The sequence below is a fragment of the Manihot esculenta genome, chromosome 1 (assembly GCF_001659605.2).
Source record: "Manihot esculenta cultivar AM560-2 chromosome 1, M.esculenta_v8, whole genome shotgun sequence".
NCBI lineage: Eukaryota > Viridiplantae > Streptophyta > Magnoliopsida > Malpighiales > Euphorbiaceae > Manihot > Manihot esculenta.
This window is the reverse complement of record NC_035161.2, coordinates 31,909,363-32,189,296: the sequence shown is the minus strand read 5'-3', so window position 1 is coordinate 32,189,296 and position 279,934 is coordinate 31,909,363. Positions and strand designations below refer to the sequence as shown.

General features: G+C 34.0%; 34 protein-coding genes across 65 annotated transcripts; 18 read left to right on the top strand and 16 right to left on the bottom strand.

Moving 5' to 3' along the window:
- The first annotated feature begins 4,298 nt into the window (after window positions 1-4,298).
- LOC110600400 (mitogen-activated protein kinase 20) lies at window positions 4,299-12,645 on the top strand. The gene is made up of 10 exons (XM_021737248.2): window positions 4,299-4,877; window positions 6,610-7,018; window positions 7,418-7,545; window positions 7,675-7,734; window positions 8,995-9,144; window positions 9,464-9,619; window positions 9,744-9,955; window positions 10,112-10,210; window positions 11,673-11,836; window positions 11,922-12,645. The coding sequence occupies exons 1-10, from the start codon at window positions 4,854-4,856 to the stop codon at window positions 12,380-12,382; spliced, it is 1,863 nt and encodes a 620-aa protein (XP_021592940.1). The 5' UTR covers window positions 4,299-4,853; the 3' UTR covers window positions 12,383-12,645.
- Window positions 12,646-15,246: 2,601 nt separating this feature from the next.
- LOC110600433 (peroxisomal and mitochondrial division factor 2) lies at window positions 15,247-16,814 on the top strand. The gene is made up of 2 exons (XM_021737297.2): window positions 15,247-15,464; window positions 15,610-16,814. Exon 2 carries the CDS (start codon window positions 15,626-15,628, stop codon window positions 16,550-16,552), a length of 927 nt encoding a protein of 308 aa, XP_021592989.1. The 5' UTR covers window positions 15,247-15,464; window positions 15,610-15,625; the 3' UTR covers window positions 16,553-16,814.
- A 2,657-nt stretch (window positions 16,815-19,471) lies between these two features.
- Window positions 19,472-22,734, top strand: LOC110600411 (F-box/kelch-repeat protein At3g06240). 2 transcript variants are annotated; one of them, XM_021737263.2, is made up of 2 exons: window positions 19,472-20,373; window positions 22,114-22,734. In XM_021737263.2, the coding sequence occupies exons 1-2, from the start codon at window positions 19,884-19,886 to the stop codon at window positions 22,728-22,730; spliced, it is 1,107 nt and encodes a 368-aa protein (XP_021592955.1). In that variant the 5' UTR covers window positions 19,472-19,883; the 3' UTR covers window positions 22,731-22,734. The 2 variants fall into 2 exon arrangements, with proteins under 2 accessions (XP_021592955.1, XP_021592965.1); XM_021737273.2 differs by having other exon boundaries at window positions 19,474-22,253.
- Window positions 22,735-22,826: 92 nt separating this feature from the next.
- LOC110600422 (eukaryotic translation initiation factor 4 gamma) lies at window positions 22,827-24,598 on the bottom strand. The gene is made up of 3 exons (XM_021737285.2): window positions 23,385-24,598; window positions 23,180-23,278; window positions 22,827-23,045 (listed from the first exon to the last, which is right to left on the bottom strand). The coding sequence occupies exons 1-3, from the start codon at window positions 24,249-24,251 to the stop codon at window positions 23,040-23,042; spliced, it is 972 nt and encodes a 323-aa protein (XP_021592977.1). The 5' UTR covers window positions 24,252-24,598; the 3' UTR covers window positions 22,827-23,039.
- A 1,360-nt stretch (window positions 24,599-25,958) lies between these two features.
- LOC110620671 (CST complex subunit TEN1) lies at window positions 25,959-28,487 on the bottom strand. Of its 2 annotated transcripts, none has more exons than XM_043957864.1 (4): window positions 28,328-28,487; window positions 27,981-28,126; window positions 26,327-26,492; window positions 25,959-26,228 (listed from the first exon to the last, which is right to left on the bottom strand). In XM_043957864.1, exons 2-4 carry the CDS (start codon window positions 28,082-28,084, stop codon window positions 26,109-26,111), a joined length of 390 nt encoding a protein of 129 aa, XP_043813799.1. In that variant the 5' UTR covers window positions 28,085-28,126; window positions 28,328-28,487; the 3' UTR covers window positions 25,959-26,108. The 2 variants fall into 2 exon arrangements, with proteins under 2 accessions (XP_043813799.1, XP_021620180.1); XM_021764488.2 differs by having other exon boundaries at window positions 26,327-26,480.
- Window positions 28,488-28,927: 440 nt separating this feature from the next.
- LOC110600388 (U4/U6.U5 tri-snRNP-associated protein 2) lies at window positions 28,928-38,424 on the bottom strand. The gene is made up of 10 exons (XM_021737238.2): window positions 38,209-38,424; window positions 36,656-37,023; window positions 35,887-36,131; window positions 34,660-34,744; window positions 34,328-34,513; window positions 34,089-34,256; window positions 33,750-33,968; window positions 29,690-29,861; window positions 29,408-29,579; window positions 28,928-29,326 (listed from the first exon to the last, which is right to left on the bottom strand). The coding sequence occupies exons 2-10, from the start codon at window positions 36,998-37,000 to the stop codon at window positions 29,233-29,235; spliced, it is 1,686 nt and encodes a 561-aa protein (XP_021592930.1). The 5' UTR covers window positions 37,001-37,023; window positions 38,209-38,424; the 3' UTR covers window positions 28,928-29,232.
- A 1,997-nt stretch (window positions 38,425-40,421) lies between these two features.
- On the top strand, window positions 40,422-51,313 carry LOC110600371 (cleavage and polyadenylation specificity factor subunit 2). Of its 2 annotated transcripts, none has more exons than XM_021737228.2 (18): window positions 40,422-40,665; window positions 40,751-40,919; window positions 41,013-41,109; window positions 41,192-41,318; window positions 41,429-41,544; window positions 41,683-41,780; window positions 41,849-42,000; window positions 42,168-42,225; window positions 42,313-42,420; window positions 42,898-43,150; window positions 43,286-43,467; window positions 44,574-44,666; window positions 47,791-47,889; window positions 49,984-50,115; window positions 50,204-50,248; window positions 50,338-50,505; window positions 50,681-50,755; window positions 50,956-51,313. In XM_021737228.2, the coding sequence occupies exons 1-18, from the start codon at window positions 40,517-40,519 to the stop codon at window positions 51,055-51,057; spliced, it is 2,223 nt and encodes a 740-aa protein (XP_021592920.1). In that variant the 5' UTR covers window positions 40,422-40,516; the 3' UTR covers window positions 51,058-51,313. The 2 variants fall into 2 exon arrangements, with proteins under 2 accessions (XP_021592920.1, XP_021592912.1); XM_021737220.2 differs by having other exon boundaries at window positions 43,283-43,467.
- Window positions 51,314-53,003: 1,690 nt separating this feature from the next.
- LOC110600336 (cell division control protein 2 homolog) lies at window positions 53,004-60,744 on the top strand. 5 transcript variants are annotated; one of them, XM_021737207.2, is made up of 11 exons: window positions 53,004-53,326; window positions 55,320-55,386; window positions 55,710-55,738; window positions 55,858-56,042; window positions 56,446-56,807; window positions 57,293-57,413; window positions 58,644-58,817; window positions 59,336-59,499; window positions 59,691-59,778; window positions 59,874-59,927; window positions 60,391-60,744. In XM_021737207.2, exons 5-11 carry the CDS (start codon window positions 56,719-56,721, stop codon window positions 60,478-60,480), a joined length of 780 nt encoding a protein of 259 aa, XP_021592899.1. In that variant the 5' UTR covers window positions 53,004-53,326; window positions 55,320-55,386; window positions 55,710-55,738; window positions 55,858-56,042; window positions 56,446-56,718; the 3' UTR covers window positions 60,481-60,744. The 5 variants fall into 5 exon arrangements, with proteins under 5 accessions (XP_021592899.1, XP_043813786.1, XP_021592884.1 ...); XM_043957851.1 differs by lacking the exon at window positions 56,446-56,807 and adding an exon at window positions 55,474-55,574; XM_021737192.2 differs by lacking the exon at window positions 56,446-56,807 and adding an exon at window positions 53,828-54,394.
- A 3,050-nt stretch (window positions 60,745-63,794) lies between these two features.
- Window positions 63,795-76,744, top strand: LOC110600308 (nijmegen breakage syndrome 1 protein). 4 transcript variants are annotated; one of them, XM_021737130.2, is made up of 13 exons: window positions 63,796-64,079; window positions 64,433-64,486; window positions 65,227-65,488; window positions 65,694-65,782; window positions 66,967-67,097; window positions 67,671-67,717; window positions 67,836-67,944; window positions 69,940-70,026; window positions 72,388-72,559; window positions 73,088-73,455; window positions 75,571-75,674; window positions 75,757-75,859; window positions 76,209-76,744. In XM_021737130.2, exons 1-13 carry the CDS (start codon window positions 64,043-64,045, stop codon window positions 76,260-76,262), a joined length of 1,617 nt encoding a protein of 538 aa, XP_021592822.1. In that variant the 5' UTR covers window positions 63,796-64,042; the 3' UTR covers window positions 76,263-76,744. The 4 variants fall into 4 exon arrangements, with proteins under 4 accessions (XP_021592857.1, XP_021592822.1, XP_021592849.1 ...); XM_021737139.2 differs by having other exon boundaries at window positions 63,797-64,079; window positions 75,613-75,674; XM_021737165.2 differs by lacking the exon at window positions 69,940-70,026 and having other exon boundaries at window positions 63,795-64,079.
- A 153-nt stretch (window positions 76,745-76,897) lies between these two features.
- On the top strand, window positions 76,898-78,213 carry LOC110602043 (kunitz type trypsin inhibitor 104). The gene has a single exon (XM_021739471.2). It carries the CDS (start codon window positions 77,394-77,396, stop codon window positions 78,000-78,002), a length of 609 nt encoding a protein of 202 aa, XP_021595163.1. The 5' UTR covers window positions 76,898-77,393; the 3' UTR covers window positions 78,003-78,213.
- Window positions 78,214-78,945: 732 nt separating this feature from the next.
- LOC110627289 (kunitz type trypsin inhibitor 104) lies at window positions 78,946-79,845 on the top strand. Its single transcript, XM_021773551.2, has one exon. It carries the CDS (start codon window positions 79,117-79,119, stop codon window positions 79,708-79,710), a length of 594 nt encoding a protein of 197 aa, XP_021629243.1. The 5' UTR covers window positions 78,946-79,116; the 3' UTR covers window positions 79,711-79,845.
- A 2,481-nt stretch (window positions 79,846-82,326) lies between these two features.
- Window positions 82,327-83,077, bottom strand: LOC110627025 (kunitz type trypsin inhibitor 111). Its single transcript, XM_021773247.2, has one exon. It carries the CDS (start codon window positions 83,034-83,036, stop codon window positions 82,416-82,418), a length of 621 nt encoding a protein of 206 aa, XP_021628939.1. The 5' UTR covers window positions 83,037-83,077; the 3' UTR covers window positions 82,327-82,415.
- A 4,658-nt stretch (window positions 83,078-87,735) lies between these two features.
- Window positions 87,736-89,085, bottom strand: LOC110626731 (kunitz type trypsin inhibitor 104). The gene has a single exon (XM_021772792.2). It carries the CDS (start codon window positions 88,441-88,443, stop codon window positions 87,862-87,864), a length of 582 nt encoding a protein of 193 aa, XP_021628484.1. The 5' UTR covers window positions 88,444-89,085; the 3' UTR covers window positions 87,736-87,861.
- A 727-nt stretch (window positions 89,086-89,812) lies between these two features.
- Window positions 89,813-90,828, bottom strand: LOC110626629 (NDR1/HIN1-like protein 6). The gene has a single exon (XM_021772660.2). The coding sequence runs from the start codon at window positions 90,660-90,662 to the stop codon at window positions 89,904-89,906; it is 759 nt and encodes a 252-aa protein (XP_021628352.1). The 5' UTR covers window positions 90,663-90,828; the 3' UTR covers window positions 89,813-89,903.
- Window positions 90,829-93,400: 2,572 nt separating this feature from the next.
- Window positions 93,401-98,156, top strand: LOC110600299 (WAT1-related protein At3g02690, chloroplastic). The gene is made up of 7 exons (XM_021737118.2): window positions 93,401-94,160; window positions 94,606-94,653; window positions 95,035-95,157; window positions 95,891-96,040; window positions 96,212-96,383; window positions 96,639-96,699; window positions 97,457-98,156. Exons 1-7 carry the CDS (start codon window positions 93,510-93,512, stop codon window positions 97,557-97,559), a joined length of 1,308 nt encoding a protein of 435 aa, XP_021592810.1. The 5' UTR covers window positions 93,401-93,509; the 3' UTR covers window positions 97,560-98,156.
- Window positions 98,157-98,407: 251 nt separating this feature from the next.
- On the bottom strand, window positions 98,408-101,086 carry LOC110600290 (uncharacterized protein At1g65710). The gene is made up of 2 exons (XM_021737109.2): window positions 99,613-101,086; window positions 98,408-99,488 (listed from the first exon to the last, which is right to left on the bottom strand). Exons 1-2 carry the CDS (start codon window positions 100,846-100,848, stop codon window positions 98,580-98,582), a joined length of 2,145 nt encoding a protein of 714 aa, XP_021592801.1. The 5' UTR covers window positions 100,849-101,086; the 3' UTR covers window positions 98,408-98,579.
- Window positions 101,087-102,362: 1,276 nt separating this feature from the next.
- Window positions 102,363-108,445, bottom strand: LOC110609908. Its single transcript, XM_043957826.1, has 6 exons — window positions 108,161-108,445; window positions 107,378-107,965; window positions 105,431-106,669; window positions 105,279-105,349; window positions 102,739-103,083; window positions 102,363-102,642 (listed from the first exon to the last, which is right to left on the bottom strand). The coding sequence occupies exons 1-5, from the start codon at window positions 108,257-108,259 to the stop codon at window positions 102,765-102,767; spliced, it is 2,316 nt and encodes a 771-aa protein (XP_043813761.1). The 5' UTR covers window positions 108,260-108,445; the 3' UTR covers window positions 102,363-102,642; window positions 102,739-102,764.
- A 1,856-nt stretch (window positions 108,446-110,301) lies between these two features.
- Window positions 110,302-116,426, top strand: LOC110600276 (serine/threonine-protein kinase STY13). Its single transcript, XM_021737091.2, has 3 exons — window positions 110,302-110,736; window positions 111,897-112,882; window positions 115,721-116,426. Exons 2-3 carry the CDS (start codon window positions 111,981-111,983, stop codon window positions 116,058-116,060), a joined length of 1,242 nt encoding a protein of 413 aa, XP_021592783.1. The 5' UTR covers window positions 110,302-110,736; window positions 111,897-111,980; the 3' UTR covers window positions 116,061-116,426.
- Window positions 116,427-122,047: 5,621 nt separating this feature from the next.
- Window positions 122,048-132,633, top strand: LOC110600207 (probable LRR receptor-like serine/threonine-protein kinase At1g07650). Of its 3 annotated transcripts, none has more exons than XM_021737010.2 (24): window positions 122,048-122,377; window positions 122,501-122,675; window positions 123,912-123,983; window positions 124,081-124,149; window positions 124,231-124,302; window positions 124,674-124,745; window positions 124,845-124,916; window positions 125,153-125,224; window positions 125,311-125,382; window positions 125,475-125,546; window positions 125,653-125,724; window positions 126,526-126,597; window positions 126,683-126,748; window positions 127,031-127,096; window positions 127,195-127,233; window positions 127,397-127,449; window positions 128,605-128,990; window positions 129,077-129,272; window positions 129,940-130,083; window positions 130,723-130,841; window positions 131,044-131,254; window positions 131,354-131,594; window positions 131,860-132,010; window positions 132,124-132,633. In XM_021737010.2, the coding sequence occupies exons 1-24, from the start codon at window positions 122,260-122,262 to the stop codon at window positions 132,565-132,567; spliced, it is 3,126 nt and encodes a 1,041-aa protein (XP_021592702.1). In that variant the 5' UTR covers window positions 122,048-122,259; the 3' UTR covers window positions 132,568-132,633. The 3 variants fall into 3 exon arrangements, with proteins under 3 accessions (XP_021592702.1, XP_021592721.1, XP_043813747.1); XM_021737029.2 differs by having other exon boundaries at window positions 122,049-122,377; window positions 122,501-122,667; XM_043957812.1 differs by having other exon boundaries at window positions 122,049-122,377; window positions 122,474-122,667.
- A 531-nt stretch (window positions 132,634-133,164) lies between these two features.
- Window positions 133,165-134,086, top strand: LOC110600260. Its single transcript, XM_021737072.2, has one exon. It carries the CDS (start codon window positions 133,272-133,274, stop codon window positions 133,863-133,865), a length of 594 nt encoding a protein of 197 aa, XP_021592764.1. The 5' UTR covers window positions 133,165-133,271; the 3' UTR covers window positions 133,866-134,086.
- Window positions 134,087-137,201: 3,115 nt separating this feature from the next.
- On the bottom strand, window positions 137,202-147,437 carry LOC110600236 (auxin response factor 8). 2 transcript variants are annotated; one of them, XM_021737046.2, is made up of 15 exons: window positions 146,724-147,437; window positions 146,366-146,478; window positions 146,148-146,246; window positions 145,946-146,002; window positions 145,655-145,810; window positions 145,482-145,566; window positions 142,582-142,672; window positions 142,339-142,503; window positions 142,144-142,266; window positions 141,457-141,532; window positions 140,660-140,807; window positions 138,660-139,127; window positions 138,115-138,575; window positions 137,842-138,032; window positions 137,202-137,737 (listed from the first exon to the last, which is right to left on the bottom strand). In XM_021737046.2, the coding sequence occupies exons 1-15, from the start codon at window positions 146,764-146,766 to the stop codon at window positions 137,623-137,625; spliced, it is 2,391 nt and encodes a 796-aa protein (XP_021592738.1). In that variant the 5' UTR covers window positions 146,767-147,437; the 3' UTR covers window positions 137,202-137,622. The 2 variants fall into 2 exon arrangements, with proteins under 2 accessions (XP_021592738.1, XP_021592730.1); XM_021737038.2 differs by having other exon boundaries at window positions 138,115-139,127; window positions 146,724-147,435.
- An 8,798-nt stretch (window positions 147,438-156,235) lies between these two features.
- On the top strand, window positions 156,236-163,743 carry LOC122721212 (helicase sen1-like). 4 transcript variants are annotated; one of them, XM_043957799.1, is made up of 11 exons: window positions 156,236-156,368; window positions 157,583-157,726; window positions 158,053-158,607; window positions 158,964-160,343; window positions 160,438-160,762; window positions 160,851-161,109; window positions 161,208-161,424; window positions 161,719-162,083; window positions 162,220-162,363; window positions 162,510-162,568; window positions 163,500-163,743. In XM_043957799.1, the coding sequence occupies exons 2-10, from the start codon at window positions 157,604-157,606 to the stop codon at window positions 162,565-162,567; spliced, it is 3,426 nt and encodes a 1,141-aa protein (XP_043813734.1). In that variant the 5' UTR covers window positions 156,236-156,368; window positions 157,583-157,603; the 3' UTR covers window position 162,568; window positions 163,500-163,743. The 4 variants fall into 4 exon arrangements, with proteins under 4 accessions (XP_043813734.1, XP_043813738.1, XP_043813740.1 ...); XM_043957803.1 differs by having other exon boundaries at window positions 156,282-156,368; window positions 157,614-157,726; XM_043957805.1 differs by lacking the exon at window positions 156,236-156,368 and adding an exon at window positions 157,115-157,451 and having other exon boundaries at window positions 157,614-157,726.
- Window positions 163,744-169,687: 5,944 nt separating this feature from the next.
- LOC110600175 (probable helicase senataxin) lies at window positions 169,688-177,250 on the top strand. Of its 5 annotated transcripts, XM_043957789.1 has the most exons (12): window positions 169,778-169,820; window positions 170,816-170,891; window positions 171,023-171,166; window positions 171,496-172,050; window positions 172,407-173,798; window positions 173,893-174,217; window positions 174,306-174,564; window positions 174,663-174,879; window positions 175,174-175,535; window positions 175,672-175,815; window positions 175,957-176,016; window positions 176,964-177,250. In XM_043957789.1, the coding sequence occupies exons 3-11, from the start codon at window positions 171,044-171,046 to the stop codon at window positions 175,997-175,999; spliced, it is 3,420 nt and encodes a 1,139-aa protein (XP_043813724.1). In that variant the 5' UTR covers window positions 169,778-169,820; window positions 170,816-170,891; window positions 171,023-171,043; the 3' UTR covers window positions 176,000-176,016; window positions 176,964-177,250. The 5 variants fall into 5 exon arrangements, with proteins under 5 accessions (XP_043813726.1, XP_043813729.1, XP_043813724.1 ...); XM_043957791.1 differs by lacking the exon at window positions 170,816-170,891 and having other exon boundaries at window positions 169,688-169,820; XM_043957794.1 differs by lacking the exon at window positions 170,816-170,891 and having other exon boundaries at window positions 169,738-169,820; window positions 171,054-171,166.
- A 1,941-nt stretch (window positions 177,251-179,191) lies between these two features.
- On the bottom strand, window positions 179,192-182,251 carry LOC110600197 (pentatricopeptide repeat-containing protein At4g02750). Its single transcript, XM_021736995.2, has one exon. The coding sequence runs from the start codon at window positions 181,817-181,819 to the stop codon at window positions 179,735-179,737; it is 2,085 nt and encodes a 694-aa protein (XP_021592687.1). The 5' UTR covers window positions 181,820-182,251; the 3' UTR covers window positions 179,192-179,734.
- Window positions 182,252-183,637: 1,386 nt separating this feature from the next.
- LOC110600167 (protein DJ-1 homolog D) lies at window positions 183,638-188,230 on the top strand. Its single transcript, XM_021736936.2, has 5 exons — window positions 183,638-183,904; window positions 183,980-184,096; window positions 185,514-185,954; window positions 187,168-187,530; window positions 187,728-188,230. The coding sequence occupies exons 1-5, from the start codon at window positions 183,839-183,841 to the stop codon at window positions 187,914-187,916; spliced, it is 1,176 nt and encodes a 391-aa protein (XP_021592628.1). The 5' UTR covers window positions 183,638-183,838; the 3' UTR covers window positions 187,917-188,230.
- Window positions 188,231-190,968: 2,738 nt separating this feature from the next.
- On the top strand, window positions 190,969-199,468 carry LOC110600153 (probable polyamine oxidase 4). Of its 3 annotated transcripts, XM_021736918.2 has the most exons (10): window positions 190,969-191,461; window positions 193,129-193,244; window positions 193,381-193,469; window positions 195,403-195,516; window positions 195,912-195,999; window positions 196,089-196,174; window positions 196,272-196,374; window positions 197,281-197,378; window positions 198,058-198,487; window positions 198,804-199,468. In XM_021736918.2, exons 1-10 carry the CDS (start codon window positions 191,419-191,421, stop codon window positions 199,116-199,118), a joined length of 1,482 nt encoding a protein of 493 aa, XP_021592610.1. In that variant the 5' UTR covers window positions 190,969-191,418; the 3' UTR covers window positions 199,119-199,468. The 3 variants fall into 3 exon arrangements, with proteins under 3 accessions (XP_021592610.1, XP_043813709.1, XP_021592616.1); XM_021736924.2 differs by lacking the exon at window positions 193,381-193,469 and having other exon boundaries at window positions 190,970-191,461; XM_043957774.1 differs by lacking the exons at window positions 196,089-196,174; window positions 196,272-196,374.
- A 3,919-nt stretch (window positions 199,469-203,387) lies between these two features.
- LOC110622903 (trans-cinnamate:CoA ligase, peroxisomal) lies at window positions 203,388-205,480 on the bottom strand. The gene is made up of 2 exons (XM_021767626.2): window positions 205,229-205,480; window positions 203,388-205,130 (listed from the first exon to the last, which is right to left on the bottom strand). Exons 1-2 carry the CDS (start codon window positions 205,424-205,426, stop codon window positions 203,535-203,537), a joined length of 1,794 nt encoding a protein of 597 aa, XP_021623318.1. The 5' UTR covers window positions 205,427-205,480; the 3' UTR covers window positions 203,388-203,534.
- An 18,673-nt stretch (window positions 205,481-224,153) lies between these two features.
- Window positions 224,154-225,977, bottom strand: LOC110619783 (7-deoxyloganetin glucosyltransferase). Its single transcript, XM_021763342.2, has 2 exons — window positions 225,335-225,977; window positions 224,154-225,229 (listed from the first exon to the last, which is right to left on the bottom strand). Exons 1-2 carry the CDS (start codon window positions 225,960-225,962, stop codon window positions 224,292-224,294), a joined length of 1,566 nt encoding a protein of 521 aa, XP_021619034.1. The 5' UTR covers window positions 225,963-225,977; the 3' UTR covers window positions 224,154-224,291.
- A 1,956-nt stretch (window positions 225,978-227,933) lies between these two features.
- On the bottom strand, window positions 227,934-231,206 carry LOC110600132 (phytoene synthase 2, chloroplastic). Its single transcript, XM_021736895.2, has 7 exons — window positions 230,884-231,206; window positions 230,075-230,757; window positions 229,900-229,950; window positions 228,936-229,108; window positions 228,575-228,810; window positions 228,267-228,459; window positions 227,934-228,179 (listed from the first exon to the last, which is right to left on the bottom strand). The coding sequence occupies exons 2-7, from the start codon at window positions 230,529-230,531 to the stop codon at window positions 228,000-228,002; spliced, it is 1,290 nt and encodes a 429-aa protein (XP_021592587.1). The 5' UTR covers window positions 230,532-230,757; window positions 230,884-231,206; the 3' UTR covers window positions 227,934-227,999.
- A 2,948-nt stretch (window positions 231,207-234,154) lies between these two features.
- LOC110611298 (protein SET DOMAIN GROUP 40) lies at window positions 234,155-239,057 on the top strand. 5 transcript variants are annotated; one of them, XM_021751561.2, is made up of 8 exons: window positions 234,155-234,440; window positions 234,557-234,704; window positions 234,789-234,920; window positions 235,046-235,186; window positions 235,608-235,901; window positions 236,473-236,722; window positions 236,813-237,032; window positions 238,558-239,057. In XM_021751561.2, the coding sequence occupies exons 1-8, from the start codon at window positions 234,190-234,192 to the stop codon at window positions 238,568-238,570; spliced, it is 1,449 nt and encodes a 482-aa protein (XP_021607253.2). In that variant the 5' UTR covers window positions 234,155-234,189; the 3' UTR covers window positions 238,571-239,057. The 5 variants fall into 5 exon arrangements, with proteins under 5 accessions (XP_021607253.2, XP_021607236.2, XP_021607227.2 ...); XM_021751544.2 differs by having other exon boundaries at window positions 236,473-237,032; XM_021751535.2 differs by having other exon boundaries at window positions 236,473-237,032; window positions 238,555-239,057.
- A 643-nt stretch (window positions 239,058-239,700) lies between these two features.
- On the top strand, window positions 239,701-244,544 carry LOC110617712 (sucrose synthase 5). The gene is made up of 15 exons (XM_021760681.2): window positions 239,701-240,360; window positions 240,600-240,754; window positions 240,854-241,046; window positions 241,139-241,257; window positions 241,351-241,567; window positions 241,669-241,764; window positions 241,838-242,011; window positions 242,126-242,242; window positions 242,329-242,495; window positions 242,670-242,894; window positions 242,984-243,550; window positions 243,639-243,777; window positions 243,891-243,967; window positions 244,129-244,158; window positions 244,244-244,544. Exons 1-15 carry the CDS (start codon window positions 240,127-240,129, stop codon window positions 244,257-244,259), a joined length of 2,526 nt encoding a protein of 841 aa, XP_021616373.1. The 5' UTR covers window positions 239,701-240,126; the 3' UTR covers window positions 244,260-244,544.
- Window positions 244,545-245,099: 555 nt separating this feature from the next.
- Window positions 245,100-262,250, bottom strand: LOC110600106 (anaphase-promoting complex subunit 5). Of its 2 annotated transcripts, XM_021736842.2 has the most exons (20): window positions 262,002-262,250; window positions 261,743-261,902; window positions 261,547-261,668; window positions 260,358-260,607; window positions 259,349-259,526; window positions 259,191-259,269; window positions 259,015-259,100; window positions 258,323-258,449; window positions 257,586-257,618; window positions 256,401-256,649; window positions 255,299-255,376; window positions 254,933-255,195; window positions 254,068-254,127; window positions 253,885-253,952; window positions 253,200-253,305; window positions 252,958-253,099; window positions 252,242-252,340; window positions 251,464-251,728; window positions 246,378-246,445; window positions 245,100-245,450 (listed from the first exon to the last, which is right to left on the bottom strand). In XM_021736842.2, the coding sequence occupies exons 1-20, from the start codon at window positions 262,152-262,154 to the stop codon at window positions 245,292-245,294; spliced, it is 2,745 nt and encodes a 914-aa protein (XP_021592534.1). In that variant the 5' UTR covers window positions 262,155-262,250; the 3' UTR covers window positions 245,100-245,291. The 2 variants fall into 2 exon arrangements, with proteins under 2 accessions (XP_021592534.1, XP_021592542.1); XM_021736850.2 differs by lacking the exons at window positions 261,743-261,902; window positions 262,002-262,250 and having other exon boundaries at window positions 260,358-260,579.
- A 423-nt stretch (window positions 262,251-262,673) lies between these two features.
- LOC110600117 (NAC domain-containing protein 86) lies at window positions 262,674-266,952 on the bottom strand. Its single transcript, XM_021736863.2, has 6 exons — window positions 266,496-266,952; window positions 265,033-265,310; window positions 264,614-264,940; window positions 263,727-264,146; window positions 263,564-263,642; window positions 262,674-263,483 (listed from the first exon to the last, which is right to left on the bottom strand). Exons 1-6 carry the CDS (start codon window positions 266,650-266,652, stop codon window positions 262,828-262,830), a joined length of 1,917 nt encoding a protein of 638 aa, XP_021592555.1. The 5' UTR covers window positions 266,653-266,952; the 3' UTR covers window positions 262,674-262,827.
- Window positions 266,953-273,334: 6,382 nt separating this feature from the next.
- On the bottom strand, window positions 273,335-279,511 carry LOC110622092 (PH, RCC1 and FYVE domains-containing protein 1). 5 transcript variants are annotated; one of them, XM_043957726.1, is made up of 9 exons: window positions 278,988-279,511; window positions 278,315-278,401; window positions 277,848-277,904; window positions 277,661-277,747; window positions 277,359-277,553; window positions 274,822-276,864; window positions 274,430-274,576; window positions 273,755-274,170; window positions 273,335-273,660 (listed from the first exon to the last, which is right to left on the bottom strand). In XM_043957726.1, exons 1-9 carry the CDS (start codon window positions 279,036-279,038, stop codon window positions 273,534-273,536), a joined length of 3,210 nt encoding a protein of 1,069 aa, XP_043813661.1. In that variant the 5' UTR covers window positions 279,039-279,511; the 3' UTR covers window positions 273,335-273,533. The 5 variants fall into 5 exon arrangements, with proteins under 5 accessions (XP_043813661.1, XP_021622169.1, XP_043813665.1 ...); XM_021766477.2 differs by having other exon boundaries at window positions 273,337-273,660; window positions 277,848-277,937; XM_043957730.1 differs by lacking the exons at window positions 277,848-277,904; window positions 278,315-278,401; window positions 278,988-279,511 and having other exon boundaries at window positions 273,340-273,660; window positions 277,359-277,491; window positions 277,661-277,698.
- Window positions 279,512-279,934: the final 423 nt, after the last annotated feature.

The following is a 279,934-nucleotide window of genomic DNA, read 5'->3' as shown; positions in this document are numbered from 1 at the left end:
TGAAATTGTGTTGCGAATGGTCAATTTGAAAAAAAAAAACGAAGCGATTAGCACTTATGGCAGTCACTTCGACACTTAAGTCAGTAAAGTAAAGAAAAGAGCAAGTGTAAATAAATATTTTGAATTCAATAGTAGTTGTATAAAAATGCATATTTTAATCTCTATATTCATATATTTTTATTGTAAATAGTTGGAGTTGGTTATCACATTTTTTGAAAATTCGACTAGTACCGGCTAGTGGATATAGAATCTCATAATTATAGGTATAATATAGATCTACTAGATTGCATTATCTAACGGTAACTTTTAATGGAGTCTCACGCTATAGGTAAGTCTTGATGAAGAGCTGAAACCTACGATATCCAGGTCTTCTTTTCCACCAATGGAGCCGAGTATAATCTGAAAAGACCCTTACCACATGCTTCTATTTTTGAGTGCCAGCTTATGGTCTATTTTAGACGATTATTGTGCTATATCAAAAGTTCTTCCGCTGGTTTTCTATTCTTTATATTCGAAAGTGACAGTTGTTTTCACGATTTGGAGCATATAACTTGTTTGGATTGTCTTTCCACACTTGCATCGCTTTGCCTGTCCCTATCCATAAATGACGATTGCCTTGTTTTTCAAACTGCATTCAGAATATGCCAACAAAGCCATCATATAAAAATCTTTCATCTCCTTCAAATACCACTTTTGCTCACAATTGATATTTGCACTTTAGAAAAGACTCGATCACTCTTCTTTTCTATTCATACTTTACTGCCTCAAGGTAATTCCTATTTGCTTGGACATCCAATCAAGCACCTAGCAGCCTCCACTTTTTGTCATGAAATAACTTAAACTTTTTAACGGGACTTACTCCCGTCTTGTGATTATCCTAGCGGATACCCACCTCGTGGCTGTGGAATAAATAATTTGAAAAAATAATAAACCAAACTTAACACCCGATTACGATAATGACTTAAGCATTTTATTAATCAAGGCTGACACCCAGGTCGTGTGCCTGACGGATCCCCCGCCTTGTAGCTTTAGGCATAAAATATCTTTGCAATTTTTATTAATTGAGACTGATACATGTGTTTGGCGAATACCCGTCTTGTGACTTTAGACATAAAAATGCCTTTGTAATATTTATTAATCAGGACTGACACCCAGTCGTGTACCTAGTGGATACCCGCCTATTGATTTTGGTATAAAATGCCTTATTTAAAGGGACTAGTACCCGATTATTGAGTCTGGCGATACCCACTTTATAATATTGACATAAAATGGCTTAGTTAAGAGGACTAACACCCGGTTATGAATCTGGCGGATACTCGCATTATAATTTTCGTATAAAATGTTTTAGTTAGCGGAACTAATACTCAATTATGAGTATGGTAGATACCTGCTACCCTTGTTATGTGACCTTATATTAGAATGCGAGTTTATGATCTATTTTGGCAATTAGACAATTATTATGTTATAATAATAATAATAATAATAATAATAATAATAATAATAATAATAATATTATTATTATTATTATTATTATTGAAAAATAACTATTAAATTTACATCACCGCTAATTAAAAAAGTAAATTTTATTAATTTTTTTATTAATATGCTGTGATATTATTGGGTTGGTGTATCACATCATCAATGGTATTATAGACGTATCTAATTATTTGTCCAGAGATCGGGTCCCTCTATCATTGCCATGCGCTGTAGATACATATTTATCTAAATACAATTCTAGAGGTGATGAGAATCGATACTCGAAATATTAATAGAAGACATACATATTTCTTGTTTCTTGTAGAATTATTAATTATAATATTACTAAGATTTGGGATCCCCAACAACACAAATAAATAAATTTTTCTATACTAGTAGTGAATCATATGGTTCTCATTCCATACTTTCAATTCTCTCCCCATAAATTATAAAAATTATTTAATATTTGCATCTTTCACCTACCAAACTAGCAGTTTGTTTGAGAATCGTTGCATTGGGAAGGTAGATATTAATCCTGGCCGTTTGTTTGGGAAGGTTGGATGTACAGGGACTATTCAACGATATTAATTATTTTAATAATATTTTAGTCTGATACTAATAATTTTTTCATAATATACATTTCAATCTTTAAAAATTTATATTTGAATAAATTAAAATATTAAACCCTAATTTAAAAATCACCAATAAGATCTATAAATGGAAAGAAAATTGATCCGTTAGGCAATGATTGGTTGATGACATTGTCGCTCATTATGCTATAAAAGGCATTCCTTAATTGTGTGTGAAGTTGCCAATAACTATTTATATTAAAGCACTTCTCATACACAATATTTGAGGTATTATATCATCGGTGAAGTTAATTATAGGTAAGACATATGAATTAAATTAAAAAAATAATGATATGATATTTTTTAAAACATAGAGTTATGCAAGGTCACATACTGTTATTTAAATTTAATCCACGTGTTTGAATTGGGAAATTTTAGTTAATGTTACTGAAATTTTAGTTATCTATTTGAATTTCTCCATGTAAATAATAATAGTGACTTCAAATGCGGTGAAATAAAGATAAGAGAACACATTGATTAGGGGTTGAAATTCATAAAAAATTAAAAAATTTGAAGTGGATGGTTGAGAGTTAATAGTGCTGAATTTTTGATATAAAGATTGAAGAGAAATCTGTATGTTTAATAAATTGGTGAAGTTGAAAAATATGCTTTTTTAATGTGATTGGTCTAAAAATATTTATATTTTAATATTATTGTAAACATTTTGATTGGAGTTTTATCGGATTGATGATAAATGAGTTAAATAACTCGTTAGTGTGCAATCTGTTAATAAATATTTAACCGTGTGTTATGTTTGTTAATTCTATTGTATGTGCAATCATAATTCTGAAGAGATTTTATATATTTTGAAAAAATTTATTCATTGATTTTAATTTTAGAAAAGATCGATCGGCTTATTTCAAATATTGGTAAGGTTAGCGGTATCAAAAGTCTGATTTTTATATTTTACAAATTGAGTTTTTATTGTCGAATTAAATGGATAATATGGTGTAAGTTCTGACCTTAACGGAATTCATTATTATTATTATTATTATTATTATTATTATTATTATTAATGTTTATTAAATATTTCAAATGCATTTATTTATACTTAAAAATATAATTATTTTTTTTTCTATTTTTTATGATATATATATATTAGTGCAAAATGTTGAAGGCTTGAAAGTCAATTATAGTTAGATAAGACGTCCGAACTGGAGGAAGTGTTTGGTGGGAAGCTGGCTTTCGTGCACCCACTCTCTTTAATCTATCATATACCACCATCACTATGACTATAATTTTGTATTGTATTCCTTAATTGATTCTGTTTTACTACACTAATTTATTTTTCTTAATAATAATAATAATCAATCCTTTTCATCATTCTCATTTTGGCATATTAATTTAATTTAAATTAAAACCATTATTATTATAATTAGATTTCACTAATGCACGCATTTTTATATTCTTTATTTTTTCATCATTATATATTTGTTTAATCTGTAAATTAATGTATTATATCGTTGCTAAATAATTTTTAAATAAAATTAATTATCATGTCAGTAATTTTATTATTCTATTAATAAACTAATTTAATCTACATTTATAAAATTAATAAATTATTATGAGTTTTTAATTAAAACTAATAAGGAAGTGTCCAATACCAGGAGTTACAATTACATCATTCCGTTATTTGGTTTATCAATTATCATTTGAATTTTATTTTATTTTTCATTATAATTATAGTAGTTTCACTTTTAAAATTCAAAAATAAATATTTCTTTCTTATAAATAAAGCAACAAATTTATTTAGTAACTTGAAATTTCTACCTTTTTTTGAAAAAGAAGATATCCGAGTAGATAGTATAACATAAAAATAGGGAAAATTCCCTAAAATTAGGGAGAAACCATGCAGAAATCTAGCGTCAGCAGCACCAGAAGCCAGGATCACCGATCAATCAAACGTGCCGTTCCTGTATCAAACACGCGGGCCCACACTTCCCTACTCTAACCTCCAGTTCCTTGCCACGTGTTAACACGCGTTAGCAAATGGGAGAAATACCTTTACGGCTGTATATATTCTTTAACTCCTACTTTCTCTATTGATGAAATTCCCGCGATAAACGCCCCTGGTATTTCATAATAATTACAAAATACAGCCACTTCCGTATTGAAATACGCCTTATCCGTATATTTCTACGGCACCTAAATACCCCTTGTTTTTTTAACTTCTATATATCGCTCTAGATTCACGCCATACGCTTCTCTGGCTCTCTCTCGCTCTCTCTCTTGTCGGTGTTGAGATCTTGCAGCTTCTGCACTCTAAGCCATACACTACAGCTTCCTTGAAGGTTAAAAATAATATAAAAGAAAAAGAGATATGACAACTCTGGTCTAGGGTTTCTTAATTTATTTGGATCTGTACGCTAAGGCAGGCCGAAAGGTCGAGGAAATGCTAGAGTTATTGTTCTTGTTACTGGATTCTCGAGAGGCGCTCGCTGATTTATGCTAACTTTTGTGGCGGGATTGTGGAACAAGGCGGAGGAGGTGGAGGTGCGTATGAGGGAATTGGTTGTGGTGTGGATTTTTTGTGCGGTGGTGAAGGATTCGTGCAAGAGAATAGGGTTGAATTATGGGCTGTTCATAAGGAGCAGGGGTAGGTGGGGCAAATGTGGTTGATTCTTTTTTCTTATTGTTGAGGTTTATTTTTCTTTCTTGTTTTGTTTTTATCTCAACTGGCCGGAATAGATTGTCGATTGGACAAACGGTTTTAAGTTTGGCGATTTTGAAAGGGAGAAAGAAAACAAAATGCAGCAAGATCATTGGAAGAAGGTAATGGATTATTCTCGTGTTAACTTCATTCCTAAGCCTTTTCATACCTTAGAAAGTATCGCGTGTTTTTCTTCTTTCTTTCTTTACTTCTATTTCATTTTCCTGTTCAATGAGAGAAAAATCTGAGAAATTTTATGTATCTGATTGGGAATTGGTCGCTTTTTGATAAATTGGGGAATAAGGAGATCACTATTCTTGAATGTTAATTAGCTAACCCTTTCAATGTCTCAACAAAAATCATTTGCAAGTTTCATGTCATGTAAAAAGGGAAACTCAACTACTTAATCCTAATGCCGGCGAAAAAAAAAAAATCTGTTTGGTAGGTAGGTGAGATTTTTCTGGTATGTTTTGTTATGAAATTGTGCTAACAGCATATATATATATATATATATATATATATATATATATATATATATATATATACATGTATAGTGCTTTTAATTTATTTTCTTTTTCCTTTTTTTTTTCTTTTGCATTGCCAATACGGATAATGGCATCATCGAATCTGAAATTTATTTTTCAGTGGGTTTCATTTTATTTCTGGAATGCAATCCATTGGCATAAACGCAAATCCTTTTCTATGATTTCATTAGATGCGTTTTTCCTTTTTATTCTCCTCCTTTATATATACAGGTGGATCAGGTACTGCCTAATGAGGGGATTTCCTTACCAGTTATCAAAATTTTGTTTCCTATTAAATTTTAAGTTCCTGCATCAAATCATCTTCATTCTTTTTTTTTTTTTTTAAAAAAAATTTAGTGTTATATTCGTCACTTTTGGTTTTCTACAACAAGGGTCAAGGATTAAATGAATTTGAAAATTTTCTAGTTTCTCAATATTTGTTAATTGCCTACATTTTGAAGGTTGAGGTTTAGTTGGATTGTGGTTTGAGGTGGCTACTGGTGCTTTTGCATTGTAGCTTTTGTTTTCTTTCTGATCCAGAGCAGGAATTAGAAACCTTATTATTCTCCATATTTGATCTGTAAAAAATGAGATTTGATAGGTCTTGGTTCAGGATACATAAGCTCATAGTAATTTTGTATTTCTAGTTCAAAATTTTTTTCTTAGTTTCTGATTTTTTTGCACAAGCTTGTGTTCAGCCCTTCCCATATCTTAATGGTGTCATTTACTTGATGTGCAATTGATGAATTCCCATTGTTATTTCCTGCTATTACAATTGTCTAGAAGGGAAAAGTATGATGACTTCTAGATAGTGTGGAATGGAGCTATTGGGAAGATGTATTTAAATTTTTTGTAGTAAAGAAAACTTCCAATCTTGTTATTGCTGCGATTTGGCAACATTAAAAGAAATTTTCATTTTGATTGTTCTTATTAGGATTCCCCTTGTTCTTCTTTTGGCACATATCTGTACCTGGCCATTATAAATTAAAATTTCGGAAGCTTTATTTATGACAGTAGGGCTTTTGATGAGGATAGCATGTTCTGTTTTTCTCAAGTGCAGAAATAAACCACTAAAAAGTTATCCATGGCTTTGTTAGATGGACATACTTCAAGTCCTTTACCTGCTAAATAACACTGGGCACTTTTTGAATCTAATAAATCTTGATTGACATACAACTTTCAGTTGGATATGATAACAGAATGTACATAGTTGGATTTTGGACATAAAATGCATGCATATTTGAATATGTAAGGTTTGAAATGAGCTCTGCACTGTATTTACCATGTTATTTGTTTGTACTGTGAACTGACTTGGAATTCTATGCTTCAGAATTCTGTTGAGATGGACTTCTTCTCTGAATATGGTGATGCCAATAGGTATAAAATTCAGGAAGTTATTGGCAAAGGCAGTTATGGCGTCGTTTGCTCAGCAATTGACACTTACACTGGTGAAAAAGTGGCGATAAAAAAAATACATGATATCTTTGAACACATTTCAGATGCGGCTCGCATCCTTCGTGAAATAAAGCTGCTTAGACTCCTAAGACACCCTGATATTGTTGAAATTAAACACATTATGCTTCCGCCTTCAAGAAGGGATTTTAAAGATATTTATGTTGTTTTTGAACTAATGGAGTCAGATCTACATCAAGTCATTAAAGCCAATGATGACTTGACGCGAGAGCACTATCAGTTTTTTCTTTACCAGCTCCTTCGTGCATTAAAGTATATCCACACAGGTTCATAGCGCTCTCATTGCTCTATTACTTTAGTACTTCATTACACATTTTGACTTAATATTTGCCAAAGTTAAAATGGGGGACTGATTTCCATTTGGCCATTGTCATGGATGACATATGTGGATCGAAGAAGTCAAAATGATGCCTTGTTTTGATCTGACCATCTTTAAATCAGCCACAAACTCACTACCTTCATAAGTCAACCCTTTTATTACTGTTGTATTGTTTGGAACTTCTCTCTCGGTCTCACTGTGATTTTTCCTGGAATTTAAGATTCTGTTTGTTATTATCTTCCTTTGTCTTTTTTCACTCCTTCCCTCTCTTAGTTCCTTTTTCATTGAGCTGTCAGAATGTCTTGCCAATATGGTACAAATCTGATCCTTATGTTATTGCATGCAGCAAATGTCTATCATCGAGATCTAAAACCAAAGAATATATTAGCAAATGCAAACTGTAAACTTAAAATTTGTGACTTTGGGCTAGCACGAGTTGCTTTCAGTGATACCCCTACAACAGTATTTTGGACGGTATGCCATTTATCTTAGTAGAGCTATTGTAATCACTACACTTGGGCATAGAACCAAATTGTGCATATTTATCTTTATATATCTAGGAATTGAGTAGCTGATTGTTTCAAATTGCATGGTTTATTATAGGATTATGTTGCAACACGATGGTATAGAGCTCCTGAACTCTGTGGCTCATTTTTTTCCAAGGTTTGTTCTTGACTATATGTTTTGACAAATTTAAAGTTGATTTAGTATCAAAGTCTATGACTTCCAAGCTCATTTGTTTGTATAGTAATAAAATATGTTATTCCACATGCATATTGTGTTTGTATAGGAGTGGGGTCCCAGATATGAAGTTTAAAATGGCGATTTTATAGGTTGGTTCTAATTATTTTACTTCCTCTTCTATTGAATGATACTTTGGGTGAAGAAAGAAGCAAGTATTAGCATATTTAATGGATATATAATTTGTAATTGTGCAATGGTTAATCCCCTACTTGATGATTTTAATTTCTACGATTTGAAGACAATAAAATATTGGTTTGACAGTTAAGGTTGCTGAGTACTTAAGTTATAAATTTGTTTGTGAGCTAACATTATTTTTTGTATGGACATAGGTAAGCAATTCATTCAGTAATTTTTTTTTCCTGCTTGGTGATAACAAGTTTTTCAAATGCCATGTTTTGCATGTTTGATTCTCTAACATGTGAGAATGGAAGTTGATTTTTCCCCCTCCTTTTGTAGAGGAAAATCATTATCGTTTTTTATTCAAGCCATATCCAATGTTGCCCTTGTTCTAAAGTTGGATCCTTGCAAGACAGCACTAAAGTTTCATTTTATGGCCTTGATTATCACATATCGTGGGCCAATAACTAGGAGATGAGATTGAAGTCTCGTATTACTCTTCTTTAATCCAGATAATTGTCCATGTTGCAACTTTCAATGTTGCAATCAAATAGTATAATTTTTTTTTTTTTATTTCTATGTTATTCTTTTCCATCCATCTTCTTTGGTTTCCTCTTCACCATTATGGAGATATCCAATTTTCACTATAGTCCTGCATGATAGATGGGAAGGTGTTCACCATGTGACCCCTTGCCTTATCCTATCTTATATGGCAGTTCATACACCGCATGCTCCTGCACATGCAAGACACCTTATATGGAAAAGCATAAATAGAAATATATTTCTTCTATATGTTAGTGTATACAGTGTGCTGATCCTGAGGCAGTGAGTATACACTAAATGTGATAAATAATTAGCATGGCAAGCTAGGAAAAGAATTGTGTAGGTTTTTCTGCAGCAGTTTTTGGTTTTATCATATATATGAGGAGTGTGGAAATGTGTTCTTTTTTTTTTTACCCCAATATAGTTGTAAAGGATGATTTTGGTTCTCTTGCAATTTTTTCTTTCCAGCATTGCTTTCATTTTGCTTTTCCTTAATTAACCTGATGCATCTGGATACAGTACACACCTGCAATTGATATATGGAGTATAGGTTGCATCTTTGCTGAAGTACTAACTGGGAAACCACTCTTTCCTGGCAAAAATGTTGTTCATCAACTGGATTTGATGACAGATCTGCTTGGTACCCCATCATTAGATACAATATCACGGGTAAGTCAAATATTTTTTTCAGTAGTATAAGTATTTGGTCATGTTGTTCAACTTTGACTTTCATACTCAGGTTTCATTTGTTTTATAGAAATTATGTTCTCAGAAAATAGTTTCTGCATTCCTTTGGTCTATAAGGAACTTAAGAATATTGTTCAACGGGAAATATGTTCCTAGTAAAGGAGAAATTAGACAATTTCTAAGGGAAGAAACGTCCTCTTTTAGAAAAAGGAATATGGACTTGACTAAATGATTGAAAGAGAAGAAACTTAAAACCTTTAACAATAAGTCCTGCATGACAATATCAACTTCATTTTTCTAGGTTCGAAATGACAAAGCAAGGAAATATTTAACTACCATGAGGAAAAAGCAGCTTGTGCCATTTGCTCAGAAATTTCCAAATGGTGATCCATTGGCGCTGCGTCTGTTGGAAAGGCTACTTGCTTTTGATCCAAAAGACAGGCCAACTGCTAAAGAGGTTTGCTTCTTCACTCTTTTTTTCCTCAAAACAAATCTGATGGAAAATGTGGCCAGTTTATGGTGGGGCATCGGAATATTTTGCTTTATAATGGTTAACAGATCAAATTTCTGCCTTACATCAGGCATTAGCAGATCCTTACTTCAAGGGACTGGCAAAAGTTGAGAGGGAGCCATCCTGTCAACCAATAACAAAGATGGAGTTTGAGTTTGAGAGGCGAAGAGTTACAAAGGAGGACTTAAGAGAGCTAATTTTTCGAGAGATACTGGAATACCATCCTCAATTGCTCAAGGACTACATAAATGGAACTGAGAGGACTAACTTTCTTTATCCAAGGTTCCATATCACTCTCTATCTACACCTCTGGTGATAAGCACACCAAGGTTCTACATTTCTTGGTTTTCTCAAATATTTTTCATCTTATAGGTGTAGTCAATATAATCATCTCTTTTTTTTCCACTCTGCTCTAATTTTATGTGTTATGCACCACAGTGCCGTTGATCAATTTAGAAGACAGTTTGCACATCTTGAAGAAAATGGTGGTAGTGGGCCAGTAATTCCGCTTGAAAGAAAGCATGCATCTCTTCCTAGGTAAATATATATGGATTTTCTTCTGCAGCTATGTTATTTGTTTATTTGCATTTATTCTTCTTGTTGCTCTTATATTTTTTAGGTATTAGCTTTTTGTGCAAGTTATGTTTACTGACTAATTTCTTGCTGTTTTCTGATATATGATTAGTGAAATTAGACAGTGATGGTGATAATGTTAACAGCTAGTGTTAGCAGTCGTTACAATCAGATGTTGCGTACTGTTGGTTTCATTTAAACTTCAAAAATTTCTTAAAGTTGTTGAGAGCCAAGGATGAAACAAGGTTTTACAATTTTTCCATAAACTTGTGGCCGCATAACAGCATGGGCCATAAAACAATGCTGTTCTTATTAGTTTTAAGTTGTCTGTTGCATCTTGTGTGGCCCATGAATACGATGCAGCACGAAACGGGCTTTCTGATGTGGGATTGGATTTGGATTCACAGAATCACGTGTCATATACCCTATATTGATACAATACTGGTGTCATTTATTTTGATCTAAGCGGAACTTGATGGAAGTTATGTGCGGCTGTTACTTTATTTTGCCTAAAGTAATATACATGGGTGAATAGTGTTATTTAAGCCCCAATTGAGTTGGATGAATTGGACAATGGTGAGAATGCAAGAACAAACACATGTTGGATGAATTACAATGAACTAAAGAAGATCATATTGAACATGTGTGCATTAGCATGACATGTAGTTACTAGTAAAGCAAATGCCTTTAATGGCAAAAGTTGCAGTAATTACTGAAATTTTAGCAAAAGCCTTACATAAATAATGAGCGAGTAATTCAAAGGAGAGGGTGAATTATGGATCAAGGGTGTTCATCCACATGTAATCGTTAAATCAAACTGAACCAATATGAATTAGAAGTTTGGTTTAGGATTTGGGAGAGGTTAGTTCTTCTTGAATGAATTAAATGCTGGTCGGAACATAGGAGTAACATGATCTTTTGTTGGATGAATTAGACAATGATGTAAAAAGTTAGAGTGTGGATGTTTTTAGTTTGGTTTGTGCAATTCATGTACTGTAATTTATAGTTTTGAGTTGAGATTTTCTTTAAATTGTTTCTAATTGGACTGCGCACAACCAAGGATGGTTGAATGAAGGGATTGGCGCTCAAGCTGGGCACTTGCTCTGTGATTGTAACTATTAACTATTTAAGCATTATAGTTGTAAAAGGAATGAGAAAGAGAAAAAAAAAAAGAACAAAGAAAAAAAGAGGAGAAGATAGAGGGATAAATCCTGACCTTTCTTGCATTTTATTTATCCCTCTCTTGTTCTTTCCTTCCTCCTTGACAGAAATATAAACTGGTACATTTTCTTGCCTCCGTTGGAGGTTTTCTAATTGGTGTTTATAAATAATCCTTGACCACTTTGCTAGCTTGTGCATTGTGTTTGGCTTGTGTTTCTTTTGCATTGCTTAATGATCACAATAAATTTCCCTCTGTAATTTGAAGGTCCACAGTTATACATGCGAACACGATTCCTCCCAGAGAGCAGAATATCCCTTCATCCAGGGACCGACAGACGACGGAGGAAACATACAGCAAAAATTACCGAGATTCGGAGGGAACTCGTATAAATATATCAACCCTGCAGGCTCCGCAAAGGATTCCTCTGGGTAATTTGGGTCTTTGTTTCCAAGTTATTATGGGTTTAAATATAATTTAATATGTAAATATTGATTTTATAATGTACTGGAACAGCCAAACCAGGAAGAGTCGTGGGGCCAGTTGTTCCATACGACAATGGAAGTATGATGAAAGATCCCTATGACCCAAGAACGTTTGTGAGAGGTTCGTTCCTTCCTTCTCAGGCGATTCCAGGTGCATATGGCTACTGCAAATCTAGCACAGGGAAGCAAGATAGGTCTGCCTCAGAAACCCAGAGGGAATTGTGTTCACAAAAGCAAGTCCAGCAATGCGGCATAGCTACTAAATATGCACCAGATATAGCTATCAACATCGACTCCAACCCATTTTTTCTGACCCGGGCTGGAATAAATAAGGTGGAACAAGTTGATGACCGAATTTCAATCAATACAAATTTGCTGCACGTCAAGGCTCAGGCTCACGCTCAGCACGCTGGGATCAGCACTCCTGCGACTGTCGCAGCTTCTCACAGAAAAGTTGGTACGGTTCAATACGGTATGACAAAAATGTACTAAAGCAGTGGAAGGATCATTGCAGGGCTGGTGCTAAAACGGAGAGAATTCCATGTACAGGAAAATTGAAAACTAGTTTTTGTCATGAGAAACTGTATACCGAAGGTAATAAAGGTGCATATGTATTCTACACAAGAACTCCCATTTTTATAACTTTCTTTTTTTTTTAAAAAAAGGAAAAAAAGAAAAAGAAAACCATGTAAAGCAAGCCTTAATTTGTCTTCCCCTGTATTTTACACTAGAGGTAAAGTAAGAGGTTTCTGAAAGTTACCTTCATGTTTGGGAGGATGAAGATTTTCTAAGAAAGGTAAAGCAAGAGGTTTTTGAAAGTTACCTTCATGTTTGGGAGGATGAAGATTTTCTAAGAAAGGTAAAGTTTTTAAAGGTTTAGATTTATTATTATTATTATTGCGGCGTTGTCGCATTCGGTTGTTTATCATCCAGCTCAAATGTGGACGAGTGGTGGTTTCTGTCTGTTATAGTAACGCTGAAACGTTCAAGTTTGGTAAAAAGTTGACCTTCTCAACAAGCACTGCATACAGTAACAAGGCTTTTATTTCTTTGTTATATTATTTCTTAGAACAGATGTAATAATAGTTTAATTTTCTATTTACCTTACAAAGCAAAAGAAAAAAAATGTTTATAAAGAATGGTAGTATGAGGCTTATTAAACATAAATATCTAAAAATCACAAAATTAATACAGATTAGTCATGTAGTATCTAAAACAAAATTACAAAATAATCTCAATCTTTTTTATTATACTTAAATTTTTGTTAATGATATTTTAAATTTTTTATAAATGACAAAGTTAGAGTAATTTTGTCATGCATATGATTAAGTAGTGATTTTTATCTAAATCATATTTAATTATTATAATTTAGGAGTTATAGTATTCAATAAATTTTCATTTCACACATTTAACTAATTTTAAATATTTATTTGGTTGAGAGATTGATAGGTTTTAATGCAATAATGAACTGATCGCATGTGATAAAAATTTAATAAATTGATAAGTTTAATAAATTGATATATAGTTTTACCCACGAGAAGATTCGGACTGTAATATTTTATTTTTTATTAAAATTTATTTTTTTTAAATAAGATGAAATTTTATGAAAAATTATAAATATAATTTAGTAGATTTTTATTATATTTATAATTATAGAATCCATTAATTAGTATCAATTAAATTTTTAAAAAATTTAATAATCAACTCAATATAAAAATTAATAAATATAAAAATTAAAATACATATTTTTATATAATTATTTTTAAATTTTAAATAATTTATTACATTCGTTCATTTATTAATTTATTAATTTAAGTATCAAATAGAGTATTATAAACATCACACTCACTTCACACTTTTTCCTTGATATAAATTGACCAATTGAGATTTAATAAAATTTATTAAAAAAATATGTTTATTTCCACAATAATTATGAAAAAATAATGAAAAGATGAAAAATGATTTTTTTATTATTTTGATTTTCTAATAGCTATAACTTCGATCCACATGCTCCAAATTCTTAATAGTGTATGAGTACGAGAAATTATACGGTACATAATGATTTTTGTATAAAATGGGATATATGAAATGCAATCTAATTGAAGAAAGATATATAAATATTAATTCAATAAAATAAAAATAACTAATAGTGGGTCTCATAAAATATGATTAATTATGGTTATTTTAATAAAATACTATTTATGAGTTTAATAATCGGTTTCATTTGTTTTGAAGGAAACGGTTGAAAAAGGGCAATGAATGTCATTTTTTTCAGAATTTTATTTAAATAATGATAGATATAGTAAATGGATACATAACAAGATTATAATAATAAAAATAGAAATTATAAATTTACCTATTTTCTTGCATAAGTTAAATAAATAATATTTATTTCATTTTATAATTTTTTTAATCATTCTAAAATTATTGATGATTTTTTATTTTAATTATAATAATATATAAATTGATTATTACAACTCTATTTAATTTAATTTTATTTTTAAAATTATTTTTTAATTTTTAATAAAATTAATATATTTAAAATAAATATAATTAGAAAATTAATAAAAAATATATTTTTAATATATGTAAAAATTAAAATAAATAAAAATTATAAGAAAAATCAAAGATAATGTAAGGAAGGAGAAATAAAATTTTCCTTATTTGTTGAGCGGGACTTGCTCTTCTGGGTTGCTAATTTATTTCCTGTTAGGGTTGTACTAATGTTTATTGTGCTTTTAATAAAATTTCTGGTAAAAAGGGTAAAGATATAAAATTTCCCCTTTTCATTTTGTACTTAATTCCTCGTTATGTTTATATTACAAAGTGAAAAAAACAATGGCTTATAAAAAATTCAAAAAAAAAAAAGTATAAGGCCTAAAATATTAAAAAATTTATTAATTAATTTTTTACTATTTAATTTTATAAAATAAAAAACTTATTAATTAATTTTTAAATTTTAAAAAATTCATTGAAAAGGTTTTTAAAATTATATTAAATAATTTTTTACTATTTAATTTTATAAAATAAATAACTCATTAATTATTCATTCATTTTTATAAATATGTCCATTAAATAATCTCACTCTTATATGACACTTATCATTAAAATTTAATAAAAAAAATTAATTAATAAAATTTTCAAAATTTTTGGTACATATTAATATTTTTTTTAAAATTGATAAATTAATTAATAATTTTTTCTCTAATTAAAATCCAGGGGCTTAATAAATAAAAAGCTACAAATGAAGGGACCTCCAGATAGTTTTAGCCTAAATTCGTCGCAGGAAAGTTTCCAAACATGGCTCAAAAGGAAGGTGGATGTTCCGCATTCTATTGAATCCTACACCTTTAAACACGTGCTCCTCACAAACATCAACTTGCCTCTTCTTCTGCTGAACCCCTCTCAGCCGTCCGTTCCACTCAAGAGAACAAACCCTATACTATATCGAATCAAATTCCACATTTCCACTTCAAAAGGAACGGCGGAGGCTTTTTTGTCCTTTTCCCATTCTCGCTTTCTCTGAAAATCTCCTCCAATTTTCTGTCTCCGAATTTAACAAAGGTCCTTTAAGGTTTGTTTGGTTTCCCGGAAAACTCACCACTATGAATTTTATAGTTTGCTTATGAACCTTTGGATTTCTTGTTGTCTGATTTATTATTTAATGCCTTGTTTTTTTTTCTCTTTCTTTTTCTTCCCTTTTGATTTCGACTGTGTAGTCTTAGGGCTTAGCAAATGGCGGATGAGAAGACGATCATAAACGGTGTTGCTTCAGAGACTGATGATCGGGCTGCGGAGAGCTTCAACGATGTCGATCAGCGGGTGAACGAAGCCAAGCTGACGCAAAAAATCGAAGCCTTAGAGAAGGAGAAGTTATCCCTGTCCAATGAAAACGAAGAAATCAAAGATCAGATGCTGCAATTGAGGGCGGATATCGAATTATTGAGATCTGCAGAGTCGGAGTTGAAACTCAGGCTGCAAGCAATGGGGAAAGAGATGGAGGTGTCGGAGGAGAGGAAGAGAGCGTTGGAATTCATTTCTAAGAGAGCTGTGCAGCTCGAGACTGAGGTCTCCAGGCTCCAACATGATCTGATTACATCGATGAGCGAAGGTGAGGAGGCGAATACAGAAATTTCGAAGCTGAAGAGGGTGCTGGGAGAAAAGGAAGTGAAGCTTGAGGAGTTGAAGAAAGAGAAAATGGATTCAGAAAAGAAGGTTAAGGAACTGGAAAAAAAGATTGGGGTTTTGGAAGTGAAAGAAATCGAGGAAAGGAATAAGAGAGTGAGGATTGAGGAGGAAATGAGAGACAAATTAAGTGACAAAGAGAAAGAGATGTTTTATTATAAGAATAGATTCATGGTGCTGGAGGAGGAGGTGGCAAGGAAGGAGGAATTGGAGGAGAAATTGAAAGCCTCGGAGGAGAAGGTGAGGGAAATAGAAGAGAAGATGGTAGAGCTACAGAAGAAGGTGGAGGAAGCAGAAAAGGTGAATGGTAGAGTGAAGGAGAGGACTGTAAGGGCTATTAATGGCATTCAAATCGAGGGCATGGATAAGGAGTCTAAGGGGTTGAAGGTGCAATGGCCGGTGCTTGCTGTGGGTTCGACCGGTGCCATCGCTGCCGCAGCTGCTGTGGTTTATATTTGCTATGCTAGGCGGACGTAATTCAGAGGTTAGGATTTGTTCAACACCCAAATAAAAAGGAAAAAAAAAAAAAGGAAAAAGAGAAGGAAAAGTTTTTTTTTTTTTTTTTATATTTTATATGTGGGTTGTCATTTTGCCTGGCTTGTTTTCGAGCTTACTAAGGTTAGTGCCGTAGTGGTTACACTAATTTCTGGCGTGTTTTTGAAGTTTAAAGGTGCAGTTGTTTGTTTTTGTTTTTGGGAATACTAAATTATTCAATATACTTGGAGAGTTAGAGGAGTTACTTGTATCGGTTTAGATGCAGCTATCAGGCACTATACTTACCTGCCTAAATATGTGCGAGTTCTTTTAGTTAAGATATGCTGCATACAGAACTTTTCCCGAGTTCTTCAATACGTCTTTGCATCATTGAGTAATCCAGAAGATATAAAAACATGTGTTAGGGAATGTTTCTTCAGCGTTGTTGAATGTTATGTTTGTGTAATAAGCATCACATCACATACCTTTTTTCTTCTTTTCGTTTTTTTGGTGTGTGGGTGTATTGTGTGTTCATTTGTGCTTCTTATATCACTATGCCATTAAAAGCAGTGACTTAACTGTTTTACCATGTCACTCCATTATTTTCCTGTTGCTTGGTTGATCTGTTGGGAATTCTTATTAAATGCCTTTGTGCATGACATTATTATATCTATGTAATATATTAGGTGATTGGTTTTTAAAATCTCCAAGGGAAGACTTTCTTTGGCATTGCTTATTTTCGTGGCTAGATGCTTGAAACTGATAGCATACAAGGAATAATAGAATTCTGTTCCCAGATGATTGGTTTTATATGGTGATATGGTGATTCTTGATTGCTTGTTGAACAGGAACCTTGTCAATCGCATAGGAAACCATTTGATATCATCAAAGTCTAGATTATTTCAGTTCTATACACGTCTTTCTGCTTCCTAGTTGTACTGTCACATTAACGTCAAATTTGCTGTCTAGTTGTGCGTTGATTTGTAGTTTTTGCTCGATTAGACTTGTGGGGATTAATAAGCGATAACCTTTGGAAAAAGTTAGGCAGTAGCCTAAATAATAAGTTTCTTTTCTCTCTAGTTTTTGAGAGAACATTTTCTCTCGAATCTCGTTGTCTCCTCCCCTCTCAACCCAACTGAGCTGACGTTTTCCCATTCGGCTTCCCCTTCCTTTTGGGCAGAAGAGGTGTGTTTTGGTGTAGATAGTGGTGTTGGATCACCGAAGTTGGTGCCCTCTTCTTGTTCTGGTGGTGTTTTCTATTTTCTTTTTTGTCAGTTGGTGTCTTCAGTCTTGCAGATCTGGGATTTTACCTGTTAGACGGCTTTCTAGAGATGATTTGGGGCCGAGGTTCGTGATGGTTTGTGTTCAGCTTTTTTGCTCGGTTGGGGCTCCTTGCGTGTGTGATGGTAGTCACTCCCAGAGAAAACGGCCAAGCCGTCTGATATTTTGTTTCCCTCAGGCTAAGAGTGATGCCAGAGTTGGTTTACAATTAAAGCGTAGTTGGATCTCTTGGGATCCTAGTAAAGCTGCAAGCCTCTTCTGTTTTGCCGCTGATGGAGTATCCAGGTGGTTAGCCATTCTCAAAGTTGCTGTGTAGATGGAAATTTAGTTGGGCTAGTTTGGGTGATGTTGCATTCGTGGCGTCGCACAGGTTAGGGATCAAACGAAGGGTTTCCCTGTGGCTGTTGGTTCCATTACGGGTAGGGCTGGATTGTTGGTTAGGCTGCACTAGGTTGGATAGGGCGTTTGGATGAAAGACTTTGGTTATGTGTGGGACCATTCCTATCCTATGTAATCCTTGCCCTATTATAGGCTTAGCAATGCATTTAATTTGCTGATTAAAAAAAAGGGATTTATTTTGCTTATAAAATGTGTTTATAAATATTATTAACAATTGGCCTATTTATTCAAAAAAATTCAAATTGTATGAGTTTTCACTAGTTTAAATTTTTAATTTTAAAATATAGTTTAAATTTTGAATTTTGAAATAGGGTTTTCATATTTATAGTTTAAATTTTTAATTTTAAATAAAAAAGTTTTAATTTTTAAATTTATTGTAATTGTAGTAATTTTTTAAATTAATTTTAATTAAATTTAAATTATATATTATTATTTTTATTAAAAAATAATTTGATTAATTGAAATTAAATTTTAATTAAAATATTAAATTTTTAATTACATGAAAATTTTAAATTATGTAATTAAAATATTTAATTATTTCATATTTAAATAAGAGTTTTAATGGAAGATTTTAGGTAATAAGAAATTTAAAATTTTAATTAAAGTTTAATTTAAATTAATCAAATTATTTATATGATAAAAATAATAATATATGGTTAATTTAAATATAATTAAAATTAATTTAAAAAGTTGCTACAATTATAATGAATTTAAAAATTGAAAATTTTTATTTAAAATTAAAAGGTTAGATTATAGATATTTATAGACTTATAAAGTTTGAATATTTTTAAGTCAATAGACTTTAAGACATTATTTTTTGACGAAGTGAAAACTAAATTATCTTAATAGTATTTTTTTTTAAAGAAAAGGACAATATTAATTCCGTTTTACTAAACTTTTTCAACATTTAAATATATAGTATGTTCTATTTTATCATTTGGACAGATTTAGGAAATGTTAGTTAAACATATCAATTGCTTGAATTAATTTTTCAAGTGATTTTATTAAACATTTTTTTTCTATATGTATATTTTACGCATAAATTAAACGCTCTCTAAGGTTTGATTGTTGTTAATCTATAATTACCTTTATGATGAGCAAGGAGAAATATATTTTCTGCTATAAAATTTGGCAATTATTATTACAATTAACCTTTATTTGAATGTTATAATCTTATTTAATTTAATTTAATTTTTAATGCAATCTCTTATTAATTGTTTATTTATTTTTTCAATTAAAAATTTAAATCATCTCTTAATATTTAATTCAAATTATATGTTATTAATATGGTTGTATTGTTTTTATAAATTTTAATGTATTCATTTTATAATAAAAATGGGTAAATTTGTTTTGTTACATTTCTCATGGATAACTTCAGATTTCCCTGCAAACACATACCTTAACGTAGTTGGAAAAAGTCAAATCTATTCCAACTTGTTTTATTTAATTCCAATGTTGGAATGACTATTGGGGCCATTGACAAGTCCACTCTTTCTAGAAAGGGTTGGGGTCCCATCTCCCAAATTCACTCTGGCTTACAGAGGAAGTTCCACGGCGAAGACCTCTTATATGTGTAATATGTCTGCATAAAACCTCAGACAACACATCCAACAACCAAGAATCAACCCAAACCAAAGTGAAGATTGAAGAAGCCATGTCCAGACTTCCCCCTCAACTCCCCCTTGAAATCTTCATCGACATCCTTTCGAGGCTCCCTGTTAAACCTCTGCTACGTTTCAAGTCTGTATGCAAGTCTTGGCGTTCTTTGATCTCCAATAATCCTGAATTCGCCAAGTTTCACCTTGAACGTGCTAAGCAAGACACCAGTGATAGCTGCCACAGGCTCTTTCTGGCGACTTTTCCGTTACAGTCCATAGATCTCCAAGCTTACTGTGATGGCGATGACAGTACAGCAACTAGAGAGCTCAGTTATCCATTGAGGAGTGAAAGTGAACTCAGTTTCGTGGGATCTTGCAATGGCCTGATTGCTGCAGTTCTTGACTCTAACCCACAAATCATTGTGTGGAATCCTTCTACTGGACAATCCAGGGAATTATCAATGCCCAGTTGCTGTTTTCCAGATGATAAGCTCTTTTCGGGATTTGGATATGAATCTCACCTTGATGATTACAAAGTAGTAAGAGGTTCCATCTCTGCTTCGAGTTCTGAAGTTGAAATGGAGGTCTTTAACTTGAAAGGTAATGAGTGGAGAAGAAAAACAAATCTCCATTGTAGTGCTGCTTTCACGGGATCAGCTACTTATCTAAATGGGGTTCTGCATTGGCTGGTTGAGGAAAAGTATCCAAACAGAAGATATCTGATCGTTTCGTTTGATTTGGCAGAGGAGAAATTCCTAGAAATGGTAACAGTGCCAGATCATATTTCTCAAAACTCTCACTTGGATTTAAAAGTTCTAAGGGGATTCCTTTGCGCCTGTAATGGGACTTACGATCCATATTACGAGGCTTGGATAATGAAGGGATATGGCCCTGAAGCTTCTTGGACTAGATTGTTTAGTTTCTGCAGTGACCCATTACCAGGATGTAAATATTGGCTTCAGGTGTTATGGGCTGCAAAGAATGGTAATATTGTGCTTGATTATGAAGGATGGGAATTAGTTGTTTTTAATCCTGAAGAAAAGACTGTAAAACAATTTACAGTACCCAATGAATGGGATTGCTTTGAAGCAACTACATACATAGAAAGCCTTGTCTCCCCAAATGCTGCAGTGGAGGCCGGTAATTAAAATGGAGAGAACAAGCAACAGAATGAAGCAATCGACACAGATTATATTAGTATTAGTAACCTTCCTGTCTTTGGGATCCTTAATGATTCCATTACAAGTAAACTAATTTCATTGTTTTCTTTAAAAAAAATTTCTATAGTAAATGCAATACTGAAGAACTTATCTCCATCAACATTTCATTCAATGGAAATCCAACTGAATAAATATTATGCTTTGAGGAGTCTCCAAACTACACATTTTAAGTCAAAACACAGATAACAATAAAGAAACAGCCGGAGACCCAAGGATCTTCAGGCTTTAGACTATAAAGCGCTGTAATGAAGCAAAACTCATGGCATCTCAATCTCTTTTAACTTTCAGGTGGACGGATCAACGACATAGTGGCAAACCTTGGGTTGCCACAACAACAAAATTAGACTTTAACATCATTTGCACATAAGGTTAATACAATAGATGACATCAAGTTAAATTAGATATCAATTCTCTCGCCATCTCAAGTGTAGATTTCAGAAAAACATAATTTAAAGATACAATTAATAATCAGAATTTTTATGTTTGGTGGAGAGAGTAAATCCAAAATAAACAACTCAAGTGGGGCAGGAGAGCACGCTCAAAACAACATAAGCAAAGGTGAGAGCTATATTTTGCTAATATACTTTATTAATTATTACTATTTGATTTATTCGCCCTTTACTGAATAAAAAAAAATCAAATTAAAAAAAATAAAGATATGTTCTATTCCTTTTTTTTTTTTTTTTGTAAAAATAAGAAAATTCATTAAAGTCATTAACTTGGCAAGAATGAGAATACAAAATTCATCTGGAGAAAAGAATTGCAAGACACCAGCGACAGCCGCCACAGGCTCTTTCTCGCGACTTTTCCCTTACAGTCCATAGATCTCCAAGCTTACTGTGATGGCGATGACAGTACAGCAACTAGAGAGCTCGGTTATCCTGTGAGGAGCGGAAGTGAACTCCGTTTCGTGGGATCTTGCAACGGCCTGATTGCTGCAGTTTTGGACTCTAACCCACAAATCATTATGTGGAATCCGTCTACCTGGGAATCCGGGGAATTGGCAATGCCCAGTTGCTGTTTTCCAGACGATAAGTTCACCTTGATGATTACAAAATAGTACGAGGTTCCATCTCTGCTTCGAGTTCTGAAGTTGAAATGGAGGTCTTTAACTTGAAAGGTAATGAGTGGAGAAGAATACCAAATCTCCATTGTAGTGCTGCTTTCATGGGCCCAGCTACTCATCTAAATGGAATTCTGCATTGGCTGGTTGAGGAGAGTTATCCGGACAGAAGGTTTGTGATCGTTTCATTTGATTTGGCAGAGGAGAAATTCCTAGAAATGGTAACAGTGCCATATCATATTTCTCAAAACTGGCAATTGAATTTAAATGTTCTAAAGGGATTCCTTTGTGTCTGTAATGGGACTTATGATCCATATTACGAGGCTTGGATAATGAAGGGATATGGCCCTGAGGCTTCCTGGACTAGATTGTTCAGTTTCTGCAGCGACCCATTACCAGGATGTAAATATTGTCTTCAGGTGCTATGGTTTGCAAAGAATGGTAATTTTCTGCTGGCTTTTGATGGATGGGAATTAGTTCTGTTCAATCCTGAAGAAGAGATTGTAAAAGAATTTACAGTACCCAATGGGTGGGATTACTATGAAGCAACTGCATACATAGAAAGCCTTGTTTCCCCAAATGCTGGAGTTGAGGCCCAGAGTGGCAGGGTTACAGTGTAAGTAAAATGGAGTCTGATTCCTTGCAAGTAAATGAACTTCATTTGTTTCCTTTTTATTCTACAGCATATGCAAAACTGGATAACTTGAATTCAGAAATTTAATAAAAAAGAACATGTGATACTATAATCTCTATCAAAACAATAGAAATCCAATATCCCAAATTAGATTACAAAGAGATCATACTTGAACTGTTTAACCACACAAACACACCAAACAAAGGACAAACACAAGGTATGGAAAATTTTAGAAACCAAACAATCCATTATGCTTTGTGAGCTTCATAGCTTAGTAGCAGTCTGAAGCTATGCCTCATATCTGCATTACACAAAGGGAAAAGAAAATAAATATTGGGCATTTTATGTTTGGAAAAATTAAAAATGAAAAGAGAGAATTGAATTCCGTAACCAGAAAGAAATGGAATGAATTTATTCTTAATGGAGTTTGCTTACCTTGAGTCGCCTATTTGAGCGCCAGAGAGTATCAAACCAGCCAAAGCAATTTCTCCAAGATGCAGCTTGCAGGCTGCGCTGGTTCTGAGGTGTAACAGACTGCAATGGAATTCAAACTCATCAGACGAAAATCTAAGGCTAAAATTAAGGTGTAAAAAAAGGGTAAATGAATCTCAATCGTTGGATCGCGGAGAATGATACTGACAGGATTTTCTGTGGTCTCAGGGACACCATCATTGCTTCCAATCTCAGTGGCATTCACTGATGGAATCAATGAATCGTTAACGAATTCTCTATCAACAACTCCAGAGGAGTCCCCTGTGCTATCATCCAAAGGTACAATCTTTGCTTCCTCAACTCCTTTTGGCTCCACCTCTGTTACTGGAGGAACCCCACCATTTTCATCCACAGATGGCAACACTCTCTCCTTGACTTCTTGAACTTCCGATACCACGTTTCTTGCAATTGCAGAAAAAGTATCAAAAGATGGCAGCTTTATTTTATCTTCAGATGATCCTCCATTAATCTCATCCTGAGTTGTTGATGGTGACATTATTTTGTCTGTTTCATTCAACACCTCATCTGCCGCTATTGGGGCCACCTCATCAGTCTCATTTGAAGATGGGATGATTTTCTCTTCAATTTCTTCTTGTTCCAATGCAGTGACGTCAGAATCGTTTGATTTCTCAACTGATGCTTCTACAGTAGAAGACAGTTCTTCAGGCGCAGGTTCAATAGGCTCAGCTGATTCAGCTACGACGTCACTCGTGTCTTTAGATTCTGCCTCTTCCTCAGCTTTAGATTCTGCCTCTTCCTCAGCTTTAGATTCTGCCTCTTCCTCAGCTTTAGACTCTGCCTCTTCCTCAGCTTTAGGCTCTGCCTCTTCCTCAGCTTTAGATTCCGCCTCTTCCTCTGGAGTGTTACCGCTTTCAGAATTCAGCACATCATTATTTTCTCTCTCAGACTTGGACTTGTCACCTGTAACAAAGTCTTTCACAGATTCAGCTTCATGTTTGATATCATCAAAAGCATTGGTGACTTTCTTGGTCACATCAAATGGAAACCCCTCCATCGATTATGATAAGCAGGAAACGGTGACTTCTCCTCTCAGGGAGTTTCTTTCAAGTTTCACCACTAAAAATCTCGTCAACAGGGAGTAAATAAAAGATTGGAAACAAGCGAGGAGAAGAAAAATCAGTCAGAGAAAACAAGAAAGAAAAATAGAAGAAGAAAAGAAAAATGAAGTTGAAAGGTCGGTGGAGAAGGAGGAGAATGGGAGATGGTTGTTTATGGCACTTAAAACGTTTAAAGGGAGATGATTATTTATGGTCACTGAAACGTTTTACAGTTATGAGTTACTTGTGGTGGAAGGAGGAAGCTTTGAGAGAGAGAGAGACACTGTAGAATGTTGGTTGTCTTGTCTGTGAATTGGAGCACTCACAAGACACCAGAGAAGCTCGGAAGGGTAACTCCATTACAAAACGGCTAATTACGTGAGGCGCGTTTCAAGAATTTTTTTTTTTTTTTTTTCAAAAAAAATTTATTAGTGGTAAATGATATTAAGATATATAATTAAAAATAAATAAAAAATTACTTAATTTTTTACAAAATAATTGTTCTTTTATCTAGATAACTATTAATCTTGTCGGTGTGCAAATTCATTATAAATTAATAAAATGATAGAAATATTTTTCATATGAAGTAACAGAATTTTATTACCAAAACTAATTGGTATTACTTTGTTTGAGGAATTTTGATGTAATTATTAAACTAAATTTTTTATTTTTATGTTTTAATATTATCGTTTTAATTTACAATTTATTTAAAAAGTTAATTATTAGTATTATTAAATTATTTTTTTAATTTTTCAATTAAATTAATTTAAATAAAATTTCTCCTATTTCAATATTTTTTAATTACTGTGGTATAATTAATTAAAAATACTTTATTCGATAACTTAACTAGATTTTTAATATATGTTTTTTTAAAATATAGTAAAGTAGTTTATTTATTAAAATAAATTGTTTTCAGATTTAATTCATTAGTTCAATAAATTATTATTTATTTAATTAACAGTTATTTTTATAATTATTATTTAAATACTTTTCTCATTTAAAAAATCTGCTTCCATTTTTTTAAAATTATTGATTATTCTCTAATATATTTTTTGAAAATCATTTTTCATATTCTCATGAAATTATTATCATTTTGCTATACAAACTTTAAAACTTCTAATTCAATATATTGTAGTTATTTTAAAATGTCAATAGAGTCAACTTTATATTAAAAAAAAATAGACATAAAGAATAATAGAGAGCAATCAATTCTTAAAAGAAATAGCAAGTCATAGTTTTCTTAATTACAACTCCTTAAGAAAACTTTTTTTTTTTGGAAAGAAATTCATAAGAAAACTTAGCTTACCACATGTATAGAGATAGATTAAGTTGAACTTGGCAAAAATGCATTCAACGTTTAGAAGAATGAAATTGTTTTTCTTTTTCTAACTTAACTCATATATTATTTTACACCATAATTAATTAATTTAATTGATAAACTCAAGATTTTTTTCATTAAATTTATTAATTTTATAAAATATAAAAATAATAATTTTTTTTTTTTTATTTCTTCTTTCTTTATATTCTATTTGCTAACCAACTATCAAAAGAGTAGTCCATCTATATAGGCGACTATTTTGAGAAGAGTGGATGGGAGTTTCATTATGGGTTTAAGAGGTTTCTTTGAGGTGGCTCATGAATCTGAGCTCGACTGGCTTAAGTGCTTGCTTTACGTGAGTCTCTTTATTGAGTAATGTTACATATTGAAATTGATTGCAAAGGGATCAGAATTTGAACAAATTGGTCGTCTTGAGAATAAGTTGGTTAGACTAGATCTAAAGACAAACTAGTGGATATATAAACTTCAATGTGCATCATATTGTGGAATTCTTTAGGTGGTCGGCTTGAAACTGTCTTAATACTTGTAGAGACTGATGATAAAGGTTGAGGTCAATGCCATCCACATTCCTACCCACTCGTGCCTGCAAGATTGCCTAAAACAAAATGCCGCCAGTTTAGACTAACAACACATTGAAACTAGAGAGATACACAAGTGCAGCAACACTTCAATTCAACTGCTCCAGTGTCTTACCTCATTATCAGGTTGGACAACAAGTTCACCAATGAACTGGTAAACAGAACCGATTCGAAAGCTAAGGTCTCTTAAGTGCTGAGTGTCGATCTTCAGGATTTTGTTTCCGTCGGCAATTATAGCAATGGCTGTTTCCACAGTATATTCTTGTAGCCTACAAAGGGATCTACAGATTTAAGTTTTCCAATATGTTGCAACAAAAAATATAATCAGCTAATTATGTAAAAGCATTTGCAGAACCATTCAGAATCTCCTACCAGAACATACAACACATGGTGTAATCATAAGCTCATCCACATCCAAACGATGAAGCAAAATAAGTTCATTATATTTCACATCATTGCTTTATAACCTGGCCTATAAGAAAAATTAAAAAATTTTCCAAAAAAAATCTGTAAATGAAATATGCAGAGACTTGAGAGATGATATCATGTATGACACCAAATATCAAAATATCCAGGGCTGTATGTTATGATCCATAATATAGTAATTGTTTTTGTATTGATTCTAGAGTATTCATAAACCCATGATTCCAGGACCAGTCAACATGCTTCAATCCCTCATTAAAACAATCACATAGTGAACTCTACTCAATGTCTTGGACCCTCTAGTTTTTGAGAGTGTGTAACTAAGGACACCTCAGACAGGCACAAATTTGTTTCTTCACAAATAAACCTAAAGACATTTAAATAGGGATGATTCTTGAAAAAGAAAATTACAAGTCTCACAATCCATACGTGAGATGCAATGAGCTACTGTTGTGAAGCAACGATCCCTCACGTGCCCACTGGGGCGCTGCTTACATTATCAATTGCTTAATGGCTACGACTATGATACTATAATTCATCTGATATGTGATATTTCTAGGACAAACTCTTCATAACCTCAAGATATGTATAATTTTCAGGCCATTACTGCAAGTCAGGAGCTGCTATTCCAATATTTGTGCATCAGGCACTCCCATTGAATCAACTCATTCCAACAGAGTCTAATACCAAGGGCTTCCTTGCTGTGACATTTAGCTTCTCAGAGAAAAATGCTGCCACCTATGACATGCCACAAACACCACATCACTTCCATTGCCCCTTTGCCTCAACCATCACCGCTCCATAGCCCTTTTGCCTCAACCATCACTGCCTCCATTGCTACCCATTTACCACCTTATCTTTACGATTAAATCCTCTACCTCCTCTTACATCCTGACATTACCACCATCATATCCACCTAGTTATCAGTGCCAGGTACAACTGTTAGCTACTGCAACCCTCCCAACACAAATGAAACACCATTTCATCATCATTAAAAAGCAACATAGAACCTATCATCATTGCCACCAACCTCCAGTTTCCTCACTGGACAACATTATCAACTCCTACCTCAAATAAATTCTGCTTTTGACCAACAATGGGTACTAAACGAGTTCATAGCAACTACTGCGCACACGACTCGTGTGAATTGTGATCTTCGACAAGCATAATTCAAAATCCAACAAGAGTATAAGAAAACACAAAATGGATAAACTTTTGAAGTCGAAAAGGAAATAAAGACCTAAAGAGCGATATAGTACTATGAAATCGGAAAACGAACATAGTAGGCAGAAACACTAAAATTACAAATAAATACAAAGAAACGGGCAAAAAATAAAAAAGCTTACTTTCCGGTGACTCTAAGTGAAGCTCCATTCTTAAAAAGAGGAGATGATGGGTGCAAATCATTCAAAGTCACCAATTCCCCAGATTTAATTGCAGAGAATGCCATTAAACGACCACAAACACGCTCTCAAAGACACCCAAATCCTTCCTGCGAATTAAGAACCACAAATGAAGAAATAAATGTAAATACTAACAATCGATATATCTCAATTACCAAGATCGTACTTACTTTTAGAACACCACATTATTAAAGCAAAATAAAGCCAGTAAGAAAATCTACCCGCAAACCATATTAGCATAAATCGCAAGAAACAGCAAGTAGATTTAAAGACAAATTTTACGGATGTACCTTTCACATGGGACACCTTGTATTCGTCTGCGGTGCGGAACTGAAAGCTGATAGCTTAGAAGAGGAAACGAGCACTACTGCCAGAGGACGATGGCGGTCCTTTTCCCCCCTGAAAATTTTTGCTTGGAACTTGGAGTGGGGATTTTTTTCACAAAAATTAATAAAATAAGAAGGTAAATGGAATATTTTTGACAAAAATATCAAAAATATATATATATTTTAATTTTTAGAGATTTTTATTTTTTTTATTTTGAAAAAATAGTAAAAAATTCATTTAGATAAGATAAAAATTTTAAAATCATGAAGAAATTATTGTAATTAAGAAAAACAGAAAAATGAAAAATAAATGTTGAGAATAGTAGTTTTTCCAAAAAGATTATGATCAAAGATATTCTTAGATCAATTTTTCACGCTGAAACTATGTTCTAATCTTATTAACATTGTCCCTATATTTGCCCATTCAAGAAACATAATATGGAAATGCTTTTTAGTAAAATCATAGCTGATTGGTAAAATAATATATCTGACTTTCATTTCTTATTAAATGGATAATTTTATTTTTAAATTTTGAAACTAGAAATTTACCATACTAACAGCAACTCCCAAAACCAGTTATTTGAATTCCTTTGAAAACATAATAGCCGCAACATTTGTAATGCTGTACATCTCATGTCAGGATCCTACAATTTCAACACCAATTACATGCTCCAAAACATGGATTGTTTTCCATGTCAAAAAATACTTCCACTAAACAGAAAACTCTTAACCTACTTTGCACGATCAAAATTCAATACATTCTTCCAGTATTCTCGTTCTAATCTCCTAGCAACCCATATGGAGAGGTTAATAACTCTTGCAACTATAATGAACTACAGACAACAATCAGATGTTCTCTACATGCTATACTACTGCTGCTGTTCATATATCTGCACATACGCCTCAGAAAGCGCAACCATTTGAGGAAGAGTTTCAGAAACATGCAAATCCTGCATCTCATACCTGAAAGCATAGAATATGAAAATGTTAATAGTTACTAATTCACATTCAAATCCCTATATAATGAGTTAGGAATGGGATTACCATAGCTCCTCTGATTTCCGCTGCACGAAAACTCTGTAGAATCCCTCCTTGGGTTTTCCATCATGAACAATATTCGCAATTAAATCATACTTTGAGCGCAATCTCTCATTCTCTTCAGGCATCGGCAAAGGTATGTAATCCTTCAGTTCCAAGTTCTTCACAGGAAAGTTGACTGCAATATTAACATCAATCAGCTGGTCAATATGCCACCAACACAAGTTGATTTTTTTTTCTTTTCGCTCAATTGTTAGATCCACTATACAAATGCCAAATAAAGCTCACCTAAGGTTGGATTTTTCTCAATAAAGAAGTTGTTCTTTTTAAACCGCTGCATGTGAAGTATTAGATACTGTGGCAATCTAGTGACTCGGTATTTCATCCGGGCTACATGAGGGCGGACAACTTCAGTCACCATCTCACCATCAAATTTCTTCAGTATATTGAACAGGGGAACCTCAAATAAGAGCACAAACAAAATCAGTTCCCAAGGGTTGGGGGAAAGTAAAAATAAAGGCACCAGCAGATCAAGTAATAGGTTGGAAACATAGTACTCAGAAACAAATAAAAAAATTTAACAACAATCAACTTGCAACAACTTCCCTACATTGAATTTCTTCTCAAAATCCTACAGGCTACAGACAGACTACCAAGCCAAATGCTGCTAATAAGTCAAATGCTGTTGCCATTAAAATGTAGATACACTGAGATCCGCCAGTGTCAGTTGGGTAATGATTTGACAACATTTTCCTGTGCTAAATGGTGATTTATGTAAATCTGACAACATTTTACTGTTCTAAATTGTGATTGATATAAAGTTATAACAAACGCCAAACCCAACATTTTGTCCTTGAACTTTCAAAAGGCATTTGCTCCATTAGAAACAATTGATATTATGGAATTGGTCTTTCTCAAAAGAAAGGTGTACAGCATACCTAGTGATATGCCATAAGGTTGTTGGCTTCTTAAAGTTCTTTGTGAGACTATTTTGACATGGATATTGTAAGTAACGAGTATAAAAAGCAAGTAAAGTATTGGAATAGAAGTCTCTTCATGGAGGAATAGTGATGATTTGGGTTTAAAATTAATCATTTCTAAGATGAAAGGAGCAGTACGAGGTATTGGCCAAAACAATAGCAACATCATGCTGCTTTATAAAATTAATGTAGCTCTTAATCCTCTATGTAAATTAGAATATGTCAATTGGACCAGTAATGTATCATATGCTGGTGATAATGCTCAAATTCTTTACCTTACAGAAAAATGTAAATTACAACTTTGGTTCTACGATTAAACCTTATGGTTCATCCTCATACCTAATGTGCAATCTCAAAAGTTGTGTAAGATGGAGGTCGGAAGAGTGAATGATGCAAGAGCTTTATAAAGTTCTTTATACAAGAAGCAATAGGCGGAGAGTTGATAAATGAATTTGAGAAATACCAGGGGTGGCAATGTTGGGAATAGTGATTGTTAGAATTGATCAACAGTTATGAGAAGCATTTGCATCAGGTTATTAGCAATCAGGAGCAATGGAAACAGAAATACGAAAGGGGAACTGTAGCTTGTCAATGGTATGATTTCTCAACTCTCTCTCTCTCTTCGGATTTCTCTCTCAACTGCTCTTTTATTTTCTCTTTCTTGTATTTTCTCTCTCTCTTGCATTTTCTCATCACTTTTCTCAGCAGACAAATACACTCCATTTCACTTCTACTATAATACCCGGCTAAACCCCGGCATCGGAATTCCTATTTTTCCGATGGAATCTCGGATGTCGGAAACCTCTAGAAGGGTAAAGTGTGTTTTTCTAAAATGTTTTCAGGTGTTTTAAGGTTTTAAGTAAGAAAGAAATTGAGTTTTTGAAAGAAAAGCACCAAGGAAGGAAATCCAGGTTCGGCCGCCGAACATGAACATGGTGCAGTTCAAGGAGCACCTTTGGCCCCCGAAGGTGGTCTGGCCAGCCACCTATAAAAGGCCCCATGTCCGAAAATGGGCGAGTTTTCTTCCCCATTTTCGGGCAAAGGTGAGTTCATGCCCTTCCATGGTTAGTTTTGATGTTTTCCTTCAAATCGTTCATGTTTTTGATGAGTTTTAACTTGGTTTTGAAGATTTTTGAGCAAAGAACAAAGTTTTGAAGCTTGGAGACCCCGGAGCTCGATTTCTCCCATCTCCGAGTTTGGATCGTCTCTCCTCTCGATTTTCAAGAGATAAGTGGAGATCCTACCTTTCTTTTATGTTTTTAGTTAGTTTTGTGGGGTTTGAAGGGTGTTGGATGCATGATTAGCTTAGTTATAAAAGGTTAGGGTTTATGTGAGTTTAAGGATGAAAGGCATGATTATTGTGTTGCAATGTGATGTTTGTTGGGGTATAGGATAGTTTGAGACCCCTATATGCTTGTGTACATGTTTGTGCATGTTTGGGAGTGTTGTGCTTGAGTTTGGAGGGTTTGGGAGGCAAATCGTGCATGAGAGGCTGAGTTCTGCCATTCTGGAGCCGAAGCCATGTTCGGCCGCCGAACCTGCCTGTGGTGGCATGTTTTGGCCGCCTAAACTCGCCCCCGAAAGTTGGACTTTCGGCTCTGGAGGGGAGTTTCGGCCGCCGAAGGTACCGCCGAAGGTGCATGAGTTTCTGATCTGGAAGGGACTTTCTGCCGCCGAAGGTGCATGGCTTTCGGATCTGAAAGGGAGTTCGGCCGCCGAAGGTGCCGCCGAAAGTGCCCTGTTCAGCCTTCCTTTGCATGTTTTCTATGATTGTTTTATGGTGTTTTAGGGGGGGTTTTGGGGAGATGTTTAGAGTCATGTTAGTATATGTTTGGTCCCTCATTTGAGTCCACCTGTGTAGGTTCGGACCCGAGGAACCGAGGACCCCAGCAGTGAGATAGCTGCTTCAGAGTCTTCTCAGAATCAGCCTGAGGTGAGTAGAATGGATCTTTATGTTTCAAAGTAAATAAATTTTGAGCATGTTCATGCATCACGAATGCCATGTTATATACTAGGTTGTTTGCATTAGAATTCACGAATATGATGCATTGCATTAATTATTGTTGATGTGGATGGATGTTGGATGATCCATTAGTCCTCGATGTGATATGATATGATATGGTATGGTATAGAAGTCCAGGTCGAAGCCCATTCTACGCCCCTGTCACATTGGAATGTTATGTTATGTTAAGAGAAAGTCCAGATCGAGGCCCATTCTACGCCCCTGACACTATTGGATATGTAGAGGACTATTGGTAACAAGTCCATCCTTGATGTGAATTGTTTGTAATGTGATACATTTCATAAGAGCATATGTTTTACTATATTGTTTTATTATTCTGCTCACTGGGTTCTAATAGCTCACCCCTTTCCCTTAACCCCCAGGTTTGCAGGTTCGGGATAGACCAGAAAGTCGGCAAGAGTAAAAAGTCTAAAGTATGTAATAGTTAGTTGTGGACATGAAAGATGATGTAATATAATGTATTGTAAGATATTGTATAAATTTGTATTGAGGATTAGTATTGTGCTTGACCCTAGAGTTTATGGTTAATCCCTTTTGATACATGATCTAGATGTAATGTTTTATTAATGTGATGTAAACCAAGCTTGATGTAAACCAAGCTTGATGTATGTAATGATGTCCCACTAGAGCATTTGATGAGGGCTCTTGTATGGGGTTTATGTTATGGTTATGATGCATGCTCAGGTCAAGCTTGGTGAATGAAAAAGTTTAAAATTTTTATGTAAATGTATGATCATGTATGGGATTATCAGGTATGTCAGGTTGTATGTTAGGCTTGCTACGGGTCCCGGCGACCTTAAGTCGATCTGGATCCTAGCGCCGGTAGCGGTCCGATTTCGGGTCATTACATCTACAGTGTTCCTAAGCACATATGAGTGAGGGACATAACAATCATGAGGATTTTAAAGACAATCCTAGAAAAGGTTCTATTGGCAGTACTTTCACTGACAAGTTGAAAGAACTTGAAATGGATGAATTGGGGAAGCTGATTCCTTTCTCATTTTGGGTTTTCTTTATTACGTACACATTACATAAATTTGACTTGTTTTCCCCCTTATTGTTTATTTCTCAGAGAATAATCTTGCTTGATTGTGATATTCTCTTGGATAAACCAGCTAGCTAATAGAGACAGGTCCTCTTTCGGAAATTATTCACACCAAACTGACTGAATTCATTCGTAAAAATAGCCTGCAAATCAGTTAGCCATACTGTAAACACCCCCTACTTGCAAAATCATGGCAGAATCCACATAGCGACTAAGATGAGGGAAATCATGGATGGACCCAAAATATAATTCTAATAAGACTTCCACATCATACTAAGAAAGATGATGGACAACAAGTACCTGGGGTATTATATTTTTTTCCATCACATCTTTAAATAGAGGCGGTGGTGGCAAATCTAGTCCAAGCATCAAAAATGACATTCTAGAAGTTTCTGTAACAACACCATCACGTTCATTCCCACCATCAGCACTTTGCTGAATGCCATTCTGGTCATCATTATTTTCCTTCTTATCAGCAATAGCTTTGCTAGGGATCTCTTTTACAACTTCCAGTTCCCCCTGTCATGTGTCAGATAATCACAACTGAGATAAATGATTAACTCAAGAAATAATGTAATGAACTAATTTTATTTTATACGACAAGAAATTCTTAAAGATAGAAAGAAAGAAGACGACAACCTGAAAGCACTCATAAATGATGCTGTTATTTTTCTTTGAAGTTCTAAGATCTGCATGTAGAGTATTAAGAAGCCATGCCATGAACTCCACAGGATCAGACTGCTGCCCTATGCGAAACCGTTTTTTACTGGCTTTCATAACTGCTTGGAGAAATTCATGTGGGCTCACCTGTAAATACAAAAAATCTACATGTATTCAAGAATAACAACTTCAATCACAATATCTCAAAAATATCAAACCTGTCCTTTAAAGTTCCTAGCATGCCAGATCTTCCGCGTGAGCTCTCCAAAGCGATGAACAAGAGGAGATCTGCAATGCTGATAGTTTTCGGGGATAAGGAAGAAATTTCTCAAGGGTGTAACTCTCATTAGAGACTGAATAGTGACATTGACAAAATCAGTCTCTTTAATGTTATTCAAGCCCACCTGTAGAATTCCAAAATCAAGGAACAAAGTTAGCACTGTTCAACTGCCAAAAATAGCACCTTACTACATATCCAAATTTGAACTTTGAATAGGCAAATAACTCGGGAATTATCATAAAGTGCAAATGTGTCAAAACCGGTATATACCATTCCAGGAAGGTAATCAGACCCATCAAGTGCCCTGGACCATTGTCTGTTTTTGTCAAGTTGTTCAACCTGATCCCTAGTAAACCTGCATGGAGAAAAAGCCCAAAATTTGCAACATAGTGCTAAAGAATTCTTCAGACTAGCCAGTAATATTAAATGAAAAATTGAATGTGTAAATGTCAGATATGAAACCTATTACCTACAACTATTTAACTAGTTATCAGGAGGTCAAAAAGAGAGTGGCTAAATAACATTGTGCCACCAGACAATGATAGAGCTAGACAATACTTTTTCACCCCCTGTTGGCTGTGTTGGTACAATAAAAGTACAGTGATTAAACATTTTCTTATATAGACAGATCCTATTAAAATAAACGTTGATTAAGCAATAGAAGGAAAAAAAAAACTATTAATCAGTATTCAAATAGCTAAAAAAATGAAAAAGCATATGGAAATATTCATTATTGTCGTCTGAGATTGATATACAAGTGGTAAATGCATTTATGCAAAAACCCATGAATTCCTTGCAGACGTTCTTTCATAAGTAACTGATAGTATGCAGGGGGTTTTGAGGAGTTTGTTCCCTTCTTTGGAACATCCATTACTGGTACACCAAAACCAATTATTTTTTGACTTTAAGAGTAAATCAAACTGAGAAAAAAAATTCCCTTGTAGCATCTCTCGCCACGTGATTATGAAGGTTTGATACTATCAAATATCTATGATCAATCTCCAATATCAATGCTAACAAATAGACCTAAATCCACCTCTTCATTTAAGCAAGCAAGCAGAAAATCTCAAGCAAAACAAGCAAAAAAACCATGTCCCATATGTAGTTGGCCACCCAACATCCAATAGATTCCCAATATCAAAACAACAACAGACTGAAAATGAGCACGAGTAATTGATAGAATGGAATTGGAGAGCTTTTGAAGGGGCCAACACAGAGTATAGTAAAATCAAGTAGGATCAACATTTTAAACGTGCCATAAGCCTAGAAAGCACTACTCCCTTTTTATTTTTTTGAGGGGATGAGGGGAGAAGAAATGGCCAGGTCAGCCACACAAGTGCCAGAAAAAAAATTCCATGACTAGCCATATTGCAGTATCTTAGAATTCAAATGAAAGAAGTGATTAAGATGATTTCTGTATGAAAAAATTATATAATCCACCACACACACACACACACACACAAAAAGAGAGAGAGAGAGAGAGAAAGGGGGACCGACCTTGGGTTCAAAACATGCCGTATGTCATCAAGAGATGGGTCAATAATTTCATATCCATCAGGAAGGCAGTAAACTTTCTCAGTCTGAAGATTAATGTAGACATGGTGACCTGCTTCAAGGCTATGTGTGTATGCATGAGATTTCTTCCCTCTCCCTTGGAAATATTTCCCACAAACCAAACATGCATATACATTCAGGTTTGACAAAGAGACGGAGCAAAATTTCTCGAAATCAAAATCCAACACCTGAAAACAGGAGGCATTAAAGAAGCCCAAAAAGAAAACATGTAAATAGATAAACAGTATAATCGTGTAAAGAACAACTCATATATTATAAAAAAGAAAAAATTACTATTTAGTCCCTGTGGTATAACAAAACTCATTAGTTAGTCTCTCAGTTTTAAAAAATACATTAAACATGCCTGAGATTTTAAAAAGTCAATTAATTAGTCATTTTGTTAATTTTAACAGTTAAATGTTGCATAAAAATTTTAAAAATGCCTTCAATGGGAGGAACTAATTAATAGACATTTTTACAGAACAAAGGAATCAACTAATGAGCTTTTCATCCACAGAGACTAAATAGTAAAACACTTAACAGCTAAAACTAATAAAAAAACTAATTATTATAATTTTTAAATTCTCAAGATGTTTAATGTATTTTTTAAAACCAAAAGACCATCTAATAAGTTTTCCTATACCGCTAGAACTATTTCCCTGTACCACTGGAACTAAATAGTAAAATTTCCTATAAAAAATAAATAGTTTACCTGACGATTCACTGTATCAAGATAAGGGCAGTCTTCACGAGGCTCAATTTGGCTCCTCCTGTTCTCTTGATTGGACCCTTGTCCATCACCATTGTCATCATCATCGTCATCATCTTCCTCCCCTGGATCTTGAAAGACATTCCCTACTATACCTTGTCCGTGTTTCCCAGCTCCACTGAGGTTACTATATTCTCTTCTTTCATCGTCATCTTCATCATCAACATCATTGTAGGGTACAAGTGGGTTATCCATCACCAGTGAAGGAGAATTGTGTTCAACCATTCTTTGCCTCTTTGTGGCACCTTTACCGCTCTCCATATTATTATCTTCTCTTGTTGTTTTCATTTTCTTACTCTATTCAGATGTCACTGCTCACACAAAATATGCCAGAAACTTGCTAATTAGGGGAACTCAAACTATTGAAAACTACAGCTCACAAATAAAATTATGATAATGTTACCAGGCATACAAAGCTAAGTGCCCCACTTAAGAGAAAAAAAAAAGGTACTTCAAATGAAACCATGCAGTGAATGCGAGAGTGAGAGAGGGTGCTAATTAAGGAAGTAAAATGAAAATAATTTTGTTGCTCTTCTTGATTTTGAATTGAGAAATGGGGGGGTGGGGGGAAGTGACTTCTCATTTCCTGCAATTTCTCAAGCAGCCAACAGAAGCAGACATTTCATTTGCTATTGCTATTGCTTATGAAAGAGAGAGAGAGAGAGAGAGAGAGAGAGAGAATAATTAGTATTAAACAGAAAAACAAAGTTTAAAAAATAAATCATGTTTGAAAAAAAAACAAATAAACGCAAAGACTGAAATAAATCTGAGGACCAAAGGGAAAAGCCCATGAAATTTTGCAATTTATATTTGATGAACCGTAGGAATGGCAACAGAGGGGTGACCATAAAAAAAATATCGCCAATCTGTTTACCCTTCCAAGTCCCAAACCTGATTAAAATTAATCCTTTGCTACTAGGGGGATTGGAGTGGTTAGGATACCACAAAAATTACACTCTTCCAACTGCGTACACATCCCAAACCTGCTCGAAATTAATTCTTTCAACCTATGCATTGACGCACATTGTGTACCACAAAATTTACACTGCCCATGACAAATCCTGCTTAACATTCCTACATTCCGATTACCTGTAAATGTCCCAAACCCAGATAATCACCCCACCAAAAATCTCTTTTTTTTTTCAAGCATAAATTTAATAAAGATAGTACAACAGAACCTGGAACAACCCCTCACCAAAAAATTCAATGCTGCATGAAATAAATAAATACACACACACACACAATAACATCATTCCATTTCTAAATTATAGTTGTAACAGACTGTAGCATATTCTAGCTCATCAAACAAAGCATAAAAGAAATTCATAGAAATCCTATCCTTTCCAAACATAGTTACACCGTAAACAGTTATAGCAGTAAGTGCTACGGCCTCTGGCAACCTCAAGATCACGCCCATAGGTTCCATCAGACGCCTCACATCACATCCACAAGTTTCAAACAGGAATATAATTCGGAAAGAGAGATAGGAGAGGAACCTAGGAAAAGCACCATCGTCGTGGAGAACAACCGTCTATGGAGTACCCAGGACAGAGAGTGACAATAACCGCAGTGCAGTAGTGACGGGTAGACGAAAGAGCTGAAAGAAGGAGAGAATAGCCCTAAGATCAAAACGACTTAGTTTTGGGTATCTTATTCCCTACCTTCAGGTCGAGACACTTCGGTTTTTGGCGAGATACTTCGGGGTAGGCCTTAGGCGAGAGGCGGCTCTCCAATTCCTCTATTTTAATTTAATTTTGACTTAATTGTTATTAGATTAATAATCAATATTTTTATTTTAATAATAATAATAATTGAAGGGACATCTTTTTTTTTTTTAAATAAAGGGCCATTTTAAATTTGGTCGGAATCAAATTGAAATAGACTACTCAATCCAATTAGTCTAAGTCTACATTTTATTTATATATATATATATATATTAAAAAATATAATTTATTTATTAATTTATTAATTATATTTATTTTAAATATATTAAATTTTATAAAATATTAAAAAAAATTTTACTTCCAAAAAAAAATTAAAATTAAAATAAAATTATAATAATCAGTTATAATAATTTAAAAAAATAATAATAATAAATTTAAAAAAATATATATGAACACGAAAAGAGTAATTTTTACTCTCATTGTTATTTATTAGACTTTAATGATAATTGACTGTTGCCATAGTTAATCTTTAAACTTAAATCCATTTAAATTCAATCAATTTTAATATTGGAATTACTTATATTCATTTGTAGATAGGTATGTAAAAGGAAGTTTAGAAATAAAACAAACTGAAATCTTACAAAAATTATTTTATATATCTATTTTTTTTATCACGTTCGCTTTATTCTAAATTTTAAAAAACTTTTAAAGAAATGAATAATTATTTTTAAATTTTTATGTTTGACAAAATTAATAATATAAAAATTAATTTCTCTTAAAAATTAAATTTGAATTAAAAGTAAATTTTGTTAAAATTGTTAAAATTTACTTAAAGTTATTTACATCAAAATTACTTAATTAATCTTTAAAATTTTTTTCCTATCCTTGATTTTTTTAAAATTTTAAATTTATTTCTTATTTTTAACTAATAATTGTCTATATAAGAATTATTTTAATTTTATAGTGACTATTAATATTTATACATTTATATTTTTATTTAAAATTTCTTATCTTATTTTTTTAATTTAAAAAAAAATATATTTTTAATGGTAAAACATTATGTAAATTTTAGATTTTAAATATTACAAAAATATTAATAATGTTTTTTCAAGTGATAAAAACTATTGTTATTTATAAGAATAATAAGCATGATGAATAAATTAAATCAATTTAAATTTTATTATTAATTTGTCTAATATAAAATATTTTAATTGAATTCTATTCTATTTAAATTAATTTCAAACAAATAATTTTTTTCATTAATAAAAATAAATTAAATTTTATTAATATAATTTTATTCTTTTCTTAAAAAATTACATACCAAACAATGACTTTACATTTTAAATTTGGGAGAGTCATCACATTTTCTTTACATGTTTTTTCATCACATTCTTCACATAGTACATAACCCACTCTACAGTATTGATTAAAATAGTTTCAACATGTCTAATATATAAATCTAAACATTTTTGTACAAAAACATAACACTGATGGTAGGATGAGTGATGAAAATACATGCAAAAAATAAATTCATATTTTTAAATATCAATACATAACAAATTAAGTTTAAAAATAATTCCATATAAATAAATTGAAATTAAAATATGTATTTCATTTTTCTGAAAAATAATTTATACGAAATTTAAAAAAATCATCATCCTTATTTAGTCACAATGTTAAAAAGCATGACAATATTAAAAACACATGTTAATTAAAATTTAACATATCAAAAGAGAAATTTGTTTTATTTAAGACTTATTTATTTTAAAAAATAACTTATACTTATAAAATATTTGTTTAAATGTTTTATATAAAAAGTATTTTTTAATAATGACTTATTTTATTTTTTAATTGTAATACTATAAATAAGATATATTAATAAATTCACGAATAATAATAGTGTTAATAATAGCACTGTCATTGCATTATAAGGCAGTTAAAAAAATGCCATCTTAAGCGCTGTGGACAAAGTCGTCATTTTGTTAATGACCCTTCCCAAATCGGCCATTTTCATTATTGTTGTTTACACGACGTCGTTATATCTCTCTCTCCTTCCCAGCAACAGGTCTAACCAAAGCCTCAACCAGGCTCGGTAGACAGCAGTTTTTTCAGAGGAGAAACACTAGCAGGGAAGAGGAGGATGGGAACATCGGTGCAGGTAACGCCACTATGCGGAGTATACAACGAGAATCCACTATCCTACTTGGTCTCAATTGATGGCTTCAATTTCCTAATCGATTGCGGCTGGAACGACCACTTCGACCCATCTCTTCTTCAACCTCTATCTAGGTCCCTTCCTCTCTTGCTCCTTTCTTTCCATTTCATTTCAGTTTCCTTTTCAATCTTTAAAAACCCTAACACTCTATTATTTCAGGGTAGCTTCGACGATAGATGCAGTATTGTTGTCGCATTCCGATACGCTTCACCTAGGCGCATTACCCTATGCCATGAAACAGCTCGGCCTCTCGGCTCCAGTGTATTCTACTGAGCCAGTCTACCGATTAGGTCTTCTAACTATGTATGATCAGTATCTCTCTCGAAAGGTAAATATATTTTTTTTCTTTCAAAAGAGTTTCTATTCAGATTGATACTCATTTTGTTTCCCATTTTGACGTGTTTCGTCACTGCTTTGGCAGGCTGTTTCGGAGTTCGATTTGTTTACTTTGGATGATATTGACTCTGCTTTTCAGAATTTTACCAGGCTAACTTACTCTCAGAATCATCATCTTTCGGGTTTGTATATCAGTTAGCTTTTAGAGTAATCAAAATCCTTCCGAAAAAAAAAAAAAACTTATGAGTCTGCTTTAAGTAACAGGAAAAGGAGAGGGGATTGTGATTGCTCCTCATGTGGCCGGACATCTCTTAGGAGGTACTGTTTGGAAGATAACCAAGGATGGTGAGGATGTAGTATATGCTGTTGACTTCAATCACCGTAAAGAAAGGTAAATGAGGTTGTGAGCAAATTATGGAAGTGCTCCTATTTCTGCTTTAGTTAACCTTTATCTGAGAAACAAGAGTTTGTCAACTGTTTTTTTATTAATGTTTTTATTAGGCATTTGAATGGAACTGTTCTGGAATCATTTGTCCGACCTGCTGTTCTCATAACTGATGCCTATAATGCTTTGAGTAATCAGCCTCCTAGACAGCAAAGAGACAAAGAATTTCTAGGTATTTGTGGTTTACATGATTACCATCTCTCACCATCAACAACTTTTTTATGTAGCTTCCGAGACATGGTTAGTTGGTTACACTCACGACTAATGAGGATTGTAAATACCTAATGTTATTTTACTGTAATTGATGTAGAGAAGACTATTTTAAAGACTCTTGAAGCGGGTGGAAATGTATTACTTCCAGTTGATAGTGCTGGGCGAGTGTTGGAGCTTATCTTAATATTGGAACAGGTTGCATCTTCCTAGTTTTCGATAGCCATATTTCATTGTACTGGTCTAATTTTTATGCAAAATTGCAGTTTTGGGCACAAAGTCTATTGAACTATCCCATATTCTTTCTCACATATGTGTCATCAAGTACCATTGACTATGTCAAAAGTTTCTTAGAGTGGATGAGTGATTCAATAGCAAAGTCTTTTGAAACTTCTCGTGACAATGCTTTCCTTCTAAAGTAAGTGCTTTTTAAATATATTTTTTTATGTTATCTTTGTGCTCCATAAATCAAGTTGTAAATATTGCCATGCTGCCTTGGATTTTTATCACTATAATGTAGATACACTGATACACATGATTTATATGATATGTGCTTACTAATTATTTTTTTTCCAAAACTTGCAGGCATGTGACACTTCTAATCAACAAGAGTGAACTTGACAATGCTCCAAATGGTCCAAAGGTGATTTCCTGCTATGCTCAAGATTAAATTATCTTTCTATGTTTAAGGCATTAGCATTGGCAAGTTGACTTTACATGTCTGCTTTAGGTTGTTCTAGCATCCATGGCCAGTTTGGAAGCAGGTTTTTCCCATGACATATTTGTTGAATGGGCAGCAGATGCTAAGAACCAAGTGCTTTTCACAGAAAGAGGCCAAGTATGTTTCTCTTGTCCTACATAGTGTGTGCATTAAGCATTTTATTTTTTCAGTTAATTCCTTGTTTGGATTCATGTGCAAAACTGATAAATCAGTTTCGTAATGACTGTTGTGAACCTAAAGTTGATTGACTTTATAGGATTCTGCGTATTATGCTTAAAGCCGAAAGTTTATGCTTTCACTATCATTATCAAATGTAGTTTTCAAACTAGTAGTACTGCTAAAGCTAGAAATATGATTGTTTGATTTGAATGATTTATACTTTATTGAATGGGAGTCTTCATCATATTTGTTGGGGTCAAGGAAGAAAGAAAGATGAAGAAAATGGATGCACGGTTTTCTCGTTTAGATTTCATCCCATTTTGGTTTGCATGCTAGGCCACCGTCACTACTGCTTCTAAGGCTCAAGCATGAAGATGTATTTTCTGTTTTTGATGTACCACGTGTATGTGCTTACAGTTTGTCCTGTTAACACAGTTCGGCTCCTTAGCTCGTATGCTTCAGGCTGATCCACCTCCAAAGGCTGTTAAAGTTACCATGTCAAGGAGGGTTCCTTTGGTTGGGGATGAGCTAATTGCTTATGAAGAAGAGCAAAAGCGATTGAAAAAGGAGGAGGAACTGAAAGCTAGCATGATCAAAGAGGAAGAATTAAAGGCATCTCTTGGACCCGATAGCAATACAAGTGATCCAATGGTCATTGATGCTAGCAATAACCGTGCTTCCCTAGAAGGTATTCCTCTAATTTTCTTCTAGTTTCTGATAAACCATCATTACTGTCGGTTATCATGCGAAACAATAATATTTAGTTTCTGTGCATTGTATCATTCCTCTAGTTCACCACTGAGTGATTATAACCCTGCAGCAGTTGGTTCACATGGGACTGGATACCGGGACATATTCATTGATGGATTTGTTCCTCCATCCACTAGCGTTGCACCAATGTTCCCATTTTATGAAAATACAACCGAGTGGGACGATTTTGGTGAAGTCATAAATCCCGATGACTATGTAACTAAGGATGATGACATGGACCAGGCAGCTATGCATGTAAGTGTTGGATGCAAAACATTAGCTTCCTTGATTGTTATATTTGTGCTATATGTCAGCAATTTTCTTCATTATTTATTTCATTTTTTGCATATCATAAGGTATGTTTTCTGGTTTAGATTTAAAAAGAAAAAAAACCTGCCTTATATGAATTATTGAAATGGAATGTGAGGTCATGCAGTGTTGATTGTTAAAAATAATAATTGTAAACAATTTAATGTTTAATTATATCATGTCAACATCTATTTGCCATATGGCGAAAAAAAAAAAAAAGGCCAAATGCATAATTTGCCCCCTAATCTTTTCATGAGAAGTCATTTTACTCCCCAAAACTTTATTTTTATCCTATTTACTCCTTTAACTTTTAAATTTTGAATAATTTAATATCTATAAAATGAGAGAATATACATATCACCCCTTCAACTTTTAATTATTAAATAACTTAATCCCTATGATATAGTAGTGTGTGAATTAATCCCTATGATATAGTAGTGTGTGAATATCACGTACCAAAGATTAAATTATTTCACCATTTGAAAGCTGCACGAGTAAATGGGACAGTTAAAGTTGAGGCGGTAAAATGAGAGGGTAAATTATGCATTTTGCCAAAAAAAAAAAAAACTATTTTGTTAGTTGTCAAAATCATAAACATGACATTTATATATATAGCAGAATATTGATTAAGGGAGCTAACAGTAAGAGTCTGAACTGGACAAGTCCTCAAATTACTAGGTATCTCCTGTTTGAGTGCTAGATTGCTTGTGAAAAAGCAAGAACAGACAATTGTGAGTTTGCTTGGTAGTGTAGAGGTCCTAATATGTGAAGATGACTAACACAGAGACATAGTTCCCCAGTTTAACCATTAAATAACGTACTAAAGTTCTGCTTCTGATGTTTATTCTTATGTATTCTCTCAAGTTACCTACTGGATCTCTATTTGAACATGTGAACTCTCTTTTGCTTTCCTATTTTTGCTATATGTTTTGCATATGTAATCTCTATAATGGATTGTACTCGAGTTGTTCCCAAGTTGAGTTCTGTCTACTTACCTTTTTTGATCATATGAATGGTTATTATGTTAGATAATAGTCTGTCTTTCATGTCAGGTTGGAGGAGATATTGATGGAAAACTTGATGAAGGATCTGCTAGTTTGATACTTGACACAAAGCCTTCAAAAGTAGTGTCCAATGAATTGACTGTAAGTTTGACTTCAGTCTATTTGTTAGTTCTCTTTGACTGGATGCAAGAAGTACTGTACTATTGCTTCTTTATCTTTTTCTTCTTTTTTTAAGCAACTTTTGATCAGTTGACCACGCTCCTTTGGTTCTACCACCTGCAGCTTTGGATAGTTTGAGATTTCGTATACCCTTGTTATAGATATATATGTTAAACACTGAAATGAACCTGGATTCCTGAGTATTATACTCCCAATGAGATAAAATAATGATGGGAAAGTTGGACGTAATCTTCCTTGTTCAAGGCTCATGTCCTCGATGTAACGACCCGGAAATCGAACCGCTACCGGCGCTAGGATTCAGACCGACTTAAGGTCGCCGGAACCCGTAGCAAGCCTACTATGCGTCCTGCGTACCTGATAAAATCCCATACATGTTCATACATTTTCATAAAAATTTAAACTTTTCGTATACCAAGCTCAACCTGTGCATGCACAATAAAATGTATACATAAAACCCACACTAAAGCCCTCATCAAATGCTCTAGTATGGTAAACATCACATGCCTCAAGCTTGGTTCAACATAACTTAACATTAAAACTTTTACATAAAGATCATGACAAACAGGGATATACAAAACATAAACTAGGGCAAAGTACAAATCTAATCCATTACATAGTACATGTCCACCACTATTCTATTGCATAAACTTATACCAGCCTCTAGCCGACTTCCCGAGCTATTCTTAACCCTGCAAACCTGGGGTTAGGGGAAAGGGATAAGCTACTAGAGCCTAGTGAGCAGAATATAAAAACAGTTTAATAAATATATGCTCTCATGAAATGCATCACAACACAAACAATACACATCAAGGATGGACTTGTCACCAGTAACCCCTTACATATTCCAAATAAATGCCCAGCCCTCGATGGAGCTCTTCAGAACTTCCTCTTAAACATAACATAACATATCCATAAATGCCAGGGGCGTAGAATGGGTAGCCTTGGTCTTTCTCTTATATAGTGCCAGGGCGCGTAGAATGGGCAGCCCTGGTCTTCCGTATCCGTCATAACATAACCTGCTCGAGGGCTAGTGAGTTATCCAATATCCATCCACAACAACAGCAAGTATGCAATGCATTATATTCGTGAATTCTAATGCAAGCAACCTATTACATAACATGGCATTCGTGATGCATGAACATGCTTAAAAAGTTTGATTACTTTAAAACAATAGATTAGTTTAATTCTACTCACCTCTGGCTGACGCTTGACTAAAACTGTAGCAGCTGGCTCACTGCTGGCCTCTACAGTCTCCCAGGTCCGATTCTACACATATGGACTCCCATGAGGGACCAAACATAGCTAAAACTTGACTCCATACAACTCCCCTAAAACATCACAAAACATGCATGTAAAACAAACAAAGGAAGGCTGGGCAGAGGACTTTCGGCGGCACCTTCGGCGGCCGAAGGTCCTCTACAGATCTGAAAGTCGGTGTCCTTTGGGGGCAGGTTCGGCGGCCAAAGGTCCTCCACAGATCTGAAAGTCAGGGACTTTCGGGGGCGGGTTCGGCGGCTGAAACTCCCTTACATATCCGAAAGTGCATGCTTTCGGGGGCAGGTTAGGCGGCCAAAAGGCTGCCTCCCATGTAGGTTCGGCGACCGAACCCTGCTTCGGCGGCCAAACCTGGGTTCTCCAGAATGGCAGAACCCGATTCTGCCTTATGCATTTTAGTCCCAAAACTCTCAAATCCTCACACCCTACTTCCCGCAATATGCATACTCATTCCAACATGCATAAGGGGTATAAACACTAGTCTAAACCCTATTAAACAACAACAAAACACAAGAGAGAGCATACATTCATCAAAACCCAACTCAAAGCCTATAACCTTGGATCTAGCCATAACATGCATTTTTAACCCTTAACCCTTTTTAAAACTTACTTAAAACATATAAAAAGACAAGGATTTACACTTACCTCTTGAAGATCTAAGGTAGATGCGACTCAAGCTTGGAGTTGAGGAGAAACGGTCTCCCAAACTTTAAAGTCTTTGATCCAAGCTCAAAACTTAAAAAACAAGCGAAAACTCATGAAAATTTGAAGGAAAAACATAAAATCATTAAAGGAAGGGCAAGAACTCACCTTTGCCCGAAAATGGAGAGAGAAACTCTCCCATTTTCGGACTGGAGGCCTCTTATAGGTGGTTGGCCAGACTACCTTCGGGGGCCGAAAGGAGAGCTCCCGCGGCCGAAAGGAGAGTTCCCGCGGCAGCACCATGTTCGGCGGCCGAACTCGGGCTTGTCCCTCAAAAACATTTTTCTTTCATTTTAAACCTTTAACTCAAACCCAAACAATAAAATCATGAAAAACATTTTGTAAAAACATATTTTACCCTTCTAAGAGGTTTCGGTATCTGAGATTCCGGATTCCAACGGAGATTCTGTCGGAAGGTTGAAATTCCGATGCCGGAGTCTAGCCGGGTATTACACTCGAGTCCAGTCAACACAGCCTATGCTAAGAAGTTTCTCTTCTAGTAGTTACAAAAAATGTTGGCTACAGTGATACCTTACTTATATTATTAGCTGCTGCAGTGGTTTTGTTGTGGATCTCGCAAATCATGTAACTGCAATTATAGATGTCCCAATATAACAGGTGAATTGTAGGGCTTTCTTTTCTGACTCCTTCAGTCACTTGTTTTGTGGGACTTTTTCCTTAAAGGAAGACAGAAAAGGAGCATTCTCTTTGCGACCCTCACATGCAATAACAGCCCCATATTATCCTTATTAGTCATAACAAATGATTGCATATAATTTCATATGGCCAAGACAGTCCTATGAATGCCAGATAATATGGGAGCATTTTGTAGATTCACACCTTCTTACCAACATTTTGGCTATTTTTGTATAACATGTTGATATATCTGGAGATTTAGATTGTCTGATATTTTAGGATTGTTCTTTTATTGATTCTGCTTGGATTTTGCCTCTGTTTCTTTGTTGTTCCACCACGAAACATGAAGTGGCTTGGCAGATTGAATTCTGGATTTAGAACTTGTATTCTTGACAAATCATTCCTAGTTTGGATTAGTCATATCTTTTATCCATTTTGCAGTTGACTGAATGTGTTCTTCAATGGTGATCAGGTTCAAGTGAAGTGTTCATTGGTTTATATAGACTATGAAGGTCGTTCTGATGGACGGTCAATTAAATCAATTCTCGCCCATGTGGCTCCTCTGAAGCTTGTAAGAAGCTTTTTATGATTATGAATGCATTGGATAGTGTTCTTCATCTAATTACTGACTTTGGATAATGTTGTTCCTTGGAGATAATATTTTGTTACTTAGCATGTTTTTCATGATGTTCAGGCTTTTGCTTGTGCTATCATGAACATGATAATTACTTCCTCATAGATGGTACAATATCCAGTGGCCATGTGTTTGTAGCCTTGAGAAATGTCTCAATGGTTTTGTGGAGAATTCTTTTTCTTACTTGTCCTTTTTGGGGAGTTTCAATTATCTTTGAAATGTCCTTAGAGGGTTTTGGGGTTTTTTGCCAAATAAGGGTAAAAAAAATTCTTAAACTTTAGTTTAGAAAAAATTATTTCCTAGGTCAGGGCGAATTTGAAATTTACTGTACTTTAAAAGTGTAGCAAAGCTTACCGCACTTGAAACTTACTGCACTTTTAAAGTGCGGTAGAGTTTTTTTTTTTTTTTTTTAAGTCAACTGCCACACTTTATAAGTATAGTAGTTTGATAAACAAAAAAAAATATAATGTGCGGTAAAGTATATTATATATATATATATATATATGAAAAATTGATTTACACTTTGACCCTTGAAAGTTTAATAAAATTTACAACTTAATCTATATTTTTTAAATAATAAATAATTAAATTTTTAAAATTTTATTTTATTAATAAAATATACATTCTCTAAAATTTACTATTAATCATAAAAAGGTAAGTAAATTCTAAACTCATAACCTTAATTTTCTTAATTTTTAATATATATTAATATATTTTATTTCAGTCTTATATTAAATGTTTTTTCACTATATAAGCCCCACATTTTTAACATTTAAATTTTATAATCTCTGATTTATTTCAAGATATTTTATTATAGTATTGTATTAAATATTGTTTTTAGCTCTATTAAGGTAAGTAAATTTGATACAACTCAAGGAATTATTTTTTATAAAATTTATATAATTTTTTAAAATATATTGCAATAAACATATGTATAAAATAAAAATAAAAATAAAATACAGACACTTAAATTAAATTATTTATATTTATATAATAAAAAAATATTTAATACAAATACTTAAATTAAATTGTTTATATTAACATGATAAAAAATATTTAATGGAATATTGTTATAATATGTGAAAGAATTTTATTTTGTTAATAGAACAGTTATTTCATTAAAATTTATTGATAGATTATAATAATTTAGTCATTTGAATTTTATTTTTTATAACAGTTTAGCTCTTATATTTAAAAAAATTATATAAATTTTATAAAAGCAATTGTTACCTTAATAGTGTTGGAAAAATTATTAATATAAGCCTACAATAAAATATCTTTGCATAAATTAAATATTAATAAATTAGATGTTAAGAGTTTAGGTTTATTTAGTGAAAAAAATATTTAATATAAAACTGCTATAAATATCTTAATATAAGTTATAAATTAGAAAATTTATGGTTTAAAGGTTTTGGGGTTTATTTAGCAGAGAAAATATTTAAGATAAGATTACCATAAAATATTTTGATATGTATTGAAAATTGAGAAAATTAGAGTTTGTCGGATGACTAATAGTAAATTTTAGAAAATGCGTATTTATTAATAAAATAAAATTTTAAGAATTTAATTATTTATTATTTAAAAAGTATAAATTAAATTGTTAATTTTATTAAATTTTTAAAGATCATAGTGTAAATTAAATTTTTATATATATATAAAATACCTTATCGCACATTATATATATTTTTTTGTTTTTAATTTTTTTTATTAACTACTGCACTTTATACATGTGGTAGTTGACTTTTTTTTTAAAAAAAAAGGGTGAAGTAAGCTTTAGTGCGGTAAACCTCAAATTTGCTTTGGTCTGGGAAATAATTTTTTCCAGACCAGGATTTAAGAATTTTTTTTTTTTAAATTTTTTTTACCCTTGTTGGGCAAAAAGCCCAGGGTTTTGCATCCACCTAGTCCTCATTTAGTAGATCTCTGATGATCCAGTTCTTACTAGCTTAGTTTTCCCTCTCCAGTACTTTACTGTGATAAGATGCTTTTCTCAAACAAAATTAACCACGTTGTGTATTTTCTTTCTCACAGGTTTTGGTGCATGGATCAGCCGAGTCCACAGAACATCTGAAGCAGCACTGCTTAAAACACGTCTGTCCTCAAGTTTTTGCTCCTCAAATTGAGGAGACCATTGATGTTACCTCTGATTTGTGTGCTTACAAGGTACACTGCCAGAAAACATTGATTTCAGTCTTATCCATAATTTTCAGATAGATGAGGACTAACTTTCTTCCCGTTTTATTGGATGAAGGTACAACTGTCTGAGAAGCTGATGAGTAATGTGCTATTTAAAAAGGTATCTTCTCAGTTGCATGAACAGTACACTACTGATATTCTAACATGCCTATTATCTCTGAACCATTGTTTCTTACTTTGCAATTTCAGTTGGGAGATTATGAAATTGCTTGGGTGGATGCTGAGGTGGGGAGAACAGAAAGTGGCACGTTGTCATTATTGCCCATCACAACTGCAGCCCCCCCACATAAATCTGTCCTTGTTGGTGATCTAAAAATGGCGGATTTCAAACAGTTCCTGGCTAGCAAGGGTGTCCAGGTACTTCTTTATTTCCCTCTTCCTTTTCACCACAAAGTAGTCTAGAGGATTTAGTTTGTATTTTTGTTCCCAAAATGATCTACATGCTATGATCTAGAGTCCTGACTGTAGGAAACTTATATTGGCAAAGATCAATGAGCTTATAAAAAAAGATGTTGCAACTTGTTCTATTCAGGTTGAATTTGCTGGTGGAGCATTACGATGTGGAGAGTATGTCACTCTTCGCAAAGTTGGGAATGTAAGCCAGAAGGTGAGCTTATTTCACTCCAATGATTTCTGTCGCCGCCACCTTTTGAAGATGGCAAATGAGCCATTGTGTGATTTATTATTCTTCTGAACGTATAATTGGGGATTTGCCTTTTTACATGGGGTTTGGACACCTCTCTTTGCATCTCTTCTAATTTTCATGGGATTTGCTTCTTATTTTGCTTGCATCTTTCTTCTTCTTAGGGTGGTGGTTCTGGCACTCAGCAAATTGTTATTGAAGGACCATTATGCGAAGACTACTATAAGATTCGGGAGTATCTCTATTCACAATTTTATTTGCTCTAATTGAGATTATATTATTGCATGGATGGATTTCGTTTGTTGTATAATTTTTATCCCCATTATGGTGTAAGTTGTACCTTTAATGTATTAACACTAGTTAATTCAGGTGTAGGATAGAATATGAAATTTTTATGTTTCTTGAAATCAATTCGAAATGAATCACTTTCTAGCAAAGTGATATGGGATGAACATGCTAAATTCAAGCAATCCTGTACAACCTTGTTTCTTGATTTATTCCCCTAAATTGTTTTCTTGATTATCAAATGTATTATATAAAATAATAAAAAAAATTCCCTCCCATAATCGATTGTGCCTAGGTTGAACTTGATTTTTTTTTTTTTCCCTTTCTTTTTCAAAATAATAAGAACACAATATACATCAAGTGAAGATATTTTTTTTCAAAGAAAAATGTTTTTCTATATATGTAGTAGACTTGACATTGCTTTTAAGACTTTCTTTTTTAAATAAATAAATTAATATTTAAAGATCATCTAGAATTAAATAAATAATATTATTTATACTTGCATGGAACTGCGGTTTATAGATTAAAAAGCGAACTTTTAGAAAGTATTGTTTTAAATATAAATTTTTATATTTCAATTTTAAATATTAATTATTATTTTTATATTTCAATTTAAAATATATAAAATTTCATTTCACGATTAATGTTTATTATATTCTAATGATTCATTAATAATAGAAGTTTTATATAGTTAATTTAATTTAATATTTTAATCTTTTTTTTTAATTTTCATCTATTGTTTGCCTGTATATCCGTATTTTAAAATGATTATTTATAAGTTATTATGTAATATACTATATATTAAAAAAATTATATATTTTAAACTTCTATTGACACATAAAATAATAAAAAAAACACAAATTGAAATTGAAAGTACATTATATATTTAGCTAATTTAAGCCTTTCAAATTTTATTATATTAAGACTGTTTCACGTAAAAAAAATTTTTTTTTTATATTTTTTTATATTTGAAATGTATGGAAAATTAGTAATTAAAAATATTTTTTTATCAAAAGAAAAAATTAAGTTATTTTACTTTTTTATATATTTTTTAATATTTGAAACGTTTAGAAATATTAGTAATTAAAAATATTTTTTATCAAAAAAAAAATTAAGTTATTTTACAAAATGACTCTTTTATTGAAAAGAGAAAGACAATTCACTGTAATTTGAGAATTTTATTGACACACACACACACACACACACATATATATATATATATATATATATTTATTTATTTATTTATCGCTATTTTTAAAATTTAATTAAAAATAAAAAATTATTTTTTAAAAAAATATTTTTATAGAAATATTTTCACATTTTTTAAAGAAAATATTTTTTAAATATAAATTATTTTTTAAAAATAAATAGAGTGTAAAATAAATTTAAAAATAAAATTATTCTCAATAAAAAATATATGCGAAAAATTAATTATAAGATTTAAATTATAAATAATTAAAAATATTTATTAATAAAAACCAATAATTTAAAGGAAAGGAAAATATAAAATTATTAATTTTAAAACTTTTACCGTATTAGGATAAACTTAAGTATAAATAATTTTTTTAATTTAATATATATTATATAGTTAGACTATAATGATTTTTAAAAAAATATATATTGATAATAATTTTATTAAATAGTAAATATTAATGAATAGAATAAAAATTTATTTGTTAATATCATATTTATAATATTTTGTTCATAATGATAAATTAATATATAATTTTTTAATTTTCATCTTATAATGTTTTTTTAAGAAAATTTAATGAGATATAAGTAACGTTCTAACAATTAGGCATTTTTATAATAGAACATCAAATTTAATTGGTTATGAAATATAAATATAAATAAATATATATTAATTAATATTAACGTGCCGCCATGTCATAGAAAACTAGCTTATAAAAAGCGACGGCACTCCACTGGAGTAAAACTGTGGAGCGAGTCGTTTTTAGGTAATGCCCTATCTTTATATGCCTTCTGATTCTCTGGTCCCTTCTGCACAACCCCGTTCTCCCTCTCTCTATCTCCCTGCATAACGCACAGACCTTCAAATCCCTAGCTCTACTGCAGCAGCACTCCTTCCCCTTGCCCTTGTGATTCTCTTTTTTTTTTTTTTTTTTTTTTTTTCCAAGAAAAGAAAACCGTTTAGCTTTCTTGCTTCCTACATTTCTTGACTGTCCCGGGGTTGAATGCAAGCTGGGTTTGATCGAAGATCTCCGTTTGATTACTGCTGGATCACTGAAGGTACTCTATTACTGATTTTTTTTAGTGTTGCATTTCATGCATTCGTTGATTTCTAGTTTGTATTAAATTTCTTAGTGATACTTGTCGTCCTGAGTAAGATTTGCTAATGTGTAATTCTTGTGTAGAAGGGAAGTTTCTCTGTAAGTTGGATATGAATGAAATTGCAAGATTCTTGATTCCTCTTTCTTCTATCTCTTTTTTCTTTATGGATCTTCCTTTCTTGTTGTTTCTTCTATTACTCAATTTACGTCCACACCGATGGCATCAGAGCTGATGATTCTTGGCCATCGGTTCTGCTGCAAATTCTTCTCGTCTTCCTCATTCTTGCATATAGGGTTCCTCTCTCTTTCTTTCTCTTTCTTGTTTTATTTCTTCTGTTGTCATTTTCTTTCACATTCTTGGTTGTATCAAGATTCATCTTCTTTTCCTCTCATCGTATCCCTAAGCACTTACCCATCTGATTGCACAAAATTTCTACCGTGGGTTATGTTCATCTCGCAGTCAACGAGAAATTGTCAGAATTAAATGGAAGAAGGGAAATGAGTCTTCGTCTCTGGTGTGAAGATATGTATACATTGGATCAATGTGGGTTACCATCATAAGTGGTGTTAAGATGAGGAGCTCATTGATGCTGTTGAATTCAGCAATGAAGATGAAAAGAAGATGATGTTAAAGACTTCTCCTGGTCCTGCCAGCTAAATAAAAAATTCAAGGAAGTTCTGATGAAATAAAAGAAAGCAATGAGGAAGAAATTGGGAAAAAGCATCAGATTTGGATGAAATTGTTGTTGAAGAACCTGCATTAGTTGAATTGAACTTCAGCAATTTTGATGAGTTGATGGTTAAAAGTAAGGAACTTTGGATTGTAGAGTTCTTTGCACCTTGATGTGGATTTTATAAAAAATTAGCTCTTAAGTGGCAGAAAGCTGCAAATAATTTGAGGTGAAGGTGAAGTTAAGCCACGTTGACTATGATGCTGACAAGTCTCTAATGAGCAGGCTGAATGTGCAAGAATTTCCCATAATCTTGGTGTGTGGTGTTGATAAAAACAATCCAATACCTTATGAAGGTACCAAAACTACCTCATAAATTGCATCATTTTCTGTACAGCATTTGAAATGTGTAAAAGAATCTGGTTGAAGTCAAAGGGCTTTGGTATTGAACTTATTCTTGAACAGAATCAAGTGCAAGATGAAACAGATGTTCGGTGGAAAGTCAATTTGTATTTGACTAGGCTAAATGCAAGAGAAGTGAAATTGTGCCTGCATGAATTTAGTTCAATTAGCAGAAGTTCCTTGGAGAGTTTCTTTAGGTCATCTTCCTCAAGGGCAAGAAATCTTGAGCGGGTGGTATTGTTATGTGTGGTTTTGAGCTAGAAAGCTTGATTCATCTCTCTTCTAGCTCTTTCTATCTCTGTTTTCTTTCTGGATTTTCCTGTCTTATTGTTTCTTCAATTATTAAATTTAGGTTCAAATCACGTAGTTTTATGGATTTGAATTTTGCAGTAACAGACCATTGTCTTTTCTCCTTTCTGCCTTTTTTTTCTTGATCACTTTATTGTATTAAGCATGAAGTGTGTTAGTCTATTTGTGTGCTCAAAACAAATATCAAGGTTCTGTTCATTTTCTATGATCTGTCAATTAGCTTATTATTGTTGGGTTCTTGATTTGTTAGAAGGAATAAAAAGGATGTCCTGATTCTTTCACTTTTGCCCTTTCTTCACTTAATATGCTGATATAGTATGTACTGGAGCATATTTATCAATCTTCATCAAAAAATAAATTAAGCTGGAAATCTAAATCATCTATACAAATACCATGATTCAAATTACAAATAATAATCGAAGAGAGCCTATTTGCTTGAGAATTAAGTTTATTTATTCTCACATTGCTTTGAACTCTTTTTTTCTTGCTGTTATTTACGTACTCAAGCACATTATGCATGTTTAGAATCATCCATACTATTGTACTGAAAGTTAATGATCGATGTTGCAGATGTCAATCCTGCACAGCAAGAAGCAACGTTACAACTGCCTTGACTTGGAGACAAGAATTTACAGCTGTATGCTCATCTGAATTCCCATCTTGCCCTTAACATTTAGCATATCCTCATCATTTGTCAGACAAATACTATTCAATTCTTTCACAGTTCAAAACTTACCTGTATGGATGCATGTAGATATTCCATCAGATCTAATGAATAACTTCTGACTTACCATGGTGAAAAGTCATCTAGTTATAGGTTTTAAGGTGGATACTCAGCACTCCGGACATTAATTTGTAAAATTAACTTGTTTGCTTTGATTTGCATCGTGAATGTCATTTCCTAAAAAATTTGCTAATTTTCCTGAGATTTGTTGCTATTTGTTGTGGGCTTCTTTCCAGAGGCATTTGACCCAGATTGGATGGACCAGGTTAGTAAAAGATTTGCATTTATGTTTATATAACAAGTTGGTTTATTGTGATTTTGTGCTGGACCCATGTTAATTGTTCTTGTAGTGGTCATGCTGATTTTAGTGTTCAAATATAACAGTATGAGAAAGTTGAAAAGATTGGTGAAGGAACATATGGAGTAGTATACAAGGCTCGCAATCGTGTAACCAATGAGACTATAGCTCTGAAGAAAATACGCTTGGAGCAGGAAGATGAAGGTGTTCCAAGCACCGCGATTAGAGAAATTTCTCTCTTGAAAGAGATGCAGCATGGGAACATTGTGAGGTATTTTGTACATATTGTTGGTCACATTAAGCTTTGGAGCATATTACTTATTTAACTTTTCTCTAAAGTACCTGTATTGGATAAGGTTACATGGACATAGGTATGACACTTTGACACTTCCATTTAGTGGGAAAATATATAAAACTTTGAAAAATAGGCAGCCAAACACCTGCCCTCATTCTTATATTGGTTATTTGGGTCATACCTTGCATCTCGGAAATTGCATGCATAGAGATTTTTGGGTGGTCGTCTCCCGGTTCATCTGGTGACTCTGATTCCTCCATTTCTAGCCAAAATAGTTTCTTGCATTGATGGTTAAAGGAATACGGCTCATCACACCTGTAGCATGATCCTTTAGCGCGTTGCTATGCCATTTCTGGTCTACTAAATTTTTTAATGAAAGGTGTAGAGACACTTCCTATGCTGGAGGTTGTTACTCTCAACCTCGAATTGCTGATGCCCTCAAAGCCATATTTGTCCCTTCCACCCCCATGGATGGTTTCTGGATTGCCTTCGTTTTTCAAGACCGACCAGCTCTGCTGTTTCCTCTCAAAAGTGCGAGCCAAGTTTATTGCGGCAGCTAAATTTTGTGGATTCTGCAATTCCACATCCAAGCGCACGGATTCAACCAACCCAGCATTGAAGAAATCTACTTGCTGGTTAACCCATACTGTCAATGCCCTTGCACGCAAAGGGTATTCAGGTACAAAGCACGCAAAGGGTTAAGGGTATCAGTGGCAAATGGAGAGAGAGTCTCCAGTTTGGGTATGTGTAGGTAGACCAAGAACTATTTGTTTCAGTTTTTATGTTATTCTCTTGAGCGGTAACCCTTTGCGTTCATTTGTTGGTAAGACAATTTTGCTCCCTGACATACTCCAGTGAGTGAGATAAAATTACATTTGGGGTTTAGTGGAATTTCTAATATGAAAGTCAATTATAAGTTTGTGTTCCTGGAAGTTTATAATGTAAGCAGATGATATTTCCATGAATCGAAATGATTAAGAAAATTATTTTCGCGACTGCTGTGTTTTTTTATTGTTTAATACCTAGTTTTTTCTGGCCTTTTTCCTTTGTGAATTATCAACATCATCAGATAATGGATTTTATATGCACTTGTTTTTTGTTCAACTTCCCAGATGCCCAATGCTCATCACTACAGCCATGAAATTTGATGCTGCTGACCAATATCTTCCCCCGCAGCCTCCGTGTTCATAATTTAACAAGTTATTTCATTCATGTTATGGTGGCAGGTTGCAGGATGTTGTGCACTGTGAGAAGCGACTATATTTGGTTTTTGAGTATCTGGACTTGGATTTGAAGAAGCACATGGATTCTTGTCCTGAATTTGCTAAGAATCCTCATCTGATAAAAGTAACTGAGAATTCATTATTTATTGACTTATTTATTTATTTTTCCTTGGACGTTCACACCCTCTTCCGTCTATAGCACTTCTTCCATATCTGGAAGAGCATGGGCAGTTTTTGGGTTTGATAATCCTTGAAAGTTATAATTGAGTTACCATCAAGTTTATGATGGGCCTAATATTAGAAAAAGAAAAGAAAATCTAAGCCTTCATATGCGTTTGCGATTTTGTCCTGTACTTTTAATTTTTAGCAAATTTTCTGATTTTTATTGCAATTTTGTCCATGGTCAAAATTAAAATAAAAATTAGTATTTTGATCCTTAAATTAAATAAGTATTATTTTTAATATTTCATTTTTCCCTCACCACCCTTGGATCCCCTTGCCTTTCCTAAGTGGTGCTCACATTGTCAACGTTAGGATCACTCAGGGCATAAATAAAGCTGGTTATAGAGGCAACTACGGGTAACCAGAGGAGTTGTGCATTTTCAAGCATACAAAGGATGATAATGTGTGTAGTTTCAAGCTAATTCACATGATGTGACTGAATATGCTGTTTGCATGTCCGCTTTTGAAGGGGGTGGAGATCAGCTAATTCACATGATGTGAGCACTCCTTCTGTGCTCTTTGCTGAGAGGTGATGGAAACTTTTGAAGTCCCTCGTTTTACTAACCTTTTGGGTTCTTGTCCTTTAAGTTTTATTTTTTTTATTAGGAAGGAAATTTGGATGGTTTGCATGTGATTGTTTGAATTTCAAGGCTCAAGTATGATGGTGATAAATGGCGGTGATGGAGAGGGATGAGTGAGAGGAAAGTGGATGGGGGAGGGGCACTAGTGGATAGAGGGAGAGAGCATGGTGAGAGAGAAGGAAAGATTAAGAATATTTAAAATAACATTTTTATTCAAAATTGACCAGGGGAAATTGCAAGTAAAGGTTAAACTTGGTAAAAACTTACTATAATTAAAGGGAATGGAGAAGATGAAAAAATACATGAAGATTTGGATATAATATATACATATATCATAAGCATAAATGAATTTGTAAACTATTTTTTCTAAAGCCTGATAGAAACCAAGATTTGTCACCTGTGCATGCAGCAGTTCTTGTGCATCTTTTGTATTTATATCTAATGGTTGTATTATGTGTTTGTGTTCCTTCTTTGTGGGTTTCTATTACCGTTAACCATTATTGCCTTTTAGGTTAGCTTGCCTTAGCATTTTTCTCTATCTCTTTATGCAGCAATTCCTTTATCAAATTCTTCGTGGCATTGCCTACTGCCATTCTCATAGAGTTCTTCATCGAGATTTGAAACCCCAAAATCTGCTTATAGACCGCCGGACCAATGTGCTAAAGCTTGCAGATTTTGGATTGGCCAGAGCATTTGGTATTCCTGTTAGGACATTTACACATGAGGTATCAATCACACCAGTGTTATTATGTTGTTTTAAAACTGAGAATCAAGATCTCTAAACATTGTAAAAAGATGCAAAGCACCAAATATTGTGAAAAAAGATCTGTATAAAACACACACTGTACTTTGACTAGTCTAAGGTTCTCTCTCTTCTCATAGTATTGGAGAACTTCAATGAGCATGGAATTTTAGCTGGATCCATTGAAAGAAGAGAAAAGGGTAAAACAAAATAGAGACTCTTACAGTCTTCACTGTCTATTTGCTTGAATGTGGCTTCCCCATCATAGGAGTGCTTTGGGCCTACACTTTGACTTGTCAAATTGATAACCCTTTCATAATCCAGATAATCAGATACTAAAATATGGCCGTTCCAAGGTATTTTGTTGTTTTCACTGAAATTTATAGAACAAATTCTTGAGAGCTGGACAACAGAAATTAGCAAAGAGCACTGTCAGTGACTAACATTTACAAATCTTTGGTAATTCCTGATTCTGGATTTTTCGCTGAATCAACTCTCTAGGTGGTAACTCTGTGGTATAGAGCACCAGAAATTCTGCTTGGAGCTCGACATTACTCAACCCCTGTTGATGTGTGGTCGGTTGGATGTATATTTTCTGAGATGGTTAACCGGCAGCCATTATTCCCTGGGGACTCTGAGATTGATGAACTATTCAAGATTTTCAGGTGCTATATCTTCTCAACAACTCTCTGGTTTCCTTGATATATATGATTATATTGTGCATTTATTGTTTGGCTACCCATGATTAATCTATTTTCTGTGTTTGTCTGGTCGGTTACTCTTGGTTTCCTTTACAAAATGTTACCAAACGTGTTTAACTGAACATTCTACCGTTTAATATTGATTTCACATGCAGAGTCTTGGGAACTCCAAATGAGGACACATGGCCTGGGGTGACTTCTTTGCCTGACTTCAAGTCTGCCTTCCCCAAGTGGCCGTCTAAGGTCTTATTCTTTGCTTATGATGTTGTGCTATTTTAAGGTTTTTCTCTTTTCATAGGTTATTTTCTTGACAACTCTTAAGCACGTTTACATTGCAGGACTTGGCAACTATAGTTCCGACTCTTGAACCAGCTGGGGTTGACCTTCTTAGTGTACGTTTAAATTTTATTGTTGTGCATCATAATGAAAATCTCTCTCTCAAAACTAGAATCGGATTTCAATGTGCTACATGCTTCAACAAACAGTTCTATAGAGGGAAGGTTGAGGGTATTTTTAGTGCTGGGGAAGGTTGAGGGTATTTCTAGGGCTGGGGTTTGACTAATGCTAAGGTTTTATTATGTTAACAAAATAGTCATTTTATTAAAATTTACTATTATACATTCAATTTAGTCAATCGAATTTTACTTTTTTTATGACAAGACAAACAGTAAATTTAGTAGAATCATTAGTTTGTATTATTAAAAGAAGTAGTGATTAAGTTGTAAGTTTTGCTGAATCAAACACAATTGCCCATTGTGGTGAATCACTGAGGGACTAATTCTACGAAACTTTTAAATCTATATTGCAATTTGTGTCCTCGCAATTGCTTAATATATGTGCTGTTTAACATGACAGAAAATGCTCTGCTTGGATCCCAGCAAAAGGATTACAGCCCGAAGTGCTCTTGAGCATGAATACTTCAAGGACATTGATTTCCTTCCCTAGTACCCTTTTCTCATTAGTAATTACACAATATATACATATGTCGTTGTATAGCGCTTGATGGATTTTGATTGTTTTGCTCTTTCAATTTTCTTGGCTTTGAACTGATTAATTTTCTTGGGATCTTCTAGAATCTGTCGTCTCTTGAGCTCTTTATTATAAACGATAAAGACAGGGTTGGGATTTTCGTACTTTTTCCGGTTTGCTTGTAGTGAACCTTGCCATTTGCTTTATTAAAAATATTTTCCGTCCTCTTTTTTTTTCTCATTAATTTTTTTTTCTGTGCTGGTTCACTTTGGTAAATGGAAGTCGATAATGGTTACCCCTTGGGACTTCTATTCATCTGACGCGAGGCCAGGTAAATAAAAATGTATGTTTTCCGTAACATGTTAAGGCATAAAAATATATCTATTTTTCATGACAATTTTATTTTATTTTTCAAATAATTGTCCACGTTAAAGCAGCTAGCTAATGCAGGTTCAGCAGCCAGCATGATGCACATAGCATCCACAGCGTCTGACCTTACGCGGAGAGTTTCAAGACAATTTACATGACATTAGTTCACCAGGTCAATGTTTGTGAGCCAAGTTCTTGGAACTGCTTTGCATTGTGTTATTTCTCTCAGCGTTTCCTGCTTTTCTGCAAGCCTTTCCATGACCTTGGCCTTCCTAACTCTGAATATCTAGCCCCATTTGCCCTCGCTTATCGAAATATGTCAATTCTAGGGATCGGGGGTTCTCAGCCTCGGGCGTGAAGAAGGTCCTAATTCCAGCTCGCCCACTTCTTAACTGTTAATACCCAGAAAATTTTCAGAATTAATATCAAATCAGTTTCAATTTTGTCAAGTCCTTCAACTCTGATCAACTTGAAGCCACAAACACTTTGAACCCAGCATCCCATTACTTGTATGGTCAAGAATATAACCATATATAAGCATTTAATTCTTCATTCACAATGCGAAAGATGTTTCTGGGCTGTACAAAATGACAAAAGGCCTCCAAGGACAAGGTAAAGATCCCATTGGCAAGTCATCTGTAAGGAAGACAAAATCGATGTTCTCATAATATACTACTATGAGAACATCCACAACAGCTACTCATCCAGGAGCAGCTTCAATTCCTCTGAAGCTACGCTTAATGCGTAAAGGGCAATCTTTTGAACATGTTCCATGAAGCTAAATGTCAGACAACTTTCATCAATCAAGGGAGAAAACTTGAACGAAATCATCATCGTGATCAACTGAATTTCCATAATAGTGATAGAGGACATGCATTGAACTCTTCTATTTTACTTGAGAAACTTCTATGTTGGCTGCCTAAATTTAACCAAGTATTTGTTCAATTTTTGTTCTCTTATTCCCTTGAAACTTTATTGTGATTGAACAATAAAAAGAAATTATCCTTCACTAGAAATATATGCATGCTTGCTTGATTTCTTCTATAAATATGTCTAATTCATGTTTCTTTGTTCATGACTCTACTTCATTATCAAGCAATACAACGTCCTTAGAAGCCAAAATACACGATCAACATCATACAAACTGATCACAATATGGTTTAATAATTGTCCCATCGCCAGAAACCATGATCGTCGATTACTCAAATAAGTTAGATAACATGAAAATTATAATATTATATATATATCTCATGACCTATTGCAACTTTGGAAAAAACAGATGTAAATTATTCCCATGGTTTCATCGAGTTTCTTATGGAGTGCATGACAATTAATTTGGAAAAAACAAAATCTCAATAGCAGAAAAATGTGCTACTTTCCATATCATATAAAAGTACATGTAAATTACCATCTTTATGAGCTAATTGTCCCACACTTGGTTTAGTCTGTTTATTCTCTTGAGTACAATTATTTGAAACCCTTTCATACTAGAGGCCCCAAACGAATTACACTATATTAGGAAAAACTGCAAGATAGACAACTAGAAAATGAATGACCTTCAACTTCAGAAAAAAAAAACCACAAACATAATAAAACCATGGTACTCGCAAAGACCCTCCAGAGCAAGAATTAGCAATCAACATACCTCAAGTTTGTCTTCTTTAGCCTTGTGGTTATGAGGAAGAGTGCGAAATTCGTCCGTCAAAAGGACACACTCAGGGATGTTTTCAGGAGAAACAAAGTCAAGTGCAACCTTTATGCATGACTGCAAGTGATAATAAAAGATGCAATAATATCAAGACATCAGTATTAAATCAGATTTGGAACGCAAAGGAAAATGGTGACATCCCGTGTGCACCAAAAACCTTGGTGACAGTAAATCGGTTAATAAGAATTTGCGGAATGCTGCATCACGAGAAGATTCTAGCAACTACCTGTACTGCCCCTCAGCTATTGATATCCAACAGGGGGATCTGGACCATTTCCAGGCACATTGGATTAGGGGAGAGCCAGTGATTGTCAGAGATGTTCTCAAATTAACTAACCTCTGGCTTGAGCTGGGAACCAATGGTTATGTGGTGCGCATTTCGTGAGATAACATATAAGGATTCTTCAGATTTGGTGGTGAAAGCAATTGATTGTCTTGACTGGTGTGAGGTAAAGTTTTATTTACCTTTGCAATTGTAAAGTTGTCACCTTTTGTTGTAAAGATGGAAAATAAGTAGGAAGGTCTGGAAAAGAATAAAGAGGTAATGTTTAATCATTTGTTCATTTAGCAATTACCAAAAAATAGAAGGGAAGTATCCAGATTTCCTATTGTTTGGTTGTGTCTTGCGGGTGGAGAAAAGAAACACTATGTACCTCTTTAAATTTGCCATTATGCTCAATCAATGAGATACTGAAATGAATTCATCTTGGCAATATTGAAACATATGCAGGCTCCTATCCAACCCAAATAATCAAATTGAAAAAATTAAAAATTAAATTTTATTTAAATTAAAAATTAAAATAAAAACTTATCATTTTTTAAATTTATCACTAATAAAATAAAATAAATTTATTAAATTTTATCATCTGTCTGGACTTTTAATTGCATAAGGAATCTAAGACAAGTCAAGGAGTAATGAAAATAAAAGATAAGTATTTATCATCTAAATTTGTTTATATTATTTGACAATATATTTAGAAGAGAAGATAAATATATATTTTTTAAAAAAAAATGAAAAATAGTTATTATATCTTTACAATTCAAAAAGAAGAGCCTTTAATGTCGAGGGTATTAAAAAATTTCAAATGGATAATCTTAACTTTTTTTTTTTTCATTTGTTTCCATTTTCCTACCAAAGAAATATTTTAGGTCCTATTTAAATGATTAAAAAATATAATTTATTTTCTTTCTAAATAAGATAATTTGAAAAAACTAAATCTATTTTTCTTTTATCTTCCCCCAATTCCATCGATCCAAACAAAGCATTAGAAATTTTCAGCTCAACATCAGTTGTACCTAAATTTTACTTGCCTAAATAAACCCTTAAACCCTAACCTCAGCCAGAGTAGTGGCAATAGCAGTAAACCCTCGTAGATTTTCAGCATTGAAGCTCAAAATTCGCAGGCGGAACGCTGTACCGGATTATTTATACTACACTCGATTGCTTGTATGGTATAGACAATGGTTTGGGGTCTGTTTCCTGCCGATCCTCTCTCAGGTCACATGCGCTTTCCAATTCCTACTCCTCTTCAATTTCTATTATGATCAGAAATTTCTATTTGATTGTGAATTTAAAGTCGTAGGTCTGAAGGAGTTTTCATCTAGAAAGCAACTTCATGGAATTGGTTAAATGGCATCTGAAATGGAGTTCTTTTTTATTATTGTTATTTTTAATCTTGGGTTCATATAAAGATGATAATTTTCCCAGCCCTACAAAATCATCAGAAGTAGTTAAAACAACAAATTGGATACGTTGGAATGGATTGATTAGGTTTTCTCTCAGTAGAAAATAATATGCTGTTGTTTTTGGTAATGAGTTTGTTGGTGATTATATCGTGATTGTTGTGACAGGGGAAGATAAATACTATATTTTTACTAAGGGAACATACAAAGTTGGTCGGAAAGGTACTAGTCCACAGTGGTGTGTTACTTTGGTTACATCAAATTGTTGTTGTTGTTGGTGGTGTATTGTTTCCTTATAAAATGTGGGAGCCCATGCTTGACTACTTAATTTCGCTACTCCCTCCGTTCCATAAAAATAGCCCTGATCTACTTTTTTTATACGTCCTAAATTATGGGCCACTTTAGTTTTAAGATGCTAATACATATTGGCTTCATAATATAACCTACTCAATACCCATTAAAAAAGTAGAAATTTATTAGTTCCAAGAATAATCAGTATCAAAGCGATACGAGTATGGCGAATATAAGCAAAGATAATGTAAAATTTATTGTTCAACTGTATTAACTATATTTTCTTTTATCAATTTGAAAAACCAAGTAGGTCCACCTATCTTTGTGGGATGGAGGGAGTAAGTTTTATATCAACAAGAAGTGTTCACTTTTCTGCCGGTGCTTGCCTAGGTTTCCACTAGTGATAATCTTACTGCATTCAAGGCTTCCTTGACCTTTGAGTATTTCTATGAGACTGATCAACAGTTATTTTCTGTAATTCTTTGATGATTAATAATGTCTAAAGTTAACAATGATATGTTTTAAGATGCAAGGCAAACTACCAAGAGTAGTTATTTTCAAAAGTTCTACTTTTCTGTTGGCTCTTCCAGCCAAGGAAAGTATCTTTGAAAACTTTATATGTTGCTGCAGTTGTTTGTGTCATGGTGAACTGACTATTTCTTTCTCTTCAGGTTGCGATGTAATTATTAACAAAGACAAAGGAGTTTCCCGAATCCATGCGGAGATAGTTGTTGATGAAATGACTTCGTCTAACCCCATGGAAAGCAAGCATAGGTGGTCCTCAAGGATTCGAGTTAGAGACTTTTCTAAGTATGGCACATTCATTAACAAGAATCTTGGGTCAATGGAAAAGGTTCATGAGTTCCCAAATAAGGAAACTACTTTGAAAGATGGGGACCTGGTTTCTTTTGGGACTGGTAATGCAACATTAAGGTGAGTTAAGTCTTCTTCTATGTTTAGCCTTTAGTGTTCTGTAGGTTTTCATTTTATTTTGGTTCTCAATAGGTTTATTCTTACTGTAACAGTACGTGGACTGAAATGAGAAGTTGATGTATGCTTTGGATTAAGATGATTAAACAATTTCAAATCCAATTTTTGTTCAAATGTAATTGTGTTTCTTTTGGGACAAAATCTGCAGGTTTACTTTTGTTCCACTCATTTTCTTTGTCTGCTGCTCTGAGTCGTTTCAAGTCAATCAAACCCTTGAAGACAAAGTTTCAGCAATTGGTTAGTTTGGAAGACATTATGTAGCTGAAATACTTCAGATACTTATGTGCTGCGATTTTGTAAATACTGTTTAGTTTCACATCATTGGATCTCACTTATCTTAAAATTTTTCCTTTTAGTTTATCAAATGTTCTCTATGTTTTTTTACGTGTAGGCCTTGGGATAAAATCTATTCGATTTTTGGTGTCATGAAAAAAAGAATCAAAGTTGGCCGTGAAGTCATACTTTCCACAATTTATGATTAGCATTTAAGTACAGTTTATAGCATAGGGTGAATAGTTGTAGTTACTAAACCTAGCAAAAAAGGGATATTATTTGAGATGATAGCAATGACCTGCTGCTAATGTCTAAGGTTTTGATGTCCAATAAAGGTTTTCCAGATTTTGAGCATTGATTCTGATCCATACCACAGTGCTTTGTAATGCCAAAATTCTGAGTTATGATTTCTCTCTTTTCTCCCCACCTGATGGGTGAGACTTCTTGTTGTTGTCTTTTCATTTATACACAGACACATGCACACACATACGCATGCACATTTGACCTCCCTTGTGCAGACTAAGGGAGATGGTAGATTCAAGGGATTTTATTGTCAGTTGTCTTGGATGGGTCAGTAGTTTTGTCAGTTGTCATGGATGGGTCAGCAGTAGGCATGATTTTGTTTGATTATGAAGCTGTATTCCTTTGCTTCTTGTTCTAGGATGTGGTTGCCTTTTGAATGAAGATTTTAGAAACAGCAAGTTTACGACTTCGGGAAGAAGGGAAAAAAAAAGCAATGGTTAATGGTAGCTATGTGTCATGCTGCTTCATAAACTTATCATTTGGATTCCTATGCAAATAAACTCTTAAGCTGGTTATAGATGTTGTGCGTGTAATATGGTTAATAATTCCTTCAGAAGTGTTTGATGTGTGATTACATGATTCTCTTCTTATATTCTGAAAACTTTTGTTTTGACCTGAGGCATTCTTGTTACTTCTTAAAGAAAAAATCTGATGGCCCTTGACAGTGGTTGTTTAGGAATGAAATGCTCCTTTCACATAAAATTTTTTATCAAAATTGATATGTGCTCTTTTTATTTTTTTTTATTATGTGGCAAAGCTTAATTTTGCCAAGAACTCTTAATTCTGCTCAGTATGTAACATTTCCTCATGAAATTTTTGGTGTTTTTTTTTTATTGTTATCACAGGCGCTCATATTACTTTTCAGTTGAGTGAAAAGTGCACACATATACTTATTGATGACCGAATGCCAGTAAATGAGGATGTTGTTGATGCTATTGTAGCTAAGAAACCCATTGTTCTCCAGAGATGGGTCGAGGTATGCTTATATTTTAAATTTATTTTTCTAGCTGTAAGCTTGGACCTGTGAGTACTGATTTCTGGATGTCATCTATCAAATGGCTGACTAGCCAAAATGATGAAACCTTTGTGTGCATTATTGAATTTAGCCATTTGTTTTGATTTTATCAATCTGTACCTCAACCCTCATGTTAGTTACAATTTTAGAAAATAGGCATAAATTGACGAAAGAAAAAAATAATAAAATAATATATTTTTTCATATTGTTTGGATTATCTCTGTGATTTTGTATGCCTCAATTCATATGGTAATTAAATAAGGAAAGATGAGAAATTAAGGTGAAATTATGGGGTTTTATTCCTAGTGAAGCTCATAGCTATAAGTGACCAACTTATTTGATAAAGAAGTAAAATTATTATTTTATATGTTTCTTTTTCCTCAATATTTATTTGTTTGTGTTGAAAAGAATGATAATTTCTTGTTATAGTTCTGCGCATAAATGATTGTTACTATGCAAATTTGTCTAAATGTTAACCTAAAATTTACATTTATCTATTCTCTGAATTATTATTGATTGCTGCATTCTGTTTAGTTGATTGCTGAAAAAAGCATTGGAACGGAGATTCCTAGCTGGAATTCGTAAGTGTCATCAACACTTTGTTATGGATTTTAGTCAATGATTATGCGTATTTTAAAAAAAAAAAAGAAATTCAAGAAATCGGATAAACTATGTTTTATTTCTACATGTCCCTCTCAGCTATATTCCGACATTAACAGTGGAAGGAGTACCAACCAAAGTTGTGGATTCAGTAACTCGTGCAAAATGTTTGGATGGATACACATGTCTTCTAGAATCAACAAACATGGTGATGTATAGACTCCAAGTCACTTTGAATTATTTTCCTGCAGTTTTAGGAATAACTTCTATTGTTGCTAGTGACTCTACCAGCTAAGGAAGTGTTGTAATGAATATAGGCATCCAAATGTGCCATAAACAGACAATAAACACACAAAGTCCATCTGTGTTTTATTGCCGATTTTATTGTAGGTTGAATGCCTAAAAAGCTGCTGTTATACGTGGGCTTTAAAACTTTCAGTAGGCCCTTCTATTAACTTCAACATGGCCATGATAGAGTTAGGAACACTGATGGATTATAGAAGCAGAAGAACTAGAATTGGTAATAATGGGATTCAAAGAAACACAGTTCCAGTCTCATAGATAAGTAACAAAAAGGAAACAACCAACAATCCACGAGATGACTACTTGGTCAGGTATAAGCCAAATACATAATTTCTCTCACCATGCCCTCCTATTTATAAATTCCAAGCACATGCACCACAGGTTGTTCTAGCCTCCAGCTCCAGCTATTCCGTAGCCAACTCCAGCTGAGTCAATCTTTTAGAATTGTTGCTTTCCCATCCCCGTTTCTTCCACATTCTTCTGTCTGTAGATGTCAACATTTCTCATCTGCGGCCTCCTTGTATAAACTTTCAAGCTCCCAGGCCTCCTGTTAGTCCAGCTCTTGTTCCCCACTTGTTCCCTAGCAGGCCATTATGCCTTTGAATGGACACTGGAGTATTGGAATGCATGTGGCACGTTTTCATGCTTAACAAGCAGCTATCCATACCATTGTTAGCTCTCCTTTCTAGTGACAGAAAATTGTAAGCAATTTTTTCTCTCTAACCCAAATTCTTCATCACCTTAAATTCCAATACACCTGCCAGAGCCCCCTTCTCAACATGCTGCTATCTCCTTTGCAGAACACATTTTCCCCTTATTTTCTCTTTTCCTAGTGCTATAAGAACACACACGCGCGCATGCACGCACACACATGTGGATTCTAGAAATGATAATTCTTTGAGTTTTCCTGCTCTATTATGATTTAATGCGAAAGAATGTGATGAGGTTCCAGCCTGATTTGTGATTAGATCAATTATTGCCTTGTTGATTTGGCATGGGGTTTATTATTGGTTTATTGTTTGGCTATGAGTTTTGAGGTAGAGAAACCTGTTGCTGAGATATTAATTGAATTGGGTGCTTCTGAATGTCAATGGAAAATACTTTAGAGTTTTAGAGTTTCTGGTTGAAATTAGTTGTGGGATGGAGGTGTTTTGGAACATCTCATAGTATTTCAGATTTTTATTTGTTTCAATTGGTGTAGTTTAGGTTCTATGGGTTTAGGTGAGGTGTTTCAAGTGGTGAAATGAATTTCTGGTGTATGGTAGATGTATGTGAAGTGGCAATCAGGTCACCCAGTGGGTTTGGGTTGGATGTTTTGGGCATCCAACTTTTCTACAAGGCACACTTCGGTGGCTTGGTGTAGATTTTAGAATGGTCCGAGTTACTCATGTGGTCCAGTTTTAGGAATTCACATTTGGTCATTTGGGTGCTGGGTTCGTTTTGATATGTATTTTCTATATTTGCTTTTTTTTTTCCCCTCTGTTTTTTTATTTCAAATTATTTATTTTGGTTTATTTGGAATGAAGTGAGTTTGACATCCATTTTCATGGGTCCCTCAAAGTCTCTAAATGTGAGAGATACAAGCCACAAGGCTGTGCTTGTATCTATAAGGCATGGTGGTTATGTGGCTGATGGGCATGGTGGAATAAAGATCAGGCAGAGAGAGTTATGCATGCATGCTGGTGAATACATTGTGTATGTCAGTTACTTTAATAAAGGCAAACAAACACAGCTCTAGCATAATATAATAAAACTGTCTCATAACTATATAAAATATAATGGTTTCTCCTTTTGGGGAGCTTAGTTGATTTCTGCAGATTTTAGGCATGACTTTCATGAATCTACACCGTTATCTGTTTATCTGGGTGGTTGTTTATTCTAAATTTTTTTGCTCATACAGTATAAGTTCGGGGACAGGTTGCAGTCTTTGCTGGAAGTAAGCGGTGCAAACGTTATTTTTATTGAGGAATTTTGTTCAAATAGCCAAGTATGCTCATGCTCTTCTCTACATATTTATCTATAGATTTTTTCCCCACAAGTTGGGAAAGTTTTATAGTTATGCTTTTGTTTCAGCAGAACAACAAGGTGCTACTGCTGCAATAATAAACCAGGCAGTGAAACTTATTTTTATTGGGCACAACAATTGATTGTATCATTAAGAATCCATTCTAGAGCTGGTTCCTATAGTTATTGAAATTGAAGGAGTGGATTTTGGAATTTAATGATACGCCATACTTTTTCGCTTATCTACCCCTATTATAATTATAAAGACTATCATCATAATATAGATTGAATATTTGTTGGTATTTGATTAATGTGAAATTTTGCGATCTATGTGCATTATTGACATGAATAATATATAAATCCAAAGGGTTGATTTAGTCATACCTATTTATACATGGCTGAATATATACTTATATAGTTATATCCCTGTACTATTTAGGATTAATCTATTTAACACTTGAACTAAAATCATATAAAGTGATAATGTTAGACGAGAGTAATTTTATCATTGTATGACAATTTGGAGTGCAATAAGAAAAATTTAGAATGTAGTTAGTAATAAGTGGAGCTATTTCTATTTTTTTTGACAAGTCATCAATGAGATGGTCAATTTGTGTTTAATTGTTAGTTTAGGTGTTTATGGGCTAATCTCAAATAATATAGGGGTATAAATTTGTATTTGGCTATTTATACATAGTTGTAATACTTCATCTAATAATTGTGAAAGCTCCATTTATAATGGATACTTTTCTTATTAATTATTATTATGATGATGATATTATATAATTGCTCTCCTCAGTTCATTGATCTACGCACAAATACACGCTTATATATTTATATTGTTATACTAGTTTATTTATATATTTACATAAAAGCGGCTTATGGTATTAAACATTTTGGGACAACTGTCCTCGATCTTTTACTGAAGCTCCCCTGGTAGCTTAAGAATTATATTAAATCTGTCAGTTTAATATGTTTGTGTTCCATGTCAAATCTTGATTGTGTAAGATATGCTTAATAAGTTGTTTGCATATCTCTCCTACTGTAACTTGTTAAGTATGTCCTGTAGGTTTGCCCCAAAATCCTTCACTATGATGAGTTCTGGTAGAAAATCCAGTTTGGATATTTTTATTTATGGCAAAATCTTTTGAAGATGAAGCGTCCCTTTGGATCTTGTTTGTTTGTAGCTACTAGCTGGGGTGGGAGGGAAGGGCAGAGACACATAGTAGGAGAGAGGTAGACTTAAGTAACAACTAGCTTGAGCCTTGTGCCTTTAACTTGCCTAAGACTTTTCTAGTGTTGGATTGGACAATAATTGACTTCAACCGTTTTCTGTTGTTTGGGTTGCTTAGCTTATTTTTGGCTCAATAATTTTATGACCTTTTCCCTTATTGAAATCTAAAGCACAGGTGGAAAGTTCAACCTTGTTTACGATTCTCAATTCAATTCAACTCCCCATCCTACCGATTTGAATGCATGGATTGTCTATACTGCAGTTAAAATCTAATGAATTTTCAGTTTGGTTTGATTTTCCATCCCAGCGATTCAAATCTATGAGGTGAATTGCAAATTTACCTAAATCATGATCGAATTGGAAGAATTAATATGAATCAACCTATTCGGTCAATTTGTTTTCTAGAGGGTTGTTAGACCCTGTAGCTTCAAAATTTAAGGTTTCACTTCATTTTTATTATGAAAAGTGCACATAAAATCTCCTTAGCTATGTTTCTTCCATCAGACATTTTTTCCCTTTCCTGGTGCTTTTTTTTCTTTTTCAATTTACTTTTCTAATTTTAGTTATCAAATTATGGCATTTTTATATTAATATATTCTAGCCTTTTAGTTTAACCACTATCTTTTTGTACTATTTAATTGTTTGATCAAATTTAAATGGAGCTTCAACACATTCACAATGATAATCCTTTTCTACAATTTAAAAGTTTATAATTTGTAACATAGTACTATATTACATAATAAGAATAAGAAGTAATCCTATATTTGTCAAAATACCTTATTATGATTTTCTTTCACTTATGCTTCGAGTAATCGAGTTGTTTCTCAATCTTGATTTAGGAAATTAAGATTTTGATTCTCGATCCGAATCACTATTTGACAACTTTGTGCACATCCAGTTCCTGCTTTTCCAAAATATGTACTTGATGCAAATTTTTTTATAGCCCAGAAAAATTAATGTATCTGGAATCAGGATAGTTGACTATTCATTGATCTAACCCAAAATATTTTTTAATGTGTCAAAATTAATGCATATTATGATGTCATTGAGCTGTTGATAGAATTGGTTGCCTTTTGTTCTAACTTTTATTGAATGAATAATTTGTTGTAGGGCTTGGGTTGTGGAGAAAATGTCCAAATGGTGTGTGTTATCCCTCAAGGGTCAAATGACAAGTCTGGTCGTTATAGCAAACTGATTTCATTATCTAGAGTGAACGAAGTGGATCTGTTATGTGCTGTTATATCTGGACATTTAGATTCATCTATATTGATATCACCAGCTGGTCAGTATTTTCCAAACAATTGTTGTGTACTGTTTCGCTTCCTGTAATAGGCAGACCTCTTGTAACAGCATTTGACTTGCAAGCCCCCACCTCGCACTGGAAGCACATTGCTGCAACTATTCTTTGGGGAAATTGTGGTTCACTTTTTAGTTAATTGCTAAAATTTATTTCTTTATTAATCGCATTTTGCAAAGTTCTTAGTTCAACAAAAATCTCTTAAATTATTGCATTAGAAGCTCTGTAATATCTGATTTTGCAGAACATGATGTTAAGAGTCACTTTGTGCTAAAAGGAAAAGAGCAAAGGACATTTTGCCCTCATCAGACATCTAGTTTATCCTCTTAAAATTAAGAACCCATTTCAGATTGCAGTTTCTTAGAGTGATTTAACCTTCTTACTATGCATTACTGTTATTATTCTCTGGTTAGCTTGCATTGAAAGCATACACTCTCTATGAAAGTTATGATCATACTTTGTATTTCTTGGTTATAATAAAGTAATATAATTTGATTTTATATCCTCATGTAGTGCTTGTTTCATCGTCATGCTCCACGGATGAGACAGTAGTAGCTGATTCTGATGAGGAAGTGGGAGTGTCATCAATTCATTCCATTCATTTCATTGCTAATATCAGTAGTGAAGAAGCCCCTAAAGGTTTGAACACGGTAGAAATATCCACTGTTCATCACCCTCCTAAATCAGAGGATAATCATGTCATGAGCTCTATGGACAATTATTGTGGAATGACAACAAAGAAGGAGAAGGTGGAAGACCCTGAAAGTGCAAATTCTGGTATCATTTATAGCCAAGGACTAATTGTTAGGGATTGGCATTTGCCTGTGACAACCAGTTCTACTATAAACGATAAAATTTTAAACTTCAAGCGCTTCAAAAAGGTAAATTCATTTTTTTCATCTCAACCTTCTGCATTTATTTATTTATTTCACGTTTTTAATGACTTTTTTGAATCCATATCTATGCATGGGGAGAACTACTTGATGCAGTGGTTAAAGTTCTTGGCTTGCAAGAACAAGTTTGTGGGTTCAATGTATGGACTGTTTAATGAAAATGCAGAAATATGGAAGGGTAGGACTTATCTAGAATTTCATGTTCTCCTGATATTAGAGCTATATATTCTCCCTGCTTGTAGTAGAGCTATAACTGTGGCATGGCTTATTTATTAGTTGTGTCGGAGACTCAGAGGTCTACAATTTGCCAAAGGAAAAATTCTGAGGGTTAAAATAAAAAGAAGATGAGTAGAATACCTTTTTTTTTTTCAAAAGAAATATTATAGAAATGTCCAGAGTCCAAATTTTCCTAGGGATGTTAATTTATAAGGAAAGGTCAGTTTTCTTCCTACCATTAGGCCTTTGGGAAACATGAAATCTTATAAAACAGAATGTAAGAAGTTGGAGAACATGAAATTTGTAAAATCACTGCTTCTAGATAGTAGACATTCTATAGTTATAAAGATTAACATTGGGATAGGAAGTATCTCCTTGTTAGATGTATCTCCACAAATGAATATAATAATCATTTTTAGCTTTAAAATTTAAGAAAAGCACAGGAAAAAAAAAGAATAAGATTAGAAATGAACTTCCAAAGGCCTGTGACTGAAATTAGCTCCCCCTGTGGCATTCTGTCCATTTTCTCATATGAGCAACAACGGTTACTTGCTCTAATTTGGCAAGTTAGCGCATGATGACCAACTTGCAACCAGATCGCTAGAAACCAATCCCTTTTGAGTTTTAGCTTTGGCACCTTTTTTGGAGAACCAAATATGTGGGTGGAACTTGAACCTTTTGATTTCACAATCTTGTTCTTCTATTCAAAATTGAAGCCCTCAAAACAAAATAGTAAGATTCCATTAATAATTTGACATTCTAGAATTAGAGCATGGGGAGCCCACCCTTAGAGCAGCAGGAAATAAACATTGTAGGACTGATTCCATCTGTACCTAAATTAGCTTTGGTCCTGTGAGTCCATCAGTCAAGTCAGAAATCTTAGTTCAGGAAAAGCTAAATCTAGGGGGAACAAAAATTACTTCTCATGGCTCCATTATGTTACCAAGTCACTTGGGAAGGGGTTAAATGAAATGAAAGATAAAACCATTAAAGAAACTAAATTTTAAATAAAATGGAAATGTGATATTAGAATAGCGTAGAATGGAATGGAATTGAATTTTGGATTTCATCTGCCCATATAGGGATCCTATACGTTTACCAATGTGCAGGCTGCCAGCTTGAGCTGAATTAGCTGCTGAGCTATATAGCTAGCAACTATCTTCCCCAACTCAACTAAAAAAAAGTGCATCTACTATAATCTTAACTGTCTTTATACTTACGCAATGCTCTTTGAAATCAATGTTTTGAGAACCAATTGAAATCCCCTGGTAGGTTTCAACACTATTTTGTAGGATCAAGTGTACATTTCTAAGTTGAAACTTTCCATTTTCACAGTGATGCCATTAAACATCTGAAGAATTTTGGAGAATTTTAGAGTATTCTTGTATTTCACTCTTGATCTTTACAAGTGATTTATTTGGCTATTTATATACAAAGAATTACAAGTAAACAGAAAGTAAATAATCAAAAAATAATTATAGAGATAATTAAGGATCCTAATTTATACTTAGAATCTGTAATCAAATCAACTTATATCACTGTAATCAGCAAATAAGTCAATATCTTCAGTTTTTGTTATCAAGCTACAAACTTCAAAAACCAGTTTTGTCTTTATATTTTTGTTAGGGTTGCATTAAATTTGTATAGGTAGATAATGGAATCTTATGCGAATTGAATGGAATCAATGAAAAGGCACAAGAAGATATATCTTTTTTCAGTTTTTAGGGATTGATTCTGAGAACTTTATATTTAGGCTGTAAATTTATCCGTAAATTTATACTAATTCCCCGTTTCCTGGCTAACAAAACACAGCTCAAAGAGTATCAGCGTGAAATTAAGAATGTTGTATTTGTTCATGATTTATGTTCTAACGACTTCCTCTTGCAGTTGTTGTGCCAAGTTCATGTCCTACCTTTTTTCCTTTTACAGAAAAACACTCAATCAGGGAATAGTTTCAATAACCTGATTCCGTTCTCAAAATACCCATACAAGTGAGATCCCTCTTCCTCAGACAAATGATATTGTCTTATAATCTGTGGAACATCATGTTTATGATTTTGTGGTTCTCCATAGAGATTCTGACTACGGGAATCAAGAGATGATCGACTCTATGAAAGAAGAAAAAAAGCGGAAGCAAATGGAAGCTATTGCAGAGGATTTATTCAACAATGAAAAGGTGATTAACTTTGAATTGTTTATTTTACTGCAATGAGACAAAAGTTTAAGGGATTATAACAAAGTCCAGTGGATGGCTTTATGTAACGGTAAAATTACTCGAGTTATGACCTGAAGTCACAGGTTCAAACCACGAAACAATCTCTCTGCTAAGTAGGGGTAAGGCTGCTACATCAACCTTCTCGAGAGCACACGAGTGTGGAACTGGGTTACTTTTTTATAAGAGCAAATGAGTGTCCAAAAAGGACTTCTTTTTACAATTAATTCTTTTCTTTTTTCTCAATCAAATCCTAGTATTTTAACTCAAACCAAGATAGCAAATGAGAACAACTTGCTATATAAAATTGCAGGGAAGACGGAGGGGGGCAGCTGGTTCTCTTCATTCCCTTCTTTCTCATGGTTAAAAAAATTAAAACAATGGCGACAGGGATATTGTTGATCATCTGGGAATTACGGTCTGTGTTTTGCCTCTCCATTTGTTGATTCAGCTGGCATTGGAAGTGAGGTTTAACTGTTGTGAGTTCCTGGTGGGGAGTGAAGGGGTATCTTTAATTGCATGGAAGGTGGCTCCTCAGATGTACATATGGCTCAATAGGATTAGTGTGCAGAATGTTGAAAGATTTTAGTGGGGTATGATCGGTATGATCAGTTAATGTATTTTGAGACGTTTGTATGGTCAAGCATGGCTTCACTCATTTTTCTTCCCCCCCCCCCCCCGCCCCGTATGGACAACAGCCATGTCTTACTATTTTGGAAGTAGGGTAGGTTCATTTTTTGAATTGATACCGATTGTGCTATTTCCAAAAACTAACTCAACGCCAACTATTTTCGCAATTTGGAACAAGGTAATTCTAAATGGAAGTTGCAAATTATATTTTGTGCTTTATTTATGTAGATATTTGCTAGCTTTTGAAAGCAGGGATTTTTGTTGTGAATTTATTTGGTGCCAGTGTTAAACCTGTTGCTGATCATCTAATCTATTGAAAGACCTATATTATTGCATAACGTACAATATTTACCGTAAAGGTTTTATTTTATTTTATTTTTCCTTTAGTACCCAATTTATTATGCCAAAACACAAGATATATATGGAATTTACTTGCAGAAGTTTGATATATGTGGGTTTAGGCGAGTGTTGTACGAGAACTCTACGAGTTGCTTCATGATTTTTGAATTTGGCAACTGGCAGTATAATTATTACAGCAATAATCAAAAGTATCCTTATATGCATCACTAACTTACCGTGAAGCCATTGCACTTGGAACATGTATAATTTTGCTTAGAGAGCTTAGTCTTGTCCAAAGCTTCAATAATCAACCAGACATACGTGCGGTATTGTGCCTTCTGAAAATCTTCACCTTCCTCATTTTATGAATCCCTGCAAGCTGAAATTGTTGGAAGTCATCTACCTATTGTGCAAGCAACAACCGATGGATAAAGAGAAAAATTTTCAAGGAAATATCTACGTGCCTTGCCCCCAGAAAATGTATATATAAGTTCTTAGAGATTCCAATTGCTCTGAAACTTGCAGCGTCATGATATCCACAATAGCTTCTGTGAGCTTCTCTTTATGGCTAATTTCCATGGCCATAGGCGCTGTGGCTCAGCCTCCAGTGCTGGACACAAACGGAGAGCAGCTCGAAAGCGGCAGAGAATACTACATACTGGGCAGAGCAACTCATGTCACCGGAGGTTTAACCATGATCAATCCCAACAATACCTGCCCATTTTACGTGGGTCAGCTAGCCATCGCACCAATTGCACCAGAGAGCGTTCCTACCATCATGTTTCAGCCATATGCTTTTGGAGAGACAATCATCAGGGAGTCTAGGGACTTGAGTGTTAAATTTCAAACAATTAGATCTCAAGCAGTTATCCGGTGTACACAGTCCCCTGCTTGGAGAGTTGGCAAAGATGACCCAGTGACAAGAAGGAGATTCATTATGACTGGAAACGAGTCAGAGGCAGATTTCTTTGCCATTGAAAGAAGCAGAGATGGGTACAATTTATTATGGTGCCCAACTGAATCCTGCAGGGCTTGTGGTAGGCCAAAGTGTGGGTATGCTGGAATTTTAACAAAGGATGAAACGAGGTTCTTGGTGTTGGATGGTCCTGCTCTTTCCTTCCGATTTCTTAAGGTTTAATTTATATTCTCGTGGTTTGCTATGGTAAATAAAATCCACTACATACATCCTTATATATAAATATATATGCATTCTCACTACAATAAAAACAGTACAAATTTTTTCTGCTTATTCTATGCTGTAATAACATTGTTATGTAATCACTATGTTTGTTTATTGCCATGTAATCAGCTTTTACGTATGTATTTATCATTTCTTGTGTTATTATTACGTAAATATTTCTTATTTTTACCAATCTCTATCGGTTATGGGTGGTGATTGATAATTTTCAAATTTTCAAATTTTAAAAATAATTATAAATATTTTTAAAATAGTCATACAAGGAAGGAATTATTCAATACTCCTGAAATACCACGTGGTATGAATAGTATATATGATATTTTTAATAAATAAAATTAAAATATTTTTTATTTTATTATCAAAACATGTTGAATGAGTCAGTTAATTACCAAAAGCATTAAAATATTACTTTAATATACATCATTACAAATTTACTGGTTTCTCTCTATTGTAAGAATTTTTTTTTTTTTAAATGGAGTAAGAACTAAAAAATAAGTTCAATAATTAATGTATAAATTTTTTATTTAACTTTAAATCCAAAAAAAATGCATGCTCGATAATTTTTTTATTATATTTTTATTGTTTAAAATTAAATTTATATTTTAATGGAATTATAATTTATATTTTATTAATTATATAATAATTAAAGCAAACAAAAGTCATTAGTAAACGCTAAAATATTTTCATTGTCAAAAAAAAATTTATTTTAAGAAATTTCTCCCAAATGTGAATATATATAAAAAAAACTCTCGATATAACTTGTTGAGATGGAGAGCTTGTCTTTGAAAATCTTCCCTTGGTGTATCCACGCCTCCACCTGTGCTATTGTCAAATTGATACTGCTCTTCATTCATGGCCTTCAAGCTTCTAGAGCTACAAAATTCACAGACTATCAATTACTTACGGTACAAGCAATAATCAACTAGATAAAGACGATTTGAAAATGTTCCCTATCACATCCATGCATGTTCTATAAATATCAAGCAGATCACCAATCGTATATTGCAATCCCAAGTTCCTACTTAATTAAATACTTTAAACTTATATACCCACCATGAGATCAGTTGCAGCAGCTGTGAGTTTCTTCACTCTCTGGCTAATTTCCACGGCCGTATGCACTGTGGCTCAGCCAGCAGTGCTAGATACCGATGGACAGTCTCTGGAAAGTGGAGTAGAATACTACATACTGCCGGCAATAACTGATGTAGCCGGAGGGCTAACCCTGATCAACCGCAACAACTCCTGCCCATTGTACGTTGGCCAGGAACCCATCACAAGACCAGTTGTGTCACCGGGCCTTCCAGTCATCTTCAAGCCATACGCTAATGGAGAGACAATCATCAGGGAGTCCAGGGACTTGACTGTTACGTTTCAAGCAATCACAACGTGTATACAATCAAATGCTTGGAGGGTAGGGGAAGATGACCCTGCAGGGACTGGAAGGCGATTCATAGTGACTGGAGGAGAAGCAGATTACTTTGCTATTCAAAATAATGGAGGTGATTACAATTTCGTGTGGTGCCCTACTGAGTCCTGCCCAAATTGTGATAGACCCAGGTGTGGGTCTGCTGGAATTTTGTTTCAGAATGATCAAGCGTTCTTGGTCTTGGATGGTCCTGCATTTCCCTTCCAATTCACTAGGGTTTAAGTGATTCTCTTCTGTATGGTTCCCAAAAAAATAGGTCATTTTGGCATTCATTCATATTGTAATGATGAATAGATGGCATGGAGATGCATATTCCATGGTTATATATATGTAGAATAAAATATGATAGGAAAATAATAAAGATGATTGTATTTTAATTTTATTTATATTATATTATAGATATTTAGTTATGATTTTAATAAGGAAAAGAATGTTTATAGTTATGATTTTAATTAAAATAAAAAATAATATTTTTCTCCTTGCAATATTTTAAGGGTTTTTTTTTTTTGAAACAATTGGAATAATTAATAGAAATTTATGATTAAATAAATACTGCAAATTCCATGTTTTTTGAACTTAGAATGTATTTCTACTTTTGAATTAAAAATGTCTGTGCAATAAAGAGATAAATAGGGTAGAGGCAGAGAAAGCACATTTATTTCAATTTAAAATTAGTTTCTTATTTTTATATTTCACTAAATGCAAAATCGACAAAATAAATGGGGGATGCTTAAACATTGAAATTAATATTAAAATAAAAAATAATCAGTAAAATTGGTGATATTGAATAAAAATTTTATTAAAATTAATAGATTTAACTATTTTAATATATTTAAAGTTGTTAAAATTACTGGTAATGATGTTAAGATTAACATTGTGGAGGAAGGAGTATTTTTAGATTTTTTATTATTTTATTGTTTGTCTGATAAATTATAACATTTAATTTAAAATAATTAGATTAAAAAGAATTTTAAAAAATTCTATTAAAAAAAGGATGAATCATGAATTGGATACAGATTTCTCCCCATTTATTCTTATTTCACATTTCATGCATGAAATATTTAAAACATTTCATGCATGAAACATTTTAAAAAATTTTGATCAGAGCACTTTACTTTTTTAATAAATTTATTTGATGTAAATTTAAATTAATTGAATTAATATATTTCAGACATCGAATAGAATGGTTTGTAAAAAAAAATTAAAAGATATAATATTCTTTTTATTTGTTTGGGTTTAGCCTCCATTTTTAATTGTTTTAATTGAAAATTTGAATAAAAGGACTTATATTCGATTAAGAGTGCATGCAAATGGCTTCAATCTCACGGCTCTCCTATGCCTTCAATTTATGGGTGTGGTCTAAGTTTTGACAGTCATGTTCCTTCTAAGATTCTAAATTTTGTTTGGCGTGGTCTTTCTAATGTGTTTTCTTGTGTTTTTGTTTTGCAATGTCATCAAGTGCAGGTATCTTCTCTTTGTCCTGTGTGTAATCAAAGGACTGAAACAATTATGTATGTTTTAATTCAATATTCTTTTTCTAGGAATATTTGAATGTTAACTTATTTAGGTTGGCAATTTCCTAGTTTGCCTAGTTTGATGAATTGGTTTTGTGAGATTTTTATTCAAACTTCACCTTTTACCTCAAGCAATATGTGGAGTAACTCCCGATATAGCAGTAAAAATAAAACGTGTAGGCAGATCGACTCATCAAGTTCCCATTGAAATAGGATCCACACAAGGAAAAGCACTCGCCATTCGTTGGTTATTAAGGACATCCGGATCAAAATATGGCTTTTAAATTTTCGAATTAATGGACTGATGTGAGCACATTAATTTTTATGATTTATTGGGCTCTTTAGATAAACCTCAATTCTATTGTCTAGAATCACATTGGTAAATCTTTAGATCAAGTGTTTCATACGACTATTCATTTTCTTTAAAACTCATCTGTAATTTCTTTTCTGATTTTATATTTTGTTTCTATAGATTCTTGTTGTCCTTGGCAACGACCACTTGAAAATTGGATGAAGGTTAATGCTGATATCTCTATAAGTGCTAGTCTAGATTTTATAGTTCGAGACGTTGTTAGTCATTTTATTGCAGCACGAGCTTAACATAGAAGGAGCTCTTTTTACTATAAAATTTGCTTAAATTATTGACATTTGTAAAGTCTTAAATTGGATCAAAGATGAAAGATGGTAACATATTTTGATCTCTCCGTTATTCAAGCTATTAATTCTTTTAATTTCATAAATTTTCATTTAAATTTATTGTTTTTCATTGTAAATCTTTTTTTATAAGATTGTTGAAACTAAATATTGTTTTAGTTATAGGTATGCGAATACAGTTACTCACTTATTACAACGGGTGCATTTCGAGTTTGGAAATTTGATTTGATTTCCCTATCTTTTCGATTGTTTTTACGTTAATAGTATAAATTTTTTTTATATATTTTTTGTTAAAAAAAAAATATTTTCAGCCTTCAAATTTAAATATTTATTTTCAGGTCTGTTATGGTTTATATTAATCGTCTCTGTTGTGGTTCATATCAATTGTCTAAAGGTTTTATCATTTGTTTCAAACGGTTAATATTCAGAGTAAATCGTATAATGTTGATTGAATACATGCACCAAGCTGTCAAGAACTAAAAAGTTTGAATTTTTGTTTTCGACTATTATGGCGGTTCCCTTTAATATTATTTCTTTTTCTTGAATATCATGCGTAACAAATAAAGAATAATACTGAAATTATAGCACCTAATTCATGTATATATTTTTCTTTGAATCGATTTTCTGTATTATAAATGTCCATGCAAATTTATTTTAAAAATGTAATCTATGAGATAATTAAAAAGGTCTTTAGATTAGGATGGATACGTTTTATTTTTGAGATTTTTGGCGTTTATTTACTAACACAATGCCAAGAATTTAAGAAAACAAGGACAATAAACTAAGTCGGTGCCGCCGATAAGCCCTCCTAAATCGGAAGGGAAAAGCACGGCCATCCAACGCCAAAAATCTCTTGCCATTCTCAATCAAAATACCAGCAGAACCACATCTTGGCCTTCCACAATCCGGACAGGACTCACCGGGACACCACACCAACTCATAAAGACCTCTATTGTTGTCAATCCTGAAGTAACTCTGCTCTCCTCCTGTCACTATAAATCTCCTCGACGTCTTTGCGTCCTCCTCACCTACCCTCCATGCTGTGGATTGAGCACAAATGGAGACAGCTGAAAATTCAATCCTCAAGTCCCTTCCCTCCCTGATGATACCGTCTCCGGCAGAAAATGGTGTGAAGATGACCGGAAGACCTGGTGATACAACGGTCGAAAGAGGTTCCTGACCAACGTATAATGGACAAGAGTCGGTGCGATTTATCAGCGTTAAACCACCAGCGATATCAGTTGCTGCTGGAAGCACATAGTACCTTACGCCGCTTCTAAGAGGCCGGCCGGTGGTGTCTAGCACTGCTGGGGTTTGAGCTGCAGTGGATATGGCCATGAGAAGCCATAGGAAGCTCAAGCTTCCAATCAATCTCAACATGGTCGCTAAAGAAAAGTTTAAGGTGTTGGGAATTGAGTTCATTAACGGGTAAGGAATTTATAGGGTGCGGACATTAGTGAAAAGGGTTTAATTTTTAATATTTTGTAGTCATTAATTAAATCTTTACCACAAAAATTAACAACTACAAAATTTAACCCTTTTCATGAATATTTTAAATAAAAATATACTTTCTTCAAATTAAATGTTGTATAAACTGTTTTAATTTTAGTTTTATATTAAACTATATTCATATTCATTTTGATAATTTAGATGTTTGTAAAATTAAAATTTTATTCTGACAAGAAATTTTATAAATTAATTAGAGTTTTTTTGAACGAAAAATTTTTTACTTTTAAAATAAGATTTTTAAAAAAATTTACTCCAATATACTTACAATCTGGTTAATTATGTGGGTACTAAATTAATAGATTTAAAAGGTTTTAAAATTACAACTTTTTAAAGGTTTATTGATTTAACGCCAGTTTTTATATTTATAGTTTAAATTTTTAATTTTAAATTAAAAAAATTTAATTTTTAAATTTATTATAATTATAGTAATTTTTTAAATTAATTTTAATTAAATGTAAATTGAATATATTATTATTTTTATTATATAAACAATTTATTGGAATTAAATTTTAATTAAAATTCTAAATTCTTAATTTCATGAAAATTTTAAATTATATAATTAAAATATTTAATTCTTTTATAATTAAATAAAAATTTTAATTGAAGATTTTAAATAATTAGGAGTTTAAAATCTTAATCAAAATTTAATTTAAGTTAATTAAGTTACTTATATGATAAAATTAATGAAACATAGTGAGCTAATTTAAATATAATTAAAATTAATTTAAAAAGTTATTATAATTATAATAAATTTAAAAATTAAAATATTTTTATTTAAAATTAAAAATTTAAACTATAAATATGAAAATTCATACAATTAAAGTCTTAAATATTTTTTAAATTAATAAAAGAATTAAACTTAAATTATAATATGATTAACATAATTTGTAAATAATAAAAATAAGTTTACATATTTATTTGTAATACTTTTACTTGTAGATTAAGAAAAAAAATCCTCGTTTCATTTTTAAAACATGTTTTTAGGTATTTTAATAACAATTGCATTTAAAGTTACTTTTTTATGCTGTTTAAAAAAAAAAGTTACTTTTTATGCGACACGTTGAATTTTAATTAAATATATAATTATTTAAAATTTAATTGTTTATAAAATTAAAATAATTAATTTTCATAATTTAAATACTTTTTTCAAAAAAATTATAATAAAATTCTATCAAACAAAAAGGATATTATCCAAACTAGAGAGACGATTATATATAATAAATTTTTTATATGAACAGTTAGAGTAGTATTACGGCGAACTCATCTAATAGAAATATCAGTTTTAGAGTCTAACAAAGATTTACCATCATTCTAAACCAAACCCCTATATAAAATAATTTGACAAAAATGCTCCTCAAGTGTCTGTCTAAATCCCTGTATAAGATAATTTGACAAAAATACTCCTCCTTCTTTCTCATCTCTCGAGTATAAATCATTAAAGTCTTCCGAACAAAACCACGGAAGAGAGCTTGTACAAGATAAAACTAGAATAAGGTTCCAAGGCTAACGTTGTCGTTGCTATTCCGAAAACTCATAATAACTAGTAAACCTCCATTGAACATTACCTTCCGAAACAACCGAATCAATAAAATTTGAAGAAAAATCAACCACAGAAACACACATGACTCTTCCACATTAACGAAAGATCTCCTCCCAATCTTTATCTATTGACTAAGAAACAACCACCAAAATGTAAAAAATTACAAAAAAAAATTCATACGAGAACTAAGAGTTTTTGTTTTCATCAAAAATAAAATGTCCGGCTTGTAACTAGTAACCAAATCCTTCAATGCATTAATTGTCTGAGGATTTTCAAGTCATCGGCATTTCTAACACAGGAATACCATTGCTTTCGGCTATCCCGACCTTTGACAGGATGAGTCGCTTCACTGTTGCTTGTGAAATTAACATTTGCAGGGGTGTTGTTAGAGGCATCCTGTTGAGAGGAAGAAAAACATGTAACAACGTTATGTTTAGTGTTTTTTAGCCTTTTTTTAGCATCATCATTTATTCAGGCTGCAATCTCCTCATCAAACTTATTAGAACTGTTTTGACCCACAGAATTCTTGTCCATGGCCATAATATGGTCATCGATCTCCTTATTTACAATGGGTTGACTTTTGCCAAATAAGCAGAATTGCCTATTATGTGCTGCCAAATTAGTGTTTTCAAAATTGCTAGTTGATGTCAATCCTGCCACAAATCCCGACGAAGCAGAATTGCCGAAATCACGTAGTTATAGGCTTGTTAGTCTCTGGTTCCGACGAACAGGTGCTCTAAGGAAATCACCCCAACCAAACTTGATATCTTCTTTCTTCAACCTCAGCCGCAAGTCACAGAAAGTCTCCACATGACCCAGTTTTCCACATAGATAGCAAAAAATAGTCAGTTTTTCATATTGAAACTTCACAGTAAACACAGTATCATCATCTCCAACAAACTTCTTCCACCATTTCAACGGTTGCCAAATGTCCAACCAAACTTTAACTCTCATAGGGCCCGGCGACATAACTGAAGCATTTTTCATATCATACTCTTTATAGTGGCCAACAAAATCTCCGAACAATTTAGCCAACGTCTCGTTATAATAACCAGAATGGAGGTTTTTAATCAGAACCCAAAAATCAGAATGAGTTAGAGAGATATGGAGAGGATTTTCATTATCTTGTATCTCCTTCCAAGCAAGCAGGAATCGATTGTACAATCAAAAGCTCCCATTCTCTATATTTTCAAAATCAACATTATTAAAAAACCGAAACAGATATCTTTTTGCCTCTAATTCCATAATAGATACCCCCTCTAAAGGATGTCATAAATCTGCAAATGAGATCTGCATATTCTGAAAATTTATTGAATTGTATGTGAGAAATACCCCCACCATATAGAAATCATAAGTGACGATCAAAATATCTCTGAAACTCTTAATAGGGACAACAACATCTTCTTCTTCGTCGATAGTCAATTGATGCAGATGTCTTTCATGGGGAAGGGGAAAAAAGAAGTTAGGTTTAAAGAAGAGAAAAAGGCGAGAGCATCGAGGTACAAAGGGATCACAAAGGGAAAATTGCATCGAAGCTTTAATTTTATATCTTTAAAAAGTATATTCAAATATTTCATTATATCCCTTTACAAAACGAGTTTTAAGAGTATTCCTTACATGACTTGGTTGCTAAGTTTCCCTCTGTGTTCCCTCTGTGACTCGATACTCTCGCATTTTCCTCTTCCTTAAACCTAACTTCTTCTTTTCCCTTCTCCATGGAAGACGATCTACATCAATTGACTATCGAAGCGGCTCATCCCGTCAAAGGTCAGGATAGCCGAAAGCAATGATCGTCCTGTGTTGGAATTGCCGAGGACTCGGCAATCTTCGGACAGTTAATCCATTGAAGGATTTGGTTACTAGTTACAAGCCGGACATTTTATTTTTTATGGAAACAAAAGCTCTTAGTTCTTGTATGAAATTTTTTCTTAATTTTTTATATTTTGATGATTGTTTCTCAGTCAATAGACAAGGATTGGAAGGAGGCATTCTATTAATGTGAAAGAGTCATGTATCTGTTTGGTTGGTTTTTCTTCAAATTTTATTGATTCGGTTGTTTCGGAAAGTCATGTTCAATGGAGGTTTACTAGTTATTATAGGTTTCCAAAATCGCAATGACGACGTCAGTCTTGAAATCTTATTCGAGGTTTATCTCGTAAAAACTCTTTTCCGTGACTTTGTTCGGGAGACTTTAATGATTTATACTCGAGAGATGAGAAAGAAAGAAGAGTATATTTACCAAATTATCTTATGCAGGGGTTTCGACATGCACTTGAGTAGCATCTTTGCCAAATTATCTTATGCAGGGGTTTGATTTTGAATGATTGTAAATATTTATTAGACTCTAGAACTGATATTTTTGTTAGATGAGTTTATCGTGATACTATTCTAACTGCTCATACTTTGACTAGAGAATCTATTAGGTATAATCGTCTCTCTGTTTGGAATAATATCTCTCTTTATTTGATAAAATTTTATTAATACAATCAATAATTTTGCAGCTAAAAAAAAAAAAAAGAGTATTCCTTACATTTTTTGTTTTAGTTTGTCAAAATTTGAAGGGATGAATCTTAATTAATAATTAACATCATTATTCTATCTATCAATCGGGTCAACTATATAAAAATTACTATTTAAAACTTTTATTATTTTTATTCTTTAAATTTTAATGATTTGAAATTATAAAATTAATTTGATTGTTGTATATTAAATAGAATTTGGTAAATTAATTATGACTACTAAAAGAATTGATCTTAATATTTTTAATAGGAGCCTATCTTTTATAATTTAAAAATGTTAAATATATAATTTAGCCAGTAAAATTAACATTTGCAACGTGTTATAATTTTTTTTTTTTAAATGAAAATTAGAAAAGTAAAATTTGAGTAAAATTTGAAATTTTTTAAATTTATTGAGATTTAATTACTATCAGACTAAATCTGTAAGTGTAATGATATAAATTACTTTTATTTATTTTTAAATTTTTAATTATTAATATTTTTTTTATTTTTTGAAATTAGTTACTGGAAAGTTCACTTGGTCAGAAAATAATCTTCTCATGCCAAACTACACTTTAGATTAAGAGGGATATGAGACTTCAGCATTTATTTACTAATTAATACAATGCAAAGAAGTTATGAATACGAGGAGAATAAACTAAGCTCTCCTAAATCGGAAGGGAAAAGCAGGGCCATCCAAGGCCAACAATCTCTTCCCATTTTCAATCAAAATACCAGCAGAACTACATCTTGGCCTTCCACAATCTGGACAGGACTCACCGGGACACCACACCAACTCATAAAGACCTCCATTCTTGTCAATCCTCAAGTAACTCTGCTCTCCTCCTGTCACTATAAATCTCCTTGACGTCTCCGCATCCTCCTCGCCCACCCTCCATGATGTTGATTGAGCACAAATGGAGACAGCTGAAAATGCAATCCTCAAGTCTCTGCTCTCCCTGATGATACCGTCTCCAGCAGAAAATGGTGTGAAGATGACGGGAAGACCTGGTGATACAACGGTTGAAAGAGGTTCCTGACCAACGTATAATGGGCAGGAGTCAGTGCGATTCATCAGAGTTAAACCACCAGCAGTGTCAGTTGCAGCTGGAAGCACATAGTACTCTACGCCGCTCCTAAGAGGCTGACCGGTGGTGTCTAGCACTGCGGGGGTTTGAGCTGCAGTGGATATGGTCATGAGAAGCCATACGAAGCTGAAGCTTCCAATCATTCTAAACATGGTCGCTAAAGAAGGTTAAAAGTGGTTGGGAATTGAATTGGTGATTAATGGTTTATGGGATTCTGAAGCAAAGGGTAGGTGAGGTGAAGATATTTATAGGTGATGGAACGGACATGGGATCGACTTCCTGCGAGATGGGTGGAGGAGGCACGGCATGCAAAAGTCAAATTGCCCAACTGTGATGAAGTCTCCGAGTTTATAACTCGCAATTTGGAATGATGGATAAGTTCAAATAAGACTTGCAGTTTCAATCCCCACGCAGCTATAGCTGACCCTGACCACACCCGTAATTGTTTTTTATTATTATGGGATTTTAAATTGGTAAAATTAGTTTTCCATTTTCATCCTACGAACAATTAATGGTGGATAGATTTGGTAACTAGCGTTTCTTTTTACAAATAATTATGATAAATAAAAAATATTATAATTATAGTTTTTAGATATAGTAATTATAATAAAATTATACATATATATATTTAAATAAGAAAACACGAGAGCCCAAATTCAAGTTCCACACCCAAGAATTGGTTTCTCGTTCCTCTTCCTTAATTCATTTTACATATTCAATCTACTTCATTATTTTTTGCATTTCTCACATCAAATAAATAAATTTAGGATAATTTACAATATTATTTTAAAATTAAAATTTATTCTCTTTTTCTATTAATAATAATTTAAATTTCTATAAAAAAAATAATTTATATTTAAAAAATATTAATAATAAACCTCTCGATGATTTGGCAGCTGTGGTGACTAGGTGACTAATCATCGAGTGGCAGAGGGCTTAATGGAATCAACGGTTGATGCATGTAGAGGATTCTTTGATCTCAATGAAGAGGAGAAGCAGGAGCTTAGAGGAAAGAATGCGTCGGACCCAAATACTTGTGGCACCATCTGCCATGCCTCAAAAGAAAATGTTTTCTTCTGGAAGGATTTTCATTTTCTCAATTTTTGCTCATCCTGAGCTTCACTTACCCAGCAAGCCTGTTGGCCTGAGTAATTTTGTAAATTTAAAATTTAAAATTAAATAAAAAAAATTAACTGTTGAGTTTTGGTACGGCAATAAAACAAGCTCCATGGCAAATCAAGCTTGGATTATATATGTTTGAATTTTACCACTACAATCTACTCTACTACTATGCTCATAATCCTTGTTTTAAATGCTAACATATTTGAATGCTTCTATCTATTATAATTTTTATTTTTTGTGCTCAATTGGTTAATAAATACATGAAATATAATTTTCTAAACAAAACGTATGACTGAATTAATAAATACCAAGTACAAGCATATATATGTAAATAATATGGAGGAAAAAATGACAAATATAATAAATAAATAAATAATCCTCCACTTTTAGCTATGGCAGTAAAAGGGTTTAAAAAATTTTAAAAAAAAAAAATATCTGCCCAAATGGGCATGTACAGATATAATAGATAATAATAATAATAATAACTTAATTATAGCCTGAGCCTAAACTTACAACTACTATTTCTAATTCTAATGGCGTTATTGGCAGATAAGCTATCCACATCTAGCCTGCACTTGACCAAAAAACTCACCTTCATCAGCTTCAACTTGCCCAGCTTTATTCTCACAGGTTGCTTGACCCTAAGGTTCAAAGGAACGATTCCAGTCTCCTGCTGCTGCTGTTGCAGAGAAGTTAACAACCCATTGGCGTCCTGTGTTTGCCCTGTCAATGGCACGATGAGCACTGTTGTGTTCCGGTGTCCCTGGTAGAATTTCGGCAGTGACCCTTCGCATAGTTTCGTCCCTGTATACCAGACGCTTATATGGCTCCCTCCTTCGTAGTAGATACCGATTTTCTTGTTTGGATTTTTCGCAGTAATTGTCACATCAAACGCAGCAGATAAGCTTGAATCGCTACTGAGATTGAACTGGGTTATTTGCAGTTTATCCACCGAATAATCTGGCAGTTTTGGACGGAAAACAAGGTAGAGGATTCCGGCAACTATTCCAATAATGACTATAAGGAGCAAAATGAGACTGAGAGTCCAACACAAGCACCTGCAGCAACAACTTCTTCTCTTGGGCGGTTTAGAGTGCATCACTGGAATAGTACGCTTCAATGGAGGAAAATGCTCGACAGGGTCACCTTTATCGGACTTGGAAGAGTTCCTAGGCATTAATGGAACAGTGGGTGGCTGTGCTGCCTCCACATCTTGGGTGACTGGATGGATTTTTTGCTGATCTGCCATTGATAATTTCTTGTTCTTGTTTTTTTTCTGATCTGGGTGGGTGGAGAAATGGAAATGGGTTCTCTTGTGATGAAATTGAATGCAGGTTTTATAAGGAAAGGTTGGTTAAAAATGAAGATTTATTAGGTCACAAAGTGCAGAGTTTTGAAGCTTCCTTTCTTTGACTATTATGGAGAAGAAAGTTTATGTTATATATATATGAATATGAAATGCGAGTTTTCTTCTCAATGCCTTCCTTTTCAACCACGCGTTTGTCTTCTCTAATTAAAATTGCGCAGGAAATTTCTTGCTCCTCGTCAGGCTTAGTCATATTTCACACATGTTACGATAATCCTCTATATATATATATATAAATTGGGTGGCGTATCTAGGAAGAACAATGGAGATTAATTGACTTGCAATTATTAAAAATATATCCTCAATTAAATAAAGTTTAACACAAACGCTGCTGCTACAACCAAAGCAGTCGCAACTGTCCAGATAAGAGTGGCTCAGAAAAATTCTTGCTTGATGATAGGGTAAACAATAAAAATATATTTATCAAACTTACTTTTGTCATTTTGTTATGAGAATGTAACATAGTTTATATAAAACATATGGTTTAGAAAAAAGGAAATTAAAGCTAAAGAAGAAACTAATTAGTAAGAAAATTGTTGGGGTCAATGCTCTAATAAAGCTTAGAAGCTTCCATTCCATGGGTGAGGAATGGAAGCTTGAAATAGTCCTGCCTTTCTAGGCTGCTTCAATTAAATAATTAATGTCTATTTCCACTTGTTAATTTGGCAAAAAGAGACCCATCAGCCACATGGGCGTGTCCTTCACCTAACCCTTCTTGACTTTAATATTTGCCAAAAAATATTCTGACATACCTTTACTTATACCTTTATAAGTAATACAATATTATTTTAATAAAAAAATATATGCATAAATTTTTTTTTTTTTTAACATCGGGACTGCATTTAAAGCACAATCAAATGGAAATCCTCAAGATTTATATATATATATTTGCAATAGGGGCCAAAGCGAATAGTATATAGAATTGAAATTTGCCTTCTGAAAATGTCATATATGACTTGCAATGTAGTGGGGCTAATTATCTAAGCAAGGGTGTGGAAGAAGTAAGAGTATAGGTTAACTAATTTTCAAATAAATTTATAAATAAATGAATTTTAGGAAGCAGCATGATGTCGTGGCTTTATTTATCTTAATAATATTTATCTCTATTATTATTATAGTGCTAGAATATAAGGTTAGCTAATTTTCAATATATATATATATAAAAGGTTAGTTAAATTTAGGTGGACTACACGCGTGAATTACCTCCAATTTTGACTCATAAAATTTTCCATTTTAATAATCCTTCTAATTATAATTTTATATAGGGGTGGGTAATATTTCATTCAAACTAAAAAAATTTATCAAATTGAATTAATTTAAAATTTTAATTCAATTTTTTATTCATTTTATTTTAGTTCGATTTTTAATTTTAAAAATTCAATATTATTTCAGTTTGGTTCGATACGATTTTGATTAGAAAAAAATTAAAAAATCAAATCGAATCGATTAGTGATAATAATATATTATTTTTAATCACATAAAGAGATTAAATTATATTAAAATTAAAATATTTTAATTAAATTTTAAATATTAAAAATAAAATATATAAAATAAAAAAATTATTAAAAATTTAAATCGATCAAACTGAATCAAATCGAATCGAATCAGATTGATTCAGTTCAATTTGATTTTTAACTAAAATCAATTTGATTAAGTTTACATAAATATTAAAATTTTAATTTTTAATTTATTCAATTTAATTTAATTTTAAACCGAATTAATTAAATATTCACCTGTAAAATTATTTTATGTCAAAATGATCATTAGATTTATAAAGTTCTTGTTTTCCACATAATGCTTCTATTAAAAAATTGTTCGTTTTGAATTTTTGGAGAATTACGTATTTTTAATTTTCTTCTTTTCATAATTTTTATTAACTTTTTATTATTTTAAAATTGTTATTTATTTTTTTATATTATAGAAATATATAAATAGTTTTATTTTATTTTAAAAAAATTTTCTTAAAATATCTTTTAATATTTAATAAAATTTAATATATTTAATATAAATATAATTAAAAATTAATAAATAAAATTATATTTTTTAATATGTATTAAAAAATAAAATAAATAAAAATTATAAAATGAATGGAAGTAGTATTATAAATTTTATTTTTAAAATATTAAAATTTTATTTAATATTATAAATCTTTTATTTTTTATTTTATAATATTTTTATTTTGATAAATAAAAATACGACCAACCCAACTGTGAAAAAGTGTTAACTCCAACTTATAAGCCCAAACCAACAACCAATATAAAGCACAGAAAATAGTAGGCCCGTGAGATATGTGAACCCAAAACAAATCCAACATGTTTTTATTCAAATTACAATTAAGTTTATATCTTTTATAAAATTTATTATTTAATTTAAAATTATTCAATTTAAATATATTTAATTATATATTCTTTCGTTCTATAAATTTTATCCATAAAAAAATTTAATATATTTAAATTAATGAACTGATTTTATTTAAATATTATAAAATTGATTTTTGATAATTGAATTATTTATATTATATTCATATTTTTGAAAGTTTTTCGCAATTATTTATAGTTTAATGTATTAGATATTTTAGATGTTCTCAGCAGAGGCTTACGTGTACTTGTTGTATGCCACTCGTTACCGGCATTCTTATGGCTGATACAGCACGTCGCGGCTTCACCCTGCTCCCTGCACTCTACTGCGCTGAGCCAACATAGCAGAAAGGGCAGAAGAAGAGAGGTGGCCATGAAGCTACTCTCTCCTTCAAGGTTCTGCAATTCCTTTCCTTCTCCACTACCTCATAATCTTTCCGTCAAATTCAGCTCCATCTCTTTCTCCTCATTTCAATTCTCTCCTCCGCCATGTATTTCTCATTCCATATCTTCTCATACTCGTAATCATAGTTATAATGCAAGAATCAGAAGAAGAAGAAACATTTTCATTGGAAGCTGCACCACTAGTAGTAAAAACGTGGAATTGGAATCAAAATCATCCGATTCTAACGGTGATTCCTCGTCAACGCCGGATTTTGATTGCGTGGGGACAGGCCTAGATGTGGAGTGCCTTGTCTCTTCTTCTCCCTCCTCCGAAACCAATGGGACAATGTTCGTGGTGGAAGGAGGAGGAGGAGGAGACGAATCGAAAAGTGATTTATTGGAAATGATGGTGGAGACGGGAGTTTTGGTGTCGCCGTTCTTCTTTTGGGGCACGGCTATGGTGGCTATGAAGGAGGTATTGCCTTTGGTTGGTCCCTTCTTTGTGGCTGCTTTTCGGCTTATTCCTGCTGGCTTACTTTTGGTTGCATTTGCTGCGTCCAAAGGTAGGCCTCTGCCTTCTGGATTCACTGCTTGGCTCTCCATCGCTCTCTTCGGCCTTGTTGATGCCGCTTGTTTCCAGGTTCTCTAATTGGTCAATTACCTTTTAGAAAATAAAAATGTTCTCCCTCTCTCTCTACTCGGTCTTAGAAAGTTTATGTGGTATTACAAAGTAAATTTAGTATTATCAATAACTTCCGTTAAATGAATTAATTAAAATTTAATCTGACCGTAAAGTGTAAACGAAGTGAGTTTATTTTATCTAATCAACTGAAAGATTAATTCATGACATTATGCAATTATTCATGCAACCATGCTTGAAAATGTTACATATGATGTAATTTAGTTCATTTTGGTGTGGACAATCTTCTAAACTGGTGGAAGGATTGATAAACATAAAGAGTATGGGAAGTGTAAGAATTGCTGTGTTCCGATTGTAATGCCGGAACAGGGATTCCTTGGGTCTGAATCTGATACTGCATTTTAGTTTTTTTCTTGGGTCTGATATCAATCGTATGATGAAACAGGGATTTCTTGCTGAGGGATTGCAGAGGACATCTGCGGGTCTAGGCAGTGTAGGTTTCCTTTGTCCAACAATTTTACTCCTTGTCTCATTTCAACTTAGATTCCTTCTACATTCTGGTGAATCTTGCATTTTGCCTTCTTGATACTTGTAATTCAAAATTAAGAATTAAGTTCTAGTATCTTTTGGCCAGTGAGAGTAATTGACTTGAAAAATTAAAGAGGATCGTTTAGCAGATTTTTTTCATTTTGTGAGAAATATTTTTACCGTGAACTAAATTAAAATTCACAAATATGGAACAGTTTTTTGCAGTGGGAAACTAAGTGATGGGAACAGGAATCTAGATTGCTACACATTCTATAGCCTCTCATCTATAGTATTCGCTTATAGGAGAACAAATGATGACATAATTCATGCCTTCTTCTTACTACAGGTTATAATTGACTCACAACCTCTGACAGTGGCTGTACTTGCAGCCTTGTTATTTGGTGAATCCATTGGGTTGGTTGGAGTGGCAGGCCTTGTACTTGGTGTAATAGGACTTATACTTCTTGAGGTGATCTTCTGATTTTTTATTATTCTACATATAAAAGTCAGGTTTGATGGGATTAACATTGGATAACTGTTTAATCCATCATTGAACTTTCTCATTCCTTTATGGTGTAATTTTACATGATCTGTCAAAACGGTTACATGGACATAACCCTTTTTTTTTGACAATTTAATTCATACATGAACTTTATGATTCAACCTTAACTTCAACTCTGCACTAGGATGTAATCCATGTTACGGGAGAGTATAAATTGTCTCACACTTTATTCTTCAAGGGCTTCATTAGATCAAATTATTGTTTAGAGGTTACATTTCAGGAGTGCGAATGGTTCAGGGTAAAACTTTGAATTTATGATGTATTCTTTTCTTCCCCCCCCCCCCCCCCCCCTATTTAGTTTCTTTTTGTTGGAAAGCATCCACAACTGAGGAAGATGAAAAGGGTTACACAGCAGCATGCTTCTCTATGTTCTGTTGCCCTACAGTTTTGGTTTAGTAATTTTAGTGTTATTCATCATATTCCTTTCTTTCTCAAACATTTGCAGAAAATGCTTTATTTTTCCCAAAAATTGCCAGTCTCTTTCCCCCCTCGTTGTGTAGCTATGTTATAGAGCATGTGATGCATTACAATAATTTTGCTTTTTTACTTCCTGTTTTTGGAATGGTACAAAATCACAACTTGATAGGATTTCCTCATTTGCCATTATTTTTATTGAATGATGATGTGTTTTATTCTGCAGTTACCTGCTCTTGCTATTGATGAGAGTAATTTTTCTTTGTGGGGAAGTGGAGAATGGTGGATGCTTCTTGCAGCTCAAAGCATGGCAGTAGGCACAGTCATGGTCCGCTGGGTTACTAAGTACTCTGATCCTGTTATGGCAACTGGATGGGTAGGTTATCCTGAATTGCTCAGGAATTATCTTTATTGTTTTTCTAATCATGTGCTTGATAATTATTCAAGAGTGCTGTGAGTTTCCGTTAGAATGTTGCATGATGTCCAGCCCTTTTATTGTTTCAATAATGACAACAAGCAATAGAATTCACATGGACCTTAATTCCAGCATATGGTTATTGGTGGTATCCCTCTTGTGGTGATCTCAATTCTCAATCATGATCCTGCCTTCAGTGGGAGCCTTAAGGAACTGACAGGAAGTGATATATTGGCACTTCTTTATACCTCTATTTTTGGAAGTGCTATTAGTTATGGGGTATACTTCTACAGTGCAACAAAAGGTTACGTTCTATACTACATTCTATTTACTTCTTTCCTTTTTTTTATTTGATTTTCTATTTTAATTTATTATGGTTCATTTCATTGATTAAACTTTAGGTTGGCCATATGTTACATGGTTGAAATGATGTTTTGCCTTTTTTGTGTTGATAGTTGCATAATTGATGCATATATAAACTGCACCAAAATATATGGACCATAATTTTAGTTGTTAGCTTTTGTTTTGAAGCTGATTTTCGTTGCTGACAAATTTTCAGGTAGCCTAACAAAGCTCAGTTCTCTCACTTTTTTAACCCCGATGTTTGCTTCAATTTTTGGGTAAGATTCTTTGATCAAAAGATGTTAAAGACCTGACTCAATTAAATTGTTTGTATTAATTTTCTCACACCAAATTTTAGACTGAAGATGAATTGAGCTGCGGCTAAGTCTATTATATTAACAATGCATTTGGCTTTATCTGTTTCTCCGAAAATAACTTTTCTTCAGAAATTTAGAATATTTTATGAGAAAAACATCTTCCAAGAAAATAATGCTTGTTGTATATCATTTGGTTGCAAGATAATAAACCATTAGTTAGTAGTTTTATGTTGTTTGGAGTATATTGAAAATTATTAATTTTCTTTCAAAACATATGTATTAACCTACATGAACTTATTTTTCTATTCATCAGTGACTAAGAAAATTTTTTCTGAAAATGTTACATTGTGGTTTTCACTGACAGTTGCAGTTGATAGTCGGGGAAGGTGAAGGATTATTAATGATGATCAATAGACTGATAGATATATGTTTCTATGATTTCCTTATAGGATATTCCTTTTTAATTAATTTGTCAAATCCTAGAGAATGATTTCCTTTTTTGATAAAAGAAAGCATTTTCCTTGCCCTTTGATGAAGAAACTTTTTGTTTGATCAAATTTTCTTGAAAGCCCTACATGAGTTAATGTAAAAAGTAAAAAATGAAGGAAAATATTTTTTAGGACTTTATTTATGTGGAATAGTGAAGCCTAAATCTTCAATATAACATTCAATCCCTTTTGTTTTGTTTGTTCGCTGGTGTTTGGGCTTCTGACTACAGGTTTCTATATCTTGGTGAGACCTTCTCACCTTCGCAACTGGTTGGCGCTATTGTTACTTTGATTGCAATCTACATGGTCAATTATCGTGACAGTACTGAATGAAATATTTTGCCAATGTATAACATGAAAGGGTAGAAAGTACTGATAGTCAGGCTTGCCTCATGATTCTCAAGACACAGACATGTTTGTAGCATGTATTTACAATCAAGGTGATTACAAGAGATCGAAGTATGTGTCCTATTGGCTTCCTAGAAATGCCATGAATAGGAGTTGATTCTAAGTGACAGCTATTATGTCAAGTGTCAACTGGGCTGCTCCTTGATTGCATGAAACTTTCTCAGTTCGAGACCGGCTCGCGACATCGCTTGTTCTCAGGTTGAATTCAGTTTTTTCTAGTCCACCTCTAAGCAGAGAAGCACATAGAATTAATCTTATTTCTATGTCACATGTATATAGGTGAATTCTAATATAACATAGTTTTGTCAAAGTAAACTATACTGATTAAATAGCCCCCCTGGATGATTAAAGATGAGCCCACTGTGGTGGAGAAAGCATAGTAACGAACTCAGGTCACCCATGCACTTGCACTAGGCCTTATCTGTATAGTTTAATATTTCTTCTTTTGTCAGAAATTTGTAATATAGCAAAATCTTTGGAATACCATTTGTTTCAAGTAATGGGATCAAAATTTCTGGTTGATGACCTCTTGCTACTTAGAGGAGGCGAATGCAGATTTTGCCATACACTTGCGAAGTCAATTGTCTTGTAGCATGTGACTTGGTTTTTCACACACACAAAAAAGAGAGAAGATTGTAACTTTTCATTACTCCACAGGTGATTTTTCTGGCATATTAGTTTTCACTTCATAAAATTAAAATTGGTAGGCTTTGATGGAAAATCTCCATATTTCAGCATTCCTCGTGTCATAGTGGCCACCAAAATAAACAAAATTTGTGGAAAGAAAAAGACAATCTCCTTTGAATAGATGAGGATGGCTTCAAAATAAACATGAGAAGAATGGGTGCAAGCTTTCAACCGCCAAACAAATAACTAACTGTGTACAACTTGGAAACCACAGATTCAGTGGTTAAAACCCCAACTAGATGAGTGATTCATTTAACCTTATGTTGAAGCAGTGGCTGCAACAATCAAATTTGAGTGAAGAATTTTACCGGAAGCGGCAGCTCTCCCACGCCCGATTCCCGTCATCTGCCCACTGAATCCCCTCATAGCCTCTTCCATATTACGGCCTGATTCCAATACTGCATGCTTTTGAAATCCTGACGGGTTCTTTTCGTCCTCCTCTCTGGTGTTAGATCTTGAAGTCCAGCGATCGGTTGAATCTGCTGAATCGGGTTCCCATGAAGAGGTAGAATATCCCCAGTATTGTTGGCTACCACCAACAAAGCTGTTGCTGCCGGATGATTCTTGCTCATCCATATCTTCTCCACACGATGTGACCCCCCTCCTCATTGTCACATACTTGTGAAAGCTTGGCTCCATTAGATCGTCACTCGCTAAGATCTCTGATTCTACAAAAGGGTCTTTGGCCTCTGTTAATTTCTTCCCAACAATATTAGCACCCATGGTGGTAGGACTTCTTCTATCCTCAACAAATGCACATGAAAGGTTGGAGCTTGTAGTGGAGTTGAGATCAGCAACTGCTTCAACAATGGAGCGGGCCTTGACGACACATGGTGGGACTGAGAATGAAGGGGCGGTGGTGGTGGCGTTCTTTTGGTGAAAATTCTGTATGTCTTCAAGCAATAGCGCAGTATATGATGGGTTGGGATTCAACAAAGTTTCAGGATTGAAGTCTAGGTCTCGAGATCTCCTGGCTGACCTGGTTCTTGTTAGTGTTTGAGGCTTCAAGTCAGCTCCTGAAGCTGCCAGCGTGCTATTCGGTAGCTGTACTTCAGCCTCTTCCATAATTACTGGTGCTTCTTTCACAATGTTGCTGTTTCCTCTACAATTAGTCCCTTGAGCAACTGGTCTGTTGTTGGTCTCAGCATTTGGCTTCTGCATTTGGGCCTGGCAAAACAGAAATATGGTTCTGGAATCAAACTTCAACTATGTTTTTTCCAGCAAATCCAGAAAGAAGATGACAAAATATGCATGGAGAAGGCGACAAATAAAAGCAGCAAGATCGTTATACCTGATTTAGGACACTGATAGATTCCTTAGACACTGCTTGTCCTTCAATTTCTTTGTTTCTGATTTGTACTCTGCTGCTGCTATTGTTGTTGTTGATACAGGCAGTTTTGTTGTTTCCAGTTGCTTGCGCATATACGAGGGAATTGGGATCTATTTCACTCAATGGGTTTCTTCTATAAGGCGATTGTTCTGCTTTCCTCGAAGAGCTGCGACTAAGTGATGGCTGCTGGTGATTATTTTCATTAGAACCTTTAGCGCTTGTTCTCGCCGGCGACTGAGAACGGGGAGATGCAGCACCTCTTGAACTTGGCATAGCTGCGTCTCCAACATTTCTCTTCACAGAGATCCGTTTAAAGGCAGTTTCTGTCTGAGATTCAACGCCATTGGTTCCTTTATCCATTGTCAAGGAAGAAACAGTAGCAGGAACCGAGACCATCTTTCCAGGCCTACTAGTAGTATTATTAACATTGCTAGCACAATTAGAATGCGCAGTTGGGGTAGTTTCTGATCTTCTACCCGGTGATCGACTCACTCTTCTTCCACTACTACTGCTGCCATTGTCTCTCTCTCTGCTGCCAGAACGCTGCTCTCTTTCCCTGCTGGGTGTCCTCCTCCTTCCTTGTGAAGAAGGAGAAGGCCTGCGTTGGCGTTGGCGATGCTGCCTTCTCTCTGCAGCCAATTCATCATCTTCATCATCATTGATCTTTCTGGCATCATAAGTAGCAGCAGTAGCAATCTCAACATCTTGGTCCAGGTCATTGTGATCCAAGTCATAACTCCTCTTGTGCCCGGAGTACTTCCTGCCGGAAGAAGCAGTCTTTCCTGCTCCAAATGAATTGCTCCGGCTAAGTCTTCCACATTGTATGAGAATAGCATCCACCTCCTCTTTTGCGCAGCTTGATGTCCTCACCACCATATGACTAACATCATTGCCCATTTCAAGAACACCTGAGCTTGGATTAATGTGAGTAACATTGGGAAGAGCAGAAACAACCCTGTTTTCTCGAGTAGAGGGTTTCTCTCTATCGTGGCTCTTCCTGTGTTTTATCACAAAAATCTCCTTCTTCGTCAAACCTTCTTCTAGTTGTTTCATCACCTTCCCTTCCCCGCTTAGCTTCTCCTTGATATTCACGTCAGGTTCCTCTTTGAGAGAGAACGATTTGTCTGGAACTACTGCGTCCGTAGATGAAGCATTCAAAGAAGAAGGCTCCCTTTTCCTGCTTAAACAGCCACCCATGATTGGTGACCCAATACAACAGAGAAAGAGAAGTTGCAGAATTGGAGAAAACAAGAGGAGAAGCAAGAAATTTGAATTGTAGGGACGGAATTACTACTCCTCTGCTCTAGTAGTAGATAAGACAGAAAGAGAGGTACGTTCTCCAAGAAGACATTTTCAAAAGATAAATCTTTGGTTATTAATAGAGAGAGAGAGAGAGAGAGAGAGAGAGAGAGATGGGAAGATTTGAAATGAGAGAGAGAGAGGATCTTAGAATTGAGAACTACAAAAAAATAAAAAAGATAAAGAACCGTTACGTAATTCCACCCCAAAAAAAAAAAAGGTTAGAGAAAAGGGGAGCCGTTGGATGAGTTCAGTGTCCCCACCAAACTACAAATAGTTACCGATTACTTGGAAAAATAAGTCTTCAATCATATTATTGAAGATCAGGTTTATAATAATCACATTATTGTGGAATCTGGATTCAATTCAAATTTCGCTAACGGCTATATCACTCGATAACATCACATAATCTAGGAAAAAACACGTTGGTGGATCAATTAAAATAAAATATAGCATATTAATAGAAAGTAAATGAGTTTATTAATATCTAATTATTTTTCAATAGGTTAAGGAGTCTTAATTATTTTTTTTTAATATTACTTTATCTCTACTGGATATTATGACTATTTTTATATATTTTTTTTTAAATGTAGCTTATGTTTTTATCTTAGTTATCCTATATTTTAAATAATAAATTGATAATGAGAATTATTAAAATTAAAATAATTAGGTGAAATAAAAGATAATTCAGTAAAAAGTAATGTGTATTTTACTATAATTTAAATTATTTGATTAACCCTTTAATCATTATATAAAAACCCTAAATTTACATCTATAAATTTATAGATAAAAGTTTTTGTTTATTGACTCAAATTCTATTTAAAAGAAAACGACAATAACAATGTCGTAATGTTGTACAATTTTCTTGGTTAAAAGTAATACATAATTTATCTTGATTAGTGTTGATATGCATTAATTGCCGACATTAATTAATAATTCTCTAAATTTAACTGTCATCTCAAGCCTCAAACTAAATTCTAACGATTGATTAATTTCAATCAAGGCTACCCTTTTCCATTTAAGGAATTGTCCAAGATTTAAATGAAAAAAAAAAAAAAAAAACAAAAACAAAAACATTTGATAACCATTTGGCATTTATAAAATTGTTTTAAGGCTTTGGAAAGTTTGAATTGCAAAAACCTTAAGAATCTTTTATGAAGGAGATGAATTGTTATAACGGTAATAACTACAAAATGAAAATAGACATACGATACCTAGAAGGGAAATTCATTTTTACCTCCAAAAAATATTTTTCAAGTAATATGCCCCATGCTCAAGCTCCATGGGTTGACGATTTTAACTCGCTCGATAGAAACGTTCTATGGGTCTCAAGAGTCAAGATTCAGACTACTTGCTAGTGATTCTAATCACTTTGTTTTTTATTATAAAGATAATAAATCCCAAAAAAAATAGATAAATAGACTCGATTTATAAATTCTTATTTATTGTATGCTTAAGTAATGAAGATAAATTAAAATATCATTAGAATAATACATTAACATCAGCCTAAAATATCAAAAATAAAAGGTCACATACTTTATACACTTCCATTGCCCCGTTGCCATCCTCATCAATGGACACTTTTGAACCTTCAAGCAACCGTTCATCAAACCAGTTGCAGACTGATTAGTACTGTTGAGGTCTTCTCTATCCAACTTCTCATGCGACCCAACAGTTGTAGAAGAACAATTTCTAAATACCATAGACATTCACAAGATATCAAAACAAAAAGAAACCATAGAAAAAGTTAAGGAACTCATACAGGAACCAGAGCTACGGCACCTTTACCTTTCATCTCTAGATATCATCTATGGTCATCTCACTTTCATAGAATTCCATGCCATCTTCTTTTTCTTCAATCTTAAACTTACCATTTTCTTATATTTCCATTGTCTATATCTCTGTCGATCCCTTAACCAGCTAGAGTAATCCTTTTCCGGCTTGCACTCAATGAAGTCGGCTAAATCATCAAAATCAGATACGCGGGAGTTTTGTCCGATTACACATTTCAGGAAAATCTCACCGGTAGTCGTTTCCTTTGAATTGTCTGCTACAGCAGAATCCAGGTCATTCAGAGCTGAGGTTGCTTGCTCGCCTTGTTTTCTTTTGTCAGAACATAGGAACGAACCTGTCCTGAAAATATAGCAGAAAAACAGGAAAACAGGTTATCATATTAAGAAAAAGTAAAAATATGAAACAGACGAAACAGAGCATGCACCAGGAGTTATATATGCAACAGATGAAAAACACCACCTAGAAAGCAAGTATCATTAAAATCAGGAAAGGATCCAACATCAGTTCAATGTTCCCCAAGAATGCTTCCAATAAAAAAGCATCCACCAGAGCAGCTACACAACTGCTTTTAGCTTAGAACCAAACAAGCCCTACATCCAGCAAATGACCTCCACAACATTTTAAGTGTTGTCGATTTGTTTATGAACCACATAATACATTTGTAAGCTAAAAAAGGTTTCTCTAATTTCAAAAATAGAAAAATCATGGCTTAAAATCTCTACGTGAAGCATGATATATCCGAGTCGAAGGCTAGCAAGAGTTATATAACAACGACAATAACCAACCCTTGATCCCAAACTAATTAAGGTCGGCTATATGAATCATTTTTTGCCATTTGCCATTGTTGAACACCAAAACCCACATCAACATCCAACACTTATAAATCCTTATCACTTCCCTCTATGTCATCTTAGATCTTCCCCTTCCCTTTTTACTTGTTTCTTCACTAACTTATTACACTTCCATAAACAAGAATAATATGTGAATAATGAAGTTACTTGGAACACCATGGTTGTTGCCTTTGACCTTTTTCTTTTTTCGTTTGTCAAAGCAGCATTTTTCACAGTACTCCCAAATCTCACATATATTGCTGTTCACACAATATGGGAAGTTATGATATCCCATAGAATACATCAATGAGAAAATGTCAAAAAGGAAAAGGGGGAAATATTCTAATACTTCTGATGTTCTTTAACTGTAAGATGATTTCAATGCCTTAGCACATTTGAATACCCATTAAAGGCTATGCACGATATGCTCATTGAATCTCCATTCTCACTAGGCCTGTGCAATCGGTCGGTTCGGTTCCGAACCGAACCGAACCGAAAAAACCGAAAACCGAAATGTTAAAATTTTAAAAACCGAAAAAACCGATTATGATGATATAACCGAACCGAACCGAACCGATAAAAATCGGTTCGGTTCGGTTCGGTTCGATTCAAACCGAAATCTACGATTAAGTTTTATTCCATATATATATATATGTATTTTTCTTTTAAGGCAGAACTCTCTCTCTCTCTTTTTCTTTTAAGGCAGAACTCTCTCTCTCTCTCTCTCTCTCTCTCTCTCTCTCTCTCTCGCTCGAGCGCTCGCGCTCGCTCTCTCGCTCTCTCTCTCTCTCTCTCTTATACTTTTACTTTTTTCTTTTCGAGGATAGAGAGGTTGAAAGAGAAGGTGGAGGAGTTCTTTGGCTGTGAATATGAGCTATTCGTGGAATTCACTGGTTTGATTAGGTGGGTTTTGTGTTTCTTTTTCTCTTTAGTCTAATGCTATTGATCCTGATACCCACCGAAATTTGTTGGGTATCAGAGGGGGAGGGGGAGGCAGAGGGGGAACGGGAGGGGGAGGGGGAGGGGGAGGGGGAGGGCTTGGGCTTGGGATTAGAACCGAAATCGGTTATTCGGTTTGATCGGTTATTTAACACGTTTAAACCGAACCGAACCGAAAACCGAATAATTTCAAATATACTAACCGAACCAAACCGATCATTCCGATTAACCGAACCGAAAAACCGAAATTAATCGGTTCGGTTCGGTTTTTCGGTTTAAACCGAAATCTGCACAGGCCTAATTCTCACCATGTTTTAACAATCTTTATGAAGTAGAAAGGAACAAAGAAAAATTCTTGAAAACATAGAATCCTGGAGAGCGGGGTGGGGAACTTTACAGGCAAGTACAAACCCATACTGCATATCTCCTTCTCAATAAAATAATTAGAAATGATATTTACAAACATAATTAAAAAAATGCAGAACTTGAAAAGAATAAAGGCAAGCCAATGTATTTTTCTCAGATTGCAATCTATTCACTGTCAGACTAAATCCACATCACTTAAAATAAAGCCCTCAAAAATATAGCTTGAGGTATGAAATTAACTAGAACAACATTCCAATGATAGAAAAGCAACACAACATAATTCTACAGAAACTGCCATAGACTGTTGCTCAGAAAAGGTAATTCAGTTTCATAATCCTTTTCCCATGCTTACAGAAACAGTATTTAGTGGTTTGGGGGTGGGGGTGGGAGAAGATTTACCTCAAGTACATATCATGAATCTTCTGAAATTTTGATGAGATTATTCGGCTAGTTTTTCTAATCATCATGACCTACAACATTACTCAAAAAATTTAATACACTGGAAGCACAAAAACAAATTTGAGAAAGCCAGAGGCAAGAAAAAAGATTACCCCTTCCACATTGTCAGGTGATTTCGATGAACAGGAATTTGATCCACGATCAAATAATGCACTGAGATCACACTCTTCAACAAGAAACCAATTCAAAAGTGTCATCATTGTAAATAAACAACCCTTCACTAAGAAATCAATCCCACTAACATAAGTTAATGAAAGCAAGCCTGAAAGATGCAAAAGCATCCACTTGGACTCCTTATGCCGCACAGGGTGAGACTGCATGGATTCATATAAGAAGTTCTGAATTGGTAGATGAATACTGAAGTGTTGAAAACAGCCAAGCACACCTACGATATACTCATATTCCTTGCATGAAGAAACATCCCCGTGGGATTTCAGACTTCCTGAAAACTTAGCACGCTTCAGATACCATATTGCTTGTAACATTGAACTACTCATTAACTTCAGTATAGAAGCAAGAAGAAATAGATCTTGGGGGCTTGCTTCCCCTAATTTCTGAAATAAAGGGCCATTTATATCATCTGATGAACATCCCAGTATTATGGAATTTAAAACTGATAAAATCTCATCTTTATAAGATTCATCAGAAATGCACAGATTCTCCTTCACATATGCAATAGAGACAGCCACCAGGTCAGAATCTGTTCCACAGGACATATCACTTAAATATGAAGCCCACAAATTTTTTGATTTGGCAATTAGATGATATATCTTGTCAACTGTGGTTCGCAGAAGAAAGGATTCAAAAGTTGGCTGACTACTACCAAACAAACATGATTTCTCAAAGGACCCATTAGCATCCAAATTGTTGCTATCAACGTGCAAAGTAGACATAAGTCTAGTGTACAATACAACAGATCTTTCTAATGCTGTTAAGTACCAATCCATCAATCGAACATTCAGCGTAACATCCTCAGAAGCTGCACAAATACCTATGACTTCAGAAACCAATAAAATCAAATGTGCCTGAAACATTTTTGGAGCTGAAAGCATAACAGGGTTGAGAAGCAAAGACAAGGCTGCTGGCAAGCTTATTTCAGGAACTCTGAAGTAATCCTTATGGCACCAAAATAATCTGTTGATGAAATTTACAAATGCTGGCTCATCAGAAACTGATAGGATAAAATGAGCACAGACCACCTCCAGCACACATCCAAGATTACCATGGCCAAAGTGGAAATTGAATAGCATTTCGTTTCTGGATGATGCAAAATCAATCAACATGAAGTACTCTCTCAAAGATTTATGCACCAAAAGCTCATCTGTGAACACCTAGAGATAATAATTCAACAACAAAGTTGGGTTTGCTTCAAGTTAACTCCCATAAAATTGCACCTCTCTAGCAAAAAGGCATGGAAAGGGGCATATGATTAGGATGACAACAAAAGCCATTCACAGAAATAATGCAACCTCTTAAACCTAACAAGAATGTGCCATTAGAACAAGCCTAATATTAAGAGAAACTATGATTCCCAGTTCAGCACAATATAAAGACAAGCACCATACTAACTGATAACATTTAAAAAAGAAAAAAGGAACACTAAAGGAGGAGGATAATGCCACAACTCAAAGCATGTTCAGTGTAATGAAATAACCCAACAATTATTAATACACAAGATCGTTTCATTTAAGTTAAAACATTAAAAACAAACAAATTCATTGTCCAGAAAAAAAAAAAAAAACTTATGCATATTGTTTAAACAATTAAAGAATATATTGCAGACTGACACTTGATTTCACCTTATAAAGCTGCGAGTAAATAAACTCAAAATCAGAAAAGGGAATTGCTATATTCTGGGATGGGAGAAAAGATGTTTCACTTGAAGGACAAATTAAAATATACATTTTTAAGCACAGCCCTACAACCAATAAGGGAAAAAAATCTTTTTTATTTTCACAAGATTGATTAAAAAAGATTAGAAGAGGTCATAGCTAACAATAAAGGTGGGGGAAAACAAATTTGGAACAGTTAAGCATTACCTCAAGCACGCCACATAGAAGTGTATAGCACGAATCAGAAGGTTCCAACGAAGATATTGAAGCAAAGAACTCCTCAGTAACATTGGCAGTACAATCAACATTAAGATAAGCACATTCAAGAGAAATCGACCTCTTAAAAGTTATGGAACTTTTCTCATTTTCACCACCAGTTAACTCAATAGAAATCAATCTGCTAAGAACTGAAAGAATAAGTCTGCCCTTTTCTATGAGAAGACTTTGGTTGAATGCCATCAAAATTAATAGTACCATACAACATCTCAGCAGCAGCATTAGTTCTTCCCTCTTTGCCCAAATATCTGCAAGCAAGACATGCCGACCACTACCCCCAGCACCAGAAACACCACGTAAAGCAGAGAAAAACTCCTCAAATCTCCGGTCGAGTTCTTTAAACAAAATATCAGAGAGATCATGAAAGGCTTTAAAATTCAATTTGCTAACGCAGTTATCCAAGTTCTCATCTGTGTGAATCGCAGCAAATTCAGAATTGGACCAACCCAAGTCAGGTTTGGTCAGAGACAAATGGACTAGCATGGCATACAATTTTTTCATGTTTGCTGGTATTGGACCCTGAAATTTAGGGGAAAACATAAGAACAAGATCTAGCGAACCGAAGCCCAAGAATCGAAATAAGAGGTAAAATCCATTGGAAAAAAAAAAGAGTAAAGACTTTATCAGAAACCCATTTATCTCGACAACTTCCACTATAAAACCCATAAATATTTCACAAAATCCAATAAGTCTGCGGGATATTCAGGGAAATACCTCTGGAGATTCAATTGCGGAGACCATGGAGTGGAGAGTAAGAGAAGCGGTCTCTTTGGTGCGGCACTGGCCTTTCTTCCTTAACTTTCTGGCACCCATTTTTTAGATTTCTGCAACTAACAAACATTGACAAAAGAACGATCTTGAAAAGATTTGGAACAAGATCTTCAAACTACAAGAAAGAAAACCGAGGGAAGATTTCTGGGTTTCACTTTTTGGCGGGATGATATGAGACTGGGCTACTGTATGGCCTTGCCTTTAGCCCGTTAAACACCGCCTTTGATCTTTTTTGTTTTCTAATTGAGAATTATTTTGTTGATTAATTCATAATGCATAGCGGTTTATTTTTTTTCATCCGTTTAATAATAACAATATTCACTTTGCATTGCACTTTTATTAAATATCAGTGTAAATAGTTTAAGTTTAATTTATTAATTTTTTTTAATTTAAGTATAATTTTAATTTGACTCATATTTCATTTTAATTTAAAATCAATAAGTTTAAATTTAATTTATTTAAAAAAAACTTTTTATAAAATAAATAATTTAAATCATTTACGATTTAAAAGAAATTAAAAATAAATAATTTTAGCTAAATAAATATATTCAAAAACTAATTTTAAAGAATTGACTATTTATTTATAATATATATAAATGTGTGAAAAGAAAGAAAAATACTTTAAACATATATGTTTGTAGTTTTCTTGATGAAATTGTTTTAATTCTATTGATAAAATTAAAATAATGTCAAAAAAATATTTTAATTTTAAAGATTATTTTGATTTTAATATTATCTAAGTACTTACAAAATTAAATAAAATATTTATATCGTGTTACTTAAATATTATTGTGGTTTTATTGACGAAATTATTTAATAGATAATTTTAGTTAAAATTTTGTGTGGATTAAAATTAAAACAAAATAATAATTTTATTAGATATATAATTTAATTTTTTTCAAAAATTTAAACTAATTTAATTATATATTTTTTATTTTTTTAAATTTACATATAATTTATATTTATTTATTAGTTTACATATACATTAGATATTGATTGTGTTCATTATATATTTAAATTTTTTATATATAATATTATGATTTTAATATTTAATTATAAAATTAAATTATAATATATATATTATTATATTTATAATTGATATTCGAAAATTTAGAGAATAGAGTTTTCAATGTATGTATAAACTTGGTTGGAGTTGAAGACCCCTCTTTTCTTTGACTTTTTGTGACATTTAATATTTATTATCCAGATCAATATGTACGGCGCATCTAAGTCCCCTCCATATCATATAGCCATTTAATTATTTTTGATATATATGTTTATAAGGCTGTGAGGTGACTGAATCTGATTTTTTATCTCTTGTTATGTCACTAGACTAGACTTTCTTTGGATGGATTTATGCATGTGATCAATCCGATCTGTTTCATGTTACTGGATGGATTGGGACGCACGATGCAGAATTAGTCTGCTTGAGAGAGGTCTGATAGACTTTGAGCCTACCTCTTTTTTTGAGGTCTAGTTTCTCTTACATGTAAAAAGTCCGATGGTCATAATAATAAAATATTTATATTAAATTATTTTTTATGGTAAATTCTAAAGAATGATGAGTTAAAATGGAAACTTTGGATAAGTTCTAAAGAATTTATTTCACGCCCCAGTAAATTATCTAAAATATAACAGATTTATTTCGATCATTTAAGCTGTTATTAATGAAATATTATTTTTAAATATTTCGATCATTTGTGTAGGACCTTTTGCAAGCTGAATTTGTTTAGGTCTTAGGTTGTTATGGGCTTCTTGCTTCTTATATATATTTGGGCTTTAGACCATTTTCTAAACTAGTCTTATATTTGGAAAAGAATATTTGTAATATAATAAAGTAAAAAAAATTGAAATATTAAATTAATTTATTTATTTAAATTAAAAAATTATTTTAATGTATATAAATAAAAAATGAATATATAGTTAAGATTATTAATGGGCACATGTGTCATGCAATGCACTAGTAAAAGCAATAAGATGCAACCACCGTTATATTTTATTTATAAAATAATAAAAGCAATAAATCGTTATATGGTATTACTTGATTTATTTATAAAACACTTTTTTTTTTTTTTTGGGTCGGGTGTTCTTTAGTTGGTTTTTGGTCTACACAGTCGATTTTGCTATTCGAAGACTCGATCTTTGTCTTCACTCTCTCCGTCAACCTCTCTTTTTGAGCACTTTACTTCTCCGACTTGGGGGTTCTCTCTCATCTTCTCCTCCATCTCTGTCTCTAACTCATGGGATCTCTGTATCTTTCTCACCGATAGACGATTGGATAGCGAGAAAAAGGAGAAAACACGGAAACAAGAGAAAAGGATCGAGGGTTTTTGTGGGAATTATTCTTCTGATTTGGCTCTTACCTCGTTTTGGGAAAAGAGTACAGACCCATCTGTTTCCTCTCAGTCGGGAACTTGCTGAGAAGCTTTCGATCTCCCACGCTATCCCTTTCTTTTTTAAAATTTGTTTATCGGTACCGCATACCCACAGCAATAGAAAGTCAATCTCCAGATTATAAGGTAAACCCCTTATTGTTTCCTTTTATTCTGTTTAGCATAAATTATTTCATCCATGAAATTGTGGGTTGAATGGCTTTGAGTTGATTGTGGGGCATTCATTTCATATATATGAGAAATTTTAGATGTGCAAGGGGTTACAAGCTTACATGGTTAGGTAGAGACTGCTGTGTAAAATGCCGGAGTTTTTTCTGCTGTTGCGTTTGGGATATGTGGTTTTGGTCTATATGGAGTGATCTGTGATGATTTGACTTCTGATAAATGAATTTTGGGGTTGATATTTAATGATTTGATCCTTAATATATTGGTTCCTGTCTGGCAGTAGTATTATGCATATTGAAAACTTGTTTGAATCTGCGTTCGAAATGTAGTTTTTGAAGGGATTTCTTGTCTTTGTTGGATAGAAGTCAAATATGACATTTAGTATGAATTCTGAAAGATTTTACTTAATTTTACATAGTATATTGGTGTAGTGAGCGTTTGACTCTGTTGTTTTTCTTCTTATTAATCCATTTGTTACTATCATTGATTGTTCTAATTGTTTTCTTTAAAGAATGATATCTTTAAAGAATGAGATTTAAAAGGTGTGCACAGGCTATCTCTTTGGTCGAGTTTCTCTTTTTGATTTCTTTTAATATATCAAATAATACATTTGAGTGATGCTTGCACCTTTTTCTCTATTCCAAAAGTTTGTGTTACTTCCTGTTACACATGAAGTTGGCTTTGTTTTGCTCCATCTAGCTCCAGTATTATGTTTCTGGTTCTTGATACTGAGTATTGGCTGCTTCTTAAAGAACTTCCTTTTGGGAGGGTGGGTCTGTTATATGTCTGTATGATCGAATTTCATACTCATTTCCATTGTTTTTATGAAGATTATGTTGTCATCTTCTCTTTGCCTTTTCCTTCATTTAGGGTCTTTACCTGTGAATTTATACGTTTGAGGTCATGCCGCAGCCAATTTCTAAAAATTTGTGGCTAATTAAGTTTTCTTTTTATGTTTCTCATATAAGGCTTATGCTAGGAAGAAACACCATATAGTTAGGCATTCAGATTTTCTGTCTTTTCTTATCTGTGTATGTTTATTTGGAAAGTTAGATGGCAATTGTGTATAATGCTTCTTGAGAGCGATATGCTGAAAGAACTTTGATTGGTTTTGGTTTCAGTTTTTCTGAAGAGAACAATTTGGTATTATGTTCTGATGCCAAAGAAATAAGTGGACTCGGACAGTTTGCTTCTCAAAGAGGAACATGTTGGAGGGAGGTCCAAAATTTACTGGAATTATTGGCCTAAACAATCATGATAACAATTATGATCTATCACAAGGATTCTATCATAAACTTGGTGAGCATTCCAATATGTCAATTGACAGTTATGATAGCTTGCAAACAAGCAATGGTGGAGGGTCTGTGGCAATGTCCATAGAAAGTATTGGGTCAAATGATTCCCACACTCGCATTTTGAATCACCAAGGACTGCGGCGGCGTGCTAATGATAACTACTCTGTTCAACAAAGCGTTAACAGGAGAGGAAGAGTCACACATGCATTGAATGATGATGCATTGGCCCATGCACTAATGGATAACACTTCCCCAACAGAGGGCCTTGAGAATTTTGATGAGTGGACCATTGATTTGAGGAAGCTTAATATGGGTGCAGCTTTTGCACAAGGGGCTTTTGGGAAACTTTATAGAGGAACTTACAATGGTGAGGATGTTGCCATCAAAATTTTGGAGAGGCCAGGAAATGACCCAGAAAGGGCGAAGTTTATGGAGCAACAATTTCAGCAGGAAGTTATGATGCTGGCCACATTAAAGCATCCAAACATTGTCCGTTTTATTGGTGCTTGTAGGAAACCAATGGTGTGGTGCATAGTTACAGAATATGCAAAAGGAGGTTCAGTGCGTCAGTTTTTAATGAGACGTCAGAACAGGGCTGTGCCACTGAAATTGGCAGTCAAGCAGGCCTTGGATGTTGCAAGAGGAATGGCATATGTTCATGGGCTTGGTTTGATTCACAGGGATTTAAAATCTGATAATCTTTTGATTTTTGGTGATAAATCCATAAAGATTGCGGATTTTGGGGTTGCTCGCATTGAGGTGCAGACTGAAGGAATGACACCAGAGACAGGGACATATCGCTGGATGGCACCGTAAGATTTGTTTTTAACCCCCTTTCATGTATTTAGAATTTTCTCCATTATTTGTTTTGTTTTATGCGTGCACATTTTCTCTCTTACACTAGGCATACTTTTTGAGTGAAAATTTGTCAACCATATGTAAAGAGGAATATACAAACATCTTAAAATGATGTGCTATTGTCGTACAGAAGATCACTTTATTTTTCTCAGTGCTTCTGGTTTACTTTGTAGAACTGTCTACCTAAATCTCTTTTTATTTGAGTTAAGGTTGCAGAAATATATAGCATCAATGACCTCTAATTTTATAGTCTAGATCTGCTGATGCTCATGCATGTATTAGACTTGCACTAACTCTATGTTGGCATAGTTTATAAAGATAATCCAACAAAACTTTAGAAGAAATCAAATTTTCTATTTGCTGCTATTGCTAGCATGATAACCATTGGTTTTTCGCCAATGAACTTTTATCTCCTGCATTTTGTCTAAGATTTACTTGCTTCCTTGGTATTCTTCAATTGATTAGCTTTAGTGTATGTTTAATATTCCCATCTCTGTGTTGACTATTTTGATTTATTCTTTTTTTCAAAAGGTTCTATGGTTTTGGCATTTGCAATGATTTCCTTCAATATCCTATTAAAATTGTTATAAAAGCCTATTGAAATTCTTTTATCAGGCTTCTACTATTTCATTTCTCTGAGGTCCCTGTTATGCAGCAGAAATCTCTTTTTTCCTGTTAGAAATTTTCTTCCGTGACTTCTCAAGTGCATGATCTTATTTCTCAATTCCTTGCTATAAGCAAAATTTTACTCGAGTATGTCCAGTTTCTTATATGGCATGTGTTATAGCCAAAATTTTGCTAGGAAAAAAAATCAAAATTTTCTTTTTTTAAATGCATCATTTAGGGCCTATTTGTCATCATTTCATGCTTCATTTTCTTTTGGTTTGGAAAAACTGCTTATAGTTTTTTTTCCCCCTAAAAACTGTTTTCCCTAAAATATCTTTTAATTATGAAAATTACAACTTTATACCATGTGTTTATGTGCTTCTGTTTTTTCTTTTTCCGTGACAAAGAGGTACCCTGTACTTGATGTTCATATTAAAAGTAGGACTTTTGGGCTGACACCATTAAACTTATGCTGAAATGGAATTTTTTTAATATTAAAAAGTATACTGTGGGGGTGGGGCCCACTGAAAAACTGAGGAAGAAAAGCAATATATTAAAAATATTGTCAAAATAAAAAGGCAGTGTGTCTGTAATTTTTATCAAAATAGAGGGCAGCAAGCCTTGGTCTCCTTCCTCTTGGACTGATTTCGTAGAAATACAGTACCTTGAAGTCCATACTCTTCACTTTTTGATGGTAGAAACTATAAGTCAAGTTGCAATTGCAAGAGTAAAAAACAGAAGCCCATTATTAACAGGAAATTCTGTTAGACTAACGCTAATCAGAGATGCACATTTATACTCAGGATTTAGAGCTTTAATTTTCCATTTGTGAGGACAAAGAGCTGTTTGATTCATATCCAATGGCAATTTGTACAATTGCAATTGAAAAGCTGATTTTGATTGGCTTGGATCCATGATTCTTGTAAAACCATTCTTGCAGCAGTATGATAACTTTCCAATCTACATATCTTTTGCTTTCTCTCTCTCTTGGCAAGTCACTGATGATTGGCTGCTTCTGATAATTCATGGCTTCAGAGAAACCCAATTGCTCAGTAGGGTTGTCCTGTTGCTTATAAATGCAATCCAATAGTCTACTAGATGGCTATAACCTCCTTTCATTGAGTATACAAATTCCCCTCTCATCTTCTCCCATGTCAAGTTCCTGGGATCAAGACATCCGATGAAGATTTCAGCTTCAAAGTCAATGACAGGATGGTGGAGTTCGATGATACGCCCAATGGGTCTGAAACTTAGGGAGCCGATTTTGGAAAGAGGGTTCAGAAAGAAACTTTCAGGAGCTGGAGAAAGATGGCTTCTAATAAATATTAATTAATCATTTTTTTTCTTAAATAATTCTTTAAAAAAAACTTTTGGTGGGGGCCACTAGTACAACTAAATCTTTTTTATTAAATTATTGTTACTTTTTTTTTCTTTAAATGGATCCCTCTGATAATGTTTTTTAAAAACTTCATGCCATTGACATGTCGGCATAAGTTGTCCATCTTAAGATCTGACTTTAGCTAGCCGAGTTAAGCACAATATCTCTGTCACTTAAAAAATGTGAGCCCAAGCTGAAAATGCATGTAACCACATGTTTATATTGTTAAAGGCTTAAAGCATTTATCTATCTGTATAATTTTCTTGAAACATTTTTTAGATCGCATTATGTGTATGGATAATGTGCGTACATCAACATGTGTATAGTTTTCTTGAAATAATCTTTAGTTTGCATCATGTGTATGTATAATTTGTGTGTGTATAGCGCCCTTTTTCCTTACTATTTCACTGTAATATGAATCTTTAGTTTCTCTTATTGATTATGATTGTGTTCCTTTCCAGTTTAAGTTGTTGTGCTGGAATATAATAGCTAAATGCAATAAACATCTCGAGGGTTTGTGACTTGATGATTGATTATGATCGTGTTCCTTTCCAGTTTAAGTTGGTGTGCTGGCATATAATAGCTAAATGCAATAAACATCTCGAGGGTTTGTGACTTGATGAAATACCATATGGGTTAAATGGCCACTGATGGTGATGTGGAAGTTGGCCCATAAGTGTTAATGAAATTATCTTACCTCCCAAATGAAGTTTCTTGGAGGGGTTAATTGCTCAATAATTGGATTATTTTATATCTGCAATCTAATACTTCTGTGACTTGTTGCCTTCTTTCTTTTCTGGCTTTGCAGGGAGATGATCCAGCACAGGCCCTACACGCAAAAGGTGGATGTTTATAGCTTTGGGATTGTTTTGTGGGAACTGATCACAGGGATGCTTCCTTTCCAGAATATGACAGCAGTGCAGGCGGCGTTTGCAGTTGTGAACAAGGGTGTCCGTCCAGTCATTCCCAATGATTGCTTACCTGCTCTTGGTGAGATTATGACCCGTTGCTGGGACGCCAACCCTGACGTTAGACCACTCTTCATTGAAGTTGTGAAAATGCTTGAGAATGCAGAGACAGAGATCATGACTAGTGTCCGGAAGGCTCGTTTCAGATGTTGCATGACCTTGCCAATGACATTGGACTGATTTCCTGAAGGTGAAAGAATATAACAATAAAAAAAAATAATAGGACATAGTATAGAGAGAGAAAATGGAAAAGGAAAAAGAGGCTGGAGGAGGTGATGTCTTTTAGCATAAGAAGAAGAAGAAGCAGCAGCGACAAGATTCATGGTTTAGTTGCTTCTGGGATTCCGTAGGTCTTCTTAATGTGTCTCCTAATATCACTGATAGGTTGTGTTAATTTCCTGGTATGTATGATAGTTAATGCACGTGATTGATTCTTGGTTACTTGTTCGTTCCACTTCCTTGTGATCACTGTTGATTGAATACTGAATTACTATATAACTTGCTTGAGGTTTAGCCAAATAATGTATATATGTTTGCCTTTGCTTCTGTTGTGGTTTTAAAAATAGTGGCTTTTTGGATACCAACACTAATCAACAGCGTTGTTTTGTATTCCCTTGGCTGTCAACAAACATTTCTGAATGTTTTTTTTTTTTTTTAAAAACTCTATGAATATAGATATATATATTGAGAATTGTGGGAGGATATTAAGTTAAATTTTTCCTTCATTTTCGTATTTTAATATATTTTTATTTATTAAAAATTTTAATTTTAATCGTCATTTAATAAATATTTAAACTTTAAAATTTTAAAATTGTATATAAATTTTAAACAATAATTTTTTTTTATAAATTTAAGTGTTTAAAAATAATATTAAGATATTTAAAAATAATATTTTTTAATTTAAAATTTTATTGAATTGCGAATAAAATTAAAATTTTAATAAATAAAAATATAAATGTGAAAATATACCTTTTATTTGAGGATATTTCATTGGGTAAATTGGCACATTTTCTACCTCTAGGTTATTACTGCATGTATTCTTTAATTTCGAATCTTTGAAAGGAGAAACAATTATCAAAGGTTAATCTAAAATGAAGTAAAATTATTTTATTAGGAAAATAAAATAAAATTTTTATATTTCATATTTTGTAAAGTTATATTTATTTTGATAAAATAATTAATTTACCAAAGGTATGTTAAATTAATAAAAATTGATTGTTAAATATATAAATATCTATTTTCACAAAAGTAATATAAAAATACTTTATTAATTTGTTAATATTATTATCATATAAAAATGTTATTATGAATGTAAAGTATTAATTTTTTTATATTTCTGAAAATGTCACTATATTTTATTCATTCAATAATCCTCATCAAATAATTACTTTATAAAATTGTATATCATTATTTATTATTAAATTATTTCTTAAATTAATAATTTTATTTGTAATACATATTAAATAATAGATAATAACTAAATTAGTATATTTAAAACTTGTAATTAAAATGGATAAAAAGAGAAAAAAAAATTCAATAAACTTTAATTGTAAATGTATATTTTATTAGAAAAATGAAAACATATCTTAGATAAATAATTAAAATAATAAACGAATTTGGACATTGGGAGTTTGGTCCTGAATTTTCCGAATTAATCTTGCTAGTTGAGTGCGCCGATTATATTGCTTTTTGCCCTTTTTCCTTTCCCACGTGCACATACTCTTGCTATCTCCTAACGGAAAGTAATTTTCTCGCGTGTTCACATTCGCACGTGCGGATAATAGACATTTATCGAGTTTAATTAAAAAATAAATTTATATTTAATTTGCTCATAAAATTCAAAATAAGCCTAATTTGATATATAGAATATTAAAATTATTTTAAAAGTTTTACTGAGTAGATGAATAATAAATGAAATAGGAGCTTAATTATTGAGAATAAAGTCAAAATAGAAAATCTTATAGTAATATGATAGGATGACTTGGTGGGAAGTGGGATTAAAAGAGAGTCAAAGTCAATGGGCATCTCATAAATGGGACAACAACTGCCAGCTAGCAATCACACTCCACTCCTTACTAGCGTTCGTCCACGTCAAAATCAAAGACACATACCTTTTCCTCTTCGGAACGTGTGACCCCACACGCTCACCTCTGCTTTTTTTCTTTGTCTTCTTTAATTTCCCCTTATACTACTGTTTATTATCATGATATTTATTCAAATTTAATTGATAATTACTCTTAATATAATATAAATAATTAACTTTAAGAACTCAAAAGAAATATAAGCATGACAAAAAATTAAAGGTGGCGGCTTCCATTTTTATATATATTGATTAATAAAAATTATCTAGAAGATGAAGAAAAAAAAAAGAGATAGAGACAAGTGTTTTTGGGTATGGTATGATATGACGGCGTCTGCATGCATGTAGATTTATGCATAGCGCTTGAAAACGCGTGAACACTGAATAGAGACAGTGAGAATACTTTATTACTTTTAACTTATTAGAGAATTACTATTTAATCCTCAAATTATTATAAAATTTATTATAATTTTTAAAATATCCTCTATTAGATCATTTTTATATAATATAATATTCTTTCCATAAAAGGTTAATTTTTTAAATAGTGATATAAATTTTAACATAATTCAATTTTATTATGTAATAAAAATTTATTTATTTAATAATGTTTTTAATTTATATAAAAATAAAAATAAAAATGTTTTTTTGTGAGACGATATATATTAATTGTATAATGTACAAAATATCAAAGAAAAAATAATTTATTAAAAAATAATTTATTTTTAATATTTAAATTATAAATAATTTAAATAAAAGAATAATATAATAACATGTTTTAATATATTAAAATAAGTATAATTCTACATACGTCACTAGCATGAGGCAACGAATGTGGAAAAACACTGATCGGAAAAAGGCTGAGGCTGTTGCTGCTTTCACTGTCAATTAGCATGCTAAAATAATATTAATGTAGTTTTATTCAAAGTTCATCTATGAATTTTTTTAATTATTTCAAATTTTAAATTTCAATTTTAATACTTTTATTTTTTTTTCAAAGAAAGACGAATTTTATGTAAAAAAAAGAGAAATGTTTTTTCAAATTAACAATTTTATACTTGAATAATTTAGGTTATCTTATTTTAAGGTTTAATTACAAAAAGCCCTATTTTTTGTAAATTAATTATTGTAATTTTAAAAATTTATTAAAATGTCACCAAATTTTAATAACAGTTATTACGTAACTATTTAATTGGGAGTATTCATTTTTCGGTATAAAAAAATTGATTAGTTATTTTAATAAACTTATATTTGGTTATGTCAGTTTTTGGTTAATAACTATATAAATTCTTAATATTCAATTATGGACTTGGTTATCTAAAATTAGATAATTGAATTAATTGACTATTATTAATTAGATAATTGTAATTTTGTTAATAAATATTTTAATCTTTTATTCATAGTATTTAATTTCTAATTATTCAATATTAATAAAAGACCATTCGTTTATTTTTATAATTAAAAATATATCATTTATTATTTATATATAATATTATGAGATTCATACAGAATAAGATTTACAAAAGTATAAACTTAGTCTGAGGGATTCTGTTCTTTTTTTTTATTATTTTTTTTTTATTTTTTATTTTTTAGTGATGTATAATCGCCACTTAATATCGTCTGTTCTTATTATGCAGACTCGTATGTATGGAGGTGTTAATGTATTTATTTTTGTTAGGCGGCTATTTAATTCTCTTTTAATGCGCATACTGATTGGGTCGTGAGACAGTCGGGCCTGCTCTTCTTTCTCCTATCATGTCGCTAGACTACACTCTCCTCTGATAAATCCAAGTCTAAAATCAGTTCGGTTTACTTTAATCACGAACTGGACGGTATAATATTTAAATCGATAAGTTCAGTAGAATTTATTGTAATCTGAACCTGTTTTCTTCTCAAAATTTCGTTTCAGTCTGAATGTCAAAAATTCGTCAATCATCAAAATACATATATATTGATTTCGACTCGGTCTTAATTTGATTAATATTTTTAAAATTATTAAGATTCAGATAATTTAGAGTTCAATTCAATTAATTAATTGAATTTTATCTTTTACATTTAACTGTTGGTATTTATGTGAAAAAACAAAATACCTTTGTAGGGGGCTAGAGGCCACCAATTGCATGATGTTTTAATATATTTATTTAAAATAAATTGATAATAATTAAATGCAAAGATTAATATCCATTTATTTAAAATCTAATCGAGGAAAATAATAATAATATACCTAAAAATGGATTGGAAAATTAAAATTTACGATAATATATTTTAAAACCTCTTAAGTTCTAATATTACTTAAAATTTGCCATTGCAGTTGGTGAGTAATTAACTACTGGCGATTTTTTTTTTCATACTTGAAATAAAACAATCGAAATTCTCTATATATACATTTTTTAAAATAATTTATGAAAACAAAATATAAAAATTAGACTGTGAAAATTAAAAAATAAAAAAAAAACATAAATTAAATTTAATATATTTCATAAAATAATTTATGCCGTAATCATTGAACTTCAACGATGATTTTAATAAAGAATCAGGACTACTCATGGGGATAGAGTTGAACATCTTCCAACCCCCAACTGCGCAGTCAGCCTTCTACTTTAGCATTTAATAATAATAATAATAATAATAATAATAATAATAATAATAATAATAAAGTTTTAAAATCACATATATCTTAACAAACAAAATATCTAATGTATAAAATTGGAAATTGCTCAGAAGAAGTTTTGCAAAAATTCTCAAATTCCCATTTGCTAATTTTTTGGTATATATACATATGTTTTTTAAATGGTAATACTATAGGTTTGAGATTCAGCGCAGGGAGCATTTGAGAATTGACCACATCTTTTTTTAATGGAATGAAATACTGGATCAGATGGGGCCACGTCTTGATTTTATTTTCTTAAATTTAATATGAAACCAACGATTTTATTATGAGAAATTGTCTTATCTCATAATAAAACACATCAATTATTCTAAAATTAAAATATTAGAGAAAGTATAATACCGTAATTTTATTATTTTTATTTTAAAATATATAATTCAATTTATATTAAAATAATATTTTATAATATTAAACTGTTAGTTTTACTTATTTATTTATTTATTATTATTATTAATTTTTTATACTTGGGGACAAGGAACCGTGATGAGCATGCCTCCCCATACGGATTGTATTAAAATAAATGGATTATGAAAAGACCTCTCAAATTGAAAATAGGACTTAATGTGTTTATATTTTTCAGTTTTCAGCAGAAACTTATGTTTAAATGAGTTCGTCTACTTGCAAAAAAATAACATGAAAAAAATATTTTTATTATAATTTTCTTGTAAAAAATAATTTTTTAAATTAACTTATTTACTATTGTAAATTTTAAAAAATAAAAAAATATCAATAAATTAATATATAATATTATCAATAAAATTTTAAAATTTTTTTTTCATAGAAATTAATAGTTTGTTTGGATAGAGGGAAAGTAGAAAGGAAAGAAAATAAAAGAGGTAAACAATTTTGATGTGATATATATTTTTTGTTTAAATAGAGAAGGAGAGAAAAATAAATTTTATTTTTCCTTAATTATTTTCTCTCCATTTTGGAGAGAAAATTAAAAATCATGTATTTTTTTTTATATTCTTTTACTTAACAATAGCAAAAAATTCAAGTTGATAAGCGAAGGATTTGAGCGTTTTTATTTAAAAATAGCAAATATTATTGATTGTCAATGTATTTTTCTTTGAATAACCTTACACATTGAAGTAAGATAATTTATTAGAATATTATATTTAAAATTATTGTCGAATGTAATATGAGAAAGATTAAAATTTAGAAAATCAATTAAATACAAACTTTGTAGAGAGCTCAATAATAAATAAATTATAATTTAGAGGCTTAAAAACATTATCTCATTAATTTTTATGTAACATAGTTAAAAAATTTAAATAAATAATTTTACTAAAATTTAATATTTTTTTTATTTTATCTATGAAAAAGACTAATGTGGGTAGAATTAAACACTGGTCTTCTATATATAAAAAAAAGAAACTGGCCTTCGCTAAGGATTAAAATGAAAAAGAAGAGAACTCAAAAAAATAGATTGTTACTTGAAAATACAGACAAGTATCGTAATATAGTAATCATTGATACAGTGTCACAGTTGGTCCATTGCACCTTTTTCTATAATAAATCTGCTCTCTCTCTCTCTTCAGCTGAAACCAATAAACTCCTTTACAGCCCAAAGTAAGAGGGTTAAGAGGAAGAAGAAGAAGAAGAAGAAAAGATAAAGCAAAGCAAAAATAAGGATGAAAATGGGAGCTCATTTTCCAACTCTAAAGCTACAGCTTCTACTTCCCATCTTCACCTTCTTTTCTTTCGCTGTCTTTGCAGCCGCCGCCGCCGCTAAGCTTCACCCAGTTGAAGGTAGCTGCCAGATAAACAATACATTTTTTTTTTCTACTTTCTTTCACTTCCAAAATTTAATGGGATTCCAATTTGAAATTTGATGTTTTGAGATAGGATTGAAGGATTGTTTGTTTTGCGCAGTGAAGGCATTGAAGGATATAGGGAAGAGGCTGGGGAAGAAGGATTGGGATTTTGGAGTGGATCCGTGCAGTGGAAAAGGGAATTGGAGAGTTTTGGATGAGAGGAAAGGGTTTGAAAGCAGTGTCACTTGTAATTGCAGCTTCAATCACAATTCCACTTGCCATGTAGTAAGCATGTATTCTTCTCTCTCTCTATCTCTCTCTCTGCTTTTTCCAATTCTTCTGTTAATTTTTCTACTTTCTTCATTAATAATTAATTAAGCTCTGATTGTGATTTAAACTCTTAATTTGGAGAGATTATAGGCCAGAAGATATTATGCTAGGAGAGAAAGTTTGGCTTGGATTGGAATGATTAGGAAGTTGCCTGAGTTGAGTGGACCCATTGAGTGGATTAATTTTACATCACTCATTCTTTTAGTATATAAAAATTAATAAATTATTTCCTTGTATCATTATTGGTGGAAAATCTAAATCTTATAATTAAAGTATGCATTTCATTTTTATATTTAAGCAAAATTAATGCATGAATAAATTTACCATATTATTAGAAAAATACGTCATTTTTAAAGTACAGACTAAACGTTTTAGGCTTTCCTGCAAAATAATTTTTTAATGAAAGTTTTGTTTTTGGGTATGGAGAAGAACTATGAGGCTTGACGAATAGTAAAATGAGTTGAAAACTATTTTCTGTAGTTTATATATATATATATATATATATATATATATATATATATTTATATTTCTTTTAATATATTATTGTCTATGGTAAATTTTTATCTCATACTGTGGTTGCAAAAAATAAAAGGAACATATCCCTTTCTAGATTTTTTTTAATTAATTTTTTTAGAGCACCCAAATCGGGCATGTTGAAGTCAACATAGACAGACGATGACTTCACACCATAGTTAATCTCTGGTGCGTCGGTGCCGATGTGTATATAATATATAGAGAGAATATTTAATTAAATATCAAATTCGAAATATTTTTCTTTTTTATTTCAATTAAACCATAATTATTCTCGCAATCTTGAAATGATCCTTTCCCATTTATTATTATTATTTTTGCAAAATTTCCATTTATTAGTTTATTTTGGAATAAAATGATATTATTGAGTTTTTGCATAATTCATCAATGTCACAATAATCCCCAGATTACTGTAGCTGGTATAAATTTAATTGGTTTACAGATAAATAATGCAGTGCATAAAAATTAAATCTTGATTCCATCCCACTCAAATGAAAATCAGTCAGAACTAGAACTTCTCTTGGTGGATTCTGTACAATTTGATGAAAATTAAAGTAAGAAATAAACGAGTAAGATGATGAATTCAATTTCAAATATTATTCTGCTTTTTTAAGTTAAAGAAGAACTCATGGTTACTTGTTTCTAATTTGCTGTATAAATATATGCAGTGCCTTAAAGGCTCAGAATCTATCTGGAATTGTTCCACCAGAATTTTCCAAGTTTCGTTACCTTGAACTACTGTGAGCAAATCAGAAATTTCTCTTATATATATACATATATGTAAAGTTTGAATTTTATTCCAGAATGGTTAAAAGTCTTCACTCAATTGTCAAGCAGGGACCTCAGTCGCAACTGCCTCACTGGTTCCATACCTTCCCAATGGGCTACTATGCGCTTAGTCGATCTGTAAGAATACTCACAATTCTCTTTGTTTGAAAATGCTTTAAACCAATCTGAAAGTGTAATCTTTTGTTAATAATCTTGCAGCTCTTTTATGGGGAATCGACTGTCTGGTCCATTTCCAAAAGTTCTCGCCAATATCACCACCCTCAAGAACCTGTATGTTGAATTTTATTCCTATTGATAATTTAAAATTTTCTGGGTTACTCTATTAATTCGTCGATTTTAAAGCAACGTAGACTGGCACTGGTTCAGCTTGGATTCAATTTACCCATATTACAATTTGAAATGTAGCTAAATGTTAAACGTTCAAAGGTGAAACCGTGAAAGTAAAACAAACCAAACAAATGAGAAATATTTCAGAAGGAAGCATATTTTGTCCCTTTCATAGTTTTAGCTAAAAGCAATAGATTTTTATTTTTAGCTAAAAGCAACTGATACCAGGCTGAACTTTGCCTGCCTGGAATTTGATTTCAGAACCATTTTAGATTGGTTTTGCACGGTGGGATATTAACACATTTGAGTTGCAGGAGCATTGAGGGAAATAAATTGTCAGGACCCATTCCACCAGAGATTGGAAAATTGGTCAAGTTACAGAAAATGTAATGCCATGTATTCTTCATGCTCATTGATTCTTTAATCTTTCTAACAGACTTCCTTTTGCTGTTGTTATAACGTTGTGCTTATTATTCTCCCTTCAGTATCATTTCATCAAATGCATTCACAGGAAAAATACCCACAGAGCTTTCCAAGTTGGCACACTTGACTGATTTGTAAGTAGACAGCTTCTCTTTCTTGGATCCTTTCAGTTGTAGTTGAATGTCAGAAAGCCCAAACAAATAAACATAATGTGGCTTATTGTGGCAGTTAAGCAAGATAGATTAAGCCGAGGAATCTAACATTAAACGTGCTACAATTGTTTAGATCTTTCAATCTCTTCTTTCTATGCTTTAAATAATAGTACTTTGTGGAAAACCTTCTGAGTTTTTATTTCTTGACACCCTTTTAGGAGAATAAGTGATAATAATTTCTCAGGAAAGATACCAGGTTTCATCAGCAAATTGACACAAATTCAGAAACTGTAAGTTTTCTAACGGAATTTTTTTAATCTGCTCCATTTTTTAGATAATTTATTAGTCTTTTTCTAATTGTTCTATTTTCTTACAGGCACATACAGGGTTGCTCACTCGAGGGACCTATACCTACCAGCATTTCTTCATTGACCAGCTTAGCTGATCTGTATGCTACCTTAAAACCCTAGCTTTGTTTATTTTGTAGAAAAGGAGGCCTTTTTGCTAAGAAGTTTGCTTTTGCTATTTTACGACTTTCAGGCGGATTAGTGATCTGATAGGAAAAGGTTCAACTTTCCCACCTCTGAGTGATATGGAATCCATGAAGACATTGTGAGTTCAAGTTTTGATGATCATATGCTATTGTTGCTTATACTTTTATCCTTTAGTGTGAATTTGACATGGATAATAAAAGATTTAACTCAGTTGTTAAATGCAGGATATTAAGGAATTGCATGCTATCAGGAGAGATCCCAGAATATATTGGGAACATGAAAAAACTGAAAAATCTGTGAGTAGATTCACCTAAAGGCTCTAGTGAGTTCCTAAGAATGAAAGATTTCTCATTCAAAGGATGGTACTCATGAATCTCCAAAACAGTTGTGCATTCTGCTAAAAATTTACTATCAAAATTGAAGCCTTTTCATATATCATTTTGAAGAAATCCCAGAATTAATGAGGAAAAAAGGATTGGAAAAATTACTACATAGTCCCTAGGGTATGGAAAACTCACTAGTAGGTCCCTCAGTTTTGAAAAATACATTAAAATACCCCTAACATTTTAAAAGTCTACTAATTAGTCTTTCCGTTAATTTTAATCATAAGTATTTTACTATTTAGTCCCTATAGTTTTAAAAAATTCATTAGTTGGTCCCTTAAGTTTTTAAAAAGTCTACTAATTAGTCTCTCCATATTAGGGACATTTTAGGTTTTTTTGCAATACTTAACAGCTAAAATTAACGGAAATACCGGCTAATAGACTTTTTAAAACGTCAAAAATGTTTTAATGCATTTTTCAAAACTGAAGAATCTACTAGTAAATTTCCCTATACCATAGGGCTTAAATAGTAATTTTTTCAAAAGATTTAAGCTTGGGATACCACTTTTATTTATGTGATTTGATATGCCACACTCACATTTTATGTTATGTGGGATTTCTCTAGTGGATTTTACTCAGCAGTTAAAAACCAAAATGCTCTCCATGTGGAGGGGATCTAAATCCATACACATGGACAGACAATTGCTTTTAAAACTTTTCTCTTTTCTCCCTTCCTGTTTTATTCTCATAATTTGCTTTTCCTTGTCAACGTAGAGATCTCAGCTTCAATAACCTGGCTGGAGGAATTCCCACGACATTTTCCCAATTGGAAAAAGTAGACTTTGTGTAAGTGGATGTCCCAAGTTAATATCATGAGTCTGTTGGCTGTAACGTGAGTTAGCATAATATTGGCAATTCATTGTTTTATTAGGTACTTGACTGGAAACAAGCTCACTGGATCAGTACCTCAATGGATCCTTGAAAGGAACAAGAATGTGTATGTTTATTTCCTTCATTCCGAAGCTTGAAGTTCCACGTCTTCCCAAATGTTGTTATGGTCAACAGCTTTTATGGAATGCTTATTTTGAACCATTTTCTTCTGGAGCACATTAAATATACAAGTGCAAGGATGTGCAAATGGTGTCACATAATCCAATACAACTCAACATCTTCGTTTTTGAAGTCAAATTAAGCTCACAAGGAAAAAAAATCATATGAGGATAGTGTATTACTATTGCCCATGTAGATGGTAATTGTTTTTCCTGGGTTTTGTCTGTAGGGATGTTTCTGATAACAACTTCACATGGGGAAGCTCAGGTCCAATTGAATGTCCTCAAGGGAGTGTGTTAGTATAATAAAATGTTTCTCTTCTTCTTCTTCTTTATAATAACTATGTTTCTTATTCGTGCAAATTATATTGAACCATGTCAATTGATTTTCTAGGAACTTAGTGGAGAGTTACTCTTCATCAGCAAACAAATTGTAAGAATTTTACATGATTGTTATCAAATATTTGTACTTAAAATGTTAAAGGATATTGTTATTGCTCCTTTTCATATACTTGTCCCTTTGAATTAGATTTTGATGTCTTTTGTGGTCTATTGCTAACTGATAGTACTTGATGTTTCTTTTTCTTATGTCACAGAAGTAAAGTCCACCCATGCCTGAAACAGGACTTCCCTTGTTCTTCAAGTAAACGTGAGTAAATCGTTTGAGGTTAAAGTTCCTGAAATGCTTGCACCCTGTTTTACAATTGAGATAGTCAGTTTGTTTGACTTGGCTATTTCTTAACATTTCACAAATTTCTTTGTAATTTAAAGCTTTATTCATGTCTAATCATCTCTATTCAACATGGTGCTATTGTTGGACTTGTTGAAGCATAAAAAACTTCAATTGGGAAAAAGTCAAACACATTGATATAAGATTTTATGGTTTAATTAACTTTTTTCAGGGTCTCATCCACGGAGTCAAAATAATAAGCTTCACCCCAATTTTGGAAATAACATGTACTTATATTTTCCTTGAAACCAATAGAGTAAATAAACGCCTTAATTGGATATATCCTGAAATATCATTAACGCACGAGTTATATGCCACAGATGGCTTACAAGATATCATGATGATTCTTGTTCTCTCTTGCAACTTCCTGCTTCTTATAAACTTTAGAAGTAATTGTTCTCTCATGGAACTTCCTACCTGTTACTTCACTCTCTTATCAATACAAATACTTGCTTTTTGCAAAAACCTTGAAGACTCCTAATTACACTCTTATTAAAAGAGTTCCCAGATCTAGTCCCTATGAATAAGAAACCATTCACATTGTTGTTACATAAAACTATTAATAGCAAATCCACATAAAATGAGACATCCCAGTAGTTGGTGCAACTCCACGAGGTTGGAGAGAAGGAGATGGTTTGTTTGCCCAAAACCAAAGACATTAAGTAATGTGCAAACATTCCAACATCATTTGGTGTGGTTAGTAATTCAGGAATAGTTTTTGAAATGTAGTCGATTATGCATAATGTAGTTTCTTGTCATTGATGAAAATATGGTACACTTTCTGAAGTTCAGGATAATTTAGGATTTCTTTTATTTAATAAAACGGTTTTGCCAATTTCAGAGTGTCTTATCAAATAAAAATTAGTAAGAGTTGCATGATGTTTATTGAAGTTAAGAAACGAGATCTATCAGGAAGAGAGGAAAACTGAGAGACATGCCAGTTGGTCAGCAGTGAAAATGGATAAATGCTACTTGTCAGTTGATTGAACTAGATTTCCATATTTCACTTCCATTTTAGCCTTTCCTGGAAGTTAGTTATCTAAATCATTCTTTGCGTTGTGATTGTCTTATCAGATCATTACTCCTTGCATATTAACTGTGGTGGTAAAGAGATAGTTGCCAGTGGTAACACCACATTCCAAGCTGATTTAGAACCAAGAGGTGCTTCTATGTTTCACTCAAGTCAGTCTTGGGCCTTCAGCAGCACTGGGAGCTTCATGGATAATGACAAAGATGCTGATTCCTATATTCAGACCAATACTTCTGCTATATTTAATGTTTCTGCGCTTGATGCACAACTCTACACCAAAGCCCGTGTTTCTCCTCTCTCGCTCACTTACTATGGACTTTGCCTTCTCAATGGAAATTATACTGTAAAGCTTCACTTTGCAGAGATTGTTTTCACAAATGACACTTCATTTAATAGCCTTGGGAAGCGTTTATTTGATGTTTATATCCAGGTAACTAAATTTTCCTGGTATAAAGAAAAACCTAATTGAATTTTATGTCCATAGATGTTTATTATTTATGGATTGTGTTTATACAGGGAAAGTTGGTGCTGAAAGATTTAAACATTGCAGAAGAGGCTGGTGGCGTTGGTAGGCCAATTGTAAAGAAATTTACTGTGGCTGTAACAAGCCACACGCTAAAGATTCACTTTTATTGGGCTGGAAGAGGGACAACAGGCATACCAGTTAGAGGAATTTATGGCCCTCTTGTATCAGCTATATCAGTTGATCCAAGTAAGAAAATTTCTCAAAAAACCAAGAAAAGTTCCCTCTTAACTAACCTGAACCTGAAAAAAAAATTATAAAGCTATAGCATAAGTTTATCTCGACCAGTATTGTCACACCCTATATCTTATGCTAGTGGTACTAGCCAACAGGGAGATCCTTGGTACTTTTGTACTTGTTAGGTCCAGTGGTCCATAAAGATATTAAACCTAGCACTTTTGGGAAGGCGTACAAATATATTTTTTTCCTAATGAAAAATGTCATACTCTGATCTTTTTAATCTTATGCCTTCTTCTAATGAGGTATATTATCTTCACACACTATATATTTGATATTTATCTATCTCCATCACATATTATTCCCAAAGCATTGTAACTGAACCCCCATCCAGTAACATTGCCAATCAATATTAGCATAGTTGGGTATCTAAGCACCCGCAATATTGGCAACTGCCTGATGGCAAGGCATGTTGCATAAGTTGACTGGAACGGAGACTGCTTTTAGGAGGGTCACCACTGGCAATTCTCATGAGACATAAATTTTGCAAAGATTCCTATATTGCAATTTGTATATATAGCTAATGTACAATCTACATAGTACCTGAGAAGTTAAAATTCAGTGGTTACCTTGAAATCTATTGATGTGACTTATTCCCATAGTTCCTCTTATTGCACAGACTTCAAACCACCTTCAGATAATGACAGGCAAAAAGTCATGATAGTGGCTGGCACTGTGGCTGCTACCTTATTTCTTGTTCTTCTGTTCCTGTGTATCATGTGGAGGAAAGGCTGTCTAGGAGCGAAAGTCTCTGAAGATAAAGGTATTATGCGTCCCACCAGTAATATTCATTATAACCTTATAGAGGGAAAGAAAGCGAGTTAATTGAAATCTTCCACTCATATTTGTACTCATAAAGTGTTTAAAACTTCCTACACACCACATTGTACATTCAATATATTGTCCACATGGATCTCTTTTCTTAACTGTTGTTTCACCTTTCTCAATTATGGCTAAATTTGTAAGCCTCTGCACTAAATCCAAAAACAGAAACACGGCCACTTGCTAGCCTACTCCAGAAGAGTAAGCATAAAGCTTGAATTTCCTATCATATCTTTTCTTATTACTAAACAGAACTTATTTTCCACTTGGAACTCAGAGAAAAATTATTGTACCATAGGATTTACTTCTGCATCTGGTTAAGTTTCCATACTGCATATAAGCTGTTAAGTTTTAAGTTCACATTTACTGTAATAACTTTCAGAAGATCTTATTTCATCATTGTTTTACTTTTAAATTGATAATAGTATTGTGATGCTATTCTCACAAATCATGAAATTTATTCCTTTACTCCTGCAAGCTCAAAGATTGGGTTTTGGTCATTCACCTTCCATGTTTGCAAAAGAACCAAGGGTGAGGTGATTTAGAATTATCTATTGACATATAAAACTATATTTTGCAGAGCTGAGAGGTCTAGATCTGCAGACAGGAATATTCACTCTAAAACAAATAAAAGCTGCCACTAAGAACTTTGATGCAGAAAATAAAGTTGGAGAGGGTGGTTTTGGCTCAGTTTACAAGGTAATTGCCTGTTTCATCAGTTTTATAATTTTCACCATCCATCTTAAACAATCGGTTGTATGCATATATCTAAAATGAGGTCAGAAGTGAACCAAAGAGAAGCAGGAACATCGTTCTCAATTGTCACAATGCAGTCCACATTTAAGCAAATGCAGGGTCTTATAGGAAGTTTAATGTTGGAACTTATAACTACTAAATGCAGGGTCTACTAGCAGATGGAACTATAATTGCAGTAAAGCAGCTCTCCTCAAAGTCTAAGCAAGGTAACCGTGAGTTTGTGAATGAAATAGGCATGATATCTGCTCTGCAACATCCTAATCTTGTAAAGCTATATGGATGCTGCGTTGAGGGAAACCAGTTGATGCTCATATATGAGTACATGGAAAATAACTGCCTATCCCGTGCTCTTTTTGGTGAGTTTATATTCATATCCACCAAAACCATGCAAACACCTTAAACAAAATTTTCTAAAATGGCAAGGGAGAATTGATTGGCTTTTAAATTATTCACAGGGAAGAATTCGACAAGCAGGCTAAAACTGGACTGGCCTACCAGGAAAAAAATTTGTCTCGGTGTAGCTAGGGGTTTGGCATACCTTCATGAAGAGTCGAGAATAAAAATTGTGCACAGGGATATCAAGACAAGCAATGTGTTGCTTGATAAGGATCTGAATGCAAAAATTTCAGATTTTGGTTTGGCTAAGCTAAATGAAGATGAGAATACCCACATTAGCACCCGGATTGCTGGAACTATGTGAGTTCTTTTCTAAGAACATTATGTACATCCTATCTTTCTGCCAGTTTTAACTAGGATAGTAAAATGCTTATATTTCATAAAATCTATACCATTGCACTAGACAATTGGCCTTGTTTATACAATATTAAATGTTCCTTTTTCCTTTTTAGGTTCTTAATTTCATTGAGACTATTCATCACATTTATTTTCATACTTGGTTAAATCCACATAAATGGAGCCTATGCAGCATATGCCGAGTTCATTGTAACTTTTGATTTTGCAGTGGCTATATGGCTCCTGAGTATGCAATGCGTGGCTACTTAACTAACAAAGCAGACGTTTACAGCTTTGGAGTTGTTGCGTTGGAAATCGTCAGCGGCAAGAGCAACACAAATTACAGGCCAAAGGAGGAATTCGTTTACCTTCTTGATTGGGTAATTGGATTGCTTCAGACTTTCCTCCCTTTGCTGCATTATGAGAATTAATTCCTCTCCTAGGTTGTTCCTTACTAACAACGTAAAACCTTAATTGTGTGAACTTGTAATAGGCTTATGTTTTGCAAGAGAGAGGAAGTCTGCTGGAGCTGGTTGATCCAGAGTTGGGATCAGCCTATTCATCAGAGGAAGCAATGGTGATGCTAAATGTAGCACTCTTGTGTACCAATGCATCTCCAACACTGAGGCCTACAATGTCTCAAGTTGTGAGCATGCTTGAAGGTCGAACCGCGGTTCAGGATCTTCTTTCTGATCCTGGGTTTTCAGCCATCAACTCAAAATACAAGGCCATCAGAAACCACTTCTGGCAGAACCCAAGCAACAACCATAGCCTCTCTTCAAATGGTCCTTGTACGGATTCCTCAAGTTCATATATAGACATTGAAGAGGCTGATCGTATTCTAAGAGTTAGTTTAGCAGAATCCTATTTAAATTCCCACGTAGAAACAGATGAGACTACCAATCTTTTAAAGGTTCATTCTGTAAACTCCAATTAGTTGTTAATCTTGTATAACTTTATAATTGTATAGTGGCAATGGAAAAAGTTCCACTGTTATATGGTCTATTTCATTTTATTTATTTGTTTTGAAATAAATAGGAGTAGTAAATATATTATCATTGATATTTTTTGTCATTAACCCAAAAATTATAGTGATTTTGTAAATCCAACGGCCGAGATCAATTTTGATATTAAACAATTTCAGTCAGATAATAGTTACGATTTGAAAATAATTATAGTCCAAAGTGATTTTAGTTTGATTCCGATTATGATTCGACACCGATTTAATTTTTTTCATAATAATATTAATTTCGTATACATTAGCATACCTAAAATTCAATTATTTGTGTATAAGGAAAATTAAGGAAAACCAAATGAACTAAAAACAAAAGAAAAAAAAATCTTAAATCAGACTGATTTTGGTCTTGGTTTAAGGAGGGACCGCAACAGGACATGCGGTTTTAGTCCGGTTTAAAGACCTAAACTGATTGACCGGTGTGATTTCGGATTTAATCAGACTAATTGCGATCTGATTCACAGTCCAAACCGAGCTGCGGCCAGGAAGGTTCATATAAATTCGGTCCGGTTAAGTTTTCCGCATAATAATTATATTCTCTTGACGGAAGGAGTCGTTCGCGGTGTCGCCATTTGATAATCTGGTTTCCAAATTCTAGCCATCGTCTTGGTTTTTTCTCCATTCCAATGGCTTCACCAAATCCAAAGCTTTTTCTTCTCTTCTCAATTATTGTTGCTTTTCTCTCCTTCTCTGCCTCTGCTAGACCCTGCAAAACCCTCTTCATCTCCTCCTACTCCTTCTCCATCAAGCCCCTCTACCCTAACCCTAACTCTCATCACCCTTCCTCCTCCGGATTCGTCACCATCGTCACCGAAATTACTCAACAACGCTCCCCTTCTGAGACCCTCCTTCATCGCCGGGTTTTTCCCGCCGTTCTTGTTGATGATGAAGATTCTCAGCACAGAGCTATCCAACGGCGCCAGGAAGCTCCTGTCTTGCCTTTTGGGCTTTCTTCCTATGACATGAGTTCTCTCCGTGATCGCACCAAGGACATTCTGAGTGTCGTCGTCGCCTTGCTTTTTGGGGTTGGTTGTGGCGCTCTCACCGCCGCTACCATGTACTTGGTCTGGTCCCTTTTCTCTACCCGCTACGATTACCGCTATGAGGAATTTGATAGCGAGGATGGAGATGAAGATGATGATATTAGCCCTAAGAAGGTGGGTTATTGTAAGATCCCTGAGGCTGGTTGCATGCAGAAGCCGGTTAAAGAGGCGGTATGAGAAGGCCTTCCCTTTTATAACGAAGAAATTTCATTTACCGTTTAGGGTTTTATTCAACTGTTTCCTCTTGCTGTTTAGTTCCGTTGGATTATCATTCAACGGTTAATGTTGCTTTCTGGTGTGTTACTGTCAAGAAAGCTTATGGTTGCTTCTGTTGCAATATTTTAATGTCTTCCAAGTCTAATAGATCAATTTCCTGTGTTTTTATTGTTTTGCACTCATTTCTTGTGCGTTGCTTTGATCATTTACCCTGATTATTCTGTTCATTTAAATTATACGTGGGCGGTTTGTGTTTGCTCAGTATGCTTATATGCTGCTTTTTTAGATGCTTGTGGAACCCTAGTGATTGCTATTTACTCCTGAAGTGATTCGCTCATTTGTGTGGAACTAACCAATGGGTAGAGCAAGGAAATACAGGCATTGATATTGTTAAATATATTAACTGAACCAATATCTTCTAATGTAAGGAAATATAAGGTAGCTTTAGCCATTTGTTGAGTGAGATATGTTCTGAATTTAAGGAAAATTTCTAGCATTCCAGAACAGCTACAACGCACATATCAAACGCCTAGGAAGCATGTAAAGACATTCGGGAGAAACTAACATTGTTATTGGTGTGCATATACTGAAGCTGTAGAACACAAATATTTTAATTCCATGATCTATCAGTTCTATCTTGTTCAAGCTCTCAAATATCAAGTGCATTTTATTGGGAAGTAACTGATGTCAAAACTATAAAGTTCAAGTTCTCTGGTAGTTGCAATTGCGTAGTAGGTTATGTAGCTTCTATCATGGCCATGCTCAGACATGACACTTGTACAACTATTCTGACTGAACCTTTACACGAGTAACAGAGCATTTAGGTTGTGATGTTTAGGGGACAATCAATTACGGATGCTATGACTTTTTTTTTTGTCTATTTTCTTAGCTGATTCCTATTAGATCGGACTACTGAATTTCCATGCTCAATGTCATTGGATAATTTTGTATGCTTTCCTAGTTCTTTTTTTTTTGGTACTTGTTATCTCTTGTCAGTCTTATTTTTGTGATATTGGTGCATGTTACTGGTTTATGAATTTTCATTTCCAGTTTGTTGTTGTTGGGTAATATCAGATCAATTTCAGAGGAAATTGGGTAATCAACTATGGTGACGCCCACTTTTTGGAGATAAATTGATGACTGTCCCCTGACATTTTCTACATACATAGATTGTAGTTAGTAAGCCAATTACATATTTAGGCTCGAGAAAATAACTTATAGGTGGAAATTTTTTTTTTTTTTTAAAATATTTTTTATGGAAAATATTTTATAAGAAAATAATTTATTATCATTATTTGGTTGTAATTTTTAAAAATAAAAATTATTCATAAATTTATATGCAGTAATGTCTAGATTTTCAAAGTTTAGAAAATGATTTTAAAGTAATTTTCCTTAAAAATAATTTGATTTTCTATTTGACTAGAAAAATACTTTTCAATTGTCCATTTATGTCATAAAATGTGGAAATTCTCCAAGAAAATATTTTACTGGAACCTTAAATCACTTAACAAATCCTGGGTCAAAATTATAATCAAAATTTTGAAATCTTTTAATCTATACTATTAAGGTTGAATTGTGAATATGCATATATTTTCCCTATTTGGATGTGCTCACCTCGAGTTTTTAAGTGATTGGATTAATAAAATCTATATGTTCTTGAATATCATCCATATTGTAGAGGAAAAGCACCACCGTGATCTTTGTGTTTTGAGGAAGGATCCAAGTGTTGTGGAAGTGTATGCCTAAAATAATGCTTCTGAATTTTCTTAAGTAACACACATCAATGTAGTAGCATTCTCGTTCTTGACATGCGATGGAGACGTGATCATCATGATCAGTAAACTAGATTGTCAAGCCTTTACTGAACCACTAATTATATGATCCAGAATGATTAATGTGGCTTGGCTGCATGCTTTTTTTAGAATCTATCCCCACTGAGAGAAGTCCATTTGCTAAGTGTATCCCTTACATGATTTTTTGTGGCTTGCCCGAAGCACTGATTAATTGACACATATTGAATTCTTGCGTAAGGGTTAAGTTCACAGGAACCTGATTTTCTCCCCCAAGTTTTGCTAATAATTCTTGTGAAATTCTTAGTTGAGTAGATACTGCCTACAACTGATTACTATTATGAGATGGTGTGATTATTTCTTTTTTTGTGTGTGGCATATGAAGTTGTTATTTTAGGAATGCGTCCAGTGAAGACTTATTATTTCTAGTTTAGTGGCAAAATCCGATATTGTTTCCATGTGCAAATTGATAGGGCATGTGGAATCAACTAAGTGCACATTTTTATGTTGGGGCTTTTAAGAAATAGGTGGCATATGCGTCATACTTTTGCGGGATCTGGAATTCTGATGTGGAGAATGATAGAATTGGTGCAGAGTCAATGAGCACTAACATTTGGGTGACTGACTAGTGGTGCTCCGCAGCTTGCCTTTCTTTTACAAAAAGGGGGATTGGATGCAGTCTTCCGCTAGTGGATTCTTCCTCGGGTATAGTTGAGAGAGAATTCTATTTTCATTGAAGAAAAGTTGAAACGTGGGATGACACTGATGTTGGCGATATGTTGGGTGCAGGGTCCATGGTTTATCCCATGCTTTAAAAGCTGCGGTGTGCCATTATTCACTTGTTAAACTTATATTTCAAAATTTGAAAAATATTATTTAATTTTCGCGTCAAACAATAACAGGCCAAATCATTTAGACTGGCCTTTAAAACTTTTAGCTATTTGTTTAAAGCAAGCATTCAAATAATTTATATCGTCTAGAATATCAAGTACATAATAATACATATATATTTTATATTTGTTTTGTTTTTCTTCTTTGTCAAGCAATATGGAAAACAAGCTAGCTTACGCTTAAGAGGAGTGCTTGAAAAAGATTTTAGAAAAATTTTATATTAAGACCATAAAAATCATACCAGATCCTTATACAAATGGCAAAGGATAAGAATACATTTGCTTTGATAATGAGATTACAAACAAGTAAATATATTACAATTTATAATATAAAACGAACTTGCCTAATAAGAATATAAAAGAACAATATAAATCAAAATTCAATTATAAATTTTCATAATAAATATCAGCCTTCATATTTATTCATAAATTTGCAATTTCTATTTAATTAACATATTATTCTCACATGTAGAATCTTATGTTGAACTGTCTAAATTTCCCTTTCCCAGAGAGGAAAAAAGGGGCTTCAAAAGGGTGAGGTATGCATTTAATATTTTAAACCTCATCCACTCCTAATTTGGCATAAATCACATCAGCATATGCATACGAAACCCATATTAAAGGCAGCAAAAGAAATTTATGTTTTCATAACAGAAAAGATACTGACTGCTCACACAAATTGAGATGTGCTAGAACCTTCTGACATCCTAAACTCTTTTTAAGTAGCCCTGGTGAACTTGCATGTAGTATTTTATCCACCACCCAAGTCAAATTCATCAGAACTAGTTACTTGTCTAGGCAAAACAGGTGGGTATATAATAAAATTTTCAAGAGAATTCATAGCAGCAGGAATGTAGTGCACACACTAGAGCGGAAAACCTAGTAAAATTTATCTGACCCTACAGAGCCAGCGTGGAAGGAGTGGAAACCTGGTAAATTTTATCCCTGACCCTAGAGAGCAAGCGTGGAAGGATGTCATACAGCTCTCAACCGCGCAGTATCAACTCCAAGCTAGAGGCAAAGTCTCCAGCCCCATCATTACTCAATCCTTTGACCTACATTTGGGCCGAGGGATTCCAACCCCTGCTCCCCCATCTTTTGTACATCTTCTGGAGAAAGTATCTTGATATACCAAACGTTGTTGACGAATGCCCTGCAGACCAACAATTCCCAAATAAGGCTACAACAAAATAAGTGGATAGACTCTAAATAGAAAATAAAAGCAATTAATTTTTACTGATTATTATGTGTACTCACTCCCATGGGTCATCTCCAAGGAGAAGCACATCATTCTCCCTGTCGACAAATACAAGCTGCCAGCCTGATCTATGAGGGTTTTCTAACTTCCCCTCAATGCCGAACATCTGAGCCAGTTCCTCTCGCAACTGATGGTAGCTGCTGAACCGGGAAATGTCCAGTGATCGCCCGACCGACCCTGACTTATACACCTGCAAAACACGTAGGCATGACATCAGTTATCTATAGCTGTTTAACAAAGGCAGAATCCAATTGGTTGCAGTTGGGCTGTACCTTGACAAATGTTCGACTTGGGGTTGGTGGGTCAACTTGCCCTGTACTAGGCAATATTTCAGAAGAGTCTTGCATGCCACCATATATGGAATTCTGAAACCCAGAATCCCCCAGTGGCATTGAGGACACATCCGCATCCACTGTAGAAGAGGTATATCTTGGCAGTGTTGTAGGTAGTAAGAGTCCAGAAGAATCAATATTCATACCAAAATTGGTAGCATTCTGAGCATCCAGGTTGCAATTTTCTGGCTCCATAGCAGGAACTTTCTCAGGATATGGTCGAGGAAGTGACAGAGAATTGGTAAAAGCATTGACCTGCAGATGTGCATATTTTTGGACCCAAGACTGTTGGGGCAACTGCTCAGACAGTGTAGATTGACCATTTCTGGTGAAGTCCAAAAGATTACCACTCCCTTCCGCACACAGAGAACCAAGCATGTTCTGAATAGGGGTAGTAGACGCTGTATATTTGGTGTTTGAGTTCATGAAATCTGTCTTTGAAAATGAAGGAGAAGGTACATTTGACTGCTGTCTCTGGAGCTCACCTTGAATCTGAAGAGCATCATGGTAATTATGATGCTGTTGTTGTTGCTGCGCATGATCATCCGGTTGATTGTTGTGTTGTTGCTGCAACAAATGCTGGGGCAAGCTTTCAGTTGAAATCTGATTTTGTGCCTGCAGTACATTATGTGAGGTCGATTGTTGAATAGCTTGATGTTGCTGCTGTAGCTGCAGTAGTGGACAATGGCTGCTTGACTGTTGAAGATATTGAAAAGGCTGCTGAAACTGCATAAATTGCTGTCTCAAGGGATCTCCACTTCCCACATTCTGCAAACCAGTTGCCAACATTGCCTGGTACCACTGGCTCTGATCATTCCCTAGCAATGCTGGATCAAGTCTCTGCTGTGCCCAGGGAAACATATTGACAGCTTGAAAATTTAGGGAGTGAAGACCTTGCTCACCAGTTCCACCCCTTAGCCACATTAAGCCATTACCAGCTTCATCTCTGTTATCTGTACAAAGAAGAGTTTAGAAACAAAGGAACATTGAAAAATTAACGAGGAGAGGCAGTTTAGGAACAGAGATTCTAGGCAGGTAAAATTAATAAACTTACTAGAGAACCAAAAAGAAGCTTGGACTAGGTATAGAGTGAAAACATTACACTGCAGAAGCTCAGTAGAAAAGAAGTGCCTTACAGGTTGCTTTTTCCTTTTACTAAAAAACATATCCATTTGTTCTTCAATTCTTAAAGAGAGTTTACAATTGAATAATGAGAGGTATTCAACAAAATTTTGTCTATATAAAAATCTCTACAGTAACGATACAGTACTCATTGTACCACAAGCTCAGTTTTCAATGTCCTTATTTATAGTCAGTCTCAATTCTTTCTCTGACTGGAACAATCACTCCTACCTAGGGAAAATCTAAAGGACATGCGACAGGCAAAAGAACAAAAAAGTGAACTCTACCCAACTCAATATTTGACCCAAATTATTAAAAAATAAAAAAATAAAAGAATTAATCCAACCATAAAGAACTAAACTTTATAACAATACCATCACAGTACTTCACTCAATCAAACCGTTGAAAAAATCCTCAAATCTTAAACTGGAAAATAAAATTGATGAGAACATATAAATGATCCCGAGCTGCAAAATTCTTCTCTGGTTGGAGATTATTCAATATTCACTTCAATATAGAAGTATCAGACGTGAGTGACTATGAAGACCTAGAAACTCACTGGAGTTCTTAAGAGAATATGGAAGGATGATCAGTAATGCCAAAATAATTCCTTTCCATTATACGTTGATAGCTGTGTAAGTTACACACCCTCGTTAATTGACTTATTTATGATGTACTATACTCATCTTCATTATTTGCGATCTGTGACATTCAATGCTTTGGTTCTTTTTGACTGTTTGGTTGCCAAACTTTCCCCTGTTTGGTTTGCATGGTAATTCTATATTCCAGGAAAAGCAACATACTGAAACTAGTGGGTTCAACTTCCAAATTCTCATGCACGTGGAGATGTGTTTCTTCTTCAGAAGGACAAGAAGATTGGAAAGGAGAAAATTGTGTAGACCTGATTGCCCTAGATTATGATTTTATTTGGATCATAATAAATTCATAAAGAATACATGCAATCATGCATAGTTACATACACGCATACACATATATATACATAAACGACATTTTAATTCTTTTTTTCTTTGAAAAAAAGTGATTCCATTGAGAAAAAAAGAGTCATTCCAAGTTTTACTAATACTCTCAGAATCATGATTACTAATTTCGTTAAAGAAACATGTTTCACATAACTATGAAAGATATTTGGGTCAAGCAAATGCTGCCTATGCTATTCCTCCATACCAGTTGCTACTCTCCTCTTTCTTTCCTTGTATTTAAAATAATTTCCACTTAACCAACACATTTTTCACATCCTAGAAATATACTGTTACATAATTCTAAATTGTCAAGATAAAAACAATCCAGCAAGTTTACTGAAGGGAAGATACCAAAAAGTTCACAAAAATTTAAGAGCAAATACCATGCAGAGAGGAAGGCCCAGGATGCCAAGGTCGTCTAAGTCTGAGGGGAAACAGAGATGGATACATAGGGAAAGTTGTTAAAGGCTCAATCTCCCATAAGGATACCCTTGGCTGCCGCTCACCTGCTGTTGATTCATCCCAGCCAACCTACAATCGAAGGTTATACGAAAACAGACAAAAAAGTTTAAATGCACAAAAAGGCAAGTTATAAAGAACTTGGAACTATAGATTTTCTTGTTAGCAATATTAAAGCCCAATAACATGAATGAATAATGAGTCTATATTAGGACCTTCATGTGAACTAAAAAGTATCCAAGCAATGTTTAAACCTTGGAAAGTATTTCAAATTGAATGAATCAGAGTACACACAGAATAAAGTTACCCAAAAGGAGCAGGCATGTGAAATGAACGCTATGCATTGGCAATCACACAATGGAAGTTTTAATAATAATTAGGATACATCAGGTTGTTTTGAACTAATATTTATGTTCCTCTAGAGCACATATCTAGAATGATATGGTCATTATACAAACCATAATCTTGTACTAGAAATGAGCTAGAATGTATGGCACAATGCAATACATGTGCTGCACCACATAGGCAAAGTTTCAGGCCCTAATTTCAAGGAGACTGCACATGAAAAGTATTTATAAGAATATAAAAATACGAAGAATCCTCAACTCCTTAGGAACAAAAATCAAGGGATGTACCATATTGATAGTGTGATGTTAACAGAAAAATTACATAAGAAAGCATGTTCTTATTTGGGCAGAGTACACAAATTAAATCTAATTACCTTGACAGAACGCCAATGAGAATTTGGCCACCTAACAGGATCCAGATCACTAATGCCTGTTATCGTACCCATGTACCTGGCCAACATCAGTTTCTAACATCAACACAAAGAACACATTTATATAGCATAACAGAATGTGTCATATAGATGCAGCAGTTTCACGTATATACACATCATTCATTCAAATAATTTGGAATCAAATGACCAACTCATCAACCAAATCACACAGCAGATAAACAATGTTTTCAACAATTTCTATTTGATACGATGTTTCCTCACCAGCAAATAACGATAAGTAAATCATATTCTTAGATTTGTGGAAGCCACAGCTGAGATCCCACCCATGTCTCAAAAGAAGATGCATGCATTCCATCTAACCCTAAGTACCATGACAAAGACAAACAAAAGAGGTACCTCTCCATTGAAAAGTTTTAAGACTTGAATTCAGCTAGAGCTAATTGAAAGAATGAAGACATCAAGCTATATTAACATGACATAAATAAGTTAGAATTTTTCTTAGAAAAGAATACAAGTTGAGTGCCATGATATCACTAAACAATTTATCAATAACAAGGTTGTTCAAGGAGCAGTAAACATTAAATGAAAAAAAAAAGACCTAAGAAATTAAATTAAGAATTCCAAAATATAAATTATTAATGCCATGCTAACTATCAACTACCATAATACCTACGGACACTCGATTCTTCAGTCTCAAAGAGCATTCGGAAGCGCATACCAACTGAAACACGAGTATGGAATACTGCTTTGACATATTTGGAAAGAGGTATAACAAACTCAGATGGACTAGCTCTGCAAAACGTTAACATATTAGAAGGAACAGCTGAACCATTAAAAGCAAGAAACTTGAGAACATTTCAGCACCTTGGATTATAGAAAACTGTAAAGCAGCTATTGGTTGCTGCAGCATGAGCTGCAGCGGCGAGAAGTCCAATATGCATACTATCACTAGATAATACAGATGATGGCATTACAGTTTGTGGTCGAGTAGCCCGGCGAATTCCCAAAAGAAGCTGATTTTTCTCATTCCTAATGGTATCAATTTTACAGGGTTAGTTGAATAGAGTGTCAAAAAATTATGCAAGAAATAGTAAGAAGATTATATACCAAATAAAAAGAACAGAATCTCCAGCCACAAGTCTTTTGGCACTAACAAATACACTCCATCCCGTAGTAAGCAGATGCCGTTTGGGCTGTCCTGCAGTATGAGCAGGGAATAGAAGATGTCAGCTTCCAACAATATAATTGCTAGAAAAAATTTAAGAAAACTGCCTTGGCACATGTATGATGCAATATATAACCAGGATCAATTCAAATGAGTCATCAAATGAAAGTAGAAAAAGCTGAGGAGGTCATATTTTCTGCCATCCATCTGTTAGGATTGAATCCCTAACTGGAGAATAGAGAGAGATGAGAGAAGAATGGAGATTAGGGAGAAGTAAGAGAGAGAAGTAGAAGAGAATTAGAGAGAAACTGGGAGGGAAAAGAGACGGTATTATTGCTCCATAACTCTGGAATGCTTTACAGACTTTCCTGAGCTACTTTTATACTCTCTCAGCAGAATAACTGTCTCTTAACAAAGTAAACTTCCTGCAGCCAACTTCCCTCCAAAATCGACTACCTTTCCCTAAACCTCTTCCTCTTATATGTAACACCCTCTGACAAAGCAAGTCAATCCTCAAAGGAAATACAAAGCTCATGTGGCAGCATCTACAACTGTCAATACAAAGAATCAATAATATGAGGAGCACCTTCTAACAGAAACCCGTTAAACTCCCTTTCAGCAGTCCATTAGGTTATTTTTGACCCATCTTCCCTCTCCCACGACTGAGCCAGTGACAGTATTGTAATACTGAGCCATCTTACTGCACCTCATATCATTAGCTTAAATATTGACTTGAACATGCAATATTAATTACACATGTACCATAGCAGATAGCACTTGGGGTCTCATGGCCCCATTCGGTCACTAGTAAGATCCAGAAATATTTGAGGCACATGGGTATAATCCAAGGTCAAGAAAGATATCAATTTTCACAAGTTGACTACTGCAGCTCGCAGGATGAAACCATATTGCCATCACTATAGACTCAAGATTATTTCAGGGTTAAGTATTCAGGGGATGCTAAAAAAAAAAAAAAAAAAAAAAAATTATTTTCCAATGTTGGAGTTATCATCCACATAAACTATTTAAGGTTCCACAAAATAATCCTCTATCATTTCATTGAAACACAAATACAAAGCAACACAATAACGTAACTTAGTACTTCCAGTAAATGATCATCTAGCCACCATCTGCAAAAAGCCTTTTTTGGCAGATTTTACCTCTTTTCCTTCTAATAGCTTTCCAGAAATACTGTGAATAACTGTCCCAATAGCTCTTATATTTCCTAGATCTTAAAAATTCTAGGGCCTGTCAGAAAATTGTAGCAGCTTTCTAGAATTTTTTTTCTAAAAAAACTGGAAAACAGAGTTTTGTGCTCACATGTGTCAGTTTTCAAATGGACAACTAGAAAAAAATAGTTTTTCAGTTTTCCAACATTTCACTAACACTGGGGAAAACAACTTTAAGATGTGATGTTTTCCACTGTTTTCCTTGATAACAAAATTATGTTTTCTAACTGTTCTCCAAATGAAAAGCAATAAGTTTTCTAACTGTTTTCCAAATGGAAAACATACCCTTTTATAACAAAAAAGCACATTACAATATTTTTATAACTAAAATTAAATAATCATTTTAAAAACATTTACAATTAATTATATTATTACAAAATAAATTATTAGTACATGGTAAATGATTTTAAAAGGAAAACTAATTAAGTTTTAAATAAATTTAATTAATTATGAAAGTTGAGTATTTTTATTATTTTGAATTTGAAAATGATTTTTTATTATTGACAGATAAACACATTTTCCTTATTTTTACATATTTTCCACAGAAAATGAAAACTATAATTTGCTTAGAAAATAGAAAATGAAAAACAGAAAAAAAATTTCCATAAGTAAACACACCCCTAGTTTTCAGTTTTGTAGAATTCAGTTGGCACGTTCAATTTGTCAAAGGAAGTAGAAACTGATTCTCCTAATAATTTATGTTTAGATTTCGGCATTAGAAACTATATTTAGCTCTTCTTGTTTGATAGATAAAATATCAGAGGCCAAAATCCAAGTCGCTAAGGTGCACCCAACCAAATCCAACTCTTCAAAATCACCCTTGACTTTTGACAATCAATTGGCAAGAATTTGAGTTCAGGTGAAAAAACAAGGTGACCCAGAACCAAAAAACTTATGCAACATTCTACCTAAAGTCCAATCTCAAAATGAGAATAAAAGCTTCACTGATTTTTCACCTAATACTTTCGCCTAATGCAATCTGCAACAATGCGCACTGATCAATACACAAAAACATAAAGGCTTATGCAACCCCCACCCCCTTTGCCAAAAAAAATGGCTATAAAGCTTATGCATCTACCATACCAACGGATTCTGTAAAAATAATTCCATGAAGGAAATTTAGATTCCATATTGAGACAGAGAGGGGGAATGGATTAGCCCCACCAAAATATACCCGTACACAAACAGGAACTTACAAGAAAGATGCGGTCTTTCAATTGAAGAGATGATCCAAACTGACTTGCACAATTAACAAACACAATTTCACAGTTGTAAAAGGACAAAGAAATTTGGTTGGGTAGTTCAACAATCAAATCACAATTTCTCATGCCAAATAAGAGATATGACAAAGACTGGCATTGTAAAACATTATCATTTTGGCCAAATATACATGGTCTTTACACTGCCAATTGCAGTACCACTTTAAAGCAACCAAATAATAATAGAAATTTCTACTTGGAGCCAAACAGTAACAATGATGTGATCACTGTATTGACATTTTAACAACAGTTACATATTAACACAATCTATAAAAGAAATAAAAAAACAAAAAGAACAAAAAACAAAGAAGACTATGAAAGAACACCACTGATTGACAAACACCCAATACCTACCTCGGAAAATATGCCTAAATTTCCATTCAACATCATGCAAATCTCTTGCAATAAGTTCCTGAGCTGGTGGCTGCTGTGAGAAATCCTGGAAAAGTCCAAACATTACATAAATATAGATATAATATCATAAACATCTGAGCATAGTGCTATCTGAGGAAGCACGATGAGACTACCAGAGGAGGAAAAACTTTCTCTGCAGCACGACGTGGAACAGAGAAGCCTCCATGTGTACTAGTATCACTAGCAGTCAATGTCTTGCAAAAATAATTCGTGGGCTGCTTACTTGGCATTCCCAATTCCATAGGAAGAAATGTATCCTTCTGCTCTTGCTGTAAGGACAATGGTAAGAAATTATTTTTTTAATGATTTGGAAACAATATTGAATAGAAAAATGAACAATGGCGTCAAGTTAGAATTCACTTTGATAAAGCCTATTATATGTTGAGGATTAGATGCACTATTACCGGTGTTAAAGGCTGTAAAGTCATCTGGGCATACACTTCATCTGTTTCAACATCTGCCTGAAATTCAAGCATATTTCATTATTCAGTTTTCCAGTTCAGTTTCTGCTTCATAACTGAACTTAAAACTAATATTAATTAACAAGGGAATCAAGAAAGGCGAGATGGTGAAAGCTGAAAATTGCACAAGATAAATAGAACCCACATGCATAGTGACATTGTGGAGTTGGCATATCAACTGGGGCGGCAAGCTTGGGTAATTGGGTATGTGCCCATCAACTTCTTTGTTAGTAGTGGCAGCTACCTACAGTTCATTTCATTTAAATCAAAACTGAATGAGCTGCATGATGCTCGTTAAATAAATAAATGACCGATAACCACTTTGAAACTTGAATAATAAAGAGAAATTAAAAAAAAGAACACCTGCTCACTGTGTCCCTGAGGGAAGTAGACCACTCGGCTGCCCACAGTTGGTAGGGACACGAGTGGTCCAGCGCAGGCATGCCATAGCTCCGAATTCAAACATTTCTTCTCACCTATCATCATTATAAACACCACAACAGAACCCAGTGAAAATAAATTAAATCGATAGTTCAATCGTTAACCACTTATATTGATAAAGCTTTTAATCACCCTCTTAAATTAAATTTAATGGGAAAACAAAAAAGTTCTAATGGCAAGCAAATAACAAAATAAACACTTCAGAAAATCAAGAAAACAACATAGTAAAAAGTGGGTAAGCAAAAGAAAAAAAAATTAAAAGGGAAGACAAATAAGATACCTTCATGACCCTGCTGACCCAACCCTGACGTAGAAAGCTTCATCTTCCACTTTTTTTCTCCTTTTATTTTATATATATATATTTATGTTTAAATTGTCTCAATTGATAAAAATACTAGCTAGATAAAACCGTCGCTCACAACTACCGTTGTAATAATAGTAATCATCTTCCAATCCAACAAAAAACCTTTGCATTCTCTCATCTCTTCACACTTCTCTCCCCTAAATCCCCACAATATTCATTACAGGCACTGAGCCCAAAATAGATGGAAAAACAAAAAAGAAAATAAAAGCAAACAAACAATTGGACAGTACACTTGCAGCGTCAAAACCCTAAACACATAAACCCTAACAAAAGAAACGAATTTGAAATCAGATCAAACCCAAATCCATAGAGATCTCTTCTTTACTACTTCAAAATCAGGTATTTCCACGAAGAATCAGGCCCCGAAGTAAAGCAGCACGTTCTTCGAGATCGCCATGAATGTGCAGCGAGAGAGAGGGAGAGAGAGAGCTAAAGAAGGAAAGATATTAAAGGAAATGAAAAGAAGTAAACTATCACTATCTCGATCGAGAAAGAGAGTGTGGTTTGGCTTCGGCTTCGAACCTCACTAGCTGGAGTGAGAGAGTGAATTCTCTCTCTCTTATAAGAACCCGACCAAACTGGACCTGAGAGCAGTAGTGAGCAGAGAGAGAGAGAAGTGGGGGAAATGGAATCTGGAACGTTGAAGGATCCGTACAGGAAGATCGTGGCCATTGGTTATGTGCTGAAATGACAGCAGGCATGTGCCACCATTCTTCAGTGGTCGTTGTCAGAGTACGGATTATATAAAAACGAAAAAAAATCAAAATTTGTTTTTTAAAAAATAATAATAAATAATTGACTAAGGGAATGATGGGTAGACCGAGTGGTGACTTCCATCCATCGTTGTCAAAACCGGATGAGAACGGTCGGACCGGTTTAATAAAAAAAATTTGAATCAATAATCAATATACGCGATCCTTTTGTTTTTGAGAATTGAGACTGATCTGATAAATTTGGCTGGGTAATTAATGAACCAGACAATCCAATCAGGGTTTGAACTGATTGAACCATGAGGCACGAGACACATGCGGGGAGATGGGAACCATGAAGCACATGTTCTTTTTGTCCGAACGCGGTCGAATCGTGGTGACGCTCAACTTTCCAGTTTCAACAGATCCGTCTACGATCGACAAGAAGAACATCGGAGTTGTGTCTAGCGAATTCTGGTGCACTCTCTGCACTTGATTTCATTCTTCAATACTATAAAACTGTAAAAAAAATCTGAAACTCATCTTTACATCTAAATGAAAAGTAAAAGGCAGATCCGAACACAGTTGAAGAGCTTAGCATCTTTGTTTTCAAATTCTAAAGCATAAAGGGCAAGATACAGAACCTCGTACTTGTTGCGGGCCTTGCTGCCGACCTGAGAAATTGAGAAAGCAAAAGGCTACAAGAATCAGAGACACATATCCAACACTCTTTTGGAACCGCCACTTCCACTCCGCCAAAACTGCAAATTTTTGTACAATTAACCTATTTTCAGCTCTACTGTGTTTACAAGACAACTGAGAGCTACTTGGATTGAGGTCTGGCGGTAAAGAACTGATTTTCATTCAAAAAAGCAATTTGGAAAATTAATTTGTTAAATTGATATTTTTATAATTATATTACATAAAAATAATTTTAAATTAATTTTAATTAACTTTAATAGCAACTTTTTTTTGGAAAATTATGTTTAACTTGAGACTGATAATATATGAACACCAGTTGCAAATAAGTAATGGTCCAAAGAAAAAAACTAACTAAACTTAAAATTATAGGCCCAAATAACAGCCGAACCCACAAATTAAATCTTAACCTGGTTGTGCACAAGAAAACAAAGAGCACCATACCTCCTGACCTCTTTAGCACCGCTGCCTATCATATCTTTTGAGAGTATCGGATTAGCGTTGGAAAAGTGATCAAGGTATTTAGAAGAAAGGTCAAAAACCTAAAAAAAGTCTCACTATTCGTCAAAACATCATAGACAACAGCAACAGGGAGGAGGCAACCATAGAAGATCACATCGACACCAACAAAGGAGGAGGTCATCGGTCAAGCCTTTGTTAGAGAAAACAAACTAAGAGAAACCGTTGCTTTGAGAGCCAGCAATCACAAAGGAGAGGGATCTAACCAAACTGGCTAGTGATAGTATTTACAAGCGTAGGTGTTGTGTCTCTTTAGAGCCGTCACTGTACCTTGTCGGGTTAAAGTCCAAAGATCCACCACATGCTACCCATTCATCAAAATTGAATGGAATAATAACGATTAAATTTGAGACAGTATTACCTCATTTCAAAATTAATTCAAATAAAAGTTAATTCAAAAAAGAGAAATATATAAAATCTTTATAAATAACACATTATCCCATTTCAAATCAGTCAACGTAGATTTCTTAATAATTAAGCATGCAGACAAAAGATAAAAGATTTCTTAGGAATTCAACTTGCATGCACAATCACATAAAACACAGGAAAAAATGAAAACTGAAAAGAGAAGTTGCAGGTTCATAAAATCCTTTCTAAGCAACACCAATATGCCAACAACAACAAAAAAATGTGTATACAATCCCACCTAGGGAGAAATAAACCCACTATCTTAGCAAGGGAAAGATTTTTGATAAGGAAAATTGTTGTAACGGCAAAGAAAAGAGCTAAACTCCTAGAATTAAAAGACTAATTTCTTATTTTATTTGCTATGATTTATTTTGTAAAAAATAATTTAAATAAATTATTATAAAATCATGTTAGATTTTTATTATTTTTAAAAATTAAAAGTTAAAAATAATTAAATTTTTTCATTTTAAATAAAAAGAATTATTAGAAAAAAAATCAAACAAATTAAATTTTTATAAAATTGTTGATTGTAAACAAAAAGTAAAGGGAGACAAAGGAATTTCTCTCTAGGGAAGACTGAGAGAGAGTGGTGTTAAGACTCTTTAATAGTAGTGTTAAATAGACCATGAGAATGTTTTATCATTTTTCTTGCTGTTTTCAGCGCAGGCATCCCATGAGAATGTGCTGGTTCCTGTATTAGGAGATGAAAAATAATTTTTTAACATATTATTAATGGTATTAAAAATTTATTTATAGGTAAATTTGATTTTTTTTGTAATTATAGGTTTTTTTTTTAAGTTTATATAAATTTAGTGCGTATTTGAAAGCAAAAATCAATCTCTTTTGGTTTAACCTCTATTATTTTGAATCTTTTATTAAATTAAGTGTCAAAAAGATTATCATACGAAGTCATTCTCCTTCTCTTTTATTATTATTATTATTATTATTATTATTATTATTATTATTATATTATTATTATTATTATTATGTAAATCGGTCATTTAGGATCAAGGTAGACATTAGACTCATAACTGATATCAGCTTAAGCAGTGATAACATATAAAAAAAAGTCATTAAAATCGTAACACGTATATATGAGATTCGGAAGGAATGTGTGAACCTTTCTATCCGATCGGACTGAACAACAAATCACCTAACCTATGGAGTAGGAAGATCATCTGACTACCAACATCCTTAATTTCACCAATGTCCAGAACAAATAGGTCGATTGCTTCAAGGCATGTACCACATACGGGAATTAAACATGAAGACCACCGATTTCAATAAAGGTCAGTCTAAAGATAAATGCAAACCTTAATTGACTTCTTCAAAACTCATAGCAGACGGACAAATCTCTTCAAAACATGTATTATAACAAGTCAATTGAATACAGACACAGCTGATCTCAGTGGCTAAAAGGAACATGTCTCTATATAGGTCGGGTAAGCAGAGCACAACCTAAAAAGACCAGAGTATACGGATGAGTATTCGGTCAGTTCGGTTTAAAATCGAATCAAACTGAATAAACTAAAAATTAAAATTTTAGTATTTATAAAAATCGAATCGAATCGGTTTTGATCAAAAATCGAATCAAATTGAACCGATTTGATTTGGTTCAGTTTAATCGATTTCAATTTTTAATAAATTTTTATTTTTTATACTTTATTTTTAATATTTTAAAATTTAATTAAAATATTTTAATCTTAATATGATCTAATTTCTCTGTATTATTGAAAATAACATATTATTATCACTGTTCGATTTTTTCTTATCAAAATCAAACCTAACCGAAATAAATGAAATTTTTGAATTTAAAAATCAAATCAAACTTAAATGAATAAAAAAATCAAACCGAATTTTCAAATTAATTTGCTTCGATCAAATTTTCGGTTTGAACCAATCCAATACAGAGGTGGGCCCCTTTAGCCCTCTCTGAAGTCTTTAATGCACAAGCGAAAAGACCAACTAAAGTGACACATACGGTAGAAAGGATATGAGCTAAATCTGCTCCGCAATTATGAGCCGCTTGACACACCTACCAAGGGGTGTCCGTCCAATCTGATGGGACTTTGTGTCATAGGTTATCAATTGAACTAATCAGGGTATATATATCCTAATACCAACCTAAAAGAGAGCTCCCTCTTAAATTAATCTCGCTCTCTCTCTCACAAGCTCATAGAAGAACTCTCAAAATATACACCCTATGGAATCTCCTTTTGAATGCTTTATTACTATTTACTTTCTCTTTATATTAATGAATTTCAAATAATTCTAGATCTAACTTGAGCATCGGAGGGTTACTACCGAAGGCATCTCCGGTGGGTCCCTGACCGTCTTCTATTTTTCTAACCTAATTTTCAATTTCTATCACTTACCACTTAAACACCTAAATTTTCTCCTTCTTTTCTTATTTTTTATGGTTTCTTTGCTGATTATTTCACTTAGAAAAAGATTTGCTTGAATGGAAATTTTGTCTTCGTGGAGAAATATGGTGAAAATGGAAGAAAAGAAGAAAATTAACTTTATCTTTTCTTTTTGGTGTAGGTTCGACTAACATAGAGAAAATGGAAGACACATTTTTCTTTTTGCTTAGTCATTTATATATTGTCTAACTAGGTGACACATGGAGAGTTTAGGTGAAGAGGTGGAAAAAATTGAGGACAAACTTGAAATTTATTTTAAAATTTTTCATATTCACACTTTAACCTACTAAAATTTTCCTAGGGGTGAGCAGTATTCGGTTTAAACCGAAAAAAGCGATCAAATCGAATTAATTTGAAAATTCGGTTTGATTTTTTATTTATTTCGATTCGGTTCGGTTTTTAATTTTAAAAATTTTGGTTATTTCGGTTCGATTCGATTTTAATCAGAAAAAAATTAAAAAAATCGAATAGAACCTATTAGTGATAATAATATATTGTTTTCAATAATATAGAGAGATTAGATCATATTAAGGTTAAAATATTTCGATTAAATTTTAAAATATTAAAAATAAAGGATAAAAATAAAAAAATTATTAAAAATCGAAATCGATTAAATCAAACTGAATCAAATTGAATCAGACTGATTCAGTTCGATTTGGTTTCTGACTAAAATCAGTTTGGTTTTTAAAAATACTCAAATTTTGATTTTCGGTTTATTCGGTTTAGTTCGATTTGAACCGACCGAATGTTCACTCTTAACTTTTCCTCATATTTCAATTTAGTTTTTAAATTTTCAATATTTATATATTGACCCACTAAACTTATACTTTTAACACTTAGAAGTTCATTTCATTTAGATAAGTACGTCAGTTTTAACAAGCACATAAAGCTAACATATCGGAAAACCCTTAAGCACCTCCCAAAAGTAACTTCACTCTGACTTGCTTATAACATTACGGTTTAGGCTTTACTCTTACACTTTCGATTAAATCTTCCTAGTGTCAAAGGGACCTTTCTTCTATATACGATTTCCTTCCAGTCTGTTTTACTTTAAGATATGTCTGTTTTCTTATTTGGGCTTTCTATGATTCAATTATTATAGCTTAAATATATTAAAGTATTATTACTAGTTATTCTTATTTTAACTATGTCTTTGTATATATAACTCCATATAAAATACAAGTTGAACCTCTAAATACAACTTTTAGTGCTCTACCTATAGGCAAATTGTGTGTCAAGCGGTTGTGGATAAGGCAGAACCTCCCCTAATTAGCTCGGGGCTAAGCTAGCACATCTCATAAAGCTAATTGCCCTAACTTTAGAATGGTACAATTTAAGTCTAATAGTTTCTTTATTTCTATCCATAGGTTTTAGAATGTGACACGTCAGACTTAAGATATTTGTTAACAGGCTCCGGATGACCAATTCAGCATTCTCCCGAGCATCCACAATCTTCTTCTCATAATCCATAATCTTCTTCTCATAATCCATGCATCATACAGTAAGATCATGGACCTCGCTCTCCAGTTGCCTCTTCACAGCTTCAGAAGCGCTCAAGTCCCCTCGAGTTCTGCTCAACTCTAACTTTGCTTCTCCCAACTCTCCAGACAGCCTTTGTATCTCCTCCTCAAGCTGGGCAGATCGGGCAAAAAGGCTATTCTCTCTCTGATCCGTAGAAGCCTTCTCCTAAGTGTGTCTGGCTTCTGCGACAGATCTCTCTTCAGCAAGCTGCACCTCTAGGAGAGTAATTTTCTCAACCTGAGCTCGGTTGTCTTGGAGAAGCCCTTCCAACAGACTCATCTCCCCCTCATGCTGACTTTTCAGCCCAACAGTCACCCTCGCAGCCTCCTCTTTCTTAGCCTTCTCGATATCATGAAGGGCAGCCTCCCAAGAACTGGCCCTTTTGCTCTCGAACTCTAATAGAAGACCTAGAAGCTACAGTGGAATAAGACAAGTCAGAAAATGACCAAAAATCCAAAAGCAAGAAAAAGAGCAAGAAAACTTACAAGAAGATTTTGTCTTTTAGAGGCGCCAAAAAGGTCCTCTTCAAATCGGGCAGTAAACGAAGTCGATTGCTCGGTGGACTCAACTACTCGGCAAATTGTGCTTACCAACTAATGATCAATCAGATTTAAGGACGCCTCGAAGACGTGGTTGTTGAGCAACTCAGCGATAGAAGTAGGTGTTGAGTCAAGGTTCAATTGAAAATGTACCCCTGATTCGTTAGGAATCAAAACGGTCGAAAGATTGCCGCTAGTCTCTTGAGACGAGCTCTCCTTGCCTTTACCTTTACTTGCTTTGTCCAATGAGGGCTTTCTCAGAGGCAAGAAAGATGAAGTTCCTTTCCGAGAGGAGATCAGCTTAGACTCCTTCACCAACCTTCTCTTTTTGTTGGTTGTCCCTGCAACAATGGTGGTCATCTCCTGATTCAACTGAGAGTTTTTTCGTTTCAAACTCTCATCGACCTCCTCAACTGGAGAAGACTGGTCTGGACTGACCATTGCTCTCACTATAGTAACCCCCGAGTTGCCCTCAAAAGCAGGAGCACTCCCAACTATAGCAGGCACGACCTCAATCTGTTCAGAGCTAACTAAGACCAACTCCATGTTCGCCCGAGCAGAAGATGAATGAGGTACGACTTAGATTGAAGCAGGCTCCACCTCTAGCATCTCCACCACTACATCCATGGTCTTCCTAGTCTTAAAAGCTTCGACAACATCCTGGATAGCATCCCGATTGAGGGAGAAGTTCTAAGGAGTTGAGATTTTTTCCATAGGAACTATGGAAGCTGCAAAAAGCACCAAAAACAAATAAAACACAGAATGGCAAAGCCAATAAAGAAGCAAAAAAAAAAAATGATCAATACTAACAGAGTAACAACCCTTCCCCGGGCGGAGAAGAGATTCAAGTGAAATACAATTGCTCCCACTCAGAGAGAAAAGGGAAAGAGTTGCAAAAGAGTCAACGACACCCCATCCTAGCTCTAAGCCCCAGTCGAAGCTCTCCTTGGCTTCGACAGCAAAATACTCCACCCAGTGTTTGATGGAATCTTTGTGGGCTGTGAAAATGGCCAAGCTATTCCTACCATGGAAGCTCAAAAAACCGTTGTTGGCTTTTAAAATCTTAAAGAAAGCTCAAAATAGGCCTAAGGAGGAAGTAAAGCCTTAACCCTGACACATTGCCTCAAAGGCACTTATGAATAAGATTGAATTTGGGGTCAACATTCAAGGTGTGACCTAGAAAAACCTAAAAATAGAATGAACGAACTCGTAAAAGGGGAAATAAAGGTCATAGTCAATATGCTTCAAATAAAAGATAAGTCTCCTCTCGGACTGGGCGTCCACCAGGTCAGGAGGAGGAGGGAAGGAGAATAAGGCAATCCGTTCGTTGAAATTTGGAGCCTGAATATAATGGGTCTCCACAGAAAGGTAGGCTCGAGGAAAAGTTTCCAAAAGAGAAGTAGAGGTAACCCTAAAAACCACTTTCTCAACCCGAAGGTATGATAGAGGAACCATTAGAGGAAGAATGCATACGTGTAACTCGAAAAGTTTATAAGAAGAAGGAAGAAATGAGGATGACTCTAGAATAGCGAGTAAATACGACAAAGGTAGTGAAAGTGAGAAATAAAGGCAAAGCCCTATATTTATATTCGAAATCAGACATTAATAAACATTCAAAGCACCGTGTTTTGGTAACCCAAACAATAATAGCCATCAAAGTACTTCTGAGACGTCGCGCGCACATGTCAAGCATACTTATGATAGCTCCTCGCAACTCGATGAGATTTAATAGGCTCACACTTGGCAATAAAGTGGTAAACACGATCCACTCCTCTAACCATCATAAATAATCTTCAGAGAAGTGAAAGGATATCTAATAACATATAAAAAAATAGGCCCATTAAGATCATGACATGTGTACACAGGATTCGAAACAGACGTGTGAACCTTTCTATCCAGTTCGACCGGACAGCAGAAAATCCGACCTGTGGAATATAAAGATCTAATCACCAACACCCCTAATTTTACCAATGCCCAATGCCCAGAACAAATAGATCGACCGTTTCAAAGCCTGTACTACAAACGAAAATTAAATATGAAGACCATCGACTTCAGTAAAGGCCGAACACAATACACTATAGTCCGAAGATAAATGCAAACCTTAATCGAGCTCTTCAAAAATCTAAACAGATGGACAAATCTCTTATGCTAAAATATAAAACGTGTCTGTCAGTATAACAATGGACACGGTCAGGCCATGTTAATGTCGGCATATTGCAAGCCTTATTATTTAAGTCAATCTCTCCAGTGTTCAAATAACAAGGTGAATGACGCCTTATGGTAATCTCCAATGTTCAAAGTAATGAAAAGATTAAAGTAATAGAGTTTAAAGTAAATGAGATTGATTTTTAGTGCTTTAAGATACGTGCATAAAACATGTCGGATCGGTATTTATATAGTGTAAGAAAATGATCCTCATTCGAAAATATCAAAATAATAAGAGTCTCTTTATAGATTGGGTGTTTACTATTTAGTGAAAAATAAGTGGTCCACTATTCATGCAATATATATAGATTTATTATCAAATAAAATGTTGACAGTCTACTTATATAATATACAAGAAACTCCAAGTGTTTAAAACTCTAAATTAAACAAAATCTGAAAAAACGTGATTTTTCTTTCCATGTTTTCTTTATGAACTGAACTCAATCAACATCAAAACATAAATTAGCTAGGAAGCAGTTTGTCTTTAAATTTTTGTCGTTCTAAGTGGCCTTGTTTCACTCCAATGATTTCTTCCAGTGGTGAACTCTCTGCAATCAGGTATGCTTAGACTATCAAATTATAAGTTTATGCATGCATATGGATCAAGATCTATAGAGTTTTAATTTGATTTTTTTGTAATAAAATTGAATTCAATTACAAAAAAATATGTAAAAATGACAAGGAATTAAATTATTTAACTTCAACATAAATAGCTGTTATTGGGATATGCTCTGATTTGCAAAGTAAATATACGTAATTTAAATTTGCTTTATTTTTTTTTTGAAAGCATTTAAATCTGCTTTATAAAAGGCTATTTTTAGGGCTCCAATGGTGCAATAATTAAGTGGAGATTTTGCTGCTGTGATTGTGAAGTTGGCATTTTCTTAGCAGCTTCCCTTTTCTTCCTTCAGAAGAGAAACGGTAGCTTAACACCGATCACTAATCTTGACTCTTTCCTTCCTTAGCCTTGTTTTAGTTTTAAACTATATTTTCAAATATATATTTGATCTAATCAAAATAAAATGAATTTAAATAATATATAACTGGATTTGATATATATTTAAATTAATACCCTTGATGTGTGAAGATTGTGTTTTGATTACCTATAATGTTTACAGAAATAACTGTTTAAATATTAAAAAAAAATATTTTTAATGAGTATATTTATAAATTTTCATATCTTCTAGTTAAGGAATATTAAAATTTTAAAAGAAAAAATATCAATAAAAAGTAGATTGTTATATAGTATTAATTACAAATATAAAAATAAAAGGGGTTTATATAATTTAAGATAAATTTGAATTGAGTTTAAAATGAATTAGATATTGAAAACAACCAATAAACTTTCATGAGTTCACGTCCAAACACATACAGATGTAGCAAGTCTTCTCCATTTCTAAAATTCTGAACCAAACCAAAAACCTTCAAACTTGAGACTTCAAATTAAGATGCATTCTAGTTGACCTCAAGTCAGCGTCTTTTTGTTTACGTTTTTTTTCTTTTTCTTTCTTTTCTTTTCGTCTGCCACGTTTTCTAGGATTAGTAAGATGCTATTCTTTTTCTAGGATTATTCATTGAGACCATTTGGGTTTTCAAGATTCTTCCTTGCATTTGGTTTTTCTACTTCCTTTTTCTTGTAATGTAAGTTCTCTCTCTTTTCTGTGTTTCCATTGATGATCTTTTAACGTTTTAAGAATAAAATCATATTAATATCTCTTTAGCCTATTATATTTCTTCTTACCGTTGTGTTTCTCTCTGTTGGATTTGGGCAGTTGATCATATATTTTATATACATGAATCCAGAAAAAATGGACAACAAGAAGAAGGGGAAGACGATAATGGGTAGAGGCTTAGTAGACTTGGTGCTTTCTTGGTCAATTGAGGATGTACTCAATAAGGATCTTTACAAACCACAGGTTAGCTGTCTCTTCTTCTTCTTCTTCTGTTTTTCAGCATTGTTATTCAAATTACTTCTCTTAGTGATTGTTCGAATGAAAATTCCTGATCGGGAATAAATGAAGGGTTGATGTGAGTGATTAAATTGTAATATCCAATTAGCTAATTATTTTGATACGTAAAGCAATGATTATTTATATAAGCCTATAAAAAATAAATTAATATCTAATGTGTTCAACACTCTCTTCTATTTTTAAATATATATATTTGATTTGCCGTTCCTAGTGAGTGGTGCAACCTCAAGTGTGAATCTCAGCATTGTCGAAATCTTATTATGTGTAAACAGGTGAATAAGATTCCAGAGACATTCACATCAACATCACATTACCTTAAGACATTCATTCCCCCACTAGTTGAGGAAGCTCATGCTGATTTGCTTTCTAATATAGAATCACTTCCTCGAGCACCCACAGCTGAAATATACTCTGTTCATATATCCTCCAAGTCATATAAACCTCCAAAAGACTTGTTCTACGTGATCTCACTCAAAAGGAGAGGGACAAAGGTTGATGCAGGAGCATATCAGCCTCAGGTTGGAGATGTTATTGCCCTTACATATGTCAGACCAAAATGTACTGATGATTTGTGCAGATCCCCACAATCCTACCTTGTTGCTTATATTCATGGAGTCAAAAGTGAAGATTCTGATAAACTCTCAATACTATCATCAAAGCCCATCATGATTGAACAAGATACGCAAAAGAACAACAAGAAACAAACTCTTTTTGCTGTTTATTTGATGAACTTGACGACAAATGTTCGTATATGGAGAGCATTAAACTCAGAGTTGGAAGGGAAGAACAGGAACATCATTGACAAAGTCCTGCAAAGTAATTCCAGTGTAAGAATTGTGTTCAATTTCTTATTTTAGTCAACATTTTTTTTTCCAAAATATTCTGTCTTCTCTTTGATAGTTATCTATGTTAAACACAGTTTTACGTTTTGCTTTTCATGCCTTAGATATATAAATCCAAAGGTTAAATAGTCAATGTCACTGCTATATTTATTCCGGATGTTCAATTTACCCTATTTTAAAGTTTGCATACAATAACTTTCTTTATTTTTATGATTTTTGAACTAAATTGAGTTCAATTTGAAACTTTTGGAATTTAGACACAAAATTAGAAAATGGACTAAATTTTGTAGGGGTGGAGATGCATTTACAACCTAACAAATCGTACATTTAATTTATTGCAGGGTTGTGAGAAGTGTACCATTTGCTCATCTGTAGAAAAGAATAGTGTTTTTTTGTCACATGTAAGAGATATGTCCTGCAGCCTTAAGTTAAATGACTCGCAAAAAGCTGCTGTTTTGAGCTGTATCGCTGCAAGTGGATGCTCTCATCAGAATACTGTCAAATTAATATGGGGTCCTCCAGGAACTGGGAAAACAAAGACAGTTGGTTTTCTGATATATGCACTATTTCAAATGAAATGCAGAACACTTACTTGTGCACCAACTAATATTGCAGTGTTAGAAGTGGCAGGCCGTGTCCTGAATTCCGTTGTCAAGATCCTTGAGTATGACACTTATGGGATTGGAGATATAGTTCTATTTGGAAATCAGGAGAGAATGAAAATTGATAATCAGATTGAACTTGTCGATGTATTTCTTGATAATCGTGTGGAAATACTTGCCAGTTGTTTTGCTCCAAGGTCTGGCTGGAACCATAGTCTGGCATCCATGATATGCTTACTTGAAAACCCTGAAGAACAGTACTCCATTTACTTGCAGGAGTACACAACTGAGAAGGAAAAAGAGGATAAGAATGGTGAAAAGGAGAAGATAATTAACCAGGAAAGGAAAGATGAGAATTATGATCATAACTGCAAAGGAAAGAACAAAAGATACGGGAATAAAGTATCTGTAAATGAAAACAAAAATAAGGGAAAACAAATGGCAAGTTTGCATATCCAGAAACATCAGCAGAAATTGAAAGAACAGCTTGGGAATGGCTGCTCCAAGACCGAGAACAAGAAAATTGAAGAGGATGAGGTTAAAAAATGCAATCCTTTGACAATAGAGGAATTTGTAGAGAAAAGATTCAAATCCATTGGAGAACGGTTGAAATTCTGCATTGAAAATTTGTACACACACTTACCAACTTCTTTCATTCCATTGGAGTTGGTGAAGAACATGATCAGAGCTCTTGGTTTGCTAAGATCGCTTGAAGCTTCATTGCTTAGTGTCAACACAGACAATCAGGGGTTAAAGCTGGTCCTTAAGAAATATGAGGATGTAGGAAGCAGAATTGGCAACTATAAGAAGCTGAGAAACAACATAAAAGAATGTCTCATGACAATAAAGTTACTTCCTCAAACGTTCCCAGTTCCAAATTTTGCTAATACTTATGCGATAAGAGAATTTTGCTTGCAGAATGCATCCCTTCTTTTCTGTACCACATCAAGTTCCGTTAAATTGCATGGAGAGGGAAGGAAACCTCTGCATTTCCTGGTTATTGATGAAGCTGCACAGCTTAAAGAATGTGAATCAACCATTCCCTTACAACTCTTTGGGCTTCGGCATGCTATTCTTGTAGGAGACGAAAGGCAATTACCTGCAATGGTCAATAGCAAGGTTTTGAGTGACGGACATAATCCTCTTATCTTTTCATATAGTTGAAATGCTTTTACTTTCTCACATTGTAATAATTTAAATGTACTATTGTTAGATTTCTGAGGAGGCTGGTTTTGGAAGAAGTTTGTTTGAGAGGCTTGTGAAGTTGGGATACAAGAAGCACCTGCTCAAGATTCAATATAGAATGCATCCATCCATAAGCTTATTCCCAAATAGAGAGTTCTATGGCAAGCTGATTTTGGATGCTCCAGAAGTCAAAGAAATAAACCATAAGAGATGTTTCCTGAAGGGAAATATGTATGGTTCCTATTCTTTTATAAATATAACCCATGGGAAAGAGGAATTTGATGAGCAACAGAGTTTGAAAAATATGGTTGAAGTTGCTGTGGTTGCTGACATAGTTGCAAATCTGTTTGAAGGTATCATTCGAACCAGGCAAGAACTTTAAGGCATTTTATATAAGTATTCATTTGGAAAATCTCTGACATTTTTGTTTCTTCACTACAGAATTCATTGTCACAAAGAAGAAAGTAAGCATAGGTGTCGTATCACCATATAAGGCCCAGGTTCATGCAATACAAGATAAGATTGTAAAATACAGTTCAAATACTGAGGGGGAATTCTCTGTAAATGTTCGCTCTGTTGATGGTTTTCAAGGTGGTGAGGAGGATGTGATAATTTTTTCTACTGTTAGAAGTAACAATAAAGGATCAGTGGGTTTTCTTTCAAACTGTCAAAGAGCAAATGTGGCATTAACACGTGCAAGGTACTGATTCAGAATATCAGCAGTTCAACAATTTTCCTTTCCTCCTCCTTTCCCTGTTTTTGATGTTGAAATTATAAAGTTCTGGTTTGGCTGTGCAGATTTTGCCTTTGGATATTGGGAAATGAAACAACTTTAAGTAAGAGTGGCACCATTTGGAGGAAACTGGTCAGTGATGCCAAGAAAAGGGGATGTTTCCATAATGCTGATGAGGACAAGAGATTGGCTCAATCTATTATCACTGCACTGCTAGAGCTTAATCAACTTGATACTTTACTGCAAATGGATTCTCTTTTATTCAGAATGGCAAGATGGAAGGTGCAAATCCCTTTTTTTCCTTTGTTAGTTTTGTATGATTTTTCCTTCCTAAGCTTGATATTTTCTAGTCTAATAGCATGAATAAGAGAGCCTAGAAAGGTGCTCAGTTCTCAACTTGGATTTCAATTAGTTGGTGGTTGTGTTGAAACTTTTGCAAAACAGCTCTAGTACAGCAAGATAGCTGAACTTCACATATCCCTGGAACTAACCTGAAAATTTGAGATGTTCTGGTACATAAAACAAATGTTTTACAGATATTAAGCATTCATTGTGTTTACCTTCATTTGAATATAGGTTTTCGTCAGCGATGATTTTCAGAGATCTATGGCAAGAATTGAGGATGTTGATATCCGTAAGGAGGTGATTTCTCTCTTAGCAAAGCTTTCAAATGGTTGGCGTCCACCTGGCAAGAAGAATAAAATAAGTATGCATGATGAGACTTCTTCTCAACTGTTAGAGCTATGCGGGGTTAAGAAGCAGCTAACAGTTGCTTGGAATATAGACATTTGCCAAGAGAATTCATTTCAGCATCAAGTGCTGAAGTTTTGGGATGTTTTGCCTTCATCTGATATTCCAAAGTTATCACAGAGTCTCGACAACTTGTTCAAAACTTATACCAAGGAAAAGATGAATCTCTGCAAATACAAATGCCTGGAGAGGTAACCAGTTGATTCAATTACATTCATGTCTTGTATATCTCAAATAAAAAAAGTACCTAGTTTAATGCATCTGCAAACTATTAGACCTTAGTGTATGAATACTAAAGATTCTATATATTATGTGAAAAAAAAGCAGGAACTTGGTTGTACCAATGAGATGGCCAGTGAACCCATCTGGTGCTGAAGGAAGTAGATCTGGAGCTGATCTTTTGCAGCTGCCAAAATCATTTGCATCACTCAGTATAAGAGATGGATCAAGTTCTTCCGGCACAGCTCACAAGTATGTATAAAGTTGGATTTCTAACATTCATCGTAACTGTTTGATTGTTTGACCCTGAGAAAAATAGTAATAGTTTGTGGAAAAATTAGCTAAGTTTTTCCTTTTTTTAAAAGGACTGATTATTTTGCATTAACATTATTGATCAGAAACCAATTCAAGTACAAAATGAAGAAAAAAAATCCAGATGATAAGGATCCAAGATGAGGTGAGTTTTTTCGTTTCCTTCCCATTTTTTTCTTTGCCTTCCTAATGAAAACTTTTCAGCAATTTTCAATCTTTTTGAAGGATGATGAATAGAAATGTAATCTTAGATTGGAGTTTTGAGGAAGCGAATTCAGAAATGTGATTATGCCTTTTTTTTGGTGGAGGGAGGGAGTTACTAAAAAAAAAAAAATGAATTATAACCCATACTTAAAAATAGTCAGATAATAACAAAAAATTATTGTTATTATTATTATTTTACAATCCAAAGTAACACACAAGTCATTTAAATTACACATAATTTTTAGTTCTAATTATGAAAAAAATCTAAATTCATTGCATCGAAATTAACACAAATAGTTTTTAATCATAATTAAACAAAAAAATAAGAGAAAAAATGAAAAAAAAATATTTACCTATAAAATGAGGGAGAGAGCAAAAATTTAAAAAAAAAATCTATTTAATTTTAGATCGTGTAATAGGTAAGTTATATTTACTTTTCAAATGATAACGTGTAAACAAAAACTTTGAATGATTAATTTTTAATTAAACTTTGCACATTTCATAGCAATGAAATAATTTACATACTTTAATTTGAATCATACTATAAAATTATAAAATATTAGAGATTAATAGGAAATTTAAAAAGTCAATTAACAAAAAATAAAATTTCTTATATTTATTTAAAATCTTTTAATGAATATTTAGAGAGATTAATAACAATTTGAAGAAAAAAAAAACTTTATTATGCCTATTAAATTGTTAAAAAGTTGGGAGCTTAGAACGCCTAATAAAATAAATTAAAGTTATTAATTATATTATATATGTATAAAGTTAATGAAGCCGCCTCCCTCCTCCGCTCTTCTCCTCTCCTCTTCCTTCAGTCACTGTGAGGCCTTAAATAAATGCTCACTTGCTTATGATGCCAAATGCAGGCGGCAGACTTGTGGAGTGCCCATCCTATGAATATCTATACAGAAAGAGGAAGCTGCTCTCAAGTCCGAATTGATGCATATGAGCTCCAAAATAATATAGGGAAAATCATTTACAAAGCTTATAATGTGAAAGTGAAAAATGAATTTATGTTCTCATACGGTTATTAGATTATCATACAGTGACATAGTTCAAGAGTAATAGTAAGAATAATTATGAAGTTAGCAATTGCACTTCCTTTTTGCCTTGAGATTCTCATAATCATAATTTCAAACATCAAACATGCACAATGAACTTGAACTCGATAAATGAAATTTTCAATTAAGATGAAAAAGAGCCATTTATCATGAAATATGCTGCTACCGGTTACCGTATATAGAGCAAACTACTACTGATGAGATTATTACCTTCGTTGTGCTTCCAGACTTCAGCTATGAGGTTCTTGTATAGGCTATTGTCGTTTGCTCTCTCTCATCAGCTACTAAATCATTTAACCATTTGCTCCTTCTCATCAGCTACTAAATCATTCTCTTTGAAGAAAAATCCAATCCATGAAAAAGGTCCACGAACAAAGAGGTGTGGTGTAGACCATGAGATTACTTGGGGCACATAATAACAAATTACCTAATACCTAAACCACAAACCTATAAATTCCTCACTGCAATCAAGAGCTTAGCATCATCCAGTATTCACCACTTCCATATAAAGCAACATCAACAATATTTAGAGAATTATTCAAAGATGAATGATTCTATTTAGACGACGACACCAAGTTGATCCAGATGGCTGTAGTCCAAAGAGACCTTATGCTGCCAACAGATTATAGGTTATCACTGAAGATGAAGTTCAATTAACTGTGACAAGTGTAAAATTGAAAATGCAACTGATTTAGTAAGAAGTGCTATGGTACTTCACAGTTCATATTAACTAGTCGTTTGCTCGTTGTGCAGATATTATAAATTTTTATATTATTATTTTATGATATTATTTTATAAAATAATATTTCAAAACAAAATATTTTTTTAAAAAATAATTTTAAATTCAAACTAGTAATAAAATATAAATCCATATGTTATTAAACTCAATTGCAATAAAAATAAAATTAAAAATATTAATATCGACTATCATATATTATTAATATTCAATAATAAATTCTATTTTAGAAACTATATTTTTAAGAAAATAAAATTTATTAAGTTGATTGACGATGGTAATAGTAGTGATTGTGGAAGAAAAACATTCAATACCCATATCAATTTTTTAAGTGATAAAATATAGTATGTCAATTATGTTATACGATTACTATTTTATAATAGTATTAATGATTTTATTACAATTATAATAAAAATATATTTCATTGTTGAGAAAGAAAAGGATGATATTTTTAAAGATATTTAAATGATTTATCGTTTAACTTTAATTTAGTTAACCAAATTGAGTTCGCTGTCGGAGACCATGCATTTTATGCTTAGATATTAAAAAAATAATAAAAAATAAAAATTTTAAAATATAAATTATTTGAAAATAAGAGAAATATATGAAATAAATATTATGCTGATTGGTTTTTATATAAAATAGATAATGAAAGTTTTGTGGAAAGTAATAGGAAATCAAGAAATCATAATTAAAAATATAATAAATTATATAGTGACACTTATCAATTTCTTATTCATTTATTTTAGAGTCTAATTATATATATATATAATTAAAAATACTTATTACAAAATTAAATATATTATTTCTTCTCACATTTTATAGTAGTTAGTAAGATACATATGTATTTGAACATATAGTTAATTTTTAGTTTTAAATTTTTTTAATTATAAATTAATATATTATATTAAAAATATTATAAAGAATTAAAAAGTCTTAGAAAATTTAAAAGCCATATATAAATTGTAATAATAAAAATAATAAATTACATTTATTATGAACATATTAATTAGTAATATTATTAAATATAAAAATTAATTATGTTATTTGTCCATCTCTCATCAATTTATTTTAAAATCTAATTATCTATATATTTATATTTATTTATATTTATTATTTACTAATGATAAAAATATAATTAAAAAATATATTATAAATTTAAATATATTATTTCTTATATTTTATCGTTAGAAAGATAAATATGTTTTATTTTTTTATTGATTATTTTAAGAATATAGTTAGTTTTTAATTTAAAATTTTTTTAATTATAAATTAATATATTATATCAAAAAATTGTAAAAAATTAAAAAGTCATCTACTAATAATAATAAAAAAAATTGAATTTTAAATATTTATAATATATAGTATAAATATATTTATAATTTTATTTTCATATAAAATAATAATTAATATATATGTAATAAATATAATTTATTATTCTTTAATCTCTAATAATTTTATTTATATTATATTTTTTATATAATAATTAAATTTTTTATATTATATTTTTTTATTATAATAAATTTTTTATATTATATTTCATAACTCTCTAAAATATTAGAACCATTAATATTATTCTGTGATTACATACGAGTGACAGGCCAATAAAAATAAATTTAATTTTTATAATTTTAAATATTTATATTAATTAATTAATTAATCTATTTTTTATTAATTATTTAATTCAATCTTTCTTATATATATATATTTAATAATAGTTAAATAAATTTATGATTAATATTATTTAATTAGAATATTATTATAAAAATATATTAAAATTAATAAAATATATTATAAAAAATTATTTAATAAAAAAATATAATTATTAAGTTAATATAATATAAAAATAATATATTAATTAATATAATTATAATATTTTAATAATTAAAAAAAATTAAAAAAAAATAAGGCCTGGCGCCACTTTAAGTGGCGCCAGGCCATTTAAAAAAAAAAAATTATAAAAAAGTAATGGTCTGGTGCCATTATAAGTGGCGCCAGACCATTTTAAAAAAAAATTAAAAAATAAAATAATGGTCTGGCGCCACTTAAAGTGGCGCCAGACTTTGGCGCCTGTCAAACAGGTGCCAATTAAATTTTTCGGCTGTCACATGTCACTCCAACTCCAAATCCGCAAATACTCTTATACTAACTCTAAATTCGTAAATAAAAAATTTTTCACCCCTAAATTTACAAAAAGCCCCAAATAATGGCACTATTGTAAATGAAAGAACACAACATGAGGCTAACTATTGGTGCTAGACAAGTCAAATAGTTTCAGCAATAACAACACTAATTTCATTTCCTCATCAAACAAAATTATCCCATTAATAGGGGCTAACGACTTATCCAAAATGTAAACTAAACGAAGAAGGATCACTTCGAGAAGCTGAAAATGCTCGAAGGCAAGTTTCAAAGATACGAATGACTTGGAAGGTATAGATATCACAATGCATTTACTATAACAATGGCTAGTCTCTTTACATAATTACCCTATTTTTATAGGAAGATGATAATGTACTTGACCAATATAGGCACAAGTCTTCCTAGAAATCAAATCCTGCCTTCAATGTGCAGAGGACTCCCAACTCCCAAGACCTTAGATACAATGCGTGTTCCAGTCTCTTTATGAAAAATTATGACCATCGGAGCTCTTATGCTATCTTATTATCCCTTGATTGCAAAAAATCTCTACTTTGAAGTTTAACTAGAAAGATCCTAAAAGTTTATCATGTCAGCTATGTTATTGGATTATATGTCACCAGTAATCGTTGCAGGAGCATTTCCCTGCTCCAAAATGATGGAATCGGTTTGAATCCCTTAGGATGATTTGCCTTCCTGTAATTTTTGATACAAACTTCATAAAAACATGGCAGTCTCCACAAACCCGAATATTCTTTATAATCCTTATGGGTCCATGATGCTTTTTTATCAATCCAAATGCAAGAGCAATTTTTTCACATAACCAAATATTGTCTTTAATCAGACAATCATAAAGGTTATGATTGAGCATAACAGAAATTATGTAGAGGATATTGAACAATCAATATAGAATTTGTCTCTCTCTTTGAGAGAAATATCTTCTAGGCCCCTCAATAAGTGAGAATGAGAAATGCATGGTCGTGCTCAAAAATGAATTGATAGTGTGATCAATATCATTTGAATTGACATTGACCATGACTTATATTCAAACTAGATATCGTGTGACAAAGGGATTAATACATGTTCTATTTATTAGATTTTATCGGACTATCGATACTCATATTAATTAGGTAATCATGTCTTGCTAGAAGCCGCTTATGATTTATGGGCCTAGTGGGACTAGGCCTATTACCAATTAATGTGAGCCTATTGGGTCACACACAAAAGAATGTTTTTGATGTGCTATGTCATATTAATGAGCTAAAAGTCCAAAGCCTATTAATATAATTAATAATAATAAAGTGTTATTATTATTAATATTAATTATTTATTATTATAAGATAATAATATATAAAAGGATATGCAGTTTATCTGTAACTGTTATAGATAAAGGACTCTATCACATAAGATATTTGAGTATTTGCGAAATTGTGATAGTTGGTTATGAACAAAACTCTATCACATAAGATATTTGAGTATCTGCGAGATCGTGATAGTGGGTTATGAACACAACTATTTCACAAAAAGAGTTATGAGAAAATAAAAGACTAAAAATAAATAAAAACTGCTTCTGCAAAGTGGAAGTTACGTTTTTGAGAAATTCGTTTTGAGTTGCAGATCGGGAACACATAGTTTATCCATCTTGAGAGAGCTAGCACTCTAGTAGGATATAAGACGTTCGTGTGGATACCATAGAGGGTATTCGTTGAAAAAGCAGCACCATTAGTCCGCAATAGTAGTTTCTCGTCGAGTCTAACAGGTTAGTCTTGTATCATTCTCTTCGAAATAAATGAAGTACACAGATCCCGAGAAGGAAACATAAATTTTTAATTTTTCTGCTGCATGTTTAGGTTGTAGTAAATCTTTGAATTTCCTAACACCATAGAAACCACTTTCTCAACCCGAAGGTACGATAGAGGAACCATCGGAGGAAGAATGCGTACGTGTAACTCAAAAAGTTTATAAGAAGAAGGAAGAAATAAGGATGACCCTAGAATAGCGAGTAAATATGACAGAAGCAGTGAAGGTGAGAAATAAAGGCCAAGCCCTATATTTATATTCGAAATCAGACATTAATAAACATTCAAAGCACCGTGTTTTGGTAACCCAAACGACAATAGCCGTCAAAGTACTTCTGAGACATCGCGCGCACATGTTAAGCATACTTATGATAGCTCCTCGCAACTCGAAGAGAATTAATAGGCTCACACTTGGCAATAAAGCGGTGAACACGATTCACTCCTCTGATCGTCATAAATAATCTTCAGAGAAGTGAAAGGACATCTAATAACATATAAAAAATGGGACCACTAAAATCATGACATGTGTACACGGGATTTGAAACAGACGTTCAAACCTTTCTATCCAGTTCGACTGGGCAGCAGAAAATCCGATCTGTGGAATATAAAGATCTGATCACCAACACTCCTAATTTTACCAAAGCCCAATGCCTAGAACAAACAGATCGACATTTTCAAAGCCTGTACCACAAACGGAAATTAAATATGAAGACCACCGACTTCAGTAAAGGCCAAGCAAAATATAATACAGTCCGAAGATGAATGCAAACCTTAATCGGCCTCTTCAAAACTCTAAACGGATGGACAAATCTCTTATGCTAAAAAATAAAAAGTGTTTCAGCACATATGGTTACACTGTCAGTATAACAATGGACACGGTCAGGCCATGTTAGTGTCGGCATATTGCAAGCCTTATTATTTAAGCCAATCTCTCCAGTGTTCAAATAACAAGGTGAATGACGCCTTATGGTAATCTCCAATGTTCAAAGTAATGAAAAGATTAAAGTAATAGAGTTTAAAGTAAATGAGATTGATTTTTAGTGCTTTAAGATACGTGCATAAAACATGTCGGATCGGTATTTATATAGTGTAAGAAAATGATCCTCATTCGAAAATATCAAAATAATAAGAGTCTCTTTATAGATTGGGTGTTTACTATTTAGTGAAAAATAAGTGGTCCACTATTCATGCAATATATATAGATTTATTATCAAATAAAATGTTGACAGTCTACTTATATAATATACAAGAAACTCCAAGTGTTTAAAACTCTAAATTAAACAAAATCTGAAAAAACGTGATTTTTCTTTCCATGTTTTCTTTATGAACTGAACTCAATCAACATCAAAACATAAATTAGCTAGGAAGCAGTTTGTCTTTAAATTTTTGTCGTTCTAAGTGGCCTTGTTTCACTCCAATGATTTCTTCCAGTGGTGAACTCTCTGCAATCAGGTATGCTTAGACTATCAAATTATAAGTTTATGCATGCATATGGATCAAGATCTATAGAGTTTTAATTTGATTTTTTTGTAATAAAATTGAATTCAATTACAAAAAAATATGTAAAAATGACAAGGAATTAAATTATTTAGCTTCAACATAAATAGCTGTTATTGGGATATGCTTAAGTAAATATACGTAATTTAAATCTGCTTTATTTTTTTTTGAAAGCATTTAAATCTGCTTTATAAAAGGCTATTTTTAGGGCTCCAATGGTGCAATAATTAAGTGGAGATTTTGCAGCTGTGATTGTGAAGTTGGCATTTTCTTGGCAGCTTCCCTTTTCTTCCTTCAGAAGAGAAACGATAGCTTAACACCGACCCTAATCTTGACTCTTTCCTTCCTTAGCCTGTTTTAGTTTTAAACTATATTTTCAAATATATATTTGATCTAATCAAAATAAAATGAATTTAAATAATATATAACTGGATTTGATATATATTTAAATTAATACCCTTGATGTGTGAAGATTGTGTTTTGATTACCTATAATGTTTACAGAAATAACTGTTTAAATATTAAAAAAAAATATTTTTAATGAGTATATTTATAAATTTTCATATCTTCTAGTTAAGGAATATTAAAATTTTAAAAGAAAAAATATCAATAAAAAGTAGATTGTTATATAGTATTAATTACAAATATAAAAATAAAAGGGGTTTATATAATTTAAGATAAATTTGAATTGAGTTTAAAATGAATTAGATATTGAAAACAACCAATAAACTTTCATGAGTTCACGTCCAAACACATACAGATGTAGCAAGTCTTCTCCATTTCTAAAATTCTGAACCAAACCAAAAACCTTCAAACTTGAGACTTCAAATTAAGATGCATTCTAGTTGACCTCAAGTCAGCGTCTTTTTGTTTACGTTTTTTTTCTTTTTCTTTCTTTTCTTTTCGTCTGCCACGTTTTCTAGGATTAGTAAGATGCTATTCTTTTTCTAGGATTATTCATTGAGACCATTTGGGTTTTCAAGATTCTTCCTTGCATTTGGTTTTTCTACTTCCTTTTTCTTGTGATGTAAGTTCTCTCTCTTTTCTGTGTTTCCATTGATGATCTTTTAACGTTTTAAGAATAAAATCAGATTAATATCTCTTTAGCCTATTTTATTTCTTCTTACCGTTGTGTCTTTCTCTGTTGGATTTGGGCAGTTGATCATATATTTTATATACATGAATCCAGAAAAAATGGACAACAAGAAGAAGGGGAAGACGATAATGGGTAGAGGCTTAGTAGACTTGGTGCTTTCTTGGTCAATTGAGGATGTACTCAATAAGGATCTTTACAAACCACAGGTTAGCTGTCTCTTCTTCTTCTTCTTCTTCTGTTTTTCAGCATTGTTATTCAAATTACTTCTCTTAGTGATTGTTCGAATGAAAATTCCTGATCGGGAATAAATGAAGGGTTAATGTGAGTGATTAAATTGTAATATCCAATTAGCTAATTATTTTGATACGTAAAGCAATGATTATTTATATAAGCCTATAAAAAATAAATTAATATCTAATGAGTTCAACACTCTCTTCTATTTTCAAATATATATATTTGATTTGCCATTGCTAGTGAGTGGTGCAACCTCAAGTGTGAATCTCAGCATTGTCGAAATCTTATTATGTGTAAACAGGTGAATAAGATTCCAGAGACATTCACATCAACATCACATTACCTGAAGACATTCATTCCCCCACTAGTTGAGGAAGCTCATGCTGATTTGCTTTCTAATATAGAATCACTTCCTCGAGCACCCACAGCTGAAATATACTCTGTTCATATATCCTCCAAGTTATATAAACCTCCAAAAGACTTGTTCTACGTGATCTTACTCAAAAGGAGAGGGACAAAGGTTGATGCAGGAGCATATCAGCCTCAGGTTGGAGATGTTATTGCCCTTACATATGTCAGACCAAAATGTACTGATGATTTGTGCAGATCCCCACAATCCTACCTTGTTGCTTATATTCATGGAGTCAAAAGTGAAGATTCTGATAAACTCTCAATACTATCATCAAAGCCCATCATGATTGAACAAGATACGCAAAAGAACAACAAGAAACAAACTCTTTTTGCTGTTTATTTGATGAACTTGACGACAAATGTTCGTATATGGAGAGCATTAAACTCAGAGTTGGAAGGGAAGAACAGGAACATCATTGACAAAGTCCTGCAAAGTAATTCCAGTGTAAGAATTGTGTTCAATTTCTTATTTTAGTGAACTTTTTTTTTTCCAAAATATTGTGTCTTCTCTTTGATAGTTATCTATGTTAAACACAGTTTTACGTTTTGCTTTTCATGCCTTAGATATATAAATCCAAAGGTTAAATAGTCAATGTCACTGCTATATTTATTCCGGATGTTCAATTTACCCTATTTTAAAGTTTGCATACAATAACTTTCTTTATTTTTATGATTTTTGAACTAAATTGAGTTCAATTTGAAACTTTTGGAATTTAGACACAAGATTAGAAAATGGACTAAATTTTGTAGGGGTGGAGATGCATTTACAACCTAACATATCATACATTTAATTTATTGCAGGGTTGTGAGAAGTGTACCATTTGCTCATCTGTAGAAAAGAATGGTGTTTTTTTGTCACATGTAAGAGATATTTCCTGCGGCTTTGACTTAAATGACTCGCAAAAAGCTGCTGTTTTGAGCTGTATCGCTGCAAGTGGATGCTCTCATCAGAATACTGTCAAATTAATATGGGGTCCTCCAGGAACTGGGAAAACAAAGACAGTTGGTTTTCTGATATATGCACTATTTCAAATGAAATGCAGAACGCTTACTTGTGCACCAACTAATATTGCAGTGTTAGAAGTGGCAGGCCGTGTCCTGAATTCAGTTGTCAAGGATCTTGAGTATGACACTTATGGGATTGGAGATATAGTTCTATTTGGAAATCAGGAGAGAATGAAAATTGATAATCAGAGCGAACTTGTGGATGTATTTCTTGATAATCGTGTGGAAATACTTACCAGTTGTTTTGCTCCAAATTCTGGCTGGAACCATAGTCTGGCATCCATGATAAGTTTACTTGAAAACCCTGAAGAACAGTACTTCATTTACTTGCAGAAGTACACAGCTGAGAAGGAAAAAGAGGATAAGAATGGTGAAAAGGAGAAGATAATTAACCAGGAAAGGAAAGATGAGAATTATGATCAAAACTGCAAAGGAAAGAACAAAAGATACGGGAAGAAAGTATCTGTAAATGAAAACAAAAGTAAGGGAAAACAAATGGCAAGTTTGCATATCCAGAAACATCAGCAGAAATTGGAAGATAAGGAAGAAGAGCTTGGAAATGGCTGCTCTAAAACCGAGAACAAGAAAATTGAAGAGGATGAGGTTAAAAAATGCAATCCTTTGACAAAGGAGGAATTTGTACAGAAAAGTTTCAAATCCATTGGAGAACGGTTGAAATTCTGCATTGTAAATTTGTACACACACTTACCAACTTCTTTCATTCCATTGGAGTTGGTGAAGAACATGATCAGAGCTCTTGGTTTGCTAAGATCGCTTGAAGCTTCATTGCTTAGTGTCAACACTGACAATCAGGGGTTAAAGCAGGTCCTCAAGGAATATGAGGATGTAGAAAGCAGAATTGGCAACTATACGAAGCTGAGAAACAAAATAAAAGAATGTCTCGTGACAATAAAGTTACTTTCTCAAACGTTCCCAGTTCCAAATTTTGCTAATAATACTTATGCGATAAGAGAATTTTGCTTGCAGAATGCATCCCTTCTTTTCTGTACCACATCAAGTTCCGTTAAATTGCATGGAAAGGGAAGGAAACCTCTGCATTTCCTGGTTATTGATGAAGCTGCACAGCTTAAAGAATGTGAATCAGCCATTCCCTTACAACTCTTTGGGCTTCAGCATGCTATTCTTGTAGGAGACCAAAAGCAATTACCTGCAATGGTCAATAGCAAGGTTGTGAGCGATGGACATAATCCTCTTATCTTTTCATATAGTTGAAATGCTTTTACATTCTCTCGTTGTAATAATTTAAATGTACTATTGTTAGATTTCTGAGGAGGCTGGTTTTGGAAGAAGTTTGTTTGAGAGGCTTGTGAAGTTGGGATACAAGCAGCACCTCCTCAATATTCAATATAGAATGCATCCATCCATAAGCTTATTCCCAAATAGAGAGTTCTATGGCAAGCAGATTTTGGATGCTCCAAAAGTCAAAGAAATAAACCATAAGAGATGTTTCCTGAAGGGAAATATGTATGGTTCCTATTCTTTTATAAATATAACCCATGGGAAAGAGGAATTTGATGAGCAACAGAGTTTGAAAAATATGGTTGAAGTTGCTGTGGTTGCTGACATAGTTGCAAATCTGTTTGAAGGTATCATTCCAACCAGGCAAGGACTTTAAGGCATTTTATATAAGTATTCATTTGGAAAATCTCTGACATTTTTGTTTCTGCACTACAGAATTCATTGGCAGAAAGAAGAAAATAAGCATAGGTGTCGTATCTCCATATAAGGCTCAGGTTCATGCAATACAAGATAAGACTCTAAAATACAGTTCAAATACTGAGGGGGAATTCTCCGTAAATGTTCGCTCTGTTGATGGTTTTCAAGGTGGTGAGGAGGATGTGATAATTTTCTCTACTGTTAGAAGTAACAATAAAGGATCAGTGGGTTTTCTTTCAAACTGTCAAAGAGCAAATGTGGCATTAACACGTGCAAGGTACTGATTCAGAATATCAGCAGTTCAACAATTTTCCTTTCCTCCTCTTTTCCCTGTTTTTGATGTTGAAATTATAAAGTTCTGGTTTGGCTGTGCAGATATTGCCTTTGGATATTGGGAAATGAAACAACTTTAAGTAAGAGTGGCACCATTTGGAGGAAACTGGTCAGTGATGCCAAGAAAAGGGGATGTTTCCATAATGCTGATGAGGACAAGAGATTGGCTCAATCTATTATCACTGCACTGCTAGAGCTTAATCAACTTGATACTTTACTGCAAATGGATTCTCTTTTATTCAGAATGGCAAGATGGAAGGTGCAAATCCCTTTTTTTCCTTTGTTAGTTTTATATGATTTTTCCTTCCTAAGCTTGACATTTTCTAGTCTAATAGCATGAATAAGAGAGCCTAGAAAGGTGCTCAGTTCTCAACTTGGATTTTAATTAGTTGGTGGTTGTGTTGAAACTTTTGCAAAACAGCCCTAGTACAGCAAGATAGCTGAACTTCACATAGCCCTGGAACTAACCTGAAAATTTGAGATGTTCTGATACATAAAACAAATGTTTTACAGATATTAAGCATTCATTGTGTTTACCTTCATTTGAATATAGGTTTTCGTCAGCGATGATTTTCGGAGATCTATGGCAAGAATTGAGGATGTTGATATCCGTAAGCAGGTGATTTCTCTCGTAGCAAAGCTTTCAAATGGTTGGCGTCCACCTGGCAAGAAGAATAAAATAAGTATGCGTGATGAGACTTCTCAACTGTTAGAGCTATACGGGGTTAAGGAGCAGCTAACAGTTGCTTGGAATATAGACATTTGCCAAGAGAATTCATTTCAACATCAAGTGCTGAAGTTTTGGGATGTTTTGCCTTCATCTGATATTCCAAAGCTATCACAGAGTCTCGACAACTTGTTCAAAACTTATACCAAGGAAAAGATGAATCTCTGCAAATATCAATGCCTGGAGAGGTAACCAGTTGATTCAATTACATTCATTTCTTGTATATCTCAAATAAAAAAAGTACCTAGTTTAATGCATCTGCAAACTATTAGACCTTAGTGTATGAATACTAAAGATTCTATATATTATGTGAAAAAAAAGCAGGAACTTGGTTGTACCAATGAGATGGCCAGTGAACCCATCTGGTGCTGAAGGAAGTAGCTCTGGAGCTGATCTTTTGCAGCTGCCAAAATCATTTGCATCACTCACTATAAGAGATGGATCAAGTTCTTCCGGCACAGCTCACAAGTATGTATAAAGTTGGATTTCTAACATTCATGGTAACTGTTTGATTGTTTGACCCTGAGAAAAATAGTAATAGTTTGTGGAAAAATTAGCTAAGTTCTTCATTTTTTTGACTGATTATTTTGCATTAACATTATTGATCAGAAACCAATTCAAGTACAAAATGAAGAAAAAAAATTCCAGATGATAAGGATCCAAGATGAGGTGAGTTTTTTCGTTTTCTTCCCATCTTTTTCTTTGCCTTCCTAATGAAAAATTTCAGCAATTTTCAATCTTTTTGAAGGATGATGAATAGAAATGTAATCTTAGATTGGAGTTTTGAGGAAACGAATTCAGAAATGTGATTATGCCTTTTTTTTAGTTGAGGGAGGGAATTATTAAAGAAAAAATAAAATCAATTATAACCCATACTTAAAAAATAGTCAGATAATAACAAAAAATTATTATTATTATTATTTTACAATCCAAAGTAACACACAAGTATTTAAATTACACATAATTTTTAGTTCTAATTATGAAAAAAACCTAAATTCATTGCACCGAAATTAACACAAATAGTTTTTAATCATAATTAAATAAAAAAATAAGAGAAAAAATGGAAAAAAAAAATATTTACCTGTAAAATGAGGGAGAGAGCAAAAATTAAAAAAAAAAATCTATTTAATTTTAGATCGTGTAATAGGTATAGGTAAGTTATATTTACTTTTCAAATGATAACTCGTAAACAAAAACTTTGAATGATTAATTTTTAATTAAACTTTGCACATTTCATAGCAATGAAATAATTTAAATACTTTAATTTGAATCATAATATAAAATTATAAAAGATTAGAGAGATTAATAGGAAATTTAAAAAGTCAATTAACGAAAAATAAAATTTCTTATATTTATTTAAAATTTTTTAATGAATAATTAGAGATATTAATAACAATTTGAAGAAAAAAAAAAACTTTATTATGTCTATTAAATTGTTAAAAAATTGGGAGCTTAGAACGCCTAATAAAATAAATTAAAGTTATTAATTATATTATATATGTAAATAAAGTTAATGAAGCCGCCTCCCTCCTCCTCTCCTCTCCTCTCCTATCCTCTTCCTTCAGTCACTGTGAGGCCATAAATAAATGCTCACTTGCTTATGATGCCAAATGCAGGCAGCAGACTTGTGGCGTGCCCATCCTATGAATATCTATACAGAAAGAGGAAGCTGCTCTCAAGTCTGAATTGATGCATATGACCTCCAAAATAATATAGGAAAATCATTTACAAAGCTTAGAAGGTGAAAGTGAAAAATGAATTTATGTTCTCATACGGTTATTAGATTATCATACAGTGACATAGTTCAAGAGTAATAGTAAGAATAATTATGAAGTTAGCAATTGCACTTACTTTTTGCCTTGAGATTCTCATTATCATAATTTCAAACATCAAACATGCACTATGAACTTGAACTCGATAAATGAAAATTTCAATTAAGATGAAAAAGAGCCATTATCATGAAATATGCTGCTACCGTATATAGAGCAAACTACTACTGATGAGATTATTACCTTCGTTGGGCTTCCAGACTTCAGCTATGAGGTTCTTGCATGGGCTATTGTCGTTTGCTCTCTCTCATCAGCTACTAAATCATTTAACCATTTGCTCCTTCTCATCAGCTACTAAATCATTCTCTTTGAAGAAAAATCCAATCCATGAAAAAGGTCCACGAACAAAGAGGTGTGGTGGAGACCATGAGATTACTTGGGGCACATAATAACAAATTACATAATACCTAAACCACAAACCTTAAATCCCTCACTGCAATCAAGAGCTTAGCATCATCCAGTATTCACCACTTCCATATAAAGCAGCATCAACAATATTTAGAGAATTATTCAAAGATGAATGATTCTATTTAGACGATGACCAAGTTGATCCAGATGGCTGTAGTCCAAAGAGACCTTAGGCTGCCAACGGATTATAGGTTATCACTGAAGATGAAGTTCAATTAACTGTGACAAGTGTAAAATTGAAAATACAACTCATTTAGTAAGAAGTGCTATGGTACTTCACAGTTCATATTAACTAGTCGTTTGCTCGTTGTGCATATATTATAAATTTTTATATTATTATTGTATGATATTATTTATAAAATAATATTTCAAAACAAAATATTTTTTTTAAAAAAAAATTTAAATTCAAACTAGTAATAAAATATAAATCCATATACTATTAAACTCAATTGCAATAAAAATAAAATTAAAAATATTAATATTGACTATCATATATTATTAATATTCAATAATAAATTCTATTTTAGAAACTATATTCTTAAGAAAATAAAATTTATTAAGTTGGTTGACGATGGTAATAGTAGTGATTGTGGAAGAAAAACATTCAATACTCATACCAATTTCTTGAGTGATAAAATATAGTATATCAATTATGTTATACGATTACTATTTTATAATAATATTAATGATTTTATTACAATTATAATAAAAATATATTTCATTGTTGAGAAAGAAAAGGATGATATTTTTAAAAATATTTAAATGATTGATCGTTTAACTTTAATTTAGTTAACCAAATTGAGTTCGCTGTCGTCGGAGACCATGCATTTTATGCTTAGATATTAAAAAAATAATAAAAAATAAAAATTTTAAAATATAAATTATTTGAAAATAAGAGAAATATATGAAATAAATATTATGCTGATTGGTTTTTATATAAAATAGATAATGAAAGTTTTGTGGCAAGTAATAGGAAATCAAAAAATCATAATTAAAAATATAATAAATTATATTTATTATATATATATATTAATTTTTATTTTATATAAAAATAAAAATATATAACAATTATAAATATATTCTCCACGTCATGAATATGTAGAATTAGTTGTGTAACTTGTCCATCTCTCATATATAAGTTAATAGTGACACTTATCAATTTCTTATTCATTTATTTTAGAGTCTAATTATATATATATAATTAAAAATACTTATTACAAAATTAAATATATTATTTCTTCTCACATTTTATAGTAGTTAGTAAGATACATATGTATTTGAACAAATAGTTAATTTTTAGTTTTAATTTTTTTTTAATTATAAATTAATATATTATATTAAAAATATTATAAAGAATTAAAAAGTGTTAAAAAATTTAAAAGCCATATATAAATTGTAATAATAAAACATTATTAAATATAAAAATATAACTTAAAAATAAAAATAAAATATATTAAGTGTATCACTAAACATAAATACACAAATTTAAATGTCTCACTTGATATAAGTCTATAAATTTAAACATGCCATCCACAATCTTTTCATAACCTATTTTAAATCAATTATATATATATATAGAGAGAGAGAGAGATTCGCAAATAATGGCACTATTGTAAATGAAAGAACACAACATGAGGCTAACTATTGGTGCTAGACAAGTCAAATAGTTTCAGCAATAACAACACTAATTTCATTTCCTCATCAAACAAAATTATCCCATTAATAGGGGCTAACGACTTATCCAAAATGTAAACTAAACGAAGAAGGATCACTTCGAGAAGCTGAAAATGCTCGAAGGCAAGTTTCAAAGATACGAATGACTTGGAAGGTATAGATATCACAATGCATTTACTATAACAATGGCTAGTCTCTTTACATAATTACCCTATTTTTATAGGAAGATGATAATGTACTTGACCAATATAGGCACAAGTCTTCCTAGAAATCAAATCCTGCCTTCAATGTGCAGAGGACTCCCAACTCCCAAGACCTTAGATACAATGCGTGTTCCAGTCTCTTTATGAAAAATTATGACCATCGGAGCTCTTATGCTATCTTATTATCCCTTGATTGCAAAAAATCTCTACTTTGAAGTTTAACAAGAAATATCCTAAAAGTTTATCATGTCAGCTATGTTATTGGATTATATGTCACCAGTAATCGTTGCAGGAGCATTTCCCTGCTCCAAAATGATGGAATCGGTTTGAATCCCTTAGGATGATTTGCCTTCCTGTAATTTTTGATACAAACTTCATAAAAACATGGCAGTCTCCACAAACCCGAATATTCTTTATAATCCTTATGGGTCCATGATGCTTTTTTATCAATCCAAATGCAAGAGCAATTTTTTCACTATGATAACAAATGGATTCAAGTTTCTCCTCCTCCCCAACATCATGCAAAACCAAGTTTGTATTGGGACTAAAGCCAGCTTTCTGCAGTTTCCTTATCAATCCCTGGAGTGCTTCATAGATGATTTTTGTATCTGGATGAGTTCGATCATCTGCTACAAATTTGTGCACTTCATTATCAATCTCGATCCAACTGTAGGCAGCAAATTTTTTAACATTCTTAGTTTTCATTAGAGATCTCATAGATGCAACATCTTTCCACCTTCCACAACTGGCATACATATTGGACAGCATGATGTAAGGTCCAGCATTCAGCGGGTCCAATTCAAATAGGTGCCTAGCTGCCTTCTCTGCGTGCTTTATGTCGCCTTTCATTGCACTAACAGATAAAACAGTGGACCAAATTAGGGAATTTGGCTCATGTGGCATAGTATTAATCAGGTCCATGGCTTCGTTCATACATCCTGAACGTCCAAGGAGATTGATCATGCATGCAAAATGATCTAAAGTAGGTAATAGTCCATGCAATTTGTTCATTGAATCAAAATATCTCTTCCCTTCTTCAACTAAACCAGCATGAATACAGGCAGAGAGAATTCCCACATACGTAACATTATCTGGTCTCGTATCCTCCTGCAACATGTTTTCATAAAGGGCTAAGGCCTCTGAATCCTGTCCATTTTGAGCATAACCCCGGATCATGGCATTCCAAGAAACCACATTTCGAGTAGGCATTGTATTAAAAACAATCCAAGCATCAGCAGTAACTCCGCATTTGCAGTACATATCAACAAGAGCACTACCCACAAGCAAACCTTCATCGACTCCCATAACTAATGCTTTCCCATGGACAGCCTGACCATGAAACAAATAAGCTAATTTGGCACAGGAACTAACAACACTTGAGATAGTGTAACCATCAGGCCAGACATTCGATAACAACATCTCATTAAACAACATCAAAGCATCTTCTTCTTTTCCATTCTGTGCATAACCCACTATCATTGTTGTCCAACAAACCTTATCTCTTTCTTTGATCTCACTAAATATCATACCTGCTTTGTCAATAAATCCACTTTCAAAATAAGCACCTATAATATTTGAAACTGTAACCTGGTCAGGCTTCAAACCTAATGCTCGCATCTCATGAAACAAGTCTACGCTTTTTTTAGACTGCCCATTTTTCAAATATGCAGAAATCATCAAATTCCATGACACCACATTCTTGTGTGTCAACCTATCAAATAACCACCTAGCTTTATCAATCTCGCCGCACTTGGCATACATATCAGTTAAAGCATTCCAAATAAACACATTTCCGCCCAAATTACGAGTAACGATTCTCCCATGAATCTGCTTCCCTTTCCTCAAATCCAACAACTGCGCACAGGCATTTAAAACACTCACATGGGTGTACTCTGTAGGCTTAAACCCTTCATTTTGCATTCTGACAAATGCCTCCACTGCCTTGCTTGCACATCCATTTTTTGCAAAACCTGAAATAACTGTATTATACGATACAGAATCACGAGAAGGCATGTTATCAAAGACAGCCCGCAAATCCTCAATTAACCCAGATTTGGCATACAGAGAAAGCATCGCATTCCAGGAGAAAACATCTCTGTGGAGCATTTTATCGAACAGGTCTCGAGCATTGGAGATATAACCCCATTTTGCATACAAATGGAGAAGGCGATTTTGAAGGAAACTATCACTGGGTTGGTACAAGTAAATGTCCATATGGGATTGCAATCTCTTGGCTTGATCGACGTCGTTAGCTCTAAAGCATTCGAGAGCCAGGCGAGTGTAAGCTTCATGAGTTGCAGGGCCGCAAATGTATAATGAGTCTATGGCTTGGCGAAGCCTGAGCTTGGGTGCCGCCATTTCATGTGGGTGGGGCTCTGAATTTGAATTTTAGTTGATTCTGTTATTCAGTAGCCGTTACTCCTATGAACGAGTCGCCCGGGATATAGGGTTCTGCCAAGGATGAACGTTAGCAGTGAGCCGGTGACTAGAATGATTTTCCCTTTTTTTTAATGAACACTTAATCTGATTTTTGGTAATTTTGCTTTATCAAGTAATTTAAAAAATCCAACCACTAATTATTCATAATTTTCTTGACACTACTAATAAATTTACACTTGTTTCCTGTAATTTTGAATTGGATTAAAAGTATTAAAACAACAAAATAACCTAACAAAGCACAAAATTCATTTTTTCTTTTTTTTTTTTAATTGAAAGCATAATATGCTAATCATAATCAGGAAGCCACTGGGCGTCAGCGTACGAGAAAGAAATCATAGCATTTTTTTCTCCACTCCATTTGTTGGAGTTTCAGCACCTGCAACAACATCAAGGGAAATAATCGTTGTTTTTTTAGATCAGGGGATTGAGGGTATGGTCAAATTCACACTCCACAATTAATTTGAGAGAAAATTACTTTTTAATCTTTGTGTAATTAATAGATTTATCTCTCTAATTTTTAGAATTTAATACTTTCATCCTTGAGATTTAATTCCGTCAAAATTTAAGATGCCTCCGTAAAAAACTTATGTTACGTCAATAATTTTTATTTGGTCAAAGGAAAGAGAATAAATATAATTCTAAAAATACCCTTATCAATAATAAAATAAAAAATTATTATTTAATCCCTATAGTATGAAAAATTCGCTATTTAGTCCTCCAATTTTAAAAAATATATTAAAATATTCTTAACATTTTAAAAAGTCTACTAATTAGTTCCTCTATTAATTTTATCACTAAATATTATTAATTAATCCCTCCATATCAAGGGTATTTTAGATTTTTTTTATAATACTTAACGACTAAAATTAATGAAAAGACTAACTAATAGACTTTTTAAAATATTAAAAATATTTTAATAAATTTTTCAAACGGCGAGTACTGATCGACAGCGAATGACGTTATAAAAACAATTTATATTGAGTTTTAACTTTTTATTTTTAATAATTTAAATTTTATATATTTTAATTTTTATTATCTTTACTGAATTTAAATTTTAAATTTATTAAAATTTTTATTTATTTATAGAAATTGAGTTTGAAATTTTTTTCCTTCAATTTTGACGAAATTAAATTTCAGGGATTAAAGTGTTGAATTCAAAAAATAGATGGATAAATATATTAATTATATAATATCTTAAGGACGAAAACGTATTTTTTCCTTCAATTCTCTAAGAGAGAGACCTGTAAATTTGTAAGAATTAAATTTTAGGGATTAAAGTATTGAATTCTAAAAAGAGTAGTTCGGTCATTATTTCTGTCACTAACGGTATTTTTTATGTAGAGACCTCTAATTTTGATGGAATTAAATCTCAGAGATGAAAGTGTTGCGTTTTAAAAATAGAGGGATAAATCTGTTAATTACGCTATACGTTACAAATTAAAAATGTAATTTTTCCTTAATTTGGAGTCAATAATTTTAAAGTTTGAAATTTATTTTGCATGGTTCTACCGATGATAATGACGTAATATTATATAATCGGTAAAAGCACCACACTTTTTTGTAATTTTCCTAAAAATAACTGCACCTAAAATCTTAAAAACTCCGCCGAAAGGCGGTGTTAAAATTGCACCCTTTACAACTTACTTACGAGTCAAAACGGTGGCGTTTTTCCGAGGTTTGTAATGTTCATGATAAGCACTTTTCTTTTTCTCTTTTTGTCACTTTCCCCCCTCGAAATGAAGGGGGAAAATTTGATAAATAATATCCAGAATCCAGATGCATCCTCAGTCGGTCCTCAGTCCTCAATCGTCACTGCTTCATCTGCTTCCCACAGCATAAGCTCTCTTCCACTCTTGCAACCTTATCCGCTCGGTGGCTTTATTAAGCTCCTTGTTTTCATTAGCTCTTACTATCCTTTGACTCACATTCGCTTCTCAAATGGCTAATTCCAGAACCCACAAGAGTGTTCTGCTAATTTGCGGTGATTACATGGAAGATTATGAGGTAATATTCCTTAATTGCTCGATTTATTATGGCTGATGGCTTTTTCCCCCCTTAATATATTGTTTGTTCTCGCAGGCGATGGTTCCTTTCCAAGCTCTGCAGGCCTATGGAATCGACGTTGATGCCGCCTGCCCTGGGAAGAAGGCCGGCGAGTTCTGCCGTACTGCCGTCCATGATGTTGTTGGTTATCAGGTCTTCTCTTTTTCCTTTCATAGAAGGAGAGAATTTTCCCTTTTGTTTTTACTATATTTTTCTCTAGTTGAATTCTTAGTTTCTGCTTAATTGTTAGCATTGATTATTAGTAATTTATTGCTAGTATATATTGCTTTGATGTTGCAGACTTGCAATAGACGCCGGTTAAGTGGGAATGCAACTGTTAATAGGTTTCTATTTTATTGATTACCCATATTGCAATATGTGATAGGGGTGGATATTGAATTTTATTAATAAAATTATTCTTCACCACAAACCCTGTATGGTGTCATAATAATCTGATCAGTCCTTCTGGTTATGGTGGAAGTACTGCTTCTGGTAATTCAAATGATGATCATAAAGTGTTCAAGTGGTCTGCACTGCAGTCTGCACTATTGAATGCGCTAAGGGGTGCACAAAAAACAAGTTTGTCTAACATATTCAAAATGATTAAATATTGGAATTTAAATTCCCTTCTCTGATTTGGGTGTTCCAATATGTCTTTTCCCTCCGTAAAAGAGACTTATGTAAAATTTAATAGTTCTATGGGAGATGAAAAGGTTAAGAATTGGTTGAAAGAACCTTTTCCTTTCTTTCAATTCTCCATACCCTGGCCTAGGCTTTGTGATCCTGTGGACTCTAAGAACTTCAATAGCTTGCAATCAAATAAAGCATAATGGCAGCCAATTTGATGCTTAAGTCACTACTGTGATCAGAGAATTGTAAGATTGTATAGTGGATGAGTAGGAATGGTTGCGTGCATGACTTGTTGAAACCAAGTTCTTTAAATAGGGTTCCTAGACGAGCTGTTGGAGGGTTTATTCAATACCCTACAAAATCCAGAGTTTGTTGAACAGTCAATCCTGAGTTCTACAGGGTCATAATCTCACCTTGGTTGACTGGTCTTTGTCCAGACAAAGGCTGAAGTAAATGACATGTTGCCCATGTCTGGATGGACAAATGGTGGACAGGCCTTGCTGAGGCCTTGGTGGAGCCTCCAACTAGGTGAACCACAAGACCGAGTGAGCTATTTCTGACAAGGAGCTAAGGCCGAACAAGCCACTCATTGGGTCAGAGTAAGATGATCGGCTCACCCGGTACTTGAGGAGTGTGCTATATCGCTTTCTTCTCGTTTTCTTCCTTTGTTTTCATCTTTTAATGATCTATTCTATTTCCTATGCTTTAGTTAGTACTATTGATTTTGTCATGCAAGCACCTAATGCCCCTCCCATTTCTATATTAGTATTTTTCCCCATCATTATCTTCATCACGATACTAACTTAAAAGTGAGCTGTTCATGAGCTGATTTTAGGTAAGATAATGAAAATTTTTGCATTTCAGTTCTGTAGGTGTATATCTACTGATTGAATGAAGTAAATCACAAAAAATTGAATTGTTTTCTTCTCTATGATGACAGACATATACTGAGTCGCCTGGGCATAACTTTTCTCTCAATGCAACATTTGATGAAATTGATTTTGGCAAATATGATGGGTTGGTGATACCAGGAGGACGGGCTCCAGAATATCTTGCCATGAATGAATCTGTGTTAGATTGTGTCAGGAAGTTTTCAGATGCTGGAAAGCCAATTGCCTCTGTTTGCCATGGACAAATAATCTTGGCAGCTGCAGGCTGTGTAAAAGGACGGAAGTGCACTGCTTACCCTCCTGTGAAACCCATACTTATTGATGCTGGTGCTCATTGGGTTGAAGCTCAAACCATGGCGACTTGTGTTGCTGATGGCAATATAATTACCGGGGCTACATATGATGCACATCCTGAGTTCATTCAGCTTTTTGTGAAGGCTTTAGGAGGTAGCATAACTGGCGCAAACAAAAGGATTCTGTTTCTCTGTGGGGTAAGTTGTAATTACTTGCTGGATTTAAGTAGATAGAGAGGCCTATCACTGGATTTCTTCTTCTTCTCAGATAATATAAAGTGTAATGAGAGTTCATAGACACTGATCTAAAATAGCAGAGATGCCATGCAAGATACATAATCTGGAAAAGTGGCAAAATTTTTGTCTGTTCGATTTTCATTCTTAAGAAGACTTTTGATTCTAGTTTGATTGTTCATGCTAGAGTTGAAAAATAAAATTGCTTTTCACTCTGTTTGGAACAATTACGGTGATGTGCAGATTAGATGGATTTACAATAGACCCATGAACGTTAAGGTGATAGAATTTATTTGAATTCTATTGTTTGGAATATTTGAAAAGTGAATTAAGGTATTTCATTTTCCAAATTACCCCATTTGTAATAGACAACTGAACTTTAAATAAATGGTGCCTTGAAATAGAGATTCATTAAATACATTGGAATCTTGGCACCTCTCAAAATGGCCTCTTTAATTGAATTCTAGTAACATATGGTTTCAAATATAAGAATTAGGCAAATAAAAGTCTATGGATTCAGTGTCATAACCCATTTTTATTCATTTTCTTGTTAGTTTATAAAAAAAAAATCCATCTGAGGAGTCTTAGCCACTGGAATCACCTGGAAATGCACTGTTTTACTTTATGCTGTTATGTCTCTGAATATTCATGAAGCATTTTGGTGATAAATCTGCATTTGCAAGAGCTGGATAGTTGTGTAGCCTCTTGCATGTAAGACATTCAAACCATCCAAACAAGCTACCCCATGTTGTAGATTATTAGGTGGCAAAGGTACCCAAGTTATTACCCTTCTCTGTATGTCTGGTTCTACTGGATTGGCTTTACAGTTACTATGTGAGTGACTTTGTAATGCTGGGTTCAGCTAATGCATCAGAGGGGTGGCTGTAATCGTGTACCATGGAGCTACCATTCCTCATGTGTTTCAATACATGGTAGTCATTTGATTTAGAACTCTGAACTGGGATCTTTACCAAGTTTGATTGCCAAATGGTGAAGGAGAAACAGATTCATTATTATTCTTTTAATTCTGAGTTTGATTGCCAAATGGATGATAAAGCCTGTTCATACACCATTTGGTTATGTACTGCATTTGCCTTTGATTATGGTCTAGCTTGATGGAACCATATGCTTTCTAATGGTTTCTGAGAACTATTTCTTTTTGTGTTGCTATTTGCAGGATTACATGGAAGATTATGAGGTGACTGTCCCTTTCCAGTCTCTTCAAGCACTTGGGTGCCATGTGGATGCAGTTTGTCCCAAGAAAAAGGCTGGAGATTTCTGTCCAACTGCTGTCCATGATTTTGAAGGAGACCAGACCTACAGTGAGAAGCCAGGGCATCGTTTCAATTTAACAGCATCCTACAATGAGTTGGATGCCTCAAGTTATGATGCTCTTGTCATCCCTGGAGGCCGAGCACCAGAATATTTGGCACTGGATGAGACGGTGCTCACATTAGTGAAACAATTCATGGAATCTGGGAAGCCAGTGGCATCCATTTGCCATGGACAGCAAATTTTAGCTGCTGCAGGTGTTCTGAAGGTAGTTCCACTGATGTTGTCAAAAGAGGATTTTACTCACGTTATTTTCACTTTGTGCATGCATGCTGGCACACCGCACGCAAGCGTGCACACACTGATATATGTCATCACAAAATCTTGATGTTTTCCATTTGAAACATAGTTTTCTTCCTCTTTGCTTAAACATGTTGTTAACCTTTTAGATGAATAAACCTGTAGGGAAAAAAGTGCACTGCATATCCTGCTGTGAAGATTAACGTGGTCTTGGCTGGGGCAACATGGCTAGAACCTGATCCAATACATCGTTGCTACACTCATGAAAATTTGGTTACTGGAGCTGCATGGCCAGGGCACCCTGAGTTCATCTCTCAATTGATGGCATTGCTCGGTATCCGGGTCTCATTTTAGCTGCTAATGTGTATGTAGCCCTTATATGTAACATGCCTACATCAAATAAAACGTTGATATCTAGCATGTCAACTTGTGATGGACACAAACTATGGATCTTGAGTGCATAAGCCCATGTCGCTTGCTTTGTTGTAGCATAAGTTTTTTGGTTTGTAAGGAAAGTTTTGAACGTTCTTATTTTGGTGGTTAGCCGTGTCATTGTCAATGGCATGTGTTTAATACTCCATGCCTTGATGGTCAGAAACTGTTTTCAGATCTGCTCTTCATAGTCCATATAAAAAGGCAGTTGGGGCATTGGAGAAATTGGTGAACAACTTCCATTTCTGATGTGATGGTGTTACTTACCTTGGAAACCAAAACGCAGCGTTTCTGCAGGTTTTTCCTTCTCCCAGTCTTTTATCTTTCATGCCATTATGCTTTCCTCTGACGACTATTTTCTACGATTTCATAATCTGAAGATAAAATATTTGTATATAAAATTGAATATAGAAATTTTAGAATTAGGCATAACTATAAATTTATGAGTCAATCTAATAAAAAGTTAAAAATATTTCTCTTAAAAATAGTATTTGGGTGGTTAGTTTGTCGGCATATATTTGAAATAAAACTAAGCAAATAATAATAATAAAGTGCAATTTGTGTGCTTATTTATATAAAAAATAGTGAGGTCAAAGCCGTCAAATTTAAATAGTTAAGACATCTTTAGACATTGGTTTATCTCGACGAGATAGGGGTTGAGTCACTCAAACTTCTTTTCCAGAGGTTGTCGGGACTTTAAAAAATCTATAAGCATTATAAAATATATATATATATATATATATATATATAAAATTTAATCTTGAAATAGTGTAATTATTAATAATTCAATTTTTATAATTTTAAAAATTTATTAAAATTTTTTTTAACGAAATATTTTTTTCTTTTTTTTTGTTAAAAATAAGAGAGAAATTGAAATAAAATTCTTATTTAGATTTTAGATATTACTATTATTAATAAATAAATTTTTATATTTTTAAAAATTTATTAAAATATTTTTATTTTTTATATATTATGAAGTAGAAAAAGAAAAAGAATAAAAGAAGAGGAAGAAGAAGAATCAATGAACAATAAGAAGAAAATTAATGAAGTAGAAAAAGAAAAAAAAAAAGAAAAAGGAGAAAAAAAAAAGGAGAAAGAGAAGGAGAAGGAGGAGGAGAATAAAAAAAGGAATAATTTAGCTTTTTATTATATTTTTAATTATAAAAATAAATAAAATAATTATTTTATTAATGAAGTGAAAATATAAAAATATTTTAATAAATTTAAAAAAAATGCATACACGTTATTATAAATAATAGTAATATTTTGAAATTAAATTGTAAATATTTTTTAAAAGAATATAAAACATTGTGAGGAAGCCTTGAATGTCGACGCCATGACTCAGCATGTAATTGCCAACTGTGCACTGCATCAAACAATGATCCAGTTTCTGGTCTGTCCATTCAAGCATGTTGAGCCATGTGACTCGACATTTGAATAGTGCATTTATTAGGGGGATTAATTATAGGAATAGTAACACCAAATTAAAAATTATTTTAAATTATTATCATTATTTATTTTATAAATTTTAGTTAATATTACATAAATTTTAAAATTACATTTTTGTAAAAAATAAAAACCATAATTTTAATTATATATATATCATTAATTAAATTATAAAATTGAAACTGGGAGTGAAATCGAGTATTAATTTTTATATTTAAATTTATTAAAATGGATTTATATATATGGCCCTGTTGTCATCCATGATCAATCCTTCGATCCGCCGTCCCTCTCTTCTTATTGAAGAGTCAACATGCCCATTTGATTTCCTCTCTACGTGTTATGCTTCACAAATATTTTTATATTCGGATAAAATTATATCTTATTCTTTTTGTTATCTTAAATTACTGTATTTCTATATAATTTAAAATCAAGGGTTAGCCACCTTATAAATCATAATTGAATTCATACGTCAAGCAAACGCATGAACCCATTTGCGTGAAAAATACATATATAAAAAAACAACATAATTAAATTAATTGATATTCCTTATAATTAATATGGGATTTATTTTAATTGAACATATTATTTTTTTATTACTTTATAAATTTTAGCTTTCTTCGCCGTACTGGTTTTAATTTACCTTACCTAGAAATTTTCCTTTTTTTATTCTGTGCCAATCAAATTCATTTTCCATTCGCCATCTAATTCTTTCAAAGCCTATTATAATTTATATAATAATTTTATCTTGGCAGCTTCGGCCTCCGTTCCGTCCTTTTTGTCGGCACCTGAAGTTTGGCAACTGCCATGCAGTGGACCAAAGGTCCAAGGGCTGTTGTGGAAATACGTAATAAAGTGGGCCCACCTAAGCTTTTTCCCCACATTAGGGGTGGCGTTTGGCGCACTCAATGGATATACTCCCCCACTGGGTGAGCGTGAAGGAGCCCAACTTGCCAATACCATTTTAGATTAACTATAATATTGATTTTTTTTTTTTACTTTATCTCTAATATTTAATTAATTTTTAATATTTTAAAAAATTAAAAAAATTATTTGATTGATTTTTAAAAATTAAAAATTAATTAAATATTATATATATCTATTTAACAAGTAGCATAAATTTAATTTAAAAACTCACTATTACATATAAAATGAATTTTAATATTATTTAATTAGGAGTTTCACGTTATAAAATAAAATTTATATACTTTATTATTACAATTCTAAATTAGGGTAAATTTTGTGTAGATTACCCAATTCATTGATAACCTCTTTAATTTTGATTAAAGGACTAAAGGTTTTCTAATTTTATATTAAATTGAAGAAAATTGAATTTACTAAATTAATCAAATTTATTTTTTATTCAATTCCAAATTTAATCAATCTAATTTTAACTACCGAGATATTTTATAAATTTCCCATAAAGTTACTAGCCAAATCGAAGCTCCACTGAATCACGGCTTTATCATGCAAATCCCGAAATTACCCCTCGAATCCGAACGCGCAGGAAAGATTTTTTTTCTATTAATAGCAGACGGAGATCAGATTGCCGGGACTGGGAGCTGGGCAAAGTTAGGCTGTTCCATTGTTTTCTTGGAAAGTGAGAGAAAGAAAGAAAGAAAAAGAGGCAGGAATTTTGCTGATCTGCGTCGATCTATGCAACCCTGGCTCGACGCTTCGATTTCAAAATTATTGTTCGTTAACACCAAAATTTATTATGAACTGGTTTGATAAGCTTCGTTCTTCTTCCAATCTCAGCCGCGTCATTGCCGGCCTTCTCATCTTCATGCTCTACCATTCTTTCCAGTTAATTTCCAATTTCTTGATTCCTATACACCCTTAATTTCAGTTTCATTCTTCGCAATTTTTATCATCACACACCCAACCACATCAATTCAATCAGTCAAGCGAGCAATTTCTCTTCTGTTCCTACTTATATCGATTTTGGGTTATCTGCATCTCTTCTCTCTCGCTTTATCAAATGGACGCCAACATCTTATCTCTTCACAATCTGCTACTAGACGGTTAGTATATCATTATTTCAGGCTCCTTGTTCATGTTTTTTTTTTTTAATCTCGTCTTTCTTTTCTTCTCTTTTTGCGCTCTTAGCCAACTAGTTCTAACAAGAAATGGAAATTGGGAACATTGAATCATCGTGGATATTTGAATATTGATATATACACACACATTGGATGCTGGCTCTTTTTGAGTTATTTTTAATTTTCTTTGTTGTGTGTCTTGTTTTGTTTGGATGGAGGGAATCTGAGAGAAGAGTTTCCTAAATTCTCTTGTTTGGACAACAAAACAACATATATAAGAGAGTAAAAAGGGAAAAGAAGAGACATTTCTCAATCCCTTAAAATGAACTTCTCTTAATTGGTGGGAAATGTGGAGTAATATTATTTGTATGAAGATTCTCTTTTTCTTTTTATTACAAGGATATAATAGTCCTAGAAATTCTCAGTTGTGTTTTTTACGGAATATTCTCACAAGCACCGAGATGCTTATACACTAACCATTATGTCTATTGTGTGTGGAGCGGGAATATTCTTACAAGCACCAAGTTATAAATGTTTATGATCAGTGAGACTTACTATAATATTACTCTTTATTGCGTATATTAATTGGCTAGTGTATAACCACTATAGGAAGACTTTTAATATTGTGATTAGAGCTGTTTTCTTGAAAAACATATTAGTTAGGGATTTTAAAAATTAATTTAAAATTGAATTAATATGTTTTAGTTATAATAATAAAGAAATATGAAATTGAAAAGTACTTTTATAGTCTGAACCATAATGTCAAACAGGCTTTTACTCATCTCGTATTAGCAGCACATCACAGGCAAACTGCCTATTGGTCCATTTATTAAGCAGCAACCTTTATTATTTATCACATTTTTTTCTTCTGGTTTGAGAATTATATAGGATTCAAATGGTTAAGTTTACCCGTAGTTTTGTAGTCCATTAGATTACGTACATACGCAACCAATGTCCTGCTTAAAGTCTGTTTGGAGTGAGGTAAGATAATCGAATAGGAGGTTAAAAACCTTTTCAACCAACTAATAATAATGGGATGAGTTGAAAAAGGTGAGTTTTAGAAATTATAAAAACTTCTAAGGCCCAATTCACTTTCTGAAAACTTTGCTCTCAAATAAGTCATTCATATACCTTACCTTCGAAAATGGCCTCCTAAACAGTGTAAAAGAATGTGCCATTATTTGCGTCTCATGGTTATGTTAATATGTGTTAGTTTACTGTCTTGATACATCTTCCATTAATTCTGGTGTATTATTGGTTATCCAAAAAAGAATAGGGAAATTTTGTCTGATCATGGTTGCTTCAACTTTCCTACAATAAGACACCTGTTTCAGTTAAGGATATCTGGACTCTAGGAAACCTTAAAAGAATATTTGAAAAATGAATTTTGAAATGTTGCCGACTTTAATATTTGGACATATATTCTCATAGTTTATACTCATACCCGGGGACAAAACATTTTCAGAGTTATTGCAGCATAAATTTTGCTTTGTCATCATACATTCTTGTTGTCTGCGAATTTTGAGAGAAAGATATGAGATTGAATAAATATGCAAACTGGCTCTCTCTCCCTTTTCTGTTCTTGTTAGAGTACATTCGTTTCAGTTTGCAAGTACTGAATGTTTGCTGGCTTGTGTTGATCTTATGAGTAGGTTCTTTTGCTTCAAAATTTGAGAGTGAAAACAGTTCACTACCTACTGTCATTATAGTTGGAGGTGGTATTTCAGGGCTTGCTGCTGCGCGACTCCTCCATGATGCATCTTTTAAGGTCAGCTTAGTGTAACGAATTAATAATATAGAAATTGTGTATGTGAATATATTATTTGTTTTTCAGCACCCAAACATATGCATATAAATATATACATATGCCTGAATTAATGACAAGTTATTGTCATTTGGTAAAGGTAATATTGCTAGAATCACGAGATAGACTTGGTGGCCGTATTCATACTGACTATTCGTTTGGTTATCCGGTGGATATGGGAGCATCATGGTAATATCTTCCTCCTTGCCTCTCTCTCCTCTCTCTCTCTCAATTTCAATGCATCCGTTGCTTATGATCAGGTTTATGCATAAAAAGAACAACTTCTCTGTCATGTGTTAGTTTAGCATACTCATTTTTTTCCCCATACCACCACTTATTTGATCTCTTCTTGACCAAACTCCTATAAACCTGTGGTTTTCTATTTGCATTTGTTGCTTATGCTACTGGAATAATGTATACAACAGAACGCCATGAAGAGAGAGAGGACAAGAATGAAGAACTTATATCAGATCTGGGGCTGTATTCTCCGTTAATTATTATTATTATTATTATTATTATCATTATTATTATCATCATTATTGCAAGCGTGAACTAAATCATTAAAAATTTTTATGGGATATACTTAATTGTTTTAGAGTCTTTTGGATCTATGATAATGTCATAAGATTATCTTTTTTGAAAGGTCTTGGAGGAGTGATTTTCTCTGGTCACAAATCACAACTTAATCTTAGTCTTGATTGAATTTAGCTAGATATATGGATCATTTTCTTGGTTCTTTTTTTTTTTCTAGAGTGTTGGGATCTAATGTGGAACGAAATCAATTTTTGGTGTATATTTTTCTGGTCATTTTTATGCATCTTCTTGGTTCCTACTGCTAAAATTCAATCAGTTATTTGCGGTGGTGCATCTACTATATAGTAGGCATTTTTAAATGATCTTCCCAACTTATCCACAATGGTTTTAACCTCTATCCATGAATGCATTTTTTTGTTGTGTTATTTTTTCCCATTCATTTCTTTTTCCCCATGTTCTCATACAGTCATACTATTTCAGATCACCTTGATGCATCTGATATATAGTTGGATCTACTATACCTAGTTACAGTATATGAAACTTGGCAACATATGTCCTTAAACGTTACATGGTCTTCTTTGTTTCCTTATTTGAGCGGCTTTCTTGGATGATTTAACATGGTATCATCACTTCTTCTAGTTATGTTGTGTTCTGCATTTTACCCATGTGCTAGATGTATCAAGTTTTGTTCTCAAGTGCACAAGTGTAATCTAGTGTTCTGCACATGGGGAGTAATTGTGCCACAAATGAGATGTCCTGCCTTAAACTGCAAGTTAATCTCTTACGATGATCCAACTCAAGAACTATTAATAAGCAATCAACATTGATAAATTTTGTAAATAGGTTTTCCTTTCCTGTGCTTATTTGGATATTTCGATAAGGAATTCCCAGTATTGAATTATTGAAATAAATTTGATGAATGGTTGGCTTGGATAGATCTTTACCTGTACTAAAATGTGCACATTTATGGTTGCTCTGTGATGAGTTCCTATTTGGCAATTATGTCCACATAATTCATGTAATGATGCCATAATGAAGTGAATATTTGTACTATATGTCAACAAAGTCAATGCAGCTTCACTCATTTTGGCAAGTTTCCCAAATTTCATACGTAGATTTCATTGATTTCTTTATTTATTGATCTATTTGATCTTTATATTTCCTCAATGTGGATAGGAGATAAGTATTATCATTGATTGATGAATGTATATTCATTTTAGTTGAATATCTCTTAAACTCTAGCAACATTATTCACGAAATAATTTACTAAACTAAGCTGGAAGAGAACAGTTGGTATCCATTATTTCTGAAATTTTAATGAAGGGCCTTGTTTGCCTAGTCTCCTTTGCATTGGAAACCTAATGGATATATCATGCAGATTATGCAAAGATCCCCATTTCTTTTTTGTGTTTAATGTTGATTATTTTAAGTCTTTTTTTCCTGCTACTTGTAATTTATTTCACTGGGTTTGCTGTCATTTTTTTGTTGTCTGTAAATGTGAAATACATTTCTTACTGCTTTCCAATTTGAAATAACTCTTCAGTTGATGAAGCATGATTTAACATCTTGTGCTATGGATACCATTCAGGCTACATGGTGTCTGCAACGAGAATCCTTTGGCTCCAATCATTCGCTCCTTGGGGCTCACACTGTACCGGACGAGTGGTGATGACTCAGTATTGTATGACCATGATTTAGAGAGGTAATTTATTTACTGGTTTTACATTTGTATTCTCACATGCCCAAAATGGACTTCCACAACTATTTTTGCAGATTAATATATATGTATATATATTTTTTCTAGTTCAAGTCTTAAACGCAGTGATCCAACTATGCAATGTTGTTGCCTCCATGAAATGAGGAAAGACAATAGGATATGAATAAACTCTATGCTTCTAGATGGAGTCATTAATTAATATAGTAGTTGCTGCTTGGATTAAATTTATATCATATATACTTTGTTATATAACAATGGCAAATGAGCCTTAATCCCAAACTAATTGGGGTATATGGATCATTTCACCATTCAGCTCTGTTTGACATAGATATCTTTTATATTTCTTATTTATTAAGTTTGAACTTGTTTTGAGGATTCAGTTATACTCTTTTTGATATGGATGGACATCAAGTTCCACAAAGGCTGGTCAAAGAAGTTGGAGATATATTCAAGAAGATTCTCAAAGAGGTATCTATCTTTCAATTAAATTGTGGGATGGAAGATTAGTCATTCTCAGTTGCAATCAGTGAACAAAGTTCTTATGTTGATTCTTTTAGACTGAGAGAGTAAGAGATGCACATGCCGATGACATGTCAATTCTTCAGGCAATTGGGCTTGTGTTAGATAAGCATCCTGAATTAAGGTACAGGAACTAAAAAAAAGGGAAGAAAATTTTGTAACACGAGTTCATGAAATCTACTTTATAGGATCTTCAGTTTTGCTTATGTGACTTCTGGCAGGCAAGAAGGACTTGCATATGAAGTACTGCAATGGTACATTTGTAGAATGGAGGCATGGTTTGCAGTAGACGCAGATATGATATCACTGAAAACATGGGATCAGGCTAGTCAAAATTTTAACTTATGTATTCAGTTACCATAACTTAGGACTTCGCATGTGATCACGTAACTTATCATTAAATTTAATGCTCTAACTTTACTTCAATTTACACCATAAAATCACTCAATTTTAATTTCTATTTCAATAAGGGCACTATTGCTACTTGCTAGATGTAGAGATCTGGTCAGATGTTTTATTTGTTGGCCAAATAACAAAGTCTATAATCCATCTATAATTATAAACTTTGATTAAAAGTTCACTAGGCGTAAAGGTTAGAAATACTTTGGAATTCTATTAAAATCTAGTAATAGTGTTTTTTTTTTTTTTTTTGAGATACAAGTTAAAGTTCACTGATAAACTTATGCTGTAAATTCAAATTATCTTTGCTATAATTTATTTATTACTTTTGCGATGATGTGTAAAATTAAGCACACAATTCTAAAGGCATCAAAAGAAAAAGGAAAAAAAGGGCAGGTGTCAGTACTTATTTATATTAAACAGCTTCCTTTCAGACCCTATTTACATTAAAGGGCTTCCATCTGTCTCTATGGGGACATCCCAGGATAGAAAGCTTGAAGTTTTCATCAGGAGCCGGTGGCAAGGGGTATGGCAAAGCGGACACTAATTTCAGTTGTGTAGTTCATCCAACATAACAAGGAAAAAATAAATCCCCCAAGGCATTTCTAACAAGAATTAAGTTCTCATTATTATCTTTACTGTAGATCATTAAAATATAAGAAGGGAAATGTAAATTTTAGACACTGGAATTCTAATGTTTTTTTATGTATTTTGTGGATTTCTTTTTTACCTTTTGAGAAATTGAATACGATTGAAGCGTTTCTCGGTTAAGGTCACTTTGGATTTCTCTTATGCCTTGTTGCTTAGTTAAGGTTGTTCCCTGTGTTACAGGAGCATGTTCTTTCTGGTGGTCATGGACTTATGGTGCAAGGTTATGATCATATAATAAAGGCTCTTGCAAAAGACATTGATATACGCTTGAATCACAGGTATGCTTGTTATTTTATAACAATATCAGTTGCATTTTTACTCAACATTTTGAAATAATCTGTGTTAAAGGAAATTGGGAAAAAAAAAAAAAGAAGGTAGAGCGTAGGATTTTATTATGATAATATTGTAAGCTTCTTTCTTCACATCGATTTCATATTTTCTTTATCTACTTTTATCCATTATATTTATATATTATGGTTCACATCATGTCTGAAGTCATGTGTCTCTATTTTACTAATGATTGCAAGTCTTGGTTCCTAATTCTTTTGCCTATTAATTGTTATGGAGATGTGCTTATGATATAATATGTAAATAAGCACGTGTAAGATAATTTTATAAGTCAAGTGTTTTTTGAACTGCTTTCTTGGTTTTGTTTGTCGGCATGTCTGTGTGGATAAGCAGTGGACAATTGGGATGAGAGACAGCCTATGCCTATGCATCACTTTCATGAATGCTTTCTTGAAGTGTCCCTGTAATATCAGATTCATAGCTTGTGAATTGAAATTCTGTTATATGAATGGATGTGGAAACAAAATTATCATGTAATGATAATGGAGTGCTTGAATGCAGGCTATTACTTGATTTTCTCACATCCATATGCTTGCATTGTTTTTACGAGTAACGATAAAACTTGGATGCAAATGAAGGATTGATTCTTTTTTGAATCTTGATGAGCAGGGTTACAAAAATATGCTATGGGTCTAATAAAGCCATGGTCATGGTTGAGGGAGGGAGGAACTTTGTAGCGGATGCTGCAATAGTCACGGTGCCCATTGGGGTTCTCAAAGCCAATTTAATTCAGTTTGAACCCAAGTTGCCAAAATGGAAAGTTGCTTCAATTTCAGATATTGGTGTTGGCAGTGAAAATAAGGTTGCATTACAATTTGATAAAGTATTTTGGCCAAATGTGGAATTCCTGGGCATTGTTGCACCGACATCTTATGCTTGTGGTTATTTTCTCAATCTTCACAAGGCAACCGGGCATCCTGTGCTTGTCTATATGGCTGCTGGTAGGTTTGCATATGATCTGGAGAAGCTATCTGATGAGTCTTCTGCGAATTTTGTGATGTTACAGCTGAAGAAAATGTTTCCTGACGCGACGGAGCCGGTAAATAGTTTCTTCCTTCTTGTATGATTTAGTTTCAATAGGATTTATCTGTTTTATTCACCCGAGGCAATCCATTTGAAATGTATAGCTTTTCATTTGGAAAAGTGAACCTACTGAATCTTGTTTGGTTCAAACATTTACTCACTCGTCACTATCATAATCTACTCTGCTGTAAAAAGGGAATTGTGTAGGTATAATCTGGATAATAATTTGATGGTTTTTCAGTGCCCATTTCATGCATTTTTCTGCATACTTTTGTTCTGAAGCTGAATATACTAAATGATGACCGACTTGTTATTTGGTTGGTGTGGTGTAGGTACGTTATCTTGTATCGCGATGGGGAACAGATCCAAACTCACTTGGTTGTTATGCGCATGACGTGGTTGGAAAGCCAGAAGATGTGTATGAGAGGCTTGGTGCACCACTGGGAAATCTTTTCTTTGGAGGGGAAGCGGTGAGCATGGAGCACCAGGGTTCTGTGCATGGAGCTTACTCTGCTGGCGTCATGGCTGCTGTGAACTGTCAGAGGCATGTACTAGGGAAACTTGGTAGGCTGGATAAACTCCAGCTACTCCCTTTAAGATCTGAAATTGTTGAAGCTGCATTTCCCCTCCAAATCTCAAGGATGTAATGCATTACTTTTATGAATTGATTTTATGGACTCGCCTTTGGGTTATCCTTTGATTTCCCTTTTTGTATTGAGATGGTTTTTAAAGATGTTTGTAGCAGGTAGTAAGAAGTAGAAGCTAATGGAGAAAATAGCCTTCTTCGAAAACAATGGCGGGTACACCATCAATGAGAAATTGTTATAAAATCTGCCCCTGCAGAGTAGTTTTTAAATAGAGTGACAATTCCATTCCTAGTACCCAGGGATGGGATGTAAACCAAATTTAGTCCAAGAGTGCCGGGTTGTTATTTAAATTGATGAGATTATTAAGCGTTTTCTTAATTCAAGGGATATATTTCCTAAGTTTAAAATGATTCAGCTATTCTTTTTCTTCTTTTTTTCTTTTATTATAATAAAAACTTAATATGCTATCAAAGTCTAAAATATGGGTTTTCTCTTTTCTTATTATTCTCCTTCATACTTATGAGTTGTAAAAGCTATTTTCTCTTCTTGTGTGGTTGAGTCTCAAAGTGTAATATATAATTTCATTAAAATCTATATTCACTTTTTTTCCTTAGTCAAAATTAACTGTTAAAAATATTCGGTCTATTTTATCTTTTTTTTTTAAATGTTTTTCAAGGAAAAAAAATCGAAATAAAATATATATATATATATATACACACACCATGTGCACACCCACCACCCATCAAGGAAGCAGAACTAGATGCAGGCTAGTTGTTTTTGATAATTGCAAAAAGCTTGTGTTAAGCCCACATGTTGCTCCACATTTTCTGCTCTAAAAAGAAAGAAAATCAATTAACTCCTAATTTAAAGAGTAATCTTTACCTCTAACATTCTCTTGATGAGATTTTTTTATATATATAATTGTGGAATAAATTGTCTCCACATTTTAAGGAATAATAGAAGACAATCTCCTAAATTTATAAATCATTAAAATCAATAATTTAGGAGTAATTTGTTAAAAAAAAAAATCATTTTATATCTTCATCTTCTTTTTTTTTTCTTCTAAAATTAACATGATACAATGGCTAAGAGTTGAAATCTCTGACTTTTTTTTCTTCTTTTCAAAGTTTCGGTTTGAGTTCCAAAGGATATGCTCCTTTTTATGGGTTTGAGCTCATAGCCTCCCATTATCAGTCTAAAAATTTCAATGTTGAAAATCAGTTCTTTTAACCCCAGCTTTTGGTCAGGAAAGAGGGAAACCGAATCCAACCAAGTTTATTTGTGCATCTTGGGGGCGTTAGTAACCCTTTCTTAAATTGGCCCAAATAACTTTTGAATTCACTTTTCATTTGATCCAAAATGGTTAATACAAACTATTTAGTAGTTTCGTGTTACCTATTATATACAAATCAATTTTCTTCAAATCTATCGATATGGGATGGAACAGCTCTGTCTCAAGCATGCAACTGACTGTTATATTCAGTAAGACTAAATTTGCGACGTTCTCATCACAACTAAATCGATTACAATTTCTAACTATGACCGGACCCTTGAGTATTGTGGTTTGTTAGTACCTCGTACGGCTCCACCTCGTCTCTCATGGGTAGTCCTTTCCTCGCAGGCCCACTAGCTCTGTACAATTTGTCTGACCCAGGATAGTTCTGATATCAATTGAAACAGTCTGGTCTAAACTGATTCAAATAACTTTTGGATCCATTTTTCACTCGACTCAAAATGATTAACTTAAATTATTTAATAATTTCATGCTAACTATATTATATACAAATCAATTTTCTTCAAATTTATCGGAGACGGAACAGCTCTGCTCGAGCAGACAGCTGACCAACGTTATATTGCTAAATTTAATGAGATTCTCATGAAATTAAGATACTTTGAAGTAAACATCTCCTTAATCTAAGGAATATGTCTTTCTATATTTAAGTATTTTTATTTTATTAGTTTTTCATTATAATATTGTTATGTATCACAAAAGAGAATATAAATAAATTAAATAATTGAAAATATAGTAATTTTAGCTATTTTTCTTCTCATCCATTTCTTCTATTCCCTTCTCTCTTAAGCAGCAAGTTGAGTCAACATTTGAGAAAAGTTGAAAGATTTAGAAGTTGATTGTACATTTTATTTTTTATTAAACGACAAAAGAGGGGATTATCTTGCTTGGGAAGTTAACCTTTATCTTATGATATTAATTAATTAATATATATTACGAATCCTCCATTCTATGAACGTTACCGATAATTATTTTAAGATGATCCAGTTTGATGGTCGTTGGGCTCATGCGCTTCAGGTTGGACCAAGCTCAAACGAGGAGAAATTAGCCCAAAACTTTCAAAAGCCTGTCTCGTTTGGTTGGTCCAACACTTTCGATTCTTACTCGGACTTAGGGATAGATCGGACCGTCTGCGAGTACAAATCTCACAAGAAAGAATTCAACTCGATGACATGACATGATAAAAGACATCAGGCCTAATCACTTCGCAACTCTGCCCGCATACAATCCGGAATGAATTAAATGGTCGTTTGGCATGAAAATGATCTCTGAATTATTTGTACGTACGAGTTTGGATGACAGAAACAGATGGCATTATAGCAGAGAGGCCATTAGACATTATTAACAGATAAAAAAAATAGAAAAAAAAAAAAGAATTCCTCTCTCTCTATTTAAACTTATATAACTACTATGAATTTTATTTTTTGAATATCAGAGCATCACAGTTTGACTTTAGTTTTTGGCCTTTACTAATATAAATAATTATATTATAATATTTATAAATTTAATATTTATATTAAATATATTTAAATTATAATGTCATCTTCATTTTATTGGTAATTTTTTTGTCAGAGATTTATTGATAATTTAATTAATAGGTAAATCGCAATTTTTCCATTTCAAAAAAGAAATCACATTTTTAGATGGATTTTTTTTAACTTTTATATATGTTTGTGTGTGCGAATCACTAATTAATTTTAAATTAAAAAATTATTCATCAGAAATATTTTTAAAAAAATTAGAAAACATTATGGTGTCCAAATCAATCCCATTAAAATAATTAATTAAATGTATAAATAAACTATATGATGATGACAGTTTGCGTGGGATATTATTTGGATATTACCTAATTAAGCAAAATTAAATATCCGATATTCCAATCTCTTTTTTTTTTTTTTTTCAAATATCTTCAATGAAAGAGATTGAAATTCTTGTCATTGTTTTTAAAATTCAAAAGTATCCAATAAAAAAAAATTTTAAATCTTATTAGAATTAAATATTCTACTAAAAGTTTTTTTTTTTAATTTCATGAATTATTTTAGAAATAAAAAATAAATTTAAATGTTAACTTGTTATGATATAATATAATTTTTTTCATTAAACTATTAATTTAATTGCTTTATTCTGATCTTCCAATTTAATTAATTATATTTGCATATGGGTCTCATTCAATGCTATAATTTTAAATTTTATTCCAAAGTTGACCCGTTACTAACGTTAACCTACACGTGTATAATTTAATTATTTTTTCTAAATTAAAAAATAAAAATTTATCCTCCTTGGAACAAATTATTAATAAGGATAAATCAATAAATATTAATTTCTTCATATTTGATTTTCAAGATTATTAATAAGAATTGCCACCAATAACCAGATGTCATGGACAGTCACTCATGCTGTTTTTCCTTTTATAATTATATTAAATATTGTTTTTTATGTTAACTAAAATAAATTATTTAATATTAAAATTAGAAAATATAAAAATATTAATTAAATATAAATGAAATCCTGATTGTGATCCATGTTTTGCATGTGATATCATTATTTATTATTTTTATTAATTTAATGGAGATTATATCACTCATGCTGTTCTTCATTCTATCTGCTAGGATTTCTGAACATGTGGACTTTGGACCTGTTTTAGAAGTTTCTTGTGCTTTTTTTTTTTTTTTTTTTTTTTTGTTTCTAAGCCTGTTGGGTTGTATTGGGTTTAGCCTAAGTCTATTTTTAATGAATCTACCATATCCCTTGACAAAAAAACAGATTTGGAAGGAAAGGACTGAAGTTAGAAATTTGAAAGAGATGGGGCAACAGAGGAGTACCTAATTTTTAAAAACCAAACCAGAAGGGAATCTCTTGTGCAACTAGCAATTTTCTTTTCATGGGAATTTTCTTAGTTCATCATCTTGATTTTATTTTTGCTTTGAGATATTCTCGATCCATCACATCTACAATGAAGCTTATGGTCCCTTCTCCTTAAATTCTGACTTCCTTCTTCCCCTAATGTTTAGAAAATTAGAGATGCTGAGGTAAAACAATTGGCTTACAATTGACTTTAACATTAAAGACATTCTAAAATTTCATATCAATTTCCGTCAATCATAACAAAAGTTCAAAGATGTTTGACACTTAGTACTTATCTAAAAGACAAATATTTAATTAATAATTAAATAATTAAAAGCTGTTCAAAGACGAGACATGGCAAGAACATGTTCGTGAGGCTGAGCTGTACATCTAGGTATTTCCGTATTGCTTTGATTAGATTGGCCGTTCTTTTTGCTGGGAAGATTCTGATTTACAACTCTGCTCTTGGACACCTCAAAAGTTTTCGCCAAAGTCCTTAATTGAAATTTTTGAATTTTCCCGGTTGCTGTCTTGGGTAGCTCCGGCAAGAACTCCACCTTCTTTGGAACCATGAAACGCGGAAGATTCTTCCGGCAATAGGCTATGATATCAGATTCTTTAACGTCATCTGTTTTCCCATCTGCGTTCTTTTTAATGGCAACAAAAGCACAAGGACTTTCTCCCCATAGAGGGTGCGGCATCGCCACCACAGCTGCCTCTAGGACTCTTGGATGCCTGTAGAGTACAGATTCCAATTCCACGCTGCTGATATTTTCACCACCAGATATGATCACATCCTTTGATCGGTCTTTGATTTCCAGGTACCCATCTGGGTGGACGACCCCAACATCCCCTGTAGCGAACCATCCGTTTTTTAATGCTTTAGAGGTAGCATTTGGATCCTTGAAGTATCCTTTCATGATGCTACTTCCTCGCAGGACAATCTCCCCTATACTTTTTCCATCTCGAGAAACGCTATTCATTGTCTTTAGATCCTTCACGTCAACATCAGCAAGAGTTAGAATACTGATCCCTTGCCTTGCCTTGAGTTTTGCTTGAGCACCTCGGGGGAGCTGGTTCCACTTGGCTTGCCACTCGCAAACCAACGCTGGTCCAGTGGCTTCTGTTAATCCATATGCATGTGTAACGTGGAATCCCAGTGGTTCTATCTTTTCAAGCAGTGAGGCCGGCGGTGGTGCACCTCCGGTGAGTACTTGAACAGGGGGAGTTATTTGGCTGCGCTCGTGAGGTTTGGCTTCAAGAAGGATGTTGAAAACGATGGGTGCACAACACATGTGGGTGACTTTGTGAAGAGAAATGTTGCGGTACATGTCATAAGAGGTGATGTTGCGCAGGCAGACATTGGTTCCGCCGCGTGCAGCGATTCCCCAAGTGAAGGTCCAGCCATTGCAGTGGAACATGGGGAGTGTCCAAAGATAGACAGGTTCAGTTCCCATTTCCCAGCCAAGAATAAGGCTGAGAGTGCTAAGGTAGGCACCTCTGTGGCTATACACAACTCCTTTAGGCTCTGAGGTTGTTCCAGAAGTATAATTCAAGGCTATAGGATCCCATTCATCTTGGATATCTTCAACGACATAATTAGGATTTCCCTTATGAACAAGTTGTTCATACTCTAACTCACCAAGCCGGACACCAGTGGGAGAGTCAATATCATCAATAACAATAACCAAAGGAAAACTTGATTCAAATGAAACAAAATCCTGAGAGTGATCACCCATCAGCAAGCGTAGGGCCTCTCGTGCCAAAGGAACAAACTGATAGTCCACAAAGAAGACTTTCGCTTCAGAGTGGCGGAGAATGGTGGCTATAGTCTTAGCATCGAGCCTAGTATTGATGGCGTTGAGGACAGCTCCTGCCATGGGAACTGCAAAGTGCATCTCATACATAGCTGGAATATTTGGAGCCAGCACCGACACCTACAGCAGAACCATGCAGAGTAAATGACAATTTTGTATTCTTCTACATGTGAGATATATATCCATATATACAGGGATGATGAAGCTAAAATACTTACAACATCGTTCTTGACAATGTTCAGGGAGTGGAGAGAAGCAGCGAGACGGCGGCAACGGTGGTACGTTTGTCGCCAAGTGAAACGAGTACCTTCATAGATAACGGAGGTGCGGTTGGCATAAACGTCAGCAGCTCTCTTCAAGAAGGTTAGAGGCGTTAGAGGAACATAATTTGCGTTGCATTTTGGGAGCAAATCCATAGTTAATAAACGCAAAAGAGGGTGAGAAGATGGATTTGGATGAAATTGGTATGTTGTTGGGCGTGGAGTGAAGGAAAATGGCCAAATGCCAACAGCTTAAATAGGGAATTAGATTCATTAAAGAGTGCGGATGGAATCGAGTTCTTTTCGAATCGGATGCTAATCGGATGCTAGATTTTTATTGTGTCCATTAACGATGCTTTATTAGATGATTTATCACTTTTTTATCTTTTAGTTCAAACTTTATAAATTGCTTCTATCCAGTTATAAGAAAGTAAAATGTGCTTTTATTCACAGATCTGCGAATGATATCGCTCATGTTCTAGCAACATCGATTCATTGAGTCAGGTCAAGGAGCTTGGGTTCATGTCCCTATTCCTCGTATATAGTTTTCTTAATCGCTTTGCGTTAATAATATTTCTTTTATTATTTTTTTTAAAAATAGGGAATTAGAAAAAAATCAATGCGCTTAGGAGAAGCGGGTGGCTGGGAAAGAGAAGTGTGGAACTTAAATTTCTGAGACAGCACGGATCAAGGACACTTAGAATTTGTCGGATGGGCTTTGGACGGTGACCTTTACTTGTGGCACCGTGATAAAGCCTTTTCTCATCACATTCACGCCAAGTCACTAATATAGAAAAATGAAATGCAACAACCATCATTCGTTGTATTCAAATTATGAATTAAAATAAAAATAAAATAAATGAGTTTCACATTAAAAAAAAATTAAATAAAATATATTTTAATATCTCTTCACCACGTACACTTAAAAATTCTCCATTAATTTGAAAAGCATTTATTATATTAATTATTATTTTTTTCTTAATTAATGAAATAAAGAGTATTAAATAACCATTTAAAAAAACGATTGCTACTAAATAAATAAATACTAATAAAACCAATTAGATTTTAAAACATCCTATGTATAACGCAATAATCATTTAATTTTATATTTATTATTCCAACAATTTTCAGTTGATTAATTAAAGTTTTAGACATTGAAAACCACTTAAAATAAAATTTAAAAATTTACACTTTTCAAATATCATTTTTATTTTTTAAAATTAAAATATTATGTTTTAGGTAAAATTGCCTCAATAGCATCTGCTCCATGTTTTATATAAAACTTTGATATTTAATTTTAATTTTAAATTAAAATTAGAATGCATTTAATTAAAATAGTTGAGACAATACAATACAATACATTTAAAAATTAAAAATGTTTTTTTATTAAAACATAAATATTAGCTTTTTATCTAATAATAATTATTATTATTATTATAATTAATCAAAAATACCATCTGTTTGTTTGAATGCGGGCAGGCAGTGCCTACACTCCAAGTCAGAAATTTAGAAACCGCAGATTCAGGTTCATCATTCACGCTCGGACTGAAATGGTGAGGACTGACTTTCTTTCTTTTCTTTGTTTTTTTCATTTGACTAAATTTATAATTTGTCTGAATTTTACGAAAAAATTAATTGAGGCATTAATTTTTAACATATTATTTTCATAAAAATATAATTATTTAATATATATGAGCAGACATAAATTACATAAGATATGAATTTTTAAGGTTTATATTATAATTATATTTTTAAAGTTTAAGAATTTAATTAATAGTTATATTTTATAAAATTTTATGATTAAATAATTATATTTTTTATAATAAAAAATTAAGACTCTGTTTATTTTATAAAAAAAATATTTTTTTCTATATTTTTCATAAATTTTGTAGCATTTGAAACATGTAGAAAAATTAGTCAACAAAAAAATCATTATAAAGAAAATTATTTTCTGTATTTTGATAATTTTACTAACATTTATATATATAAATTCATTATATATTTTATTTTTTAAATAATAAAAAATAAGTTATTTTTTAAAAATAAATGAAGTTTAAATGTAAAAAAAATTTATCAAGAAAATATTATAATATATATGATAAAGTTTCGTTAATGCAAGTGATTGAAAATATTTTTTTTAAAGATTATTATCAAAATTATAATAATTTTAATTAAAAATAAAAATAAAAATAAATTAGAGAATATAAGTTTTTTAAGTATCTTTAACTTTAGTCGTAGTTGACACAGAATTATAGATTTGTGTGGCAGTGGGATTGAAGACTGGAAACACATGCATGAAGTTATAAAAAGGAGAATAATTAATAAGCAGAAAGGAGGGGAGGGTTGTTGAATTCCAAAGAAAAACTTCGTGAAGAGAAGTAAGTTAGAAAGCTGAGTGTAATTTCTCAGCAAACAACTTTTCTCTTACAATACCTTAATTTTAGATCTACCATGGGAATAATGAAAGAACAAACCACTTTGACTCTCTTGAACTTCTCCCTCCAGTTTCTCGGATGAATATAAAAATACTTTTTTTTCTTTTTCTTCTCTTTCATACTCTTGTTTTTCGATTCTATTTGATTTTTTTAGAAAGTAAAGAGAAGGGATGAGCTTCCCTTGCCCACTCGACAGGGAAACCTGTTTTCTTTTCCATTTTTATTTCTTAGTTTTGGCTGCACTGCAACAGATCTTATATCTTCGTCCGGTTACTTTTTAAGTTGAGGGGCTTCTGTCAATTTGTAGGAGGAGTTTCTTGAAGTTTTCTTGCATGCATGGGTGGTGGAATCTCTGAGCAATTGATGGTCATTCCTTTCGATGAGTGGCTTCTCTCAAGCTGTATCAGCTCGCCGTCGAAGAGTCTGTATGCAATTTGTTTAAAGTATAGAAACTCGAAGCCTAACCTTGCCGTTGCATACAATTACTGTTAGTTTTTTTCCGATGAGATCTGATAGTGGAAAGGGGGATTCTGCCCTTTCTTAGTGCGGCAATTGTTAAAGGCTTGGATAGGAGTTGGGCCAGTTGGCGGTAGCTACAGCTCTGGTGGAAAATCCAGTTCCTTGGATGCTCCGATTGGGTTGGGTTGGGTTGTTTCTTTAGTTTTTCTCTACATGCAATTTTTAGTTAAATAAAACCCTGAATTTATATTTTATTTTAAATAAATCCTAACCTAATAAATTATATTTTTAATAATAAAATTTTATTTTATTTAAATATTGAAATTATTAATTATTAAATATAAATAATAAATAACTTTTTATATCTAAAATTGACATCAAATAATATTTTATTAAAATAGAACTCCGATTATCATGATTTATTTGATTATAAAGTCAAATTAAGACTATTTAAATTTTGAAAAGTTTGAGCTATTTGGTTTAGTGGAACTATTTACTTCATCCTCTATTTTTAAAAGCGCATTAATTAGTTTTCATTTTTAAAAATTAAATAAATTAAAAATTAAAATTTTAATATTTATAAAAATAAAATTAAATTAATTTTGAATAAAAACTGAATTATAGTCTAATTTAATTTAATTTGATTGATTAGTTTTTTTAATAATTTTTTTATTTTTTGTATTTTATTTTTATATTTTAAAATTTAATTAAAATATTTTAATATCAATTATAATTTAATCTCTCTTTATTATTAAAAATAATATATTATTATTAATCGATTTATTTTTTTATTTTTTTATCAAAACTAAATTCAATTAAAATAATTAAGATTTTTAAAATTAAAAATCAAATTTAAATAAATAAAAAATTAAATAAAAATTTTAAATTAATTCAATTCAATTAATATTTTCGATTTAAATCAAATATTGCTCATTTATTTCAAATTAATTTTTATAATTTTAAAATTATAATTATTTAATTTTTATAATTTTAAAAAAACAACCTTTTATTTTCTAAAATTTATATAAGAAATTAAATAGTTCACAATTTAAAAAAATTAAAGACTAATTAATGTGTTCTTAATTTAGTAACTTATTTCATATTATTTGCATTAACAATTCCGAAATTGCATGATAACATTGTTGTTTAATTCAATTATTTGGACCCGATTTTTATTTTAATTTTTTAAGTCATTGTCATATTACAAAATAATAAAATAAAAAGTCATGAACTGCTTGTTAAAATTTTTAAAAAAATTAAATAGTTTATATATAAAATTTAGTTAGCCTGATATTAATAAAATCAATTTTAAAAATTTAATTAACTTTACACTTATAAATACCTGAATAAATATAAGAGATTTTAAATTTTATTCTTTAATTCTCAATCTTTATTTAAAAAAATATAATTAATTTTAAAAAAATATATTTAACATTTAATAAAAGTAAATGGAATTGATAATTTCGAAGCTAATAGTTGAATTTTATAAATAATTCTAGACTGTTTTTTAAAAAAATCATAATTTAATAGATAAAAATTATTTATTTTAATATTAATTAAAAATTATTATACATTTTACTAGATGATTTGTGTCGAGAAAACGAGTCCACTTGTTAAAATTTTTTTTATATGAATCACAAAACATTAAATATAAATGATGAATAAAAATATAAATTAATATTTTTTTAAATCAAAATTATTTATTATATTAATAAAATTCTATCAAATAAATTTTATCAAATAAAAAAAAATATTATCTCAAATAGAGAGATCATTATATCTAAATAGATTTTTTAGTCAAAGTATTAGTAATTAAAATAGTATTATGATGAATCCATTTAACATAAATCTCAGTTATATAGTCTAATAAAATTTTACAATCATTTAAAATCAAATAATTGCATTAGATAATTTGACAAAAATACTCTTCATTCTTTTTCATTTCTCGAGCATAAATCACTAAAATCTTCCGAATAAAGCCACGACAGAGAGTTTTTACGACATAAAATTCGAATAAAATTTTAAAACTAACGTCGTCATTACGATTTCGAAAACCATAATAACTAGTAAACTTTCATTGAATATTATTTTTCAAAATAATCGAATTAATAAAATTTAAAAAAAAATCAACCACAAAAATGAATATATAACTCTTTCATATTAACGAAATATTTCCTCCAAATTATTATCTATAAATCGAGAAGCAACCATCAAATCTATTATAAAAAAATTACATATAAAAATCAAAAATTTTTATTTTCATTAAAAATAAAATATTCAGCGTATAACTAGTGATGACCGCTGGATTCCTTCACCCCGGGTCAGGGGCTTGACCACAGCCCAAGGCCCATGACGTAGAGGCCCACACACCTGATATACATAACAAGCCTGGCTCATCCAACCCTCAAGGCCGGGCTCGACCCATCTTCTTCGCTCAAGCCGGCCCGGCCCACATGAAGCAGGCCCTCTCCACTCAGGCTTAGCGTCCGGCCCAACTCTCGGCCCAGCCCAGGATCCAGAAAAATATTCACCAGACAGCCTGGCAGATCCGCTCGAACGTACGCACGAGGAGAATCAGAGGCCGTTACGCATGGAGCAGGCGGCTGATACCCTAGTACCTCCGAATCCGCATGGCAGAGACGCGTGGCCCAATCCTGGAGAGACCTTTACACGTAACCAGCAAGCAAGACAATGTATAAAAGAGGAGTCCCCTCCTCAGAAAGCTTAAGCCTTATTCAGTAATACAAAACCCTTGTAAAACCCTATTCTATTGGATCTCAGATCATCAATTGGCGCCGTCTGTGGGAAACGAAGGAGATCTTTTCATCACTGGAGTTTTCACTTTCAAAACCCACTGAGATCCACGATGGCAAACCACCAAGAAAGTAACCTTAATATTCCAAATGACCTGAGCTCTGCCCAAGATGGGCAGCAGTTCTCCTTTTCTAGCCCTACAACGTTGAATAACCAAACACCTATTTCTCTTAATCCCTCGCCAAGCTTGGCAGGGAATACTCCCACCATGACCCTGTCTAACCAAGACATTCAAACCATGGCTCTCCAGCTACAAACCACTGCTCACTGGTTGGGGCAGATAATGCAACAAAGGGGACTTAGCACCCCAGTAAACGCACTCCCAGTAGTGGAGGAACCCAGAACCGATGAACCCCAACCTACCTCTGCCCGCCTCCAAACTAACAACCACGATGCCGGAGAAGAGGAAGAACCGGAGGCCCGAATCCATGGGAGAAGGGCAAGAGAGTTGATAGAAAATGAAGAGGTAGACGACTATTCTGCTGAAACAACCAGGGAAACGGGAACTGAAACAGAGGAGGAAGAATGTAGTTTGGGCAAAAGATCCAGCCCGGAAGACGAGAAAATGAACCAAAAGCTGAAAAGGTTGAAGGAGCAGCTCCTAGCCGAGCTAGGTAAGAAAGATCAGAGTCAAACCTCCTTGCCTACTTCTTCTCCCTTCTCAAAGTTAATGCAACAGGAGACCGTTCCCAAAAAGTTTATGATGCCGCCGATGGCGGCCTATAATGGGGCTGGTAACCCGAGAGAGCATGTCATGAACTATAAGACCTTCATGGAGTTGCAAACTCTGTCAGATGCTCTGATGTGCAAGGTGTTCCCAACAACGCTCTCGGGACCAGCGAGGGCATGGTTCAACAGCCTGGAGGCCGGAAGCATTAAAAGTTTCGGAGATCTTGCCACCCGCTTCATTAGCCGGTTCGTAGCCGGGGTGCCAGCAGATAGGAAGACGAGCTATCTGGAAACTGTGAGACAAAAAGCTGGTGAATCCCTTAGAGAGTATGTCGCCCGTTTCAATACGGAGGCCCTGCAGATTCCCGAGCTTGACGAAGGAAGGGCGGTAGAGGCCATGCAAAAGGGAACAACCTCTGCCGAGTTCTTTGGTTCTCTGAGCAGGAAACCTCCGACCTCACTGGCTGAGTTGATGAAGAGGGCGGAAAAGTATATAAGGCAGGATGACGCCTTAGTAACGAGTAGATTTGCCAAAGGGGTGGCAGGAAAAGAGAAAGCCCCGGAGGAGGGGAGGCCGGAGAAACACGAGAAGAAGCATGGAAAGAGGCCTGAGCCGTACAAGCAGGCCTGGGAAAGAAGGGATCAAAGGCCTCCCCCTCCTCTCAGGGCTCATGAACCAAGAGTGCTCCCTCCTTGGGTCCCGGAGAAACCGACTCCATTAAATGCGTCCAGAGCCGAGGTGCTCATGGCTGTCCAGGATAAGGAGTTTCTCCAGTGGCCCAAACCTTTGAAGTCGGAAGCAGATCAGAGGAATCCTGACAAGTATTGTCAGTACCACCGGACGCATGGCCACGATACAAATAACTATTTTCAGTTAATCGCGGAGATTGAAAGATTGATAAAAAGGGGGCACCTCAAAAATTTTGTGAAGAAACCGGAGGGGCAGAGGCCTCAACCCGGTCCGGTAGCCCAGATGCCCAGGAGAACTGGAGCTGGACCAGTGAATGATGGGTCCAGTGGGACTATTAATATGATTGTTGGAGGAACTGGAGGACGGATGAACCGTCGAGGAAAGAAGAGAAATTGGGAAGGGGAGACCAGCAATGGCGAGGTTATGCAGATCGTTGAACACTCTCCCATGACCATCGCTTTCTCTTCGGAAGATGCACAGGGCATTCAGATGCCCCATGATGACGCGCTTGTCATTGAAGCAGTCATTCATAATTTTCGGGTGAAGAAGGTTCTGGTGGATGATGGGAGTAAGGTCAATTTATTGCCATATCGGGTTTTCCAGCAGATGGAAATCCCAGAGGAACAGCTGGTTCGGGACCAGTCACCCATCAAAGGGATCGGAGGAGCACCGGTACTTGTAGAAGGGAAGGTGAAGCTGGCCCTTACCTTGGGAGAAGGACCCAGAGCTCGCACCCATCATGAGGTGTTTTTGGTGGTCAAACTCCCACTGAGCTACAATGCGATTTTGGGGAGGCCGGCGTTGTTCAACTTTGAAGTTGTCACTAGCATCAGGTATTTGGCACTCAAGTTCCCAACGGAAGAAGGAGTGGGAATGGTCCGGGGCAGCCAGGAAGAAGCAAGGGCGGTATACTTGGCCACAGTAACAGAGCCAAGCTCAACTGGAGAAGCACTTGACTCGGAAGTTCTGGAGGTCAGAGATGAAACAAAAGAAGCCCGAACAGAGCCAGTCGGAGAGTTGGAGACTTTCCCCTTATCAGAAGCAGATGCAAGCAAGGTCTTCAGTTTTAATGCCAGCCTCACCAAAGAACAAAAAGGTGAAGTCATGACCCTGATCCGAGGTCACGCGTCGACCTTCGCATGGAAGCCCTCAGACATGCCGGGAATTGACCCCAAAGTGATGACATACCGATTGAATGTCCTCCCCGAGGCCAGACCAGTAAAGCAAAAGAAGAGAGTAGTGGGAAGAGAGAAGCAGCAGGCTACCCAGGAAGAAGTGCAGAAGCTAGAAGAGGCAGGCTTTATTAGGGAGGTTATGTACCCACAGTGGTTGGCGAATCCTGTGTTAGTCAAAAAAGCCAATGGCAAATACAGGATGTGTATAGATTTTACCGACCTGAATAAGGCCTGCCCTAAAGATTGTTACCCCCTCCCCGATATTAATAAGATGGTCGACTCAACGGCCGGTTTTGATTATATGTCTTCTTTGGATGCTATGTCTGGTTACCACCAAATCCCAATGGAAAAGACGGATGAGGAGAAGACCTCATTTATAACTGAAGATGGGACTTACTGCTACAGAGCTATGCCCTTCGGATTAAGAAACGCCGGGGCAACTTACCAACGATTAATGAATAAAATCTTTAAGAACCAGATCGGCAGGAATGTAGAAGTGTATGTGGATGACATGGTGGTTAAAAGTTCAACTTTTCAACAACACATAACGGATTTAAGGGAGATATTTGGGGTGTTAGATCAATACAGGATGAAATTGAATCCAGCAAAGTGTGCTTTCTTCATCAGGGGAGGAATGTTCTTGGGATACATGGTGAGTGGAAAAGGCATTGAGCCCAATCCGGAGAAGGTGGAAGCCATATTGAATATGCCAGAGCCGACCTGTGTAAGGGACGTCCAGAGATTAACCGGGAGAGTAGTGGCGCTTCACCGATTTATGTCAAGGTCGGCAGAAAAGTGTTTGCCATTCTTCAAAAAATTGAGGAAGGTTCCGAATTTTGAATGGACAGAAGACTGCCAAAAAGCCTTCACAGAGCTTAAGGAATACCTCAACTCGCCTCACGTGCTCAGCAGCCCCATAAAAGGGGAAGAACTCCTGATATACTTGGCAGCCTCAGAGCAAGCAGTCAGCGCAGTACTAGTAAGAGTGGAAGAAGGGGAGCAGAAACCTGTTTTCTACGTCAGCAAGGTACTCAGAGACACTGAGGTCAGATACTCGAACATTGAAAAATTGGCGTATGCCTTGTTGTTAGCAGTCCGGAAATTCAAAGTTTATCTGGAAGGCCACCAAGGAGTTGTGATGACGGACCAACCCTTAAAGAAGATCCTACGTAGGCCGGAAACTTCAGGACGGATGTTAGCATGGTCCGTGGAAATCAGCCCTTACTGTCTGGAGTACCGACCTCGGACAGCTATAAAATCTCAAGCGCTGGCTGACTTCATAGCAGAATGCTCATTCAACGAGGAGAAGGAAGGATCATCCTCGGAGATACCAAGAAAAGAAGGAGAGGGAGAGCTTTCCCAAGAGTCCAGCTGGAAGCTATATGTAGACGGAGCATCAGGCTCTGAGGGCAGTGGCGCTGGGATAATACTTAAGGGGCCGGAGGGCTTTAAAGTATGTTATGCCTTACGGCTAGAATTCAAAGCTTCTAATAATGTGGCCGAATATGAAGCCTTGGTGAACGGAATGTTGGTAGCTTTGGAAATAGGGGTAACCGACCTCGAGGTGAATAGTGACTCTCAGCTGGTGATCAACCAGGTGACGGGAGTATATCAGGCCAGAGATCCCATCATGCAGAGTTATCTCGATAAAGTAAAAACTGTGGAAGCCGACCTCACGAGCCGAGGAGTTATTACCAGATTTCAGAGGATACCTCGAGATGAAAATGAGGAGGCAGACCTGCTTAGTCGACTGACCAAAGAAGAGTTAGAGCAGCTCCCTGATGAAGTATACATACAGCATGTCAGCACACCTGCTTTCAAGAAGACAAACACAGTACTGCAGGTGGAACAGAGCCCAACTTGGATGACTCCATACCTGAGATACTTGGAAAAGGGCGAACTCCCCGAAGATAAAGTTGAAGCCAAAAAGATAGCAGCTCGAGCTGCCAATTACCAAGTAATAAGGGGAACTTTATACAGAAAAGGGAAGTCCAGCCCATGGCTCCGGTGTGTGAGTCCGGAAGAAGCTGCAAAGGTAATGGAGGAAATACATAGAGGCCTATGTGGGGCTCACGAGGGAGCAGGGACATTAGCTAACAAAATATTCAGGCAAGGATACTACTGGCCCACTGTTAAAAAAGAAGCAGAAGAGTTTGTCCGGAGGTGTGACGTATGTCAGAGATTTGCTAATGCCATCAGGACCCCTGCCACTCCTCAAGCAAGCATATCCAGTCCATGGCCTTTCTCACAATGGGGAATTGACATCCTGGGACCTTTCCCCAAGACTACGGGGCAAAGGAAATTCGTAGTGGTGGCTGTGGAATATTTCTCGAAATGGCCAGAGGCAGAAGCAATAGCCACAATCACAGCTCGCAAGATGATAGATTTCGTATGGGGACATATCATCTGCAGATTTGGCATACCAAGAGTACTTATCTCAGACAACGGCAGACAATTTGACTGCAGCACTTTCAGAGCCTTCACGACGAACATGGGCATATGGCATAAGTTCTCCTCCGTGGCTCATCCTCAGACTAATGGCCAAACGGAAGTCACTAATAGAGCTATCCTTCAAGGATTAAAGAAACGGCTGGATGGCGCAAAGGAGAATTGGGCAGAAGAACTCAATAGCACTCTATGGGCACTCCGAACCACTCCCAGAGCGCCCACTCAAGAAACCCCGTTTACACTTGCTTATGGCACAGAGGCTGTAGTCCCAGTTGAGTTGCAGATCCCCACTCATCGAGTTCAATTTGTTAGTGAGAATGCTAATGGGGACAAATTAAGGAGCAACTTAGATGCTCTTGAAGAAGTTAGGGAAGAAGCCCAAGTCCGAACTGCTGCTTATCAACAACGAGCGGCAAGATATTACAATCAAAAGGTCAGAGAAAGAAGCTTGAAGGTGGGAGACCTGACTTTAAGAAACCTGGAAGCTACAGGAAAAAGAGCAGCCGCAGGCAAGCTAGCACCGACCTGGGAAGGTCCATTCAAGGTGACAAAAGTGGTTAAGCCCGGGGTATACCGAATTGAAGATATGCAAGGAAACCCCGAGCCCCACGCTTGGAACATCCAGCACTTAAAAAGGTATTTCCCTTGAAATATTTGTAAAGAAAAACATTGTATTTTGACAAATATGAATAAATGAAAATTGTTTATACAATGTGATTATCTTTGTGAAAAACATTTTTCCATGAAAAAGAAAAAACAGGGCTCAGAAAGATCCCTTGAAAACAAGACCTCAGTTAGGCACAAAAACCAGCTGAGATGACGAAGCGACAGTAAGGCCAATGAGCCTGAATCTTGTACAAAACCCCAAAGTAAGTACCAAAGACAACCGGCGAGGCCCCGAGGTCGTCCCGGAAATTCAAAGAAAACCAGGATCCCGTAAGATCTCCTGGAGTCAAAAACAACCGGCGAGGCCCCGAGGTCGTCCCGGAAATTCAAAGAAAACCAGGATTTCGTAAGATCTCCTGGAAACAAAAAACAACCGGCGAGGCCCCGAGGTCGTCCCGGAAATTCAAAGAAAACCAGGATCCCGTAAGATCTCCTGGAGTCAAAAACAACCGGCGAGGCCCCGAGGTCGTCCCGGAAATTCAAAGAAAACCAGGATCCCGTAAGATCTCCTGGAAACAAAAAAAAAAACAACCGGCGAGGCCCCGAGGTCGTCCCGGAAATTCAAAGAAAACCAGGATCCCGTAAGATCTCCTGGAAACAAAAAAAAAAAAAAAAAACCGGCGAGGCCCCGAGGTCGTCCCGGAAATTCAAAGAAAACCAGGATCCCGTAAGATCTCCTGGAAACAAAAAACAACCGGCGAGGTCCCGAGGTCGTCCCGAAAATTCAAAGAAAACCAGGATCCCGTAAGATCTCCTGGAGTCAAAAACAACCGGCGAGGCCCCGAGGTCGTCCCGGAAATTCAAAGAAAACCAGGATCCCGTAAGATCTCTTGGAACCAAAAATAGGTCGGTAAAGGACTTAAGAGCCTCCCGAAATGATAAATTTCCCCACACCATATGCAGGGACAACTTATAAAATCCAATTCCGACCTCAGAAAGAGAAGAGCCCAGAGCTCAAAAAAAAAAAAAAAAAAACTCGGATAGTCAGATTCCGACCTACTAAAAAGACCGAGCTCCCAGCTCGGATAGATTTATCTTCTCAAAAACTCAAGGTACGAAGGAAGAAGCCGAACTTCCAGCTCGGATAGTCAGATTCCGACCTACTAAAAAGGCGCAAGGCCTAATAGCTAAAAAAGCGCCGATCTCAAAATAGATGCTAACAATAAAAGTTTAGCTACAGAGCCAGAGGCCTCGCTCTCAGCTCGGATAGATCTATGTTCACCAAGGCTGAAGACCGAGCTCCCAGCACGGATAGACTTACATCCTCAAAAGCAGAAGGTATAAAGGCTAATAAAAAAGGCCGAGCTCTCTCCAAAAGGACTCATAAATGAAGAAATCCTTAGGAGGATGAAAAGGCTATAATCAAAGCCTAAATCAGTTTATATAAAACAAATATACAAAGTCACAACCAAGAAGGAAGGACTAAAAGCAAAAAACAGACATGATAGTTGCCATTAAAAAGGTACGAGATTTGATCTCTCAGACTATCAGCTAAGAGCTGAGCTCGCAACTTAAGATTAATTCAGAGCTTATGAATGAAAATATGTAGTTTACATCGCAAATACAAAAGATAAATTTCAAGAAATATGAAAAAAAGAGGAAACTGATATTTCATTAATGACTGTTACAATTTATCTTTCCGGCGAGGTGGGAGGATAAATAGTCCTTAAAGGACTTACATCAGTAAGAACACCCTCGCCTGCATTATCTCTATTTACAGTCACCTCCGAAGGAAGCCCGGTGTCCCTTGGGCCAGAGCTCTCAACATTAATAGTAGGGGCAACTTCTGACCCAGGGTGGAGGCCTTCTTTCTCAGAATCAGGATCATCTTCCTCCGACCCTAGCTCGAATTCCCCTGAAGAAGACTCAGCTGGCCGGTCTATGTTCCTCCGGGAATCTCCTCGGGGCAAAGGGAAATCATCCTCCCCGTATAGCACTGACTCGCCATCTGAGTCCACTTCGCGCCTACGAAGCTTGGCCAAAGGAATATCAGGAGCCTGTCTAGCTTCTCTTAAACCGCGATTGTAGCCAGTTACATACATGCGGAAGGCCTTATCAATGATAGCCTGTTTCATTTCACCAGAAGCTTTATACTCATCAAGATGTTCTTCACAAGCCTCAGCTACAAATTCCTTAAATTCAGAAGAGTCTTTGTAATCCTGAAGATGAGCTTCACAGGCCTGTTCAATTTTAACCTTCAGCTCATCAGACTCCTGATACTCCGCTATATACTGTTCACGCTTTAGCTGAGCCTTCCCTTCGGCACACTTTACCACCTCGAGCAGGGCTAAACATTTACGTTCCAAAGCCCTGACTTCATTTTTTAGCTGTTGTTGGCGAAGGTTGAATTCTTCAGCCGATGAAGACAGATCTTTGATACGTTCAGAACTTGTGCCCAATTCCTGCTCAAGGACCTCCACCCGGGCTAGGGCACTTTCCCTCTGAACCTTCACCTCATTCAGGTGAGCTTGAAGCCCTTCAAAATCGGCCTTTAAGGCCTCATATTGGCACTGGACCTCAGCTTTTTGGCTTACAGCCTCATCCCTCTCCTGAAGGGCCGCTGTCATAGAGGACAGCTGCTTTACAACCTCTACACAACGAGCTTCCACCTCAGCTGCCCTCTCATCGGACTCCTGGAGAACCCCGCGAGTACGAGACAGCTCTGACTCCAGGGATTTGCTATGTTCTGCCGCCTCAGCCGCTCTGTCCTCAGCTCTTTTAGAGGCCTCCAGCGCAGAATGCAACTCCACCTGGAGAGACTGGATCTATTCCCGGGCGGCCGCCAGGTGGCCCCTCGCTTCACTGGTGGCAGTCAGGTTTTCATCGCGACGCTCTTCTTCGATCCGGCTGTCCACGGACTCCCGGAGAGAGAGGTCACGGGCATCCACCTCCATAAATAGGCCCGACACCTAGTACGGAAGAACAATTGTCAAGAAAAGAAACAAAGCAAACCCAAAGAGAAGTGAAAAAATAACTTACCATCAGAAGCATTTCTCTAATCGTGGATCCGAGCTCCTCACGGGAGCGAGATTGGAAGGACACCTGCTCCTTGGTACAACTGGCCAAGTGACCAGTCAGGGCCAGAAGACGAGGATCCGAAGCCTCTGTTATTCCGCCGAACATCCGCTCCCAGAGAAATGCGGCAACAGCAGTGGCCGGAGACTCAGAAGTGATGCCTGATAGGTTCAGAACGTTGTCAGTAGGGGACGACGAAGGAACAGCAGAAACACCCTTCCCCTTCCCAATGGGAGAAAGAGGTGGGGAAGGACCCGCAGCAGTCCTGGATTTCTTCCGAGCAGGAGATGGGACAGGCGTTCCAGAAGGGGTCGGACGCTTGCCCCCGGTCTTTGAGGGGACACCCTCAGATCCCTCAGGCTCAGTCCTCACAGGGGCAGGGGCACCTTCACCAGAAACCTCTGGGCTTTGATCCTCTAGGAGGATGATCTCCATCCCTGTCCCAGAGGTCTCCTTGTCTTCAACAGGGGACTTAAATTTTCCCCCTGACACCCCCTCAGTAGAATGGGCAGCACCCTGCCCCACTTGTTCAGTAGCTTGGGTCTGCTCCACAATAGCTAGGGAAGTTTCCCTCACGACCTCTGAGGAGGCTGGAACGGATCTAGACCCTTCAGCAGGCGTCGAGGTTGAGCTCGACCCACCACGGCTAGATGGCCGAGCTGATTTGGTGCTGCGAGAGCTCGGCTTGGAAGTTCGAGAAGAAGCTTTGACGGGAGGTCGGCTGACCTTCTTGGAGGAAGCGGCCTGAGCCAGCTCTGCAGCAATCTCAGTTACAGAACGCCCATCCCCAAAGGCGTCAAAAATTGCATGCATGTTCTCCCGAGACAGGTCAAAATTCTTGGGGAATTTGATGCCATCCATTCTAACCTCAGAAGCTGCAAGAAACAAGAAGTTATAAAGAGTCAGCATACTTCCTGATATTATGAGCAAAGAAGAAACAGAATAGCCGGACAAAGCACTATACCCGTGTCCCGGATATCCCTAAGGTTGGACGCAAACATACACTTCTCGACATCATACTTCCTCTCAACGGAAGTCAGTCGAAGCAGCCCGACCTGCTCAATAAGACTCAATTCGGGCAGATCGTTACAGCCCGGAAAGATCTCCCCCCACCTTAGGTCCACATCCCACGATCGGCAGGACCCTAGTTTTAGCTCCGCCACAAGGAAATTCTCTACCCATCCCTTTATAGAATCCTTGTAGCCCGTAAGAAGAGATAGCCCATTACGGGGGGAAAAGTAATAGAAGTTTTGCTTCGCCCTAACCAGGCGGAAAAAAGTGACAAACAGACAGGCCGTAGGTGCGAAACCCCAACCCAGACAGATAGACTCGAAACAGGACATGAATAAAATGGAATTTGGGGATAACATTCGAGGAGTTACCCCAAAGTATTCAAAGACCTCAACAAAGAAAGGGGTAAAAGGAAACGGTAGACCAAATTCTCTCTGCTTCAGGAAAAACACTATGCTACGAACCTCTTGGGGATCCACCAAACCAGGAGGGGGAGGGTAAGGAAGAACTATCCTCTCATTTGGAAGAGGTGCTCGAATAAGATACAACGGAGTATCTAAAAGCCTCCGGGAAATGTGATTAGTTATGTTGGAAGGTGTAATATGCGACTCAAGGTCAAAAACATCAGGAAGCTTTGAACTTGCCATGGAAGAACAAGGAAGCGTACCTGAGAACACGATGGGATGAAAAACCGTACAAGGAGTTGCAGGAAGACAGAGAGCAGACAAGAGCTAGTTCTCCAAAAGACAGAAGGAATTCGAAAAGAAAGGCAATTATGAGGCAGGGCGTTGATCTGAACAGTTTTGTCTTGGAGCGGCGCGATCATTAATTGTTCTCGAAGTTTACCCTCTCAACGGTTAGGTAATAACCGGCGAGACGGTAAAGGGGCAAAAGGATGATCGCTGGGCTTATCTACATCTATCAAGGGCCAAGTACACGATGACAGCCCATCATTTAAAAGCCCATTCGCCATCCACATAATACAAGCCCAACTCATCAGTCAGAGCAACTTAGCCTACTACTTTACCATCCCTATGGTAAATGCCGAGGAAACAGAGGGGCAAGTCATGAAAAGACTCAAAAGTACAAGCAAATGGGAGCATGATAAAGGTCAGACTTGCTCATCACTTAAAAAGTTATAAGATTTGATTTATCGTTATTAAACAAAGGATGTGAGATCGGAAAGAGGCGCCAAGAGCACCTCGGGATCATACAGAGCTGAGAGCTTAGAGTTCAACTCATCAGAAGCCGAGCTCAGAGGTCGGATTAGTCCAGCTCGGACAGCATGACTTGAGAGCTCGGCCAGCTAAAGGAAACTCAGAGCTCATTTCACTAAGCAAAGACAGAACTCTCGGGTCGGTTAGTCCAGCTCGGACAACATGACCTGAGAGCCCGGCCGGATGAAGGAGACTCAAAGCTCAATTCATCGAAGTAAAGACCGAGCTCACAGGTCGGTCAGACAGTCCAGTTCGGAAACTTGAAAGCCCAGTTGGCTAAGTGGATCCGGAGTTCAACTCATCAGAGCTCGCAGATATGGTTAGATCAGCTCGGAAAAAAGCAGGACAGAGCTCAGTTGGTTAAAATTATAAGGCGAGCAATCTAAAGTATTTCACACATGATAAAGGAAGAACAGCTTGAGCATGAGAGCAGAACAAGAACTTCATTAAAAGAAAAGTACATTACAGCACGTTACAAAGGCCTACACTACGGGATGAAAGACTATCCTTAAAGGATTTACATATCCAGATACTTCATCATCTACGATTATCACCTACCCTACTATTCTAGTCTTCAATTCGGAGGACTTCTCGCAGCTCGGAATGTGAGTTTTTCAGAAAAGGCCAAGATCTGTCCCGCTATTATAGGGGAACTGAACAAGTTGATTCCCATAAGCATTTCTCACTGTCCCCCTGGGCAAACGTTCGGTTACCCGAATGTGATGCACGGTACATTCGAACAAGCTCAGATATTGTATGCCGGCCGTGCACCACACATGAAAAACATAAGTCTTCGGGCTATGGCCCCGAAGAGATCGCGAAGTACACATTCGAAGAAATCGCTGGAGACTTGACTGAGTGCAGTAGATCCTAGTCTCACATAATACTGGTACTTCACACCAAAGGGAATAATAATACTGGTACTTCACATCAAAAAGAACAACGAGCTGAGCGCCGACGCCACTCCCATTTATATCAAAAGGGGACAACAGGGGCATCGAGGAAATTCCCTTTTTCTCTGCGGAAAAAGGTGAAGTTAGAGCGAACCCCTCAATAGCCCAGAACTTCTTTGGAGCTCGGACAACAAGCAGAGGAGGAGGCCGGCCAGACGACCTGGGTAAAGCAGTTTCAGCAGCTTGCCGAATGGTCCCACCCTTCGACTGCCATACCAGAAGGATCTTCAATGCACCATCTATACGCCTTAGAGGTAACATCAAATTTTCAAGAATTTTGAACTGACCCATTTTTATTTCAGGAACTGCAAAAAGTTTCAAAACAGAGACAAGTCAGAAACAGTTCTCCCTTAAGATGATAAGAGCAAAATCAAAGCAAACCTCTGGGGCACAAGGCAATCTGTTTGAAGAAGGCGTCGAATAGACCTGCCACAGATAAAACAAGAATTTCTCATTTCAACAGAAGGCTCAAGAATGAAGAAAAGCTGGCGCTGATATATACTCGGAGCCTGAGGACTTAGCACGGGGCAGAGCTACACTAGACTCTAAGCCAGTGATGTCAGATTCTTAAAAGATATTCACGGGAAAGGAAAGAAAGGAGATGTCCAGATAATGATGACAAAAAAAAGCAAAGGCGGCAGAGGACAAGAAGAATAGAAAAAAGACAGAAAGAGAAAAGAGCAGATAGAATTCAGAAGCTGCGCAACGACTGAAAGATGAAAGGATGTTATTAAGGCACCTGAACCCGAACAGACGCGATCATACTAGTTCTTGGTATTCACCCCCTCGGCAGTTGGAGCAATAACTGCCGAGAAGGTGAAGGGGCAATTGATGACCGCTGGATTCCTTCACCCCGGGCCAGGGGCTTGACCACAGCCCAAGGCCCATGACGTAGAGGCCCACACACCTGATATACATAACAAGCCTGGCTCATCCAACCCTCAAGGCCGGGCTCGACCCATCTTCTTCGCTCAAGCCGGCCCGGCCCACACGAAGCAGGCCCTCTCCACTCAGGCTTAGCGTCCGGCCCAACTCTCGGCCCAGCCCAGGATCCAGAAAAATATTCACCAGACAGCCTGGCAGATCCGCTCGAACGTATGCACGAGGAGAATCAGAGGCCGTTACGCATGGAGCAGGCGGCTGATACCCTAGTACCTCCGAATCCGCATGGCAGAGACGCGTGGCCCAATCCTGGAGAGACCTTTACACGTCACCAGCAAGCAAGACAATGTATAAAAGAGGAGTCCCCTCCTCAGAAAGCTTAAGCCTTATTCAGTAATACAAAACTCTATTCTATTGGATCTCATATCATCAACTAGTAATTAAATTCTTCTATTCATTAGCTTTAAATATAAATTAATATTTAAATTCAATATTTCATCACTTTATATATATATATATATATAAACGGAAAATGACCTGACATGATATAAATTTATTTATTTTGTTATGTTTAGTAGGTAAGAGTTTAATTTCTGGAAGACAGAAGCACATGATTGACGACGTTGTCCAAATTCTGGAAAGATGAACCTTTGGGACTCGCAGCCTCTTCTGCAATCTTCCTCCACTCCATCGCTTTCTTCTTCATTTCATTTCCCTTCTTTCCTTCCATTAACACTCTTACAAGCCTCTCAACTTCATCTCTCTTCACATCACTGTTCATCTCCATGCCTATGCCCCATTCTAAGCAGCAGTATCGGCAATTCATTTGTTGCTCCGATGATCGAGGCCAACAAATCATTGGCACCCCTCCGCAAATGCTTTCAAGTGTTGAATTCCATCCACTGTGTGTTAAGAACCCTCCAATAGATGGGTGGCTTAGCACTTGCTCCTGGGGGCACCAGCTTGCTAAAAAACCTCTCTCTTTGGTCGTTGTAACGAACTCCGGAGGAAGAACCGCGGCGGTGCCGGAAACAAGGTTAGGCCTAATGACCCACAAAAAGTTTTTGTTGCTATTAGCAAGTCCCCAAGCAATCTCCACCAATTTGTCACCTGTCGTGACGATCATGCTTCCAAAGTTCACGTAAATGACCGAGTTGGGTTCTTTCGAATCAAGCCATTCAAGACACCCAGATTCTTCTTTCCATAAGTTTGATTGAATGGACTTTAGCCTATCATCTGCTGCCTGATTGAGGAGGAGTTGAAGGGAGCCGATGGAGTATACACGAGGCAATGGTAATGAAGCAAGGGCAGCAAAAACCTCATTCTCTAATGCTTCAAATGTATTCAATACAATAGCAGACGCCTCTTTAGCTCTTTGAGTCTCTGAGATCAGAAAATTTAGCATAAAGTTTTCAGGATCTGTAGTTCTGATAAAACTTGGGATGTCCCTCAAACGGATACCATTCAAGCCTGGAATCCAATCTATAACAGTATCAAGAACACCATTTGTTAAGTAACTCTCATCTGCAATTCAAAGCAAACAAAATCTGGTGATTCCAATGTGATTAATAATAAACCTATAGATATTTTTAAGAGAATGGAATTTATGAGGCAAGAAATTATAGGAACCTTTGAATGGTACGAGACCCTTGTCAATCAAGTGGCGAAAGTGGAGATAGGCCATAAACGCGCAAGCACCAGTCGTCCAAAACAAAACATGAGGGATTCCAAGCTCTTGTGCTGCATCAAGTGAGAAGCTCATGACCCCATCTGAAATTATGCAAGTTACAGGAGGAACATTGGATGAAGAAGAGTGATTGAGCTCTGAGATCAGGTTTCTAAGGTGAGGTAAGCAAGTTTCACTCATTGACCGGCATAGGGAGGGCGTGTTGCGGGTGGAAGTGCTGGTGGAAGGAAGCCCATCGGGAATTGTACGGAAATGGAAAGAAGGCAGGCCATTGAGAGAGTTGGGTCCTAGAGATTCGAGGAGGCATTGGTGGGTGTGGTCAGTGTGAAGGAAAGTAATATGAAAGCCATTGTGGTGGAGGAGTTTGGCTAGTTTTAGCATGGGATTGATGTGGCCTTGAGATGGATAAGGGATGCATAGTGCATGAGGCTTTTCAGGATTGGCTACGGACTCCATTTTTGTTGGTTCTCTCTCTTTTACACAACTTCTGAGAACGATGATAAAGTCCCTGTTTTCATACACTATGAACAACTTTCCCAATTTTTCATATTTGGGAAAGGTAGAGGGCATTGCCCGCACGTGTTTTCTTCGTCTGAACCTCCAGGTTTTATATTAATGTATTATTATGGTAAAATTATTATTCAATTTTTAACATAAAAAAATTCATTAATGAATTTTTTATTTTTAAAATTTTAAAAAAATTATTAATTAATTATTCATATATTTTTAAAATGAAAATTAAAAATTGAGGAACTAGATATATATTAAATATTATCTAACACTGTTTAAAAAATATTTTGGTTTGTTGGTGGGCTCGGTGCATTGTCGTGCAGGTATCAATAACATGATATGGTAGTTGAAATCCCACGTGACATCTCTTATAAATTCATAAATAAATAACATTTTTTGATTTTATCCATTAAAATTTCAGATAATTAAGGGAGCTGTTGTGTTTTTTTTTTAATCAGAGGATTGAAATAACCGGTTGAGCTGACGAAACGGTGACCAGAGTTTGACTAAATAAATTGTGGAATAAAGTTTAGTGTGACTCTGTAATTTTAATTTATGGAAGGAAAATATATTGTTATCTAAATACTTGATTCGTTTAATATAATTTATTTAGAAATAAAAGAATTTAAATAAAAGTTTGCATTGGACAGTGGGGATGATGAAGGCTTCTGCCGATTACAATTGACTCATGAGGCGTTGTTCGTAATCATCAGCCTTTCCAAGGTTCCAATAACAAACTCAAACACGTGATTGAACGTGCACTTCGCACTATAAATTTAAGGGTAATTTATGATTTAGTCTTTAAATATTACCATTATTAACAAGTCAGTCTCTGTATTTTTAAAAACCTATTAAAACATCCTTATGTTTTCTCTCCGTCAACGAAATAGTCATTCTGTCTATTTTTGCCGTTAAAAATATAGTAAAAGACTATATTATCCCCCATTATTTTTCTCCTTACTTTTCTTCTTCTGCTTCTTCTTCTTCTCCTTCTTCTCCTCCTTCTTCTGCTTCTTCTCCTTCTTCTCCTTCTTCTTCTGCTTCTTTTCCTTCTTCTTCTTTTGCTTCTTTTTCTTCTTCTCATTCTTCTTCTTCTTCTTCTTCTTCTTCTTCTTCTTCTTCTTCTTTTTCGGAGGAGGAGGAGGAGGAGGACGAAAGAAAAGACAGGGACTATTTCGTTGACAAAAAGAAACGATAAGGACGTTTTAATAGATCTGAGAAAAGATAGGGACTATTTAGTTGACATAAAAAAATGATAAGGACGTTTTAATAGATATGAAAAAATATAAAAATATTTTAATAGATTTTTGAAAATATAATGACTAATTTGTTAATAATTATAATATACAAAGACTAAATAAATGATTTTATTTGAGAGTAAAATTGGATTTTAAAAATTTTCTCTCTCCTCTTTTATCTAATTTTAACGGAAAATAGGACGGAAGGACTATTTCATTGACGGAAATAAAACATAAGGACGTTTTAATAGGTTTCTAAAAATATAGGGACTGACTTGTTAATAATGGTAATACCCAGGGACTAAATCGTAAATTACCCTAAATTTAATTCATTACATATTTCAACACCTGTTCTTCCGCATATGAATCCGAACCATCGGTATTCAAAAATTATTATTTTTTTAATAGTTTTATAATTTAATCTAATTTTTTCAATTTTAATATAGAGTAAATTTTTAAAATACAATTTTGAAATTGCTTGTACAACAGGATTTTCTTCATCAGGCAGCCATTGATGATGGTAAAATTAGGAATTTATTGTAAACTTCAACAATCATATTAACATTTTAGCTCATTAGTTAACTATGAGTTTCTTTTTCCTTTGAAAAAAAAAAAAAAAAAAACCTATGTATCCTACAGAACTCACTTATAAAGAACGACAAAAATGTCAATTCTATTGCCATATGAGATTATACACATTCTCCTAAAAATTAAAATTTTAAATTTATATAAAATGACAATAAATTTTTAAATTTGAACTATTATATCAACATTTAAAAAAAAAATTATATCGGAAGTAAAGATTTAACTTTTTAATATCAATTGGGCATTTGAAATTGATGTTCATGGTTTGCACATATCAAGCTTTTGTCACAGGAGATGACATTCTTGAAGGCCCAACAAATGATCTTGCATATGCAATTGGCAAAGATGCTATCTTCTTGGTTTTGCTCACATAAGCCCTCTTTGTGAAGTTGTTGTAATCATTTGCTTCTATCTCGTCTAGTATTCTTCTGTACAGCAGCAAGGATGCCCATACCTGCAATGTCCACAACCGCAAACATTTTTTAATCATTTTTTCTATCACAGGGCTATTTGCATTTGACAAAGGATATTGATGTTTTACCGGCCATCTACTTGCAGCACTCAGCTCTGTCACTCCTTTCTCTGCCTCGTTAAAGAACATTCTTGCTCTTTTAATCTGGTTCTTCATGAAATTTCTCCATTTGTCTGTCACTTTTCCAGCAAATATGTCATCATCTGAAAGCCCTGCCTGTGCCAATTCATCCTGTGGTAAATAAATCCTTCCTCTTCTTGCACTGAGAAAAGCTCGCCCACAGCGAAACCCAGGAAAATGTGAGCTAAAAAGAACATAGATGACATATAGAGGAAGCAAATGGGAACTGAGCAGAAAAAAAGAAACTCTGTACTTACTCCTCTCCGACATCCCTGAGTATGTTGGTCAGCTGATTGGCTATTCCTAGTGCTAAAGCAGCATTGTAAACACTCTCAGTTGATGCCTGTGATTCAGGTGCAATGCCCATCACTGGAACACTCATTAATCCAACCGTCCCAGCAACATAATAACAGTAAAGATAAAGCTCGTCAAAGTTCTTATATCTGGACTTCTTCAGATCCATCCTCATTCCTTCAATCATATCTTTGAATGGCTGAAACAGATGTTCAAAGGAATCAGCCAAAATGAGAAACAAACACAGAAATGGCATTATAAGCTGTAGTTTTGATTGTTTAAAAGTTTATGTAGTGTTAAAGACTTGATTTAATAATGGCTAACCTGAATATCAACAGGAAATTTAGTAACTGTATCTGATAAAGCAGCATCAAGCATATCAAAGGGACGACCTCGAAACATATCTTCCAACCTTGCTTCCCACCTATCTAAAGCTGTTGGCGTTATGTGTGAAGCATTAGGTCCATCAACAAGCTCATCTGTCCTTCTACACCACACTACATTTGCAGAGTACATCATAAGGAGCAAAATTAAAAAATATAATAAATACAAAGTAATTGGAATATCCAACTATAAAAATAATTCAGATTACCCAATCTCATTCTTGCAGAATCTGCCAGTTTTGCTTATGCAGGAAATTATCGGTGTTTTCTGATTTGCAGACTAAACACAAGGTCCATAACCAACCAAAAAAAGGGAAAACCATTGATGGAATGCTCATTCAAGAGGAATGGATTCTATTTCATAAAAAGTTAGGCTTTGGTTAAAGTCTAAGGTACTAAATGCCAGTACTTTGTACATTTTGTTTATGATAAGATCCACCTCTTTAAATTCAATGAGCTTGCACTCACGGGCTTGTCTCGGCAGCAAATGTATTAAGTTAAATCCTGGAGGTCCCAGTTTCAATCCCCGATCCCCTTATCATCTCCCTCAACATCTCCCCACACCACAGGGAGCAGCTATATGTTAACTAAAGGGAAAAGAAAATGAAATTGTGGCCACAGTTTATATTTGAAAAGTTGTTCTTGCGAGGAGGCATTAAAACTTTAATGAATTATTTATGTTACAAAACAAAAGTGTCTTTCACAAATCCAAAAAGCTACTAACAAGCTTTATTTATTAAATCCTGTTGTCTAATTCCATATTATTTACTGGTTTTTGTTTTAGTCTCTAACCCACTTCAGTTCAGACCATGTAATATTGAGCAGGATTAGAATCATCCATCCAACCCTGTGCAATTGCTACAATTTTGTAATTAAAATGGATCAGAATCAAATATCCAACTCACCATATATTGCCCAAATAGCTCTTCGCCTTTCAGGGGTCATTAACAGAGTTCCTGGCAAAGCAAAGCAAAGCAGGAGCAAGTGAGAAAACAGAATCTCCATCAATCGGCAGCCACCTGAAACTATAATTCCAGCATACACACATGCGTATAACAGAGAGATAAGATGGAGGCTAACCCAAGTAAAAAGTCTTGGCATACTCAGCACAAACTTCCCCACATCGATCGTAAGCTTCGCTCAACAAGCTCAAAGTCCCTGGAAGCACAATATCTGGTTTCACGTCTAGATCTTCACTAGACTTTAATTGCTGTTTAACCAAGGCTGCTTGCTTCAGCACCACATTGTATACTTTTTCCTCAGAGGAGATGGCTATTTCTCCTGCGTGACTCGCCACCATGCTCGATATTATTGGTAGCTTGCGTCCGCTACCTATGCAAGTACTCCTCAAATCTATACTCACCGATCCTGACTTCCATTTCTGGTTCCTACCCTTTTTTGCTTTCCCCTTAAACATCAAATTCCGATCTACGCAACCAAACTTGGATGAATCTAAAACTCGAACCGAATGGAAGAATCCGAAGGAGTTGGAGACCTCTGTACTGGGAATCGCAACCCATAGTAATGCTACAGTCATGTTCAAAAGCGGATTTCTCAGCTTATCTGTATGGCTGTTGCTGAGAATTTTCCTCCTTGAATCTCAATTTACTAAATAAAATATCAAACTTTACCCCTTTTCAAAGACAACCCACTTCGCCTTTTTCAGGCAAAGACCAAAAAGCAAACCACCTGTGTCCGAACAAAACCAACTTAGACCAATTCTCAAGAGGATTCAACAGCGAAAGAAGCTCAGCTTAAGCTCTCTGCAAATGAAAAAATAGTTAGTCCACAGGCAATTGGAGAAAGAGAGAGGAGCTCAGAAACACCTAGACTTACGGTGAAAAATAAAGCAAAAAAATGGAGAAGAAATTAAAAAAAAAAAAACTCACTCAATGAGATCTCCAAAGAAAGTAAATGATTCAGTTTTGGCAATTAAAGCCAAACCAAAAAAGCAAGCTCTGGGTAACTGTCTGTCTATCAGACTCAAAACTTTTTCATTTGAATTTACACCTTTCCGTATGTTCCAAAAATCTATATACATGCGAAAATGGAATATGCGAAAAGAGTATAAAAATTTTTTTTAAAAAAAAAATTGGGATGCTTTGAACCACTGAAATGAAGACAAAATTTGAGACTTGCAAGATAAATAAAATAAAATAAAACAGCCACTAAGGCCTATGGTCTTCAGTGATCCAGACCATTGAAACGTGTTTTTTCTTAATTTTATTTTTTCTTATCTTATAAACCACTGTTTTCTATTATATCATAGATGAAAAATAATATTTTATTTTATAATATCTTAATATTTAAATCAAAGATGATTAATATCAGTAACAGATGGGGCTTGTTGCTTTTATGTTAGAAAAAACAATACTATTCAGATATAAATAGAACTTTTAAAAGGGCATAATTAGTTGCGGGTGAGATATGGTGACCCAGACCCAGACCCGGACCCGGTACAAATGCACAGAGCAGAGACGTGGAAAGATGAGGGTCTCAGTGGAAGATAACGTTATCAAAGGCCAAGCAGTAAGAGTGGGAGATATGGTGCACGTGGCGTTCTGTGAGTGAAGGGTTAATGGTAGGACTGGATTTCTATCTTCACACGAAGGGAAGACGTCGACAAAGTGGTGGTGGTGGAGGAGGTAGGGCCCACTCTCTGACTCGATTAAGTGGATGCTCCTGTTATTGTGGTGTGCTATTTACTATTTTTATTTTAATAAATAAATAAATAAACAGTAGTAGAAAGAAAAGAAAAAAAAAAAATATATATATATATATAGGAAAAAAAGGGGGAAGTGTGGTGTGACACGGACACAGTGGCAGCAATGAAGCTTGCGGATATGTTGTTTGACACGTGGCCCACTGCCCTTTTCAGTTAGGTTCTTTATTGTGCAACTATTCCGTTGGCCCTTCTTACCTTTGGCCACCATTACAATACCGACGTGTCATAACCATACCCGCCATTTTCCGGTCTGACCCCACCCTAACTCAAACTGATGTCGTTTTCCATTACTCTTCAACGTCCTGCAAATAAAATAAAAACATGCCTTTTCTATTATAATTATTATTTTAAATTTTTTAAAAACACAAATTAATTTCTTTTAAATCGAGTAAAAAGCGATTAAAATTTTTATGTTTCAATTTCATAAATTAAAATTATTAGTAATTAATTTCAACCACTCGTATGTCCTCTTATTTATTGTTTAAATATTTTTTCCTTCTTTCAATTGCAATAGTCAGATGTTTGTCTAAAGGCATTCTAAGTATAATAAATGAATGAAAACTCTCCGTAGTTTATCAGCCACCGTATAAAAATTATTGTGCTTTGAATTTTCAAAAATTTAGGGTTAAGCGAACACACAGCTAATCCCTCTCCCCACATTAAATGTAGTATATATATATTATTATAAAAAATATTTATTCATCATTTCAGATTACAGAACGCTTTTATTTTTAAATTTATTATAAAAATATAATTTGTAACTATAACACATTGCTCTATAATAATAATAATTAATAAAAAATATTTTCATGATTAAAGAAAAAAAATATTTTTCATATATTAAATTTTTTTTATCGAAGATAAAATTTATTATAAAAGACTCGATATCCCTTATAAAAAATATCCGGTCCTTAAGCAAGCCATAACTAAAAGAAAAACAGAAAGCATAATTAAAAGAAAAAAAAAAGCCTAACCCAATTTATTCTAAAAATAAGAAAGCCTAACCTCATTACAAGCAAGTCCAGCCCACTGAAAGGAGTAGAAATCCCCAACTTAAACTGTCATTGTCTTTCTATAAAGATGAACGCCGCCAATGAAGTTGTCTACTGAAAATGTATGGTAGACTTGCATGCAAATAATAAGAAGAAAAAGCAAAGGAGCACAAAAGGATTAGAAGCAAGGCAATAAAAAGCCCAAAGTATCGAGTCATGGAGAGAACTCAAAATATGTAACGTGATGGCGACGAGCGGAGGTGGTAGGGCTTTTCGGCGTCTCATTCGCGTCTTCCGGGCCATTCACAGGTCCCTGCAAGATACCACCAGTATCTTGCTTCCTGCACCCTTCATCAAACGATAACCATATTCAACGATAGTTTTTGGAGTCTCTAGACCTTCAAGTACAAAAAAACAACAATCAAATACAAAAATAGAACGTGTGATGAGGAAGCGCCCTAATAAAGTGCATTTTGCAAATCTATCAGTAGAAACTATGAACCACGCAAACAGAGGGGAAAACCAACAAAAATCCAAACATGCAGATGGAAAGAACATGCTCTCTCTATGCTTAGATTTGCATGGTAGAAAAGCAACTAAAAGGATTATTTACAAACCCATCTAGATGGGGATAGCAAAACCCACATCCGAATGGGGAAGGAGATCCCTGCCTATACGGGGAGACAACATCGCAGGAGGCGGCGAGAAATTTAGGCTAAAACCTAAGGAAGAGACTTAAGAGGAGATAATCACTATACAAAAACGAGAGAGAGAGAGTCAATGAGTATAATGAATTGAGATCCTTATTAAAATATTTATATATAAATTTGTTAATAAATTTTGTTTTTTAAATTAAAATTAAATTATTTAGTTAGAAAATATTTTTTTAAAAAAATTATCTTTTTCAATATTATTTTAACATATCTTTTACTTTAATATTATTTCAAATTGAATTTATTACTTCAAGCTCAATTCTGCCTCTTATTTATCTATTAATTTCTCCTAAATAACAATAATAAACTCTTCCATCTTTCTTAATAATATTTTATTTTTACTATCTGCACAAGTTACTTTCTCATATTAATGTTAGAAGATCAATTTTTTTATTTATTTAATATATAGAATATGTAAAAAATAAAAGTATTACAATAAAATATATAAAGTATTTAATTAATGTTTCGGTTACAAACAAATTCGTTTAAATTGCTTTTAATTATATAATTATTGTTGGAACGATGTTTATTTAATTATAAAATTTTAGAATTTGGAATAATAATAAATGTAATTTATTTATTTTAAATTTTTAATGAATTAAATTATTTTAACGAATAACTCTGCAAAAAAATGAAAACTAAACCGTTTGTTTCAAATTTAAGAATTAAAATTACTTTTAAGGTTACTCGTAGTGGTAGTTTTGATGTCAACTAAGGCTCATTTCGTCGCTGCAGATTGGGCCGGATCCAAAGCTATCCAATTTAATGGGCCGGGCAGGTCTGCGCCTTCTCTTGTTCCCATATGCAGCGCAGATTAGAAAACTGCAAAATTTGAACTGTCGACGGAAAGGACCCAAGGAAGAAATGGAAGAAGCGGAGCCTGAGACACTCGAAGGGTTCTTAGCATGGGCAGCGGAGCTTGGAATTTCAGATTCACTTCACAATTTCCAGTCTCAAAAACCAAGGATCTGTTTGGGCAATTCTCTCGTTGTCTCTTTTTTCCCTGATGCAGGAGGGTGAGTATACTCTATACTGTATAGCTTAATACATATTCGTGTTCGTCGTCCATTTTGCTTTGTTTGGTTACTGAGAAGTGAAGGTATGTTTGAAATTCGATATGGGTTTGGTGCAGAAGAGGCTTGGGTGCAGCACGTGATCTTAGGAAAGGAGAATTGATCCTTAGAGTTCCAAAGTCTGCCTTGCTAACAAGGGATAGTTTACTAAAGGATGGGATACTCTCCTCTGCTGCCAATGGCCATCGCTGTCTCTCTCCTACTCAAGTTGGCTTACTTATTTTCTCTCAAAATGAAGATCACGGTTTCTCTCTTTGTAGTTGCTGATTCTTTCTCTAAAATTTAATGCAGATAATGACTGTTTGCTTATTATATGAAATGGGTAAAGGAAAGAACTCGTTTTGGTATCCTTACTTGAAGCATTTGCCCCGCAGTTATGAGATTCTAGCTACTTTCAGTGAGTTTGAAAAGCAAGCTTTGCAAGTTCAGTTTCTCTTTATTTTTTCATTACTTTGTTCTTTTCTGGTTTTGGGCAGGTTTTGATAGAATTCATTAATATCGTTATTGTGAAAAAATAATGGTGTCTGAAAATCTGGAATTATTGTTAGGTGGATGATGCTGTCTGGACAACAGAAAAGGCCATATCGAAGGCTGAAACAGAATGGAAACAAGCTACTTTGTTAATGCAAGAGCTCAAGCTTAAGCCAAGACTTCTTTCTCTTAGGGCTTGGATTTGGGCTTCTGCAACTGTAAGAGACTTTTATTTTCTGTCCAGAAATGGTGAATGCTAAATTAAATAGTTCTTTTTGTTATATGCATCTGCTTCATCCTCCTACCATATCATGTTCGTGTTAGGAAAAACAAATTTGTGTGGCAGATTCAAGCTACTATTTAGCTACATTGGAGTAATTACTCTGTAAAATTGACGAGATGTATCAACATTACATTTGACTGAATCTGAATGCATCTTTCAGTATGATAATCCTGTCTTTTTGTTGGTGATCACCTGTGTTTCCTTTGCAAGGGTGACATTCTCTGAAACTGCCACAACAATCTTGTATGGGGTCTTCTTGTCTGATGTACACTCTGTATATCATGTGTGTTAATTTCCACTTACTTTTTTTTTTTAGATTATGCAATTTGGAAATTTACTTGTCTGCCTGTTTACAGATATCCTCACGGACATTGCATATACCATGGGATGAGGTTGGGTGCCTGTGTCCTGTTGGAGATTTGTTCAATTATGCTGCTCCTGGAGGGGAGTCAAAAGACATTGAAAATGTTGAGAATTTGATGCATTCTTCTTCATTGCAAGATGATTCTTTGTCAAGCGGACATTCTACAGATAGCTTACTGGTGGAGAGATATGATGCACAGTTACAGAGGTTAACAGATGGTGGGTATGATGATGACATTGGTGCATATTGCTTCTATGCTAGGAACAATTATAAAAAGGGAGAGCAGGTAGTATAATCTATTCTTTTTTTTTCTTCTTCTTAATTTAGTATAATCTATTGTTAAATCAGCTAAACTGGATTAACTTTTATTAGCTAAACTGTATTAATGCTTTGCCCTTCACCGTTGTCTTTATCTTGATAATTTGAGCTTCCTTTTACAACGTTCTACCCTCTTTTTGCCACCTGCTCCTTCCTCCCCCCTGTTATTTTACTTGAAACTGGCATTAATGCTGCTAAGAGGTTTATTAAATGTGATTCATTTGAGTGTAAGTAGATTCTTGATAGCATTAGTATGTGTTGCTGATCTGTCTTTATTATTATTTGCTTGATGCGGAGACACAGATTAGTTCTTGTTATATGGCCTAGGATGTGAGTTGTTCATATCACTCAAGATTGGGGCTTTAGTCTGTCTCTAGTTTTCTCTAGCTCAGGATATGGAGTTTACTAGAATTAATGACTCGTGTGTGCAATTTCTGAATTTCTGCTAGTTGTTGGGTGCTAATGTATTATGTATGCTTTCAGTTAAATTTGTTTGGTGGATGAGATGATAATAAATCAAAATGATGCCATCTTTGCAGGTTCTTTTAAGCTATGGAACATACACAAATTTGGAGCTCCTTGAACACTATGGGTTTCTCTTAAATAAAAATCCAAATGACAAGGTTTTTATTCCCTTGGAACCCAGTATGTATTCTTGCAATTCATGGCCGAAGGAGTCAATGTACATCCATCAAGATGGGCAACCATCTTTTGCCTTATTATCTGCATTGCGATTATGGACTACCCCACAGAGTCAGAGAAGATCCATTGGACACCTTGCTTACTCAGGTTCTCAACTTTCTGTAGAAAATGAAATATCCGTCCTGAAATGGATATCACAAAATTGTCGTGTAATTTTGAATACTTTGCCAACAACAGTTGAGGGAGATAGTTTGCTCTTATTTACTATTGACGAAATCCAAAATGCTGGTAATCCCATGGAGCTGAGAAAGTTGCTATGCCAATTAGAAAGCGAGGCATGTGCTTTCTTGGAGGCTAATAGTCTGCAAAAAGAAGAAAATGGTGGTGAGTTGGTGCTATCCAGAAAGACCAAAAGGTCTATAGAACGGTGGAAATTAGCAGTTGAATGGAGGTTGAGGTACAAGAAAATACTTGTTGATTGCATTTCTTATTGTTCGGAAACCATAAATTATTTGTCAAGTCAAAATTTCTCAACAGTTAGAACTAAATAATGCAGGATTTAGCAAGGTTTTGTAGTCTTCTCTTTTGCCCTCTTTCTTTTCTTTCTTTTTGGGGGCTGGGGATATTGGAAAATTAGGATCCAGGAAAGGATAATAACTCCACAAATGTCCTGAATTCTGAATCCTTTGTGTTGGCTTGCCAATTTCATTCATATGTTATATTTTTGAAAACGTTGAAATTATTATTTATAGTTTTTAATAAAATATAGAGAATATCATTATGGGGTTCGTGGGTTTAGTGGAATTAATCAGTAGTCTTGAGTGAAAGTTGCAAATTGGGAAATTTTACTTACCTCTCAGATAAAGAGGAGCCCTTAAATTCCTAAGATTTGGGAAGAAGATGATGGGTTGGCTTCTTTTGCTGATATGGAGGTTGGGTTTTCAGGAAACCAACCCCCAAAACCATTCTTTTCTCGGTCGGTTATGGGAGAAGGGGTAGTTTCCAGAACCCTGCATTGTCTATTTCTTCAAGATCTGAGAGGTGTTTATGATGCGAAATTTGAAGATCATCAACCCCATTTGTTAGAAGCTCGTTTTCTTTGCAAGAAACTGTTGGATAACAGCATAGGCATGTTCATGGACAAGTACATTGTTTCCCTTACACTTATTTTCTCTCTAATTTTATGTTCTACAATTAGAAGAAAAAAAAGAATGTTTAATTTTTTTGGGGTTAATGGTGAAATTAATAAATAGAGTGAAATTAATAAATAGAGATTGACGAAACAGAAGAAAAGAGGTTTTTTTTTTAAATCTTCTGTGAACGTGTGGCTTGGTTGGATTTGCGCTGGAAATTGGTTTGAGAGGCATAATTATATAATTGACAACTTTTTTATTTAACTAGCAAAATGGTTAACAGAAAGTTCAAATAATTATATTTTAAATTAATCACTAATTAATTTTATTAAAATACTAGTAACTATACAAAGGTTAAATTTCGTGTTAGGTTTGAAAGAAATAACAATTTTTCAAGTCTTTCGCATTGCCCAAAAGTAACCAATTTGGTGATTATAATACATTAAAAAAATGCAGTTAGTCAGTATTTTCACTAACAAAAGGAATATTAAAATAACTTGTTATCTAATTTGAATAATAGCAATTCTATGATCCAAAAAGTTGATATATAATGTATGATTAGGTGAGAATTTTCTCTGTTTTGTGATTCACTCCTTTTTTGGTTGTCGTCGACTGTTGTGTTTCATTCGAGAGGTTTTCTTCTGCCCTTTAGACAGAGAAATCTCTGGCGACCCACCGTTAGGTGGAAATGTAGATATATGGTTTTGTTTTGTTTTCTATTGGTCGACAACAATACTTGTATGGAGGCTCTATTTTGATTTGCCGGTTATTTCTCGTTTTTCTTTGTGTTTATTTGTATGTTTTCTTTTTTTCGTGTCTGATTTTTAAATGGCTTTTAATTTGAAGAAGGGAGGGTGACTAACGACGAGGATCTGCGAAATTCTTTGGTTACAAGAAGTTTTCTCTCTCTTCGCTAATGTTTTTAGCATGAGGTTGAGCTCCTTTAGTCATGGCGGTGGAGTCTAGCCGTGAATATAGAAATCTTCTTTCTTTTTGGGATGATTAGATTGATCTTCAGTGGCCTTTTTTCTGCGTTTGCATGGATCTTCAATGGCTAAGTAGCCTCCTATTTCTGATAGTGGTGTTTTTCTCCTTGATTCTTTTCTGGATTGATATAGCTTATGGCTATCATTTTTAAGAAAATTGCATCTTACAATGATGGCCGGAGCTGATTTGAAGTGGAGCGGCGCATCTGAAAACTTCTGTCGGGTTTGCAACTGGTCGTGGGTCTGGAGTTTCATTTCTTGATTTTTTTAGTTCTATTTTCTTTTGTAATGGATCTTGACTTTTCTCATTTAAGTTGTAATTAGACCTTGAGCTTTTTATCTTAATGTTTTTTTTTTTTTAAATATATATAATGATTTATTTTATTTTATTTTTTTATATAATGTACGATAGATATTGGATGTAAAAGAGATCTATAGAGATAAAAGAGCAGAGAATCTACTAGTGCTTCTGTTTGAGCTTTGAAAGGGCAAAGAAAATTCTAGTGCATTCAACGCCAGGAATCAGTATATGATGCAGATAAACCCTTAAACCCTAGCCATGGAATCCTGTCCTATGATAATAAATTATATTAAAATTAATGCATATATTTCTCTAATTTTAAAAATTTAACAGTTTGGTTATTATATTTTAAGTTTGTTATATTGAAGATTTTTTATTTAGCTTTCTATTAATGGTATGATAAACAATTAAAATATTCTTAAAGACATATTAAATTTCATCTTTGAATTATATCAAAATAATATTTATATCTCAATTTTTAACAAATAAAAAATTTCTTTATTTTGATTTATTAAATTTGAGTGTAATTTTTGTAATTCTATTTAAAAAATGAAATCAAATTATTTTAATTAACTTGAGTTTAATGTATTATTATTTTAATTATTAAATGTGGTGTCTGTGCTTACTTCTAACATTCATACACCAGACACGTCGAGTTCTTCATCTCATAGAGTAAGAGGTTATGGTTTTGAATATTATCAGCTCCATCTCCTTTGAAAAGTTTCCATTATTAGTAGATAACACAATGAGACAAAGAAAGGGTCGCCGTGAAGATGCAAGCTTAACTTTCTCTTCATTTGTTTCTTACAATCACGAAAAGAAAAGAATAAATATTTTCTACTTTTAACCTGGAATATCTCCTTGCACATTGATGGATTCTTTTCTTTTCTTTTTCTTTTTCTCGCCTCAAGAAATATTGTTCTTTCTCCTCCTCTTGCGCTTTCCTTCATGGGTTCATCTCCTCTACAAAAGATATCTCAATTCTATAGCAAAAGCAAACCTCCATGTGTCCATGCACAGTATAAAACATTTCCTCTATAAATATTGCAGCAACTTCTTCAAGGGAAAAACAACATCATCCTCTTGTTTAAGAAGAAATAAACATCTTCCATATCGAGTTGCGATCCAAAAATGGCTTCTGCACCGAGCTTGAAACGTTCAGATTCTATGGCAGATAATATGCCGGAGGCGTTGAAGCAAAGCAGGTATCATATGAAGAAGTGTTTTGCTAAGTACGTGCAGAAGGGAAGAAGGATAATGAAGCTTCAGAATCTGCTGGATGAAATGGAGGATGTGATTGATGACAAGATGGAGAGAACCAAAGTCTTGGAAGGTTTACTTGGGGACATTTGGTACTCCACTCAGGTTTGTGTTTTCCTTTTCCCTTAGCTATATTACAACAACATAGCATAATCTAGTTATGTAAGGATGAGAAATACTCACTTGGTTCATCGGGACTAAAACACAGAGATAGACAGGGGTCCCATGAAAAAAAAAATAGATAAACTTACTTCAATGTCGATCTATGGTGTAGTCCACCCAAGAATTTTCATATGCAAATACCGTCAAGAAACGAATGCTGTTATGTAATCTGAAATTTGCAGGAAGCTCTGGTTAATCCTCCCCATGTAGCTTTTGCCATAAGACCAAGTCCTGGTTTCTGGGAATATGTCAAAGTTAACTCTGCTGATCTCCATGTTGAGGGAATCACTATTACAGAATACTTGAAATTCAAAGAAATGATATTTGATGAATCCTGGTAATGTAACCATCTCAAGTGCTCTACTCTTTCACTGATCTCGTTTGCAGATTCAAGTTAAAATGAACCAATTCAAATTCCACCTCTTTGAAATTGCAGGGCAAAAGACGTGAATGCATTGGAAGTGGACTTTGGAGCATTTGATTTCTCCGCGCCTCGCTTGACCTTGTCTTCTTCCATTGGCAATGGACTCAACTTTGTTTCCAAGTTCGTCACTTCAAAGTTAAGTGGGCGCTTGGAGAATGCTCAACCTCTGGTGGATTACTTACTTTCACTCGATCATCTAGGAGAGGTGTCACTAAAATCCATTTTCACACGTATATTTATATGAAAAATTAATAAAAACAATAATATGTATGCATCTGATTTCTTTCTGTGATGCAGACATTAATGATCAATGAAAACCTTAATACTGTTTCAAAGCTTCAGATGGCACTGATAGTTGCTGAAGTTTATCTCTCAGGAGTTTCCATGGACACCCCATATCAAGATTTTGAGCTAAGGTAAATCAAAACTTCTAAAGTTTCATTTGGCAAATTTGCAAGAAAGAAAGGGGAAAAAGATTTTAATTTAGTTTTCCCTTCATCTTTCTGTAGCTTCAAAGAATGGGGCTTTGAGAAAGGATGGGGTGATACTGCAGAGAGAGTGAAGGAGACAATGAGATCACTCTCAGAAGTTCTCCAAGCTCCAGATCCAGTGAACATGGAGAAGTTCTTCAGCCGGGTGCCAACTCTATTCAATGTTGTAATTTTCTCTCCCCATGGCTACTTTGGGCAATCAAACGTCCTTGGCTTGCCTGACACCGGTGGTCAGGTACATGAATTTCACTCAATTCTCTGATGAGCCAGAACAAGCCTACATGTGTTTGATAAATAAATTTACAAGCAAGCAAGCTTTGATGCCACTCTAAACAGGTAGTCTACATCCTGGACCAAGTGAAAGCTTTAGAAGACGAGTTGCTTCTCAGGATTAAGCATCAAGGACTTAAAGTGAAACCTCAGATTATAGTGGTAAGTCCACTGTCCAACAAAAACGAATGATTATAACAATAACTGTATCATGTTCATGTTCTTCTCTAAACAGGTCACAAGACTAATTCCTGAGGCTCGCGGAACTAAATGCAGCCAGGAACTGGAAGCAATTAATGGAACAAAGCATTCGAACATCCTTCGTGTGCCATTTAGCATCGAAGACAAGGTCCTCCGCCAGTGGGTTTCCCGTTTCGACGTCTATCCATATATTGAGAAGTTTACTCAGGCAAGTTCTACTTGTTAGAGTCATTCTTGAAGTTTTCATCAATTTCCTTTTAAGGTTTTTCTTAGGAGTACTCTGTTACTTATTCAAAATTCTTCCTCTCTTTCATATTTCCAGGATGTTACGGCCAAGGTACTAGACCTTATGGATGGAAAACCAGATCTCATCATTGGAAACTATACTGATGGGAATTTAGCAGCTACTCTCATGGCTAATAAACTTGGGATAACTCAGGTGTCCTTGCTTGTAGCTTTCTTTGCAATTTCAGTATTTGATTGTAATATTATTATATGTACTAATTCAAAATGGTCTGAAAGCAGGCAACTATTGCACATGCTTTGGAGAAGACAAAATATGAAGATTCAGACATCAAGTGGAAGGAATTAGACCCAAAGTATCACTTCTCATGCCAATTCATAGCTGATACAATTGCAATGAATGCAGCAGATTTTATCATAGCAAGCACATACCAGGAGATTGCAGGAAGGTTGGGAACTAACCATTTCTTTTGTTTATAATACTCTCCAATACATAAGCACAATTCTATTCGAATTGAAGTAGTTGACATGCTAGAGCTAGTGAACATGAGTAAATCAACTAAAAAAAATTGAGTTATAAGTCTGTGTATATCTAGCTGACTGAAAAAGTTATCTATATGCAGCAAAGAAAGACCAGGACAGTATGAGAGCCATGCTGCATTCACACTCCCAGGGCTGTGTAGAATTGTTTCGGGCATTAATGTTTTCGATCCAAAATTCAACATAGCTGCACCTGGAGCTGACCAATCTGTCTACTTCCCAAATACAGAGAAACAGAAAAGATTCACACAGTTTCATCCCGCCATTGAAGAACTACTCTACAGTAAAGTAGAGAATGAAGAACACATGTATGTGCTACTCATAAATTCAGAAACCATTTACTTGAAAACCATTTGAAATGATCTAACATCTTTTTTTTAATGAGTTTCCAAAACAGTGGATATCTAGCAGACAGGAGGAAACCTATTATCTTCTCAATGGCGAGGCTTGACGTAGTAAAAAATCTTACTGGACTAACTGAGTGGTATGGGAAGAACAAGAGACTGAGAAACTTGGTTAATCTTGTAATAGTTGGGGCCTTTTTTGACCCTACCAAATCCAAAGACAGAGAAGAGATGGCTGAAATTAGGAAGATGCATGCCTTGATAGACAAGTACCAACTCAAAAGCCAGTTCAGATGGATAGCTGCACAGACAGACAGGCAGCGAAACGGAGAACTCTATCGCTATGTTGCAGATACAAAGGGAGCTTTTGTGCAGCCAGCTCTATATGAAGCATTTGGACTCACAGTTATTGAGGCAATGAACTGTGGATTACCCACCTTTGCAACCAATCAAGGAGGTCCAGCTGAGATAATTGTTGATGGGGTATCAGGCTTCCTTATTGATCCCAACAATGGAGATGAGTCAAGCAACAAAATTGCTGACTTCTTTGAGAAATGTAATGCAGATGCAGGATACTGGAATAAGTTTTCAGCAGATGGGTTGAAGCGTATAAATGAATGGTCAGTAAAAACTCGAATCATCGCCATCCTCATTTGCAAGTTTCCTCAGTTTACATACTGAAAAATCATGGCTGTCTTTGTTTTGCAGCTACACTTGGAAGATATATGCAAACAGGGTATTGAACATGGGCTGCATGTATACTTTCTGGAGGCAGCTCAACAAGGAACAGAAACATGCAAAACAAAGATACATCCAAATGTTCTATAATCTCCAATTCAGGAGGCTGGTACGTTATTTACACCAATCACTATTTTTTTTTTTAAAAGATAAAATAAAATATATTATTAACAATGGAGCTGCTGAACATAACTTGTTTGAAATGGTGACACTTTGTTTCAGGTGAAGAATGTGCCTATCCCAACTGAAGAAGCTCAGCAGCAAGCAGAGCCAAAGCCAGAAAGCAAAGCAGCGCCAAGGCAAGTAACTTAACTCACCATTGAAGCTACACATTCCTTTCCAAGTTTCTGCATATTGCGCAGAAACAAGACCGTGAGGATGCAGAAGTTATCTCAACTGCTTATGTCTTAAGAACATCTCAGTTTTATGGAACCTGACATTTTTTTTCCCCCAATTGCAGCACAAGGCGCAGTCAGTCTCGATTGCAAAGGTAAGAGTAGAACCTCAATAAGCTTATTATTTATTTGGGTTCTCAAATAAAGCAAATGTAAATAGCAGTTTTAACCGATATTCAGGTTGTTCGGGGCATAAAGGTTGCAAATAAGGCTGTTTCCTGAGCCACTTGACATCGGTGTCTCCTGTTATGTTTTCCGACTGTTTGATCTTACTGCATTCACAGAAGCAGCAAATTGTGTAATTTCTGAAAAAAAAAGGAACTAGCATTCTTAAATTTTCAATTGTGTAATGAAATATTATTCTGTTACACCCTCAAAGCCAAGAAGCTGCCTGAATCAGTCTTGGCCCTCTTGGGATGCAATATCTGTAATTTATCTTAATTCATGATTTCAAGTTGTCCACAGCTTCCTTCCTGTGCAATTATTTGATTATTGTTGTGAATAACTGGTTGCCTAGTTTCTAACTATACATCCTTCACACAAATAACTTTTTATTATCAAACAATTGTAATTTTTAAATATTATTTTCTTTGCCGAATACCTTCTAAACTAAAGTCTCGTAAAATGTATTGAATTTTTCAGTAGAGTCAATTTAATTTGCAGTTGTGTATTTCTTTGGGAAATCATTTGGTATATTGGACTGAAAACGCAACCCATTGCCGTCAGAAGCAGTACCAAATCTGAGAATATAGAGCTCTTTTTTGAAAAACGCATGTCCCATTGCATGAAAACCGGGTGCGAGCTAACTAAGCAAGTCCAAACCCAAACAAATAAATAGAGCCCAACAGAGAGTCCATAACTATTACACAGACAGAGAACCCTAGATCTATGGCAATTAAGCGAAGATCTCTGAGCCCCGCTGCGCCACCAACGCCATTGCGATAAAAGGACCAACATAACTATTACACAGACAGAGAACCCTAGATCTATGGCAATTAAGCGAAGATCTCTGAGCCCCGCTGCGCCACCAACGCCATTGCGATAAAAGGACCAACTCTGTTTACTATATTTTTTAACCATAAATACATCATCTCAAATTGCGATTGGAATCGGCAAAAAATTACAGCTCAACTATGTTCGAGGGATATCACAGGGAGAAATGAGGAAAAGCCACAAAAACTAAATGATTCATGATCTCAATTTACATAAAATACAATTTCAATGTTTACTATAATAAACTCAACAGAGGATCCTCATCCTCAGGATTCTCAAGGGCCATTACATGTTTCTTGAATGAAGCTGCAGCTTCTTCCCTGTCCTCTGGTTTTCCCAATTTGTCAAATACTATGGCCATCAAGTAGAAAGCTTCAGCAGCCAATTCGTGATACTGCTCCCAATAAAAAATAAATAAATAAATAAATCTCATCTTGTAAATAATGATAACAAACCCCAAAGTAATAAATAGCCCAAAATACCTCAAAAACCTCAAGCAAACAAGAATGCCATATAAGTGGAAAGCTAGTGATAACATCACACCAAAAAAGGTTGACAGCCGAGTAGACTACACTTGCAATACTTAATTAGTCAATCTCTTTGCTTTTGGAATGAAATCCATTCGGTCATTCACATCCGAGACTGCCTCATTCCCTAATAAAACTTCTTCGTTGGCACAATATCACTACTGGAACACACCCTTCACTTATATCTTTCTGAATGGTTTTGGGTTCATTGAAGAGGATCAATTTTTACATTCTTAAATGATAAATTTAATAACTAAAGGAATAGTCCTAGCCCCTCATAATTACTGTCTCCATCCTTTATTATGAAAAAAAGTTTCAATTAAACAATATTTTAAAAAGGAACATAGTATATCGTTCTACATTATAAATTTTTTATAGGTGCATTTTTTGAGCACCTTATCAAGCCTAACAAATTGCCATTAATGAGTTAATAACAAAAAGCTACATAATATAAAGAAAACATTTGAATTTCCTTTTTACCCCCTCATACTCTTTGTTACTATAGTTAAAATGTAGTTGTTTATTAACCAAATTGGTCAAAAGGAATAGAAATAAAAATTTTCTAGGAGGATGCTAATAAAAAACATTTGAGTTGTAGGCTTGTGGCGCCTAAATAAAAATGTCCAAGAACTAAGGGGTTGTTCATGCAATCCATTGAAAAACTTGTTGGCCCATCTTTGCACGAAAAGTTACATGAGATAAAAGAGTGGTGAAATCAATCGGAATATGAACGGAGACTACTATACTTTGGCAAGCACAGCATGATATTTATATTCATAGAGATGTCAACTTACCTCCAACACCTGAAGCTCATCAGAAGCTTGCCTCAAAGGATCCAGTACAACCTCAGGATCTCCAAACACTAAGGAGAAAATGAAACAACACACAAAAATATAAGCAACTTCCAGGAGAATATGGATAACACAGCCAAGGCAAAACCAGCAGATGAATGAGAAACAGCAACTGTTAGATTTTTGCTTCTCTGACTACAAACTCACGTGCTTCTCATGTGTTTTTTATTTTTTATTTATTCTAACTGTTTTCCTCAAGTCAAAATAGAATAACCGAGTCTTTAAGGATTTAGATTCTGCGGTTTGTTTTGCTATCAAGCACTACTTCAGTTGTTGCTATTATGGTGTCATCCTTGCGTACATTTCTGTCTTTTTAGTTCTATAAATGTAAAGGTTGCTAATGAATGAATATTATCCCTTTACAATCAATATATCTCTTCTTTCACCTTCAATATTTTCTCTGTTTTTCAATTAAAATCTTGCCTTTATTTGTGTTCTTCATTCCTAAATCAACAAATTAGTATCAGAGCCCTATTCAAGGGACTTGTAAGATGGAATTTAAAGGGAATTTTTCTCCAAATGCTCCGATCATCTTTGACGGAGAAAAATATGAAATCTGAGCAATTAGAATGGAAGCCCATTTGGATGCCCTAGATCTTTGGGAAGCTGTGGAAAAGGATTATGAAGTTACTCCGCTGCCTGCAAATCCCACCATGGCCTAGATTAAAAATCATAAGGAGAAGAAAACCAAAAAATCAAAGGCCAAAAATTGTTTGTTTTCCATTGTTTCTAACACTATCTTCACCAGAATTATGCCTCTCAAAACAACAAAGGAAGTTTGAGATTATCTGAAGGAGTACCCTGGCGATGAAAGAATTTGAGGCATGAAAGCTCTTAATTACATAAGGGAGTTTGAGCTGCAAAGAATGAAGGAGTCGAAGACAACTAAAGAATACTCCGAAAGGCTACTCGATATTGTCAATAAAGTAAGGTTACTTGACACTACTTTTGATGATTCTATAATTATTCAAAAAAAGTTAAGCATCGATCACCACTTTGGAGAATACAAGGGAATTGTCCACAATTACCTTGGTAGAGCTATAGAACTCTTTTCAAGCTCAAGAGTAGAGGAGGTTTATGAGGCAGAATGGTTTTGTCAAAGGACCTCTTCCAGTTAGGCAATCATAGCAAAAGTGAAAACTCAAAAGAATATCCTCTTTGCAAACATTGTGGCAAAACAAATCATTCACCATTCAAATATTGGAGAAGGCCAGATGCAAAATGTAAGAAATGTAATCAGCTTGGACATGAAGCTGTAATTTGCAAAAACAAGAAGCAAGAAGCATATGCCCAAGTTGTTGATCAAGATGAAGAAGATCAAATTTTTGTGGCAACATGTTTTTCCACTGGGTGCAATTCAGAATGTTGGTTGATTGATATTGGTTGTACAAACCACATGACTTATGACAAAACTCTCTTTAAAGATTTGAATCTTACTGAGATCACTAAAGTCAGAATTGGAAATGGTGTCTACATTCCAGCAAAAGGAAAGGGGACCATTGTAATTATAACAACGTCGGGTATAAAAACGATTTCTGAAATATTTTGTGTCTGACATTAATCAAAATTTGCTGAGTGTGGGCAGTTTGTTGAAAAAAGATTCAAATTAACATTTGAGGATTGGCACTGACATTTATGATGCAAATAGAGAGCAAATTCTGCGAGTTAAAATGAGAGGTAAAAGCTTTTCGTTCGATCCAATAGAGGAGGAGCAAGCAATTTTTTTTTAGAAACCAACATCACTGAAATTTGGCACAAAAGACTGTCATTGTCATATTCAACGTATGCTAGAGATGAAGAAGAAAAATATGATAGAGACCTACCAATGCTTGCTGACAAATTGCCAAATTGCTATGTTTGTTAATTTAGTAAATAAAACAGGTTGCCATTTCCTAAATCAACTTGGAAAGCTTCACAGAAGTTGCAATTAATTCATACAGATGTTGTTGGACCTCAAAGAACTCCATCCCTCCAAGGTAGCCTCTACTTTATTCTGTTTATTAATGATCTTACAAGAATGTGTTGGATTTTCTTTTTGAAATACAAGTTAGAAGTAGTTGGAGTTTTTTGGAAATTAAAAATATAGTGGAAAATCAGAGTGGCTACAAAATTCAAGTTGTGAGGGCTGATAATGGAACTGAATACACCTTGTCTCAATTTAATTCTTTTGTTGAAGAAGATGGCATTGAACATACCTTATACACCACAACAAAACAAGGTCAGCGAGAGAAGGAACAGATATGTGATGGAGATGGTGAGATGTATGTTAGATGAGAAGAATTTGCCTAAGAAATTTTGGACAGAGGCTGCCAACACAGCTGTATTTCTCCAAAATCGACTTTCTAGCAAAGCATTAAAGGATCAAACACCATTTGAAGTTTGGTATGGTTTTAAACCTTCATTGAAATTTCTTAAAGCGTTCGGATGTGTTTACTTTGCTCACGTTCCGCAGAATAAGCGTGACAAACTCGGAAAAAAAGCCATTTCTGGAATTTTTGTTGGTTACAGCCTAGTTTCCAAAGCATACAAAGTGTATCATCCACAAAATGGAAGGATGACTATTACCGTAAATGTTCACTTTAATAAAGAGGAGCAATGAGATTGGAATGACTCATTGGAACTCCTACAAGAGCTTAGTCTTCCTAAAAAGCAATTGAAAGACAAATGGCTGGAGGAAACAATTGATGATTCACCGGTTAGAGGAACTAGGCCACTCTCTGAAATTTATCAAAGGTGAAATATTGTAGTATGTGAACCAGCTGAACATGAAGAAGCTCTTAAAGATCTCAAGTGGAAAAAAGCAATGGAGGAAGAGATGTCAATGATTCAGAAGAATAAAATATGGGAATTAGTTGACAAACCAGTCGACAGAACAAGCATAGGAGTGAAATGGGTGTTCAGAACAAAGCTAAATGCAGATAGCTCCATCAACAAACACAAAGCCAGACTTGTTGTTAAAGACTTGTCGTTAAAGGTTATGCTCAGATTTTTGGCGTTGATTACTCAGACACTTTTGCTCTCGTTGCTCGATTGGACACAATCAAAATGCTCTTAGCCATTGCATCTCAGAAAGGTTGGAAAGTATTTCAATTAGATGTCAAATCTGCATTTCTAAATTGTGCTCTACAGGAAGAAATATATGTGGAGCAGCCGGCTGGTTTTGTTTGCAAGGTGAAAAAGATAGTCTACTTACTCAAGAAGGCTCTTTATGGATTGAAACAGGCGTCTAAGGCCTAGTACAATAAGACAAGATAGATGATTATTTGCAAATTTTAGGCATGACAAAAAGTTTATCAGAGGCAACAATTTATGTCAAACATAAGGACAATAATGTTCTTATAGTTTCTTTTTATGTTGACAATATTTTGGTAACAGGAAATAATGTTTTGCTGATTGAGAAATTCAAATATGAGATGGAGCAAGTCTTCAAATGACAGATCTTGGCCTCATGAATTATTTTCTTGGAATGGAGATTAAACAAAGCCGGAATGAAGTATTAATTTGCCAAAAGAAATACGCCAAAGAAATTTCAAATGGAGGCATGCAAAGTCATTGCCACACCCATGAATCAAAGAGAAGTTGAGCAAGGAAGATGGAACTGAAAAAGTTGATGAAGGTTACATGTACCTCACAGCCACTAGACCTGACATTTTATTTGCAGTAAATCTCTTATCTCGCTTTATGCATTGTGCTAGTGAATTACATTTTATTGCAGCAAAGAGAGTGTTAAGATGTATTAAAGATACAATTGACTATGGAGTTAAGTTTGGGAAATGTAATGATTTCAAGCTATGTTAATTCTTAGACAGTGACTGGACTGGTTCCACTGATGACCTAAAAAGTACAACAACAGGATACTGTTTCAGTTTTGGTTCAGGTGTTTTCTCATGGAGCTAAAAAAAGCGAAAGGTTGTTGCACAATCTACTGCAGAAGCTGAATTTATTGCAGCAACAACAACAGTTAATCAAGTTTTATGGCTAAAGAAGCTTATGTGTGATCTGAATATGGAGCAGACTACTGATGTGGAGATTTTTGTTGACAATCAAGCAGCAATTGCAATCTCTAACAATCCAGTTTTTCATGAAAAGATAAAGCATTTCAACATCAAGCTATTCTTCTTAAGAGAGTGCAGCAAAATCGAGATGCAATTCTGGTTTACTGCGAATCTGAAGATCAGTTAGTAGATATGTTCACAAAGCCACTTCCAATCAACAAATTTGAGCTCCTAAGACAGAAAATTAGAGTTTGCAGTAACAAAAGCGAGGAGTGTTAGATTTTTGCTCTTGTGACTACAAACTCGCGTGCTTCTTATGTGTTTTTTATTTTTTATTTATTCTAGTTGTTTTCCTGAAGTCAAAATAGAATAAGGGACTCTTTAGGGATTCAGGTTCTGCAGTTTGTTTTGCTATCAAGCACTACTTCAGTTGTTGCTATTATGGCATCATTAGTAATTTTCTGTCTTTTCAGTTCTATAAACGTAAAGGTTGCTCATGAATGAATATCACCCCTTTACAATCAATATATCTCTTCTTTCACCTTCAATATTTTCTATGTTTTTCAATTAAAATCTTGCCTTTCTGTGTTCTTCATTCCTAAACTAACATTAACAAAACACAACACTGACTAAATCAAGCTAAATAAATTGTAAAGACATACAAAGCACAGCAAACATAACCCAAGCCAAGTTGAATGAGGTTTGAAATCCTATGACTTTTCAAACTACGCACGGTTTGCCATTGAATCCATGATGACCCCACCAGCAATTATAGTTACAGATCATGCCACCAAAACTAAGGTTGTCATAATTTGTACAGATCTTGCAATGATAAATGATCTCACATACAAGTCTTTTTGACTTGCCAGTATTGGATTTGGATCCCCAAATGAAAGCTTGCAGAAAGTCCAGCTAGCATATACAAATGAACTTTTGATAACAACTTCACAAATTATTTACATTTCTCATTCTATAAAGAAGGAAGATAGCATCATAACATGACCAAAGAAAGATTAAACAATAAGGGGGAGAACCTGAATAGCTTGGATCAGAAAGGTAGCATTTTGATTCAGCAATCTGAGCCCTAGCCCGGAGCTCCAAACCTCCATGGCCAAGAATCATTGGAAGGGCACCATGTATAAGCGCTAACGCTCTCTTTGCATGGTTTGATCCCAGTGAGAGCCACAACTCAGCCAAAGTGAGGGTAGCTGATGCTTTGAGAAGATCTAAGTTAAATGACTGGCAAAATGACAGGCTTGCCAATGCATATGGAAGGCCTAAAACAGCATTGCCTGATTTCTGATAACATATGAGATAAGTTAATTATTGCAGTAATTCAACATATAAAGAAATCTCAAAATGGAATATACTGCATCACCACATGACAGAGACTTAATGAAGCATAATTTAATCACAGAAAAACTGCAATGTAATATTTAACAGATACAAGATACTCTAACTGGCACATCAAAACCATAAATGACAACTGGACTCAATGGCCTCCTGACATTAGACAGAAAAAAAAAAAAGAAATGCTAAATGCAGCAATCTTTCTGGTTGAGTACATGGGTACTGATATATCGATCAATTTCAATTGCGACATCAATAATTATCTGTTTCTTTCCTTTTCACCCTTCACAGTAAACTAATGAGCACAACTTCCTGGCAAGAAATGACCCCCCCCCCTTTCTTTAAGAAGGGAATCTTTTAGGGCTAACCATTTAGAGCCAACATGTTGGTATATATGATAGACAACTTAATTACGCTCTACATAAACAACCAACATATGTCATGTCACATATTTCAATGTACCTTGTGAATTTCAGCTAGCAGAAGAAGAACAGTAGCATTCTCAACCTGCATATTGAATTTGTAACACATGCAGAAGAGAGAATGTGCAACAGCTGCTGCCTGTGAAGAAAATAAATCAGAACAGGCAAAAGACTTTGGCAAAAAAGAAGCATACGCAAACTAATACCATGCTAAACAAACTAGGTTGGCAAAGGAAAATTCAATAAAGACAAAATATTGAGCATGTATTGTAAAAGTAATACAATTGATTGAAATTGAATTTTTCGCCATCCATTTTAGGTTGAGTGGCACTCCAAGTTTTTTAAGTTCGGAATGCTTTAGTTGTTTCGTGTAATGGCTGTCACAGAGTTTTATCATAAACCTTGATTATTAAGGTCAAATTAATGCTCCAAAATCATTGCAAAAACTGCTTCCATTATAGATGGTGCTTTTCCCCATGATGAGCGCCCAAATTACCAAGTCTCACTTCAATTCAGACTATGCAAATAATTCAATTGCCTATGCCATGTCTATCAAGGTTCTAGGTTTCATATAACAGTAACCACCTTTCACAATTTAGTAATTTACAACTTAAAGGAGCACATTTTGTCATTTATTATTGTCCCCTTTAAAGAATTTTCTCTTAAGAACCCAGCAAAGTTACACTACCATTTTCTGATTTTCAATAACATGGAAAGCCTCAATTTGATACAAAAACACAAGCAAAGTCAACAAACCTCACTGAATTGCTTTGCTGCAAGCAGCGTACGGGCATGGCGAAGGCTTGCTTCTCTCTTCAGTTCCATGTCCACACCCTTGACAGATGAAGCTATAACTCCAAGTTCATCACATACTTGTTGTGCTAGTTTCAGGTGTCCCCTGAATAATAATAAATTTAACTTAATTGAAGAGTAAAAATCTTGAAATCTATCACACATGAATTGTAAGACATGTACAATATTACAATTAGTAGCATCACCTATGTAAAGCACGCTCATGGAGCAGCTGCAGTTTTACTAACAAAAGTACTGATCTCGAGACAGACAAAAACCTCCCTTCAGCTACTTTAAGAGCAGAAAAGGCCTCTGAATATAGGCAGGAAAAAAATCAGAAAAATGAAAAATGAACTAAGGGTTGCAAATCTTAAAGAAGGTTCCCTTGAACTCAGCAGGGATTTTACGCTTCTTTCTAAGGTTAGTGACATGTATATTTACTAATATTTACCAAACAAAATGCAAAAGCAACATACATGGATTTAACTCAATTAATGAATATGACATCAAGCTCTGATGATCTCAAAAATTTACAGATAACTGACTTTAACACTAAAGTGTTCACTTAATTGGTAACCAAGATCTCAACATGATCCCAGTTTGAGTACCTCAACAAGATAAACCACAGCAAAAGCTAAAGATTAATAGCAGCATTTTCAGAAAATTATTGACCGCAGAGATATATAGATGGAGAAGATAAAATTGTTTCAAGCACCAATAAGGACAGATTATTCACATTTCAATCGATAGTCAAAGGCAAATTGGAAGCCAAGTAGTGAGCATTCTTAAGATTCATATTGAACAAATGTAAACTTTACCACATCCACAAATGCAATATTCCAAAAACCAAGTGCAACAGTCATGGGGACGTGATTGAGCATTCATTCTGACCTTTATATCCGTGAAATGCTGCTAAATGTTGGATGAGCTTTGCATGCACTAATGCTGTATCTGATGAACTTGAGAAAATGAAGAGAAGTCAGCCTCATTTAACAAGGTTTGGAGGGAAGAAAGAAGTAAACAATAAGGAATAGTGAAAAAATATAACCTTTTCACATTACAGTTGGAAATTACCTTGATGAATCAGCAAAGCAAGTTGCATAAACCAATGCATTTATTCGAGCAAGAGGGGCACTGTAGACACAGGTAAAAAGCAAAAGAAAATCATCAAACATTATGATAACAGTAAGAAGTCAGAGATATCAATCTCAACACCCTAAACGCTAATCTCAATCATCAGGGCAATGCACAATTACAAAAAGACAACAGTAAACAAGAACTTGATATTCGGCAAAAAAGAAAAGAATTTGATAAGGAGATGGCTAGAGTTAAATCTTCAAAAATAATGTTCAACAAAGAAAAATTGTTAATATAGGACGGAAGTCATAGAGTTGGAAATTTCATCTCCCAGTCGCCACATTCTGTTCTCAATTTCCCATATTCTACATAATCAAGACGTCAAATATTGAAAGAAGGAAGAAAGAAAAGAGGGGAGGAAAACAGGCAGACCTCGAGCAATTGATAGTCATTTGCCAATTGCACATTATAGTCATTTGCCAAATGCACATAAAAAAATAGTCATTTGCCAATTGCACATTATAGTCATTTGCCAAATGCACATAAAAAATTAACTCTGCTAAAACATATTTTATTTCTAGGGATAAGATAAGAGAGTGCAAATGAGAATATCATCCATCCATTCACATCCAATTCCTTAATTATCATCCCAATTAGCAAACACCTAAAAACAGAATAGGAATAGAACTGATTTCCAACCTCGTTTGCAGGAATCAAATGCAGGTCCATTCTATTAAGCATTCCTTGTCACTATTAGTAGTACTTACAACAAATTTCTATCAAAATCTATAAAACAAGATCTCTTCATGATAAAAAAACAATTAATATTAACAGGTCCCCCATTATCATTATTAAAGATCACCTGCCATATGTCTCCCAAGCAGAGGCACGGAGCAAATATGAAGAACCTAATAATTGCAAAACAGATCTGGGAATTGAACTTGGCTGTGCAGAAAACTGAAGAGCATGAAAATTTTCTCCAGATTCGTTATCCTGGGTCAACACTAGCGAACCCATTGGTTTTGTCAAATTTTTAAGCCAGGCAGTACTAAAAGCACCATCAGTTGTGACAGTGGATGTTTCAGATGCAAATTCACTAATCAAATGAGAACATAATCTCAGTTCCTGCATTGTGCCATGGGACAAGAAAGGATTAAAACAAAATGAATAACCAAGTTTTTACTGGTTTGGGAAAATTGTAGAGAATAATCACTAAAAGTATAAGTACCTTGCAAACATTGACTGGACATGTTTTAAGCTTCATGGAAGCTTTGGGACCAAATGATAACAGAGGTCTTTGCACATGCTGCACATGAAATTGATACAAACTCAAATAACTTGCTATAAAACAAAGATTAAGGATTTCTTTTGCATTGAAATTCTCTGCATGTCAATTCTCATATGCAGTTAAGTCGACTTAAAACAAGAATAATTCTGACACAATCATGTAACAACAAAATTAGCATAAAAAAATTAGGCATCCTCATGACTTCCCCACCAAAACTTATTGCATTTGGGATCAGAAGACTATACCAATAAAATGCCCAGCATATGTTTCAGTATAAGCAATTTATCTCTGTAACAAGCAAAATATGTTGGCATGACAGCGTAAAGAATTCCCAAGGCTCAAAAGCAAGCATAGTGAGCTTAATTTAACCAATAGTCATTAACCTCATCAATGATTTCAACAGTCGCACAACTCCATATTGCAAATCAACTTCAACTTTATTTTTGTTTTAATAAGGTCTACATTGCCAAACTTTTTAAACAATGTTTTATGTGCTAACCAAGTAAAAGAATCCTGTAGCTATTTTTCATTGCAGAACTAAACAGAAATTTTCCTTTGGTTATCACATCCTAAAATTGATTTAAATTCTATAAAAAATATAGCAATAATAACTTTATTAGAAGTACAAAATAAAAGCAAAGTTCAGTAATTTTTCTACAAATTAAAGGCTACTGACCACTCAGATTCATCATTAATTTAATTATGATAAATTAAATTAAGCCATTATGCCGCAATTAGCAATACAAATAGGAAGTATATATGCATGTTTTTTAAGCATTAAGCAATCTCATATATGACAGTAGATGATAATGCATGCACTAAATGAATTACGAAAAACTACACTGATTAGGTGAGAAAACAAGAACTGATAACATAGAAATGCATTGATCAGGGATTTCCCTGAATGTAATGTTTTTACCTTCTACCCCATTAATAAAGAATAAATATAGAGAGAGATTGTCAAAGACAGCACAACACATTCTAGATTATTTAAGCAATGTAAACAAGTTCACAAAATGAGAAGCTAGATCTGATTTCTTGCCATCAAGTCAAATTTAGCCATAGCAAGATGATTAGATGCAATTAGTCTTTTCAGCTTTAAACTTTCTGCTCTTTTCAGAGACTCCTTCAAGAGAACAAACAGTTGTTGTGCAACAGACACTGAACTGCCCATGCTGGTCATAGGTGAGTAGGATGTTCCAAGTATTCCGGCTGTAATTGAGCTCCCAATTTCAGAAGACAAGTTGCAGATAGCCGCTAAAGTGTAAGCAAGACAGCTGTCATTACTTTGCTGCATAAATTCAAGGTAATCAGGCATACAGAAAAGTAGAAGAAGAAGACAACAATTACTTTACATGCAAGACCATATTGAAAAGCAATTCCTCTACAGCCCAGTTGTAGCCAGAAACAATCCAATGACTAAAGTAAAGTTCCAACAATTAAATGGTAATTCGTGAAACAATATTGACTACATTAGATCAAGCCCTGTTGTTGTTTCCATGTTCACACTGCATCAATAGCACAAATATAAAAGCATTCTCCTTCTCCTAAAAAGGAAGCTTCTATAGACAAATATAAAAGCAATTTAGAAATTATATCATTTAGGATATTAAGTTGTTTTTGGATTCCTAAACCCAATGTTACTAGAACTATGAATACTCTATATATAGGCCTGGGTTCTCTATATATTTTAATATACTGTTAGTATGATATTATTGACAACTGAGAATTAATAAAGTTGAGAATTTGTTTCTCATGTTTGAATCTTAAGAATTTGTTAGTTTGATATTGGTTTCCTCTTGTTCTACACCACTGGTATTTAAACTCTAGATTTTCCAAAACAAACCTATTAGAAACTAATTTCATAGGCAAAAATTGGTTCTTAAGTTATGGTTGTCCAAACACATCATTCAGTTGAAAGCTTAAAGCTCACAAAAAGCATCCAACATTTATCTGAGGAATACGTAGGTAGATCCGGTCTACAAAATGGCTATAGATAACAATTCAACAACACCAAAATCCATCATTAAGTATGGCTAAATTTCATCCTTAAACATGATTAGGTATATAGGTAAATAATCAATTTGTAATCCAAGACTACCACACATCAAAACTTCATAAATAGTATACTCCACAGTGCAGAAAATTTTCCAAAATAATATACATCATGCAATACCTTAAGGAAAAAAAAATTGGCAAGTGTGAAAAGCATAAAGTAAGAATTTACCACTTGAGAAATTCGCACTGCTTCAGTTAAGACCTGAACATTGACAAGCAAAACAATTACCAAATGCTAATAATAAATCAGGAAGAAGTAGAGCTACTCAGATGCCTTAAAAACCGATTCAAACAGAACAATCCAACTGACCAAGTCTGTTGGAATAACCAAAAAATTGCCAAAGTTTCAACCTAGTGCAACTCAAACTCAGGTATTTGTTCTTCTTCTTTAATTTTTTTTCTCCTTTTTTTTGAAATTTAATTCCTGGATGTATATACCAAAACCCTACTTAACTCACATTAAGGATGAAAGCATAGTTGAGGCAAGCCAGAGCTTGATGAACATCAAATGAACAGTAGATAGTGTCACACGCAGAGTCACAAGAGATAAAAGAGGCTCAAATACAAGTAAAAAACTGCTAGGGGTAGCACTAAGTTTCTATCATTAATTCGTAATAAAATATATGCAGTATCAGATTTCAGAAAAACCTACTAACTGAGTAAGCTATGACTGATATGAGGTAAGAGCACAACCAAATGCAGCCTAAAATCAAGTTGTGAGACAATCTTTTCAGTTATTTCAGCTGAGGCCTAATTATCTAAGCTTGCAACCAAGAAAGGATCAGGCTAAACTAGCAGGCTAATCACAATTTAGCCCATTCAATGTCCTTATTTTAGATACTCTAGTTTTACAATTACTGGTAGCAAAATCAATTTTTTTAAGAGGGACTCCTTTGGCATGCTTACCAACAAAGCTTGCTTAGGATGTCCAAAGTAGAAGTGCATCATCCCCAAACATAATAAAGCGATCTCGTATCTTGCAGAGTTATTTGATACTGAAGGTGGAATAAAATCAAATCCCTCTATCCCTGCACTTTTGTAACAACATTTACCAAATTAGTTCATCACTTTGAACCTCGAGCATCAAATAAGTTCATTTGCAATGAAGAAAAGAGCCTCAAAACTCAAAAGTCATTTTCTATCATGCGGGTGCTTCATACAGGAAAAGGAAAAATATCAATGATTGACTAGGCTAATTCAAAGACATGCACCAGAAAGTTGTTTACTATGGTATGTGGTACAGGAATGAGGAACACTGATGGTATGGGGTATTGGGAGAGGGAGAGGGGAGGCTTAGTTGGACCAGTACTCTACACTGCAATGCATTTAAGAGGGTTCATGGGTATAAGCCTGTGTAACCAAAGTAGCAAGAAATCTCCATTTGATGAGATGAGATGAGATGAGATAAACACTTAAAATGTAGTAATATAAGAAAAAAACATGGTGCTACTATAACTGCCAATGGGGGATTTCAATCATATACTAATTAACAGTGTAGACCAGGTAACGACAAGTGTAAAGGGGAAAAACCAACAGCAGTAACAAGTCAATATTTAGCATATTAAGGAACTAAAAAGGAGGGCAAATTTGGTGGTTACCTGTAATCAAAATAGCTATGAAGATTCTCCACAGCAGCAAAATAATCGTCATGATATAGGCTATTCAAGTAATGTAAATAGTGAACCTGGATCATAACTCAGCACAGACCCAAAAAAGTGAAAACCAGGGTTAATAACAGAAACGTCCATCAACATTGACATGCATCCCAACTTACACGATGTAGCTCAGGTGCTAATTTTTTAATCTGCCTTAAAATAAGTTCAAAGGCATTAAAAGAGAAAGAACTGCCATGCCTGCCACAGCAAAATAACAGACAATTAATCTCAACATCCACACATTTCTAACAAGGAACAAAAGACAGCAAATATTTACTTCTCAATTGCATCTGCTTGCTCCATTAAGTACCCTTGTACCTGCCAGTTTGTTCGTAGGAATACCTCACTATAGGGATCAATATCTCGTGATTCAGTTCCTGGATGATGGACATGTGAACAACCTTCTGTACCTTTCTCACAATGTTTGGATCTTGGGTCAGTAATAACCTCAACATCTGCATATTTGAATTTTTCCATCGTATTACGCTGAAGGTAACCATCTAATGACATCAATTAATAGAAATAAAAGGAGCATATTGCAAATCTTGTATTGAGGAATGCCTTTATTAGAGATAAGAGAAGTGAATCAGCTAGCAAATACTCATAAGACGTTAGAAATAAATGGAAAATGCATTAAAATCTTTAACTGCTTGAGTTTGGAGACTTTCTTTCAAAAGAAAGTATATAAGCTCATTCTAGATTAGGTTAGGAAATAGGAATGGCTAAGAAATAAGAAAACGGGGTAACCAGGGTTAATGATCTAACAAAATAAAAGTCAAGAATATCACATTAGTGATATTAACAAGAGAGATTCTAAAGGTCACTTGGCACCCAATTCATATAAGAATGACCAAATTAGAATTTTCATATAATCTTGATGAAAAAGAAAAATGAACTTCGATACTTTTTACAATTATATTCAATATTTTTTTCAACTTACTATTCAAATCACAAAAAGTTGGTGGTAAAATCACATCCTGTTTTAGAATCTGTCCAGAATTGCCATTAGCTTGCTGCTCTGGGCATGGTCAAGAACTACATAATTCATACTATGCTAAGAAAGAACTGATGTGACATGCAATCCCTCCTTGGACATCATAAAAGAAAAGGATCAAAAAATCTAATAATACGATCATAAAACATATGAAACTATCATATATTTTTGAAGAACATACAGCATGAATTACAGAATATTTAACTGGATAAAGGAGTTCATCTTCAACCATATGTGCTTGTGTAATTCAAAAGCATCTATTCATGCTTTACAGAAACAAAGTAATTCATACCTTCAACTAACCCACAAATTGCTTGAGGTGCATGAAGATGAAAAGAAACTCTTCCATTAGCCTCCTTTCCTTCTTCAATTTCCTCATTGACTTTCCCAAAAACCAAATTCTCCAGGTCCATATTTTCACATTCAGATAATGACTCCAAATCGTTACTAGATCCATCTAAATGATGCAACTCATACGGCATGCAAGTTGAAAGGACTTCTTTGCAGTAGATCCCTATATTTGTCAAAAGATGGCACACACCCTGCATTAAATTCAAATGTCAAAAATACCTGAATCAAACTATTCTAGTAATAGAAAGAGAGCATCAAAACATTCAATTTCATGTTTGTTCAAATTAGTTGTCCAGGAAGCAAACAACTAATCAAAGAGACAAGAAATAATAGCAAGCAAATAATGTTTTTAGACAAATAGCAAATTTAACCATTCAAAAAACCAACTGCAAATCCAAGTTAAATTTCAGAGTATAAGGGGAAGACTTACACAGCTCATCTGGTTGCCCTATAAAACGTGACAGCAAAATACAAGACAGAATACTGCTTGAAGGTCTTGATTTCTCTCTTTTAAAGGTATGAAGGTTAGGTAAAAATTGCTCAAAGTATTAGCAGCCACAATTTGTTTGTTCTTTTGGGAGGAGAAATTGGTATCGTCCCTAGTTCAGTAATATAGTATCTCAGAAATTTCATCAGCTTAATATTAAACTGAACCATTCAGATTATTTTCTTTAACCATTTTTCTCCTGTATAAAGCTTTTTTTACTATCAACACTAGCTAAAATTGATTAACAGAACACAGTCAATGCAACTAGAATAATTTTGGTAGGCCCCTTATGGTACTATCACTCTTTTAGCTGCAAAGGTTCTGTTTTCACTCTCAACTTTCCAACAAACATCTCCACTTTCCCTTCATCATTTTTTTTTTTTGCCTAATTCCTATTTTGCTTCCCAATTTTCCGAATTGTTTTTCCCTTCCCTTTTCTTATCAAAACTCAGAAGGCTAGAGATGAGAACATGTCTTATTGTAATGGGCAACAAAGAAATCGGATTCAAGAAAATGCCTCTCATTCAAACATATTGGAGTTGTATTCTAGCAGGTGAAACTAAATCCACCAAAAGGAGAAGGAAAAAAAAAATAGCAATGCTCGACAGCGTTAGGGGAGAAAACAGAGAGAGAGGGGGAGTACCTCAAAAGACAATATATTAAAAGCCAGTACACAGCGTCGGAGAAACATTCCAAGAATACTGTTCGGATCAAGAATAACTTGGTTATCTTCCATGACTACTGAATCAGAGCCTCCAAGAATTCCTGAACAAACAAAAATGATAAGCTCCAACTAACTCAACAAGGCCAAAGAAGAAGGAACAAGAAATGTAACTGACCTCTCATTTCAGTAAAGAAAGTGAAGAGATCATCAGGGGACGACAGAGAGGAAACCCTACTCGTTAAATGATCAACTAACCAGGGACCCAACGGACCTCCAATTTCCCTCAAATGACTTACAAGTTCCTCCAGTTTTGGCTCAAATATATCATCATAAGACTGCAGAGATTTTTTTAAAAAAAAAAAAGAAGAAGAAGAAGAAGAAGAAGGTTCTCAAGACTTGAGTTGAGCGTAATTATATTGTGATCTAAGAATTACCTTGGCGAGAGACAAGATGTACAAGCCGAGGCGATTGTGCTGAGACACTGAAGAGAAAGGAGGCGATGCCTGGGTGGGAAGGGCATACATCTGAAGAAGGACGCAGACGGAGACTTTGTGGGGCGTAATTGCAAACGCCCCAGCCGCTGCCATTGGTAGTCTTTGGCTGAGGATGGCTCAGTTCCGGCAGACGAGACTTTTTGAGCGCCAACGCCCAATATCTATGTGAGCGGGAGTGGAAGTGGTAATCACTAATCACAGAGGTTCTGAGGGTTTTTGGGCCCGAAAAATTTCGGATCCGGACGTTGAAGAGCCGCTTTGGATAGCGCAAGATGGGAATGAAAGATTGGGAGATGGGCCGGGTGCCCAAACTGATTTAGATTATTGGCTTTTTAAATTCGGTAAATAGTCTAAACCAGCACTTAAAATTTTCATTTAAGTAAAAATTTACATAAATATCCTTTGGTTTTTATTTATATCTGAATGTCTTTATTAATAATTTATAGTGTTAGGGCAAAATAGCAGTTTCAGTACTTTTCTTTCCAATCACCCATTTTTAAACAAGAGAAAATAAATTTATTTTTTTCATCATTTTTTATTTTATATTTATTTAAATATAAAATAAAGAAAATAAAAAATATAACAATAATTTTTTTAAGAGAAAGAATAAAGTATAAAAAATAATACTTTCATTAATCTAATTAAGTTACAATTATTGAATTATAAGTATCATCGGTATGTATGAATACAAAGAAGGCTCTATTTCTCTCTCTCCCAATTTAACAACCGTTAGATAAAAAGAAAATTAAAAAAAAAAATCAGGAATTCAAGAGGTAAGCATGACATGATTGACCCACATCGTACAAACAGCCAAAGAAATTGTTAGAAAAATCCCTAATTTCTTTAGCAATACACTAAATTGATTCCCACCTGATCTTATGCTAACCAGCAAATCATTTTCACTGTAATCATGATTCCACTTGTTTCTTTCTTCCATTTTCCTGGGCTTCACATTGTACCCATTTTCCCTCATTCTATGCATCATCAGCTTACTCATGAGAATCACAATCGTGCAAAAAACTGCTGTTGCAAATTTCTTCCAAGGGTTTAATGACTTGCTCATCTCCATGAAATTACTTTCCCTGGAAAATGTGTTAGTTTTGAAGCTTTGAGTCTCATCTGCTGCACTGTGCATCTCTATTTTCTGCATTGAGAAGGTATCTGCAGGGTTCAGGTGGATCTTTACTGTCTGAGAAGGCACTAATCGGTGAAAAAATGTCTCAGCTGCTTGGCGAGTTGAAACAAACATTCCATGGCTAACTTTGATTTCCTCAACAACCTCGAAACTTGGTGAACTTGCTAAATCATCTACATTGCTCTCGTCAATTAGGTTACCATTTGGATCATCATCGTTGATGAATCCAAGTGAATAATCATCTGTCTCATTGAATCCCATGCAGTCTACTTGATGCCCATTTCCTCCTGCAAATTAAACAAATTGTCAAAATAAAACTATGCAGCAAAGCCACCATTAATGGAAAGGAAACGCAAGCCAGTGTTACCTTGAAGTTCATTCCCTTCCCTTGTCTGGAAAGTTGAAATATTTTCTATTGGGACAACTTTATGTTCCTCCATAAAACTCTGTAATTATATATAAAGTGGAAAATAACTAAGAAGAAGTTCTACGCCAACTTTTGTCACAAGTATAATTAGAAAAATACGTACCTTGTGTAGTTCTTCATCTGTCATTCCTACCCATCTCAAGTTTTCTGTCATCCTCTCTGTCTTGAAATCTTCAGCGGAGTTTCCAATCTCTATGAACCTCAAATTAGGATCTCCCCATGATTTGTCCATGCATCTCATGGAATTTATGTTGCTGTAGAGATGCATATCTTTCCCAGCTACGAAAGAGAAATTGTTATTATCAGCAGCATAATTTCCACCCCACGTATCTTGAGTATTACTATGATTTATCAGTTCCTGGGATGCATGAGCTACCGAAAGAATTTCCTGCAGAATATCTTTTCGATTTGTATTCTCATGCATCACTTTCACGTCAGTGAGTCCTAAATGGGGGAAGTCCTCTACCTCCAGTGGAGGCAGTGAACTGTGCTGCAACCTTGCGCACTCGAATGCTACATCAATCTGCAAATCATTCAAACATATACATATATATGTAAGACATTCTTAGTTTTTCTCTCAAACATATACATATATATGTAAGACATTCTTTGTTTTTTTCTTTCTTTTAGAATACGTAATTATTACTAAAAAAATATATTTAAAACGATAGTAAAAAATTATGTTTTTTAAGACAAAAACAGTAAATTTTTGCTATAATTCATTATAACAATTTAAAAATCATTGCATCTATTTTTATTATTAAACATAACACAATGATTTATTTATTTTTCATAACATATAAAAATACGATTAAAATTATAATTTTATTAAATATAAAATAAATTTTTGATTAAAATATATTATTATATAGTAAAAAAATTTATAATATTAAAAAATTTATAATATAAATTTACAATAATTTTATAACTATTGTAAAGATATTACTGTCTAAATTTTAAAATATAATATTGCATTTAGACAAATTTTACCTTGGGCAATGGGTATGGAAGAGCTCCATAACTTGAAAATGATGGAGATGAGAAGGTAAAAGCATCTTCTGACAAGAATTGCTTCCATTTCCCATCTCTTGTTTCAGCAAGATGAATAGGGGATCCAGTATTGCCAATGCTGGGTGAGCACGTGTCTATTGGCATATTATAATTTGAGCTCTCAAAATCTTCACATCTTCCTTCGGAGTATAGTTCTATACTAGAAGAATGTTCACTAGCCATTTGATTTGATGTTGAGGCAAAATGCTCTCCCATCTTTGGGATGTTTGCGCTCTTCTTGAACACACGACACAGTGCATATGCATCCTGCAAATGATTCCATGCATGATTACTAAGTTTATGATATGAAGAAAAATGAATAGCAATATTATCATCAATGGAAAATAAATGAGCTGCACCTGCAGGCCAGAAGCAGTTTCGCATTCTCTTTCGTCGAGGCGATATTCATGCATAACCCAATCTGTTCTAGAACCATGGGGAGCTCTACCTCTATAGTAAACTAGGGTTTTCTTCATGCCCACAGCACGCATCTGTGAGTTCACTTTCCTATCCTTTCCAGTGGCCTTCCAATACCCAGCTTTAGTTGCACGATTAGTTCTTGATCCATTCGGGTATTTTCGATCTCGTGGGCTGAAGAAGTACCACTCTAGATCTTTGCTGGGTAATAATGATTTCCCTGTAAAATGGATGTTTAAATTCTCAAATAGGCATCATGCAATGGCTGCTTGAGCTTTATAATCATAAGATAAAGACATAAAAATATTTGATGTTGCATATTGGCTGTGCAATGCAATTGGTAAAAATTATTTCACCGTACTTCCATTACACGTATCTTTTTCAGTGAGAGACTAGCATGCATGGCTAGGGCTAGCTTACATGTGATACAATATTAGGCTTTGATAAAGTTGGTACTAATGTTGGAAAATAGCACTAATCACTACTGAAAAAGCAGAAAATTACAAAGACTGACCCCTCGAAATGAAACAAAGAACAAAAAAGAAAGAAGAGGAAAATATGTTAAAGAAATGCAAAAGCAAATTGGGTGGAACTCTATCTCTTATAAACATGCAATCCTTTCTCCTTTTTTTTTCCAGCTTTTTGACTTGGGTATTAATTTATTTCTGCACCCATTTCACAATAGGAACCCTAAAGATGGTGGGACCATAAGCCATCCATCCCAATAAGTACCTACTTTTTACAGTAGAAGATTTATAAACATCATTATTAGGCAAAAAAGAAGAACAGGCATCCGTAAAGAGTATTTGAAGCCGTTCTTTGTCTCCAGCTTTAGAAAAAGGTGCAGCAACCCATTTGTGGTCTTGAAGACAGGCCAACTTTCAAATCAATATTATCAGGTAATGGAAAAGATATGATGATATTGTTCTTAAAACTATCGATTGCTTTTGTCTATGAAATAATAATAAAAATCGATGCAAATCAATGTGCTTGAAAAGGAAAAGTCTTGTTCCTTGAGAGATAGTCCATCAAAGATTCATATTAATGAAAAACCAGAATAGAGAAGATGATGGTGTTACTATTATATGTTTGGCTTGTAAATTACAACAGGTATTTCATTCTCCAAGTTTTACAATAAAGAAAAAGATATGTAAATTAAACTAATGTGAAGCTTCTTTTCTCAGCATATATTCTTTATCCCAATGTTCACTCAATCTTTATTATTTAGAAGCATTGCATAGACAAGCATGAAGTGCAATTCAACCACTCAATCATTTAAGGAACTATAGCAACGGAGAACATTAAAAACATTTGTTTTAGAATAACTGCTGAAAGAGGAAAAAACTAATAAAGAAGAAAGAAAGAAAGAAGTGTGATAGAGAAGGATATACGTATTGATGTGTACCTGGTAAATCCCAGGGCTCACACTTGTAAAGATCAACTTCAGGGATGATCTCCAACTCAATCTTATGCCCATTGATCTTTCTCTTGAGATAGTAAGCAACAAGTTCCTCATCAGTAGGGTGGAAACGGAAACCTGGAGGCAATGAAACAGGAGCCATCTCTTTCTCTCTTTCTTTGGAACTTCTTCTGGATCTTTCTGTATCCAGAAGAATCCCAGGAAAAAACAACGAGAGAAGCCTTCAGAAACTAGTGCACAATCAAAATGCAAAAGTCCCTGTAAGAAATAATCAAGAAAATAGATAGAGAGAGAGACCTTAGGCAGATGAGAAGGGGGGGAGAGAGAGAGGGAGCTGAGGCAAAATGAGAGAGGAGTTGGGATTTTAATAAGAAGACAAAAAGAGAGAGAATGGAAGAAAAGCGAAGTAAAGAGAGAGTGCCACCCCTATAAGCTTTTGATTTGTTTTTATGATTCTTGTTACCGTTCCTCTGAAGATTGAGGACTGCCCATATATATACCTGCTGCAAATATTATCCCATGCTTCATGATTGTCCTTTCTGGGAATCTTGAATTCTACATTCCATAAATATCTGGTTCGATGCATTGCCTGCCTTTTCACGTTAGATCAAGTATCTCTCAAGGCTCATGGAGAAACAATACTAAGAGAATTTCGGCGCTCATTTCTTTGCCCAATGCCATTCTTTCTTTCCACATGCTCATTTCTTTTCCATATCTTGTTCGATTTTTTAATTATCTTCTTGTTTTTGTTACACATTAATTAATTAATTAATTTTTCTTGTTCTTCTATATTTTTTTAAATTGAGTGATTTTTTGAATAGTATAGAAATCCATATATTTTTTTAAATTGAGTGATTTCTTGAATAGTATAGAAATTCATCCATCGTTTGTAAGACATATATTAGATTTGGTATACAGAAAATGCTAATTATAAACTTAAATTTTTATATATGTAATTTCATGTCGTGAAATTATAAGATTAAATTAGAATATAAAATATAAATTTAAAACTACTAATTAAATAAGGTTAATCACTTTAAATATATATTAAAAAATTTAAAAATACTTTAACAAAAAGCTCAATTATTGCACTTTTGAACTTCCTTTGGTAAACCTAAATTATATGTCAACTGACTACCCTTACTAAAAAATGTTGGATTCAATATAAATATGAGATGTTTTTTTTTTTAATGTGATTTCCCTATAATTATTTTTTAAAAGTTTTTTTATATAATTAATTTCTTAAAAAGGGAAGGATATTGTAAAACCTTTATGAATAAGATAAAAAAAAAAATTAATCCCTCATTTTCTCTTCATATTTCATTTTAATCCTTCAAGCTAAAGTAAATTCTCGAATCAATTTGTTTTTACTTTAATTTCTCTCAATCAAAAATCTTAATTTAAAATTTTTTTTCTTATTTTCTTTGTAAATTTTTTTAATTTTATATATTTTTTAATATATTATACGGTGATTTTATGATTTGAAATTATGAAGAATTAAATATTAATTATTTTTTATTTGGAAGTTTTGTTCAATGAATTATTTTTATTATAATATGTTCTTAATTATTATAAGAGGAAGACATTGAATGGAGAATTTCATTAGAGATTTGAGATTTATTTTTTAAAATAGTTATTATATTATTAAAATTAAAAGTATGTATTGAGTAATCTTCAATCTATGATAATTATTAAGTTATATATTAATTTTGAAAAAATTTAAGTTTAATTTTTAAAAAAAGTTAAGTGAATGTACAGAAAGAAAATGAAATATATGTTTGGAATGAAAGAGTACAGATAAAAATGGTATAATTTTTATAAATATGTAGTTGAAGGCTCTAAAGGGGTATTTTAAATAGTTTATAATAAATATTGAGAGTTGTTAGGTTGGTTGAGCCGTGAAAATTTTGGAGAAAGTCTAATTTATTCTAGAATTTTTAGAAATTAATTATACGTTTCACATTCACACTTCCATTTTAGAATTTAAATTCATGATTTTGATACATTATATAGTTCTAGTCCAGAATCTCATTCTTGTTCTAGATCCTAAAAGTATTCCAACTATCTAAATTTTATTCAGTTTTCGGTATAGGTATATAGCTAAATTTATAATACTGGTATTTTATTAAATGTATATTTTATTAAATGCATACCTATATGTAATATTTTATTATAGTAAATAAAAATAAATAATGATAAATTTATATTCTTTAAATAAATAAAAAGAAATTTGTGTATATGCATTGATTAGATAATAATTTATTCTTAGTTCAGCCTATATTATTACGGTTTTTTGAGACATCTCTTGATATATATATATACTTTAAGGCGTATATTGAGTGGTCGCCCTTTAATAGCCACATGGGTAAGACTAGCATAATTTTATTTGCTCTTGAACTAATATTGTTATCATAGTACTAAGATATTGTCTATTTCCCTTTATTATTTATTTATTCCTTTATTATTTATATATCTGATTATTGAGTAGTCGTACTCACCCTCTTATTTTAATATTTTGCATTCTTTTCATTGTTTTAGTTTTGCAATTTTATCTTTTAGCTTCTACTTGCATCCACTTCACCGGCTCCATAATTTGATGAAGTTCGAGTCAACTAGAATTTATTTTATAAGATTTAATTATTTTGAAATGAATGTATATGTATTTATATTTTTCAAGATGCTAGTATTATTTTTTGAGCAGTAAATACATATTATTTTCTATAGGAGTGAGCATTCGGTCGGTTCAGTTTAAAACTGAATTAAATCGAGTAAATCAAAAATCGAAATTGGAGTATTTTTAAAAATCAAACCGAATTGATTTTGATCAGAAACTAAATCGAATCAAATCGGTCTGATTCAGTTCAAGTCGATTTGATCGATTTCGATTTTTAATAAATTTTTTATTTTTTACACTTTATTTTTAATATTTTAAAATTTAATTAAAATATTTTAATTTTAATATGATCTAATCTCTGTATATTATTGAAAATAACATATTATTATTGAAAATAATATATTATTATCACTGATCAGTTCGGTTCGGTTTTTTATTTTTTTTATCAAAACCATACCGAATCGAAATAACTGAGATTTTTAAAATTAAAAATTGAATCGAACTAAAATAAATAAAAAATCGAATTAAATTTTTAAATTAATTCAATTCGATCGATTTTTTCAATTTGAATCGAATATTAATCCCGTCTGATTTTTAATACTCACAAAAAAATATAAATATATTTACGATAAAATTATAAATATTTAATTAATAAGAAATCATTATTCACATATATTTATATATTCTAAAATTTAATATACTATTATGTTAATTAGTATATTTTCAGATAAAATCCGGTTAATATTTTTGTCACATTGGCATGGGTGCCATTTGCTAGCTAGTACCTTCTCACGAGATATTAACGTCACGACTTCGTGTCTGTTTCAATTTGGCTACAATTTGATTAATTATTGTCTAAAGTTTTTTCTTCACAATATTTATTATCCTTTTTTTTATTGTTTTTAACATTATTGCTTATTTGCTTATATATATAAACTATACTGTTTTTTGATATTATTAACTCTAACTGAATTCGAATTTAAAAATTTTTAATTTTAAAAGTAATTCTTTAACTGAACTCGAATTTAAGACCTCTTAATTTTAAAAATAATTCTCCTACTAATAAGTTAAATTTCATTTTAAATTATTTTTAAAATATCTATATAATTAGCGACGAACACTTTTCTCCAGGTTGATTTCATGTGGCATGAAAAATTTCCTTTGACTGTACTAAGAAGATCAATTGAGACTATTAGCCGGCATTGTAATTTAGAGGTTTTTTTTTTTGATAAACCAAATCATTTTAAATATGGTTAAAAAATCATTTAAAAGGATTTTTTTCTATATATTGTTTTGAAAATTAATATTCATAAAACAAATACTAAAATTAATATTAAATAGAACTTTGAAATGTGTGAAAGTTGAATCTTCTTCAATCTAACCAAAATAGGACATTTTTGTAAATATTTTCTCGTAATTTATATATATATTATATAATTAACGAAAATAAAACTTAAGTAATAAAGAATATATAAAATATTAATGATAATTAAAAAAATCAAAGAAATGTTAAAAAAAAGTTTCATAATAAATAAATGGAGTCTTGTTCAATAAAACTGAAACAAAATATAAAGAATCCTACTGCAAGGAAGCATAAAGGGTCTGTCCTTGGATTCACATCTCATGCACCAACACAACTTTGAATTCTTTCACAAATCTTAACTTACCCATTTTAGATTCATTGGATTTTGTGTACAAATGAGATCATTATACAAATATATTTATTTCTTTATTTTTTAAAATAACAAATATCAATCTCCTCTTATTTTAAAAAACAAAGCATCCTTAAAAAAAAAAAAAAAGTGTTTGGACATGTATGCTAAGCATTTGGACAGCGGATCAATTTTATCAAATCTGTAATCTTGTTCTCTCCGAATACAATCATAATAGATAGTTTACTTATCAAATAGTGAGAGTTGATGAAATAAAGAGTCATAAAAATTACTTAAATATACCGTCAGTTGTAGGACGGTATAAACGTTATGTTTTTCATTGTGTTTGTATTGTTAAGAAAGTTACAAAGAAAACTCAAAGATGAAAAATGAAATTATTTTCTAAACCGGGTAGCACAAGCAATACTTAATTATTTAATGTCATTTTTCCTCCTTCCTTTGGATACTTGTAAAGATTTGCAAGCTTTAATGAATGAATTTTTTTTGGCATAATGGCAATAATGATAATTCTAACCTTAGATGGCTTCGATGAAAGCGTATGACAGTACCTAAAATCCGTGGTGATATGGGATTTCGAGATCTTTGTCAATTTAATTTAGCGTTACTAGCGAAGCAAGGATGGCGTTTGTTGAAATATTATGATTCTTTAGCAGCAAAGGTGTTGAAGACACGTTATTTTTGGGATTGTGATTTTTTTTCAGGCTAATGTTGGTCACAATCCTAGTCAAATATGGCCTAGTATTTGTGCTGCTTGGGTCATTCTGGCTCAAGGCTGTAGGAAGCAAGTGGAGGATGGTTTGACTATTAATATTTGGTGTGATCCATGGTTGTTTCATGTAATGGAACTGAGGGTTCTTATTCAGCAAGATTTGATTTGATCCTTAACCGCCAATGGAATAGAGAGTTAATTACCAACACTATTTTACCACGTTGATCTAATTATGCAGATTCTTTTATCAATGTTTGAGCATAGGGATGAGTAGGTGTGGTCTTTGAATCAACATAGAGATTACTTTGTAAAGGAAGGTTATCAAGTGGCTAATCAAGAAATGGAGGACTTTTCATGGGATAAATTATGGAAAGTGAAAGTCTCAAGTAAAGTTTTAATTCTGGTATGGCCTGCTGTGAAGGATATTTTGCCTTGTAGAGCTGTTCTTCAATGGTGCCACATTCTGGTGGACGAATTTTGTTCGGTTTGTGGTTGCTTGCCGAAGATGGCTATACATATTTTATATTTATATCCCTTTGCCCAATCTGTATGGTTGTTGTCTTCTTTAGACTGACTCCAATTGCCGATTTGAATTCTTGGATTGCTACGTTGTTGACTTCAGGTAGTAAGCAGCAACCGGTGGAGCTCTTTATGGTGCTTTGGAATTTGTGAACCAGCTCAAATGAATTTATATGGCATTCTAGAACTCAACTACCATTTTTCAGTTGTTAGTAGAGCTCGATCTGTGCATTTGGAGTGGTCAAAAGCTCACCAGTTGGTGTCATATGAGGAGCAGTGTACAGATCGTATTCATTGGAAAACTCCAATACCATGTTAGTATACATGCAACGTTGATGTGGCTATTTTAATTAATGGTTCCTATGGTTTGAGAATGATAATTCAGGATAGTCAAGAAATGTGTTGTACTGGTCATCTAATTCCTGACATTTTCTTTTTTTCTCGTTCACGTGGAAACAAACTATTTAATAGTGATTCAGACGATTGTAAGGGCGGCTAATTCTATATCTAATTTTAAATGGTATATCTTCCTTTTTTTATAATACTTTTAATTTAAATAATATCCACTAGAACTCACTTTTGATTAAAAAAAAATCTCTTTACAGTATATTAATATTTTAATTTAATTATATATAACAAAATAAATAAAATTTGTATTATGTTTTAAATATAACATGAGTTTCTTGTTTCGTTAATTAATTAGACTCAATTGAGAAATTTTTTTATATTAAACATTATCATGGCTATTTAAATTTAAAAAATAAAAATTTATTTTAATACCAAAACATCTACTGCTAAATTTATTACAACTATTTAAATATATAAAAAACTAGCTTCATGAGTTAAACCAATATATGATGAATAATCCAAATAATTGTAATAATATTAATTAAGATATCATTTGATAGTACAATGCTTATTTCAGTAATTTTATAATTTTGTAAATGGATTATCTTAATATATTATATTTTATGGATATTTATAACATGAGTGCGTGCGTGGAGCTTGCCATGATAGAAAGAATAGATGAACGTGGAGGAGTTGAGTAGGCATGTGGGGCCAGGTGCTGGAACGTGGAAAAAAGAGGTGCCACGTGGTGATGCAGAATGAATCGGAAGAGTTGTCATTTGGAAATGGGTAGAAAGAAAAAGAAAAGAAATTATCAATTAATTTCAGTTTTGTACATTTTCAATATTTTATTTCGGAAAACCTTATAAACCCCTTTACTCTAAGGAGATAAATATATTTAAATAAAATATTTAGTTTAAAGAAATGTTGGCAATGGCTTCTATGAGAAAAAGGCAAGAAAAGCACATTTATATTCAAACCATGCAAAACGTTGATTAGAAGTTTGGGATTATTATATTAAATTTAAAAAAAATAAAAGCATTTAATTCTTAAGTATTTTGATGAATTTAATTAATAATATATTATTGCCGAAAGGAAATCTCTCTTTCTTTTCTGCAATTTTTAGCCTGTATCTATGTGAATGCATAAAATGATAAAACTCAAATGTAGCTCTTTATCTGATTTTGGTTTGAGTCCACATATCCTTCAATGCCATACTTCTGGTACACTGCAACTTGATTCTCCTCCCACCACCGCTCTGCTTCTTTCTCAGCAAATCGTTTCCGGCTGCAAAACACAGTTTAAAAATGCTGCTTCCTATGAGTTTGGAAGAACCAGCAGCAATACAGTAGAAATAAAGAGACTGGAAGCTAAGAATTACCTAAATCTGACTCGCTTTAGCCCTGTTCGCCCACACGGCAAAGTTGTGAATGTGATATATACACCAGGTTCACATTTCTCAACCCATTCAAGCCTTGAGCCTTTAGTTCCATTTCGCCTAGAGTTTGTTCTTGGTGTATGGGAATCATCATCTGATTTGCCAATCTCTTTGAACAACCCTCTCGCATCCAGCGACTTTAATGTATTAGAGAATGTAATAGGGGAGCTTGATAAACTATCTCTTTGTCCATCTTTTGATAATTTTACTTCAGGGGGCAAATGGAACAAAGCCAATGGAGGCCGTGGGCTCACACAAGGACTATTTGTATTTGCCTGTGCCTTCTGGGAATTAGTAGTCAGATCAGCTCTAACTTTTGCTCCTTTTCCAGAAGATAGTTTCTCTGACATTGCATGAAGCTGCATCATTAAGTATTAGCTACTGGTTATTAAAAACTTATATTGCTCACAACTATTCGTCATCTCTACTTCAATGACTTAAGGAACTTGGATAGAAATTTGAAGTATGTGATACTATGATCGAAACAAATGCGGCTGAAAGCAGTTTTGAGTTCATTTTGGGGCTTATTTAAACTTCTCGCGGACAATGCTAACATGATATACTAAGGTGCAGAGAAAATAACTCAATGAGCTCTACAGTGTCACAGAAATAAATTACCCTTAATGCCAAAGCTTTTATGATCTCATTTGCTGCTTTACGCTTAGCTGCTTCCTCTCTGGCCAGCGACCAAGTTTTCTCTATAGTTTCTTGACATTCTTGAATCTTCTGGGTTCCAATTTCACATTGCATTTCAAGGCTCCTAGCCTACAACAAATGAGAAGATTATGCTGAGACCAAGCATAGTGCATCCCAACTATGAAAAACCAGTTTTAATGAGAATTCTTCCATTTGTATGTGAGAAAATGCATACACTCAGTACTTGAAAATGCATTCGCTCGTTTGTTTTTTTCACTCTGACGAAAGAGAGACACAAGTGCAAAATAATGAAAGCAGAAAAATTCAAGGATAAGTCACATACATTTCGAATGTAAACCATATGCAGCTATTACCTCTGCTCTTAGTCTCTGAACTTCTTCAGAAAGCGTCTCATTTGCTTCAAACATGACTTTATCTGTATTTACAACGCTTGAAACAGGTGACCTTGAGTCCACTGGAGGAGCGGAATGCTTACTGTAGTATGATTCAAACACAGCAGGGCATGAGACTTGCCCCCATCGTGAAATTCCTGCTGAAAAGGAAGAGACAGTTTCTAAATGCTGCTCCTTTTCCCCTTGTTTTTTAAGAGTAATCTTCTTACCAGCTTGGCTATCAAGATCATATAATTGACTCTTTAACAGTACTGGAGTTGCTTCCCCCCTGCCTTCTTTCTCATCAGATAACATCTTATTGGAAGATAACTTCTGCTTTGGGCCCTGATTTTCCAGTTTTACTATTCTCCCTGAATCCGTAGCTTTCTGTAGAAGCATAAAACAGGAATCACAGACACGAGAAGGCTTGCTTTTATTAGGAGCCAAAGATGCATTTATGACCTTCCTAGCACTACATGCATGGCAGAACAGAAGACCACAATTGTAACAGTTGTGTTTCTTCCTTGTAAGTCCAAATGGCATCCTACAATCGTTACAAGCTGATTGATCAGTAATTGAAATAGATTTGTGCAGACAGATTACAGCAGTTAAATTTGATCCACAAGTTATACTTTCGACCAGCCGGTTTCTCAGAGCCCCAACAAAAGTTGGAGAGTTTCTATCTTCAGTGATGCCTAATCCTAACTGCCCATTTGTGCCCTTCCCCCAAGTATATACACGTCCCTCTGATGTCAAGGCAGCAACATGATATGATCCTGATGATATCTCCTTAACGAACTCGTCTTTAAGCTTTCCTTCAACAATTGTTATTGATTTATCCTTAGCCTGAGGATTCCCTAACAGCCCATACAATGAGGTTCCCATTGTATAGACCCTACCTGTATTGGTAAGTGAAACAGTAAGCATCCTTCCACAGGAAACTTGAACAAAATCGCATTCCACAAGTTGTGCAACACATGTTGGTACAAGTTTTTTTCCCATGTCAATATGCCCAAGTCTTCCTTTATCACCGTCCCCCCATGTAAATAGTTTCCCACCAACAGCATTGAACTTTAAGCGGTCGGCAACAATGTCCACAATCGCAGCAGTGTGCCATGATCCACAAGCAACCGATTTTACCCATAAACCTCTTAGAGATTCAATCTCCTTGGGATAAGAAACACTTTGAAGATTCCCATGACCAAGTACCCCAAAAGTTCCATCTCCATATGTAAATAATTGCCCAGACGAGGACAAAATTGCTGTATGCCATTCCCCACAAGCAACTTTTGATATGGTTATACTATCAAAAGGTCCAGAAAGTTTATATGGTAGCCACTGGTTTCTGGTTCTCACTTCAACCAAATTAGCACCACTTTTGTTGTCACCCCATATGTATAGTTCACCAGAATCTGTCAGAGCACATGTTTGATATTCACCACATGCAACAGATTTTATACGGACACCACCCAAGGAGTCAACAACTTTTGGATAGCTAAAATCCATGTTAACTTTATGTCCAAGCTTTCCCCCACTTCCCTCACCCCAGCAGAAAACTTCACGCCTTTTGGTGATCAAGGCAGCATGTTTTCCTCCTAAAGATATGCTTTGTACATCGAGCATCACTGTGGATTCCAATAATTTTGGCACTAATGCATCAACTTGCATCCCATTTTGGTTACCAAGCTTCTGAACCATACCCCCTATATTTCCTCCTTCCACACCTTCCCCCCAGATCAGAACATCCTTCAGGATGTCATTTTTCCCTGTCTGTGGAGATCCGTATGTCGGGGTAACAAACCTATGAGACATTTCTTTTTGAAGTTCAGAGAAAGCATAAATAGATCCACATTTATTGATATTTGGTTCGACATAAGGTGAATTTGGGAAAGATGTATCTGCTACATTCTGCATCTGTTGAAGGCTTGATTCTGATATACAAAAGCTATCAGAAGAAAGAGAAAAACCATCAGAAAAACACCTGTCTGATACTGACTGAGTAGGACTTCCACATAAGCTACGCACCTTCAAGATACAAGACAACAAAATCCAACTCTTGTGATCAGTAACATGAGAAAATTTCATTGCATCCAAACAGACAAAGAGAACAAGGCAAGTGATCATACTATGATAAACCAAACAAATTTCTAGCACTGGTTGTTCAATTCCTACAAGCAAGATTATAAGTAAAGAACAACAATAAGCATTTAAATTTAAAAACAACCTATGCTTTTTGAATTGAATTGTAAGTCAGACAACAGCAGAACCCACAATAAGAATTTATTCAATAGAATGCATCAAAGGTTTAGAGTATGAAGGATTATATATTAGAAAGGACTACTTCAGCAATAATATAAAACAGAAATGAAAGATTCCAGATAAGTTGAAATGACATTATATTGATTGAGCTGCTTGTTACCAATTTGGAACCGATACAATAACACTTCACAAGGAATGATTCAAAACTTGTTTATTTTGTCCATGAATCACAGTATCATTCTTACTTTCCAGCTCATTACCTGCGAAAGTTCTGTGGCATCCTCCAGAATTCCCAGATTACGCTTTCTTCTAATAAAACCAGCGGGACTGTTGATACAACTAAGCGCCCCTCCGTGGCTCCTGAGACCAGGAAAAGGCCTAGAACGGTGACACCTGGATATAACAGCTCTTAAGCCTATTAACCAAGAATCAGCCTGCACTTTGTCCTTGCATATCTATGTGAAAGACAATGAAACCATGAACCTTATCGAAGAAATGAATATGCATGACATGTAAGATAGCTTAGATGTGTGTATAAAAACCTTTTAAATCAAGAAGTTACCAGATCCAGTGAGCGTTCACCATTAGCATAGATTAGCGAGAATGACTGATGCTCCTTGTCTGGTTGAAGTTGCCTTCGAAAATTTACCTGTGACAAGTGAAATCACTGTTAATACAAATAGTAAAGGATCTACTGGGAACAAAACTATAATGGAACTTAATTTGGAAAAACATCCTTGATTACATACAGTACTCTGTCCAGTAATAATCTTCATGATAGAACTCAATCTCAATTGCTTTTCCTCCTGTCCAGAATACCAGATCAAATATTTCTCATCCTGAAATATAAGACCAAATTAAAACTTCTTGCTTATCCATTGCAAATACGCAAGCAAAAAACAGAAACAGCAATGTAAAACAAAGCTTCAGCAGGAAATGCTGATAGATTAACTGCATAATGACAGATATGCCTATGAGCTAGAGGATGTAATCCAAAACCCATCTTTCAGGAGATTGCAAAGTATTTTCTTGCAAGGAAAGCAAGTTGTTGCATGTTTCTGGAGAAGTACTGGGGAGTGGGGACTGACTGATTAAGACAATTATCATTTGTAATAACTGAAGTAACAAACAGTAACTAAGCAATTGAACATGTAGCTGTAACTGTTTATTAATTCTCATAAATGACCAAATCTTTTGCCATTTAAGATGTACCTACCGTAGAAAGCCTAAAAGGACAGAACTTGGGCTTCCCTCTTCTTCCACACTTCAAAAGATGTGCGCCTTTCTTCAAAGCTAATATTGCCTACAAGACATTAAATATAGCTTGTGCTTTAAGTCTCCCACCTCAACCAACCCAAATAATTAAATACACAAGGAACAAAATACAGACAATAAAAAAATCACAAGTCAGTGAAGGAATGAAAATGGGAATCCAAAGAGAAGCCTGAAACCAAAATTTGCAGAAATCTTAATCAACAAAAATGTGAAAGAACAGGCAACTCTAAAAATTCCTCAACAAAAATCCCAACTTTTGTGGTGTAAGAAAGACATGTTATAAGTTAGACTACAACAGGAAAATGAAATTCAAGAAGTGTCTCATCTAGAAAATGAGAAACAAAAGGAACGATTCATTAGATAACACAATGAGTTAAAGAGATGGATACAGAGCATCAAATACATAATCCTGGAAAGGATAATACTATCATTCCTCGCTTTTAAGGTTATATATAAAATAGACCCAAAAAAGCAAAAATAAATTCGAATCTAAAAATCTTAGAGCAAAGTGGGAAATCAATGAAGATCACACAGTTTACACTAGCCATACTTCGAAGAAGAAAATCAATGTACAATGCAGACAGGGGAAGGTATAAAAAAAAAGAGAGAGAAACCTGTTCAACAGTTCTGTCGACGGGCACTGCATGTAAGGATTCTTCAAACATTTTTGGTAAACAAGTTCAAGAAAGATACATTATATAGTGGAGATACAGAGAGAGAATTTCAGGGAAGGGACAAAGGCAGCAGAATGAGAAGGGATACGGTGGTGTCCCCAGAAGGAACCTTAAGCTGCTGTACTGCAGAGCGTGCGTGTCTGAGACTGTGATGAGGAGGGAGAGATAAAAAAAATAAAAGAAAGAAGAGAGACAGATAGAGAGAGAGAGAGAGTATTAAAGCTAAGAATGGCTTCTCTGCTTCACAGAGTACCTCCGCAACAACGACAACTGCTGCTATACTTGTTGTATGCAATTGTAGAAGATATATGAAGGGTTGATTTGCTATTCCTTTTAGTTTTTTATTTTTCCCTGGATTAACAGTTTCCTCTGATATGGGCTCTCTTATTTCTCTCTTTGTACAGAATCTGCTTCTTAAATTACTCTTCTCCTTCACTTTGTAAGTCGTGCAGCCAGAGCGAGAGCTAGAGCGGATTAGAGGACAGCAGAAGACGGGGGGTTTATAATAAGAAGTAGACCAAACCAAAGCCATGGCAATGCGCACGTGTACACCCCAAAAAGAAACGTGAGGGTTTATTTATTTATTTTTATTTTTCGAATTATCTTTATTTAATAATAATTTTTTATTTATTTTTCTTTGTAACAGTAATTAATTATATCCTCTGAAGACTGCTGGTGATTTAAAAGAAAAAACAAAAGAAGAATCCAAAAAGCGAATTTGACCTATTTCTGTAAGGATTAAGATATTTTAATTACCATTAATTAAGGAAAAAAAATCATGATTAGGGGAACAGATATGTACGGATTCTTTTTCTTTAAATTAATAATAATAAGAGGAAGGTGATGCTAATCCTAAACATCTAAATATTTTGTCCTAATCCTTTCTA

Excerpts from the sequence above, each read along its gene's own strand:
- LOC110600400 (XM_021737248.2), top strand. The coding sequence starts at position 4,854 with ATGCAGCAAGATCATTGGAAGAAG. Across the intron at positions 7,546-7,674 it reads CTACAACAGTATTTTGGACG|GATTATGTTGCAACACGATG; the intron begins GTATGCCATTTA and ends GGTTTATTATAG. Across the intron at positions 7,735-8,994 it reads GTGGCTCATTTTTTTCCAAG|TACACACCTGCAATTGATAT; the intron begins GTTTGTTCTTGA and ends ATCTGGATACAG.
- LOC110600433 (XM_021737297.2), top strand. The coding sequence starts at position 15,626 with ATGGCGGATGAGAAGACGATCATAAACGGTGTTGCTTCAGAGACTGAT.
- LOC110600411 (XM_021737263.2), top strand. The coding sequence starts at position 19,884 with ATGTCCAGACTTCCCCCTCAACTCCCCCTTGAAATCTTCATCGACATC. Across the intron at positions 20,374-22,113 it reads TGATTACAAAGTAGTAAGAG|GTTCCATCTCTGCTTCGAGT; the intron begins GTTCCATCTCTG and ends AAATAGTACGAG.
- LOC110600422 (XM_021737285.2), bottom strand. The coding sequence starts at position 24,251 with ATGGAGGGGTTTCCATTTGATGTGACCAAGAAAGTCACCAATGCTTTT. Across the intron at positions 23,279-23,384 it reads CTGAGACCACAGAAAATCCT|TCTGTTACACCTCAGAACCA; the intron begins GTCAGTATCATT and ends ATTCCATTGCAG.
- LOC110620671 (XM_043957864.1), bottom strand. The coding sequence starts at position 28,084 with ATGGCATTCTCTGCAATTAAATCTGGGGAATTGGTGACTTTGAATGAT. Across the intron at positions 26,493-27,980 it reads TCACTTAGAGTCACCGGAAA|ATCCCTTTGTAGGCTACAAG; the intron begins GTAAGCTTTTTT and ends TTAAATCTGTAG. Across the intron at positions 26,229-26,326 it reads TTGTCCAACCTGATAATGAG|GCAATCTTGCAGGCACGAGT; the intron begins GTAAGACACTGG and ends ATTTTGTTTTAG.
- LOC110600388 (XM_021737238.2), bottom strand. The coding sequence starts at position 37,000 with ATGAAAACAACAAGAGAAGATAATAATATGGAGAGCGGTAAAGGTGCC. Across the intron at positions 36,132-36,655 it reads TTGATACAGTGAATCGTCAG|GTGTTGGATTTTGATTTCGA; the intron begins GTAAACTATTTA and ends TCCTGTTTTCAG. Across the intron at positions 34,257-34,327 it reads CTAGGAACTTTAAAGGACAG|GTGAGCCCACATGAATTTCT; the intron begins GTTTGATATTTT and ends TTGTATTTACAG.
- LOC110600371 (XM_021737220.2), top strand. The coding sequence starts at position 40,517 with ATGGGAACATCGGTGCAGGTAACGCCACTATGCGGAGTATACAACGAG. Across the intron at positions 41,110-41,191 it reads TCAGAATCATCATCTTTCGG|GAAAAGGAGAGGGGATTGTG; the intron begins GTTTGTATATCA and ends TTTAAGTAACAG. Across the intron at positions 42,226-42,312 it reads ATGCTCCAAATGGTCCAAAG|GTTGTTCTAGCATCCATGGC; the intron begins GTGATTTCCTGC and ends TGTCTGCTTTAG.
- LOC110600336 (XM_021737184.2), top strand. Across the intron at positions 56,043-57,292 it reads CAGCATGGGAACATTGTGAG|GTTGCAGGATGTTGTGCACT; the intron begins GTATTTTGTACA and ends TTATGGTGGCAG. Across the intron at positions 58,818-59,335 it reads TTAGGACATTTACACATGAG|GTGGTAACTCTGTGGTATAG; the intron begins GTATCAATCACA and ends TCAACTCTCTAG.
- LOC110600308 (XM_021737130.2), top strand. The coding sequence starts at position 64,043 with ATGGTTTGGGGTCTGTTTCCTGCCGATCCTCTCTCAG. Across the intron at positions 70,027-72,387 it reads AATTTTGTTCAAATAGCCAA|GGCTTGGGTTGTGGAGAAAA; the intron begins GTATGCTCATGC and ends AATTTGTTGTAG. Across the intron at positions 75,675-75,756 it reads TTCTCAAAATACCCATACAA|AGATTCTGACTACGGGAATC; the intron begins GTGAGATCCCTC and ends GGTTCTCCATAG.
- LOC110602043 (XM_021739471.2), top strand. The coding sequence starts at position 77,394 with ATGATATCCACAATAGCTTCTGTGAGCTTCTCTTTATGGCTAATTTCC.
- LOC110627289 (XM_021773551.2), top strand. The coding sequence starts at position 79,117 with ATGAGATCAGTTGCAGCAGCTGTGAGTTTCTTCACTCTCTGGCTAATT.
- LOC110627025 (XM_021773247.2), bottom strand. The coding sequence starts at position 83,036 with ATGTTGAGATTGATTGGAAGCTTGAGCTTCCTATGGCTTCTCATGGCC.
- LOC110626731 (XM_021772792.2), bottom strand. The coding sequence starts at position 88,443 with ATGTTTAGAATGATTGGAAGCTTCAGCTTCGTATGGCTTCTCATGACC.
- LOC110626629 (XM_021772660.2), bottom strand. The coding sequence starts at position 90,662 with ATGGCAGATCAGCAAAAAATCCATCCAGTCACCCAAGATGTGGAGGCA.
- LOC110600299 (XM_021737118.2), top strand. The coding sequence starts at position 93,510 with ATGAAGCTACTCTCTCCTTCAAGGTTCTGCAATTCCTTTCCTTCTCCA. Across the intron at positions 94,654-95,034 it reads CATCTGCGGGTCTAGGCAGT|GTTATAATTGACTCACAACC; the intron begins GTAGGTTTCCTT and ends TTCTTACTACAG. Across the intron at positions 96,700-97,456 it reads ATGTTTGCTTCAATTTTTGG|GTTTCTATATCTTGGTGAGA; the intron begins GTAAGATTCTTT and ends TTCTGACTACAG.
- LOC110600290 (XM_021737109.2), bottom strand. The coding sequence starts at position 100,848 with ATGGGTGGCTGTTTAAGCAGGAAAAGGGAGCCTTCTTCTTTGAATGCT. Across the intron at positions 99,489-99,612 it reads CTATCAGTGTCCTAAATCAG|GCCCAAATGCAGAAGCCAAA; the intron begins GTATAACGATCT and ends CTGTTTTGCCAG.
- LOC110609908 (XM_043957826.1), bottom strand. The coding sequence starts at position 108,259 with ATGGGTGCCAGAAAGTTAAGGAAGAAAGGCCAGTGCCGCACCAAAGAG. Across the intron at positions 107,966-108,160 it reads CCGCAATTGAATCTCCAGAG|GGTCCAATACCAGCAAACAT; the intron begins GTATTTCCCTGA and ends CCTAAATTTCAG. Across the intron at positions 105,350-105,430 it reads CACCTGACAATGTGGAAGGG|GTCATGATGATTAGAAAAAC; the intron begins GTAATCTTTTTT and ends GTAATGTTGTAG.
- LOC110600276 (XM_021737091.2), top strand. The coding sequence starts at position 111,981 with ATGTTGGAGGGAGGTCCAAAATTTACTGGAATTATTGGCCTAAACAAT. Across the intron at positions 112,883-115,720 it reads ACATATCGCTGGATGGCACC|GGAGATGATCCAGCACAGGC; the intron begins GTAAGATTTGTT and ends CTGGCTTTGCAG.
- LOC110600207 (XM_021737010.2), top strand. The coding sequence starts at position 122,260 with ATGAAAATGGGAGCTCATTTTCCAACTCTAAAGCTACAGCTTCTACTT. Across the intron at positions 127,097-127,194 it reads GAATGTCCTCAAGGGAGTGT|GAACTTAGTGGAGAGTTACT; the intron begins GTTAGTATAATA and ends TTGATTTTCTAG. Across the intron at positions 131,595-131,859 it reads ACCCGGATTGCTGGAACTAT|TGGCTATATGGCTCCTGAGT; the intron begins GTGAGTTCTTTT and ends TTGATTTTGCAG.
- LOC110600260 (XM_021737072.2), top strand. The coding sequence starts at position 133,272 with ATGGCTTCACCAAATCCAAAGCTTTTTCTTCTCTTCTCAATTATTGTT.
- LOC110600236 (XM_021737038.2), bottom strand. The coding sequence starts at position 146,766 with ATGAAGCTTTCTACGTCAGGGTTGGGTCAGCAGGGTCATGAAG. Across the intron at positions 142,504-142,581 it reads GATTCTGTTCTTTTTATTTG|GAATGAGAAAAATCAGCTTC; the intron begins GTATATAATCTT and ends TGATACCATTAG. Across the intron at positions 140,808-141,456 it reads CTCATTGGCGTTCTGTCAAG|GTTGGCTGGGATGAATCAAC; the intron begins GTAATTAGATTT and ends CTTCGATTGTAG.
- LOC122721212 (XM_043957799.1), top strand. The coding sequence starts at position 157,604 with ATGAATCCAGAAAAAATGGACAACAAGAAGAAGGGGAAGACGATAATG. Across the intron at positions 161,110-161,207 it reads GTGGCATTAACACGTGCAAG|ATTTTGCCTTTGGATATTGG; the intron begins GTACTGATTCAG and ends TTGGCTGTGCAG. Across the intron at positions 161,425-161,718 it reads TCAGAATGGCAAGATGGAAG|GTTTTCGTCAGCGATGATTT; the intron begins GTGCAAATCCCT and ends ATTTGAATATAG.
- LOC110600175 (XM_043957791.1), top strand. The coding sequence starts at position 171,044 with ATGAATCCAGAAAAAATGGACAACAAGAAGAAGGGGAAGACGATAATG. Across the intron at positions 173,799-173,892 it reads CTGCAATGGTCAATAGCAAG|ATTTCTGAGGAGGCTGGTTT; the intron begins GTTGTGAGCGAT and ends TACTATTGTTAG. Across the intron at positions 174,218-174,305 it reads AGTTGCAAATCTGTTTGAAG|AATTCATTGGCAGAAAGAAG; the intron begins GTATCATTCCAA and ends TCTGCACTACAG.
- LOC110600197 (XM_021736995.2), bottom strand. The coding sequence starts at position 181,819 with ATGGCGGCACCCAAGCTCAGGCTTCGCCAAGCCATAGACTCATTATAC.
- LOC110600167 (XM_021736936.2), top strand. The coding sequence starts at position 183,839 with ATGGCTAATTCCAGAACCCACAAGAGTGTTCTGCTAATTTGCGGTGAT. Across the intron at positions 184,097-185,513 it reads ATGATGTTGTTGGTTATCAG|ACATATACTGAGTCGCCTGG; the intron begins GTCTTCTCTTTT and ends CTATGATGACAG. Across the intron at positions 187,531-187,727 it reads CTGCTGCAGGTGTTCTGAAG|GGAAAAAAGTGCACTGCATA; the intron begins GTAGTTCCACTG and ends ATAAACCTGTAG.
- LOC110600153 (XM_021736918.2), top strand. The coding sequence starts at position 191,419 with ATGGACGCCAACATCTTATCTCTTCACAATCTGCTACTAGACG. Across the intron at positions 193,470-195,402 it reads GTGGATATGGGAGCATCATG|GCTACATGGTGTCTGCAACG; the intron begins GTAATATCTTCC and ends GATACCATTCAG. Across the intron at positions 198,488-198,803 it reads TTCCTGACGCGACGGAGCCG|GTACGTTATCTTGTATCGCG; the intron begins GTAAATAGTTTC and ends GGTGTGGTGTAG.
- LOC110622903 (XM_021767626.2), bottom strand. The coding sequence starts at position 205,426 with ATGGATTTGCTCCCAAAATGCAACGCAAATTATGTTCCTCTAACGCCT. Across the intron at positions 205,131-205,228 it reads ACATTGTCAAGAACGATGTT|GTGTCGGTGCTGGCTCCAAA; the intron begins GTAAGTATTTTA and ends GTTCTGCTGTAG.
- LOC110619783 (XM_021763342.2), bottom strand. The coding sequence starts at position 225,962 with ATGCCCTCTACCTTTCCCAAATATGAAAAATTGGGAAAGTTGTTCATA. Across the intron at positions 225,230-225,334 it reads GGGTCTCGTACCATTCAAAG|ATGAGAGTTACTTAACAAAT; the intron begins GTTCCTATAATT and ends TTTGAATTGCAG.
- LOC110600132 (XM_021736895.2), bottom strand. The coding sequence starts at position 230,531 with ATGACTGTAGCATTACTATGGGTTGCGATTCCCAGTACAGAGGTCTCC. Across the intron at positions 229,951-230,074 it reads TGCCAAGACTTTTTACTTGG|GAACTCTGTTAATGACCCCT; the intron begins GTTAGCCTCCAT and ends TTGCTTTGCCAG. Across the intron at positions 228,811-228,935 it reads AATTTCCTGTTGATATTCAG|CCATTCAAAGATATGATTGA; the intron begins GTTAGCCATTAT and ends CATCTGTTTCAG.
- LOC110611298 (XM_021751526.2), top strand. The coding sequence starts at position 234,190 with ATGGGCCGGGCAGGTCTGCGCCTTCTCTTGTTCCCATATGCAGCGCAG. Across the intron at positions 234,441-234,556 it reads TTTTTCCCTGATGCAGGAGG|AAGAGGCTTGGGTGCAGCAC; the intron begins GTGAGTATACTC and ends GGTTTGGTGCAG. Across the intron at positions 234,705-234,788 it reads GCTGTCTCTCTCCTACTCAA|ATAATGACTGTTTGCTTATT; the intron begins GTTGGCTTACTT and ends AATTTAATGCAG.
- LOC110617712 (XM_021760681.2), top strand. The coding sequence starts at position 240,127 with ATGGCTTCTGCACCGAGCTTGAAACGTTCAGATTCTATGGCAGATAAT. Across the intron at positions 240,755-240,853 it reads ATGATATTTGATGAATCCTG|GGCAAAAGACGTGAATGCAT; the intron begins GTAATGTAACCA and ends TTGAAATTGCAG. Across the intron at positions 241,765-241,837 it reads TGAAACCTCAGATTATAGTG|GTCACAAGACTAATTCCTGA; the intron begins GTAAGTCCACTG and ends TTCTCTAAACAG.
- LOC110600106 (XM_021736842.2), bottom strand. The coding sequence starts at position 262,154 with ATGGCAGCGGCTGGGGCGTTTGCAATTACGCCCCACAAAGTCTCCGTC. Across the intron at positions 255,377-256,400 it reads TGGCTAAATTTGACTTGATG|CATGTGCAAAGACCTCTGTT; the intron begins GCAAGAAATCAG and ends TTTCATGTGCAG. Across the intron at positions 246,446-251,463 it reads TTCTGATCCAAGCTATTCAG|TGTTTGGAGATCCTGAGGTT; the intron begins GTTCTCCCCCTT and ends TTTTCTCCTTAG.
- LOC110600117 (XM_021736863.2), bottom strand. The coding sequence starts at position 266,652 with ATGGCTCCTGTTTCATTGCCTCCAGGTTTCCGTTTCCACCCTACTGAT. Across the intron at positions 265,311-266,495 it reads TGAGCCCTGGGATTTACCAG|GGAAATCATTATTACCCAGC; the intron begins GTACACATCAAT and ends TCCATTTTACAG. Across the intron at positions 263,643-263,726 it reads CAGATGAAGAACTACACAAG|AGTTTTATGGAGGAACATAA; the intron begins GTACGTATTTTT and ends ATATAATTACAG.
- LOC110622092 (XM_021766477.2), bottom strand. The coding sequence starts at position 279,038 with ATGTTTGAAGAATCCTTACATGCAGTGCCCGTCGACAGAACTGTTGAA. Across the intron at positions 277,748-277,847 it reads TTATTACTGGACAGAGTACT|GTAAATTTTCGAAGGCAACT; the intron begins GTATGTAATCAA and ends CACTTGTCACAG. Across the intron at positions 276,865-277,358 it reads ATGCCACAGAACTTTCGCAG|GTGCGTAGCTTATGTGGAAG; the intron begins GTAATGAGCTGG and ends TGTATCTTGAAG.